At 33.6% G+C, this 229,952-nt stretch overlaps 15 protein-coding genes and 2 non-coding genes across 26 annotated transcripts; 4 read left to right on the forward strand and 13 right to left on the reverse strand.

Annotated features, from left to right (window-relative positions):
- Positions 1-670: 670 nt before the first annotated feature.
- LOC100255976 (mitochondrial import inner membrane translocase subunit TIM23-2) lies at positions 671-1,694 on the reverse strand. The gene has a single exon (XM_002285518.5). The coding sequence runs from the start codon at positions 1,498-1,500 to the stop codon at positions 952-954; it is 549 nt and encodes a 182-aa protein (XP_002285554.1). The 5' UTR covers positions 1,501-1,694; the 3' UTR covers positions 671-951.
- Positions 1,695-15,331: 13,637 nt separating this feature from the next.
- LOC100249287 (pentatricopeptide repeat-containing protein At3g29230) lies at positions 15,332-17,454 on the reverse strand. Of its 2 annotated transcripts, XM_059736290.1 has the most exons (2): positions 17,331-17,454; positions 15,332-17,237 (listed from the first exon to the last, which is right to left on the reverse strand). In XM_059736290.1, the coding sequence occupies exons 1-2, from the start codon at positions 17,452-17,454 to the stop codon at positions 15,874-15,876; spliced, it is 1,488 nt and encodes a 495-aa protein (XP_059592273.1). In that variant the 3' UTR covers positions 15,332-15,873. The 2 variants fall into 2 exon arrangements, with proteins under 2 accessions (XP_059592273.1, XP_059592272.1); XM_059736289.1 differs by having other exon boundaries at positions 15,332-17,454.
- A 73-nt stretch (positions 17,455-17,527) lies between these two features.
- Positions 17,528-26,113, reverse strand: LOC100250837 (eukaryotic translation initiation factor). Its single transcript, XM_002285523.5, has 9 exons — positions 25,695-26,113; positions 23,671-23,742; positions 23,336-23,431; positions 22,973-23,194; positions 20,679-20,776; positions 20,285-20,372; positions 19,838-20,188; positions 19,493-19,735; positions 17,528-18,992 (listed from the first exon to the last, which is right to left on the reverse strand). The coding sequence occupies exons 1-9, from the start codon at positions 25,857-25,859 to the stop codon at positions 17,952-17,954; spliced, it is 2,376 nt and encodes a 791-aa protein (XP_002285559.2). The 5' UTR covers positions 25,860-26,113; the 3' UTR covers positions 17,528-17,951.
- Positions 24,490-24,594, reverse strand: LOC132253700 (small nucleolar RNA snoR103). The gene has a single exon (XR_009465586.1). It is a non-coding gene; the product is annotated as a small nucleolar RNA snoR103 (small nucleolar RNA).
- Positions 24,792-24,896, reverse strand: LOC132253701 (small nucleolar RNA snoR103). Its single transcript, XR_009465587.1, has one exon. It is a non-coding gene; the product is annotated as a small nucleolar RNA snoR103 (small nucleolar RNA).
- Positions 26,114-35,192: 9,079 nt separating the features above from the next.
- Positions 35,193-41,831, forward strand: LOC100245697 (phospholipid hydroperoxide glutathione peroxidase 1, chloroplastic). Of its 2 annotated transcripts, XM_002285528.4 has the most exons (6): positions 35,193-35,633; positions 37,195-37,271; positions 37,444-37,505; positions 39,941-40,059; positions 40,137-40,304; positions 41,573-41,831. In XM_002285528.4, exons 1-6 carry the CDS (start codon positions 35,349-35,351, stop codon positions 41,600-41,602), a joined length of 741 nt encoding a protein of 246 aa, XP_002285564.1. In that variant the 5' UTR covers positions 35,193-35,348; the 3' UTR covers positions 41,603-41,831. The 2 variants fall into 2 exon arrangements, with proteins under 2 accessions (XP_002285564.1, XP_059592274.1); XM_059736291.1 differs by having other exon boundaries at positions 35,222-35,633; positions 40,137-41,831.
- A 3,468-nt stretch (positions 41,832-45,299) lies between these two features.
- LOC100244119 (probable folate-biopterin transporter 6) lies at positions 45,300-50,809 on the forward strand. The gene is made up of 4 exons (XM_002283324.5): positions 45,300-46,215; positions 46,372-46,476; positions 49,828-49,998; positions 50,122-50,809. The coding sequence occupies exons 1-4, from the start codon at positions 45,526-45,528 to the stop codon at positions 50,710-50,712; spliced, it is 1,557 nt and encodes a 518-aa protein (XP_002283360.2). The 5' UTR covers positions 45,300-45,525; the 3' UTR covers positions 50,713-50,809.
- A 3,279-nt stretch (positions 50,810-54,088) lies between these two features.
- LOC100268014 (enhancer of rudimentary homolog) lies at positions 54,089-62,024 on the forward strand. Its single transcript, XM_002285529.4, has 4 exons — positions 54,089-54,404; positions 55,373-55,466; positions 57,539-57,659; positions 61,618-62,024. The coding sequence occupies exons 1-4, from the start codon at positions 54,297-54,299 to the stop codon at positions 61,706-61,708; spliced, it is 414 nt and encodes a 137-aa protein (XP_002285565.2). The 5' UTR covers positions 54,089-54,296; the 3' UTR covers positions 61,709-62,024.
- A 974-nt stretch (positions 62,025-62,998) lies between these two features.
- Positions 62,999-93,257, forward strand: LOC100262865 (protein RRC1). Of its 3 annotated transcripts, none has more exons than XM_010650459.3 (18): positions 62,999-63,184; positions 64,162-64,250; positions 64,338-64,473; positions 64,652-64,697; positions 68,966-69,026; positions 69,111-69,263; positions 69,627-69,746; positions 69,853-70,018; positions 74,510-74,622; positions 74,856-74,927; positions 78,415-78,636; positions 79,193-79,251; positions 79,387-79,471; positions 79,645-79,782; positions 80,204-80,428; positions 80,529-81,334; positions 81,724-81,890; positions 92,741-93,257. In XM_010650459.3, exons 2-18 carry the CDS (start codon positions 64,176-64,178, stop codon positions 92,989-92,991), a joined length of 2,895 nt encoding a protein of 964 aa, XP_010648761.1. In that variant the 5' UTR covers positions 62,999-63,184; positions 64,162-64,175; the 3' UTR covers positions 92,992-93,257. The 3 variants fall into 3 exon arrangements, with proteins under 3 accessions (XP_010648761.1, XP_010648763.1, XP_010648762.1); XM_010650461.3 differs by having other exon boundaries at positions 92,756-93,257; XM_010650460.3 differs by having other exon boundaries at positions 63,046-63,184; positions 64,136-64,250.
- Positions 93,258-93,899: 642 nt separating this feature from the next.
- LOC100266462 (L10-interacting MYB domain-containing protein) lies at positions 93,900-116,463 on the reverse strand. 5 transcript variants are annotated; one of them, XM_019219389.2, is made up of 9 exons: positions 116,358-116,463; positions 105,011-105,344; positions 104,790-104,940; positions 103,684-104,024; positions 103,466-103,604; positions 102,590-102,930; positions 102,369-102,519; positions 94,908-95,248; positions 93,900-94,602 (listed from the first exon to the last, which is right to left on the reverse strand). In XM_019219389.2, the coding sequence occupies exons 2-9, from the start codon at positions 105,341-105,343 to the stop codon at positions 94,084-94,086; spliced, it is 2,316 nt and encodes a 771-aa protein (XP_019074934.1). In that variant the 5' UTR covers position 105,344; positions 116,358-116,463; the 3' UTR covers positions 93,900-94,083. The 5 variants fall into 5 exon arrangements, with proteins under 5 accessions (XP_019074934.1, XP_019074933.1, XP_059592277.1 ...); XM_019219388.2 differs by having other exon boundaries at positions 93,900-94,620; XM_059736294.1 differs by having other exon boundaries at positions 116,172-116,387.
- Positions 116,464-119,613: 3,150 nt separating this feature from the next.
- Positions 119,614-134,318, reverse strand: LOC100261254 (probable folate-biopterin transporter 2). 2 transcript variants are annotated; one of them, XM_010650465.3, is made up of 7 exons: positions 133,747-134,318; positions 133,536-133,643; positions 133,065-133,437; positions 121,103-121,362; positions 120,891-120,986; positions 120,649-120,819; positions 119,614-120,488 (listed from the first exon to the last, which is right to left on the reverse strand). In XM_010650465.3, exons 3-7 carry the CDS (start codon positions 133,429-133,431, stop codon positions 119,862-119,864), a joined length of 1,521 nt encoding a protein of 506 aa, XP_010648767.1. In that variant the 5' UTR covers positions 133,432-133,437; positions 133,536-133,643; positions 133,747-134,318; the 3' UTR covers positions 119,614-119,861. The 2 variants fall into 2 exon arrangements, with proteins under 2 accessions (XP_010648767.1, XP_010648766.1); XM_010650464.3 differs by having other exon boundaries at positions 133,743-134,286.
- A 7,870-nt stretch (positions 134,319-142,188) lies between these two features.
- Positions 142,189-145,427, reverse strand: LOC100255882 (ubiquitin C-terminal hydrolase 22). Its single transcript, XM_002283340.5, has 3 exons — positions 144,375-145,427; positions 143,803-143,921; positions 142,189-143,467 (listed from the first exon to the last, which is right to left on the reverse strand). The coding sequence occupies exons 1-3, from the start codon at positions 145,133-145,135 to the stop codon at positions 142,686-142,688; spliced, it is 1,662 nt and encodes a 553-aa protein (XP_002283376.1). The 5' UTR covers positions 145,136-145,427; the 3' UTR covers positions 142,189-142,685.
- A 9,332-nt stretch (positions 145,428-154,759) lies between these two features.
- Positions 154,760-155,486, reverse strand: LOC100252604 (probable steroid-binding protein 3). Its single transcript, XM_010650468.2, has one exon. It carries the CDS (start codon positions 155,258-155,260, stop codon positions 154,961-154,963), a length of 300 nt encoding a protein of 99 aa, XP_010648770.1. The 5' UTR covers positions 155,261-155,486; the 3' UTR covers positions 154,760-154,960.
- A 1,233-nt stretch (positions 155,487-156,719) lies between these two features.
- Positions 156,720-163,761, reverse strand: LOC100257741 (uncharacterized). Its single transcript, XM_002285537.5, has 6 exons — positions 163,424-163,761; positions 163,270-163,326; positions 162,200-162,353; positions 160,487-160,584; positions 159,924-159,989; positions 156,720-157,123 (listed from the first exon to the last, which is right to left on the reverse strand). The coding sequence occupies exons 1-6, from the start codon at positions 163,673-163,675 to the stop codon at positions 157,085-157,087; spliced, it is 666 nt and encodes a 221-aa protein (XP_002285573.2). The 5' UTR covers positions 163,676-163,761; the 3' UTR covers positions 156,720-157,084.
- An 855-nt stretch (positions 163,762-164,616) lies between these two features.
- On the reverse strand, positions 164,617-170,367 carry LOC100247496 (thiamine-repressible mitochondrial transport protein THI74). The gene is made up of 8 exons (XM_002285539.4): positions 169,855-170,367; positions 168,432-168,824; positions 166,776-166,990; positions 166,364-166,434; positions 166,121-166,222; positions 165,250-165,367; positions 164,924-165,059; positions 164,617-164,839 (listed from the first exon to the last, which is right to left on the reverse strand). Exons 1-8 carry the CDS (start codon positions 169,936-169,938, stop codon positions 164,765-164,767), a joined length of 1,194 nt encoding a protein of 397 aa, XP_002285575.1. The 5' UTR covers positions 169,939-170,367; the 3' UTR covers positions 164,617-164,764.
- A 6,427-nt stretch (positions 170,368-176,794) lies between these two features.
- On the reverse strand, positions 176,795-177,706 carry LOC109122456 (uncharacterized). The gene is made up of 2 exons (XM_019219286.1): positions 177,365-177,706; positions 176,795-177,256 (listed from the first exon to the last, which is right to left on the reverse strand). The coding sequence occupies exons 1-2, from the start codon at positions 177,704-177,706 to the stop codon at positions 176,795-176,797; spliced, it is 804 nt and encodes a 267-aa protein (XP_019074831.1).
- A 19,811-nt stretch (positions 177,707-197,517) lies between these two features.
- On the reverse strand, positions 197,518-206,916 carry LOC100247378 (monogalactosyldiacylglycerol synthase, chloroplastic). Its single transcript, XM_002283374.5, has 8 exons — positions 205,810-206,916; positions 205,302-205,474; positions 201,054-201,215; positions 200,832-200,973; positions 199,982-200,206; positions 198,756-198,818; positions 198,605-198,679; positions 197,518-197,889 (listed from the first exon to the last, which is right to left on the reverse strand). Exons 1-8 carry the CDS (start codon positions 206,317-206,319, stop codon positions 197,653-197,655), a joined length of 1,587 nt encoding a protein of 528 aa, XP_002283410.2. The 5' UTR covers positions 206,320-206,916; the 3' UTR covers positions 197,518-197,652.
- Between the last annotated feature and the right edge of the window lie 23,036 nt (positions 206,917-229,952).

A 229,952-nucleotide genomic window follows, 5' to 3' on the forward strand; every position in this document is an offset into this window, starting at 1 on the left:
CAAGATGGATGATTCCAATACAAGCGAGATAGATTAAGAAACAAATGCATATGTCAAAAGCTGGAGGTAACAACTTTTGGAGAGTAATGTAGGAGTCAAAAATTATAAGAGGAAGGCTAGGAAAAACATAAACAATCGCAAAATCCATGATACTGTCATAAGATGTTCCATATTTTACGTTGCATCAATTTGTAACCAAGTCTCATTAAGAATCAAAGATTCATGCTGCCACATCTAATGAACACAAGTAGTTAGCAAGGTTGACCACCCAAAAGAATAAGGGCAGCTGCTTCCCTTCCTATGGCAATATCATAAACCTATTTTTACAGAGATGATTCAACATCTATAAAATTATTCCCAAAATACCAAAATTATTTGGAAGTGAAGACATTTGGATCTCACTTTTCACCATATTCATTACAAAGCCTTTCAGACTTTTCTAATTTACCAATCACTCCCAGAATCTTAATCTAATGAGACTATCTATGTATATCAGTAATCACAACCAAACACAGAAACTCAAGATACAGTTGACTTTATGGTTACATGAATCAATCATAATAGAGATTCAAATTCATTATCACGCAAGTTTTATTTTTTTCAGTGAGCTTTCATTCAAAATTTATCACATAGGATCACAACTAACATTGTAGACGATAGGATCAATAAATAAAAGAATCAATGATAAAATAAATTTATGTTGAAACATGTCATATGTGATGTGTAATTCAATGATTACAGCTAAAAAATAACCCAAAAATCCAAATTGCCATTGGTAGTTTGGTTCTGCAAGAAAGACAAATCGACAAATTGGATCCCAAATGACACAAACTAATCCAATTATACCAACGCCATTGAACTATAAACCAAAAAGACCACAAATCCACCATCCCTCAAACCTCCAGAACCCTAAAATCCTAAAATCCTAAAAGACACATATCAGCCGAAACTTCATATGGGAACATATCGCTTCATGACCTGCTTACCGGCCACGGCAGCGCCAGCAGCCAAACCTCCGATAGCACCAGCGATCACGGCGGAGCGCGGCCCCGCAGCCGCTCGATACAGAGCGCCGGTGCCCAAACCAGCGAAGACGCTGTTGAGCATATCATCGGTGTCTCTCCAGTGTATCATTCCGCTCTCCAACCCGGAAAAAATAAGGCCAAGAACGCCCATCGAGTTGCCGAACCTCCGACCCGTTTGGCCGCCGGAGTTGAGAACCCGGTTGACTCGGAGTTTGAGCGTGTCGCCGGCCTCCGCCGCCCTGATCCCTTCGATGGAGCCCTTGGCGCCACCGATTATGGCTCCGGAAAGGTAACCCGACCCCGTATAGTATTGCAGATTCTCGCTCCAAGAGCGGCGTTGATGAAGCGATTCTTCATCGAAGAGGTACTCGGGAGAGGTGGGAAGGTTGTAGAGGTTTTGGATGGGGACCTGGAGGTCTTGGTATGGATGGTAGACTCGAGTTTTCCGATTCGAATCGGTAGATTGATCCGCCATTTCAGAGAGAGAAAGCAGCAAACCCTAGAATTGGAATCGCAGAGGCTTTGTTGAGAGTTTAGGGTTTAACGTGAGAGAAGGGCTGTTTGACTGACTTGGTCTCCACGCTGTTCATTGGCTTTTATTTTTATTTTTTAAAATATTTTATAGGAATCATGGGAGAGAGGAACTCTCAAGAAAGTTCTTTTACTTTCAGATTCTCCCCTTAATTTTTTCCATCTAAAATAATATGTGTTATAACTGCCACCACATAAATAATAATAAATATTAATTAAATATTATTTATGGTTTCCATTAATACTCATTAATAAAAACCATTAAATATTATTTATGAGTTCCATTAATATCCATTAATAAGAATATTAATGAAAGTTATTTGGAAAGCTTATAAAATGGTTTCCTTATACCTCCAAGTAAGAAAGAAATTTCTCTCTTTCTTTCACTCTCACTGTCTTTCATTCTCTCAACTCTCTTCACTGATTCCTTCTTCACATTATATATATTTTTAAATTAATATATATTTTATCTCTACTTTGAGTTGCGTTATATTTATCCTCGTTTTACAATACATTATTAGCACGAATTGCTCTGAAGATAATTCTTATATCTTAAACTTGAAGTTGTTTATATAGAATAAAATTTTACATATTTATATTATTGTTAGATTTTATTTTGTTACATATTGTCAAAAGTTATAAGAAAATTATTTGATTTTTTTTATAATCAAATGTTATACCAATGCTATCAATTTATTATAACTAATTTTAATAATATTGTTTTGTCATATATATGAAGTTATTTGACAATGTTGAACCGCACAAAACTCGAATTGTGGCACTTGACATTTCGAGAAAAAACTATCTATCTTAGATCTTTGATGTTAAAATACATCTTGATGCAATGAATCTTAGAGCTATGATTAAAGAAGGAAATCAAGCATCCTTGTAGGATCGCGCAAAAGAGCTGATTTTCCTTCACCGTCACCTCCATGAAAGTTTAAAAAATGAGTATCTTACGGTAAAGGACCCTTTTACTCTATAGAGTAATTTGAAGGAAAGATATCACTGCCAAAAAATTGTGATTTTCCCAAAAGCTCGATATGATTAGATGCACTTGAGGTTGCAGGATTTAAAAACTGTTAGTAAATATAACTTCATACTTTTCAAAATCAACTCTCAATTAAAGTTGAAGGAAGAAAAAAAAATCACAAAAGAAAACATGTTAGAGAAAACTTTTACTACGTTTCATGTCTCAAATGTGCTCCTACAACAACAATATCGAGAGCATGGATTTACAAAATATTTTGAATTAATATCACGTCTTTTTGTTGCTGAACAAAATAATGAGCTTTTGATGAGAAATTACCAGTCTCATCCAACTGGATCTGAACCATTTCCTGAAGTGAATGCAATATCGTCCCAAACTCGTAGACGTGGACAAGGACATGGTCGTGGTCATTGAAGAAATCCCTGATACCATGGTTCTTATGGTAATAATTCATCAAATTCTCAGAAAATGAAAGCCTCATTGCACCACCAAAAGTGGAACAAGACTGAGGCAAAACAAGAAAATGGGAAGTGTTTACAAGATAAACCTCCTAAGAACCATGAGAATAATTGTTATAAATGTGGTATGAAGAGGCATTGGTCGCATACCTGTCATACGCCCAAACATTTGGTCAACCTCTACCAAGCATCAATAAAAGCAAAAGGAAAAGAGATAGAGATAAAATTTATCGACGGTAATGGATTGGACCTAACCTATTGTGACATTGATTTATTTGGAGGTCCTAGTGAAAAAACATACCATTTAATAAATGATGAGAAGATTAACATTGATTGATATTACTTTTTATATCAAATAATATATTATTATGTCTTATATTTGCATCTGATTTTCTTTTATTATTTACATTATGCCTTGTTTTTTTTTAATATTAGTTATATTTAGAATCCATGTGTTATTTAGTCTCAAGATGAATGAGGATGATGTATGTCTCATAGACTGTACAACCACATACACAATTTTTCAAGATAAAATATATTTCCTTGAATTAGCATTAATAAAAGCTAATATAAGTACCATATTTGGTACTACAAACTTAATTGAAGGCTCTAGAAGAACAAACATAACGTTACCAAATGGAACTAGATTCCATATAAATGACACTTTATATTCTAGAAAATCCAGAAGAAATTTGTTCAGTTTTAAAAATATCCACAAAAATTAATAGCATATTGAAACTATGAATGAAGATAATGTAGAATATCTTTACATTACTTCCATTATATCTAACCAGAAGTTTATAATGGAAAGACTCCCAGTTTTCTTCTCTAGGTTGTATCATACAATTATAAAGCCTATTGAATCATATGTTGTCGTGAAGCAGAAGTTCAACAACCCAAAAGTTTTTGTCCTTTGGCATGACACGCTAGGTCACCCAAGGTCTTCAATGATGCATTGAATAATCGAACACTCATATGGGCATCCACTAAAGAACCATAAGATTCTTTTGTCTAGTGAATACTCATGTGTTGCATGCTTGCAAGGTGAATTGGTAGTCAAACCATCTTTTACTAAAGTCATATCTAAGTCACCAATCTTTTTATAAAGAATACATGGGAAAATATATAAGTCTATCCATCCACCATGTGGACCATTCCGTTATTGTAAGATCTTAATAGATGTTTCACTAGGTGGTCACACATTTGTCTTCTTTCTATACATAACATTGTCTTTGCTAGACTTCTTGCACAAATAATCAGATTATGAGCACATATTCTAGATTATTTAATTAAGACAATACATCTTGATAATACTGATGAATTTAATTCTCAAACATTCATTAACTATTGCATGTCAATAAGAATAAATATTGAGCATTCTATTGTTCACACTCATACCCAAAATGGTTTAACAAAATCTTTCATCAAAAGTCTCCAATTAATAGCTCGACCAATACTAATGAAAACCAAATTACCTACTTCCGCCTAGGGACATGCTATTATGCATGTTACAACTTTAGTTCGTATTTATCCTACAACTTACCATGAATACTCTCCTTCATAACTTGTGCTTGGAAAACAACCAAATATCTCTCATTTATGAATCTTTGTTTGTGCAGTATATTTACCAATTGCACCTACACAATGCACTAAAATGGGTCCCTAAAGAAGACTTAAGATTTATATAGGTTTTGATTTTCCATCTATCATAAGATATATTGAACCTTTGACAGACGATGTATTTACATCACGCTTTGCAAATTGTCATTTTAATGAAAGTGTTTTTTCGTCACTAGGGGGAGAAAAGTTGATTCTTAAATAACAGTGAGAAATTAGTTGGAAGAAATCTACTATGACCCATCTTGATCCTTGTACAAATCAATATGAACTAGAAGTTCAAAGGATCATTCAGTTGCAAAATCTTACAAATCAATTACCAGATGCATTCATTGATACAAAGAAAGTGACAAAGTCACATATCTCGGTTGCAAATACTCTAGTACGAATTGATGTCCCTATATGACAGTTAACAAATGAATCTAAGATACGTTTAAAGCGTGGTAAACCTGTCGGCTCAAATGATGTAACTCCTTGGAATAGAACAACGCAAGAAAAACTTGGCACTCTAAAATAGACCATCAAAATGACTGATCAGTTTAAAATTGATAAATCTATAGTCCTAGAAGAGACACAAATAATGCAGAAAGCCCCTGAAAAGGCATATATTGAACAAGAAACCCCTGAAGAGGCACAAATACCTAAAAATTGTGAGATCTCAGTGATGTAGAACAACCCTAGGATGGTTGCCTACACTCAAGGGTAGGTGGGCTAGGGTTTTATTTTTAGAGTGTAAGGAGAGGAACAATGAATAAACTTTATGGTAGAGAAAATTATAAGATAAGAAATAGAGAAAAAGAAGAAACAATGAAGAAAAGATGGAAAACCTTAGAGTCTCACTAAGGCCTTCTAGGAGTCTCACTAAGGCCTTCTAGGAGTCTCACCTAGAAGAAAATCAATGGAGTCTCACCATTGAGGGTTGTCCTACATCAATTTTGGTATCAGAGCCAAAATTCTTGGCTTGAAGGCATATGCAATTAAGGAGCGGAGCAACTTATGCAAGCATGAGTTCTAAAAAAACTTCTAGCAATCAAGATGCCACTACAATACGCTTGGAGGAAATTTCAGCCACACAACAATCCCATCAAGATGCTATAATACAACTAAATAGCAAACTTGATGAGATCATGAAGTTATTAGAAAAGAGCCAAGAACAACGACCAATTGAAGAGGAGATTGCAAGTCATCAATTTAGACAGTCGCCAAGTTGATCACGCGAAGAACAAGACAATTTTATGATAGGGAATCAAAGAAGGGCCAAACTTTTTGAGCTAGATGATGATGTGACAAAAAATGTACGTCTTGAAGTTGCTGAATTTTATGGAAAACTAAATCCAACAGCTTTTCTTGATTGGATTATGTCAATGGAAGATTACTTTGATTGGTATGCAATGCCCGAAAATAGAAAAATTCGTTTTGTGAAGGCAAAGTTGAAAGGAGCAGCACGTCTATGGTGGCATAATATTGAGAATCAAGCTCATAGAACTGGCCAGCCGCCTATTGACACAAGAGACGAGATGAAGTTGAAGATGAAGGAGCACTTTCTCCCAATTGATTATGAACAACTTATGTATACAAAATTGTTTTCCCTTAAACAAGGTACCAAGTCCATTGAAGAATATACAGAAGAATTCCATGAATTGAGCATTCGAAATCAACTGCGGGAAAGTGATGCTCAACTTGCAGCTCGCTATAAAGCTGGACTTCGAATGGAGATTCAACTTGAGATGATAGCTGTACACACTTATACCGTAGATGACGTTTATCAACTAGCCCTCAAAATAGAAGAAGGCCTCAAATTCCTGGTTTCCAGGCGTCCAAGCTCACAAATTGGGAGCATTTTCTCCAACAGGACAGCAAGCAAACCTTTAAGCACATCAAACTTCAGAACTCCTAATCATGTGAATGGTGGGGGCAACACTCAACAAACTTCGAATGTGGCTTATAAGAATGGTAATAAGGGTTTGGGTAAAAATTCAATGAGTAATGGAGATAGAAAAGTAGACGTGACTCCTTTATGCTTTAAGTGTGGTGGCCATGGTCATTATGTTGTTGTATGCCCAATCAAAAGTTTACACTTTTGTGTTGAAGAACCAGAATCTGAATTGGAAAGTTACCCAAAGGAAGAAGAGACCTACAATGAAGATGAAGTTAGTGAAGAATGTGACTAGTATGATGGTATGACGAAAGGACATAGTCTTGTAGTACGACTTTTATTAACCGTTCCAAAAGTAAAAGGAGAAGAAGATTGGTGACGTACTAGCATTTTCCAAACACGTATTTCTTGCCAAGGGAGATTATGCACCATGATCATTGATGGAGGTAGCAGTTTGAACATAGCTTCACAAGAACTTGTTGAGAAGCTCAACCTTAAAACAGAGAGACATCCAAATCCATTCAGAGTAGCATGGGTTAATGACACCTCTATCCCGGTAAGTTTTCTTTGTTTAGTAACATTCCTTTTTGGTAAGGACTTTGAAGAGTCTGTATGGTGTGAGGTCTTACCCATTAAAGTAAGTCATATTTTACTTAGAAGACCTTGGCTCTTTGATAGAAAAGTTCAACATGACGGCTATGAAAATACATATGTTGTCATACACAACGGACGTAAGAAGATCCTTCGTCCAATGAAAGAAGTCCCTCCAATTAAGAAGTCGGATGAGAATGCACAACCAAAAAATGTACTTACTATGTGTCAATTTGAAAATGAGAGCAAGGAAACTAAAGTTATTTTTGCTTTAATGGTTTGGAAAGTGGAAGAATTTAAAGAACAAGATAAGGAATATCCAGCAAACGCACGTAAAATCCTTGATGACTTTTCTGACTTGTGGCTTGCAGAGTTACCTAATGAACTCCCTTCTATGCGTGACGTACAACATGCCATTGATTTGATTCCCGGTGCATCATTACCAAATTTACCAGCCTACAGAATGAATCCAATAGAGCATGTTGAATTGAAAAGGCAAGTTGATGAATTACTTACTAAAGGCTTTATTCATGAAAGCCTAAGTCCTTGTGGAGTTCTTGCCCCACTAACACCAAAGAAGGATGGATCATGGCGGATGTGTGTGGATAGTCGTGCAATCAACAAAATCACAATCAAGTATCGATTTCCAATTCCAAGACTTGATGACATGCTAGATATGATGGTTGGATCAATAATCTTCTCAAAGATTGATCTAAGAAGTGGATATCATCAAATACGTATTAGACCAGGGGATGAATGGAAGACATCTTTCAAAACTAAGGATGGATTGTATGAGTGGTTAGTCATGCCGTTTGGACTAACCAATGCTCCAAGTACCTTCATGCGGATTATGACGCAGGTATTAAAACCTTTTATTGGACGGTTTGTTGTTGTCTATTTTGATGATATTCTTATCTATAGTCGATCTTGTGAAGATCATGAGGAACACTTGAAGCAAGTAATGCACACTCTTAGGGCTGAAAAGTTTTACATTAATTTGAAAAAATGTACTTTCATGAGCCCTAGTGTTGTATTTCTTGGCTTTGTTGTGTCTTCTAAGGGTGTTGAAACAGATCCGGAGAAGATCAAAGCTATTGTTGATTGGCCAGTACCAACAAATATCCATGAGGTGCAAAGCTTCCATGGAATGGCTACATTCTATCAACGATTTATTCGAAATTTTAGCTCTATTATGGCCCCAATTACTAAATGCATGAAACCTAGTTTATTTATTTGGACCAAGGCGGCCAACAAGGCATTTGAAGAAATCAAATCCAAGATGGTGAACCCTCCTATCCTACGCCTACCAGATTTTGAGAAAGTATTTGAGGTGGCCTGTGATGCTTCCCATGTGGGAATTGGAGCAGTCCTTAGCCAAGAGGGACATCCTATGGCTTTCTTTAGTGAGAAGCTCAATGGGGCAAAGAAAAAATACTCCACATATGATCTTGAATTCTATGCAGTGGTGCAAGCAATTAGGCATTGGCAACATTATCTCAGTTACAAGGAATTTGTTTTGTATTCAGATCATGAAGCCTTGCGATATCTTAATTCTCAAAAGAAGCTTAACTCTCGACATGCAAAATAGAGTAGTTTTCTTCAACTGTTTACCTTTAATTTAAGGCATTGTGCAGGAATTGAAAATAAAGTAGCTGATGCCCTTAGCAGGAAGACCCTTCTCTTAGTAAACATGTCAACCACTACAATTGGATTTGAAGAATTAAAGCATTGCTATGACAATGATGCTGATTTTGGAGATGTTTATTCCTCTCTTTTGAGTGGTTCAAAAGCAACATGTATTGATTTCCAGATTTTAGAAGGGTACTTGTTTTATAAAAATCGTTTATGCTTACCAAGGACTTCTCTACGGGATCATGTCATATGGGAACTTCATGGAGGCGGAATGGGTGGACATTTTGGACGAGATAAGACCATTGCTTTGGTGGAAGATTGCTTCTTTTGGCCTAGTTTAAAGAAGAATGTTTGGAAGGTTATCAAACAATGTCGAGCATGTCAAGTAGGAAAAGGTTCAAAGCAAAATATGGGGTTATATACCCCATTACCAGTTCCTTCCAAACCTTGGGAAGACTTGAGCATGAATTTTGTACTTGGATTACGAAGGACACAACGGGGCTTTGATTCTATATTTGTTGTGGTTGATAGATTTTCCAAAATGGCACATTTTATCCCATGTAAGAAGGTTTCGGATGCTTCTTATGTTGCTGCCTTATTCTTTAAAGAAGTAGTTCGATTGCATGGATTACCACAATCCATTGTTTCTGATCGCAATGTCAAGTTTATGAGCTATTTTTGGAAAACCTTGTGGGCCAAGCTAGGTACTCAATTAAAATTTTCAAGTTCTTTTCATCCTCAAACTGATGGACAAACAGAAGTTGTCAATCGCAGTCTTGGTAATATTTTGAGATGCATTGTGAGAAATCAGTTGAGAAAGTGGGATAATATCTTACCACAAGCCGAATTTGCTTTCAATAGCTCCACTAATCGTACTACTGGGTACTCACCTTTTGAAGTGGCATATGGGTTGAAACCTAAGCAACCTGTTGATCTTATACCATTACCTACTTCTGTCCGCACCAGCCAAGATGGTGATGCATTTGCACGTCATATACGAGATATACATGAAAAGGTACGAGAAAAAATCAAAATCAGCAGTGAGAACTATAAAGAGGCAGCAGATGCACATCGAAGATATATTCAGTTTCAAGAAGGTGATCTAGTGATGGTTCGTTTACGATCAGAAAGATTTCATCCGAGCACATATCAAAAGCTTCAAGCTAAGAAAGCGGGTCCAGTTCGGGTACTAAAGCGGTTGGGTGAGAATGCTTATTTGTTAGAGCTCCCTTCAAACTTGCATTTTAGTCCAACATTTAATGTGGAAGATTTGTATATCTACCATGGCCATCACAACGATGTAAGTGAAGAGTTGGATCTTCAATTACCACCTACTCTTAGCCCACATCCTGATATCGAGTATGTTCTTGATGATCAACTTGTGTCTACTCGACAAGGTGGATAACAAAAAATTTTGGTGAAATGGCGAGGCAAACCACATTCTGAGAATACATGGATTACGACAACGAATTTTCAGAAGATTAGCCCCGATCTCTATGAATTGTATTAAGCATCTAACTCGTCGCAGCCGAGTTCTTTCAAGCCGGGGAAAATTGATGGGGGAAAGCCTTTTAAAGTTTATTCAAGGAAGAAAAGGAAAACCTAAGTAAACTTTAAGCAGGATTAATATTAATTAGAATTGAATAGGGGTTGGTATTTGTTGGAGTCTAATTAGGATTAGCTAGTTGAGTTATAATATAATTAGAATTTGAGTCATGATAGGTTATTAGAGTCCTAGTAGAATAGGTTATTAGAATCCTAGTAGACTTTGGATTTCTTAGAGAAGCCTATAAATAGGCTAATCAATGTAAATCAAAGGAATGAATTTTGATGAATAATATTATACTTTCTTTCATTGCAAGGTTGCAACCCTCAATGGTGAGACTCCATTGATTTTCTTTTAGGTGAGACTCCTAGAAGGCCTTAGTGAGACTTTAAGGTTTTCCATCTTTTCTTCATTGTTTCTTCTTTCTCTCTATTTCTTATCTTATAATTTTCTCTACCATAAAGTTTATTCCTTGTTCCTCTCCTTACACCCTAAAAATAAAACCCTAGTCCACCTACCCTTAAGTGTAGGCAACCATCCTAGGGTTGTCCTACATCAATTTACTAAGGTTTTCTAGGAGTCTCACCTAGAAGAAAATCAATGGAGTCTCACCATTGAGGGTTGCAACCTTGCAATGAAAGAAAGTATAATATTATTCATCAAAATTCATTCATTTGATTTACATTGATTAGCCTACTTATAGGCTTCTCTAAGAAATCCAAAGTCTACTAGGACTCTAATAACCTATTCTACTAGGACTCTAATAACCTATCATGACTCAAATTCTAATTATATTATAACTCAACTAGCTAATCCTAATTAGATTCCAACAAATACCAATCCCTATTCAATTCTAATTAATATTAATCCTACTTAAAGTTTACTTAGGTTTTCCCTTTCTTCCTTGAATAAACTTTAAAAGGCTTTTCCCCATCACTCAGTAAGTTATGTACACACGGGAGAAAAATGGGATCGAAATAATATTGTTATTAACAATATTTTCGCTTTCTAAGTGGCCTCCGATATCATAAGAAATTATGAAGATCTTGAACCACAAAATGTGGAAGAATACCAACATAGAAATGATTGGCCAAAATGGAAAAAAGTTATATAGGCAAAGTTAAACTCATTAACAAAATGAGAATTTTTTGGACCTGTAGTCCAAACACCTGAAATGTAAAGCCTGTTAGGTACAAATGGGTATTTGTACAAAAGCGTAATGAAAATAATGAGATCATAAGATATAAAGCACAATTAGTAGCACAAGTTTCTCGTAGAGACCTGGTGTTGACTACGAGAAAACATACTCTCCCATCATAGATGCAATCACATTTCGTTTCTTAATTAGTTTGGAAGTCTCAGAAAAACTAGATATGCGTCTCATGGATGTTATTATAGCATATCTATACAGATCTATGGATAATGATATATACATGAAAATCCCTAAAGGATTTAAATTGTTTAAAGCAAATAGTACAAAGCCTCGTAGCATGTACTCAATCAAGTTACAACGATCCTTGTATGGATTAAAGCAATTTGGAAGCATGTGGTACAATCGCCTTAGTGAATACTTGCTAAAAGAAGGGTATGTGAATAACCTTATATGCTCATGCATCTTCATTAAGAAATTAGAAATCGGATTTGCAATTATTGCAGTGTATGTTGATAACTTAAATCTTGTTGGAACTCCTGAAGAGCTCACAAAAACAACAAATTACTTGAAAAAAGAATTTGAGATGAAAGATCTTTTGAAACATTTTTATATGGATAAAACGCATCCTTTAAGTTCTCCAATGGTTGTCAGATCACTTGATGTGAAAAATAGCTCATTTCGTCCTTGCGAAAAAAATGAAGAATTACTTGGTCCTGAAGCACCATATCTTAGTATTATTGGTGCACTTATGTATCTTACCAATTATACACGTCTAGACATTGTTTTTTCTGTCAATTTATTAGCAAAAAACAGTTCTACTCCAACTCGAAGACATTGGAATGGTATCAAACATATATTGCATTATCTTCGTAGAACTACTGATACGAGTATATTTTACTCAAGGAAATCAAAGCAACAATTGCTTGGATATGAAGATGTAGGATATCTTTCAGATCCATATAAAGGTAGGTCACAAATAGTGTATGTGTTTAATTGCAATGGTACTACTATTTCATAGAGATTTGTCAAACAAACAATAATGGCCACATCATCAAATCATTTAGAAATATTGACAATTCATGAAGCAAGTCGTGAATGTATATAGCTAAAATCTATGATCCAACATATTTGGGAATCATGTGGACTCTCTTCTATCAAAAGTGACCTGACATATTATTGGAAAATAATGTTGCATGCATTACATAGATAACAGTGGGTTATATTGAAGAAAATAGAACTAAACATATTTCATCAAAATTCTTTTATACACATGAACTCCAAAAGAGTAGTGAAATTGATGTGCAACAAATACGCTCAAGTGATAATCTATCAGATTTATTCACAAAATCATTGTCAACCTCAACATTCAAGAAGTTAATACACAATATTGAAATGTGTCAACTCAAGGATATTGACATGAGGGAAAGTATGCTTGTAAAAAGGTGTTAGTGTACTATACTATTTTTCCCTTCTTCCAGATTTTGTCCCATTGGGTTTTATTGGCAAAGTTTTTAACGAGGCAATCCTAACATACCAAGAGCAACTTAAAGAATTATAAGAATATTGTACTCTTTTTCCTTCACTAGGTTTTTCCCATAAGGTTTTTTACTAACAATGTTTTAATGAGGCATATTTTTCTAATGTGGTAGATATCTAAGGGGAAGTGTTATAATTGAAATAATGAATGTCACCACATTAATTATAATAAATATTAATTAAATATTATTTATGGTTTCTAATACTCATTAATGGAAACCATTAAATATTATTTATGAGTTCCATTAATATGAACATTAATGGAAGTCATTTCGAAAGCCTATAAAAGCATTTCTCATCCCCTATAATATGTGCCTCCAAATAAGAAAGAAATTTTTTTTTCCTCTCATTCTCTCAATTCTCTCCTGTGATTCCTTCTTCCCATTATATATATTGTTAAAGTCATATATATATATTTTATCTCTACTTTGAATTTCGTTGCATTTATCCTCATTTTACAACAATATGAAAATTATCTTTTGAAGAGATAAAAAAAAACTCTAATTTCTCTAATTTAATTATTAAATATTAAATTTATTTTAAAAAGTAACTTTAAGTTTTAAAATTTATACTAAAATAATCCATTCAAAAAATAATTCAATATATTGACCAAATTAAATTTCTTTTCTTATTTCTCTATTCCAACTTCACAATAACTCCATTTTTAATTACTCAAATTGTCAAATTTTTGGAATTTTCTCTATTTATTCCTTTTATTTTTATTAATATTAATAAAGGCTAAAATTGAATATTTGTCACATGGCCAAATTTACCCTTTTCAAATATGTTCATAATTTCTTTGTTCAAATTCTATATATTTGGTTTTTGAATTTTGAAGCAATATCTATATTTTTTAAAAAGGAAAATTTGAATTTTATTTATTTGATTGTTTTTAATTTGTTCAACCTATTTTAATCAATTCAAGGAAAATTTGGGCTCCAATCAAGCCCAATACAACTTAACTTGCCTTATGGAACGAACTTGGGATGCGTTCGTACTTACAACCCCAAGGCCCAATCCTTTAAGAATCAATATTAAGCACGTTGGGCTACTTTTTAAAATAGTTTAGGCTGGACCTTTTTTCGAGAATAGTTTTCTGTTCTTCGGAATAAAAAAATAATTAAAAAAAACACATTCGATAACTAGAAACTATTTTCTTATTTATTTTCTTAAGAACATAAAATAGAGTGTTTTTAGAGAACACTTTTAGTTATTTTATATTATTTTTACTTGTTTTTTTATGATTGTTTTAGAAAATAATTATACAAGTACGTAGAATGATTAAAAATAAAGTATTGAAGACTTTTATTTTATAAAAAATCATAATACAATTTTTAAAAACTATTTTTCAAAAATATTTTTGAAAATAGTTATCAAACAAAACCTTAGAATTTGTTTTTCAAATTTTCAAAAACTATAGGCATTTTAACAATAAAAAATAATTCACAGCCTAGTGTCCATTTGATATATTTCTTGTTTTTTATTTTTAAATAAAATAAAAAAATGTATCTTATCTTTCCAAAAAATAACGAGGTGTAAAATTTGAAATAATAAATTTTTTTAAATAATTTGTAAAATGATTACTTTTTTAATACATGCTTTTAAAAGTTTTTGTATCTTATAAATAAGTAGTATCAAAACAAATGCTTAGAGCGTGTTTGACAGTTAATTAAAATATTTCCTCTAAAAATATTTTTAGGAAAAATGAACTTTAATGTGCTTCTTAATAATATGTTTAACAATGATTTTAAAAAGTGTTTCCAACATTTTTACTATTTGAAAAAAAAAAATTAAGTATTAAAAATATTAAAAATATTTTCTAAAATCATTATCAAATGCGCTTGAATCTTACAAAATAATTATTATTTTTTAAATAGTTTTTAAGTTAAAAATGTTTTTTTAAAAACCCCGCCCAACATACTCTTAAATATATATTAATTTATTTTTAAAAATAAAGATTGTGTTTAACTTCCCATTTTGTTGAGATTGATTTTATTAAATAAGCATGATCATTGAAATTAAGAATAATTTTGATATTTTTAAATTTTTTAATTAATTATTTTTTGTTGGGGGTGGGGGGTTCATTGTTTTCTTTAAAAACCCCTTAAAAATATTTATGAAAAAATTGTTTCCACTTCGATGATGACTCGAAAACTTTTGTTGCTTTTTAGGATGACACTTTTTGAAAAGACTATCATACATTCGTGATGCTTTCTATAAAAACAAATGAATTTCCCGGAAGGAGCTGCTTTCATTTCTGTGGGAGTGTGGAAGTATCTCTTCCACAAAAGCCAAAGAAAAAGGCAGCATCATATGAAGGCATTTCCATGGATTCACTCTGATTTGTAGCATTCTCTGAAATTTCCTTCTCCTCTTTCTTCAGAAAGGCACCATGAATATTTAGATGTACATGGATCCTGCAAATTTTCCTGGAAAACCATATTCCTTCATTTCTTCTCAATCATGTAGCAGTGAATACACCACCCATACACCATGGAGTCTATCTTGTTTGTCACCTTCACAGCTGCCACCATTCTCATTCTACTTCCCAATGACCATGCCAACAGAAACCCAGTACAAAAAATCATCTTCAAGGGCCTCCCATCAGCCTTTCATGCCTTTGTGTTATCCATCATGTTTGCCTTCTCCGCTGCATTTGCAGCCACTCTGCTGATCCACAAGATTCCCCAGATTGCAAGGCTTTGCAAATTGTGTTCCCTGGCTTCCATGGTGTCGGCTTTCGGGATACTGATTTGGGCCATCTCTAATTCCTGGGCAGATATGGTGAATGGTACAGCATGCTCAGGATGAAGACATTAAGGGAGGATCACCTGCTTTGTTTCATTTGTACAAATTGAAATGAATAATGAAATGAGAGGATTTATATTTATCATGAACAAATGAAGGTCTCACAGTTTTAATTTGACCCACTATGCAAATCTTGATCCATGCTGATATCCCCAGCCAAAAACCTGTAAAATTTGCCATCGACTTCAATGGTACTACCCCCAGCAGTTTTAGCAATCCCCGATTCGTTCATCCTCTCCCTCCATCTATTGGCTTCTTTCCATTGGCCACATGATGCATACAAGTTCACAAACATCATAAACTCTCCATCACTCACATGATGAGCCTTGGAAGTAATCAAGTTTATCACCTTCTCTCCAGTCTCAAGATCCTGATGAATCACACAGGCACCAAGCAAGGCACCCAAGATGCTTTCTCCGGGTTCAAAAGGCATGGCTTTTATGAGCTGAAATGCAGGGTCAAGAAATCCAGCTCTACCCAGAAGATCAACCATGCAGCCATAATGCTCTAACTTGGGTGGAAGGCCAAACTCCTTTTCCATGCAATCGAACAACCGGCAACCCTCTTGGACCAAGCTACGATGACTACATGCACTGAGAAGTCCAATGAAGGTGATTTCATCAGGCCTTACACCATTATCCCGCATTTTGTCTAAGAGTTTGACAGCAGCATGACCATAGCCATGAAGAGCGAGTCCGGAGATGATGGCATTCCAACAATAAATATCCTTTACTTGAGACTTATAGAACACCTCTAGTGACCTCTGTATGGTTCCACACTTTGCATACATATCGATTAATGATGTGGCTACATGGGGACTTGATGCCAGCCGATGATCTTGAGCATATACGTGCATCTCAGTGCCTTTTCCCAGCCACCCTAAATGGGCACAAGCAGATAGAACGAGAGTAACGGTCAGATGGTCAGCCTCATGGTTTCCGGCTTTCATCTCATCAAATAAATCAACAGCCTCAGCATAAAGTTGGGCATGTAAGTAGCCAGAAATCATTGTGTTCCATGTAATGACGTTTTTCTTAGGCATTACATCAAACAAGTTCCGGGCATTACCCATATCGCCAACATTGGTACATGCCAGAATCATCGAGTTCCATGACACGATGTCCTTAGCATGAATTCTATCAAAGATGCTTCTGGCAGCCGCTTTTTTTCCTATTTTTGCATACCCAGAAATCATGATATTAAAAGATGCAAGGTCCTTCAGAGGCATATTATCAAACAGTTTCATGGCATTATCCATCTGACCACAAGAAGCATATGCAGCTAACATGGAATTCCAAACAACTACATCTTTCACACCCATCTCCTCAAACACCTTAGTGGCATGATCAATGGCCCCAAAGGCCGAGTACATGTCCAACAGAGCCGTCCCCACAAAACAATGGCCAGAAAAACCGGTTTTCATGGCCTGGCCATGGAGAGCAAAACCAATACAACAAGAAGAAAGACTTGAAGCTGCTTTGAGTAAAACAGGAAATGTAAAATTATCAGCATCAAACCCAACTCGTTTCATTTCGACATAAGCAAGAATGGCTTGATCTGGATTACCCTGGCTTACTCGCCTCTTTATAACCTTATTCCATCTTTGCAGTCCTGAGTCAACCGAGGACAATGAATAAAGGAAGCTGCAATGGAAAAGAGCCATCAGACTATAGAGTATCCATTTGGGCATACCAGTACCCTAAAAAAACCAAGTCTCAAAAGCAGAGAATCTGGGAATATAGAAGAATCAAGAAAAATTAGAGTAAAGACAAACTGAAGACCTTATCACATATTGAAAATTTGGCCCACCATGGTGGCCTGGGTAGCAAAAACCAAATTACTTGGTACATATAAATTCAAAATCTAATGTAACAACTGGATAACAACAAAGCCTGCTCATCTCCGGGTTCTGGGAATAAATATCTAGAACCTGAGAGAGATACAAGGCATTATGCTAATCCTCACTTAATAAACAAATTCATGAAAAAAGAGAAAAACTCAAAAAAAAAATATACAACTGAATAAAATTCTGTAGTTTCCTGGTCCACTGGTGACAAATTGTAAAACTGGAAAGCAAGAAACTATGGCAAAATATGGGAAGAATAAATAAAAGTATTGCAATTATTTGATCTCCCCTGTTATAGAAAGCTGAGCAGCTTCCTGCGATGACTAAGACACAGCCTGGAATCAACCAAGCAAACTCTTGCAGTCCTGGATATCAAGTCTATGTTTTTCCATCAATCCTTGCCCCAAAGGGTCTGAGCTAATGCCGCTCATGACAGCATCAAAGATGGCTGCCTGGAACCTGTCATCTTCCACCTTCTCCAGGACCTCCTTCACCACCTTGAAGTCTAAACCCCCGGCCAAAACCAGCTTCCCAAGAACCTCACCGAAGTTATTTGGTGCTTTTGGTAAATCAATGCCAACATCATCCAACAGTGAGCCATAGAGGAGACATCCAGTCCCTAAATCCCTAGCCAGCAAAACATTTTTATTGAACAAGTACACAAGAAGCTTTATGACTGGTTCTACACAAGGTGGACTCTTTTCCAGGGCAAGGCTAACAGCTTCTTTAACAACCTCAGGGTGATATGCAGGAGATTTCAGCTCCTCAACACACTGTAATGCTTCATCAAGAATTCGAACACTGAAATATTCCTCCAGAAGGGAGACAGTTTTTCTACGAAGATCAACAGGATTTGATCTTGGTGCAGCAGCCTGTGGTTTCTCAGGAGTACGAACAGGTGCTGCCTGAGAAACAGGCTTAGGGGTTTGACTAATAGGCTCAACTCCCAAAACAAAGCTGGAAGGCTGTTGAGATGTCGATGCAGAACTACCCTGCAATAAGGCACTTGTCTTCCCACTTATGAAACCCCCACTGCCCTGGGGTAGAAGTTTTGAATTGATTGGCCCTGGTTTGGAGATTAAAGCTGACTGGACACGCAAGGCAGACTGGGCTCCAACACCATCAGCCCTTGGCATTGAACGGTTTCGAGGAACCTCCCAGTTATCAGTATCAAGCCCAGGCATTCCAGGCATCTTCCTGGTCCCAGGCATTCCAGGCATCATACCCCCAGAACCAGGTCTAGAAATGGGGAAGCCTCCAGGGCCCATACCACCAAGTGCCCCTGTATTACGACCATTTCTCATGCTCGCAGTTGCACCTGGACGCAACCCTAGATTCTTCTCTGCCTCTGAATGAATTTCAGTGATGGTTTTAGCTGTCACCTGCAATAACAATCATCGAAACAACATTGTCAGATAATGCCAAGGATGATCTACTTTGAAGCATTTCTATGTTCCCTGACTTCCAAGTTCGTAAATTTATAATTATCATGATTCTCATCATTCATCTACAAAGATTTTCTGTACAGTAGATATGCCAGTAAATACCTTCAATGTAACAAAATTCATCATTTTCAAATGAAAAATAATTAAGACAATTATAAGAGAAGATGGTGCAGTGAGTAGGCTAGAAATAGCATTTAGGTCATTTGAATTTTAGAAAATGTGGTCGCATCTAATCTCTGAGAAAAATGAGAAAAATCAGACATTATAGAGAGGCAGACAGACTAAACTACTGAACAAATTGAAACAAATAAAAAAAGGTGGAGCAACTGTAAGAAAGTCTCCCAAATTCCCCTCCAATCACCCCCAAGGGGGTTGGGGGTATGGGAGCAGGGCTAGAGGTGGATAAAAGAAGAGTCAATGAGATATGGAAATTCAACCTCTTCACGTCTAGGGACCCAGTTGTTCGCCCGCAGATCAAGAACATTACGAACCATGAACCTCAACCGTGGTGCAAGTTGGGGGTTTGTCGTCAGCTCCTTCAACCTGCTGAAGTAGAGATCATTAACTCGCCGAGATTTTTGGCTCTCGTCCAGCTGCTTTCCAATAGTATTAAAAAATTGACATATAGCCTCCACATTCTCCTCAGCTGGGCAAGTTTTACCATCATGTCCCAAAAGCTCCTGTATCACAACCAATTTAGTCAGGCTACTTTATAACAGAGTCTAACTGTAACTGTCTGAAAGAACAGCTAAAGACCAAATGATGCAACTCCAAAAAGTGACCTGAAGAATGTGGTGAACAATCTTTTCAGGCACCATCTTCTGCTTAAGAAGTTCACCAATAAGGCGAATGTTTCCAAGAGTTCGGAGCTTCACTTTTCTTTCTTTTTCCCTCCGTTCCACTTCTTGCTCAGGGGCAGTCAACAGCCCAATTTCTGCCCTCAGGCTGTCAGCACCTTCAAATGCCTCTTGGCAATTATTCAGGAGGATTCGCTTAAAGGTAATTTCTTTCCCACCAGGTTCTTCAGAGGGAAATGGCGGCAGCTTCTCATTAAGGTCTGAGCATAGAAGAGCATACATGGGACAAAATGTGGGCTCCAGCACAGCCTTATCAAAAATAAGCGAGATAACACCCTGCATTTGCAAACAGATTCCTTAGTTTCATTAGCAACCAAAAAGAAGAAAAACATCTGTGAAAAAAGGCATTTAAAATCTGTAAGAAGTGAGAACCTTTAAAATATCATGGGTGGTTATTCCAGATTCAATCAGCTGACCTTTGAGAACATCAAACTTCTCCGGGGTCAATTTGTTCAGTATGCTGCACAGAAAATACAACAAGCATAGAAAACATAATCAGAAAAGCTATTCCAATTCCCCAGTAGGCCATATACCAAAAACAATCCATAATCAGTATGAAACTTCAAGTCAATGAACCATAGGTTCACCATATTTCCGAAATTTTTTTGTTTGATGGGTACCATATTTCCGAAAATTATGCATCACAAATCATGTAAACAAATGATTCAGAAGATAGGGCAACAAAGTTGTTAGGATTAGTTTCCCTTTTACTGGCAAGTGATCAAGATTCAGAAGATCAGAGAACAAAGTTGTAAGGATTAGTTACCCCTTCACTGTCTTCAGAACACGTTCCTGCTCAGATAGACTCACCCTTCGAGCAGACCATGGCACTTCAGCCTTGACAAGAACAGGAGCAGGCCCTACCTGATAATATATACTAGGTTAGAATGGGCAAATTGAAAGCCAAACACAAATGGAGTCGTAGCAGCGCAACTACAGGTACTGTAAACCAAAATAGACAACAATATAGTAGCAGAGAACCACCTCTCCAATTTAAAACTTATCCAAGCCAAACTATTCAGACTAGCCAGTTTGGCTCAGGTTCCTACTTGAAGTGTTAGTGACATGTTGAACATTGCTTTTAAGGGTTTGGGGAACACTTCTGACAAAGTGCTATGTAAATTACTTGTCTCTCATTGATTTGGATGGTTAGGGGGGCGGAAGAAATGCAAGATCTTTGAGGACAAGTCAAGGTCTACCTAAATGATATGGAATCTAGTCTACTTCTATTCATCTTTTAGGGGTTCTACTACTATAGCTTTCCAGGGCATTCTTCTTCTCAACATAATTCATCTTGTTTAGATGTTGACACATGGATTCAAAGGGTTAAAATAGCAATGTTGAGTTGTTTTGATGTGTATTGGGGAGTATTTCTTCACTCTGTTATGATAAGGTTTTGTAATGGAGGGAGGGATTTCTCATCCTTCTCTTGTATCTTCATTTTTAAAATAATTTGTTTGTTTATGATTGAAAAAAAATGATAACTATCTAATGAGCATGTCAATAAAAACATTGGTTATTCAACCTTGAATTTGCAACATATTAATGTCTCTAAAAAAGTGCAGGACCTAGAATATTCCAGGATTTGATCCTCGGGGTTTTGGTCAGTTAGATCTCCAAATAACTTAGGAAATAGGCTACCTGGGCATAATTTTGAAATTTGATGGTGAAAGACCAACTCTATTACAGAAGAGCATTAAATCAACCAAAAAAATGTGGAACACACATTTGACATCAATAAAGATTTTTTTTTTAATTAGGAAAAATAGATATTAAAAGGCACCAAACAAAAAGGGGGTACAACCTTAGTGCAGAGAGTATCAAAAGGCACATGACAGAAAAAGAAGCCAAGAGAAAGGTCCTAACATCCTTACCCCTCCCCAAAACATAAAGAAAGCCTAAAAAAGAAAGCTTCACCTTCCCAAAACTCCTAAACTGCTCAAACAACAATTTAAGGAAGACGCTTTCAAGGCTTTCCAAGCACTCAAGGTTTCCAAAAATCCTGTGCTCCCTCCAATGCTTGAGAACAACAAAAGAGCCATCCTCCAAATCTTAGACCATTTTGACCCCACAAAACTGCTGTGCCAGCTGAGCAGCATATCCATTACTAATCATGGAAGCAAAAAAGAAAACCCAAATAATGAAAACAAAAGATACCACTACCCTATGAGATGAAATCCACTTCACTTATTTCAATTCAAGTTGTTTAGTCCTCCAATCGTTCTTTTTTACTCTCAGATACTTCAACCCAACTCAATAAAGCCTTGAGTTTCAACTCTTTGAGAGTGGTATGTGATATTTAGTTAACCAACAAATAAAAAACGTTAAGAAAACTACAAGCATTGACCCTGACTATCTCAGTATTTTATAGCTCTTTTATTTACTACTTTACCCTTTGTATATGGGAAACCTCCCTTCAGGTTTTCACCCAACTGCAATTTTCCCTTTTCTCTTGATAAAATCAGTCAAGAAGTAATTAAACAATCATAGATACTTACAAGATGGATTCCTAATTAAACTATCATAACTACTTACGACACATTCTAATGAAGAATTAAATGTGCATTTCCAGGTTTATCAGGTGAAAAGAAACCATTGAGAAATATACAACTCTAGACTTAATAAAGCAGTTATTAGCATTAATAAAACTTAATTGACACTATGCTTGATCATACCAATTCACTAAATCAATTGTGCAATATAAATTTCAAATAAACATAGCATATGATGGAATATACTCATGTACAACAGTCCTCTATCAACATCTGGAACCCTAGAACTGTCACAAATCACCCAAGTAATGGTTATCACAAATCTAACAAACTAGAAATTAGACAAACCATGCCTTCATATCCTCTTTCAAATTGCATGTATTATATTTTTATAAGTTTAATTTGGAGTTTGAAGCAGGGGCATTCTATCAACTAAATATATCAATATATCACATGACCATATGCATAAAAGGTTTTCAAAAACAAAATAATTTCCATATCGAGAAAAATAACATAGCAAAACAAGGTAAGGACACAGGAGGCTACACATTTAATAAAAAGGCAGTACCCCTTGGTTAGAAGATAGTTGAGCCCTCACAAACTGGGAGTTTAGTTGGTCTTGACGGTTATTCAAGTCCTGAGTCCTTGACTCAAATCGACTGGGTAACTCCTTATTGTCTCGAATTGATTCCCAGGATCTATCCTCTCCAGTGGCAGGCAACTGTGAAGATCGGCCACGCCAGTCACGGTTGTCTGGCTCAGCATAACGACTTTGGGATTGGGGTTGAACCTAAAGAAATTTAGAAAAATGGATGTTACAGCTTTTAAACAGCAAAAAGAATATCGAAAATGGGAAAATAGTGTTATAACCACTATGAATAATAATAATTATAACAATAATAGAAAAAGATAAGAGGAATGCTCTACTCACGTTGCCATCTCCACGATTCCAGTTTTGGTCTTCACCACCAAACTCAGACTCAATCTCTTGTTTAATCTTCAAAATATTCTCAGGGATATCAACAACCTAAGGGAAAAGATTATCAGAAACACGAACGGGACATAAGAGAAAACATAATTATACAAAAATTTCACATGCACTGGGAAGACCACATCTGCCAACAGGATATGAGGCTATTGGCATCCCACTTTCTAGACTACAGAAATGAAAACAGAGATAAATAACTGAAGAACCTTCTGCTTTTATTCTTCAACACAATCAAAGCAAAGAACATAAGTATTACAAGCATCAACAACATGACGTACCTCCCTAAGTTGCAACAGCTGGTCTCGGGTGTACCGGACACGTTCACGACCTTCAAACCGCAAGTCTCCACTCTACAACAATACAACAGCATAAAGAGTCAAGAAATAATCAAATCCTAACTCTGTACTCTATGACAACATAACAGTTGAAAAAGGCACAAGAAATATTTTGTTGTATTTTGCAAACAGATTATTAGGAAAGAGTATGTTGTGTTTTGCAACATTGACAAAAGAACAGTAAAGCAGTCTTTTACCCAGTTCATTTGGGATGATTAAACAATCATTCCTCTGTAGAGATATTTACAGTCTGATATCCACTCATCCATAAATATCAAATTTTGGCAACATGTTTGATCTTAAATTAGAGAAATAAAGCCATGACACTAGTAAAAATAGAGTGGAAACTGTTTGACTTGATACTATTGCACAGAAAATGAATTTTGGAACCCCAGTTAATTGCAAGATCATTACTATTTTTACTTTGGCAACTCTTTTTTGGGTTTTAAAGACAACCAAGTTTATATTTAATTTGAAATCCAATGCTCAAGCATTCAAAACTGTGGATCTGGAACTGTGGTCCCCAACTCCACGCAACAGATTACAGTCTCTATGTAAACAGGTCCAATTGGTATTTTTCTTTTTGATTGTCCGGGCCTAAATTGCTGGTTTACACTAAATTGATTGTAACAAGGCATTGCATTCCATTTAATGATGGAGAAAGATGTATTAATCCGGTAAGATGTTAACTAAAGATTGAAGCTACTAATCACAACACACTTTACTCTCATTTTTCCACATTGATCTAACTGAACTGTATCTCTATGTCTGCAGGTCCTTTATGGGCACCCTTATACTCATCGCATGCCCACCTAAAGCCCGCATATTAATGTATGTCCATATTTACAGCAAGTACACGTACTGAAGTGCCCCACCAAGAATTAGGACAATAGATCTATCAAAATATACTCATAACACTTCAACACCCTTCCTTTGATTTCTAAGAAAACTGAGCATTGGAGAATGAAATCTTGATAATTATGCTTTCCTTACCTTACCGACAGTAAAAAAAGCACACCTCAATTAAGCCAAAAAGCTCCAATACACTTGAGAAATCGGAGAATTTTGTTCTGAAGGTCCTTTATGGGCACCCTTATACTCATCGCATGCCCACCTAAAGCCCGCATATTAATGTACGTCCATATTTACAGCAAGTACACGTACTGAAGTGCCCCACCAAGAATTAGGACAATAGATCTATTAAAATATACTCATAACACTTCAACACCCTTCATTTGATTTCTAAGAAAACTGAGCATCGGAGAATGAAATCTTGATAATTATGCTTTCCTTACCTTACCGACAGTAAAAAAGCACACCTCAATTAAGCCAAAAAGCTCCAATACACTTGAGAAATCAGAGAATTTTGTTTTCTCTTGTCATAAGTCATGAAAGATCTTATAACATGATTCAATATTTTTTTTCCCTTTCGCCATTCCCCCGCATTAATAATCACGTCATCAAAACCGGGTAAAGTTGAAAATAAGACTCAGCCGCTACAGCAATTAGTCATCATTAATCATCAACTTAATTAAACTTTGTTTGGCTTCCAAGAGAACTGGGGAAAGAAAACTGAGCAACCGGGCTTTAGATGTTTAGAGAGAGAGCAAAAATAAAATTCCAAATTTTATCAATTTCTTACCTTTTCCTATCCTTTCTTGACAACGAAAGCGCACATAAACAGAAATCATCAACAAACAATGCAAGATTGAAAAGCCACTAAACGGAGCAATCAAAAGCTTCCACCAAAATCCAATACAAAAACCATGCAAGAGATCAAAAGAACAAAACAAACAAACAAACAAACAAAAACTATTGATATACAATCACTAAAAAAAATAAAAAAATAAAAAACCAAAAAAAAAAAATCCAAAACGGAAACAAGAAACAAAAAGGAGAACAAAAAAGATTGGATTTTTTTTAGAAACCCTAGATCTGAGACAAAAGGAAGGGTTTTATGCACTGACCTTGAGGAACGACGATGGAGCGAGACCGCCGTGAGGGCGAAGAGGCTGAGCATCAGATGAAGACGATGAGGAAGAGTCGAAGCGAGAGGCGAGGAATCTGGTGCCGCGAGGACCACCACCACCACCTGGACGCAAGCTTATGACGGTCTGATCTGCCTGCTGCATAACTCGAGATGCGAATCCTGAGTTGAGTTGTAGAGAGAAAAAGATAACGGAAAGTGGGCACAGAGAGAGAACACAGAGAGAGATAGAGAGAGATAGAGTAGGAATAGGGTTCGAATATAGAGAGAAAGGAGAGTCAGCCTCTCTGGACTTTCTCTCCCAACCTGTGTATACCTCACCTCTCTCTGCGCAGCTGCGAAGAGAGAACGAAAGAGAGGCGCCCTCAAGATGAGAAAAACCCTTTTGTTCCCTTAATTTTCCCTTTTTTTTTTTTCTCATTCCCTAATTTTTATATTTTATTTATTTTTGTACTTTTATGAAATTACATTAATACCCTTTTCTAAAATCTTTAATGTTTTTGACTTTTTTCCTCGAGAGTGAATCACGATATCGTCTTCCTTTCCCTAATAAAATTTACAACAAAGGCCCTCTTATTTTTAGATTTATACTTTAATACACCTTCTAATATTAAGATATAAATCGAAAATTATGAAGAAAAAAGGCATATTATTTTTTATTGGAAGAGAGAGATAAAGGATTTTATGTGGAGAAAAAGATTGATAGTAATTATTATGATATGTTTTCTTTTTGAATAGATGTATGTATGATTGTGATACATATTCTTGCTAGTTGAAAGGCGATGCCCTACCTTTCATTATTGAAGTCAAAAGGCCATGAGTTGAAAATTTACTTTTGAATAAATGTTTGAATATACTAAAATCACACCTTTACTTCTATGTTAATTTGATTGCTAAGCAAAAAAAGGGCAAAAAGAAATTGTCTTCATTTATATTTAGATTTAAAAAAAAAATAGAAAAAAAAAACATAACTATTTGGGCTTTGTTTCACATTTATTTTTTATAATAGTTTTCTGGAACAAAAAAATCAAGAAAACACATTTAACAATCAAAAACTATTTTCCTTTTTTTATTTTTAAAAATAGAAAACAATATGATTTTTAAAAATATCTTTTAGTTGGTTTTTGTTGTTTTCTAAAAATTGTTTTAAAAAAACATAATTATTTAGGGTTTGTTTGATATTTGTTTTTTAGAACATATTTTTATTGTTCAGAATAAAAAAAACTAAGAAAACACGTCTAACAACTAAATGTTATTTTCTATTTTTAATATATTTACAGAGAACATCTTTTAGTTGTTTTATATTGTTTTGTAATAACCGTTTTTAAAAAAATAATTATATAAAAATGTATAATGATTAAAAATAAAACACTATATATAAAAATTATTTTTAAAAATATTGAAAACAAGTTGAAAACATTTTAAGTTTTTAAACAAACTTTTATTTTGTAAAATATTATAGAGCAGTTTTAAAAAACTGATCTCAAAAACTATTTTTCAAAACTATTTTCATAAATAGTTACCAAGACCTTAATGTTTTTCATGATTTCATATAATCTCTTCAACAACCTTTGTACTCAAAACTAATCTAATGAAAAGGAATAAAATTGAAGCAAAAGACTCCAACAAGTAAATAAAAAGAATGTTAGAGACCTATAATCCACATAAAGAAGATAGGACAAAAAATGCATAACACTGACTATAAAAATACATGTGAATTTGATACTTTAAAAGATAGGAGAGGCATGAGAAAAACTTACAATAAGATCAATGACTTACTTTAACTTGTTATAGTAATGTGTCATGTATTAAAGGGACTAAATTATACAAAATTTTGAAATTATTTGGTAAAAAAAAAAATGTGTGTCAATATGTTGTAAGGCAAAAAGATTAGATTAAATGTTTCTAAATATCATTTCTTTTCTCTCTCTTTTTTCTACCTTCATATCAATATTTTGATTTATAAAAGCAAAGTTTAATTTTATTGATTAAAATATTTTTACTTTTTTATCAACAATGAAATATTATACACCTTACTTTTCTATTATTTCTTTGTATTTATCTTCCCTTGCATTATAATAATTCTTTCATTTATCCCATAAAGAGAAAATATATAATTTGTACCTCATGGAAAATCTCATGTTTGATTTCACCTCTTAGGCATTTATATAGGCAAACTTATGTACATGAATAGTACAAGTATCAAAATAAAAAATAAAAAAATTAGGTGTTGGACAAAAGTTAGGAAACACTTTTAAAAATTTGAAAAATCACTTATAACATTTTCTGAAGGAATACTTAACAGAATATTTTCCTAAAAATACTTTTAGAAAAAACATTTTTAAGTAAAAATACTACTAAACACACTCTACTCTATTAACCTTATACTGGTCTTTCATGGTTTTATGATTGTATTTTTTAAGCAAGATTTTTATTTAAGCTTCAAGACTTAACAGAGTCAAAGAATTAAGATTGACCAATTAAGCAATTTTTATCCTTATCATCCCCTAAAGTTGAGTGACCATAAGCTTATGGCACATAAATGTTTGAATAACCTTTTGTCATAATGTTAGACATTTAGATACATAATGGTATATAGCATATTTCAATAAGAGATATTTGGATAAAATTCTTCAAATACTATTGAAATGGGAAGAATGACCTTTTTTTTCTTTATTTTTTGTTTTAAATTAATGATTCATTTTGGATAATATTAATCTTATTTATTTCGCCAAAATGACATTTCCTTTTCATTCTTGAGTTATTTCCCTCTTGTTTGCCAATGAATTTTCCAAGTTCTCTCAATTTTTCACTCAAGTTCAAACTCATAAGAAAGATGAATGGATAAAAATTGGTTACAACTCTCTCATTTTTCTTCTTCTTCAAGGTTTTTCATTTTTTTCTTTATTTTTGGTTAGGTTTTTTAACAATCGTTTTTGTAGTGGTTCTTCAGTTCCATTGATGATTTGTGGGATATCACAATCACCCCTTATGTAGACACAACATCTGTGTTATGTCTCATAGGATTACGGGGTCGAATAGATAGACACCCCTCACAAGGTCAAACAAACCCTCATACCAGGTTTGGGATCGACTCTTATACCGTTTGTAATAACCCACTACCCGCTCCCAACTATGTAGATATTATCCGTTTTAAGCCTAAGGAGCTCTTAGGGCTTTAAAACATGTTTCATGGTTAAGAGAAACTTGTACTTATGTAGTGCTAAGAACTTTTTCTACCATCTAATGTGGGATACCACAATCACATTCTCATGTAGACACAACGAGGACCCATATTCGATATGAGATATCATATTTTTTATTATGATGTGGTAAGATCCTTTTTATCATTTTTTACATGTTTGGTTAGAGTTTTTTACAACTGTTTTTGTAGTGTGTTTTTTGGAGTTATTTTTTGTAATTGCTTTTTATTGGTTTTTTTTGGATCATAGTTAGGGTTTTTTTTGTAGTTTCATTTAAACTCTTGAAATGTAAGATGAGAATGTAGGTTTGTAATCTAACATTTAAGTCCATTTGAACATTATAGGTTTTTTTTTCTTTTGTAGATAATATGGAAACGTAACTCCAATTAAGTTTTTTAAAAACAAAATTTAACAATAGTAAAGTATTCAGGTCATTATAAAATAAAAAACTTAACCATAGTTAAATTATTTGTAAATGAAACTTAACCATTGAATAGTTCAAGTTATCATTATAATTGAAAACTCAACTTCCATGCAGTTCAAGTGAACACAAAATTAATATTTGTCTAATTTGTAATACATAAAATTTAATTCAAATAAATGTTTAAAATGAAAACAAAATTTAGTTGTTTGAAAAATAACATAATTATGAAACAGGAAAAAAAGTAAATAGAAGAGATAGATATTTCTTTGCGGCAAATAATAAAATAGGTGACAGATAACGAATATAATAAATAAAATAAGTATAAAGATACCATTTTTGGTGGTAAATAAAATTAAAAAACGGTAAAAGTTTCCAAAAAAAGTCATTTCTCAACAAAATTAAAGAGAATGGTCAAATTTCATAATTTGAGAGTTATTTCGATCCATGTGTCCAAATAACCCTTTTAATAATTCGTTGAGTTACTTTATCACAGAGGAAATGAAAGTCCTACTGAATATGTTTGGTTCTAGCGTGTATAATACGATTGGAAGCAAAGACAAAGATACTTTAATTGTCGCAATAAATGATTGGGATTCGAATCTATGACACCTTGACATGCAAAAAGGATTAAATACGAGGAAATTTAACAACTATGGGAGGAAGACTATAAAGTTCATAGTCAATGCTATCTTAAGAGAGGACATTATTTAGATCCAATATTGTTAGAATATTGGAGGCCAAATGTTATGAAAATATTGATGAAAATTTCAATATTAGTGGAAATTTCTATAAAATTAGAAAATTGAAGGAAATTAACCAAAATAGAAATTTTGGATGAAACTTTGACAAACAATAAAACAAGTAATACTTCACATATTAAACTATTTTTTTTTTTTTTGAGAAAACAAGTAACAATTGATGACATTGGTTATGGGTTGATAACAAATACAACTTTTAAAGTAAATACTAATCTTTATTTGATTGAATTTCAATAATTAAATGCACATTACATTATATTTAATATTAAAATGATGAATCATAAGGTTTTAAGGTATTTTAGGATGAAAGAATGTCATCTTGATTTAAACATATTGGTCCTATGATATGTAGTTTGCATAATACCGACATTAATTACATACGAACATGTCAAACACGTGTGTTTGATTTTCTTTCCACTACTTCTTCATGGATAGGAAACCTTGAGTTGACCTATATGTTTGTTTAAATTTCCCATTTTACTTGATTTGAAACTCTATATGACAGTTATATAGAAAGGTAGTTAAATATTCCATAATCATTATTAATTAATTCCTTTTGAAGTTGTGAACTTTGTTCATATTCATAAGGAATAAAAACGATAGCGTCATATATGAGTCACCAGGTTGAGTTGCTATACTCACATTTAAAACTCACGGAAAATGACTCTTTGTCAAATTTTGACATTTTTTATGGGTCCCACCATGCCTCTTCCTTGTATAAGACTTCCCAATAGCTCTTATTCCCATACTTGTTTTTCTAAATCGATGGTCTTCATCTTGTATGCAATGGGGGAAGTTGTCTTCACAAGTAAATGGCTTGATTGTTGTTGACTTTAACCACTGTCTAACATTCCCCTTATCATCGCTGTCATTTCTATCATCTCCATTATCTCTATTATCATCATCATCTTTATCATTATCAAAATCAACGTCTATGTCATCACTCTCCTCACCATTTCATTTAAAGGCACTACAAATAAAAGTACCAACACTGGTTTGGTTATATTTATAGTCAAACTAACACAAGTAGGTTATGTTGGTAATTGCATTGGCATCACTAATGAATGAGCTCCACTTTTAGTGTTAGTAAACCTAACTTCTTCAAACATGACTTTCTTAACGTTAATCCCAAATTCAAGAGAATATTTAGCTACTTGTGGAATGAGATTCCCATGTTCAAAATCTAAGTGTATAGGTCTAACCTATTGGAACAATCGATCCTCTTCTTATTCTCTTTACTATACCGTGATGTTTAGAAAATCAAAGAAATTCATTTAAGCCATTTGATCCTTTTTAGTCTTTATGTCTCATAGTTTTAGCCTTGTTGTCCTAATTCTCTTGGAATGACTAAAAGATCCAAGAAAACCGTTCAAGCTATTTTATCCTTTTCAATGTTCATCTCTTGTAGTCTTAGCTTCATGTTGTGGTAACAATAAACAAATATTTACAACTTCATATAAGCAAGATGATTCCATTATTTTATGTGAATAAGAGCAAATGTGCTCCAATTGAAAAGCATACACTTTGTGTTGAAATTCTTATAATTAATCACCATTGATAGCATAGAAGTTTTATTCTCATGCATAAACCACAATTCACCTAAAATTAAGGTTACAACTTGGGCACGTTCAACCCACCCAACCCAAGGTTCAAGTTGACATGTGTTAAGATAGAGTCATTAAAAACATAACATGATATTCAGCTTCTACTATTCTAATCAAGTTTGCATTAGTATTTATCTAAGCATTTAGACCTACATCACTTGTATTGTATATCACTTGGGTGCATTAGGAATTGCATGGAAGGTTCAAGTCATGGATCTCTTGCAAGTTGATGAACTGTTCACAACCGATTCATAGATTCAAACAATTCACCCTTAGACTGCTTTGTATTTAAAGGAATGACTTGCTTTGATCATCATATTGAGTTTCTTATGATTCGTACTGCACTAGTGTGTATGGTTACACATTGAATAAAACTTATGGTAAATTTGTGACATTAATTATCAGGTAGTTATAATTTCACCAAGCTACCGTGTTATATGAGCTCTCAATCTTGAAAGAATGTTTTAACCTACTAGTGAGACCCTAAGGTGGTCGTACATTTCCTATAGATTGGGTCATTGTTCATTAAGGAATGTGATAATAAGTGTTTTCAATAGAGACACTATAATATTTTATGGGATTGAGACAGTGTGTCCTATTGGATGATCTTTAAGATTTATGATTGTTAGTCATAGGGTTCTCGAAATTAAGTTTTGATGATCACAAAACAAAGTTCAAGTTACTAGTAGTTCAAATCAAGTTAATTGTTTTAAGTTTTCTTGGAAAAATTAAAGCAAGTTCAAACAACTAAAATAAAATATCATTGCCTTGAAGGCTTGAGCTTTTTGAAAACTTAAGAAGACTAGGACTTAATGTAAGGTTGTTCTTATCGGTGTACTTAAATCATAAAAAAATTTCATGCACTTAAAGTTTCAAAAAATTATCCCTTATTAAACTTAAATATTTCTTAAAATCGAATGATTTTAGGCTTTTGATGAAACTTTGATCTTAACTCTTCGTAAACTTGATTTAAAAGGTTATTTGGGGTTGAACATGTGTTACCAAAGTTTCCCAACCTTGATTGAAAGTTGTTTTAGCCCTTTATAATGCAATCGGTCAAGGTGGGATGAGGAAATCAGTTGAGACGGTTGAGCTTAATTAGTTAAGGTGCACTTTATGCACTCTCTCCTTTCTAATAACCTGTTTGAATTGGTTAAGGCAAGAACCTCAACTAGTCGAGGATCAATCAAACCGATTGAGGTTCTGAACCTAAATGGTTACTTGCTAATGCATTTAATGCATGATAACAATTGAATCGATTAAACCGATTGTCTGACTGGTCGAGTCTTTTTTAAGGGTTTTAGGGATTCTAAGCTAAAAACATATAAATTGAAGTGTTTAAGGTCATTTATGCACATGACACTCATCGAACTTAACTACTAACCTATTTTCTTTCTCTCATTTAAAGATTTTCAAGTGTATTATTCTTCAACTTGCAATTCTTTCAAGTGCACCTTCAGGTCCATCCTAGGTTTCATTGTATTGAGAGCTTAACTTGCTATGCTTTCGTTTATTTTATGAGAAAAGTGTTTCAAATGAGGTAAATAACTTGAGGTATTTACAAAAGTTTTTTTGGAACCTTGGAATTTAAGTGTACGTATTGAAGGCTTAAGGTTCAAGCCTTGTAAATAAGTGAAACCCTCACTTTGTTAAGAGTTTGAGAATAGTGGATGTAGGCGAATTGCTAAACCACTATAAAAAAAAAGTTTGTATTTTTTTCTCATAATTTTTTATACTTTTGCCTTTTATTTTCTATTATCTTCTTCTATACTTTTTTCTTAATTAAAATTTTTCAAAAAATGACTAGTACCTAATTCAACTCTCTCTCCTTGGGTGTATAACTATGTTTTAATTAGCTTGTTTTCACAATGATCATGAATTTGTGGTGCCACAATAATTTCATCAGTTGGATTTGGTACGTGTCCTTTGTAGATTGAGTGTATTAATCAATTTTCATCTCAATATAATATCATAGGGAATTAAAGTATAGTTGACTCTCTTTAGTGAAATATTGAGTCTATTTCAAAATTGGATTGTGAGAGAGTCATGATTTTCCTATAAGTTTCAATGGTCCTTCACTATTGCTCACAATCTTTTTTGGTATAAAGATTTGAGGGAAATTAGAGTTTTATTCACTTTTGAGCATAAAATGCCATTTTGGCAAAAACATTAAGTTGCCTAGAAACTCATGATCATTTATTTTGGGTTTTACATTAGAGTAATTAATTAGTTAATTAATACCCATTTTGATTAATTAATTAATTAGGACTCTGTCTGGGTCACTTAAGCTCACATGGAAGTTTATATATACCCCTTAGGTTTTAGGATTAGACTCTTAACTTTTCACATTATTGGTGTTCAAAATATGTTAACCTATATTTCTCTCCTTCTCAAGGTGTATAGACTTTATACAAGTGCCAAGGATTAAAGATTAAGTCATAGGGTGGAAGATTATAAGGTTTTTGAGATTCTTACATAAATTGGAATAAGATCTAGGAGATGTTTTTACTTTCATTATTGATAGATTTAGTAGTCTTGGGATCTAGAGAACATGCACCCTTGATCCTATTCCTAAGACCATGGACAAGGTGTGAACAAGTTAAGGTAGAGTTTGAATTGGAAAAACATCAACCTAAAGAGATTAGGGTTGGCGTGTGTTGAAAGTACGAGCAACTTGTTGAAACTTGAACCTGCATATTATTATTATTATTATTCTATTTAAAATGTAAAAAATATGAAAAGGATAATAAAGGAATTTTAACATTTTTATAATTGTACTATGCTAATAAATTTATCATTCTTTATAATTATTAAAATATTTTAAAATATTGAAACTTAAGGTTAGAGTTGTCATTTTTATTAAACTAGTAACTAATAATATAATTGATAGTTTTGAGACATTTAACTTTTAAAATTTTATTCTATAATATGACTTATATTTTATAACTTTGAAATAAATATTTTATTTATCACAAGTTTTATTATATACATTTTGTTTGATAACCCATAAAAACTCACAAAAACTTATTGGAGCCCTTGTTGCCCACTAGCTTAACATAGGTTGAAACTTCTCGACCTCATATTAGGTTTAGAATAGGTTGAACCTTCTCGACTCGACCTTATATTAGGTTTAAAATAGGTTGGACATAGGTTTGACACGGATTAACCTTCAAACCCATTCAACCCATTCAAATTATAACCATTGCTAAAAAAGAAAAAAAAATTGATTTGAGTGGCCTATTTTTCATAATGTTAACCTTATTTTTTCTTGGTTTGTTTATCACCTCATTTATTGTTGGGATAAATGACAATTCAAGTTGAGTTGGACAACACGCCATCAGTGAACATGGCAACATCTTATCCTTAAATCTTAAATAAAATTGAAAATGAAAAAAGAAAAATAATTAAATCCATAAAGCTAAAATGGAAAACAAAAGGAGAAAGGAAAAATTGAATTAAATAAATGAAAACTAAAAAGAAAAAAATAATAATTAAATGAATTGAAATTGAAAAGGGGAACAAACAAACAAAATAGCCACGTGGAACTCCTGCTGCCACCGGTGAACATCACAACCCCCATCAAGAGGCTGCCACACTTCTCCGACAACCTCTGCAAAAACGATTCTCAGTTTCCATACCCAAGAAATGGCTTCCATGCCTTTCTCTGTCTCCTTCACTGCTCATTCACCTGGATTTGCCCAAACCAAAGCAGCACATCACCATTCATGGCCTTCTTCTCCTTATCCTTCCATGGCTTTCTTGATGCCATCCACCAAATCCTCTTTTGGGGCCTCTAATTCAGCCTTTTTGCGAACTGGGTTCTCGCTTTGCTCTTCAGAAATTCCTGGGGTCTCCTTGAAATCTCGATTTTCAGGCGGCGTTTATGCGAGAGCGGCTACGGAGAAGAGCCTGTATGATTACACTGTCAAGGTATATGTTTTTGTGAATAACTTTCCATCTCACCCTGCATCCCTGGTGTGTCTTTTTTTGGGAATTTTTTGAATTTTTCATTTGTAATGCTTTTCTTTTCCTTAATTTACCGGTGTATGCTGAATTGTTCATCATCTGTAGTTTTTTCCTCTTTCTACCATTTTACATCTTTGGTGTTTTTCGTTTCTGGGCATTGATTAATTTTTCTGCGGTTTTCTTTTGTGGGTATTGTTGTTTTGTGGGTGTTATTTCAGTTATGTCTTTTTTGGAACAAGGGGGTTTATTGAATTGATCGTTCCTTAATGGCTTCCTATTCGGATACTGGATATTGTATGAGTTCATGGGTAGAGTATATCGATTTCTGGAGTTGCAATAAAAGGAGTCTTCTCTTTCTTCCTTGTTTGTGTGTTCCTTTTCTGGGTTTGTAACTGAATTATGCAGAATTTAGAGTCTCCTTGGGTTCTTTTTGTCTGTGAACTCCATTTTTCTACTGAAATAATCCAAAAATTAAACTTTGTTTTGACTTGGTATCAGTGGAATTGTTATTTTGTGCTCTGTTCTTGTTTTTTCCTGAACTCGTAGTGCCTGGGTATTGTTCATTCAAGAGCAGCTAAGGGGAAGAGGATCCATGACTTCATTTTCAAGATAGATGATTAAGGAAACACTTAGAATCCTTTTCCTCTCTGGGCGTTTGTCTGAAGTTTTCTTCCATTTATGTTAACCCTTTTCCGTGTTGAATATTAATTTCTGAAAAAGTACATGAAAAGGATTTTTTTTCTTTTTTAAATATATGTTAATCCCTTTTCTGTGTTGAATATTAATTGCTGATAGAATACATGAAAAGGACCCTTTTTTTTTTCCTTTTTTAAATTTTTTCATGCTTTGGGACCTTGAGAAAGCAAGATCCTTTTTAGTTTTTAGTGCAACTGTTTGAATCAGGGAGGTGACATTCTCATTTTTGTCACAGAACATCAAAATAAATAAATTTCCTAAATTTTCTTTTCTTTTCTTATGTGTGTGATACATATATTTTCTGAATTTTTTATACCGATTAGAGAAAGTTGTAGTTGTTCCTTGCATGTATCTTGGAATGTCTGTGCAAGTCTATGCATGTGCCTACAATGTGCTAGATCTCTACTTGTGTGAGACAGATTAGAAGATATTTTCCTTAACTAAATAATATAAATTAAGTGAATCTCGTAGGATTCTATTATTTTAATTTATTTTTCTGAACTAGTTTTTCTGAGGATAATTGTGGAAAAGTCTTATTTTGGTGTGGGACTTTGAATAGGCAGCTATCAAGGTCTCCTGATTGTTATTCTGTATCACTTGTTTAAATTTCAAAATAATGGGTTTGTGATTTATTATTTGTTATCTTTCTTAATTTTGTTTATGTGCAATCTTTGAGAAGGTATTTTGTTGAATTTTTATTATTGTTCATGTTGTTTGAAGTGGTGTTTATATATTGGAGAGTTCAGGTGTTTTGTATGACCCAATTCAGGAATGAGCTTATAAACATGGAAAAATTAGTTTGCACTCAGTATGGAGGTTTTTGTTGCAGGATATTGAGAAGAAGGATGTTCCTCTTAGCAAATTTAAGGGCAAAGTCCTCTTGATAGTCAATGTGGCTTCAAAATGGTATTCTCTCCTATATGGTTGTTTAGTTTCATATGATAGCTGTGTAGATTGAACTTGTCTTCTTTTGTTTTTCAGACTTCTACAACTAACCTAGATGCATAATGATATTCATTTAAAAGTTCTACAATTAACTCAGATATGATCTAATTGAAGAATTTCCCTTGAATTTCAGTGGTTTGACAGCATCAAACTATTCAGAACTCTCGCACATATATGAGAAGTACAAAACTCAAGGTATGCTCAACTTCTGAGAGGCCATAGCTTAGATTTCGTCTAACCTTCCTGAGCTGGCATTTAAACCATTTAGATCTACCCTGTTCAAAGCTAGGAAGTGTGGTGAACCTGAAGAATTTATTTTTGCTTTTGAAAGAGTTGCTTATGGTCTTATCATTGGATGTTTTATGTTTCGTAATTCAAGCTGAACCATATATACTAACCCATTTGACTTGAATGCTGATAAACCCCTGCCCAATAAGAATCAATGTTATTTTATATTACATATATTTGTAGGTAATAAATATTTTTGAATCTGGTCAGAGCATTCATCTTGTTAATGCTTTTTATATCCATAATCTGATGAGAATGCAATACACAAAAAACTAACATACCTGAAATATATTTTGATCTCTATTTGATTCGAAGTCTTCTCAATGATCCAATTTGGATGTACACGTAGTCACTCTGAATCCAATATGCTGACAGGCTATGTAATTGTTTGATTATGGTAATATGTGAAGAAAAATTCATTGACAGATCCTCGTGAACAAGCAACACATTCATGGAACTGTTTTAGGACTTTTATTATACTACTGAGAATTATCTACCCTCTGGATGACTTGTAATCAATCTCATGGATCTTGTGATCCAAATTATGGGAGTCTTCTCATGCATTTAATGTCCATAGGTCCCATCATATCTGCTGTTGGTCTACATTAAACAAAAAAAAAAGAAAAAAAAAAGGAAAAAAAAAAGAAAAGAAAAAGAAAGGCGAGCCCACCAGGAAGCACATAGATTAATGACAACTGGGTGGGCCTCTACCTATTGGCATCTTCTCCTATTTTTCTCTCTCTTCATGCTGTTCTCATTACAGTACTTCTTCTCATCATAGAGAATTCACTGTTGTGTGGCAGTTGAGTGAGCTGAAAAAGGTACAATCCATTGGACAGATCCCAAAACATAGTTAAAAACAAAAAAAAAATGTTTTGACTCCCATACTACATACTGTTTGGTTTCAAGAAGACAAAAGCCTAAACTCAAGAAAGCCTTACATCACTACTTGAGGTTGTGTAGTTGATTGAATGGCAGGGTTGACTTTTGGTTTCTCAATAACCAAATAACTGGTAGGTAAAATTCTAAATTTTAGTATATGTCATGCCAACTAAATTTATGATGAGTAGTTCTGGTAAATTATGCAGCAGACAGGACAAACAAATCGTGTTTCCTGGGTATTTGCTTCTAATCAATAAGCTCCTAGCATATAGGACTCATTTCTTGTCAATTACATGGCTAAGTTATGGGTGCTTGGTCTCAAATGGCAGCCATACGCTTTTTAATTTCTATAAATATGAAAATAAGTCTAACAAGTCTGCATTTTTGCAAGTTAAATCATCCTATGGATTTGGTTGAGGATGTGTCTTACATTAGATCATATGTTAAGTTGGTTCAAATTATGAGTGTGGAAAATAAAATTTTAAACTGCTCACAATTTTGCATGTGTAATTGATGGATATCATTAACAGACCAGTTACAAAGTGTCAACAGTTAATTGGGCAAATCATTTCTCATCCGTAACTTTGGCTATGTGTGAATTTTGTTTAACCACAATTTAATTGATCATTGATATGTGTTATTTTGTAATTTGTCCATTAATCTCTCTTGGAAATTATGATATTTTAAATTTTACCCTTTTGCATACACGTTTACAAATAATGTGGCATTAGCTTTGTCCTATGTGATTTCTGGTAAGAGTAATTCTTGGAGGGTTAGAAGCACTTCCTAAATGCTTGGAAGCACTTTCCTTACAAAACTTAGATGTTTAGCAAAGTTATCAAAATCACCTTAACAATCCAGAGGATTGTTTGAAGTGATTTTTAGACCAGTATTTGGTAGGTGCTTCATTTAGAAATAAATCTTTTGTCATATATCAAATTACCAAAAACACTTTTTATATCCAGACACTAATTGATTCTTCATAAAAGTGTTTCTGATAGTAGTGCTACCAATGGAAGGTTACAGGCTAAAAGGGCTTTTTCAAGAATCACTCCCAAACCCTAAGATTTATGTGATGTTCATGCAATGATTAGTAGAAAGTAGTGATATGATGTGATCACCGTGATGTATCCTGCAAAGCACTGGAATTGATGAACACTAATGTAATTCCTGTCTTAAACAACAGTTTGTGTTCTATGCTAGACGAATATATACGTTTCTTTTCTTTCTTTTCTTTATTATTATTATTTTTAAATTTTTTATAAAGATTAGTAAATGGAGCTATCCTGGGGAAAAGGAAGAAAATTGATTTTTAATTGAATTTGAAAGGTTGATTAAAATTTATACATCGCTTTGTGATCAACAATGTTTCTCTAAAAGTGGTTTGAGAACTTTTGAACTCATAGAAAGCACTCATCCTGATGATACTCCTACATGCTGTTTATGCAATTCCATTGCAGGCTTTGAGATTCTAGCTTTCCCTTGCAATCAGTTTGGGGGGCAAGAGCCTGGATCAAATCCCGAGATTAAGCAGTTTGCTTGCACAAGGTTCAAAGCTGAATTCCCAATTTTTGATAAGGTATCCAACTGCAATCCCCTGCATATAACATGATTGGTTGAAAGTGTGAATCAGGTACTAAATTTTGTGCACAACAGGTTGATGTTAATGGGCCAACCACTGCTCCAGTTTACCAGTTTCTGAAGTCAAACGCTGGCGGATTTTTGGGTGACCTGATCAAGTGGAACTTTGAGAAGTTTTTGGTGGACAAAAATGGTAAGGTTGTCGAGAGATATCAGCCAACAACATCACCTTTCCAGATTGAGGTATGTTTCTTCATCCTTGAATTTTGTAGACTTTGATCATGGATTATTCCCTTGAAACAATGACAATTTGGCAAATCTAATGGTTGGGAGATGCAATGATTCTTCTACAACCCCTATCCTAAATATCTAAGATGCCTTATTGCTGTGGTAATTAAGGTGTTTGACTCTAGATAACTAGCTACTTGAACAGGGATAAAAATTTTCAAGGTCACAATTGGAAAGTTTTGTTAGCCCATTATTTCGACTATTATTTATGACCTGATCTGTTATGTTTGAACTGCTGGTATTATCATGCACATCCACATACTGATTCATCTATGGTGTGAAGCTGGACACAGCTTTCCTGTTTATTATAATTAGTCGCTCTTTACTGTAAGAGCAATTCATAAGGAGCAACATTTTTCTTGATAGCTATTTTTTTTCCCTAGGAATTTAATTTTCTACATTTGGATTTTTTATCCTAATGGTCAAATTCGAGGATTATTATAAACTATCATATTTTAGTTCTTCAAAGCTATATATGGTAATGGCATGTCAGGATTATTTGGATTTTTGGTCCTGATGTTGAAATTTGAGGAATATTATAGACTAGTTGAATTCAAATTTTGAACCTTTGGTCAAGAGTATCCATAGATTTTGGAATACTCTAGATGAGCTCTTGGATTATGGTCCCTTTTGCAGGGTTGCGAATGTTTTAAAAATCATTTTTCTAATAAACATCACGTAATCTATTTTGGATCTCCTGAAGAAAAAATTTGATTAAAGGGTAAAAGGAAAAAAAAAATGTGTGAGATATGGGAACCAAAGGAATGTAAAAATAGAAATACACCTGTTGGAGTTTTTATATATGTGACAATTCAGTAATTGACCACGATCCATTTAACGCATCAATATTAACAGCTATTACTAGTTGCCTGAAGTATTGCGGTTTATCCCGTATAAACTTAAAACTCAGCAATTAGATAAAGGGGAGTGTGACCTCAACTCTTCAGTTTAAAATTCACCATCAAGGTGTGTCTTAGCATTTATTGATGCTCAAGGCAGTAAGCTTACTTGCATAGCTGTTGTGTTATTGAGCTTGAACCAATCCTGGCACACCCACACACCAACAGCAACGCCCATATACACAGAGAAAAGAGGAACATTTGTTTCTGGACGTTAATGTTAATTGGCAAAAAGATTAGGCAGTGAGTGGTTTGAATTTGGGCAGTGATTTTGTTTTCAAAATGAAGCAATTTTGTTGATTTTTTTTTTGTAATTTGTTGCAGAAGGACATTCAGAGGCTTCTTGCAGCATGAGTACAAGTTGTGCAGGCATGTATGGCAGCTTCGCTCTTGACAAAAGAAAACAACTGACATGTAAATTTCTGGCTTAGGCATCACACCCGCATATATGTGTTTTTGTTTCTGTGACATATGCATGAAGTTACATTATTTGTTTCCCTTGTTTTCCATTTCTTTCTTGTTTTGTTGAACAGAAATGCACAAAATCCTCTTTCTGCAATTATAAGAGTTTGATCATTTGCTATTCCTGCCTGCAGCATTTGTTTGCTGTGAAATTTGGCTGGGGTTTGAAGTGTGGGTTACTAGCAAAAAAATAAAAGGTCTAAAATGTAGATGCTTGATAAACATGGATTTGTCTTTCAAAATCTTATGATTTTGGAAAAAAACAATAACTAATTGATATGAAAATGGAACAGCATCATATTTTTTACCCTCAATTGACTTGTATTGCTGATTATATATATATATTTTCTACTCAGGCAAAATCGCTTTACGCGAATGCGGTTTCAAATTTTCAAACAAAAATATAGAAAAAAGAAATGTCGTATGAAGTGTGTTAGGGTGCAATAGTATTACTCTTAAGTCTAAGGATAGGTTACCAAAGTGATGATTTTTAGAACAAGGTCTACGACTTGTGATATCAAATGTCATGAAAGGTTTAGTTTATCCTTGCTAGATATCAATTGATTTTTAGATGAGATAATCAAAACCAAATAGACTATAGTAGGGTTGAAGATAGGGGTTCCTTGTCTTGTCTTTAGAAATCAGTGTATTATCATGTGATTATTTATATATGAATTTGCCTAACTTAGAAAAGAAAACATATCAATGAAAGGAAACAATAATGGAAGAAAAACAGGGGTTTCATGAAAGGACAATGTCTGTTTCATCCATTCAAGATACTCTTCCCATTCTGCTTCCTACTTTGTATTTGATTGTTCAGCTTTCTCATGTTCATAACTATTTACTCATTTTGGCTTGTAAAGAGCTTGACAGCATTATTGTTTTCACCTGAGGTTTACCCGGTCATTAACTTTAGGGTCCCGTGGGATTACTCAAGGTGCACGTAAGCTGGCCCGAACATCCACGGTTATCAAAAAAAAAAAAGAGTTTGACAACATTATTATTTGCTACACTTTGGAGGTATATAGTATAAGAAAATTCCCATTTGTTATTGATTTTGTAGCTTTCATCAGCATTTAAATATCCAATCAGTAGAATAGGTGGCAATGCAATTCCAAAAAAAAAAATCAATAGTAGTGGGTCAGATTGGTTATTTAATTGATTGGATGCCAATTGTTTTACTTTCATTTTTAAACAACTCATGTTCTTTCAAGTCACCTTTTCCTTCAAACTCATAGCATTGACACATCAAAATTTTCTAACTCATCCATTAATACATTCCCATGTATAAAATTAGGAAAAAAACTAAGGTATTAAAGAGGTATCTACCAAAAATTTCAATCTCCACCATTAAAAGTGCGGAAAAAGATAAAGGTACATTCATGTGAAAAAAAAATAAGACTAAGATATAAATAAATATAATTAAGGTGCATGATAATAGGATTTAATGGTACATATGATGTAATCTAATTGGTTATATTTTTCGATACTCTAATCATAGCGTTATAATTCATGTTCTCGAATGACATGGCTTATTATCATTTAAAGATGTCTTTCTTTTTTAATATGCTAGGTTTTGACTTTTGACTCCTATTTATTGCTTAAATTTAGTAAAAATAAATATAAGTTAAAATAATCGAGGATGAACATTAATTAAAATTAACAAAGATGAGAAGATGAGTATGTTGATTTAATGATTTAAAATAAATTTTAAGTTAATTTTCCTAAATAATTTTAATACTTAGAGTGAAAGATAAGTAACAAATTTTAAGTTAATAACTTAAGGATGTTTGGTAAAACTTAATTCTTATTGTTTAATGACTTAAGTTAACTTTAAGTTAAATTGTATTTAAGTTGTAAAATTAAAACTTATTATTTAATTCTTAGGTCATATATTATTTATAAATTGGGTCACCTATCAATTGAGGTTGATAGCATTAGGTATATTCAATATATGTACCATGATATCTCATGGGTTTGAGACAACATATCTCTTTGAGTGATACAAATGATATGTGATATAAAATATATAATTATAGTAATTTCTTAATTGAAATTAATATGTGTTTTTGTAAAATTAGAGTATGTTAGTTGATCACATAATGGTAGGATCTAAGAATCAAAGATAGTAGAGGTAATTTTGGTAGGTTGATAGTATCTACCTCGTTGATTAGGAATATCAATTCATGAGGAGCTTGCATATAATGGATAAGGCAGGTCATAGACCCGATTTTAGTATCTCATTTTAATATCATAGGATATTGGAGTGCAATCAACTCTCTGTAGTATAATGTTAAGTCAATTTCATAATTATATTATAAGAGAGTTAGTATTTTCCTATAGTTCCAATGGTTCTCATTCGAACTCATATTCCTTGATGGTAGGTACAACAACTTTAGGTGATTCCACTTTGGTTCTCCATTCATATGTGTGTATAAAGACATTTTAGTAAATATATAAAGTTACACGAAATTTTATAAATGATTCTTTTTAGATTGAGTTAATTAATTAATTAAAACCTAATAAGGTTAATTAATTAATTAGAATCTTATTTCTCTAAGTTCGGATTGAGTTTGAATTGATTGGGTTAGAATCAGGTTGGTTGAGTTGTATAGTTTAAAATCCATCTATAATGTTTTTTTAAAAACCTTTTTTTATATATTTATATAAAAATGTAAATAATAAATGGGACTAAATTTCAAGAGGACAAAAAAAAAATTATATATTTTTTCTAAAAAAATAATAGAGTTCATGCTATAATATAATTTGATATTTTTAATTAAAAATTTAAAAAGAAAATTAATATTGAATAACATACATTGAATTCGGGCTAGGATGAAATTGTCATAACCTTGACTTGAAACCCAACTCAAAAGGTTGAAAAGGCCTAACTCAAGTTTACTGGATCCCATCTCAATGTAAAACTGGGTGGAGTCCACCAAACTTTGGGTGGAGTCCACCAAACTTGCACCCTTAACACTGAACAACCAACCAAATCAACATTCATCACAAAGAAGTCAAACAAAATTCATAGATTTAAAAAGATTTTAGAGTTTATTTATTTATTTATCAAAATAGCCTTTCTCATGAAAAAAAGAAAAATCAATGCTAGGCAATTTAATTAGTAATATTCAAAGCAACTTTTTTATTACCACGAATGAGCCACCTCATTTTATTTTTTAAAACTCGAAACTGTATTTCATAAATATGGTTTCATTTTTTAATTGCATTTGTTAAACATAGTTTTACTTTTGAACCTTTTTACAATTTTTTTTATGATTTTATTTTTATCTTATTTATACATATAATAAAGGTTATTAATTTATTTATAAATAAAATAATAATTTATCGACATTTAAAAAAATTGTTTTTATTAATACAAAGACAAAGTGCAAAACTAACATCAACATGCAACAACTAGAAAAAATTTGCAAAAAATAATAATAATAGTAAAGTAAAAGCATATCTACATTGTTGTTGCAAGTAACATCAACAGTATTCGGAAAATTTCCCACTTATACTAGTATCTTTAAATGCAACTGGAACATTTGTGAGGCTATGACCCCACTAAAACTCTGTCACCCTTTAAAAGATAAATTAAAATATTATATATATATATATATATATATATATATATATATAATATTTTAAATTTAACAATATTTTTTAAAGAAAAAAGTCCGTTATAAGCTGATGACCCATACCCACAAGCAAACGAAAGACTTCCCCTAGCATTTGAGAGTCAAAGCTTCCTTCCATGACCTTGTGGTCAACATCTCCTCCGCATAACTCCGCCCCAGATCCAATTTCCGACCATGGAAGAAGAAAACCCTTCAGAAACCCTACACCTCATTGGCAAGCCTCCACCAAATCAACCCAAAAAACAACCACCATCACCACCCCCTCCTCCGCACCCACCGCCGACCCTATACCCCACCAAAACCACACCTTTTACCCTCCTCATCCAACCATTCCAATGGCTCCAAATGCTCTGCAAGCAACTCAACCCCACCTTCATCCTCGGCATCGCCCTCGTCTACGGCCTCAGCCAAGGCTTCTCCAACTCCTTCTTCAAGGTCGTCACCGACTTCTACTGGAAAGATGTTCAAAAGGTCCAGCCATCGGTAGTCCAGCTCTACATCGGCTTCTACTACATTCCTTGGATCATGAAACCCGTTTGGGGTCTCCTGACCGACGTCTTCCCCGTCATGGGCTACCGGCGGAGGCCCTACTTTGTGGCCGCCGGCGTTATTGGGACGGTCTCGGCTGCGGTTGTGGCGATTAGCGGGAACCTGCCGGTGGCCGTGGCGTTGGGTTGCCTGATTGGGATAACGGCCGGAGTGGCCATCGCCGATGTGACGATTGATGCGTGCATTGCCCGGAATAGTATAGAGATCAGGTCGCTGGCCGCGGACATGCAGAGCTTCTCCGGGTTCTGCTCGTCAGCCGGCGCTCTCCTCGGCTACTCCAGCAGTGGGTTCTTTGTTCATCATCTTGGGGCTCAGGTCTGCCTTGCCTTTCATTTATTTTTCACATCTTAGAAAATGGGGAAAAAAAAAAAAAACCCTCATTTAATATTTTTGAAAATTAAATTTATAATTTGAAAAGAATTTAAGGGTAATTGTGGGTATTAATTAATATTAAATATTGTGTAATTGTAGGGAGCGTTAGGCATATTGGTGGGCCCGCCAGCAATGTTGGTGGTGTTAGGGTTTGTGATCTATGAATCGAGAGCCCCCAATCTCGCCTCTAACAACAAGAGGAAGGTACCTTTTTCTACTTTACTTTCACTGCTATGCTTTGGTGGAAAAATACCAAAACTGAATATGTCGGTGGACTTGGTCCCCCCCGGTCCCCACCTGCATCAATTGTCAATGAGGGTCTTTTAGTCATTTACTTAACCACGTGCTTGTCACATGGTGTTTAGGTACATGCTAAAGCTGAAAGATTCTAGTTTGAATAGGAACCAAAAGCTACAAGAAAATTGGATGCTTTAACATGGGGGTTGGGTTCATATCCCAAAGAGACGAGCTGTCATTATTTGTCTTATTTGGGCCTGGTAGTATATTATTCCCTGAGTCCAAAATGACTCTGCTTAGTATATTGTTTCAGTCATTTAATTACAAGAGAAGTATCTTTCAAGTTTCAAAATGACTCTTAGAAGCTGACGCCAAAACCTAAACAATGCAAAGGAGAAATTCCTTTTATATTCCTAACTAATCTTTCAAGTGGGTCCACCACATTGTCATCTATTAAATTTATGATATAAAATTGTATCTTTACCCCCAAACTCCCTCCTAATAAAAATAAGACTTCGTTTGATTGATGGAATAGGATAGGATATGTATATTCTAAGATATCATAACCGATTGGATAAAATATGAATATCATAAGATATGATTTCTAATAGGATATGATATCCTTGGATATATATATCCTATAAACATGATATTTTAATATAACATATCAATGATGTATGCTATATTATATTTATATTTAATTTATGAAATAAATAAAAAATAATATGAAATATATGTTATATTTTCAATGTTTAAAATAAAAATTATACTATATTTAAATATTTTTTATTTAAAAAAATGAAAATTTTATTATGTTTAATAATATTCATGATCAAAATATTTGAACTTTACAAATATTTTTTTTATATTATGTTATTTAATATATAAAAATATTTTTAAATTATATGTTAATATTATTTTATAAATATTTTTTTTAGTTTGTTTAATCATAAATTTAATTTATGATAAAAAAATTATTTTGTAAAATGAGTATATTAAAAAATAAAAAATTGATAAAAAATAAATTTTTGATACATGAAATAATCCCATATCTTACCATGGGATTCCCATGTAAAAGGAATTAAAAAAAGATGGTGAATAATATATCCCATCACTTTTCATGAATATTTGGTTGAATATATAATAAGATAAGTGATGAGATAACTTATCTTATCCCATCACCAACCAAACATGGGATAAGATATAATATCTCTTTTCTTATCCTATCTCATGCTATATCCGACCAACCAAACATGACCTTTATTGTATTAGAGTCATATTTGGTTGGCTGTATATAGTATGAGATAGAATGAGAGAGAGGATATTATATCATATCCCATGTTTGGTTAGTGATGAGATAAGATAAATTATCTCATAATTTATTTTATTATATATTCAAATTAAACAGATAAGTTGTGAGTCACTTTTTTTTATCCCTTCTATATGTGATATCTTAATCTCATCCTAACATATGGGATATACATATGATATGTATTATAAATTTATTTTTTATCAATTTATTATTTTTTTATATACTCATTTTACAAATTTTTTTTTATTAAATTACAATTTATGGTTAAAAAAGAAAAACCAAAAGAATATTTATAAAATGATATTAATATATGAGATAAATTATTTTTATATATTAAATAACATAATATAAAAAAAATTATTTGTAAAGTTTACATATGATTAAACATAAGAGAAATTTCATTTCTTTCTTAAATATAAACTATTGAAATGTAATATAATTTTTATTTTAAACATTAAAAATAATATATATTTTATATTATTTTTATTCATTTCACAAATTGAATATAAACATAATATAACATAACATGTCACATTGATATGCTACCTTAAAATATCATGTTTATAAGATATGTATGTTTAAGCATATCATATCCCATTGGAAATCATATCATTAAATATATATTTCCAATTTAATGGAATATGATATCTTAGGATATACATATTCTATTTTATTCTGTGAACCAAACGTAGTCTAATAGTCTATTGGGATCAAGTTTTGAAAAGTTAAAAACTCTTTTTTAAATTGAATAAAAGCTTTTATATTTGACTAACTAATTTTGTTTAAAAAAAGCCTTAGTCCCATCCTAGACCAAGTTTTTTTAGTTGAGTTTTTGGAACTCATTTTTTATTATGTTGATTTTCTTAATTTGGATTATGGGATGTGATGATTGAAATCACTCATGGCATGTACATGTTTATCTTTTTCGACAATTTCGTAAATATTTCATTCCAAAAATAAAAACAAGTGGGATTGTTTTGGAAATTGGAGGCAGTTACTAATTCATGATATGACATATACAAAATAAAATAGAAAACCTTTAGGCAATCCAAAACCATATTGGATTGGGTTAGCATATATACTTTGGGAAGTAGCCAATCCAGTCCTTATCTAGTAATGTTGTCCATGAATTTGGGGAAGAAATTCTAGAGTGGAACTTAACCCGATAGGGCATGAAGAGAGCATCACCTATTTATTTTCTAGTAGTATATGGGTACAAAAAGGTGGTCATTGGCAGTCAAACCCCATTGGCAGTGCTAACCCTCAAGGGTAGGTGCCTATGGGAGGCAATAGGACCTTAATAATATGAAAAAAAAAAAAAAAAAACTTTTTATAGAAACTTTGGCCCAGGAACTGTTTAGTGTTTTCAAGAATAGTTTTCTATTTTCTAGAACAAAAAAACAGAAAACATAGTGTTTTTAGAAAACATTTTTTAGTTATTTTCGGTTGTTTTCACTTGTTTTTTGAGAGTTACTTAAAAAAATAATTATACAAACATATATAATAATTAAAAATGAAGTTGTGGATATAAAAATTATTTTTAAAACATATTTAAAAATAGGTTAAAAACATTTTAGATCTCAAATAGATTTTTGTTTTACAAAACATTAGATAACAGTTTTCAAAAACTGTTCTTAAAAACTATTTTAAAAAACGGTTATCAAACAATGTAAGAAGTTTTTTTACATTCAATAAAAATTTTATAATACTAATATTACCTTCTAAAAATTATAATTTTAACTCTAATTTGTAGTTCGTATAGTTTAGGATTTAGAAATAATTATCGGATTCATAAATTGAAAACTCAATTTTGGTTAATGATCTTTAGAAAAGAAAATTAAAACATTCTTTCTAGGTTTAACTCTTGAGTGATGCATAATTGAACCAATTACCATTAGTCAACTAGATTTTGATTATTCTTACTAACTCCAATTGGTTTTAAGTACGATGACAGACAGGTGAGATTTATACATATATATATATATATACATATTTTTTCTCCCCAGGCAATGGAGAAGGTGGACATAGCAATAAGGGACATGTACAGGACTATAAGGTGCCCTCAAGTGTGGAAGCCTTCACTATACATGTACCTCTCTTTAGCCCTCAGTATAAGCACCCATGAAGGGCAGTTCTATTGGTACACTGACCCTAAAGCTGGCCCTGCATTCTCTCAGGTCTCCTTCAACCCCCTCCTCTCTCTCTCCCCCTCTTATGTATATATATTTCCTTACAAATATGCTGTATATTCAGGTAACATGCCTAACACTTGGTCCTCTATTTCTCTTTTGTAAGTGCAGGAGTTTGTTGGAATGATCTATGCAGTTGGTGCACTGGCCTCCATCTTAGGAATCCTAATATACCATAAGACTTTAAAGGACTGTCCCTTCAGAACCCTTCTCTTTTTCGCCCAACTTATCTATGCCATTTCTGGGATCCTTGACGTCATCTTCATCCTCCGATGGAACCTAGCGCTTGGTGTTCCAGACTACCTCTTTGTTGTCATGGAGGAATGCATTTCCAGGGTTGTGGCTAGGGTTAGATGGATGCCCATGATCATCCTCAGCACCAAGCTTTGCCCCTTAGGCATTGAAGGCACCTTCTTCGCCCTACTAATGTGCATTGACAGCCTCGGCTCGCTCTCATCCAAGTGGGCAGGAGGCATGGTTCTTCACTTACTGCATGTCACAAGGTCTGATTTTACCAACTTATGGTTAGTTGTTCTTATAAGAAATATTTTGAGGCTTGCCACACTGGGTTTGATTTTTCTTGTCCCTAATGTTGGTCAGTCTGATGAGGTGATTTCCTCTGATTTTTTGAATGATACTTCGAGTGTTAGTGAGGAAGATGATGAGTTCCAAACCTGTTTGAATGAGAACATTGAGCTTTAGTTATGGATAGTTTGGAGAAAGAGATCGATATTCATTTTGGGGAGAAAAAGAGGCTGTAAATTAAAAAGTAAATAAAAGAGTCCCCACATTGTGCATATGGATATACCCCAAGTATCTTTGGGTTGTCGCCTTATCTTTGTTCACTATGGGTTGGTCTTATATAATAATATATATCTTTGGGTTTTGAATCTATCCTTGATGTTCATGAAGAATAATAAAGTAGCGTTTGTTTTTTTAACTTTTTATTTAAATTAATTTGATTTCAGATTTTAGACTTTTTTTTTTAAATTTTCTATTGACTCATTACTTATTCATTAAATTTTTTAATTGAATAAAAAAGTAAAAATATTTAACTTTTTTTTTTTAATATAAAAAGCAATATATTAATTTTTTTGTTACTTTTTAATGCTTAATAGAAATAAAATATTTAAAAAACTAACAACTTAATATTTAACATTATTAAGCATTAAAAAAAAAACACTACTTATGTCTTATCGGGATAATTTCCCCTTTTTGCTTTTGTCTTTAGCAAGTTTAAATTCTAAAATTAGAATTATTATTGTTGATTTAGGTATTACAAAAATTTAATTAAATATAAAATAATTTCTTATAACAATGAAGAGAGCTTTCAAGTTGACTTCTATATTTGACACTCATAAGTGAATACATCTTCTAGTAGAATTATGTAAATAAATTATTGGGTAGTTAACCAAGGAACATAGGATAGTGATCTTAGAATTGTTGCCTTATTCCATTATGATTTTCATTTGTGGAGGACTCTATAAAATAGCAGACTTGATAAAAAAAGAATAACAAATTGAAGTATAGAAAAATACTTAGAAGGGTAGTTTAGGTTGACCTCTATAAGAGGATAGTTGTAATATTTGAAGTTTGGTTTAGTTTGGTTTCGTTTCAAGTTTGAATTCAAAATGCTTTTTCTTTGTAATTCCTTTTGTCGTTGGCTTTTATGTCACCATGCTTGGCTAAATTTAGGAGTCTGAGCGAAAGGAAGTTGAATAATCTCATTCTTGCTACTTACACACAAGAGCGCCTCGCTACCTCAAAAACCATGGTTTGACTACTTCCCTTAGTATCGAGCTTAATCTTGTTAAGGTGATGATCAAACATCCCATTTTTGTTGCCACACTGCTCGTCGCTTGCTTTGAAAACCTTAGGAAATGATATTAGAATAATAGCTAGGATGTGAAATCTCTTCATAGCTTGACTTAGATTAGTATTTAGGTAGCTAGTTGAAGTCAATTAAGGGAGAAATGGAATAAAAAGATAAAAGAGTGTTTAGTGTCTATCCCAAATATAGGTCACACCATCATTGTGCTAAGAATAGGGAGGAAGGGACCTCAATAAAATCGAACCTTTACATTTTTCATTTATTTGAACATCTATTTCATTAAGATACACTTCAACCATTTTATTCAATAACTTTGTCATAGACAACACTTAATGCTCCACCTCACCTCTATGATTGTTATTCCTCGAGGAAAAATAACACCCGGCTCTTTTTATGTAATGCAATTGAAATAATGAGCGACTGCGTACATCATATCGGAATGAGTTCATCCTTGATTAGTACTCAGAACTAGTATTTTTCCACATAAAAAAAGGTTTTTATAAATCTTTAGAGTGTAAATCATTGTTTTTCAACTTAAATATGTGTTAAGCATTTATGGACTAATGTTTAGATTTAGTGAAGAGTGCAACTAAAAGAGGATAAAAAGCACAAATCTGGCAAGTGTCAAGACGACCTGAAGGTTCCAAGAGTGATGGAAGCAGGATAGAGAAGTTTGAAATGCATGAAGAAGGCTTAGAGATGCATAAGAGCATGAAAAGACTGTAAAAAAAAGTCAACATTGAATTTCAAGAGCAAATCAATAAAAAGAGATCTAAATTGACTTCAGTTAAGGAAATTGATATGTAAACTTATACAATTTTTTGGACACCAAAATCAATGAGATCAATTTTTTGATCTAGCATTCAAAGAGATGAAGGTCAATATCGAAAATTTGAAACTGCAATGATCTTTATAGAAAATTTTTATATTAAATGCATATTATGTCTTTTTATTTTCGAGATTTGTTCCATTTGGTGTTCGTATTTATTTTTGGATATTTTAGTAATGTTTTTGGGGTTAAGAGGTAGATATAAATACTTGACTTAATGCATCCAGATGAAGAATATATCCTAAGGAATATGAAGGAATACATCTATGATGTGGTAGGAATGAATTCCTATTTTGAGATTCATAAATAACAATTAAAAAAAGAAGAAGGATGTTTATATGGTTGAAAATCTATTTTTTAAAAATATTTTATAAAAAACCCTTGAGTTGAAAAGTTTTTGAAATTTGATAGACCAATTGTGATCTCTGAATTTTTAGTGTTTTTTTTCGCATATCTAAATTGAGTTTTTAAAATGTTTTTATATCAAAACCTAAGGTTTTTAGTCAAGCTATATTAGAAAAATAATTTTTAAGAATATAATTTTTTTAATATTTTTTTTATAAAAAAAATCCCACAAAAATACTCTATGCTCTTGAGCATCCTTATTGGATGTTTTGTGCTTTTGATTGCTCATTTGCTCCCATTTGCTTTCAAGCGTCCATAACTCATCTATAATGCTTAGTTATAGCTAAATTATAAATTTTATAACATCATATTTTATTCTAATATCCAACTCAAAGAATACCTAAATTTTAATTTCTCTATCTTCAACTCCAATAATATAAGACTTAGTAGTAGTAAAGTAATCTTGAACCGATGCTGATAATCTTTGAGCAAAATTATCAACTTAAACCAATGCATCAATAAATAATTAATTACAATAAGAGCTACCCTATTGATATTAACCTAATAACCTAGTGCCCTAGAGAAAAATCAACAATATTTTCAACATATTTAATATAGGCTTGTTTGGACTTGGATCAAACCCCAATTCGATTATGGGCTTTCTTTTGGGCTAAGGAGTAAGTTCATATGGAATTGAGATTATTAAGCCTGCCAAATATATATATATATATATATATATATATAATTGAGGAAGCTTCCATAGCTAAGCCTTTATGACTCTTCACAGGACCATTACCTCAAGGTGCCTCATAACAACCATCGGGTGAATTTGAACTTGCTAAATATATTAAAACACATTTAGGTGTTTTAAGTAAATTGGACCATGGTAGATTTTTTTTTAATTAAAGTTTATTTTTAATTAATTAATGAAAGAATGAAATAAAAACATGATTTTTAATTATTTATGTTAACCCTAAGTTAATAAGAATATAATTTTAGTAAAGAAATGGAAAAAGAAAATAATTTTCAATATTGAAATAAAATTAAATGTCATTCTCATTATTAAAAAAGGAATGGGAATGAAATTCTGATTCCCAACCTCCGTCCCTACGTGTACTGATGAAGTCTGAGGTGCGACGACCTGGGGGTCAATGCTCTCCTTTGATCACCGGTCATCTGATGGCTCACGTTCATCCTCCACGCTCACGTGGCACTTTGTCTATAGGGTCGTCCACTAAGTGGGATCCACCCAGATCCAAAGGTTCAGATTAATCCTGCGAGATGACGCGGCGGAATCCCAGTCCTCCCTCTCCTTCTCTCCCTCATTTTTCTTCGTCGTCGCTCAAAGTCTCTGCAACGAACGATTCTCTCTCATCTTCGCTCAACATGGTATCTCTCTCTACCTCTTCTCTCTCCTTTCATTCTCAAATGCAAATTAGGGTTTTTATTTTTATTTTATTATTATTATTTTTTAAAATTCCTTCTGCTGTTGAAGTTCTGTTTGGTTGCCAAGAAAAAAGTAGGAAAAAAAAGGAGAAATCAAAATTTGAGGTTTATGTTCTATTCTATTTTATTTTTTCGTAATTTGGAGTGGAGAAAAGACAAACCTTCACTTGATTGAGCGTAATACAAGTGTAGGCTCAGTTCAGGTGCTTCTTTTTCTCTCTCCTTCTTTCTTCCTTTCTTATTTTTTCCCCCCCACACTATTTGGTGGGGGCCAAAGCATAGTACGATATATAAATCTGGGGTTCTTGATCGTTGTTTGGTTAACTAGGGGTGGTTCTCAACGTAGATTCAGGATGTAGGCTGTGAATAGGGTTGATTTGATCATTTCTGCACCTAAAATTTGATAAATCATGGATGGTGAAATACTTTTTATGATGTTTTGAGGGTGTTCAAATTAGTGTTGAGGTGGGAGGAGCAACTATTCACTTGAAAGGTCAGAACCTTGTTTAATCGGAGGTTGGAAATCTTGATAGCTGATAATCACTGGATGTAGGTATATAATCACTAATTATTTCATTATTTTGAGATTTTACTGTATGATGCAATTATTTCTTCAGAGTAGGTGATCGTTTTTAGGTTTCCTGATATACCTATATAAGCATTCGACATGCCTAGGTCTTTTTGGTTCCCCTTGTTGTGATTCTCACATTTAATTTCATACTGTATGCTTTGTTTTTAACTCTGACGACCAACAGTTTTTGTGGTCACTTTGTCGAGCCTGAATTCCTTCCAGGAAAGGCATCTTTTATGTGTCCTTTTTGGCCTTTTACCTGTTTTAAATTTATCATGTAATCATTGAATTGTGATACTCTGTTATTTGTTTAAATGTTATCTTCTCTCTCCGTATGTAGGCTAACAGGCACACTATTATACTGATGCAAACTTCTCAGAACAGATCAACTAGAACATTTATGGATTACGACTCAATAAGTCAAGCCATGGATGGTATGCTTCTGTAATTGTTGTCGTCATCATTGTTGTTATCATTATTGTCATCATGACTATATTATCGTCATATGATATAACATTTATTGTTTTGTATTACTTAGAATTGCTTTTGACCCTTAGGATTTTTTAATGACTGGGTGATCCATGATTGGCTTGTAATTTTTTTGATCTGAAAGATGATAAATGTAGTGGCTTGTAAGTTGCTGTATAAGATTGTCTTTTTATAATGAATCCCCTCCATCAATATTCTAACAGTTGAGATGTAGGCAACTTTTTACAATTCATCTCATGCATGGTTTTTAAAGGCATGTTTAAAGTATGCTTATGCCCAAGGGGCAAACACTCCCTAGTTATACCACCTCACCTCCCAAGGCATGCACCTTGTTGGAGAGCCATGCCTTGTCTACTTTACTTTTCCTTCTTAAACACTTTTATTTTTTAAATTTCTAACTACATATTGAAATTTATATAATTTCATTACTTTTTTTAATTTTTTTTTAAATGTTTGGAATCTTAAAAATTTTATTGATTGGATTAGACTTTAGATTATATTTTAGATCATACTTTATAAAATTGATATACATCCTAGTTCATATTTAACTTTGCTCAAGAGCACCTTGTGTTGCGACTTTTGCTCCTTAGGTATGCCTTGTGCATTTTAAAACTATGATCTTATGAGAAATTTTGCTAGGCCATTGTTCATCCATATCATTAAGCAACATATAATAAGACTGGTCCATGTCTTAGTGGTGCAAGGAAGCAGAATAATTAAATTTTGCAAGGAATTCTTGTTGTTGCTAGACAGAGGGAATTGGATGTTTCAGTTCAAAAGGTGAGTGGTTTGGTCATGTTCAGAGGACTCATGCAGCATGTGAGATAATGATTCAAATATCCACTGTGCAAGAGAGAAGATTCTTTAACCTGTGGGCGTGGGCCAAGGGGTTTTTAGTCTCCGGCCCCCCTTCTATTGTTGATTTTCTAGATTGGTTGGGCTCTGTTTAAGGGGGTGTTTTTTTTTTTTGTTGATCCTCTGTTTCTCTTTGAGGCGTTCTTTGGCCTCCTTTGTATCTCTACTGTGTACTTTGGGGCGCTTCCTTGGTGTGCTTTTTATTATTAATATATTGCTGTTTATTCATCAAAAAAAAAAAAAAAAAAAAGAGAGAGAGAGAGAGAGGGAAGATTCTTTAATGATGCTTATATGAGAATCATTTGTATAATTAAGTTGCCCTGCATTTCTTTTCACTGTTGATGTTGTTTCTCCATGAAGAACAAGGCAATAAAGATGGTTTGATGGATATGATAATGAAAAAATGGATTGCTATAATCATAAGATCAACTGGAAAATGTTTACCCTGAAGTAACAAGCAAGAGTGTAATAGATGTCTATGCTCCATGGTGAGGGATGACGTTGAGTTATATTATGGGGTTGTTACACATTTGTCTGACATTTTCTTCATGTTATCCTTCATTTTTATCCATTTTGCTTTATTTATCTTATTTGTTATTATCACTTATATTATGAATGTATTCTCCAATGGGTGTATACTAGTCTTTTCTATTAAATGGACATGATACAGAAAGGAACCAGCACAAATCAAAGTTGCAGACTGGCTTCTTATAATTTCTTCTTTTTTCTTCTTATTTATGTCTCTATGATCACACTGCAAATTGTTTAATGAATTCAAAATGAATTGCTCACATCTTTCTTCCTTTTTTTGATCATATTCTTCTTTATATGGATGTCATCTGCTTTACTAGTACTGATAGCTCTCTTTTCCTCACCCCACACATAGGATAAGATGCGAATTGTTTGACTGTTTTAACCAATTGCTTTTATTCATCTGTTTTATCATATTCCTTTTTTATTTATTTGTATTTTCTGCTTTATTTTTAATGATAGCTGTATATGTGCATGTGTAAACTATGCTGTGTTAGCAGTTTCAAACATCAAAATTATGATTGCTTTTAACAAACCAGTATATACGGCTTCCAATTTCATAATGTGTATTTGAATCCTGATTTTATTATTTGCTTTAATTAGAGTTAATTGTACTATTGGGTATGTACAGGTATATGTGGACTATATGAGAGGAAGCTTAAGGACCTAAATCCAGCCAACCAAAACATCACTTATGACATTGCAGATCTCTATAATTTCATTGATGGCCTGGCGGATATGAGTGCACTAGTGTATGTTCCTCTTTCTCTCTCTCTGTGCACATCAGGTGTGTAGGGTTGGCCAAAGTCATCCCAGATAGGGCCTAGCATATGTAGTGTGGCTCACACCTTTATCGAACTTAGTGCTGACTTGTAAGTTAAAAGTTATCAGTACTGAAAATAGTGATTAATTTAATTTAGTTGTATGATAAAATTAAAAAAGAATTTTAAAAATTTGTTCCTAGAGTTACAAATATGACTTGAAAATAGTGTATTATAAACTTATATATAACCCAATGAAAATAACCTATTTATAAGGGTTTATTTCAATATGATATTAAGTCAAACTATACAGGGTCCAATATATAACTATTTAAGATTTGTTTATTTATTTTGAAAAACAAGAGCACTTATTAATAAGAAGGTTCTTCTTCCAATTTTGATATAATGATATTAATTTTTCATTTATGTATAATATATTCAAATCAAAACTTTTATCATAAAGATATTTAGAATGAAAATAAGTTTGCAAATATAATGTGTTTTGCTTATAATATATATATGTTAGTTATAATACATTATTACATGACATGCTAAATAATAATACATTAATATATGACATATTTATTATTATTATTGTTGTTATTATTGTTATTATTAATTTGACATATTATATTAATATTGATTAGAGACCCAAATAGATAAAAAAAATTAGTTCAATTAAGAAATTTAAAATATGTCAATAAGTCATTAAAGTTTTCCTTTTTATATTTCAATAGAAAAAGGAAAAAAACCATAAACATGATTATTAGAGTTCATTTGCATAATTGATTGAGTGGTTTTTAACAAAATTTTAGTTGAGTGGTATGAAAAATATGTTATCAAACATGCTTCAAGAGTAAAATCAATTAAAATTTTTACTTTTCATTGCTTAAGCTCCTTTATGAAACAGCTTTTACCATAGTTCCAAACCAAGCCCAACCTAAGTTCAATGGCTTAGATTGATGTAATCTTCATCTGTTCTTATGGTTTCTTCACATAATTTGGAAAGAAAGGAATCAAAGGTTGTTTGAGAATGAAGAGTAATTTGCCATGTCCTGAAGAACCTATTCCTTAGCAATCTCTTTTGTGGGTAAAGTTGTACATAGCTGAAAACTCAGTGCCTTAATTGATTTTGTTGATTGGCTAGGTTCTGGTTAAGGGAGGGAGTTGTTTTTTATACTCTCATTTTGGTTGTTCCTTGGCTCCATTCTTTTGTTGTTTCTTTAGCTCTTATTTTATACGCACTATGTATCTTGATCAGCTGCTTCTATGGCGCTTGTTTATAAAATTATATTACTGCCTATCAAAAAAAGTTCTCACATTATTGGAGTTGGGATGAGCTATGGATGATCTGAGTATCTCTATGGATAAAGCTATCCCCTTATCCAAAATATGGTCTTATTTAGGCTTTTGTTGTTCTAATTTCTCATGCTTGTTAGCGGAAATGTCATTTTATTTCATTTACTGCTTTTATTATTGTTTGTATAATGCTTACATTTGTCTAAATAGACATGGAATATTTATTAATAAAAAATAATCTATAAAATGTATAATACTACCTCAAGATAAGATATGGTTGGGTCTTACATGTGTCTGAATCAACACAAGGTCAATTTAGGCCCTAAACATTACCCTAGCCCATCCCATCCCACTTAATCTCTACTTTGGTGATCAAAATTTCAGTCTAGGCAAGCTGAATTTGGGTTGATCCAACCCGCTTTGAAGGTAGAACTTAGTGTCCAAATTTTCCAAAAAGTTTAGGCATGATCTCAGTGCACATGTAATATATATATATAGGCAAACAAAAGATGCATTAAAGTGCCAAAAAGAGCACACCAAAGTACACAAGATGTATAAAATGACGATCTAGAGATGACCAAAAAATAGGGAAAGGGATAACAAAAAAACTACTCCCCCCCTTGGTAAGAGCCCAACCAATCAATAAAATCACATAAGGACATAAGGCCTATAGCTATGTACAACTTGGTTTAAGAAAACAAGTTACAGAGGAACAAGTTTTTTAGTCTTAGGATAGAGAGTTCATCGTTTTCAAATGATCTTCTATTTCTCTCCTTCCAAATTGTCTAAAAGACACAAAAGAGCTACTTCCCACACTTTCTTCTGTTTCCTTCCAACACAGGGTCCATGCCAGCCCAACAAAGTCTCTTATTGAGAAAGACAACACCCAGCAGACACCGAAGAGAGACAACAAAGCTGCCATAAATAACAAAGTGCCCTTTTTCTAATATATATTCTATGTGTTTATCTATCAAAAAAAAAAAAAAAAACAAAGCTGCCATGAAGCCCTTGCTATACCATAATGAAGCAAGATGTGGTCAATCGACTCCTAAATATGGCAAAGGAAGCATTTGTTAGCCAAGGACCACCCTATCCTTTGGAGATGATTTAAAGTCAAAACTTTACCCCACAGAGCCTGCCGAGTAAAGAAACTCGCGTTAGGTGGAACCTAAGAGTTCCAAACAACAACATTTGGGAAGGTGGTAGAACTCCGAGGCTTTAGGCAAGTGTAAGGGACTTCACAGAGAAGGAATTGTTCTTTGTCTCCAGCCAAATCACCTTATCTTCTGCTTCCCCATTCACTGTCTTATCCTGAAGCCTCAAAAGAAAATGCTCCACAATATCAGTTTCCTAATCGTTTAGGTTCCTAGGGAAACTAGCAGTCCAACAACTACTAAAATTAGATTGATTCCATAGATCTGCCACCCCCGCCTCCTTTGAGCTAGCCAAGGCAAATAAGGAGGGCAAATAAGGAAGGGAAAGAATCACACAATGACTCATTACCACACCACTCATCTTTCCAAAACTTGACCCTCCTTCCATTGCCCATATAAAAGGAGACTGTAGTGTTAAACATTGCCCACAATTTCCTTATGGCTTTCCATAGCCCAACCCAATATCTATTAGTCACTTCCTTAAAATACCACACCCCTTCAACTTTCCCATATTTACCCTTTAAAAAATGTTTCTCGAAAGCCTCCCTTTTCGTTGCATGTGTGATATATAATTTGCATTCTTATATTCAAATATCATAACCTAGACTTACCAAAAAGACAACACTCTGAATAGCTACCTTGCATGTGTGATGTATCTTAATGTGGATGCTTTTGCTTTCTACATGTTTCATGCAAATTTTAAAAAGAAATCATATATTTTGGAATATAATTTTGCTTGTTTCCCATCAATTTCAAATGTGATTTGTGTTTTTGCTATTGATTTTTCTCACTCCAATTTGTTTTCCTAATAACTAAATGGTCTGTTTGGCAACTTATTTTTAGAATAGTTTTCCATTCTCCAAAACAAAAAGACAGGAAAACACATATGGTAATCATAAACTGTTTTTTGTTTTATGTTCTTAAAAACAAAAAATAGGGTGTTTTATAAAACATCTTTTAGTTGTTTTCACTTTTTTTTTTTTAAATTGTTTTAAAAAATAATTATACAAACATGTAGAATGATTAAAAATAAAGCAGTGACAAAAATTATTTTTAAAATATATTTAAAAATATTAAAAACTGATTAAAAATATTTCAAGTTCCTAAACAAACTTTTGTTCTACAAAACATAAAAGAATAGTTTTAAAAAATTATTCTCAAAAATTGTTTTTCATAACTATTTTAAAAAACAGTTTACCAAATAGGACCTAATTTTTCTCGTGTCTGTTTTGTGGAAAAGTTAGATCCAAAATCACATGGAAGGTAACCCAGACCTGTAATAGGAATAGGTTAAACTGGCTGCATCACAATGCTTGGTCTCTAGGCAGGACATCTTTTATGGCTCACACCTACAGTGCATTTATTTATTGAAGAATATGATATCTTACATGATTACCTGCTCAACATTGTATTATATAAGCAAACTATGACAATGCCCTTGGAAGTTGATAGAAGTCTGATATTATCTGCTTTTTGGTTTTTGTTCTGGCTTGCAGTTATGAACATTCAATTCAGGCATACCTGCCATATGATCGACAGTGGATTAAACAGCGGACGCTTCAACACCTCAGGAGAATGGCACATTAATAATATGCTGCTGACTCTTTTCTCTAGTTATTTTCCCAGGTATCATCCCTAAGAAAAAATTGTATGAAGAACAGAATTAAGAGTATTGTTTGGGCTTCCTTGTTGGTGCCGAGGCTATCAAATGTAAAAATTATACTCACTGCAGGATGTATTTTTTTTAGAATGGGGGGTGGCTTTCTGCTGGAGTATTCACATTAAGACCTGACCAACTAATTGTGGCTTGTGTAGTTGCCCTTTTTGGGAAGCTTAAGCTTGAGATTTGATATGGAACACTATGTACCTTAAGTAAAAACTTCATGGCATGGTTGTTGTCGAATGGTTGTGAGCTTTATGCTTCTTCTCAGTAGTGGATGTTGGGAACACAAAGATGAGATGATCATGACTTTGATTGCAGCATAGTGACGCAGTTTTAATTCAAAATGCTTGCCAAAATTGCAGTTTAATGCCACATTACGTCTTAGGAAAACTTAGGTCTCCTCTCTTGATTAATCTAAATACTCTCTTCCTCTATGTATATATCTCTGTCTGTTGCGTTGAGTCAGAGAAGAGGAAATCAGTTCTAAGCACAAATTTTTTTTGAGAAGTTAAAATATTTTTAATATATTTTTTGTGTTTTCAAATATTTCTTAAAATAAGTTTTATTTATGATATTTTATTTTTAATCATTTTATCTGTATAATTATTTTTTAAAAATGTTTTCTAAAAAAAGTGAAAATATTTAAAAATAATTAAAATATGTTATAACAAAATATCATTGTTTTTGGAACAAGTTCTTAAAATTTTATTTTTTGTTGTACAATTATCAAATATATTTTCAAGTCTAAAAACAGTTTTCTAATTGTAAGAGCAAAAAATTGTTTTTAAAAATGAGGAATTGTTCTTAAGAAAAGAAGATTGTTTTATTCTTAAAAACAATTTCTAATCAGGCCTTAAATGATTTAAAGAAGTAAAAAGGTGATAATACAAAACAACCCGAGATCAAAGCAGCTAATATTGTTAAGGTTATGTTTCATCTCCGAATTTTTCCAAAAAAAAAAATTTTAAGTCAATAAATTATTTTTATATATTATTTTAAATTTATTTTACTTATTTTTTATATATATTATTTTTAATTATATTTAATTTTATTTTATGTGTTGTATGATAAAACAAAACATATGAAGGTAACTTTGTTTTAACAATATATTTTTTTTCTTTCCTTGTTACTCTCTTGAACAAACCATAACTAAATGCATCAATGCTTAAGCAGACAGGCCCATGGCCCAAGATAACGGGTCTAGCCCACAATGGAGGGGGCGTGGTGAAATCGGGGCAGGTCGACTTGAGTTTTGGATTAAAGCATGTTAATTGCCTGGTTCATTTTCGTCACATTATGACTCGACTCCGTCCGCCCCCTCCTGCAAATTCCTCCCTTTAACTCACCCTACTCGCCCTCTTCTTCTCACTGATTTCAGTGCCAACCCTCCCTTCTACTTGGTTCGTTTTCTATTCTTCTATGCCTGAGATTTCCTATGATTTCATCTGTTTTATGTTTTTATTGTCATAAATTTATCGCTGGTAATATGTTAGTTTGCTTTGTTTTTATTACTGGATTCAATTGGTGTTATTCTTTGAGGTTTCTGGCTTTAATAAGTTTCTGGGTTTGGTCGGTAGCACGAAACCCTACTTGGGTTGATTTTATTTTTATTTTTTCCCTAAATTTTGATTGGGAAGGTTGAGTTTGATAAGGGCAGGTTTATTGTTTTCTCGGATTGAAACTGGGGGGTTTTGTTTGGTTTTTTTTCACCTTACATAACGGACGGTTTTTAGATGTTTCTGAGTTTTGATGCATCTTTTTTGATATTCTGATTTTAAATTTTGATTAAGGTTTCTGGAGAATTTTGGTATTGGTTATGAATGTAGGTGCTTTCTCCTTTCTTTTCTTATTTATTTATTTATTTAGGGGGGTGGGCGCGGGAGATTCTTGACATATTTTGTGATTTTGGTACATTTCTTTTGTTGATTTAGAATTTGTTTTTGAACAAGGATACATGTTTTTTTTTTTTTTTTTTTTGAAGATTTGCGATATATATGGGCTTGTGTATATGTATGTATTTGAATTGAGATGCAAGCTTTTGAGTTTCATGATATGGGTTTTGAGTTAGGATGAGTATTTTCTAAGAGGGAGGATATAAGTTTTGAGGTTATAAATGGGTCATGAGCAGATATGTAACATATTTAATTGAAGTAGCTGACTGTTTTCTGAGATTGAGGATACAAGTCTAGATGCCCTCCTCTTTTCTGTTGAGATTTTGATATAGCTTTTTGTTGAGACTTGTAATTATGAAGATTTATGATGTGGGATTTCAGCTAGATTGAAAAAAGTTATATTTCTTTTGAATTAAATTCCATACTTATAGTGGATTATGACATGGATTTTGAATTTAGATGTATCTTGTGATTTGAGTTTGTAGCATTTGATGAAAAGATGAGTTCCTTTTCCATCACACGAAAAAAGACGCCTTTCCAGAAGCACAGAGAGGAGGAAGAGGCAAAGAAAAAAGTAACATTCCATAGACCGCCTTAAATTGATTTTGTTTTTCCGAAAAGGAGATTTGTTAGTCATCTCAATAGATTTGTGTTATGATAGAGAGCTGAGGATGAAACTGCTCGATTATATGCCGAATTCGTGGAGTCATTTCAAGGGGATAATGCGCCAGGGTCAAAGACTTTTGTTCGAGGGGGGACAATCAATCCTAATGAGAGAGTGAAGACAGAGTCTGAAGGTTAGTATGGTTAAGGAACTATGTATTTTCCTTGCTTTCAATTATTGATTTTTTACAAAGTATTCTTGTTATGTTTTAGTCTTGTTTTTGTTTCATACTATGGATATATGAATAATTTTTTCATTATGGGGATCCGTTAATAAAAATATGGACCTTTTTATTCATTCGCAAATGGCAGGTGAAAAGTCGAAAGATGGGGTATCTGTTCCAAAGAAGGGAAGTAGGTAAATGAATGCTTTTGATTAACCATGTAATTATGCTCATTCGATAAGGCATCGTATGTGGGAAGATTATATGGTGATGTTATCCTTGGATCCCATTTGTACTGTTTCAGGGTTTGCTAGTCTCAGAAAATTGAGCTAGTTGCTTAGTTTTTGTTATTTTAGCTGTTACACTGGACCAGATGTACTTTTGGTGTTTAGCTGTTTGTATTGTAGACAAAGAAAATGATTGTTAATGCATATCTTGGAAAAAAACAAGCTTAGGTGGTGTTCTAAAACCATTTCAATTGCTTTATTCTTTAAATTTTTTTTTCCTTTCATGCATCTTCTTTGTATCTTTTTTTGTCTTTTTTTGATGGGCAAAAGAGAACATATATTACATTTTTAATAGGCAAAAATGTCGGAATTTCATCTTTGATGCATTGTTTCTCTAGCATTCTTATGAATTTGAATCCATCTGGGCCATGAGTGATCAGTTGTTTGTGATGGATGATTGTTTGTTCAGATATATGCAGGGATGGTCACCCTGAGAATATAGTGTTGTATACTACTTTGAGGTTATTCACTGACACTCCTAACAAATGAGCACCAATTCATGGAGAGAATAAAAATGAAATAGAGTTCTTTGCTGTTGTTGAAAGCTCATATTCTAGATTGTTGTCCATTATGATGTCATATCACTCATATTGGTATACTTCATTAGATGATTGGCATTTTCAGTGCAGTCTGCAAAAATTTGTTTATCAATTGCTAGCTGATATTTTTCGACAAAGGAAAAAAAAAAACTCTAAATAGTGTTCACAGTTTGCAATTTGATGAAGATTTAGAAGCCTAGAAGGTACAATGCCAAAGCTGTAATTCTTCTTTCTTTCTTTGATAATGTTACAGATGGAAATGTTGAACTGCATTTCTGATGGCAATATATTTATTTTTATCAATTACATCTTAGGCTATTGGGTTAATCTTCAGTTCCCTCATATATACAGTTCTATGCATCTAAAATTTGGAATTACATCCATAATTATTGTCATTGTAAACATTGCGCAAGCTGAACAGCCATTAGTTAAATTTCTTATTGAACAAATAAGGGAAACAAAAAGAGCCTCTAGGTTTAGTAAATTGGTGATTGGTTGTGGAAATGCCACAGAATGCTGAATGCAGGATCTCCAAATTTACATTGTATTCTCTAGGCACAAAAACCTTGCTCTTTGAGAGAAGATTGCCCATGCCGGTGTGCCTTCTGCAATTTACCTTTTAGCAAGAAATGAAAGAGAAAAAGGTTTTATTTTTATTTTTCAATGCAGATTTTTATAAATGGTTATTCTCACAGTAGAAAGGGTGAGACCTGAACTTAATGTTTGTTGAGCACTTCAAGTTGTGAATTCAAGATGTGTAGGGATTCATTTGTCACCATTATAAATGCACATGAACACTTTTTCAATGAAAACCTTGAGGGTTCTCTGACTCTGTTAATATCTCATTTCGTTAGATGAATTACCCTCAATGATTCTAGAGAAGCCATTGGATTGAGGTCAAACTGCTGGGAAACTTATTTTGTTTAAATTTGCTACTCTGGCAGATAATGATTTTGGCGTTTATATGTTTATTTATTTTTGGCCATATCAGGACTTCTTTGAAATGCATGTTTCTTCTTGTATTGAACATTCGCACGATATTCCATAAAAGTTGATTTTTTCTTTTTATACATAAGGAAATTATATTAAAAGAATGCTAAATGTATGCAATTTATCTTCACATAAGAGTTATAATAAAGCATAGGATGGGGCAGGTTTTACAGGGTGGGAGGATGTTTGTATGACAAATCTTGGGTAAGACGGAGTTCAATTAAAAAATATTATGGGAAATATGTTTCATTTTGTAGTTAATCATGAGAACCATCAATTAAACCTAGTACTCTCTGCAATTCTCATGTGTAAAGGAATAAATCTACCAAGAATCTTAGGAACAGTATTTGAAATGATCTACATAATAGCCATTACAGGAAAAGGCAATTGCTTCCCCTTGTCTCATATTTCTAGAAAACCTAGGAGACTCTGGAGAAATACCATTGAATATCAAGTATCTACAATTTGCGGGTGAGGAATAATTACCGCATCTCTAGAGGAAACTATGAAATGACTTGTTACAGCTTTCCTCAGAAGCAACCTTGAAAGGACCTCATTAATGAACATAAATATAACCAAAAAAAGGAGGGAAAGCAGGATCCTGCTGTCTTAAAGCTCCTACAACTCTTAACAAACTACTTAATAAAAGAGAAAAGGCCCTGAATAAGATGTAACCATCCTACTAGCCAAAATCTTAATTGTTGTAGCCTGGTATGATTTTAGGTACATAACATTCACACAAATAATCCTTGGAACTCTGGTCCTTAATTCGTAAATCCAACCATTGGTTAAATGATTTAATTTTCTCTCTTTATGCCCATCAAATATATATATATATTGGCTCTATTTATATATTGGAAACTGAAAATATTATTAATCTAAGAGAGAAAAATTTCTACATAGGATTATATCCTTAATGTAGACTGGCACTAGTGAAGAGGTATACAGGAAACTAAAACTATTTTTAGTTGAAGGGGAAGAAAGTGCAATGAAGGGTGAGAAATTCTTCTAGTAGAGATGGCAAGAGTAAATAAACATTAAAAAACAAAAAGCCAAGAATTGGTAGACCGAGCCATGCAACCCAGAAGCGGGATAAAATTCGCTCAGTAGCCTGACCTTGGAAGAAGGTTGCACTTGGCAAGCTCTCTCTCTCTCTCTCTCTCTCTCTCTCTCTTTTCTCTTCTTTGAAGCTAACCGTCTTTTGACTATTTTATTATTTTTACATGGAAATGAACTTACAACATGTTCATTTCCCGCCCCATCCCTTACCACCTGAGCCCAGTCTCAGGGATCTCATGCTCCTCTTGGAAACCTTGTCTGCTGCCAAATTAGATGATCCAACCTTTCTCATTGTGAAGCTCTTCATACCCTCAAAAAATTGTTCTACTCCATCTTAACCAAATGCACCAAATCAAGCTAAGAGGAGCAAACCTCCAAAACCTTCTTGGTTTCTTCCAACAAAGCTCTCATGAGTCCAACAGCTCCAGGAACAACTGGGAAAGCACCCAAGCAACTCCAAACAAAGAGAACAGCATGGTCTGCAAACTCTTAGCTAAACTGTAATATTGTCAGCATATGATTTGCTGAGTTCTCATCCTGTTTACAAGGCAAAACTAGTTAGCAAAAGGCTATTTCTTTATCATAAGCTGATTTGTAGTAACAATTTTCTTCCATACCACCTACCGACCAAAGAACATCACTTGTTGGAAGACAAAGGGACTCAAATCTTCTTAGCATGATAAGAACTGGATCTTCTTGGGCTTAGAGAACTGTATAATAATTGAAGTGAGACTGCCATCCTTCCCTAACCTCTGAACCAACTTGTCCAGGCAATCATTCCCCAAAGCCATTGACTGAATTCAGTGAAGAAAATCCTGCATCATCCAAACTTCTATTCCAACTTGAAGATTAGCTACCCAAGCATTCCTTAGTGAAGCTATTCTACAAATCCAGGAAAAAGACACATAATGAGCTTTTGCAACACTACATTTCGAACTAGAACTGAGTTTAATAATTGATTTGTCATGATTGGCTGAAGTTCTTGTACAAGCCTGAAAGGTTCTCACCTTTCCTGATTGTTTTCCAAAGACTGACCCCATAACCTTCCCTTCCCTCCTTAGAAGCCCAAACCCTTTCTAACTTCCCAAATTTGCCTGGAATACCCCTCCACAAATTCTCCTGCTCCACCACAAACCTCCAAACTGTCTGATATCAAAATCCACATTGCCTTTTTCTAGGAAAACCAAAGGATCACAAGTGTAGGCATGAATTAAATTGGTAGGCTTGGAAGGATGCTTTTGATCAATATAAATCTATCCTTTTGAGTAGGTATAGCCTCTTTCCAATAGGCGAGCCTCTTATGGAATCTTTTGCAATGGAGTCCTGCATGGAACAGACTTAAACATGCACTCAGAACATATTCCAAGTAAGTGGTAGGAAGCTTTCCCACCCTATGTGGCTATGACCAAGAATCGAGACCAATAAATCCACATTCTCCACATCCCCCACTAGGATGAGCTCTTAAGACTTGAGATCACCTAAAGCAAATAAGACTTGGTTTGCTTTTCTATTTCTTCTTTTATTTTTTATATATTGTCTAGGGTAATATTTAGTAGCATGGAAGAAGAATAAAATTTTTCACTGCAGGTATGTTCCATCTTTCATACCACCTCCTTTGGCAGCCAAGGGAAAAGAACCTGATAAGAAGGTCAGTATGCTTGTTAAGTTGGTGGGCCTTTTTTTGTTTCTGTGCCCAGGTTGATTCTTAAACCCTTTCCTTTACAACTTGCAGAAGGAGGAGGAGAAGCCGAAGGAGAGAGAGAAGGGGAAGTCACGCAACATAGATCATTTTATGGAGGAGCTGAAGCATGAGCAAGAGATGAGGGAGAGACGAAATCAAGAACGGGATCAATGGCGTGATGGACGCCATAATGATAGTTCTGCTGTGAGTATCTTAGATTAACTTGGTTTTACTAATTTGTAGTAGACAAGTTGAATTTTATCAGCAATACTTGTACCTGATTGTAGTTGTGTGCGCTATAATAAGACTAGATTCTATACTTAACATATGGGGCCCTCACATACCATTATGCACATGTACAAGCATGCATTACATCATATGCATACAGATTTCTGAATTTTTTGATACTGAATTCTTTGGGATAATTTAGAAAGAGGCGTGCGTGTGCGCGCACACACACACATATAAGTATGCATATATAGTTATGTTTCTGTTGTCTTTCTGCATCTTGCATTTGTGATGTTTGTACATTTGAGTATACTTTTTAATAAGGTTATTCTTTCTCAGCTGCCTAGCAGATTTGATGAGCTGCCTGATGACTTTGATCCGAGTGGAAAGCTTCCTGGATCATTTGATGATGGTGATCCACAAACTACTAATCTCTATGTTGGAAATCTCTCACCACAGGTTGCATTCCTAATTTTTGGATGCTCAATTCTCTGTTATTCTTTTACTCTTTAATGCTCTTTGGACCTGAAACCAACAAAATATAATCTGTTTTTATTTTTTATAGGTGGATGAGAATTTCCTTTTGCGTACTTTTGGAAGATTTGGTCCTATCGCTAGTGTGAAAATAATGTGGCCTAGGACAGAAGAGGAACGGAGGCGACAAAGAAATTGTGGCTTTGTTGCTTTCATGAACAGAGCTGACGGTCAGGCTGCTAAGGACGAAATGCAAGGTTTAATTTTTTTAGTTGTTTGATTTACCAATTATTCAGTTGACATACTCATAATTATATTCCTTGCCATCTATGTCTGAGTCATTTTGTATGTTTCTAAGTTCCCATATTCCTCGTCAGGGAATTATAATGGTTATGTTTTGTAGAAAATAATTACATCCTTGATGAAGTTTTATTATGATTTGCATTTTACAAATAGTTTGCATTTCATCCGAGTATCATGAACATTATCACTTCTCCATGATCCTAATTTTCTAAAACAAATTCTTCTTGGAAAGTGGGAATACACTCCCTATAAATATATGATTGGAGCCCTCTTTGCTCGAGATCTAGTTTGAAGTGCCTAAACATTACCTTTAAAGGATGCTGCTGGAAAGCATGCCACATAAAACTGAAGCTTACAACTTTATCACGTTTATGCATATTAGCTTGGTGGAAGGTGCATTTAATTCCTAAATTTTTGTAATAGTTTTAAACAAAGATTGAGGAAAGTGATTTTTTAAGGAGCTGTCCGAGGTGCATAATGATTTTGTGGAGGACAAAGAAATTTTGGATGTGGGGTTGAGTGCAAATGAATGTTTTGACTGTAGGAGGAGATTAGAGGTAGGTAGGGGGTTTTATTGGAATGATGAATAAAACTAGACATCAAAAAAGTGTATGATTATGTGATTAAGGTTTCTCTCTTTCCTTATTAAAGGTTGTAAGGGATTTGGAGAAAAATGGATTGAGAGGATTGTTTCATGTAGACCTCTATCTTTGTTTCTACTTGTGATGATTGTGAAGACCTTCTGTAGATTGATGAACAGAGTAGTTGAGTAGAAAATTCAAAATATGGGGCACGAGTTCTTTTCAAATATCTTCCGGTGCCCATAGGTTTGTTGTTTCCTTGTGGGTCTAAGGTCAACTATTGGGATGTTTTTGCTATGTTCTCTTTGAGGTGGTATCGGGCTTGTTTGGAAATGGGGAGAAAAGTGAGATCACCTCAATGAGGGTAGTGGAGAGTGTGGAAGACTTAGTGGAGATCTGAGTTAAGTGGGCTCATATCATTGCCATTAGGCCATTTTATTTGAGTTTACCTTGGGGTGACCCCTATAAAGCAAGAGCAGTTTTGGACCTATAGTCATCAAGAGGATATAGTATCCCATATACTATGTCTACTTATTTCATCCCAGGTTCAGTTAAAAAGATTGGAAAAGCTTCACTAGCACTTTGGTAAGGAGTTAGGGGAGGAGAAGACTCATTGGGTAAACTGGATGGGGGCCTGTTGGTTGAAAATGAGGAATGGGCTGGTTAGTAGGAACTTATTGGGGATTGAATATGACATTGTTAGGTAAATTGATTTTGGATTTTGCAGATGGGGACACTAGTGGAGAATGGGGCAGGTGCTAAGTACCCCAAAGGAGTGGGGAATGGCATTCTGGGATGGTGAGAGGTTCTTGTGGGGTGGGGAGTTGGGAAAGGGATTAATAGAGGGTGAGGAGAGTTCATAGGTATATGCATTTGCGATGTATTTCTCGGTGATTAGTCTATGATCTTGTTGTAGCTGGATACTTTCACATCAATATCTATGTTTGCATGTACTTCCATTTACTGAGGCTTGCAATTGAGAAAAGGGATTGAGGTGAATTTTATGTTCCAGGGGATTAAAGAAGGGGATTGCAATGGAGACAAAAATCTAGGGTTAAGTGGATTAAAGAAGGGGATTGCAACTCTAAGTTTTTTCACAGAATGGCCATTGGAAGAAGAAGCAGGAAGTTCATAAAGTCTCTGATGTCTGAGAGGGGGGAGACTTTAAATAACATTGAGGTTATTTCTAAGGAGATTGTAAATTTCTTTAGGAATCTCTATTCCAAACCCGAAGGTGATTCTTGGAAGATTGAAGGGATTGATTGGGCCCCTATTTCTGAAGAGAGTGCAGTTTGGTTGGATAGACCGTTTTCGGAAGAGGAGGTTCGAATGACAGTTTTCCAATTGAATAAGGAAAAGGCCCCTGGCCCTGATGGCTTTACTATAGCAGTTTATCAAGAGTGTTGGGATGTGATAAAAGAGGATCTTATGAGGGTGTTTTTTGAGTTCCACACTAAAGGGGTAATAAATCAAAGTACAAATGCGACATTCATTGCTATGGTGCCTAAGAAAAGCCAAACTTTTAAAATATCAGATTATAGACCTATTAGTTTGGTTACAAGTTTATTTAAGATAATTGCTAAGGTCTTATCAGGGCATTTACGCAAAGTTCTACATGAAACAATCTTTGGCTCTCAAGGAGCTTTTGTGGAAGGGAGACAAATATTGGATGCTGTATTGATAGCCAATGAAGTGGTGGATGAGAAAAGAAGGTCAGGAGAGGAAGGGGTAGTTTTCAAAATTGATTTTGAGAAGGCCTATGATCATGTGGAGTGGGGCTTTTTAGATCATGTGCTTCAAAGGAAGGGGTTCAGCCAGAAATGGAGATCTTGGATGAGGGGCTGTTTATCTTCTTCTAGTTTTGCTATCCTAGTTAATGGGAATGCAAAGGGTTGGGTTAAGGCCTCTAGAGGTTTGAGACAAGGAGATCCTCTGTCTCCTTTCCTTTTTACTCTAGTAGCAGATGTTCTAAGTAGGTTGATGATTAGAGCTGAGGAAACTGGGATAACTGAGGGTTTCCTTGTGGGGAGGGATAGGACTAGAGTGTCCTTGTTACAGTTTGTTGATGATACCATATTTTTCTCTAAAGCCTCTTTGGATTTTCTTCAAAACCTTAAGATTATTCTTTTGGTTTTTGGGCAAGTATCTGGTTTGAAAATCAACTTAGAAAAAAGCACCATCTCAGGTATTAACACTAGGCAGGAAATGTTGTCTAGTTTGGCTTTGGTTTTGGAGTGCAGAGTGTCAGAGTGGCCTTTGTCTTATTTAGGCCTTCCTTTGGGAGAGAACCCAAAGACAATAGGTTTTTGGGATCCAGTGGTTGAGAGAATTTCGAGGAGGCTGGATGGGTGGAAAAAGGCCTATTTGTCTTTGGGAGGGAGGATTACTTTAATTCAGTCTTGTCTGTCTCACATCCCTAGCTACTTCCTCTCCCTCTTCAAAATCCCTGTATCTATAGCTTCAAAGATTGAGAAGATGCAAAGAGATTTTCTTTGGTCTGGGGCCGGGGAAGGGAAGAGAGATCACCTAATCAGATGGGAGGTTGTCAGTAGACCAAGGGAGATGGGAGGTTTGGGCTTTGGGAAGACTTCTATGAGAAATAGTGCCCTCTTAGGGAAATGGCTTTGGAGGTTCCCTAGAGAAAGGAGCGGTCTTTGGCATAAGGTTATTGCGAGTATATATGGGACACATCCTAATGGATGGGACGCCAACATGGTGGTTAGATGGTCTCACAGATGTCCTTGGAAGGCTATTGCTCAAGTTTTCCAAGAGTTCTCCCCTTTTGTTCGCCTAGTGGTGGGCAATGGGGAGAGAATTCGGTTTTGGGAAGATCTTTGGTGGGGAAACCAAACTTTGTGTTCTCAATTTGCTGATCTCTACAGAGTTATTTCTGTGAAAAACCTTACTGTCTCAAATGTCCTTGGCAATTCCTTACCATTGTCTTGGAATTTTATCTTTTGCCGCAATCTAACGGATTCAGAAATTGATCTCCTTCAGAGATTAATGTCCTCCCTTCATTCTGTGCTTCTTTCCCCTTCCTCATCAGACTCAAGAGCGTGGTCTTTGTCTTCGTCAGGCTCGTTTTCAGTGAAATCTTTTTTCTATGCCTTGTCAAAAGATTCAAATCCTTTAATGTTCCTTCCGGCCAAGTTTTTATGGAGCTCAAAAGTCCCTTCAAAGGTTAAGGCCCTCGCTTGGTTAGTAGCACATGGGAAGGTAAACACTAATGACAAGTTGCAATTGAGAAGACCCTACAAAGCCCTCTGTCCTCAATGGTGCATTCTTTGCAAAGGAAATGGAGAGTCGATTGACCACCTTTTTCTTCATTGTCCCGTCACCATTGGACTTTGGCACAGGTTGTTCAATCTAGTAGGTGTGATTTGGGTCCCTCCAAGGAGCATTGAGGACATGTTGGTTATTTCTTTTAAAGGCTTGGGAAACTCAGTAAGAGGCAAGACACTTTGGCAAATTGCTTGCCTTACTTTGATTTGGATGGTGTGGCAAGAAAGGAATAATAGAATCTTTGAGGATAAAGGGAGAACGGAAGAGATGGTTTGGGATTTGATACGGTTTTACTCTTCTCTATGGGCTTCTTGTACTGAAGCTTTTAGAGGAGTTCCTCTAAGCATTCTACAACTCAATTGGATTGGGGTTTGCGTTTCAAAAGTTTGAAGATTGTTGGGTTCTCTTTTGTTTTTAGTGTTCTATTGTTGGGTGTTTTTCCTTGGTTCTTGTGTAGGAAGGAACTCTCATCCTTCCTTTGGTTCTTTTCTCTTTCTTTTGTCTCTTTTTTCTCTCCTGTATTTGTTCTTTTATTAATATAATCTTCTTTGTTTCTGATCAAAAAAAAATTTTATGTTCCAGGGGTAGTTGTTTATGAGTATGAGTTGAAGATTGGATGGGGTAAGTCTGTTTCTCTTCCATCACAAGCACTACCTGCTCCCCCACCAGGTCACATGGCCATCAGGAGTAAGGAGGTGAGTTATTGTATCATCTTTTAAAATCTTAAATTTGAGTTCTGCTTATTGTTTTCTTGCATTTTTCTTATTATCTAATACCGGAGGCATAAAGATTAATTTTCCTCCTACAAGGAGGATTTGATCTGCATGGCTTCATTCAGTATTTCCTTCCCATGAATACTGAATTTAAGAAGTCCTGCTTCCTCGTTTATGTTATGATTTTGAAGCATATATTATTTTTTGATTGACAGGGAGCCACAGTAATCTTGTCTGGTCCATCAGGTCCACCAGTCACTTCTGTTCCAAATCAAAATTCTGAGCTGGTAGGTTAATTCAACTAAATCTTGTTATTATTTATCTAGTGTCATAGATTACACTATTCAATTCCCCATCGCTCATGAAAATCAAATCCCATTTTTTACCCTTTTTTTTTTCTCCAAGGAGAAGAATGGATCTACATATTATGTGTTATGTTTTGTCAGTATATAAGACATTTACTGGCCAGCCTGAGTTGCTTCAATTTTTTATATGTATTTGGCCATCACACGTTCAGTAGTCTTCCACCTTCTCTTGCATTTGATATAGGGCAACACCCTGAAATGAATAAAATTGCCTCTAATTAAATTGGGCAGGCTAGAGGTCAATCTTGATTAGAAATATTGTTTTATAAGTTTAGAATGGAGAAATTAAGACATGGTGGGCTAAAAGATGATCATTGAAAGAATCTGTGTAAGATAAAAAATAATAAGAGAGAGAGGTTGGGTGTTTCACTTCACTAACAATAGCCATATTTCTTGACCTAGAGTTTGTGGAAGCTTACCACCAGAATGTATGGTGTTTCACTCCATAAGGTAATGAGGCCACACCGTCTGAAAATGAAAAATTACAGGCCTAAGGGGTTTCAGTGAAGGGGTTGCTTGAGGGTAAGTATTCTATTGCTAAGGACAAAGCTAGTTAGTTAGCATTGAACTTTAAAGCTAAGCGGCTAAGTTTCTAGAAGGGGTCAAATCATTATAAATTCCTCTCATCTGCCCTGAATTTGAAAATTATAGAGATGTTGGTGGTCCAACAGGTGCTCTGACTTAGTAACAAAAGGTCCCAGGTTCAAGTTCTGGGCTTTCCTGATGCCTAGTTCTTGAGAAAGGATTCTGTAGCCCTGGTTCTCCTAATCCTGTGAAGTCAGCCTAGCGGGTTTCTGAATTATGAAATTTCTATTATAAAAATTTATGGCTAATTGAGCTCTAAAGTTGCTTCAGTTACATGCTAAATCAGAACTGGTTTCTTTCTCTCTTTACAGTTTTAGGTGTTATGCTGCTCCCTCCTCATAATTACTAATTTTTTTTTTATAAAAAAAAAGGTTATTTTGGTCCACTTTTCATTCTGTTGTATAGTATTTAGCTTGACTAGAAACTTTTAATTGGGCTATGTATAGGAACGTGATAAAAATGGCATTTACTCGTTCAGGATTAGTCATTTTAACTCTGGATTATTTTATTTTATTTTGATCAGAAACAAACATTTTATTATCAGGGATTAAGTAAATATAAAGGAACATGAGAAATTCTTCCTCCAATCACAACCACTACATAATTCTGATTAAAAGCAGGAAAAAAACTATCTACTCTAGATATTGTTGGGAATGCATATCTAAAAATCATTACAAATATGAACTCAAAACTTGGGGGTAGAAAATCTCCTAAAAAAAAAAAAACTAATTGGCTCCCCGTTTTGCTAACATATCTTCCACATGGTTAGCTGCCCAAGGAATCAGCAAAATGAACACCCCAACTCTATAATAATATAAAAAACTCGGCATAGCCATCTGTCAAACCTCCACAGGCTTCTCTCTTTATTTTCCCAAGATAGGACTACTATAGAATTCCTCTCTACTGGAAGGTTGAATAAGACCCAGCTTTTAGCTAGCTTTAGACCTTCCAACAATGCTAATAGCTCCACCTCAATAGCAGAACCCACTCCAGCATTCTTAGAGAATGCTCTCACTAATGTTTCATGATGATCCGTTAAGTGTTCCTCTAATTCCCAATTGTCTTAGGTTACCCAAGGAGCATCCATTAAAATTCTACTTAACGCTACCATTGGAGGAGACATCCATGTCAAGAGTATCTCCTCAACTAACCTTGTAGATCTACTTAATAGGTTTCAGTCTAGCAATATAATTGCTCAAAGGGGTGCTCACAAATGGTGCACTAGCTGACACCTGGAGAGAAAAGGAGAAATAGATTAAAGCTCACATTACCTCCAAAATACTCTATTTGCCCTAAAAGATTCTCGCATTCCTCTCCGGGCCATATAGTCCAAATTAATGTGAGAATAGCAACACCCCACAATGACTTCCCTCTAGGAAGACCTCCAGAACACTGATAAGTAATAGTTAGCATCTCCTCTACTCTCCTAGGTGAAATACAAGCAATCTCGCAAGTCCAAACAACCTATTTCATAATGTCAATGTTGCTGAGCAATGTAAAAAAAGACGATCCACTAATTCTTCACTCCTCTTACACATGGCACACCATTCTCACCTAAGGGATTTGTGAGTTCTCTTCTGCAACAAGTCATTAGAATTAACCTTTATAGTTGCCACTAACCATACAAAGGCCTTGACTTTGAGTGAGGCTTTAGATTTCCAAAGGAAGTTTGCAAGAGGAAAGGATTGAAGTGTATTCATGTTAGTTATCAAAAAAAAATTGCTTGGTTCCTCTTCTTTTGCAATCCCCTTCATGCTAGTCTCCCCAGTTCACACTTTTGTGTCCAATGATTTATTAAAAAGGGCTGCTGAAGTAGATTCCTCTTCTTCACCATGACTTTTCATGCTAGTTAGCTAATAATTGCTTGATTCTCTTTGGGAAGACTCAGGAATCCAGAAATGGAGAGAAACAATGATCTCCCAAGCCAAAGAACCATGAACCAAAAGATGATCCACACGCTTCCTATTTTATTCCTGATAACTGGTTAAGACTGACAATTTTTGCCCTGTTTGATGTCTGTATGAAAAGTGACTTCAATGGGAATTTTGGAATACCAAATTTCTTTTGCAGGGAAGACTGCAATTCCGTATCTCACCAGCTCCTCTTTGGACTTATTCGAGAATATTTTTCCTTTTTTCTTAGAGAAAAAAAAAAAAATCCGAATCACATCCTTGGAGAAAAATAACATCATCCTCACTCATGCCTACCTCCAACTGAATACATGCCAGAAGAGACACAACCTCCTCCAGTTCTCAATCCTTAAACTCTAGTAACTAAACCTCAGAGGTAATAACCACCCAGGGCCTCTTGGGCTCAGTAATATGGGCTGCATGAATATTGCACATGGACTTGCCTGCATTCATTTTCAAGGAACCAACAAATATGTCTTGATTGGATTATATCTATGTTGTTTGGATACTTTTTCATTCTTATGGTTGGTACTTTCCTCTTTTTGCAAATGATTGATTATATCTCTGAAAAATGAAATGCATGCATAGAAATTGTGTTTTCTCTATATGGATGAAAGGATTTTGTGCACCAGGAGGGCCATTTTAGTGGCATAATATTACTGCTGATCTTTTGGTGGCACTGCTTCCAGCCTTTAAGTCCTGTCTTCCACCAGCTTAAGGACTAAGTCCATGTAGTCCGAGGGCTAGTTTGCCTAAGAATCACATGTTCAATTTAAAACCAATCACACTGTTCAGAAATTTAATAATTATATATATAGCCTAAATTTGCTTATAATTTCCACTCTTTAGTTTTATAGATTTGATTTTTTTCTTTCTTAATTTGAACGTGTTGCTGGTGACATGTGAATGCATAGGTTCTCACTCCAAATGTCCCTGATATAATGGTTTCTCCTCCTGAGGATGATCATCTCCATCATGTGATCGACACAATGGCTCTATACGTTCTGGATGGAGGATGTGCTTTTGAACAAGCCATAATGGAGAGAGGTCGAGGAAATCCTCTTTTTAACTTCTTGTTTGAGCTTGGATCGAAGGAACACACTTACTATGTTTGGAGGCTCTATTCATTTGCTCAGGTAGATCATGTTATATGCCTAAATTACTTGCATCACTTACCTTTGCATTAACACTAGAAGTTTCAGTCATTATAAAACTACATTGTTTGCATTTACAATGATTGGTGTTATTTGACATTATTATTATAGATTGAAAAGCCATCAGTACTTTGTTAGTTTTGTCAATGGTGTACAGTATTTTAATATTGAAACTGAAATAAAGAATCAAGAATTTTTATTGTAATAATGTTTAATGCATTGTCTTTTAATTTTGAAAAATAACTGAATAATACCACTGTGATTGTAACCTCACTGTTTTCCTTTATAACAACTTTGTCACTATTAGCAACCATCTCAATGATGTTGTAAGAGTATTTTTCTGAAATGTAGTCTTAGGGGGCATGTGACACAACTGAAACCCTATTTAAACTGGTCTAATGGTACCACTTTTTCATTGATAACTATTAAATCTTTTTCAGTTTTCCATCATGTAAAGGTTCTGGAGATTTCTGTTTATGCATTCTATCAATGTGGAACAATGGATCACTGATTATTTTTTATGCCTCTCTAAATGCAGGGTGATACTCTTCAAAGGTGGAGAACTGAGCCTTTCATCATGATAACTGGCAGTGGAAGGTAATGTGTGCCCACTAGTTCCTATTTTAGTGCTTGGACTAGCCTAATTATTTCATAAGATCCATATTATCCTTGATAAGTTGGTCTAGTGGACTCTTGATATGATGCATTTCTTTATTCCATTTGTATATCCAGATGGATGCCACCCCCTCTTCCTACGGTCAGAAGCCCAGAGCATGAGAAGGAGTCTGGTACCACATTTGCAGCAGGAAGAAGCAGGGTACATATAAATACATACATATATGCATACATACATACATACGTGTATATATATATATATATATATATTCCAATTTCTATGGTGGTCCTGTTATACCCTGTTTGGAAATCTCTCATTTAGAGAACTTGTCAAATTTTATGATTAAACCCCCTTTTTTCTGTTAACTTGCACAGCGTGTGGAGCTGGAACGGACATTGACTGATCCACAGAGGGATGAATTTGAGGATATGTTGCGTGCTTTGACATTAGAAAGGAGTCAGATAAAGGAAGCTATGGGTTTTGCTTTAGATAATGCTGATGCAGCTGGAGAGGTAATGCATGATGTTGCAGCATCTTCTTATATAGTCTTTTTAAACCACTTGCCTTTACAAATGGTGCTGCAGAGGTCATGGATATGGTGCTTAACCCAGCCCCTGTTATGGATATAAATAAATTTAATCTCACATTTATCATCAAGTTTATATCATAACATGTCATTTGTTGTTACACAATTTTATTGTTGTGGCATTGCCAAATGACACTCTGATAGTGCTGACCTTCAGTTTGGACAAAATATGGCCTACCTCAATTATATAGCAAACAAAAAACCCAAAGAAGAGCAACTGATTTCTGCTATATTTTTGCATTTCCTTTTAAATTATTTTTTAGAATTCTGTTTCCAACTGAAAGAAAGAGAAAAAAAAAATCTTTTGAATACTTTAAATGCTTATATAGTTCTCTCTTGCATTGCAGATAGTTGAGGTTCTCACAGAATCTTTAACACTTAAAGAAACACCTATACCAACTAAAGTTGCAAGGCTCATGCTTGTCTCTGATGTTCTTCACAATAGCAGTGCTCCAGTAAAGAATGCATCTGCATACCGTACCAAATTTGAAGCAACCTTACCTGACATAATGGAGAGCTTTAATGACTTGTATCGTAGTGTAACGGGAAGGATTACTGCTGAGGCCCTTAAGGTGAGCCATACATAAAATTCTTGTTTAACTTTCAGCCCGCCTCTTCTTTTCTTATATTTAGTTTCTATTCTGAATGCGCTCCTTAACTGGAATTCTCCAGGAACGAGTTATGAAGGTTCTTCAAGTCTGGGCAGACTGGTTCCTATTTTCAGATGCATATGTCAATGGATTGCGGGCTACTTTTCTTCGATCTGGGAACTCTGGAGTGACACCTTTTCATTCTATATGTGGTGATGCACCAGAAATAGAAAAGAAAACTAGCTCGGAAGATACTGGTGAAGGAGGCAAGTCCAATCAAGATGCTGCGCTAGCAATGGGCAAAGGAGCAGCAATGAAGGAACTATTGAGCCTTCCAATTGCTGAATTGGAAAGACGTTGCAGGCATAATGGGTTATCTCTTGTTGGTGGTAGAGAAATAATGGTTGCAAGATTGCTTAGTCTAGAAGAGGCTGAAAAACAAAGGGGATATGATTTAGATGATGATTTGAAATATGCACAGAGCCATTCAAACTCAGGTAGATACCCAAGTAGCAGGAAGGAAATTGGTGTTGAAACAGAGTCTGTTGGATTATCGGGATGGAATCGTTATGGTGAAGATGAGATACAGTCACAAGGAAAAGGGTCTGTACCTTTGGCCCCGACAATTCCCATACCACAGCCTGAGCTCAAAGCCTTTACAAATAAAGGGAAAACTGATCCTGTTTTGCCTGCCTCTAAGTGGGCCCGAGAGGATGATGACAGTGATGATGAACAAAAGAGAAGTGCTAGGGGTCTGGGGTTAAGCTACTCTTCTTCTGGAAGCGAGAATGCAGGTGATGGTCCTAGCAAGGCTGATGAGATGGAATTTGCAACTGAATCAAGCATCCCCTCTCAACCAGACAGTGGAATGATGAATGAAGAGCATAGGTTGTAATGAACTTGCAGCATTATTCAAATTTCTTAGTTTTATTCTTTTACAGGATGGTGATTTCTGGGCGCATCCTGCAAATGAATCGCTTTATTTTGCCTCAGAGTATTTGAAAGTACCTAACTCTTTCTTTGCAGCATTTAACTGGTTCTTCTTTGTTTCTTGAATTGGATTACCTTTTTCTAATTACAATATTTGAGATCTTTCGAGTTTTTAAGCTTATTTTTGAAGTTGATTCATTTTTCTTTTGTTGGGGGTTTAGGATTGTGTGGAAGGTAAAGGTTATGTCTATGCTTTCAAATACCATGCAACAATGATTTCTTTTGCCTACATTGTCCTTTGTAGCTTCTGTAGGTTGGTATGTTCTTATTGTGCTTGTGATATGCAGACAAAAGTTGAGGCGTCTAGAGGTTGCTTTAATAGAATACCGTGAGTCTCTTGAAGAACGGGGGATCAAAAGCTCTGAGGAAATCGAGAGAAAAGTTGCAATCCATCGGAAACGGCTACAGTCCGAATATGGATTATCAGATAGTAATGAAGATGTCTCATGGAATAGTAAGTGCTTATTTTGCAAGTGATGAAAATATCCTTGGTTATAAAAATATTATACCAGTTTTATGATTTCCATGTTCTAGTTTTTTTCCTTATGCTGGCTAGTTTCAGGCTTATTATTTACAGTCTACATATCTTCTATATGACATAGTTCTTGCCCTAGCTCTCAGGACTAGTTTGACAATTGACCTCAAGAAAGTTTCATTCCTAGCTTGAACTCCGAAATGGTTTGAAAACCAGTGCATTCAAAATAGTTCTGAAATTTGATTGAAGATATTGTTTGTATGATATGAGTGATGATGTTTCTACAACATCATTGACCTTCAGTTATTGACTACAAATCTCAGCCCTTTGCTGCACTTTTGCTTCTCCTTCAGCCTCAATACTATCCAATTTCGACTAGCATGAGAGAATGAACATGGAACTGAAGATGTTGACTCTATCTAAGACTTGATCTCTCACTCATGGAGCTAGGTTCTCCTAGAGTAATGGGGGGTAAGTGCTGGTTCGGGGAGGATTTGAAATCCTATGATATATCAAAGGAGACAATTAAAGGTAAGGAAGTTGGTCTGCTTGTGGTAAGGAGTCGATGTTTTTCCTTGTGGATTAGATTTGGTGAGAGAGGCCTTGCTTTGCTGTTGGAGGGGGTTGAACTTTGCTGTGGTAGTTCATCTAGAAAGTCTTTTAGTATGGAGTGGAAAGAAAGGGGGTAGAGTTTTTAAGCTAGAGCTTTTTTGGTAGAAGGGGGGAGAGCTTCTCCTTAATCTTTTTAGAAGGAAGGGGTGCTCCAGGGAGATGGAAGACCTCGGCAAGCAAACTAAAGAGTATCAGTGTTGCTCCAGTGCCTAGGCTTCCCCAGGGAGATGGTTGTCTTCTAAGGGAGTGCGCAAATGATTCCCCTTGTAAAGGTGTTTCTTATGTAGATGTGGTTTTCAGAGGCAAGGGGGATTTGGGTGAGGCAGTTTGGATCCAGGGTGGGAGGGAGGAGTTAAAGAGGAAGCATTGCTTGGTGTGTAGGTTGGGAGATTTTGTAGTTGGGGTTCTAGAGTTGGGCTCGCTAAAATCTTGGGCCAGATTTGAGTAGAGGTTGAATGGAAATCTTTATGTGGTGTTGTTGGGAGCCACCCTCATTTTGTTTGATTTTGAGATTGATTTTGAAGCCAAAAGAGAGTGGTGTTTGGGTGTTTGCACTTTTGAAGGAAAGAGATTGCAACTGGAGTGATGTGACTAATTGAACTACCTTTATACTTATGGGGTAAGGACTTTTTTAAGAGGGTGGGTGATGCTTGTGGAGGTTTTGTAGTTGTGGATGTGGATACAACACAGAGACGCCATTTATGACAGGCTAGAATTCTAGTCAACTCCAACGAAAGGAGGGTCCTCGGGATCTTGCATGTGGTGGTAGGGTCTTTAGTCTTCGTCATTCAATTATGGTGGGAGATCCCATCATGGGTGTCGGTGGTTGTTTTGAAGGAGGGTTGTAGGGTGACGGAGGTGAGGGATGATTAGGAGGGGAGGCCACGTGCGGAGTGGAGTGTGGGGGTTGAGGTTGGGAAGCGTGCAAAAAGTTTGGAGCAACCCAAGGTGCTTTTGCGTGCTACCCATGTTTTAGATGGCGTAGGTTTTTCTACCTGCAATAGAGCTTTGGAGGCTAGTGTCCAGATTGAAGGGATGGTCTCTAGGCCTCCTTTTTTGGCTCGTGTTGGACCAATGGGCTAAACAAGTCTTCCTCCTACCAGCTGTGAGATGGAAGGCCCTATGTACTTTAGGCCTTGCTCTTTGTCTAGTGACCTAGACCAGCCTCCTACCTTGGGTCATTCCTTTTTGGTTGAAAGAGAGCCCTTGTGCCTCATGTCAAGCTATTACTATTAAGGGCCCAGGTGATCTTGTTGTGGGAGCCCAAAATTTCCTTTAAGAGGCTTCCTATGCTGTTTGGTGAAGGATGCTTTGTCCAAAAGCTTCCCCTAGAACTTTGCTGCTTGATGGCTACTTAGATCACTGATGAAAGAGTGTCATCTGCAAATATTGCTCTCTTTGGTGAAGTGGAAGGTTTTACTAGTAAGCCCTTGTCTTTTAGTTTGTCATTGTGGGGTGGGATTTCCCCTTCTTCTCTTTTCAAAGACAAGGGTGTATTGATGGATCTAACTAAGAGTGCTCCTTTATGGAAGGAGTAGGTCAAGTGCTTTTCTCTAGAAAGCGAGGAAGGTGGTTGTGGGCCTGGGCGGATGTTTCCAATGAGGATTTGGTAGTGGATGTTCCAAAAAATTCTTACAGAGATGATGGGTATGCAGTCTATGATTTGTGCGGTTAGGAGGAATGATGTATATCTTATGTAACCATTGGTGAACATACCATGGCTAAGTGAAGAGGAGGATTGACAACGGACTAGCATCTTCTGAACTCGTGTTGCTTGCCAAGGGAGACTATGTACTTTGATTGTTGATGGAGATAGTTGTTCCAATCTAGCTTCAGAGGAGCTTGTTGAGAAGCTTAATCTAAAGACAGAAGATCATCCAAATCCCTATTAAATAGCATGGGTAAATGACATATATATTTTGGTGAGTTCTCATTATCTAGTGATATTTAATTTCAGTAATAATTTTGAGTTATCAATATGATGTGATGTTTTGCCGATGAAAGTTGCCCATATTGTGCTTGGAAGACCGTGACTTTTTAATGAAAGGGTCGAACATGATGAATATGATAACACTTACACACTTGTGCGCAATGGGCGTAAGAAGATCCTCCATCCAATGAAGGAAATTCCACGACTTAAGCAACCGGAAGAAAAAATAGTACCCTTGAAACTAGAGGAGCCATCAAATACTCCTATTAAAAAACAAGTTGATGTTTTTAGCAAGGAGGAAGAAATCATCAATGATGAATCTAGGATGCAAGAGGTGATGGAACTGATTCTAGATTACCAGTAGAAGAGCTCAAAGAAGTTGTAGAAGGTTCAGAAGAACCGATGCTTGACTTCCCAAGGCAAAACATTATCTTGAGTGGTGACAAACATGAAGAATCTATTGAAATTTCTTTTGAATATAGAGAATTCAAAAATCTTATTTTTCCACAAGACAATTTACAAGAAGAGTGTAAGAAGCAACTTTCGACAAGTTTGTTGATGACATATAATTATTTTGAGGACTATCAACTTGTTTTACAACATTGGAAAGCTTTCTGAAGTTTGGTAATTGTCTTGCATGAAATTGAACAAATTGAAGAGATCTTGATGTCTTGTCTTACCATATTAAGAGTCAACGAAGAAAGAAAGGGTGGAAGGCATTGCTCGGGATTTCAATTGACCGTGGAAAATCACTAAAACTCGAGGTTGAGTATTTTTCCAAGTTAGGGGGAATTGATGAAGATGATGAATCTCTAAGATATACATCAAGAAAGGGGATTTGTATTAGTTGGAATTAAAGTAGGATTAACATTTGTTTTGAGTCAAATTAGGATTAATTAATTAGGTTATCAGATAATTAGAATTAGAGTCATAATAGATTATTAGAATCCTAATAAACTTTTGATGTTATAATAAGAATTAGAATCATAATAGGTTATTAGAATCTTAGTAGACTTTGGATTTTTTTAGAAAAACCCATAAATAAGGTTAATTGATGCAAATCAAAGAATGAATTGAATGATATTAATAATATTATGTTTTTTTATTGCAAGTATTGCAATCCTCAATGGTGAGATTCCATTGATTTTCTTTTAGATGAGACTCTTAGAAGATCTTAGTAAGACTCAAGGTTTTCATGTTTTCTTCATCATTTCTTCTCTCTCTATTTTTTTTTTGTATTTTATTTTTCCTCTACCATAAACTTTATTCCTTGTTACTTATCAAGAAAAAAAAAAACCTTATTCCTTGTTCCTCTCCTTACATCTTAAAAATAAAAACCCTTACCCACCTACTTTGAGTGTAGGCAACCATCTTAGGGTTGTCTTACATCTAGGGAGCTCCAGGAAATGATAACCCCAATAAGGAAATGCTAAGGGTTGGGAGTCTTTCCTCTTTTAGGAAATTTGTCTCCTCCAATGAGCATTTGGGATTGTATGTGGATGGTTTTGAGAAGGAAGTTGCCTCCCTATTGAGGAAGTTAGAAGCCATAAAGGGTCGTACAAGGGGGGCCTCAGGTAGTAAAAGGAGGCCTTTTTCTACATCTCGTTTTGATAGGGATCTTCGGAGTTAAAGAGCTCGGTTAATTACATTCAATCAAGCGGAAAAGAGGAGTTGGAAGAGTGGATGGAAAGTGGTTTTTGAGCGTTCAGGCTAGAGTTGTGAAGAGTGGTTTGAAGGTTGGGTCAGGACTAGGCTATGTTTATTTAGATGTTAACAGCTTTGGTTTGGCTGCAAGTTGGTTGCCTTCTGTTTTTCTAGAACTTTAGCATGTGGTTTGTTTCTCTTTTTCCCATGCTTTCCTTTTAGTGGGTTTTGTATACTCCATGTGTACTTGGTGCGCCTTTTCCAAGCACTTTTTAATATATTTTGCTTTTTATCTATAAAAAAGAAAATCATTGACCTTCATTGAAAAATATAATTTAGTATTGAACTTCAATGATCGCCTACTACTTAATAGAGTAAATTCATTTTTTTTTTATATTTAATACCCTTAGACCCAATTTGGACCATGAATTCGGAGGTTGAAATTGGAATTGGAAGGTATGTTTTCAATTCTTTATTTTAGGGGCCCACCCGAATCACATTGCCATTGCATATGCTAATTTTGCTGAATTGTGTAGTTAAAATGCACCTCTTATAAATCTTCCAGTGGCTTGGTTGATTCTATGCAATTCCAATCAGAAGACAACCTCCAACCATAACTCTCTCTCTCCTTTTCAACTAATCTACCCTTCTTTTCAGCTCTCAAAACCTAGTTTCAAACTTTTAAATTTATTATCATTCTTATCTCTCTTCATTTGTGATAAGAGTTTGATTGTCACTCTCAGATTAAACTCTCTATATGCTATTTACCTTGATGCACCATTTTTGTTTGGCATTGTTGGTATTATTATTATTATTTATTTATTTTTTCCCTTATATTCAAAAAATTAATAGAAAAGTGAAATTAGAAGGGAAACTATCTTCAATAAAAAGGGAATTAGATGGGACATCTAGTAACCCCTTCTTTTGACTTTGTGGTGGGTGATGGAAAGAAGGTGAGGTTTTGGAAAGACAAGTGGTGTGGAACCATCCCTTTGTGCGAGGCTTTCCCTTATTTGCTCTAGCAACTTCCAAAGAGGCTTGGGTAAATGAAGTTTGGACAGCCGCGGGGGAAAGGGGGGGAAGTTGGAGTCCTTGTTTCAATAGACCTTTCAATGATTGGGAGTTGGAAGAAGTGGAAAGGTTGTTTTGTTGCTTGGATGGGAAGAAGGTTAGTGTGGATGAGGAGGATAGGGTGAGGTGGATGGATTCAAAGGATGGGGTTTTTTCGGTAAAATCTTTGTATAGGGCTTTGCAGCCAGTTTCTCTTGCTTCTTTCCCTTCGAAGATTATTTGGAACTCTCGTGTGCAGCCCAAATTAAGTTTCTTTGCTTGAGAGGCTTCATGGGGAAGAGTTCTAACCTTGGACCGTTTCCAAAAGAAGGGTTGGGCTTTGGCTAATAGATGCTTTCTGTGCCAAATGTGTGAGTAGTCGATTGATCACCTCCTCTTTCATTGTGAAAAAATAAGGGAAGTGTGGATGTTGCTCCTTTCTTTATTTGGAGTATGTTGGGTGTTTCTTTTTTCAGTAAAGGAAACCCTTTTAGGGTGGAGGGACTCTTTTGTGGGTAAGAAGAGGAAGGTGGTGTGGCAAGTGGGACTGTTATGCTTGTTTTGGGTCATTTGGAAGGCAAGGAATAGAATTGCTTTTGAAGATAGCGTGTTGTCCATCCAAAGGCTAAAAGCTTCTTTTGTGTATTTACTTTGGTTGGAAACCAAATTGTGGATAAAAGATGGTCCTTCAACCTTAATAGATTTTGTAGATTGGGTGGGTTCGCGATGAGGGAGAAGGTTTTTTGTTTTTTCTTTGTTGTTTGGGACCTTTTGTAAGGGAGTGGGTGTCTTTATACTGTAATTCTGTGGGTCGCTATTTTAGCACCTATTTGCAATACAATTATTTTGCTTATTGACCAAAAAAAATAAAAAGGGAATTAGAAGGATTAGAATTTCTTCTATATGTATATAGGCAAATTAGGACAAATTTATTAGAATAAGCACCTAACACAAAGGGGGGTGCAACCCATGTACACGAACAATTTTTTTTTTATAAGTAAATAAGCAAATATATTAAAAGCGCAAAGAACAACACACCAAGTATACACAAAGTTTACAAAGAGCACCAAAAAGTAGGCGAAAGGATTACACAACAAACCACTACCCAAGCCATACAATGCTAACAAGGAACACAGGCCTGCCTCCCCAAGCCACACCCTGGCTCACAAACCCTGAAACCTAAGTAAAAACAAGGGAACCAACAACTGTGAAGACTTGACACAAGAAGAAGGAACCCTCTCCACCTCCTGTCCTCACACCTTAACCCTAGCCTAGCCTGGACACTTCGAAACCAAACCCAACACTTCATGCTTCTCCCCTTGCCGCTTGAAATATTATAACTAACAGGGCAATCCAACTTTTGTAGTTACCTTTCAAAATGAGACGTAGGGGAAGGCCTCCTAAAACTTGATCCCTCCACTCTGCGACCCTTTCGAGCTTCCAATTTTCTCAATAGGGAGTCAACTTCCTTTTCAAACCTTTCCACATGCAGACCTAAGTACTCGTTGAAGGAGATGAACTTCTTGAAAGCCAAATCGGCGCAATTCCTGTCGGACTCCACTTCCTTCCCGCTCATCAAGTTTGTCTATAGGCAGCCCTTTCTTGGGTCAATCTCATCATCGCACGAGACTGGGTCCACATTCTTATCAATGGAAGAAAGAATCGCTAGTAAATCCTTTCTGAGAGATAGAAATGCAGGCCCACAACCCTCAGCATCACTCTCTCCTGGAGACCCCTCAATCTGCTTCCTACGAGGGTTAGGGCTATTTACCCTCGCCAACAAAACACCCTTGTCCTTGAGAGAAGAAGAAGAAATCCGAAGACAAAGCCAAACCAGCAAAGCCATTCAGTTCAACCAAAAGGGCAACATCAGCTAAAGGCGACCCAGATGCAACACTGAGAGTCATCAACATGATGCAGGGATCAGGTGGAACCATGCCTTTACCAGACAGCACGAAGGCCTTTTTAAACAACTGCTAGCTCCAGTAGATGGGCCCCCCTCAGAAAAGGCCTGTCCCAAAACCTGGAAGCCCAGGGTCGACAGCGGGCTGGCCCAAAGAACAAGGGGCCAAAGCAGCTTGAGGCCGACTAGATCCAACCAGCTTAACATCTCCCTCTTCCAGGCCTGAAGAAAAACGCTGGCTTGAAACACTGTCCAATGACCCAGAATGGGCCATAAAGGAGTGCCCAATGGCCAGCTTCTCACCTGCTCCTCTAGCCTCCAACACACTGCTGCATAAAGAGGGCTTTGAAACTTTCAAAGCATGGTCACCACACAAAGTAGTGCCTATTGACGCCACCTGAGAGAAAACACGGCTCCTAATGCCAACCCCCACTCTCCTAGCCCTGCATGGACTAACCTCACAATCATCCCTGACCTTAAGCTCTCTGCAACCCTCTGTTGTGAAATTTGTCATCAGCCTTGGAGAAGACTCCCACCATAACTGAACAGCGTAGGCTAAAGACCCTACTGCCACTTGTAAGAGCCTAGGCACGCTCTTCCCATTGGAGCAAACCAAGATTCTGGTCCTCTGAATGTGTCGTCTCTCTACTGTCGGCGCATCCACACCCACCCTCCACAGGCATCAACCCATGTACAAAAGCAATGCACTCAGCCCACACCTCTTTTGGTACAGAAGAATAAAGTTTTTAGGAGCATATCCTTCACCATCAAATAGGATCTCTCCGTACCATCAAATGTTTACTAATATGCTCCTCCCATGTGATCCAGAACAGACATAGAGGGATCAGCTTTCAAATCATCTTGCTTTGATTTTCACAAAGGAGTCATGCTAGATGAGGAAACATTCTTAACTGAGTGACAGAAAATCCAAGTCATCGAACAAAGAGAACACAAAGGACCACGGACCCGAAGTCCAACTACAATGAATCTGCTATCAACAGATTTAAAATCTACATCACAAAGACAACATTAACCATACTCCAACCTCCCCTCATTAGTTGGTTAATAGTTAGAATCTTTTCTCATGCAGCTTTCTACACAAAAAAGAAAAAACCTACCTTGGAAGGCACATTGGAGTCAGCAGCTTAGCAGGGATAAAAAAAAGACCACCAATGCCAATCTAACATGGATTAATCAAAGAATTCCCTCAACCCGAGCGGATGTGCGATGTGCCTGGAAACTCGGGATCGTAAATGGATTCGGGTACCATTCTAATCACCTCTTTCATGATCTTTTCTATAGGTAGAACCACTGTGAGCGGTCTAAACTTCAACCCTTCTTTCTGTCTTCATACTGTAAAAGGGAGCAAAGCCTGTTTTTTGCTGCCTCTATTGATAGATCAAGGGCCCTCCTGTCGTCGTCGTTTCAGTGACTCATAGGGCTTCCCTTAGCTCAGTCTTTTTGGTTCTTGAGAATGGTCGCCACCTCTCCCAGGACCGAAATAATTATCCTTGCCCGATGGGTCTACATCCATCCTTGAATGTCGTCGGGTACTATTCACTTCCCCGCCATTCTTGTAACCATCACCTGTAATCCTCACAGGTGTGTCTACTCCCCCTTGAGTGGATGAGAAAGAAAGGATTTCTCAGAGCAACCCCCCAGGTTCCAGACCTAGGAGTAAACTTTCCTACATGAGCATTTGGTACATGTATCAGTCCGTGGAAGAGTGAAAGGGTCATCACTACTGAGGATCTCCCCCCTAATCTTAGATAGGTTGTTTGAGGGTTCACCGCGGTTCATTGTTGTGCTTACACACTAGGCTACCCTTCTCCGAAAGCTCCGCGGGACCACCTACCACTAGTCTTCGACCAGGGGGGTTTATTGCACAAAAACGCCGGGACATAGGCTCCCGAAGAGGGAAGCCCAACGAATGTCAGATGCAATGCCCCGCACCTCATTAAGATCATATTGGCATACTCCCCCCCAAAAAATAGAGTAGACCCCATTGAAGACGGGAGTGAGGTACAACAAGGTTTTTATTCCACCGCCCTTCTCACAGAGCCGTACGTGGACGTTACCGCTCATACAGCTCCCAACCAGCAAGCAGTTAGCCTTCCTCTACAAGGAATGGAAGTGTGGATGAATCGACATCAAATAGAGGAATTAGGTTTTTCTTTTCAGCAATAACATGATAAGAGCATCTCTTTCACAAAAACCTACAGATCCCAAACCCCCCTCCCCTATCCTGCCACTTCAGCACCTTGTGATCTTTGAGAAGGTCATTACGAACCCTCTCCTAGAATGTTTTGGTAGATTCCGAAAATTCCATGGTGGATCAGGACGAGAATGAATCCGGGAATCCAGGACATTTCTTTTTAAGAATCAAAAAGATTTGTGCTGGAAGAAGAGAAATAAGATAACAAATGCCAAGTGTAAATGTACTTTTACTATTAACACATATGGCTCCTTTGAATTGACCTGGTGGGAGGGAGCAGTTACAGTTTCCTAAGGTTTAATTCCAAGTTGTGGTTAAACCAAATTTGCATCTTCTATTAATTGGTTGAGTTGGGGCTGAATATGTTTTTTCCCCTATAATTTAAGGCTATGCTTTTATGAAATTGTCTTTATAAGAATGTCACCATGCTACTAGATGATGCTGTTGTTATAAGTGGTAACCTAAAGCGCAGGATGCTCTGTTTCAACTAAGTAGAGTGTTGGTAAATCATGTAAGCTGGTTGGATGTGTGGGATCATCATACCTGCTAGCTTAGCTATGCAGTGGAAGGGAAGGAACCTAAATGAACCCCCTTCTTTTTTGTTTTCCATGTCTAACCCAAAGAAAATGAGGAAACTCTTGGATGATGCATCCTTAACCTATTTTGGTTCTAAGATTGAAAACCTATTCAAGACTGTTTTTCTTTCACATTCAAAGTTTCAATTACTGCAACATTTCTCTTGTTTTTAACACATATTCTGCTCAAGTAATTTGTGTAGCTGTTCTTCTTAGGAATTTACACGTATACTCACATACACATGTTTTCTTTTTGCATTCACATGCAGGGGCATATATTGCTGCTTAAGACTGTTTTCCTTTCACATTTGAATCTCCAATTACTGCAACACATTTGTTCTTTTTTAATATCATTATCATATCATTGCCTAAGAATGGCACGCCCATAATAGTTTGTGTGATTTGGGAATGGATTTTGTGAAGATTAACTTTTTCACTTATCGATAATTTTTATAAGATGACATGAACTATCTTAGTATCTCTAACTTAACTTGTAGGAAGTGCCATCCCAGAACTTGACACCATTTGCCATTTCAGAGTAGTCCATCATGGGAATTGGAAATAATTTAAGAAATCCCTTGATTATTTGTTCTTGCTCAACATTACTGGTATTTTTCAGGGTGCATTATTATGCTCTGGAAAAATATGATTGTGCTCTTCATCAAAATGTGTGCCTTAGTTACTCTTATTATCATATGTGATTTAAAAGATTGAAGATCTTGGTATAACAAATCTCAACTTTCTTAAAGAACCTCATATGTAATCTCTCTTGGTCTTGCCTTTGTATAGGTAGTTTTTATTTTCAGCAAGTCCTGAAGAAAATTCTTCCATGGTTGCAAAAAGTTCAGCATTAGTGTACATTTTGAATGATTTTATTTATTTTACAAAACCCTGAAACAGAGCGGTCATCTGCAGAGAGAAGGGACAGACGAGATGATTCTCGCGAGACTACAAGAAAGCGCCACCGCAGCCGGAGTCAAAGTGAGGATGGGGACCGGGAGAGGCACCGTGATAGATCTCATGATCCAGAAAGCGAAAAGGGAAGGGATCGAGAACGTGATCGTGAGAAGAGTGGAAGCAGAGAGAGGGAAGATCATGACAGGGATAGAGGTAGAGAGAGAGAGAGGGATAGGAGAAGACGGGTGAAATGAGCTTGCTGGATGGATCATGGCATATGCATCAAAGTAACATCTACTCTCCTCAATGAAGAAATGGGGGGGGGGAGGGGTTCAGAATATCAATGGATCCACTTATTTTCCATTTGTATTGGTTTTGGGGGTGGTTTGATTATGAAGAGAAATCTATATTGATCAGTTTTAAGATGGATTTAGGTTAGCCTGCCCAGGAAATTATCTGGCTTTTTTTTAACAATGTATGGAGAAATCTGTCTAGTGTTTCAACCATATTTGTGGTCGCATCTCTTTCTTTGAATTCTCTAAACATCTTGCTTGCATTCACGTGGCTAATTTTGATTAAATCATATGCCTGTCTGGATTCATAATATACAGGCTTGACAACTCCTAACAATGTAAGAAGAGTTGATAAATCAGTTGCCTGGCAACCGTTCAATGATCTATGGTACTCTTGGATTTTGATTAAATTCATTTATTTCATGGTCCAGAATCTTAAAAAGTTATGGATAGAATTCAACTGAATATTCTGATTCCTTGTTAATGCACGAAATTAAGATCAAATTGACTTTTCCAAACCCCAGCACAGTTGTTTTCCATTAGGCTGAAAGGAAAGAATGCAATTTTCATTTGTCTTTTCCCTCTTCAAATCCTTCTGCCCCATGTTGAAACCTGGGAGGAGCAGCTGCTTGATGTTAATATCAGTTGTGTGTGTGTATACAGGATCATGAACAAAAATTGGGTAGGCCAGCTTTCAGAATCCTGATAAAAATATAAAATCCTATTCCTCCCTCATTGATTGAAGAGAATTTTATATTTGGGTAAAGGGAGAAGATGGGGCTGTGTGTATGTCATAGGATATCAACCTCAAAGAGAAGATGAGCATGAACTGCATGCTATGCAACATCACCATGAGATGGAGACTGCAATAGCTGCAAGTGTTCGCCAACAAATCCTGGCTCCACCTACCCCAGTATATACTCTGAATAAGAAGTAGACACATTTTATAGTGCTATACTTTCTAAGCAAAATTTAATTCAATTTCTAGAAACCTCAACAGAAAATCAACAAACAAAATATAAATCATCTCATTCGAAAAGCTTTGCAAGACTACTATGGACGAAGCTTTCTCAGCAACCACTTCTTTCGTAATGCAACATCCAACGCTAAAAATGTCTTGGCCTTTTTATCATCTTCCAAAAGATCACAAGCATCCAACAATAGATCATCATCTATGTCTGGTATGGCTTGAAGTGCATCAATGGCGCTTTCAATGGAGATGGAGTTTTTGTCCTCTTTGTTGCTTACCAATGTCGTGACCATACCTGTCATTTCATTAAGAGCTTCTTGCATCCCCTCCATGGTTTTCTGCGTTTTTCTGGAATGTTCCATGGCTGATGGCACTGCAGTTTGGCGCTTTCTGCTCTGGTCAGGTATTTCAGAATCCCTCACAAAAAATTGTGAATCTTCAGAAGCCCCATCCATCTTCACTTCTATAATATTTGGGTCGATTTCCATTGACAGATCCTGACAACTGAAACTTTCATCCAATATTCCAATTCCAAAGATCTTGCATAAATCACTATAGCTCCCCAAAAATTTGTCTCTAAATGAAACAGCATCTGGGTGACCCTGCAAATCATATGTAAGCTACTTCAAATGAGCAGGGTCAACATTAAAACCAAATCTGGTTAACATCAACACCCTTTCTCAGTTCACATGCAAAGAAGCATATTTCATTTTAAGTAATTTAGCCTTTTGTTCCTTCATTCTTTTCTTTTTTTTCTTTTTTTCTTTTTTTTTCTTTCTTTTCTTTTCTTGTGCAGAGGTTGGGGGAGTTGGAATGATCAGGAACTAAATTTTGCAATGTACAACCAGATGAGAGTCTGGTGATTTTTTAATAAAGAATAAACAACAATATCAAATAAGAAATGCACCTTAATATAAGCTTCCCAGATATGATCCTCAGCAGTAACTATTTGTTGAGATTCATTCCATGCAAACCCACTATAATTGAGAAGGTTGCTGATGTCGTTATACTGTTTCATAAAGAACATATAACGATTTTCTAGAAAATATTTGTCACACTGAAGGCCAAATTTGTCATTAAATGAAGTAACCATGTGAGCCCATGCTTGCTCACTGAATGCCTCATCAACCTTATTCCCTCCACTCGCTTGCTCTACCATAAGGTCAATGAAATAACAGTCCATTGGTGGCGTCCAATCTATCACCAGAGTATCAGTACTAGCAGGAGATTCAACATCCTTTCCTTCACCTATAAATTGAGAAAACCACAAATTCAAAAATATCTATTTAGAATGGATTCCACCAACCAAAACAAAATAAAATCATTTAACTTAAGAGAGCATTTGAACGGAGTGTATTTTGTTTTTCAGAGTATCAGAAATGAACCTATTTTATTTGAAGTATAAAGCTCTAAAGAGTGAAGTTGTGATCTCAAAAGCTATAGGAAAAGATAGAGAATAAAAAACCCATAGATAACAGGATAGACATTTCCATGAAGCTTCCAAATCGCACTTCATTAAAAACTAAGAGACAAGATATTCCCACAAGAAGAAAACCTCATTAGATACACTAATCATCACGCAACTACATACCTGAGATCAATGCATAACAGTACAGTTCACACAAAAAGATTCATGCCATAATAGTCCAAATTAATTCTTACAGGCATATTTCTTATGGTCAGTTAGTCCAAATTTACAAATGGGCATACTGAGGGAACACAACAAGGAGGTTTTTGTTCAGGGTTGGGAAGGGAAGGCTGCTACTAGAGGATGGAAGGAGATGAGCACCAATGTTCACTCCTGCCATGTCATTGTCAGCACTGCATGGTGAGTTGAATGGTTATATGTTCCATTAGTAGTTGCATTTCCATACATGAACTATTATCATTATAATATGAGAGAGTTCTTATTCTATATGATCATGCATCAAGATTTTTTTTAAAGGAACTATTAATGTAACAATTAGGTTACCAATTTTGCTCCACAAAACCACTGATCTGAAACTACTTAACCTCCACTGACGCTTATATGTTTCAAGAGTGACTTGAAAACTCCATAGTCAAGTATATTTCAGATTTGAATTTGGGACAATGATAGAAAATCTGAAAGTGAATTTGAGTTATATATAAGCTGATAAAGGCCATGAAATTTTTCTCAGAATTTTTTTTTAAAATTTTTAAAATTATGAGTTTTCCTTAGGTTACATGACTAAAAAAAATTAGGGTTTGGATTAAAAAAACAAAAAGAAAACACTTTTTCAACAGAGCCCTAAAAAATTAGGACATTCTATCATTGCTCTACCCTAGATTCAGAAACTCTCAGAAACGTTTCAAGAAGGTCTTGAAAGTCTTTTTGAGTAGAAATGCAAGGGTTAAAGATTCAATCCACTAAGCCTTATTACACTTTTGGGGTGATCCAATATAGGGTACAGGGGAGTGCTGCATTGACGGTATAAAGAAGTGTAGGTGTTGGCTGGTAGAAATCTTATGGGAGTTGGTAGCCTATAGATCAGGTAAAACTATATAGTCTCATACTTACTGGTTGTTTCTGAGATCACCCATGGTTTTTGCATCTGCAGAGATTTCCGTTAAAACTTTGTGGGTGGTTTGCCACATATATATGGTGTCCTATTTGTATGATTATTATTTTCTTATATTCTTGAATACTATTGTTTGAATTAGTTTATCAAGCTTCAAGAAAACAAAGTTCGAGGCCATAAAAATCGGATCAGAATTGGACTATCTATTCACCCAACCCAACCATCCCCACCTCCAAGCACTCTGTGAATCAAAAACAGAAAACTAAAAAGGTACAAAGCTTAATATAAGCATCACAGAGCTCAGAAGTTTACATTTCTCAAGCTTTGTCCCCCGATAATACTATGTTCAAGAAGAAGATTCATATGCAATGCTTTCTCAAATTTTTATGACAACATTTTAAAATGTTAAAATGTGTTTGTTGTCTTGGGATCCCAGCCTATCATTGGACAACAGAAACATGTAACCCTCTGCTTAGTTCTTCAATTCTTTAGCAACTATACTACAATATTTGAACCTACTAACTAAATCCATGGTAATATTGGTTCACTTACAGGTCAAGCAATAATCCCTACAAAGTAGACCTTGTCTAGCTCTTCCTTCTATAGATTACAAAAGGAAAAACAGAAATAGAAACATAACATTTCCTTAATAAATCAAACACAAAATAATTTTCATATAAATGTCACAACCCTGTCAAACTCATAATAATACATATACTTGCTAAACAATGGGCATTTGTTTCATATTTCATAATAATGCATAATTTATCAACAAAGACCATGTAAATTATCATTCCCAAATTTCTGGATTATTCAATGTAGGAATCACCTCTTCCTAACATCTGACTATGAAGTCCAAATTGTCAACCTAGTACAGTTTAAACAAAGCAAAATATTGATAGTCTAACCATAATGAAACTCATGATCAATATCAAGATGGCTTGACCTTATTTCCATCATCATAAGATGAATTCCCTGACTCACACACGAACTATTGTTGTAATTCAGCTTTATATTGCATCTGAAGAATTTTGCATTGAAAGGTTCCTCCAGGACTCCAGGCAGCACACAAAGGCACTCATCACCCAAATATAATGTAAGATTCAAATGAATAAACAAATGCATCTTATGGAACAGTCACAAACATCTTCACTATGAACATATTCTGATAACACAAATTTTTTGGGATCAGAAACAAACTATTCATTGATAAGGATTTAAAAGTACATGTGAAGAATGAGGAATCCTCTACAAATAAACAAACTCTGATCTAAAGAACAGATCGATAAGTTTTCTCCAATACACAAACGAAACATACACCTTGATACAGTACTGCATGAAACTGTACAAAGGAAAAGCAGTTAAACCATACAAATGGAATAAAGAGTCCCTTGGCAATGTGTCAGCTAAGAAGGATGCTGCCTTGGAGCAGTTAAACTATTGGGACAGTTTAGAAAGGCTAGGATCTCTATCTGAGGAAGATAGGAGAAGTAAGCGGACAGCCAGAGATGAGTTTAGTCATTGTGCCATCCTTGAAGAAATCTCTTGGAGGCAAAAGTCAAGGGCTCTTTGGTTGAAGGAGGGAGACAACAATACCAAGTTCTTTCATCGCATGGCAAATGCAAGGAGAAGGGGAAATTTTATCAGTAGCCTTACGGTTAGGGGTGTTTGGCTGGATAAAGAGGAGGAGCTTAAAGAAGGGATTAGGTCCTACTTTAAATCCATGTTTGAAGAAACTCCAGTGAGAAGACCTATAGTGGATTCAGGGCTTTTTAAAACTCTTGACCTCTTGGATAATGAGACTTTGGAGGGGCCATTTTCAGAGGAGGAGGTTTCTAAAGCTCTCTCAAATTTGGGGGGTGATAAGGCGCTAGGGCCGGATAGTTTTTCACTGGCTTTCTAGAAGTTCTGTTGGCCTATAGTTGGGAGGGAAGTGATGCAGGTGTTTGAGGATCTCCATACGCAGAACACTGTTTTTTGGAGCCTTAATGCAACCTTCTTAGTTCTATCCCAAAGAAAGTTGGGGCTAGTGACGTGCAGGATTTCAGGCTTGTCAGCCTTGTGGGTAGACTTTATAAGATTATTGCAAAAGTCCTAGCTAATAGGCTAAAAAGGGTAATGGGAAAAGTGGTTTCGAATAGCCAGAACGCTTTTCTGGGAGGTAGGTAGATTTTGGATGCAGTTTTGGTAGCTAATGAGGTGATTGACTTGAGGAAACGAAGCTCCAGTGCAGGTTTAGTGTGTAAATGGGACATTGAAAAGGCTTACGATCACGTAAACTGGAGTTTCCTTCTTTCAGTTTTGGAGAAAATGGGATTTGGTCCCAAGTGGTGAAAATGGATTTTTTTTTGCATTTCAACTATGAGAATGACAGTTTTAGTCAATGGCACTCCTACAGAGTTCTTCTCAACATTTGTTTGTGTTGATTATGGAAGCTTTCAGTAGTTTAATTGCAAGAGCTGAGGAGAAAGGTTTCATTAGGGGTTTTAAGGTAATGGGAAGAAGTGGAGAAGGGATTTATGTCTCTCATCTGTTGTTTGCAGATGACACTCTTCTTTTTTGCGAGGATAATAGAGACCAGTTGGAATTTTGGAAGTGAGTCATTATTTGTTTTGAAGTGGTGTTAGACCTGAAAATAAACCTACAGAAAAGTGAAATTATACTGGCAGGGGGCATGGAGGATGTGGATAGAGCAGCTGCATTTTTTGGGTGTAAAGTAGGGAAGCTCCTTACTACTTATCTAGGTTTACCCCTTGGAGGCCCTCATAAGTCGTGTAGAGTTTGGGATGTTGTAGAGGAAAGATTCAATAGGAAATTGGCTACTTGGAAAAAACAATACTTGTCAAAGGAAGCAAGACTTACCCTTATTAAGAGCACTCTCTCAAACCTCCCCATCTATTTTATGTCGCTATTTGTAATCCCAAAGAAAGTGAGACTTAGATTGGAGAGAATTCAAAGGGAGTTTTTGTGGGGAGATTTGGAGGAGAGAAGGAAAATCCATTTGGTAAGTTGGTCGGTTATTTGTAAAGATAAGAAGCATGGAGGGTTGGGGTTAAGGCATTTGGAGGTTTTCAATCAAGCTTTGCTAGGAAAATGGCTTTAGAGATTTCCTCTAGAAAGGGAGAGTTTTTGGAGGAAAGTCATTGTTGGAAAATTTGGAGAGGAGGAAGGGGGTTGGACCATTAGAAAGGTGAGGGATTCTTATGGAATGGGCCTTTGGAAAGACATTAGAAAGGGTTGGGAGGATTTCCTTCTTAGAACTAGTATCCATATTGGAAATGGTAGACTCACGAGATTTTGGTGGGACATTTGGTTTGGGGATTCTAAGCTGAAGGATCTTTTCCCTTTGCTGTTCAGAATTGCAACCCATGATTCTGCTGTAGTGGCTGACCTTTGAGGGAGACAAGGAGGTGGAGGCGGGGGTTGGGAGGTGCACTTTAGAAGATCTTTCCAAGATCAGGAATTGAAGGTGACTCGTTTTTTGGAACATATTTCTACAATATAGGTTCAAGAAGGGGAGGATTCCTTAGTTTGGAAGATCAAGAGGAAGGGAAAGTTTAATGTCAAATCATATTATAGGTCTTTAAGGACTGAGAGTAGCCTTTTATTTCTAGCCAAAGAGATTTGGGGTTTGTATGCCCCTCTTAGAACTTGTTTTCTTTTTTCTTGCTTGGGAAGTAGTTTGGGGAAAGTTTTTAACAGCAGACATGTTAATGAAGAGGGGTTGGTCCATGGTCAACAGGTGCAGCCTTTGCAAAGACAACAAGGAATCGACAAACCACATTCTGATTCATTGTGATAAGACAAGGGAGCTATGGACTTTGCTACTATCTTCTTTTGGTCTGGTGTAGGTGTTCCCGGCCTCAGTGAGAAATCTACTTCTAGAATGGAAAGTTAAAGAGCTAAGGAAGAAAAGGAGAGCAGTTTGGAGATTAGCGCCTATTTGTCTTTTTTGGTGTATTTGGGGAAAGCGAAACCAAAAAACGTTCAAAGAGGAAGAGATGTCAAATGCCTGCTCGAGGAACCTCTTTTTTCGGTCTGTTCTAGAGTGGTTTCAATAGTTTTTGAATTTAGACTCTCCCTCTTTTCCTAATTTTTTGGCTGATTGGCATGTTGGCTAGCTTTTTACCTCTCTAGGTTTTACTTTCTTTTTCCAACCTTGTTTTGGCTCTTTTTGCATATTGCTTGTATACGTAGGGTGCGCCCCCTATTTAGGCGTCTTTTCAATTCAAGTTGTCTTCGTCTATCAAAAACCAAAAAAAAAAAAAAAGCAACTCTACTCTCTATAGGGATTGATATATCTCCCACAAAAAGAGATCAAAGCTTTGCTCCACACCTTGCTATTTTAACTCTTTGATTTATCACCAAATTCCAATTGAGCTGAGTAACATTGAGAGAGGAGTGCCCTCAAAAGCTATAGTTGTCGAGGCCCAAAAGGAAGAATAGAAATAAATTAGGTCCCATATCAACTCTAGTTCTCCACTTGTAGTAACTAAACTTGATATCACTATATGAAAATTTTGGCATTGTAGGGTTCCTCTGTGGCTCCATATATAATACATAAGGCACTTGTTATCCAAAATTCATGTAAGATCCAAATGAATAAGCAATGCATCTTTATGCATGGGTCCTAAACATTGAGAATATTCTGGTATCTGTTCGGCAAACCCACCTTGGTCAAGGATGATCTTGATATCACTGCATTGCCCCCTCAAATTTTTACTCCCCAGTTCCAGTAATTCAAATATCTTTGTCATAATCCAACCCAAAATTTTCATTAAACAGCATAAAAATACCCATCCACTGATATTTTAATGTCTATCCAATCACATTCGCACTAAGTAACTGCTCTAGCATTAGGTCAAATGACATAAGGTCCAACAATCACAATTTCTAATAAGATATCCTTCCATTATTGGCATTGACTCAAAATGAAAAGACAAATTGACATGGCAAATCATTATAACACCAATCTGCTGAAGACATGTCAATGAGCAAATATATTTTTATATAATAAATAACTAATATATATTTGTTTTCTCTTTTAAACCCTGACCTTACCATAAGTCTATTAGTTTTAGAATGGTCAGGCTGTGAAAATATTACCAAAATCCTTAAACAAACAAACACTATATGCATACATAGACACATTTATCTATCTGTTGTGTATATGCACATATATCAAAACAATACAGCGGAATTCCAGTGTATCCATTGTCCAAATGGTAGTGGCCAAATTTCCAAGAAATGTCAAAAATAAAAATAAAAAAATGAATTTCCAGACATGTGGTTACCAAACAGAAATAGCAAGTCTTTGAATGTGTGCCTCGCTGAACAAAACAAGAATGAACCTCAGTGCATCAACAATCCATCTTAGTAATAGAATATAAGAAGGGCAGGGGTGAATGGGAGGAAAGAAATGCACACATTGTCATTTTTAAATTGCTTGGAAAATCCTCAATGATACAGGAATCATTCACAACATTGGCAATATTGGATCATGGTCTGTCAATACTAAATAAATGTGACAAGATCAGGTTAATCATGCTATAGAAAAATGTTGGGTAAAATGCAGGGTTTCTTAGGGGAAGAAATAGTAAATTTCTGTCAGAAAAATTACAAAACATGCTGATGGTATACCTAAAATACAAGCATGCATCATATATAGCTAAATTAGCATAAAAAGACACCCTTGTTCTAATAGGCAATAGAGTTCACTTCTTGTACCAAAAATAATTTCTGTAACAGTTTCACATACCAAATTCATGATTTGATATTCATTATTGGGACCTATGCCCTATCAAGCCATCATCAATGAAGAAACATACCAGTCATCAAAACAGGGACTTCACAGATTGGATCTGCATAGCGAGCCAAACGGCTGTATCTTCCATCAGAACTTTCTTGTCCATATATAACACACAATTTGTGATAGCTTGGTACAGTTTTAACTCTGTATGTTCGAGCATCAGGATGTGCCTGCATAAATCAAACATAAGCAACAAAAGAACAACCAGAAAACCTAAGACATGAGGAAGTAGTTGTTCACCTTGGTATAAGCATCCCAAACATGATCTTCAGCTGTTACCATTTCTCGTGTTTCATCCCAAGAAAACCCACTCTGCTGAAGAAGAATCTTTATGTCATTGTACTGCCTCCTCAAATGTTTGAACCGATTTTTTAGAACATCTTTGTCATGGTGAGATCTAAATTTTGAATTGAATGATGCAACCATGTCTGCCCAAGCCTGGGTTATGAATGTCTGCCCAAGTTTATTCCCTCTATGCACCTGATCTAGTAGTAGGTCAATGAGATAACGGTCCATTGGCGGTGTCCAATATGTTCTCGAGCGATCACTTCCAGTAGGGGTTTGGCTCTCCCTTCCTTCACCTACAGACACAAAGAGTTACTTTTAAGACCATTCATTCATAAGACCCAGGATTCAAATATAAGATCCCAGTAAGCATATAGGAGTTTGATTTCCCCACTTAAGTTTGTAATTATGGCCTGTCAAAATGAAGATCTTAAGCATGTTTCCTAAAATCATCCATAATTTAGACATAATTATTCTCATTGGTGCCCATGAGCAGAAAATTCAGGGAAAATACTTCCATTGCTGATGGCCTCATTAACTTCTCATATAATAACTGGGGTCAGACCCCAACAGATCGGTTGAGGAAATCACAAAGATGATATTTCTTCTTCCATCAAACAAAATATCAACCAAAATTAAGTACGGAGAATTTTTGCTAACTTTTGCCCATTTCTCTTATAAACATGCATCAACTTTCTCATTATCTTGTGGGCTTCCCATGAGAATGTCAGGCATGAAATCATGAACCAAATTTGAAACCCTATGACTGTAGAACACCTTGAAAGTACTGGAAACAAAGTAATCCCACATGGTGATAGAATTGAAACGCACCAGCCTTTACTCCTAAGAGGTCATTTTCAAGGTCTTTGTCTTGACGCATTCCATTGTTGATGGCATCTCCATATATTAAACCCAGATCCTTATAGTTTGGCAGGGTTTTTGTTCTATATGATCGGGCATGCGGGTGTGCCTACACATTTTGCATAAGCAATTTACAAAAAAATAAATGAAAAAAAATATTTTAAAAAATGAATGAATTAATGATATACCTTGATATAAACATCCCAAACATCATCATCAGCTAAAATCATTTCTCGTTCATCATCCCAGGAAAAACCAATTTGTTTAAGCAGAATTGTTACATCACTATAATACTTCCACAATTTCTTGTACCGATGCCTTAGAACTCTTTTGCCATGTTGAGGACCAAACTTTGCATTGAACAAAGCAAGCATATCTGTCCAAGCTTGCTTGTTGAATGTATTTCCAATCTTATTGCCTTTGCCTAGTTGGTCCAGCATAAGGTCAATAAAAAATTGGTCCATGGCTGCTGTCCAGTCAGTCCTTGAGCGCTCATTATTCAATGGGGCTATGCTACCCATTCCATCACCTACAAATTGAGAAAAAATAGATATATAAGTAGAAGTAATCATTTAACCATTATATCCTCCACCACATAAATAGAGTTGTTCTCTGGGAAATCCATCCTGAGGGCTGTCAAATTTCAAACATCTCAATTTCATTTGCTTACTAACAAGAGCACACTTAAAAAACAATACACCATGGCCTATGAACCAGAACCACTTAGGGGACATAAATGGCTAAGCATATGATATAATGTTACAGGCCAATTACTTGGTTTTGTTGATTAGAAACAACAATTTCATTGCAACGAATCAGTAAAAAACAAATGACATAGAAATCCTACCAAAAGGTACAAAAGAATAAGACCAGAAAAAGGGAAAAATAGGCCTAGAACTGCTCAGAAAAGCAAAACATGCTGCATAGTTTTTGTGGAAAGTAGCTAACCAACTGCTGAAGGATTGGCTAAAATAGTGAAAATTGGGGGCTTTACAATTTTGAAAAACACATAGGACAATTTTTGTCAAAAGCTATGGAAATAAAGGACTAAATTGAGTTTGGTTATCTTCTTTACAAAATCATACACCATAAGCATGATGACTCTTATATAACTTTTGACTTTACACTTCCTAATGTAAATTTACTCCTTATGAATCTGTTTTTTATTAAGCCATTCAAAAAGATGAAGATGCCCAAAGGATAGCTCATTTAACCAACGGTCAATAAGACATTATTATTGGCAATGACAAACTCCGATCTTGGGATAGATCTTAAACAGGAAACGGCAACATACCCATATTCATTCCTTGGATATCATCATCAATGTCCATATCATGACTTGAACGACTATATCTCCCATCAGCAGTTGTATACCCATATATCAAGTATAGATCATTAAAATTCAGGACTGCTTTAGTCTTGTACGATCGTGCGTCAGGGTGAAACTGCATGAAATTTGTATTAGTCTACAATATGGCATAATTACATTATGATACAAATAGAGAAGTATTGCACCTTGATATAGGCATCCCAGACATCATCATCAGCTACTACCATTTGCCGAGTTTCATCCCAAGAAAACCCACTCTGGCCAAGAAGATTCTTTATATCATTGAATTGCTTCCACAAATTCGTATAACGGCCTTTGAGAACATCTTTGTCATATTGTGATCCAAACTTTGCATTAAACATGGTAAGCATATCTGTCCAGGCTTGTTTGTTGAATGTATGGCCAATTCTACTCCCTCTATGCATCTGGTCTAACATAAGATCAATAAAATAGCGTTCCATTGTTGGTGTCCAATATGTCCTCGAACGATCATTGCTTGTCGGGGTTTGGCTGCCCATCCTTCCCATAGAAATTTTAGAATGTTACTAAATTTTAAATTCTTACAAAGCAAGGGTCACACCCTTATGTATAATTTAATTACATGGATATAAGACAAGACACAATAGGTAGATGCCAGCCCAACAAATCCTTCTAGAAAAAAGGTATTGAAACAGAAATATAGTTTTTGGTTATTTATCTAAAATACCATGGGCATAGCATATAATAATGTAACCGTAAAGCCAAAATTAATGATCTACAAGGCCGGCCACTTTAACCCTCATTTAGACATTTCCCTTTTATATAAAATCCCTTGCAAGCATAAGATAATATCAAATTTAGGACGACTTTTTACAATAAATTTTAGTGCTTGCAATAATAGAACTAAGAAAAATACATTGCAATTACAAGTAGAAATGCATTATTGCAACCCCAGGGCTCAAATGGATGTGTTCATGTAAAAGCTACACTTAGTGACATACATGTACACACCTATATATATATATAGGTATTTGATGAGTCAAAGCCAAACTTTTTGTGAGGCAATATATGTTTTTTTTTTTTTTTTTTTGTATTTTTTTTTGGTGAGTGTGGGGTGGGGGGGTGCAGGGAGGCAAAAACAAACATTTTCATTGATTGAATGGTCAATACAAAAAAAGATGAGCAATTCTTCAAAAATGTACAAGTGTTGCTCAGAAAGTAAACACATATAATACTTCAAAAATAAAATAAAACCATGTGTACAAACAAATTGAAAAAAAGCAAAAAAATCCATGCACTCAAACCATAGAAACTTTATACACTCAAAAGGGAAAAAGTCTCAAACAAAGGAAACCAAGTGCTTTGCTCCTTTCTTGGCTAACCAATTTGCAACTTGATTGGCTAAACAAAGAACACAAGAGGAGCATCCCACCTCACTAGAAACTTCTAAAATTTTGTGGACCTAGTTGTCAAACTTCCAAGAGTCCCTTTCCTTTTTAGATACTCAAGACATTAAAATAGAATAATCTCCCTTTATGGTCTAATTAGATAGGCACAAAGCTTTAGCCTACAACAAGCCCTCCCATAATACTAGTATCTTTGCTTTGATAGCTAAAACTTATTCCTAAAGGTTTAGAGGAAGCTCTCGTTACTATTCCAAAGCAAGTACCCAATCAATCATAGGAATACAAAACGATTTATATCAAAGTGTTAGTGCTATGGAGCAATGAAGTGAATCCTTTGCATCCCAAAATCTAAGGACATGAGGGTTCAACTAAAAAGGATCTCAATTATGGGAGCAAGTACTTGGATACGACATTAATAAAAATAAATTAACACTAAATATAAGCACAATAAAATAAGTATGTCATCTATAATAGCACAAGGTTCATTGTAGTTGACTAGTTGGAGAATATATTTTCTATATCTTTTCAATTTTAATAAAACACTAATTGTTATTTTACTTGGACATCAACGTTAATTATATGTGAAGAAAACATTTATTACAAGTCTTTTATTTTAATAGAATGTAGAGAAAAATATATATTTTTAAATATTATACCTCATTATTAGTAAATTTTGATTGGTTTAAAACTTAAAAATTTATGTTGATTTTGTAAAAAAAATCTTCTAATGCATTTGATTATAAAATATAATTCATATTTAATTTCTTATTATGCAAAAATTTTGAAATTTTTATATTCATTTCAGAATTTATCCCATATTTTTAAGATATTAATTTTAATATTATCTTTAGATCTTTTATGCTATTAATTATTAGATTTCTCTTTAAATGTTATATAATATTAATTATTATATTTATCTTTAAATTTTTTATCCGTTATAATTTTTTAAAAAATAAGAAAGAGATAAAGCACTTCTTCAATTATAAGAGTTAGAAATTAAGTCGAAAGTTCTTTATTTTTTATTACAATTTATTTTATACAATTATATGATATAATTTTAAAAAGAGATGAGAAGTGAAATAATTATATTTGATGTGATATAAGGGCCTGTAAGGTGAAGGGTCAAGTCGGTGAAGGGGCTTAGGTGTCACTTATTGTTCGTCAATGACACTTTGGTTTTCTGAGGGGCTTCTTAGGATCAGATGATATATTTAAGTTGGACACTAATGTGGTTAGAGGCCATTTCGGGGTTGAGAATTAATTATGATAAAAGCGAGTTATTCCCAGTGGGATGTGTGGAAAATGCAAAGGCTCTAGCTGCAGAACTCGATTGCAAGATTGGGAGTCTCCCGTCCTCTTATTTGGGATTGTCGTTAGGTGTTCCTTACAAATTTGTGGTGCTTGGGATGGAGTGGAGGAGAGGTTTTGAAAGAGATTGGTAAGGTAGAAGAGCCAATACATCTCCAAAAGAGGGAGGATCACCTTGATTCAGAGCACTTTGGCTAGCTTGCCCATTTATTTCATGTCTGTGTTTTCTTTACCTATGACGGTCAAATTGAGGTTAGAGCAGATTTAGAGGGATTTTTTGTGGGGAGGTGGGCCTCTTGAGCGGAAACCTCATCTTGTTAGGTGGGCGTTGGTTTGCTTAGACAAGCAAAAGGGGGTTGGGGGTAACGTGTTTCTCTACTCTAAATAAGGCACTTTTGTGCAAATGAAGGTTTGCAAATGACAGAGAGGCCTTTTGGAATCAAGTGATAAGGGGAAAGTATGAGGAGGAGCAAGGGGGTTAGTGTTCCAAGGAAGTGAGGGATGGGTACGGTGTGGGGTTGTGGAAAGCAATTAGGAGGGAGTGGCATGTTGTAAGTAGTAGGCTCTCTTTTGTGGTGGGTAATTGTCAAATGGTGAAATTTTAGAAGGATAGATGGTGTGGGGTTGCACCTTTTCATGTTTTGTTTCCTACTTTATTTGCTCTAGTTGTTTGCAAGGACGCTTGGATGAAAGATGTGTGGAGTTCCACTAACAGAGGGAGGAGTTGGAGTCTGCAATTCTCTAGACCTTTCAATGATTGGGAGGTGGATGAGGTACACAGGTTTTTATTGGGCCTCAATAGGAAGAGTGTTCTGCGGGATGTGGAAGATAGGGTACTTTGGATAGAAACTAAATGTGGGAAGTTTTCCATTAAGTCTCTCTACAAAGCCTTAGTTTCAAGCCCTCCAGTCTCTTTTCCATCAAATGTTATTTGGAAAGCCTGTGTGCAGCCCAAAGTGAGTTTTTTTAGGTGGGAAGCAACATGGGAAAAATCTCTTACTTTGGACCAACTTCAAAAAAGAGGATAGCCTTTAGCAATAGATGCTACATTTGCCAAATGCATCAAGAATCGATAGATCACATCCTCCTCCATTATGCCAAGGCAAGGAATTTATGGACGTTGTTTTTCTCTCTCTTTGGGGTCCAGTGGGTGCTGCCAACCACAATTAAGGCAACGCTTTTGGGCTAGGATGGGTCCTTTGTAGGAAAAAAAAAGAAAGGAAGTTTGGAGAGCAGACCCCTTATGTATTTTTTGGACGGTTTAGAAGGCAAGGAACATAATTGCGTTTGAAGATGATGTGCTATCCATCCAAAGACTTAAGAGTTCTTTTGTTTTCTTTCTTTGGTCGGAGACGATATTGTTCATAAAATATGGTCCTTCAACTTTAGTTGGCTTCATTGATTAGGTGGGTTCTCGTTGAGGGTGGGGTTTTTCTTGATCCTTCGTGTTTGACAGCTATTTGTTCCAGCTGGGGAAGGGAGAAGTGTTTCTACTTTGTATAATTTGAGTTGTTGTTTTGGCAGCTATTTTCAATACAATTTTATCTCTTTTATGTATATATATATATATATATATATATATATATATATATTTGGTGTGATATAAGCGTAATTTAAAAAAAAATTAAAGAAAGAGATAAGGCAAACATGAGTTAAATAGTCATATTTCATGTAATATAAGCATATTCAACATGAATCTCACACCAACACATGTGTTGTATCATGTCAACATGGGCATTTTAACCAAAATAACTTGTTTGTATATCACAATTGTGCATGTATATGCATATAAAATGCATTTCTATAATTTGGTAAAAAATATAGAAGCCTAGCAGACTATTATTTACGTAATTCCTTCAATGGTGTGTATGTGTGTGTGTGCATATATTGTTAAAGTTTATCACCAAGGGTATTATTGTACTTTTAGTTATAGGGTTATTGTGGAAGTGCAATGCATATAATTCATTGCTATAAAACATAAGAAACACCTTCTCTTTTCCTTTGTTCATATTTCCTAACATGGTATGAGAGTGGATTCAAAACCATAGCTCTTAGACACCAATCACCCTATATAGCTCCATCCACACCACCCTAACAACCACCTCATCCCCGAACCTAATCTTTAGTGTTGCATAATGTACCAATAATCAAGACCTTAACCCCCCGCAATCTATACTTGTGATCAAAACTTCAAATATCAATACTATGTTCAGCTCTATCTAGAATGGGTTAAGTTTTTTCCTTAATTTTGGAGTGTTGCTTGGACTTTATTTCTTCATTGTTGTCTTTATTTTCATTTCAAGCCAATGACGTTTTCTTAATATTGCAGCATTGATTGGTGCCATTAGAATTCTTACCTTCTTTTACTAGACAATTTCTTGGTTGCCACTATTATGGTGATTGCCTATTGAATAAGTACCATCTAATAGTGTGTTTGATTATGCCCTTTGAGTGATTGCTAGTTCTTATTGTTTGCTTCTTTTATTGTTCTAGTCAATTTCTCCATTCTATTGTGGGTTGTTTTCAATAGCTTCTAATACTAGCATCAAGTTTTTGCCTTGAACAACTCAAAAAATTTTGGTATCCAAGTTACTACCATAAAATAGAATAAAAATCTTCTTTTTTTTTTTTTTTCACTTTGGACCAAAGCTACGAAAGTATTTCTTAAAAGGGCAAATTAAAAAAAAAAAAATTCTAACTCCCCCTAAATATTCAAAGAACAATGAAGAATATAATATAAGGATAACACCATAGTCATGATCTAATTATGCAATAGCATGGAACCTCATATTACTACTATTGTTACATTTCTCAATATTGCTAAATAGATTAAGAAGCACTATCGACAGATGTAAGAATGTCAATGTGACTCATTGCATATCATCCTCTTACTAATGGCAATGATCCATTACATAGGCAATAGAAGGAATTCAAAGTAGCCAAGTTTTTGTTCAATCTAGTTAAAAGTACATTGGTCTTAGAACAATTGTGATGTAGGACAACCCTAGGATGGTTGCCTACAATCAAATAGATGGGTTAAGGTTTAAGGAAAGGAACAAGAGATAAAGTTTGTGGCAGCAAAATAGAATAGAAAGAAAAAAGATAAGAAGAAGAAGAGATAGAAACATTAGAGTCTCACTAAGGCCTTCTAAGAGTTTCACCTAGAAGAAAATCAATGGAGTCTCCTCATTGAGAATTGCAACACTTGCAAAAAATACTAATATTATTTATCATCAATCAATTACTTTGATTTATATCAATTAGCCTTATTTATAGGTTTCTCTAAAAAATCCAAAGTCTATCAAGATTCTAATAACCCATTGTAACTCTAATTCTAATTGTCTTATAACCTAATTATTTAATCCTAATATGACTCCAACAAATACTAATCTTATTTTAATTACAAATAATAATAATTCCTTTTCTTTCTTTCTTCTTTTTTTTTTTTTTTTTTGATAGCCGAGGAACCTTCCATGACCAAACCTTTAGGACTCTTCATAGGAACCCAAACCTTGGGGTGCTGACCGCCCTGCAACAACCAGCACCAAGTGAATTCAGAGTATCATCAGTGGTAGGGTTTGAACTCAGGACCATGTGCCACTTATTGGAACCACACTTCCTAATGTTTGCCCTAACCAACTAGGCTACCTTGATGGGTAATACTAATCAAATTTATCACCTTCATGTATATCTTAGAGATTTATCCTCATCAAATTGTGTCATCAACTCTCCATTATTCCTATGTCTGAGTAACCTTTGCAAGTTCAGGCAATAGAGGTTCTTTTAATAGAGGTTGCCCATCTAGCTAAAGTAGCCCATTCAGATACTAACATTTAATAGAGGTTCTTTTCCTACCGCTAGGCTTATACTATTATCTAATATTGATCTACTTATTGCTTTTTGGAAAAGTAAGTGAACTTTTTAGTATCTTCTTGCTAACAACCTTGGTTTTGCTCAAATCACTCAATCTTTATGAAGAATACATAATTAGTATGATAATTTTAATTATTTGATAATATTGAAAAAACTTATCAAGCTATCAAATAATCCTTTATATATAATTTTTTTGGGAGTGGGTTAGAGTGTACATAGGTGATAGCTCTTTGTTCATATTGGACTTTTGGATTGGTTGAGCTCTAAGTAATGTAACAGAGTTGTTTTTTGTTTATCCTTTAGCTTTCATTTGCCTTTTGGCACTTTTGTATACACTATGGATACTTTTGTGCATCCTTTTGTTAGACACTATTAATATATTTGATCTTTGCCTATCAAAAAATAGTATGGTATTAATCATTTGTGTTGATGACATCCTCATATTTGGTAATAAATTGTTTGGGATAAAAGAAGTGAAAAAATAGTTGAAAATGACTTTTCAAACTAAAGACATATAGGTGGCTAGATATTTCTTAAGCATTGAGATTACTCATGAAAAGAAAGGACTAGTTTGTTCCAAAGGAAATATGTGCATGTTTCACTCACTAAGAGAGATATGTTATGTTCTAAACCTATAAACACTCCTATGAATCCTCATGTACATTTAGATGAAGTAGATAGAGCAATGTCAAGGAGATCCCCTTTCACCTTACTTATTTGTGATCAGGGTGGGGGCTCTTAGTAGGCTCATCTTTAGAGCAGTGGGGGGAGGGGGTTGGTGTATTTATCAAGCTACAGGATAAAGGGCAAAAGTGGTGATGGGGTTCTGGTCACTCATTTGTTGTTCACTGACGATACACTAGTCTTTTGCAAAGCTTCCCAACATTAGATGGTTCATTTAAGCTGGTTGTTAATGTGGTTTGAAGTCATCTCAGGTTTGAGAATCAATTTAGATAAAAGTGAAATTTTGTCAGTAGGAAGTGTAGAGAATCTGGAGGCTTTGGCTTTTGAGTTTGGTTGTAAAGTGGGAAGGCTCCCAACTACTTACTTGGGGCTTCCCTTGGGTGCGCAACACAAGTTCGTGGCTGCTTGGGATGGGGTGGAGGAGAGATTTTGGAAAAGGCTTGCCATGTGGAAAAGACAATTTATCTCTAAAGGAGGGAGAATCACTCTGATTCACAGTACTTTGTCTAGTATGTCTTTATTGCATATTCCCAGAGTGGATAGATTAAGATTAGAGCAAATTCAAAAGGATTTCTGTGGGAAGAGGGAGCTTTGGAGAGGAAGCCTCATTTTGTAGAGTGGGATACCATCTGTTCAAACAAAAGAAAGGGTGGTTTGGGAGTCAGACGTCTTCTACTCTCAATAGGGCCCTTTTATGTAAGTGGAATTGGCTCTTTGCAAATGAAAGGGAGACTCTTTGGAAGCATGTTATTAGTAGGAAGTTTGGGGAGGAAGAAGGGGGGTGAAGTACTAGGGAAGTGAGGAATGGGTTTGGTGTGGGATTTTGGAAGGAAATCAGGAAGGAACAATCTTTATTGCAAAACAAAGTTGTATTTTTTGTAGAGGGTGGTAGAAGAGTGAGATTTTGGAAAGACAAATGGTATGAGAACAATTTCCAAAATGATTGTACTTTTAGAATAAAGTTGTCATGGGAATGCAGGATATATAGTTTACTACCACAATTTTATTTTTTTTAAAGATAATTAAATATGGAGAGTGCCTTCTCATTGCCTCCTCTTTCATGTTTTCTAACATTATCTACACACTATTAACATTGCCAAAATCCAATTTCGTTGGATATAAAATTTAAAGAGAACAAAGTCAAAAGAACATATACAAAGTCAACCTAGGTTTACATAGGTTATCAACATTAGTCAACCTCATCAACTAACTTTCAATTTCATGCAAGAAAAAAATTCACGTGTCTGTGCACATACTGCTAATGGAATGGGTACAGAAATGCAAAGATCGCTTTTTTCTTTATAGGTAAAGATAACTTCACAGAAAGAGAACAATTACTTCCCCCCACTGATGGTATGCAAAATTTTGACAAGTCAGGTCCAGGAAAGAGTTTCTTATTTGGTAAACAGGGTCATTAGAGAGAAAACTTGTACATAGATGCAAACTGGACTGTTCCAATTAAGTATATTTAAACACCTTTTAAATATAAAAGATTAGCTAATACTTTATAAGCAATTTTCAAAAACAAATCTTGGGAATTTATTCTAAACATAAACAAGTTTCCCTTTTAGCACTTGAATGAAAACCTCTATTGGTAACTGTGGTTTCATTATCAGTTTATAAAATCCACATTATCTTTATATTCAAACTACAAATAGGTTGGCAGGTTAACTCAATAATAAATTACTTAAATCAAAGTTTGGACGGTTAGAACTTAAGAACATATGCATGCTTGTATATTTCAAAAATGACTTCCAGAAAATGGAAGTCAAGTAGCCTCTTTTGCTTGAGCCAAAGTGTCTCTAGTTTTCATGTTTGACCATAAGTCAAAAAATGCCATAAAGGTTCACAAAAATGCATTTTCCCATCAAGATAAGTGGACTTAGATTGTGGGTGGAACTGTCAAAGTAGGATGACAAAAAAAAACAATTAAAAAACTTACCAGAATAATTTCTATCCAAAAGTGAAAGATTTGGAATGAGCTGAAATTACATAAGTTAGAGAGTTTCTTACTTTACCATTCTAGACAGACGTTTTAATAAATGCTTCTTTATTTTTATTTCCATTAACACACAAAAGAAAGAATAGAAAACCATGCCAAAATAATTTCTTTAGAAGTGAAAAGATTCAGAGCAAAATGGGATTACAACAGTTAGAGAGTTTCTCATTTTACCATTGTACCAATAATTTTCTAAAACGCGTCTTTATTTTCCTTTCAACAAACAAATAAAAATATGATAAGTATTTGTTTTTGCTAATTCTTTTTCCTCTAGACTTATTGGATGAGATGTGTTTCCACTAGGTTTATCATTTCTTGTTGTCTTTTAGGTTGTTTTCCATCCATCGCTTCTACTTGGGATCCCTTTTCAAGTGCTACAGCATTTGCTTGTCTGAAAAGATAAAAATAAAAAAAATTCAAAACAAAGTGAAAAAGTTTGTTAAAAAAATTATTTTCATGACCAATACTTAAAACACTTTGCATAAAACTTCTGCATAAGTTACAAAGGAAAACAAAATAAGCTAAAGCTCTAATAAACCCATCCATTAATGGCTTTGCTTCTTTAGGTACAAATATATATGATTAATATCAAAAATAAAAATAAATAAATAAATAAATCTTAAAGAATTTGGTATTCCAATTTATTCCAAGTAGAAGTACTCTTATTTCTTGGTCATTTTTGAGCTAGAATTGGTTTTTAACCATTTCTTATGAGTAAATGAGATCTTATGGAAGACTTCTTACACCATACAAAAAAACCCAAAAGTTAAAAGAACTCAACAAATGATAATCTCTGATCTTCTATAATCTGCTAGATAACTCAAGCAAAGAGTTACTAAAAATAGTTTGCAGCTGCAATTCTTGCATATCCAAATCATCAAAGATTATGCTACTTTTTTCTTCCAAGTACACAAAATCACCATGTAATTTAAAATTGTATTTGGTGTATTGATATCAATCCATGTTTGGAGTAAAGTAAAGGCCTATATTACAAAACCTATTATCTATTGTTTCCAGAGAAGGCAACAGCAGTGTGCCACCAATAAGCTAATTGTTCAAACTCCTAACAAGATCATGAATTGTCAAGACACTGCTAACAAAGTTTAGTATGGTTAACATATATTTTCAGATTTTTCATTCTCAAATTCCAATAAGTGGACCTACAATTCATTCCAAACTGTTAAAACAGGGTTTCCATTCAAGAATACTTAACCAAATAACAATAACTGAACCAAAAATTTGATTAAATAATTGAGTTGAAAATTTCTAAAAATGGAAAATTTGTTCTAAAACATGGCACTGCACAACCAAATTCCAAAATACCCAGAAAGAGAAATGAAGAGAATTTTGAACAGCCATGAAATGATTAAACTAAGATGGGTTTTTAATAGGGGAATGGATCCTCTTTTTCACCTATGCATTGTCTTTTTCATTTCTCACTGCACATTCGGGTGTGTCCCCTTTCATTCAAGGGAGCATTTCCTTTTAGATTTTCATCCAATCAAACTGAAAATTCATTTTCTTAAGAAAAAATTCAAACTTCTCTCAAAATACAACCCACTTTAATACAGAAATATCCATATATATGAAGCAAAAATCAATTCTTTAACATAGCATAAAGAAAAAGAAAAAAATCAAACCCTACTCACAATTGGACACATCACATTCATCTTCACCGCCCCACTTCCACAAAAACCAGCCCACATCACAACACGTCACATCGGACAACGCCAACCAACTCCAATACATCTTCAAACCCAAACATCAACTAATAAAAACTAAAACAATACAAAAATACATTACCAAAAAACCTGGCATTTCTGAGCTACCAAACAGAACACACAAAATAAATAAATAAATAGAAATTTAACAAAAAAAAAAAAAAAATCATTAGAAAGCCACCAATAACAGCAACAGAAACAACAACAATGCCGTAACAATACTGAAACAATCGACCAATTTTCAGATTATGGAACAGATAAAAGAAATACAGACTAATCAAACAAAAAATTGGATGAAATTAAGAGAAACAAATGAAAGTGGAAATAAAAGGGCACTTATAAATAGGAAAAATGTCTCAAATTGATAGTGAATTACATCGATTTAGGGCATACAAAACCAGACTGAAATAGAAGAAGCAAGCATGTATACCCCGCTTACAAATTCCATACCAATACCAGTACAGTGAAAACCCAGAATTGTTGCACAGAGAGAGACAAAGAGATCGAAGAAGAGGTTGATCCCAAGTTGAGATTCAGGTTGAAATTGAAGAAACCAACGTACCTCTTTGCCGAGCGAGCGTGAGAGCTCCCCTTCTCTTCTCCGCTGTGAGTGTGAGACTCTACAAAAACAAATAAACTTAAATAAAACACAAGAAAAAGAAATATATATAAAATATATATATATATATATATATATATAAAATAAAAATATTCGGTGACCGTATATTTGGTTTAGAATTTTCTTTTTAAGTTAATAATATTATGCACTAATTTATTAAGCCTCTAATAAGTATATTGGTTTGGGTAGGTGGGAAAAAAATGTACAACACTAGTCATATGCAGAAATGCTAACCAAAATTAAAGGAATTTTTTTAAGATATATATTTAAAAAAAATATATATTTATTTTATTAAAAGGGTTTGTTTAAAAAAGTAGGTAAAAATGTCCAAACTTTGTCTTTTTTAAAATACTAAACCCAAAAACCAAACAATAATTATTTAATTTCTTTGTAATTTACACGTGTTTTATACTTTGCTCTTTACATTCAAAACTCAATATTTTATCTCCTAAATTGGTTAAAAAGTAACACTTTTCCCCCTATCTTATTAAAAGTCAATGAACAATTTGTTAAGTAATGAAGTTGAAATGCAACAAAAAACATTTATTGTCTAAATACAAATTATCATACTTCACTACTACAAACGAAAATTACAAATAGTCTTACAAATCTCTCCCCATAATCAAAAATCAAAATTTATAGTTATTATATTTTGAAAGCATTTGGAAAATTTTACTTCAAGATTGTTGATTTAAAGTTGCCTTTACGTATATCGAAATCAATGTTCAAACTAGAGTGAAAAATAATAAATAAATAAATAAATAATTCCTTTAATAATTTTATGAAAAGTTTGTAATTGAAGGCAAAATATTGGTTTATAATAAATTTGGATGACAAAGTATTGAGTTTTAAATGTGAGAGACAAAATGTAAAACAAGCTAAAAATTAAGGGGTATAGCATATATATATTTTTCATATTTTAATTTAACTAGTTTTATTATATTTAAATCATTTTCTAGTTAATTTGTTTAAAACACGATGTTTCTTAAATTTTCTTTTTAATTTTCATAATATTTTAGTACAAAATAACTAAACCCGTATTTTAAAAATGCGAGTCCTGCTTAAAATTCAACTTCACGAAAATTATGATAAGTTATAAGATTTATTTTTGGTAGAACAATTTAAGTTCAAGACTATTTTAAGAATACAATAATTAAAAAAATTAAAATATTTTGGGGCTCGTTTTTTTTTTTTTTTTTCCCAATTTTATAATTAGACGTAAGTATAAGTATGGTTGGTTACTTGGTTTAATAGCAATAAAACATGTTCAATAATTGAAGGATTTATTTTTTATCTTTAGGTTGTTGCACTAGCATATGATATTAAGATTTCCTTTAGCATTAAAAATAAGTCCTAGAAATTATTGATGTTGAATTAATAGAAATGAAAAATATTTGGTATCTTTATGGGGTTTATAGAATGATTAAAGTATGAAAACGATCCATTTTTATTAATCCTTTAATGAAAAATTAGTTCTCATACATAGAGTTTATTTAAAATTAGAATTTTACTTTATTAAATAATCAATATAAGATCTTATTTTGAAGGAAATTAATTCGGTTTATAAATTTTATATTTTATAAAAAAATAAATATTAATTTTAAAATTTTAAAATTCTCATCCCATGTTTTGATTTAAGTGGTTAGTCAAGTTTTTTTTTTATTATTAAATAAATTCAATTTAAAAAGTAATGTCTATTATATTTTATTAATGGTAGTAGTATTTAAGGATTTCACTTACTAGCAACAATATTATTATGTAATTTTGAACAAATATTAAAAAAAATGTTTGTAACATTTTTCCAAATAAACATATTCTCGCAACTTTAAAATATCTTTATATGAAATTTGTATATAACGTATCTAATATAAAATATCATAATTACTTTCTGCATTGTATTATAATAACGGGTTCTTATGCTTTTAAAATATGTACACATAATTAAGAAAAATATAATTCATATTCATAAAAAATTAAAATAAGATTATATAAAATATATAAATAAATAAAATTCGGATATAAATAAATAAGAGCTCGCTTTAAAAGCAAAATTAAGATGTGACATGACAATCAACTCTCCGCGTGAAAGCATTTATTTTTCCCTTTTTTTTTTCTTTTTTTTTACTTTGTATAAAATAAAGTTCGTGTTTGGCTTTATTATCCAAGAAAAGTTTTCACTTTTCTGTCCGCCATGGATAGATGAACAGATTATGAACACTACAAAACTATAGCTGCTTAATTTTTAAAAATATACTAGCATATCTTTTACTTCTGCCATCCTTTAGAGGTTTGATGGAGAATGCCTTTTCCCTAAACTTTTTGAGAGAAAATGGTTTTTTAAAGTTTATATTGAAAATATGTTTCTTTTTTTTTTTGGAATAAATTTGAATTATTTTATGTTGATTTTAAAAAATATGAAAAATATTCTAAAAACCTTTATATCATATACGAGTTCATAGTATCTTTATGAAGTATTAGCCAATAAAATTATTTTTTATATTTAAGTTTTTAAGTATAATTTTGTTTTTAAAAATAATTACGAATAATTTTTAAGAGTTGTTTTCAAAGCTACATTTTGAGAATTGTTTTTGAAAATGTTTTCAAATAGATTAGTTGGGATGTAAAAATGTCACTTTTAAATACAATGATGAGTCATTTAAATGTTCGCTCTTAAAACAAATTTAGTAGGTGCTATGTTAAATACCATAAAATGTTTAGTCAATCATCATTAGATTTCAATTATTTTTAGATGAAATGATCAAAGTTTGATCAAACAAGTCGTATCAAAACCAAAGGTCATGGGTTTGAATTATGGGAGCGTCACATCAAAGAAGAAATTATTGGGGTGTAGTAATACTGCTCTTGTTGGGACGTAGTAATGTTATTCTTAAGCTCGGGAATGGATTTCCTAAATGATGACTCTCAAAACTGGATCGTAAGATATGATATTGAAATATAAAAAAAGGTTTAACCTACCCTTATTAGATACCAATTGGTCTTTAAATGAGATGATCAAACCCGAACCAACAAGACCCCAAACACTTGTAAAAAGTTATGAATGCAGAGACTCTAGAAAGAACATTAGGAGAATAATTCCTCTATAGATCTGTAAGCACCCAATGCACATCTGTCAACTTATGATCCTTTCATCTGGGCCTTTATCCTTTGATCATAGCTAAAACATTCCCCATATATGCACTCTTTCATATATAACTTATAAAAATGCATTATTTTCAAAATTCTCAGATAATTTGCATTAACTTAATCAAATCCTGTTCAAAACCAGCCAAAATTTTTGCAACAAAATATTGAACTAGTGGAGGACAGATGAGAAATTGCCAGGAGACAAAAAAAGATAAAAATCATAAATTAGGCTAACAACAAATTTGATAATCTGTGGATGTGGGCATGACAATGAGGGCTGTTTGGCTAATAGTTTAGGCTGTATCATCTACTATCAACATTGTTAACAAGAGGAAGCAATTCAATATTGCCATCCTCATTTTTATTCTCATTCTCAGGGTGTGAAGCATGGGCAGCCTGCTTGGTATTCTGGAGGATTTGGGAGGGAATAATGGAAGAGTTGGGATCAGTACGGGGTACCAAGAACAGCAGAGCAAGTGGGCTAAGTCTCAGTATGTTTCGGATCAAAATCGCCATCCACAGATTATCAAATTGTACCCGAGTCACCTTCAAGATATGGAGTAGAAAGCCACCTCCCCATGAGGATGAGAGTATTCCAAGGTTGTCAATTGACATAAGCAAGGCGAAGAATGTGCCTTCAATGCCAGGGGGACAAAGCTTGGAGCTGAGGACAAGAAGTGGCATCCATTTGAGCCGTCCTATCATTTGAGATACACCTTCAGCAACGACAATGAAGAAATAATCTGGTATGCCATACTTCAAGTTGAGACGCAGCACCAGTATCAAATCCAGCATTCCTGATAAACCATAAAGCAACTGAGTCCAGAAGAGCAAGTCCCGGAAGGGGTGGTCCTTTAGAGTATATTGGTAGAGTATGGCACCTAAAAGGGAGCCAACTGAGCCAATTGAGAATATGTAGCCAACAGTCTCCTGCATAAAGCACATGAAAATATGAAACAATGCAAACAAGTTCGGGTTTCAGGCCACGAGTTCACAGTACTGAATAATTAGGAAATCCTATTTTTGGTTATGCTTTAGATTGTTCCTATTCATCTCCCTTACAAGCAGAGAAGAGTGGAGGCCAGCATACCTGAGAGAATAATGGACCTTCCTTAGAGTCTGTATACCAATAGAACAAGCCTTCATGGATATTCAAGCTCAATGCGAGGGATAAGTACATATACAAACATGGTCTCCACACATCTGGGTATTTCAATGTTGTCCACATTGCCTTGCAAGCGTCAAGCAACTTTTGGTTTACCTGAATAAGAGACTGAACATTGGAATTCTGGGTATAAAAGGAACCAAGAATCAACAGGAGCCCATGAATACCTGTCTGTAAACAAAGTTAGGCGTGTGGGGTTCACTAAGAACAATTCCAACTAGAAGTACAAGTGTAGCCGGGATAGTCAGCAAGCCAAACACCCCCTACCAGGGAAAGAGGAAAAAGATCTTCCAACAGTAAGATAGTTGTACTTCATATGGAAGATATGAAACAGAAAATGTTGGGATTTTTGGTCCAAGGAACAGTTATAGAAGCTAACCGTAGGGCCTATGAGGTGGACAAAAATACCACTAATAGAGAATCCCACTAGTGCACCAACTGATGAACTTAGTGCACACAGGCTTTGCATGTCAGCTGCAAGAGAAGGGTGTAGATTACTGTTCTGAGCCACGCAGGCATCAATGGTGACATCTGCTATTGCTACCCCAGCACTTCCTGCTGTTAAAGAGAACAATGCGAGTACAAGATGCAGGTCTTTGTGAAATGATAACACGAGCATAGAGATCACACCAAGAAGACCTGCAATTGAGATGAATCAAACTATCTGAGGAAAAAACTGCTTCAGTTAAACAATTGTCATGCTTCTCTCTCATCCCATCAAGTGATCATTCCATTTGAGTGCAGGGTTGCTATCCAGATAAAGAGCAAATGCATAAAAACAACCGTGCAGATGCAAGGGAATCTCTGTGTCAGATAACTTGGTGACCTCCAATACTATTTGAATGTGGGTACAAGAGTCTAATTGATTGTCAAAATATAAACAAACTAGTTGAATGATCACAACATGAACTTCCTAAATTTGTAAAAAAGAATGATGAAATATGGTGCCTTCACATCCTAGCCAACTGTTCATGTTGATGATGTGCTCAGATTGGGGCTCAACATCTGTAATAATGGTCATAAGAGATTTTATATTTCAGTTCATCATTTTAACTCTTTCCTTCTTACTTTACAATAGACAAGCATTCCTTGTCTACATTCGATTCTACTTTTTTTCCTTACCAATTAAGAATTATGCTTCTAAACTGTCTATATCACCAAATGCCTAGCAAATAGAAGTTAAAAATGATCTGAGCTATTTGTCTGAAATATCTAATCACAGGAAATTCTATATTTTTGCATAGTTGTAAACTTGATAAGGTTGATCCATACATTTGGAAGTCTTCTCTTTCTAGGCCTCACTAGTATAAATTTTACATGCACTGAAAGTACTGGAGGAACTCTGAGATCAGGAGAAGAATTATAAATATATGTTTAATTGCTCCAGGAAGAAAACTGTCACAACTATATGGCATCTTTCAACCTGTCTAGTTTTAACTCTCTAGAATTTCTTTCTCTAGTCTCTTGCTATCATTGGTCTAAATTCTGGTAGATGTTGTCCTATCATTTTGGCCTCAAAACAGCATATCAAGCAATGGTCTATTGTGTGTGGATAATAGATAGAGTGGTGAATTTTAAATTTGGGCAAGCAAACCATCAGAAGTCACAAACACAGACCTTTACACCCTATTTCTACATATTATTATATTGAAACATTTTTTGTTAACTTTTTTGCCAGCACTTATTAGTTAACATGTCAATGAAAGTTTCACTGGTTTTTACTTTTTACATCATATTGAGTGGGAAAGAGTGAGATATGTGCATTACAATATCGTTGGTTTCTATTGAGTCTTCTGTCATTTTCATGGTCCGAGTTACATAGTTAAATAACCAGCTGATCAATATTTTGCATCAAACTCTCAAGTACATTTGCTAAACATATATAGAAATCAACATAAACACGTCAATGACTGGAACCCCTAGATTAGAGAACTCTTCAAATTTCATCTGATATCTATTATCTCCATAACAATCAGTAGATGAAACCTTCCTAAACTCCAATAAATCCAACTTTAAATGCATAGTTTTATATGAGAAGGTTTTAGTTCCACAGTGGTACCAAATCCTTTTTCAACCTCTAGAATTCCATACTTAGGTCAAACCAACAAAGAGTGTTGAGAGAGAGGGGTATAAAAGGTTTAGGAACCCCTCAAAGCTCTTCTTTTGTATTTACACATTTAAACAGCCTTATGGATCTATGCAAGTTTGTGAGAGTTGTATTGGATAGTATCAGAAGATAAAGTCTAATTTGAACTGATAGCCCATGATCTTTTATCAACCTGTAGCTAGTATAAGTAGCCAACGCCACTAGCAGATATGTACTGACTGATTCACAAGATATGATACTGAAAACAATGCACTTTATCTGCTGAATGATGCAGCTTATTATCAAGATGGTATTGCATATATGTTCCAGTGCTGAACTGTCAACTCATAATTTTTTGCAACCAAAGCATATCAGCTAGCATAAGTAGCTCTGGCTGTAGGCAGATATGTATTTTACAATAGCAAAGATATGCTCATGCCCTCTCCCTCTACTGGTTCTTTTTGCTTCTCTCTCTCAATCCTAGGACACTGACATTGGTGCTTGTACTGCCAACTTGTTAGAATTAGCCCTAAAAGCAAGGATTACTTTTGAGAATATTTTATCATTTAATAATAATAATAATAATGTTTTGCACACTTCATTCTCTTATTGTTCCATTGAGTACGATTTATATGAGCATTCAGCTGAATCAGTTTCCATTGTACTTGGTCTGTGTGTATGAGAGTGGTTACACAGAGGGCACAAACCATAGGTCACTTGTACTTGACAAGTGTTTACAACAATTCATGAGTTTGGGCCACTCAATGGTAGTTGTAGTGTGTTGCTTCCCTAACTGGTGGGATGGCTTATCCTGGTCATTAAAGCTAGACTTTAAGGCATGTGTACCAGTGTATATTGGTTTATACATTGAACAAAACCAATGGAGTGGTATGTCACAATTACATTCACATCGTTATGCCTTCTCTCCTAGTTACTATGTTGCATATGCTCTTAACCTTGAGAAGGTGTTGCACCGATGTATGGGTTGATGGTTATTTTGAGTTTCATAAAAGTAAGATCCTAAAGCAATTGTATATTCTTGGAACTTGGATAATCATTAATTCAACCGTTGGTAACAAACATCTTCAACAGAGGCACCGTGATATTTCCTCAATGAGACCGTCATATCCCCTTGAATAACCATAAGGTGGATGATCATGTAAATCTATTGCCATAGTAATTCTATTTGATTAAATTTGATATTTATCCTAGTGGATATAGATATATCAATTGATCATCACAAAGGTGGATTTATAACTCAATGGAGAAAGAGGTAAACTAGTAAGTTGATGACACTTCCTTTATTGAGTTATGGATATCAGTTCATGGGAAACAACATGTAGTGGTATAGTAGGACCTGAACACATGCATCTTGCTTCTTTTTGTTATTGTTGAGAGAGAGAGAGAGAGAGAGGAGAAAAACCTTATTCACATTCATGTAATAGCTAGTTACAATTGAGAGATATATATATACAAGGCTAGGAGTCCTAACTACCATACATGTGACCTATATTAACAAGGAAAGATAGTATACTATACATACATTATATTCAACACTCCCCCTCAAGCTGGAGCATATACGTCATATGCACCAAGCTTGTTACAAATATATTTAATCCTAGGACCTCTGAGAGATTTAGTGAAGATGTCTGCTAGTTGATCATTTGAATTGACAAAACTTGTAGCAATACATCCTGATGCGATCTTCTCTCTAATGAAATGACAGTCAACTTCAATATGCTTGGTCCTTTCATGAAAGACTGGATTGGATGCAATATGTAATGCGGCCTGGTTATCACAGATGAGTTTCATCTGTTCATCCTTTCCAAATCTCAATTCCTGAAGAAGATGTCTCAACCATATGAGTTCACATATTGCCAAAGCCATAGCTCGATACTCGGCTTCAGCGCTAGATCTGACCACTACATCTTGTTTCTTACTCTTCCAAGATATTAGATTACCTCCAATAAAAACACAGTACCCTGAAGTGGAACGTCTATCTGTGGGTGAGCCAACCCAATCTGCATCTGTGTAACCAACAACTTGAGTATGACCTCTGTTCTCGTACAATACACCTTGGCCTGGTGTACTTTTGATATATCGAAGAATACGGATTACAGCATCCCAATGGCTATCACATGGTGACTGTAGGAATTGACTGACAACACTCATAGGAAAAGAAATGTCTGGACGAGTAATGGTGAGATAGTTCAATTTACCTACGAGCCGTCGATATCTCCCGGGGTCTCCTAAAGGCTCCCCCTGTCCTGGTACAAGTTTGACATTCGGATCCATAGGTGTGTCTATCGGTTTACAGTCTAACATACCGGTTTCTTCCAGGATGTCTAAAGCATACTTCCTTTGGGAAAGGACCACACCAGAACTGGATTGAGCTATCTCAATTCCCAAGAAATACTTGAGTTTCCCCAAGTCTTTGGTCTGAAAGTGGGTAAAAAGATGTTGCTTTAGTTTCTGAATACCATCCTGATCACTGCCTGTAATGACGATGTCATCCACATAAACAACCAGATAAATACACTGCCCCAAGGAGTTATGATGATAAAAAACTGAATGGTCTGCTGTACTGCGAAGCATGCCAAACTCTTGAACAACAGAACTAAAACGGCTAAACCATGCTCAAGGAGATTGTTTCAAGCCATATAGTGAACGGCGTAACCTGCACACTAAACCAGACTCCCCCGGAGCAACAAAACCAGGAGGTTGCTCCATATAAACTTCCTCGGCAAGATCACCATGAAGGAAGACATTTTTAATATCCAACTGATAAAGAGGCCAAGAACACATAGCAGCCATGGAGAGAAGCAAGCGGACAGAAGCAATCTTGGCAACAGGGAAGAATGTGTCACCATAATCAGAACCATAAACTTGAGTATAGCCTTTAGCAACTAAGCGGGCCTTAAGGCGATCAACCTGACCATCAGGACCAACCTTAACTGCATAGACCCAACGACAACCAACTGTAGATTTACCAGAGGGTAAAACAACAAGATCCCAAGTGCCATTAGAGTGCAGAGCAGCCATTTCATCCACCATTGCCTGTCGCCAGCCTGGATGGGAAAGAGCTTCATGGGTGCTCTTTGGAAGAGAAACAGAGGATATAGCAGAAACAAAAGCAGAATAGGGTGAAGATAATCGATGATAACTTAAAAAATTGTAAATAGGATGAGGATTACGAGTAGAGCGAGTACCTTTCCGAACAGCAATGGGTAAGTCATTAGGAGAAGGCAGAGCCGGGGCAGGTGAAGCCGAAGGGATAGGAAGTGAGTCAGCAGGCGCCTCAGGAAAAGGGAGAGGAGCAACGACACGAGGGCGAAGATGATAAACCTGAAGTGGTCGAGGGGGCATAGCATCAGGTGGGGAGACAATGGGAATAGGCAAGACTTCAGAAACAGGAAGAGACTCAGAAGTGGTGGAAAAGAATGGTTAGTCCTCAAAGAAGGTGACATCAGCGGAGATAAAGTACCGATGAGTCTCAAGGGAATAACAACGATAACCCTTCTGAAGTCTAGAATATCCCAAGAAGAGGCACTTCATGGCTTTGGCGGAAAGCTTGTCCTGTCCAGGAGTGAGAATATGAACAAAGCAAGTACAACCAAAGACACGAGGAGGAAGGAAATAAAGTGGTTGGTCAGGGAAAAGAAGGGAGTGAGGAATCTGATCGTGTAAGACAGAGGAGGGCATACGATTAATCAAATAACAAGCGGTAAGAACAGCGTCCCCCCAAAAGCGAAAAGGAACGTGACTATGGAGGAGGAGAGTACGAGCTGTCTCAACAAGATGTCGATTCTTGCGTTCAGCTACCCCATTTTGTTGAGGAGTATGAGCACAAGAAGACTGATGAAGAATCCCATGATGAGACATAAACGAAGTAAATTGGGCTGAAAAATATTCCCTGGCATTGTCACTGCGTAACACACGAATAGAAATATTGAACTGGGTTTGGATTTCAGTATAAAATTTCTGGAAAATAGAGAATAACTCAGCTCGATTTTTCATTAAAAATAACCAAGTACATCGAGAATAGTCATCAATGAAAGTGACAAAATACTGAAATCCTAAAGTAGACGCAGTTCGACAAGGACCCCAAACATCAGTGTGGACAAGCTCAAAAGGAGACTTTGCCCGATTATTCAAACGCTTTGGGAACGAGACACGAGTATGTTTCCCAAGCTGACATGACTCACACGGAAGCGACGACAAAGTGGAAAAACGAGGAACCATCTTCTGGAACTTGGAGAGACTAGGGTGGCCCAAACGATTGTGAATGAGGAGAGGAGCATCAGTGGAAATGCAAACTGCAGGAGATGAATCTGAGGTGAGGTGATAGAGGCCTTGAGACTCACGTCCTATGCCAATCGTCTTCCCCGTACTCCGGTCCTGCAAGGTCACAAATTTATCAGAAAAGGTAATAGAGCAATTAAGAGTACGAGTGATTTTGCTGATGGAAATAAGATTAAAAGGACATTCAGGAGTATAAAGGACAGAAGTGAGAGGTAGAGAAGGCAGAGGAAGGGCCAAACCAATACCTTTAGCCACAGTTTGAGAACCATTAGCTAAGGTAACAGTAGGTAAATCAAAGGTAGTAGTAATAGAGGAGAAAAGATCCTTATTACCAGATAGGTGATCAGATGCTCCAGAATCTGAAATCCAGGGTCCAAGAGAAGATGTGTGGGTAAGGCAGGCAGAGGCATTACCAGGCTGGGCAACAGAGGCAATAGAAGCCTGAGATGTCTGAGATGCGGAGGAGCTCGGAGGCTGAGGCAGCGGAGAATCAGAGGACTGGGCCATATGGGCAGTGCGAGGAGGTCTTCCATGTAACTGATAGCAACGATCGCGAGTGTGGCCAAGTTTATTGCAATAGGTGCAATGAGGACGTTGGCCTCTACCTCGGGTACCACTGCGTCCTCCTCGAGAGGTAGTTTGAGAAACTAACACAGAAGAATCTGAAGCGCTATCAGATGGCACAGTCTGAGTGGACGAGATACGGAGGAGGCGAGCAAACACATCATCCAAGGACGGAACTGATGAACTACCAAGAATCTGATCACGAATAGGCTCAAGATCCGGACGGAGGCCAATAAGAGTAAGGACCATGAAGAACTTGTCAAGCTGTGTTTGTTGAGCCCCAACATTAGGAGTAAGAGGCATCACAGTCAAGAACTGCTCCTTAAGAGAGGCAATCTGACCAATATAAGTAGATAGATCCAAGTCCTGTTGGCTGAGATGGACAATAGCAGAAGCCACCTTATAAAGACGCTGGATATCATTCGTGTATAATCCTTTGGCCTGAGTCCAAAATTTAAAACAAGTTTTATAGGCCTGAAGATGAAGAAGAATCCGGGGATCAACCGATTGCCATAATACACTACATAACTGTGCATCTATCTTCCTCCACTGTACGCGGTCAACCTCAGGGATATCTGCCTCCTGGGTAACCAAGTGATCCTCATATCCTTGACCCATAAACCAAAGTTCAACAGAGGCAGACCAGGAGAGATAATTCTCACTGCAAACCAATTTCTCTGAGGTAATCAGAGGAGATCCAGAGAGAACAGAGGTAAAGATCTGATTTTTGGTGGTCATATTCACGTATTTGGATCGAAGAGAGCCCTAAGATGGGTTCAGATTTCGGCGGAGAGAGAAAAACAGTGAAACCACGGCTGTGAGAGGTGCAATCAATGGAGAAAAAAAGGTCATGTCGTGCCTGGAGAGGAAGAGAAGCAGCACCCAAGCCTCGGAGATGGAGGGGGAGCCCTGTCGGAGGTGGCCGGAATGGCAAGAAAGCCAAAAACAGGGAAAAAATGGAGATGCAGGGCTCGGGGAGGACTGCCGGAGGGCTAGAAGGCCAAGACGGCGCCGGACGAGCCTGGAAAGGTGTCGGAAGTGGCCGGAAAGTGAGCCACGCGCCGTCACGCGCCGGCGCGTGGGTGACAGTCCAGAGGAGAAGAGCGGCGCGTGAGATTCCGGTTGCCGATGGGGTTTCCACTGGCGTGTAGATCAGCCTCCGGCGGTTCGGAATATGTGGTCGTTGCCCGGAAAAGAGGTCGCCGGAAAATTTCGTCGGAAAAGGTTGCCGGCGTGGTGGAGATCCGACGGCGATGAGGTTGTCCGGGGTGGTTCGGGAAGAGAATGAGGGGACCGGAGTGAGACACGGTCATTGGACGGTTCGCCGGAATTGAGTACACGGCTAAACCGAAAAAAAAAAATTAGGTTTTCTCCTTTGGCTCTGATACCATGTTGAGAGAGAGAGAGAGAGAGAGGAGAAAAACCTTATTCACATTCATGTAATAGCTAGTTACAATTGAGAGATATATATATACAAGGCTAGGAGTCCTAACTACCATACATGTGACCTATATTAACAAGGAAAGATAGTATACTATACATACATTATATTCAACAGTTATCATAGAATATAGAAGTGCAATTAATCTTCTTTAGTGGAATGAAGATTAATTATAAAACATTGAGATTCTATGGGAACTGATTATTCTATGGGTTCGGTGGTCCTCACCCAAGCAATCTTGGTATGTATGCACAATTTAAATGGTTTGATGGAAGACTAGGGTGTACCATAGTCTTGGGTGTACCTTGGAGCATGGGATTGGTTCGTTAAAGGCAAGGTGGTCCTTTTGCTTGCTAAGGGCATGGTGGACTTTTTGCTCTTAGGGTTAGACACCATATAAAGCAGTATAGGGCTGTATAATAAATAGAATTTGGAGAAGAAAAATCAAGGCCCCCTTGGTTGTGCCACCACTCCCTAGGATCTCACTATTGGTGTTTCCAAAAGCATAGAGATTGCCCACACATTTGTGCATACTTAGAGATTGTCATTGTGGTGAAAGATTGTTGATGATTTGGAAGCAAAAGGCCATCAAAGGGTTCTTCAAGGCTTGTGGACTGCCTATATAAGTATTTACCCTAGATTTCATTTTTAGAATTAAAAGGATCAGTTTCCACTGCATACTAGCATCTCCATGCAAACCAACACAATTGATGTTCATATTAGGGAACGAAGGAACAATACTCAAAACCTGAGCTAACACCACACTACCCCTCCCTTCCTGTGGGCAAAAACAAAAAAAACCTCTACTACGTGTATGCTAGGATTTTGCTTCTCTTGTAGGCTAATTTTGCACTTAAATATTACATGGTATTTTGATTAACAAGATAACATAGAGCTGCTTATCGGTATTGGTGTTCTACTCCTAACTGTCAAAACTGTTGTTAGAGGGGCTGTGTGACTGATGAAGCTAGAGCACCATGTATAAATACACTCCATAGTTTGGGGCACTATTATTATGTACCTTGTATGTAACTATAGGCACATGTGTGAATTAGACAATCAATAAAAAGTCTAGGAAAACTTATATCGAGGTGGCAAACCACTAAGAGGAGAGTGAAAGTATTGGTCAGACTGTATCTGCACAAGAATGTGGTATAATTCCCCACATCATTTGTTATACAAAAGGAAAAGAAAGGAATGTATTGTTGGAGTACATCTCTGTTTAACTTAAAAGACAAATTCAAACACGCCCAACTATAAGGTCTTCTTCATGTTTTCCTCAGACTTCAAGAAAGAATCTCTTTAAATATACACATCCAACCAATACAGTAAAAGCATTAATATAGTCCCATCTTATATGAAGAATTCTCAAAACACTTCATAAATTCAAGAAGAGTAATGCCTGTTTTCCTACAAGTATTCTCAAAAGTTGTCTAAGAGTAGCCTGTACTAATTCAGGTGACCACACTTAATTTAGGGCAATAAAATTCTTTAAGGAAGTCAGATGAACAATATTATGAGACCACCTCAACACCAAGCTCACTTAGTAAGGATTTCAGCCATGCATCAATGAAGGCGCAGTGGACCACTTCAGGCAACACCAACTAGTTGAACAAGCCAAAAAAATGCCATGTAGACTTTTTAGTTTGCATAAATTATTTGTTGGTACAACATAGTAGTCAGAAGAAAATATTTCTCCTTTTTTTCCCAATCATGCTCATTTCACCAATTCTCGGAAAAATTCCCAGTGAGAGTAGAAGTATGATAATATGAGATTGGATATTTTCTGACTTCTCTCAAATTCCATAGCAGTTGTCTCTATTTCAGCCTTCATGAAAACTCTAAAAAATATCACATATAAGCCAAGTAAGATACCTCATTCTATGATTCAGATGTATTATATGCATGAAAAATCTATTACAACTTTTGTCCTAATCAAAACTACACTCTCTAAGTGGTGGAAAGGAGTCTTTCTTAACTCTGGGAGCACATGATGAAAACATCAGAACTATGTGCCCCAAATTACAGGAGCAAGGATCAGTGAAGAATGAGCTCACAAGAACTAAATATGTTTCATAGTAGGGGCATTGAGCTGGCAACTATTCTGTATCTCCCTGTGGCTGATCCTAACCATGCTAACCACAGCATGAAAAGGAAGTCCTAGAAATGTCCAGTGCTGGGGATGCTGATGCTCTGAAGATCATACTGCATGCCTTGTTATCTAGAAGCATGCAAGACTTGCAGTTTTCAAGAACAACTGCCTCTTTTTCTTGATATATCCTTGACTAGCTTAAGACAAGTTTGAGTTTTCAGAAAACTTAAACCTATTTCATTTGTGAAAATCATATAGCTCAGTAAAGAAGTAAAATGGTAACCCTATGAATATTCGACAAAACTGACAGCTATGTTATTAAATATTTGTTCAACTCCCATGGTTTATAACTATTACTACATGATATTTTAGGAAATTTATTTATGTTTTTAAAAGAAAATATGTTCCCATGGTGATTAGCAGAATAAAATTCTAGAAAAATAAAGGAATGGCTACTTTAATGTTCAAAATTTTAGAATTTAAATTTAAAAGGAAGTTAGTTTCCATTGCTTTCTTGATACAAAAATTAGGAATTCTTTTTTACTTAATTTTTTTTTTCCCGATAGGCAAGCAAACAAAATGAATTAAGTGGTGCCTCACAAAAAGAGGGAGCACAATCCAAGTACATGATTCCTTTTTTACTTACAGTCTATGCTCAAGATATGTTTGTTTCTATATTTTCATCAACTTGCTATTTTTAGTCCAAATTTCATGTACACATGTTTACCTACCTCACTATATTCATGTGTACACATGTATATTTATGTGGGCTCAAAAGTTGGGAGCCTCTTAAAAGCATCAAGCAGACAAGCACTTCCCTGCCCCCACTTAGAACCTGGTTTTACTTTCTGCTTGAAAGGAAAAGATCAATGATCACTTACCAAGTGGCAAGTCTCTTAGTGAATTCTATGAGTTAACAAGCCAAGCTACATTGACACTTCAAACTTCTGTCAGACTCAACAATTTTTGTATGGCAATCCTAATTACCTTGTCTTTTTGGCAGATATATTAATTAGTGTACAACCCTCTTTAAGAAAATTTATAATAATAAGAATACGTCTTTTCTAGGCCAAGGACGGATGATTTAGCCTATATGCAACTGAATAGAACAATGTAGAGCAAGTTTTATAGTAAGTTAATGGATAGGGTTGTCATTGGATCCTTCACATTTGTGTCAAAAAATCAAGTCTACGAAGACCAAGAAAGAGGTTGAACATATCCAACTGATACACAGTCCAAATCCTAAACCTGCACCCACAACTGCATTCCTTAAATCAGTCCCTTCAAAAGAGAGGCTAGAGTTAAGCTACAAAAGAATTCGCCTAAGCACATAAACATTGCTCCCTCTTTTATATGTGCATACATGCAATGGATACTTCCACCTGGCATATACAGCTAAGTAACACAAGCAGCTCACCTCCAACAGATCAAGGATATGAAAACTGTAAAGTCTATAATGGCAACAACTAGTAGACTATCCAAAATTGGGCAAAGGCCAATTATTCTACAAGCTTAATCCACATCAACCAAAGCCCACATAAACTAAAAATTTATCTCAACAGATAAGAACAACTAAAACAGCAATAAATGAAGATACAACATCTATCTTTGTCACTCAGATATGCAATTTATGAAGTAAAATAAAAGCAGATGGATTTCATAGAAATATTGAAAGAAGGATTAGTGATATTTATAATCTATTCAAAAGATAAAAAAATCTATCAGTGAAATTAAACCTAGATAATCAGATCATAAGGCAGCATGTATACTTCCATTTGAAGATCCCCTTATAGTAACATTCAATGATTGAATAAAAAATCTGACAGAGAATTCAAAATGATAAAGTGTAATGTTACCGGCTAAAATGAAATAAGGCCTTCTGTGATACCCAACGATTGGGAGCACATCTGTGAGAAGACCCCAAAGAGGCTTGACAAGCCAAGGAATAGAAGTTATTCCTCCATAAATTTGTGCTTCAGAAGGTTGAACCTTCTGAACATCCTTCATATAATACTCTGTGCCGACACGAGCCAAAGCACCACCCAGTCCTTGGCTTATCCCATAAACTGCAACAACCCCAAATACAAAACTCCAATGCAGTTCCATGGCAAGCATTTTGAACCAATAGATTGGAGCACAGATGAAATCACAGAATCCTCCATTGGATTCATTTTCCTCCACAACCTCACTGGGTGTTGGAGGATTCTCCTCCTCCACTATCATTCACTTCTGCAGAAAGAAAAACCAGGTAACAAATCAGTGTTTCCTGAAACAGGTACCTTCAAATTCTTGCAAATACCCCAGAAAATTTTGAGCATCTAAACTACCTTGAAGACGACAACCACCCAGCTCAGAAATCACACTTTCTTGAACAGGGTACCTTGAAACTGATTGAAATCTCTCAAAGAAATACTGACACTCCTGAACTTGGTTTCCTGAGAGACAAACAACAACCCACTTCAATAATTGGTGTTTCCTGTACTGGGCAGCTTGAAACTGATTAAAATCCCTCAGGAAAAGAATGAATCTCTCACCTACTTTGTCTTTTTTCTGATTGATTTACATGAAACCCATACAGAAACTCCCAACAAAACTCGTATATTTTGACATGGGTGTTGCTAATTTCCCTAAAATAAACTCCTAGAGACTCATTTGAGAGAAGAAAACAAAATGTTTTCAAAATTAAGACAAAAAGAGATCAAAAACCACCGCAGCTAAAGAGTCCCTCAGACACACCAGATTTGACTTGACCATCCAACTGTTTTCAAATCTCATCAGCTTTCTTACAGAGAATTGTATATACAAACTTAGTAAACTTCCCCTCCTCTCCAATCAAATTCTGCCGGGTCAACGTCCACTTTCCTTTCCGAATCACCACAATATACTAAACCCAATGAAATTCATACATAAATTAATAAATACAAAAATATATTCATACGAACACGTGAAATCCTACAAATATGATAATCAAGAATCATTCAAAAATGGGACACTAAAAAGTTAAAATAATCTTTATTTCGAAAAAATAATCCTCATTTTTCCACAAAAATTAAGAATAATAAATTTTTTGGACAAAAATATTTTCTTACAAAATTTGTTATACCCATTTCCCATCAAAGTACTCTACATATTATTTAAGATTATATTTACTTAGAAAAAGAAAAGAAAAGAAAAGAAATGCAGAAACAGTACAGATTTAATTTACGTGGCAGGTTCTTATTGGTTCCATGCAAATTGGGGTATGTCCACATTAAGAGTGCTGATATAGTCACAGGCTGTAACGCAAAGAAGGCTGTGGGAACGAATCAGAGGGAAGCGCGTGAGCAAGAAGTGAAGGTAGGTGGGTAGGTAGGTGGATTAGGGACGAATGAGAATGGGGTGTTATTATTTATTTACTTCACAAAACCCCAAGACAATTAAATTCGCGTGAGGAGCACGTTCAATGTACTGAAATGGGATCTTTTAGTATAATTAATTAATACTCATCAGGTTAATTGTCTTTATTATGATTTTTTTAATGATTAATTATGAGAATTTTCTAAAAATGAATTAATATCCATGCAAATTTTATTTATTTATTTATTTTTGTCCTTTTAGCTTTAGAATTTATAAAAATTAATTTTTTGCAACCGGAAAAGAGTGGGGGTTAGGAGTATGAGCAAAGGAAGAAGAATTTTAAGGCCCATTTGGTAATAGTTTTTTTTTTTAATTTTAAAAATTGTTTTATGATGTTTTGTAAAACAAAATTTGAAATCTAAAATGTTTTTAATATTTATAGATATATTTTATAAATAATTTTTATGTCTAGCATTTTATTTTTAATCATTCTACATATATAATTATTTTTTAAAACAGTCGTCATAAAATAAGTGAAAATAATATAAAATAATTAAAAGATATTTTCTGAAAATACCCTAAACCTATTTGGTAATTGTTTATGAAAATTATTTTAAAATACAAGTTTTAAGAATAGTTTTTTAAAACTATTTTATGATGTTTGATAAAACAAAAGTCTATTTGAAAACCTAAAATATTTTTAACTAATTTTTAATATTTTTAAATGTGCTTTAAAAATCATTTTTATATCTAACATTTTATTTTTAATAATTTTACATATTCATATAATCATTTTTAAAACAATCATCATAAAATAAGTAAAAATAATAAAAAATAACTAAAAGATGTTTTCAAAGTATTATGATATTAAGCATAAAAAAAACAAAAAATAATTTTTTATTTTCAAATGTCCGCAGCTTTTCGCTGAGAACAAAAAACTATTTTAAAAAATAATTATCAAAATATCATTTTCCCCTATTTTACCACTGTCCATTCAAAACCCTAATTTTTTTTTCTTTTGTTTTTTCCTTCCCTCCTTCTTCATGAAATTATTTAGACTGACTGACAATTATACTTGGATGCAACCTCCATCCAAAACCCTAATCAAGGAAAAAGAAGGAAATAAATAAGAAAACGAAAGAAAAGGATAACTAGGGTTAGGCATTGATTGAAGGGAAAAAAAAGGTGGGGGTATTTTGTACATAAATTTTATTTAATAAAAAAAAAATTAACGCATTTAACGTTCGTGGTGTAAGAACTAAGAAGATGGAGCATTGAAAAGGGTGGAAGACAAATTACAGGAAGCTTCTTGGAAGATGCAGGCAACTTACATCAAATTTCTTTGGATGTCAAAATTACCATTTTACCACTGAGACACAGAAAGTGACAAAAATGTGAGATTACTTAATGGGTTCTCGGGATATGGAGAAGTTTGGAAATAATTGTTAATTTCTACGCCTTTAAATTTTGGCAGAAAAAGAATAAGAATCTTTTTATTTTTGAAAAAAGAATAGGGATAATTACGTTTTATTCGAGTGGTCCAAAAATTAATATTTAGTCCATATAACTTATATAATTAATAAAAATGATATAAGATGTTAAGAGATCAATATACTTTCAAATTTCCATATATTACCTTTTAAGGATATAAAATAGTGATAAATTAAAATATTCAATGACATTTCACATAAACTTTTTAAAAATTTGGATTTTAACAATTTTCATATTACTATTCATGCAACCATAATAATTCTATTTTAACAATTTGAATTTTTCATTGTTTTTAATTTTTTTTATAAGTAATTGAAAATCAATATTATTTTCTATTTTAAATTATAAAGAAAGAAAAATTATGTTCAAAAACTATTTTAAAAAATGGTAATATGATTTATATTTTTTATATTTTCTTTTTGAAAAAATATTTAATTAAAAAAATGAAAACTATTTTTAAAAATAAAAATTGAAAATCTTATTTAGTACTATTTTTATATGAAAATAATAAAAAGAATTAAATTTTATTCATTGATTATCCATTTTTTTTCCATTAGTTATTTTAATAATAAAAAATATATATATATAGTATGTTTACAATTAAACAAAGGAATTGGTTTTTTGTGTGACTATCTTTTACATGAAAAATAATTAAATAACCAATTTATATATATTTATTACTCTTTTTAATTTTATTTTCTTTATTTATTTTTTGTCTAATAAAAAATTTTAATATATCCATAATTAACAAAGTAATAGATTAATTGTGCACATTTTGATCTATTAAAATAAATTACTTTTTAATTTAAATAAATAAAATAAAATAAGTAAATAAATTTGGGGTTATTTCTATTTTTTAACATATCTTATATTAATATTTTTTATGGTTAAATAAATTTTTTATTATTTTTGTTTTTAATTCCAAAAATAAAATGAAATAAATAAATATATTTGGTATTTTCTAACTGATCTTATATTCATATTTCTTTTGGTTAAATAAATTTTTTATTCTTTTTTCTTTATTTCCAAAAATAAAAAGAAATAAATAAATAAATTTGGCTTAAATAATAGTTTTTAAGTAATTTCTTTGTCTTATTTTTAATTGCATTTTGCATTGAAAATAAAATAAAATAACATTTTATTTTTTTTAATTATTTTAAATGTCAAACTATTGGGAACATAGTTTACACACTCATGTGGATATAATTTATGCATAGATATGAAATTTATACCATTATACAAGGTTAGTAAACTAATTGTACATAGGGTATACAAAACTGTACATTTTGAACAAAATTTTTTTTTCTTGTCATCTAAGGATTATACTCTCTTTTATCACAAATTCTTTTATTTCATGTACTTTATTTAATTGACATATAATAATTCAAATACTTACCTTAATAATTATGTTTAGAGAAAAAAAATTTGTTTTTACGTTTTATATCATTTTCTTAAATCAAACCATTGGAAATATGGTTTACACATCATATGTGACACATAATCTATACATATGAATGAAATTTGCATTATTGTATAATGATGTTATACTAACTGTACAAGGTAAATATTCAATTGGACAAAACAAATATTTTAACTGTACAAGACATATGTTCTAACTATGCAAGGGGTATACAAGGTTATCCTTTGTGAAAGATTTCAATCAATTTTGGACAACTTTTTTTTTTTTGTCTTGTCATCTAAGGATTGCACACTCTCAAGGTACACATTCCTCTATCACACACTTATCTTATGCACTTTATTTAACTCACATATGACAATTCGAATACTTATCCCACTAATGATGTTTGAGAGAAAATTTTGTCTTTCCATCTTCTACTATTTTTTGAACCAAACTAATGAAAACATGGTTAATCTACTTATAGTTACACATTGAGTAGGGGGTATATGGAATTTGAGTCACTGTACAAGATATTTACACTAAGTGTACATGATAAATATACTATCTGTACAAGGATGTACAAGACTATTATTTGTGAATGATTTTAAGTGATTTTGAAAAACTTGTTTGTTTATTTCCCCTAACCGATGATAGATGACATTCCTTACACACATTGATTAAACATACATTCATCTCATATACTTTATCTAACTTGTATATGATCATTTGAATATGTATCTCATTTATGATGACTGTAAAACAAAATTATACAACAATTTTTCTTCTTTTTTAAAACAAAATTCATGCAAAGATGGTTAATCGACTTATTGTCGGATATTCATGAGATAATGTATGAAAATTGAGTTATTGTACAAGGGTATGCAAGACTACTTTTTGTTAAGGATTTCAAGTGATTTTGAAAAAATTTCTCATTTTTTTCCACTCAATGATTTTTCCGCACTCAAATTCTCTCACTCAGAATTGTTTCGAATTTTATTTTTAAATTTCATCATTAAAATTTTGTAATTGCATATTTTGTTTTTGTAGTTTTAGCAATGTTCTTTCTTTCCACTATTTTTTTTTTTTTTTTGTGAAATTTCATCCAAATGAATCTATATTTATCAAATTTTTTACTAAAATTATCTTTAATTCTTTTAATATATTTATACTCATTTATTTTAAAAAATGAAAAACTAATTTTTTTTGTAAACGTGTTCTATTACCTTTCAAATAAAAAATTAGATAAGTTTGAAAGTTAATAAAAAAAATTAAATACCACTTTCAATAATTTTTAGATAAATTTTTATATAATATATTTTATTTGAAATTTAATTTTTAAAATTTCACTAAAAAATTGTATTGACAATTTTCTTGTTGTGAGTCAAAATACTTTGCATTAGTCTATCTAGATAAAAAAAATTATTAATATAATATTAGAACTTCATATCTTAATTATTTTTTTTAATAAATTTATCTTTTAAAAATTTTTAAAATAAAAACATTAAAAATTAAAAAGCTAAAAGGATATATTTGTATAATAAGAGTGAAGTGATAGTCAATTTTTAAAAATTTTAAAATATGGTTAATGTAGAAAATATAAAAAATAATTAAAAACAAGAGAAAAGTATAAATGAAAGGGTAATATAAATTTAAAATAAAAAATAAAAATTAAACTAAAAGATAAATACAAAAAGATAAAAAATATTTGAATAAAAAATCCCAAAAATCCTTGCTTATAATAAGAGTAAAAAGATTCAATATCTTTAAAAATGAAAAAAAGAAAAAGAAAAACATTATTGTTTTTTATTTGACATAAAATACAAATATAGATCGGAAGAAAAAGAAAAAAAAAGTTAGAAATGAGTAATACTTAATAGGGAATAGAAAAGGGAAAAAAAAAACACAAAAAAAATTGAAATTCACACTCACTATGTATCTATATAAGGGTTAAGGGTATTTTGGGATTGATGAAAGATAATATCATTCTTCTCAATTTTCAGACTTTATTTAGTTGTTGGACTCAATTATGTAAGATATATGGAGTAGATCTTAATTTTTGGGTTACGCTAGACCCAAAACACTATTCTCCTAAAAGAATAAGGGTCTTTTTATTTTTGAAAAAATAAATAAATTAAAATTATTTGATATTATTCACATATTTTAAAAAATTACATTTAAAATATTTTATGGAACAAAATATAATACTCATTCTTTAATTATCTCAACTCCATTCAATTGTGTTTTAATTTGTAAGTAAAAGAAAATATAAAAAAAAATGATCGTATTAAATTTAAATTATTAGGTAAGGATATTAATAATAAGATCAAGAGACAAAATAATGAGATTATCATTTAAAATAAGTTTCAATTAATCGATTTTGACTATGTATTAAATACATGTGACATGACCTAATTAATCGGGTTTTCACGATTTAACGAATTAATATTATAGTGGTTTATTAGAATGTACGTGCGGTTAGGGTTAGAGATGAAATGAGGGGCGAGTGGGAATCCTAGTTGTGGGTTGTTAGCTACTCATCTGCTCCCACCTTTGAAGTCAAATTATCTTATCCATAATGAGATAAAAAATAAAAAAAAAACCCAACTAATCTCCAATTAGTTTTTTGCATTTGATCCCCTTAGAATTGATTATAAACAAAGTTGAATTAGTTTTGACCATTTCAATCTAATAAAAACAAATGGCTTCGATTGAAATGAAATCTTACTACCCAATGTCTAATATGCATTTGCTTAAAGACACCCATGGTTTTAAAAACTCATCCAAACCAATTTTTAAAGTGATTGAAATTCTTCAAAAATTGGATGATAATAAAACCCTGGTTAATTTAATGTTTTTATTGTTCAAAAGGGTTTTCTAAAATCTATGGAGTGGTGCTTGTTGTTTTCCTTAACTTGATTTCAGTTTTAAAAAATCGAAAAATTTTCAAAATTCAAAAAGTGTAACGGTATAGGTTGATTATTTGATTGATCAATTCTATATTGGTATAAGAGCAACCTTGATTGATCAAGATTTAGTTGAGTTCTACCCCAATTGGTTGAGTTAAATTTTTAGGTAATAACTAATGATCAAGGGGTGGTTGAGGTTTCACCTCAATCAGTCAAAGATTTTATGATTCAATGGTCACCTACAATTATATTTTTTCTAAAATGGTTAGCGACTTGGTCAAGTGCATAGTCAACCAATTACACTGAAATTATGTCTAATCGATAGATCAACCAATTATATTAGAATTGTGTCTAATGGTTAGTTTCACAAAAAATCTGTAATTTAAAGCTCACTTTAATCATTTATGGTTTCATCAACCCCTTAATCTAATGTAGCATTATTTATTGAGCGTTACAAGAGTTAGTTAAGTACATCATTCTCTCTATTTGTTAATCCAAAATTAGAGCACCTTAATCATAGTTTCCATTGTATTTGAGGGAAAACATGCGAACAAGGAAGCTTACTTTGTAAGGATTTGATCTTGTCAACTTTTGTGACTTGTTTTCAAGTGTGAAGTGTAAAAGCCCATTAGAGCATTGATTCCAAGTGTAAAACTTTGATGGCTTAAGGAGGGTTATGGTGTTGGCTTTTGGAAGGCCAACAGAAAAAATGGGGAGATTTTTAAAAGCAAAGTTTGCTTCGTTGTTGGGAATGAGAGGAGAATTTGACAAGTGGCTAAAAGAGTCTTTCCCACTTTATTTGCCATTACCAACTCAAAAGAGTCATGGGTAGCAAATATGTGGGAGCAAGATGGGGTTCTAGGCCATTAGAGTCTATTTCTCAAGAGAGTTCCATGGTTGAGAGTTATAGATGGTGGAGGCCTTCTTGCGGAAAATTCAAAAGCATTTTGTTTAGGCATGATGTAGAGTATAAAATGACTTGGTCAAATTCAAAGAATGGAAAGTTCTTTGTTAAAGATCTCTACTCTTTTCTAGCCCTTGGGGGTTCAAAAGCTTTCCCAACTAGAGTTGTTTAGAATCCATGGGTCCCAACAAGATAAACTTTTTTGCATGGGAAATAACTTAGACAGGATCCTAACATTAGATCATTTGAAAAGGAGGAGGATGTCTTTAGTAAATAAGCTCTATGTGTAAAAGGGAGGGGGAATCCATCATCCACATGCTTCTTTATTGTGTTAGAACTAGATTTTTGTGGCAATTGGTTTTTTTGTTACTTGGGTTGTAGTGGGTGATGTGTTCTTCAATTAGATTGTTGTTGCTAGGCAAGAATGAAGTTCAATAGAAAAAGGCGGAAGAAAGCTTAGTTAGCTGCTCCATTGTGTCTTTCAAAACCATTTGTCGGTGAAAGAAATCAAAAGGCTTTTGAAGTTATGAAATCTTGGATCAATTGCTAAAATCCTCTTTCATATATTCCTTTTTGGATTAAGTTAGGCATCATATAGATTGTAATACTTTGTCTTTAAAAGCCAAGTAATTGTAGGAACCAAATTCAAGTAATTGTAGGTAGGTGGTGTTTTTCCTTTGATTGCCCTCTCTTTTTTTGGTTCTTTTTTGGCTTGGTTCCCTTTGATGTCATTTGGCGAGTAAACTTTCCCTTTTCTACCACCTATTTTCTCTATATATCATATTTTTGGTGTGCTTATAAAAAGAACATGTACAAAGGGACGACCCTTAAGCTTTTGAAAAACTCAACATCATATAATTTATGGTCAGAAAGCCAGAGTACAGGGCATGGAGGCCATGGATAATCCTAGTTTCGAAATGTATACAGCAGCCTTATCGGCAATATGAAAAGCCAAAGCTAGAAATCTATATTAAGCATTATCAATAAGAATTATAACAATAACAGAATTTTGAGATATTGTTTAACAAAGTTTATTATCCACATCAATGACCTGCATACAAGGAACCACCAACAGAAAAGCATTGAAGAGCTTGGGAACCCCAAGCTGAACCCAATTCTGTAGGTCTTTCATTGATATTTGTGGCACCCCCATTTGTAAAGATTCCCATTCATAATTATTCAATTGGGCATCTAAAGTTTCTCCAGTTTGAATCAGTAGATCTCAAGTTTGATGGCCTTGACAATGGCTGTGTTATGGCACCTTCTCTGCCAAAGCACCAAGATTCTGAAAGAACCATTTCAATGGTGATAACTCCCTCCTTCCACCACAGGACTCTTCAGTTGAAGAGTGCAGGAAAAGCCCAATTTGTGGTTGCTAACAGTGAGCCCATTCTGATTCAACAGGCTCCCAGAAGCAGCAAGAATGAGAGACTCAATCCTTTTAGCAACAACCGGCAATTGGAAGATAGGATTCTCCCCCAGGAGGGGACATGGGCAGGCAACTTAAATCTTCACTAGCTTTATAGTAAAACCCTTTCTGCACATAATACATCAAGTAGCATTGTGAAGCCCTCACCACCCCTTCATCAACTTCAGTAATCCAGGCATCGTCACATTTGTACCATCGATTTCTTACACGGACGTAAGTCACATAATGCCCAGATTCTAGCATCCCTGAATGAGTAACCACAGCAAAAACCTCAAATTCTGTACAAGTTTCCGATTCGTCTCCCTCAAAAGTAAAGATTCTGTTTCCAAACCTGTTCCTGACAATGGAGGAGGATAAGTATGGAGTCATGTCCAAGGAGAAGGGGAACTGCAGATATTGGTCAATTTTCCGTGACATTTTTCTGATTGTTGAGTGCTCAAATCGCTTTATATGTAGACATAGTACTATTGGGAGCCTTCTGATGGACATTTGCTTCAATGAGTTTCGCCTTTCTTGACAGTTTTGGCAGTACAATTTCTGGTCTGGACCCAACTTCTCTGGTCTTGTGAAGAGGTCCAAGCAGCCCAAGAGAGTAGATATAATTGCATTCTCATTTGGCTTGGTGGTCCTGTTGGTCATGCCTGTTGAAGGGCAAAAGCTCATGTCCAAGTTAAGAGAAATGTCCACACATGGGTCATAGGTTGTCGAAGTAAATCCGCAGGTTGTACAAGTGACATCTGATCTCAACAGCCCAGAGAACGCTTTATGAGCAATACACTGGCAATCTCTGTTATCTGTGTAAAAAGAGAAAAAACATACTTTCTCATCAGTAAAACAGATCACTTGGCAATCTGACAAAATTCTCCAAAATTTTACGAAAATTCCTCAACAGATTTCTGCTTTTATCGATTTCCAATTTATTTGCCACAGCACACCACACCCTTCATAAATCCCAAGTCAACCCGACATCAAATAATTACAAAGAATCGCAAATGTGTCACACTGCTACCAGGCATGAGGAACAGGATCTTGTACATCACATCTCAGCATGTGAGATGGAATACTTGTAATATTGAAATATCAATTGCCTAGGAAGCCAACAAAGCAGCAGACCTCACCATCCAATTACCTTTATCTTGGTTTCCTGATTTTCCTTCTTTCACATGGATTTGATCAAGCATTGAAATGAAGAACTCATGAGCATCTTGCTGTTCATAACTAGCTAGATTTTCTGAATGCTGCCACCAACTGCAGTCATAAAACAAATATTACCTTCCAATCAACTAATATAGTCGCAAAATAAGAAAAGATGGACAAATAACACCATATTGGAATCATAAAAAAATGGGATCTTAAGAAAAGATAATAGTTCTTCCATCGGTAAAAGCCATTACTCACAAATTTCAATTAGAATTGTATTCATAATCCAGGATGTCAATGGTAGATTTTCGGATACCTTGCACAGAAAGATGAACAATTCGTACAAGGGCAAAGCAATTAAAACACTATACAGACATTCAATGAGAATAATGGTATAACCAGAATCAATCTAATCCCCAATTATTTGATTGATATTAGGAGGCATAGAGTGAATTTTAACTAACAGTCTATAAATCAATCCTCAAAATTCATAAATTCAAAAATCAATAACGGCTAAATAAGGCTAAAAACCAAGTGCAAATAGGCCAAAAAGTGGGAAACCTGTAAAGAAACCGAGCAGGACTGTAAGGAGTCCGATCACCGGAAAACACGGCTGAGAAGATAACGTCAATGTCACAAGGCAAACAAAGGCGATCTGAGGACCTTCTCCGGCAAGATTGGCGGTTGTGGCGGTCACTTAGGAAGTAATTCCTAAGAGGTGGAGCATGAAACAATGCTTGCAACACAGAATTCATGAAGCAAGTATTTCCCAGATTGTTCAATCCCCTCAAACCCAATGGAAATATTGATTTCGCCCTCCGATCAGCCATCGAAATCAGCCTTTTCGACCTCTTCCACTCCAATTCTAACCCTAAACCCAATCTCCTCCTCTTATTCGACTCCTCCACAACACCCTCCACCCCATTTACATTGCTGGGCATATCCATGAAGTGTTTGCTCACCACAGCCCTATCAAAATCAGGATCATACACCTGATCACGGCACACACAGCAGTAAAGCTCGGCCCTTTCAACGTCCACAGCAATCTCATGGCCGTGGTGCGATTGGGAATGCTCATTTGCATGACTAGAACATGTGATTGAAGAACAAATCAAGCAGAAATAGAGTCTACCTTGATACCCAAAACACAAACTGCATCTGGGTGTCTCTGATTTGTGTTTGCTCACACTTGTTCTTCCATATGGGGTCGTTTTAAGGCAGTTTTGGAGGGTTTTGAAGCCATTCAAGCCATGTCTGAGCTTGTAATCTGCAAGGTGTTTGCAGGGTTTAGGGTTTGTGTATGAGGGGTTTTGTTTGGACATGTTGATGGGGATTGAAAGAAGCTCTGATTTTGTGATAAAACACAATGATTTATTAAATAAATGGGTGATAATCCCAATATATAATAATTAAATTATTGAAAAAGTAGATTAAAAGACAGGATTTTGAGATTGGAATCGAGGTTGTAAGGCACATAGAACAATGGGTTTGGATTAAATTTTTTGATGAACTTCAAGAGAGAGAGGGGGGGTGGGGGACTCAATGGTCTGGTTTAGGCCATGAGACTTAATGGAGAAGGCAGAAGAGGTGCCTTTGAGTTTTGATTAGCTGCACACAAGAGCATATTATTTACCTTCCCGGGGATCTCAACCGTTCATTTCTATTAATCAAGTGGGTTGTGAAAGGATAAGAAGGCATAATTTTTTCTTTTCCATCATACGGTCGGAATGATCTAACGGACGGCTAGGATTTGATGTTAGGTTGAGGAATGATGTGGAAGGGCCCAGAACAGTAAGCAGTCAACGCTGGTTGTTGACCTGCCATGGTCGTGGGCCCTCCTTTTTTCTTTTGTGGTTTTCTTTTTGTCTTTTTATTTTTTATTATTTTCTTCAGTCAAAATAAATGGAAAAGATTTTTTTTTTTTTTAAAAGGAATGGAAAAAAGGGAATAAAAAATTATTTTGTAATAGGAAACATGGAATGAGAATAAAATTCAATCATTTTCCAAATTTTACATGTTATAAAAAAAAATCTAATGCCTTTATTCATTTTATTTTAAAGTTAATTATTATAAACAAAAAAAAATTAAATATTTTTACATTTGATATATGATAAATGAGAAATAATGATGAAAATGCATGGATATTGTTTTAAACATGAAAATTATTTTGGATTTTCATTGATCCATTTTAAAGAGAAATAAATTGTGTATGTATAATGAAAGTTTTAATCTATCTACAAAAAAAAAAAAAAATTATTTATTATAAAATTATTTTAAATAAAATATTATTAATTATTAATAGTTTTTTAGCAAAAAAAATCAATTATTAATATCGATAGGGAAAGTTGGGTTTTCATTCAATAATATGAAAATATATAGAAAAAAGAAACCTTAAATTTTTTAAATCAATATTATCTCCATTTATTTAAAAATGATTTGAAATATATATATATTTTTAATGAGTAATCTAATTATTCCTTAAAACATTTTTTTTACTTGTAATAATAATTAACAATTAGACTTTTCCACGTAAATGTTTTTCTTTCTTTTACATTTATTATTATTATTATTATTTGAGATTTTTTTTTTACTACTTCTAATATCCACACTCTTCAAACTAACTCGCTAAAAATTTTGCTATGAGATGTTTGTTCATAAAGAAAAAATAAGTTTCAATATATTTATTTTTAGAGGGAAAAAATTTTCAAATAATAATACTAATAAATTTAAAAATAAGAAAAAACATTTATTTGAAAGAGTATGGTGATGATATGACAAGTAAAATGGGTATTTTAAGGAATAATTAGATGACTCATTAAAAGTGTACATGTTTCAAATGATTTTTAAATAGTTGAAGATAATATTGGTTTAAAAAATTTAGGATATGTTTGTTCATATATTTTTATATTAGTAAGTCAAAACTCACTTTTATCATATTCATTAATATAATTTTTTTTAAATAAAAATATGATATATGATTTTATTATAATATTAACATTCATATTTGAGTAAAATTTATTTATAATTAAAAAATTTTTTTACTTTTTAAAAAAACTTGAATTAAATTTAATTGATATTACATAAATTGCATTTACAACTTTAAAAAAAAATCAAAACATGATTTTTTTCATCAAGATATTTTTTTTAAGTTCTTTTAAAAAAAAACAAAAACATCTTTCATCCATTAACTTAAAAATAATTTTTTTTTTAAATAACAAATTTTAAAAAACAGGCAACCAGAACTTAAATTTTAATTTTATGATTTTAATCACAAATAAAAACCATAATATAAGTATATTAGGAAGTATCTTTTCATATTTTCAAACAATTATATTTTTAAAAAATAAATGGAGATTTATTTATTTATTTATTTTTTAATATATGTAGGATTACCAAACAAAACTATGAAAAAAAAATGATAAATTAAATTGAAATTACTAATCAATCTAAGGGCAAATCAAAATTTTGATTTGGGTCATTAAATAAATATTTTGATATGATAAAATTTAGAAAAATACAATTGAATTTATAGAAGAAACAATAATTATTCTAGACCAATTTTGATCGATTATTTTAATTAGACATTATTTTTAAACATTACATTAATAAATTCAACACATTAAATCTCACTTGGTCTGATTTATAAAAGTGCAATTATGAGTAAAAGAGAAACAATACATCATTTTCAACTAGTTGTAATCCATGAATTTCTAATAGTAATTCTGTTATTTTTTGAGTTTCAAAATATTTTTAAAAACTATTAAATTCATTCAATGAATGTCATAGATTAAGGTGATATTTGTTTCTTTTACTTAATTTTAAATAAAACTTAAAACTAAATAGTGTTTAATAATATAAAATATTATGTTGTTTGTTTTTATAATATTTTATTTTTATTAAATATTAAAAAGTAAGAAAAAATCAATATATTTTATTTTTTTCCATTTATAAAAAATTAAATATTTTGATTTTTTTCATTCAATAAAAAATTTATAATAAATCATGAAAAAGTAAAAATAAAAAACAAATAACTTAAAGTCCAAAAATAAATTATTTTCAACAAAAAACTAAAAAAACAAACACCTTTTAAGTCTTTCTTAAATTTATTACTACTAATTTTTTTTTAAAAGATATAATAATATGTAAAGAATAAACTAATAAAATTATTCAAAATGAGTTTTGATTTATGACTTTTAATATTAATTAGATTAGTTTTAAATTTTGTGACTTTTTATTATTAATTATGAAGTTTGAGTTTAAAATTATTTAAAAAAAAAAAAATAGGAAATGAGAAAAAGAGAGAGAGAGATCATCTTTAATGATTTTGAGCATTAGTTCATAAAAGAGAAGAAATTGTATTTTACTTTATTCTCTATTACATTTTATTTTTAAAAACTATTTTTTCCCAAATAGTTATCTAACAATGTGATGAAATTTTAAAAACAGTTTTTTGAAAGAAAATTCTGAAAAATAAAAAACCGTATTTAAATCACACTGAAAAGACTCAACAATTTACACTTTGTACTCGTTTTAATTTGGATTAATTTCGTTTACCTCTCTTGAGGTTCTGACTAAATATATCTAACCTTCATAGGTATAAAGTTTCATCAAATACCTTTTTTATCCTTTTCTTTTCTTATTTTTAGTCACCTCCCCTCTCGGTGAAAATAAGAGTGGTGCATAATGAAATTTCAAATTATGTATTTAGCCAAAACCTCGGGACCATTTTAGTTTTTATCCTATTTGAGAATGTAGTGGACTCCAAGGTGGGTAACATTACAAGTCCCTGTTTTTTGGGTTCATCTTTTGCATTCTTTTTTACATAATTTTTACATTCTTGTGACACATGTGAGATTAATCATTTTTATAATTTTATTGCCTATAAATATTTTTCTTAAACAACAACATTCCATAAGATGAAGACCAAAAGAAAAACAAACAAACAAACACTCGGTGACCATACTCCATAATGAGCAAATAAGTAATCAAAATTCAATAAATTTCTTCATTGAGCTTCTGCAATATGATTAAACACCCTCTCATAATAAATCAGATACAAAATCTTTTGATTGACACAATCACATACATGTATATTTAGGCATATATTAATTAATGACATTGTGGGCATTTGAGGCAAATGATGAAAAGAAAAAGAACATGTTTTCCACATTATGATTTAAAGAGAGAAAAGCATACCTTTTGTCTGAAGCAAGCAAGAAACAGTAGGGGCCATGGTGTTCATTTTCTACCTCCAGTACTGATTTGCCCTTTTTAGCTTTGTGGGCATTTTGCTTTGAAGGGCTTTATTGCACATGATTCATTCAACAAGCTTACTGGGACTATATGTAGTCATTGCCATTCATCATCTCAGTTGCCACAAAAGAAAAGCTCTCAGGTCTCAACCACTCCCTTTTAACGAGAGACAGTGACCAGAGCTTTGTTTGATCACAAGATAAGGCTTGTTTTTATGGACGAATTGATGAAAGCTGAATAAATTCATGTGAAATAGAAGTAACAATAATAGGCTACAAGATGATTAAAGAGAAAAATCAGTTAAAATGGTAATGCACAAGCAACAACATTGAAGGGTAAAGATCTGGCCACCAAGGCTAAGTTCATTTATAATTTTGTTTCAATATAAACCAGGCTAACCGGATTGCTACAGCAGAAGTGCAGAACAGTGAGTGAGGAGCAGTGTGGTCCCATACAAGAACAAAGGGTTAAAAAGGAAAAGGAAACAGAAAATAAAACAAGATAGTAAGAGAAGGGGAGAAGGGGAAGAGGGCAAAGAAAAGAGAGAAAAAAAATGAACAAAAATCAGATTCCATGTGGGTTAAAAATATCAACTCCAGACAGTTGCTACAAGGTTATGTGAAGAGGGATACATTATTCAGTGAGTAGTAAGCATTAAACCCTAGACCGAGGGGAACACCATAGATGCATTCACTAATTTGTTCGGTTATGACATCGAGTAGTAAGCCATGTGCTAGCATGTGGAGAATCCTGAAAATAGGCAAATGAATTAGCACATCCACATTTAGCCCTACATGATCTAGTTGCAACATGCAACAACTAAGATTATGAGTAATGATGTATAAAGTTCCTTTTCTTTTTTAGTTTTAAGTATATCAAATTGCTTATCAACTAATGACTTTAGGCCATTTAACAAAGAAATTGTTGGAAATACATTAGAATAAAGTGATAGAGCCATAAAATCATATAGTAGCTTTTCTAGGACATCATGAAGGGAAAACGATGCATTACCAATCTTGCATCATCAGTTAAGTTGAAAGGAATGCATAACTTTCTGATATTAAGTAGAGATGTTCAACTGAAATCTATGAGAGAAAAAGCAATTAGTCATCATGCTGAATGCTAGCATATGGGCAAAATGAAGTTCCCTAGTCTTTTTGACCAAACTTTTTGAGGGCCCAGTAAAAGACAGCAGAGATGACTACGTAAGTAGTATTATTCCTTTCTACCACTAAGAAAATTCACGCACGCACAGCTCATCCAATTAGCTAAATAAAACCAATATTAAGGGTAGCTCCATAAGAAATCTACTGGTTCCAAGCACAATAGTTCATGAGACTCCACATTCCTGCTAATCTTGATGGCAGATATTATCAACAAAAATGTAGGGTTAGCTGTGGCCACAAATCTCGCGATAAGACACTGTGGATTCAAGCTTTAGGTTTGGTATTTCCCTTCTGTGATTATCACTGATGGCCATTTTTATATTGACTATAGGGTGTACTTGGCCCCACTCCCCCTAGAGGGCTAGTCATTAAGTATCCAATAACACCCACAAACTGTGTGCCACATTATAGGTAAATCCAGACAGTGTCAAAACTAGCACCTCTGGTTCCAGAAAGACAATCCCTGCCAACTTAGCTATTCAGCTACTTGTTCAGGTTCTTTAGTAATTATGACCCCTAAGCAGGACTTGAACCAAGAATTTCCACTCTATGAAGATCACAAGTACCACACATGCAATAAGCTTTCAGACCACAGGTCCATAAAATAAGAAGAACCAAATATTTCATCCATAATAAAAAGTTTTATTGGAAAACCTATCTCTATTTTTTGCTTCCCCACATCCTCACTTATAAGACCCTATCAGGCACATAAGCTAGGCTATCAGTGAGATTGGGTACATCAGCAGGCTATCATTGAGGTTTGGCATTTGACATGAAAAGATAAATATCCTTCCCTGCTTTGAGCCACTAAAGCATTCAGTCACTTGTTCACACTTTGATCACGCTGAAAGAAAAACTGGGAGATCAGAATGGTTATCTGTTTTCCATTTTTGATAGGTAAAGATTGATTGCATTGAACAGCACCACAAATGGCACAAAAGTATACATGTATACAAGGATGCCAACCAGCCAAAAAACCAAAGCAAGGGGTACACAACAAACAACATCCACACATTACTTAGAGCCTAACCACTCCACAAAGTCAAAATGAACAAAGAGCAGTCACCTATAGACACTCTCCCATTCCAACCAACTATACATGAAAGATTGTTTAATTGTTTAGTCAACTTTTTCAATCTTATCAAAAACTCACCTGTTTCTCTCCTTCCAAATAGTCCAAAAAAGGCACAATGGAACAACTTACTGAACTTTTTTTCGCTTCCTTCTGACAAAGGGCCCCTGACAGCTCTGAAGTTCACTTTTTACTGAAGAATTAATCACCCAATGAACACCAACAAAGGCGTAAATCAACTGCCACAATAAGACTGCTTTCAGACAATGAAGAATGATATAATCAATCGTTTCTTCTTCTTCTTTGCACATGCAGCATCTATTAGGGATCTTTCAATCCTTCCTTTTAAGCTGATCCAAAGTTAGAATCCTACCCCATTTGGCTTCCCATGCAATGAAGCAAAGTCTTGATGGTACCCAAGAATTCCAAACAATACCAAAAGGCTTCACATCATTTCAAATAAAACATAATTTTTTTTACATTTTTATGTACCACATTACTCTTAAATCTAGGTCTAAATTCATAAGACCCAAGGTCTCCACTAATGGTCCAAAGGCATCCAGGATAGAGTTGAAAACATCATAAATTCAGTGATACCAAATCCAACAAGGAAACCATATGCATAATTTGCTTTTGACCAAATGTATCCATTTTCTCCAGGAACAAAACAATAATTTTCAGGAGTAAGGAGATATGTTTCTGAAAAATTAAATTAAGAGAGCTGATGATTTTTCTAGGCTTTTTATGTGCCTAAACTGAAAATGTAGATTCAACTTAGGATCTTGAGAGCTCACACTAAAGTTAAAAATACAAGCACAAATAACTGCTTTGTTAACACAAATCATGTTAGAATCCGGATCTTTAGAACTCACACCAAAATTAAAATAAGCACCTATAACATTTTATTAATGAAACTGATTACTACTCAAAAAGAGCATATTTTAAATAATAATTCTCATGAGTTTCACATATTTTGAGTAGTAATTATGCCTAAAACACTCAATTAACATGTTGTTACCCTTGCAAGAGTTACTAACAAGTTTTATGAAGTTTTGGAGTCATTTCAAGGTATGATTTTGAAAAATTGGCGACAAAAGAGATGAATCAAATTGAAGAGAACAAATAAAGTTGATGAAGATCCAAATGCGTAATGAAAGTAGTAATGCAATTGGTTTGGACCGAGATTTGGAGTTGATTTGGAGGTGATTTGTGATGTCCCACATCGGATAGGGGAGAAAGTTCCTATCGCTATATATGTAGAGACTCCTCTTAACCAAGTAGACGCGTTTTAAAGCCGTGAGGACCCCTTTTGGGTCCAAAGCGGACAATATCTACACGGTTAGGAGCGGGTCGTTACAAATGGTATCAAAGCCGATCCCCGACCCCGGTGTAGGGGTTTGTTTAGCCTCATAAGGGGTGTTTGTTTGTTTGGCCCCGCAATCTCATGGGACACAACGAGGACGTTGTGTCTGCATGGGAGGATGTTTGTGATGTCCCACATCGGATAGGGGAGAAAATTCCTGGCGCTATATATGTAGAGACTCCTCTTAACTAAGTAGACGCGTTTTAAAACCGTGAGGACCCCTTTTGGGTCCAAAGCGGACAATATCTACATGGTTGGGAGTGGGTCGTTACATGATTGAAAGTGGATTCAAAAGAAAGAAATGGAAGAAATGACAAAAAAGAGTTGAAAAATTAAATATTTACATTTCTCATGATCATGCGAAAATCTCGCATGGCTATGCAAAATGGACCAGAAGGAATTTTTGCTGCAAACAAAAGGGGAACCTCAAAGCTAATTTCGCATGATCATGCGAAATTTTCGCACAGTCATGCGAAATGCTCTAGGAAGGCGAAAATTGTTGCTGTTGCATTTCGCACAATCATGCGAAATTGCTGGATCTCATGCGAAATGACCATTTTATTACTAAACTCTAGATTTCTTGGTGAAGAAGCCTCTGGAAGACCTCTTAGATGATGTCAAGTGTTCACTTGACCTTGGCCTATAAATAGAAACTTGATTTTCTCATTTTAAAGGGTTTTTTGGACATTTCTAATTGTAGAACTTTCCAGATTTTCTCTCTCAATAGAATTCTCTATTTTCCTTTATTTTCTCACTAGCCAAACATGCCTTGTGAGACCAAATCTCCAAGTATGAGTGGCTAAATCTCGTTTTTCTCGGAGGAAGGAGGATCTAAAGGCAAGATCTATGGTGAATTAGAGAAATGAGTTTGAATTGCAAAGGTAATTTGATCGATTGATTAATTGAATTTTGGAGATTTTTCTCTTCAAATTATCTTGGATGATTACTATAATGCAAACTAGGTAGATTCATTAAATTCTTAAAGCTAGATTTGATGAGATCGAATAGTTGCATTGTGTGAATCATTGGAAGATAATTTAAGATGAATTGAATATATGATTTGAATTGATCTCTTGGATTAAATGACCTAATTTGAAGAGAAATTAGATCTACATCTAAAACTAAATAAAAAATCGGTTTAGATGAAAATTTAGGTTTTCAATCTAACTTGATGAAAATTAGGTCTCAACATCTATTGACCATGGAAATTGTTTTCTAGAAAATCCTAACTCCGAGAATTTCATCTCCTATTAATTTTCTTCCATTTCACATTTCATTTTTCTTTTTAATTTGAGACCATTGTCACATTGATTTTTCACTATGAATTTTGAAATCAATTTCACTTGATCACATTCATTTCTTATCATCTCATTCAAGCCTTAATTACCGAGAATAATCCATCCTAGTGGACGACACCTAAAAACCATAATACTATGGTAGTTTGTACTAAAACCATTTTTGATCGGATACAAACTACGCTAGAATAGTGAATTAGGTTATAAATTTTGTTTTGATCCAACAAACGACGAAAAATCAATTGATTAGAAACTCATTAGAATCCAAATTTTAAGAATTCACAATTAACAATTAAAACACGAGCACTCGAGTTCTTTTACTGAAACCCAATGGCCTCAACAACCCAAAATTCTTCACTCAAAATGCCAATCCCAAATCTTACAATGAAGCGTAAATTAAACAAAACTGACGAGATGCATCCAAAATCACCAGACTACACCCTAACCCTTATGTTAATATTCAGAGTAGGATCTTACTTCACAGAGATGAATCTGCTTTTCCAGAAAAACAAACTGATAGAAGTTGTTACACAGATCAGAAAATACAGAGTAAGAAAGAAGAAGAATTGTCTTATTGTTTTAAGAGTACATCGGTGTGGGTATTTATAAGCTAGGTGAGGTGGATGGGTGAGTTGGTTTGGGAGTTGTTACACGGTTGTTCAGTTACAACTATGGGAGAGGTGAGGTTAGGATCTGTTTGGTTATCACAAACACCCACATAAAGAAACTATGATAAACAAAATTGCCCATCAAAGAAACTTGAGCCAAAACACACAAAAGAAAGCATAAAACCAAGATTAATAAAAGACCCATTTATTCACTTTGCACCACAAAGCCAAATACACAACCCTTCCGACCCAAGCCCCCAGAGCGTCAAAAGTGCTAACAGAACATTGATATTCCATCAGAATTACAGGTACCCACAAGCAAACAACACCCAAAAAACCCAACTCAACAAAATATAACGCATGAGAAAGAGAGAGAGGAGAGAGATGAGACTAGATGACACGGCCGACAACAGGGTACTTAGCTTGGAACTTGTTTTCCCAGTCATTCAGGACGCCCATCTCCTTTTCAGAGAGGCCGTCGAGAGAAGGAGAGACGTCTTCCTCGTTCTTGCTCATCTTGGCGAGAGCTCGGCTGGCGTCTTTGCCGGCGAACATGCAGTAGGAACCGCCGGGACCGTAGAAGGACTTGCCGGTGGTGACATCGAAGATGCGACCCTTGACCGCCACGTATATGGGCTTGGATGGATCTGAGCCGTCGAATTGCTTCAGTTGTTCTGCTGTTACCTCCATTTCCTTCTCGTGTTTCCTCTCCCTTCAGTGCCTTCACTTGCTGTCGCTGTTCCCTTTATTCAGAGATGAGAAATTTTTTTCTATTTACTCCAATAATCCCATCACATGAGATTTAATGTAATTTCCATGCAACCATCCTCAAAATTTGACACTTTTACAAGAAACACATTTTTTATATAACAAATATCTTCAAACAAAATATTTAATAATATTTTGGAAAAAATAATGGCCGTTCAACAGTGATTTAAAAAAGCTTTGATTGAATCACATTGATTAGAAAAAAAAAAATGTTTTTCGTAAACTCATGAAAAAAAAAACTCATAAAATAAGAATTCAAATGTATAAAATATAAATTTTAAATCATTTTCTAAAAATAATTAATATTTTATACATTTTTTAGTCAATTATATTACTTTGATAATTCAAGTAATACCTTTTTAATAATACACGTACCATCTTTGATCATCCTATATATTATATTTGTTCGATAGGATTCAATTATTTTTTAAAAATTCCTAAGAAAATTATTAAACCAATTAAGTTAATTTTCATAATTTTCAAATCATGTTAATAATAAATTAATAATTATTGAAAATTAAACCAATTTGATATTTGGATGAATTCTATCCAACCATAGTGTTGAAATGAGGATAATCTTTTAGTGGTGGTTGGAATGTTAGACTCTAATCATTATCATCCCATTTTAACTTGGGGCCCGTTTCTTTTGGGATGTCTCTATCATCATAATGATGTCCACCACAATACTTCTAAGACTCCAAAGAAATAAATATTAATTAATTCAAATTATATTTTCTTTAACAAAATAATTTTAATGGATTTGAAAGACATTATGTTGATAAATAATCTTATGGCTATGTGCAATCATAGGATATAAAAAAATAGAAATAAAAAATCGTTTTGCTCTCCAATTTTGTCATTTTACAGAATGAAAATATAAAAAATAAAAATTGATGACAATTTTTCCTTGTAAGTAAATATTATTTGACAATTATGAGGTGGATTTGCATTAAATTTGTTCCCACAGATTTCCTTAGGACAGAAAAGATATAACCGACCAAAATTCTAAATTCTAATTTTAATCACATTAGAAATAGAAATCTTAAATGCATTAAATTTTATGAATCATTTTCAAAACTATCTGGAATTGATAATTTATGGTCTACCCAACTTGGGGATTAGACAATAAACCTACCCAAAATGAGTGCATTTAATGTAATATATGACAATATCAAGAAGTTGACTCTATTCAATCTAATGTTGAGCAAATTTGACCTAGTTTTCTCAACTCACCTGGACCAGAAATTGAAATTCAAGCATTCCAATTTGACCTATACAACCGAGCAACCCGAATCTAACTCAGCAACCCTAGACCCAACCCAAACTCAATCTGAGCTTGAAAAAAATTGGGTTAGATTAAACTTAGAGCAAGAGCGTCAAGTTAAAAAGCCCAAGTTTGATTAGATTTTGAGTTGAGGTTTATTAATTCGGATTACATTGATAGACTGTAACCCTAATCCGATTCACTCGAGTTGTAGCCATGATCATTCACATGTTCACTAAAACGATCAATCGGTGGGATCATTATAATTACTACAAATTTGGGTCATTCCTCGTGTACACAAAATCACAAAATGAGATTACTATGTCCATGACAAGAAAATAATCAAACCACTGTCTTCTGGATTGCCCATGGTGGAGATACATGGAATAGCCATAGGGCAACATCCAAGTTCCCATTCCGCTACAGTCGAACTCCCTTCTACTTCACTGGTTCTTTGGGGATAGGACTGACAAACAGGCATATTACAGCAGAGGAATTCCCCCACCTGAATACTCAACCTCCTGAAATTAAACAAAAAACTCGTTAGATTTTAGAAAGGATTTAGGATCAGTGAACATGGTTTTTTTCTTTTCCTTTTTTGTCCCCGTTGGGGCTTTAAACCCACGCCAACCCTTTATCACTTGAGCCAGGCGGGTCGTATAAAGTCAGAAATTCCACTGAAACAATGTATCGATGAACTTTCATTGGTGTGGTTTTAACATTTCAGGGATGGGCAGTAATTTCTAGACATGTTTATCGATACATTTTCTGCAGTGCCACCTGCTCCACTCATGTTAAATCGGATAAGCTCATGCTTTTACGTTTTTTCAGAAAACATGCAAAATGCATGTCTCCAAATCCATAAAAACAACTTTGAAGCAGAATCAGGTAAGAGTTATATTTAGATAATCAGGGTGGTGGTTACTCTCTTCTCAGTACCATAACATAGAGGGTATACTCCCCTTGAGACCTGGCTCAAGTGGTGAAGGATTGGGAAGGGTTTATGGAAGGTTCCAAGTTCAAGACACAATGGAGACAAAAATTTACCAATAAATAAAATAGCATGGAGGGTATACTGCTGACATTTCCATGCCCATATTTAAAAGGCAAAATTAATAGGGCTAGATTCAGGGAAGAGTTATATATAGACAATCAATAGGCTAGATTCACTCCACTATTTCCAAGAGTAGGTAACTGCGACAACTCACACTGCCCCAAAACACATATAAAGTCACATTTTTCATAATTGAGGCATACTTCCTGCATCCATTAATGTCCCTCGCCAAATATTACACTAGCACATTTCACTTTAAAATCGTATAAAAAGCTATTCTCCTTATTAAAGAGGCAATATTTTTAGCTTCACCTGTCCATTAATGAAAACACAGAACAACCCTTTTTTTTTTCTAAAATAATTTTTTTTATATGCAGATAAAGCTTATTAAAAACTGCCTAGAAGGTGGGCACAACAAGTACACAGGATATATGTAAGACAAAACATGTGGAGAAAGTAAAAGCCCATAAAGCTCACAAAGTAAAAGGCTATGTTAAAACTAAAGCTCACAACTTTCCAAACAATCAATAAATCTAGAAAAGAAGAATTAGAAACTAGCCACACGATCCCAAGTATGCTAGAAAATGATTTGAGAAAAGACTCCTATCGATTGATTAGACTTGCCAATTTTTCTAAGGCTCTACAACTGATATCTTTCCAAATGATCGAAAACAAACTTTAGCAGGGTTGTTCTCCACACCTTTTTACGCTTCTTGTCCACAAAATTCCCATGGTATCCATGTACGATCTCCTTCACCAGCCACATGGACACTCCAGAAAGACCAAAGGGACAAAAGAATGTTCCACAATATCCAGACCTTAATATAACTGATCAGAACGTGGTTACACTACTCATAAGTTGCACAAGCAACAATGTTAATCAAAGGCCAAACTCTCTTTATCAGTTGATTTGTTTCAAAATTTTCTCCTCAACAACCTCCCAAGTGAAGAAATCCACTTCTCAATAAGCATTTGAGCCCCACAACAGACTATCATCGCAACCTCCTCTACACACAATCACTGGCTAAACATGCAGCAGGAACTATAGCCACCTCTCCAACTCCCAATTATCAAAAATCCTAACTGTAGTAGGATTGTAATGACCTCTCCAAACTTCCCATTCCCAACATTTGCCACCCCAGCTTCTTAACCATATCACTCTAAACAAGGATGGAAAGCATCTCTCAAGTCACTTCACCAGACATGTGATCAAAGCTTCATTTTGCTACCATCACCTGTAAGCAATATAGTCCTAGAGAGAAATACCTCCCACTAATTCTACAACTGGGCAGGTTGGCAATAGTTAATCCAGGCTAACTCTAACTTAAAAACTCCCAACCCCAAACTTGGTCAAATCTAACTTCTAAGGCAACGTGATCAACTCAAGCTCAATTTTTTGAACTTGAGTTGAGCTAGAGTTGTGTAGGTCAAAATAAGATTTACATTTGGTAGGGGTCCAGTTAGACCCACTTAAAATTAAACTCAAGTTGATATTAAATTAGACTCAACTTGATCGGAACAAAATGGGGTTATATTTGAGTGGGGTCAAGTTGGACCCACTTACATCTCCCCCATTTTTATCAGCTTATAAACTTATAAATTTTTATAACATTAGTATATAAAACAATATAAAAATCAAAGAAAATATTAAAACAGGATCATGTCACTCATGGCAATGACTTGAATTCAACCCAAATTGAGTTCAGGTTGAACTTTTTCAACCCAAGCCCGACCTTATTAATAAAAATTGTTTGCCTAAACTTGCGTAAAGGTCAATTTAGGTTTAGGTTGAGTCAAGCCTATTCAACCAAGTTGCATGCCTACATTCCACCATTTTGGATGGTTTTCCATAAACCAACCCTGTATCTCACCTTCCTCTCCCTTGCACACCATCCCTTGGGCTAACTCACCTCCATAAATTATCTTGCTCCCTAACAAATTTCCTCGATCATTATCCAAGAGAAACCTTATTTAAAATGGATAAGTTTCTAAACATCAGACTCACTTTGCTTTAATATAAACAAAAGCCAACCATCTGATTTTATATGACTTCTTCTCACAAGGACCATAGATCTAGGGCTTCTAACACTATACCCCAAAAAACACTACTCCCCTAATACGGGCTATTAATTCTCTTAATTCCAATAAGACAAATACTTCCCATACTTATGATAGTTACTATGGAAGAGCAAATGTATCTCAGATCAACAGGAACAGAACAAAGAATCCAACACAAAATTTTATTTATTTAAGAGGGAGAATTGAACCTGAGCAGGAGGTAAAGATGAAACCCAGTCTGATGCATGTGTTGGAAGAAGTCCCAACGTGTTAAGCTGCCAAAATTGAGAGCAGAAGGAAAATTTAGTAAGAACCAATATACTTGAGATGCTAAGATTTCTTATTCTTATTTTTTTTTCAAGGGCTGTTATTGCATTTAGAATAGAAAAATTGCATCTTGCCTTTCACTCAAAAAATTCACAAAGGTAATGTTTGGTTCCCAAAAAATTTGAGGGAAAATGTGAGGGAAAGAAAATAAAGAGGAAAGGTAGAAGGAAAAAAAAGGTGAAGGATAATAAAAAATAGATTTGAAGTCAATAAATTATTTTTATATATTTTTTCAAACTCATTTCATTTACTTTTCTCTATTGTATAAAGATTAAATAATTTTAAAATACATAAGTTTCTAACTAATTTTGATTATATTTAATTTTCTTTTGTATTTTCTATAATGAAATCAAATATGAGAAAACTATTTTTCTTACATTTTTTTTCTTTCTTTAGTACTTTCTGGAAACCAAATATTGCTTAAAAGAAAAACAAAAAATCTCACCTTCCACACACCAAGAGCTAGACCTCCCAAATTAAGGGCAATGAAGAGTAGCTTAGGCCCAAGTAGATCCACTTTACTGTCCTTGTAAGGCTCAAAAACTGCAAAATCAAATCAAAATTTAGTGAAAATAAGTTTTGGGATTAAATGTCCTGCCTTCTGAGTAAAGCTTGCAAGGTAAATGCAACTGCTGAAATTATTTGGAAATTGCAACCACAAAACAAGGCTGTTATGCCAGCTACCTAATTGTTTTCAATCCAAACCACAGTGATTTGTGCAAAATAAGAATGCATATTAATCTGATAAATTGCTTTGTGCATACTAAGGTACCAAGTTAGTTCTTCAAAAGGTGTTGTATTTGTTCCACGCAGAACAATTTTGTTCTTGGTTAACCTAGATGCCATAACAGTCAGGAAGAAAATTAAACTGGCAACAGAATCTCACACCCCATTCCTTCACCGAGGAAAAATTTAGGAGAAAAAAATGAATGAAAGAAGGAAAGAAAGAGAGAAAAATAAAAAGCAGCTGGATATAAAAAGAATAGCCTTAAAAAAATACATAAGTAGAAAAAAAAAACAGAAAAGAAAGAAGGGTGTCTGGTAAGGAAAAGGCATCCAAACCAGATACACTAAATTTTGGAGAGGAAAAAATTATCCCAGAGAGCTGATAAGGAAGTTTACTGGGGATCCAATAAGGGATCTAAAATAAACAAATACATGGGAATAGCTGTGGAGCTTTCAAATGAATCAAATCAGAATCACTAGAAATGTGAATCACATAGTTTCTTTCAAGGATGTTCACCAATATGCACTGTTCAAGTATTATATGAGAAACAGTACAATCATAGAAGCCAACAGAGGGGGCAATGACTAATAATAATTGCTATTACTGTAAGAGTGGGTATTTACAAATACAGCAATAAGAGTGGGTATAACCTTAATAATTTAATACCATTACCAAAATTTCTCAAGATCCTCTATTAAATAAGATATATGGAGAGGATGGGGATATAATTAAAATACAAGACCACCAAGATTCGAGTTACCCTCAGGTAGGTAACAATTTTATAGAAACTGAACCAGTGTCCAAGCATAAAGCTGACCGGCCAGTCTTTCTCATCAGACTAGCAGCTTAAAGGTTGGACTAGAAGAAATAAAATTTCAAATTTTAGTCTATCATGTTTATTAACAAAGAGCTTGGATTATAAATATTCAATAAAAGCTTGGCCAAACTCAAGCTTAGAATCTATTTGAAGTAAATTCAATTTTAAAAAACAGTTTTTCTGGCCTTCTAATATGTTAGTAGTCATGCAACAAGCAAATAATAATAATAATAATAATAACAACAATATAAAATAAAAATATGCCATGTCACAAAAAGGTACCACTATAACACTTGGGGTGTGCCCCCCACTCTTTGATTAACATCTTTTATATATTCTTGTTTGCCTATCAAAAAGGTACCACTATGATGCCAATGGATGTTACATATTATTTGTTATTGGTTATTTAATACACAATTCATCTTAAAAACTAACTTAGCTGGTTATTATGAGACCAGTAAAAATAGCTGATCCAATGGGTTGAATCAGTTTTCTACCATTTTCACTGGTTTTAAAATAATTTGGTTTATCAAGGGCAGGGCTGAGAGTGGTCTGTTCATGTTAAACCAAAGTTTCCATAGATTAAAGAAATCAACTTCAGTGTTCTAGCATACCTTTTCCAACCCCTTGAAGAGCACTTATGGGCTGCCATAGAGCTGAAAATGTGATACCAATGCTAAACAGATGAACCGTACTTCCAGCCATCCACATCATGAAGCCCATCATTAGCAAATTCTTGAAAGGGGCTTGTGCCACTTCCCAAGCTTTCTACTCAAACATAGAGAGATTATGCATTAGAAGATTCTACTTTTAATCATTTAAGTAGAAACAACTGTTTTCTAACTGGTCTACATCCCAAAAGAAAAACAGTGGGAGATAGGAACATGGGAGTATTTGTAATGTGGTAATTGGTATCTATAAGAACAACTTATAAAATTCACTTTTCCATCAAAAATGATATAACCAGGCAGTGTATCCACAACATAAACTAAGACAGATGACAGTATTGCTAATTTTGTCTGCGTTAGATTCCAAAGGTATCTTACACAGAGCCGATTTAAATTCCTTATCACAAAATCTCGTCTTTTCTAAATCTTTATAACCCATTGAATTTGGGTGTTTATTTTGTTGACACAAACCTTGAATTCACCAATCCTTTCCACCATTAACCATTGAACCAATTTGCTTAATTTCATGTATTGCACATATTGAGCTAACTTATTCTTAACAGAATTAACTGTGCCATCTTTCATCACAACAAATCTGACCCAACTTCAAATTCAACCTAATTTATATAGTTAACCCACTTTATATTTCATCAATCAACAAAACTTTGAATTAAAAATCATAATTTGCCTATTTAAAGCTCAAAATCTTCGGTTCCATTTTATTTTTCAGATGGTCAACGACCAAATTCGAATCAGATAGCCACCCAATTAAATCTGACATAAATCTGGAAAAGAACATGGAAAAATTATACAAACAATTAACACTTTTTAAAAACAGCTTGACATTGATTTGAGGGAAAATTCGGACTATAATTGAGAAATATGGATCCAAACTGACTGAAATTGAGCAGATTAATTAAAAAAGAATACCACACGATTCAAAAAGGGTAAAGCACGATCACAGATACAGTAACATAGATCAAACAGGGTCAGCAGTTTGGTCAAAATAAAATTACCTGAGCTTTCCAATTAGCTTCAGCATCCTTCTTTTGTCGACTCAGTGTTGAATCATCCTGAACAAAATCAACCAGATGAATGAATATATAAAAATTATAATTAAAAAAAAAAAAGAAGAAGAAAAAAAGCAGAAGAAGAAGAAGAAGAAGGAACCTGATCGAGAGAAGCACGAGAGAAACCAGGAGGATCGGGGATGTCGCGAGAAGAAGGAGTGGTCGAATAGTCAGTGAGATCAACAGCCCATCTTCTACCTCCCATCACACCTTTTCCCTTCTCCATTGCTTCACTCTTTTTCAATATCCGCCTCGCACGTTTTAGGTTTTGTTTCCAACTATTCGGACCTTGAATTTCTGCAGGGTTTGGGTTTGGGTTTCGGATTCGGATCTTTAACGAAATCGTGATCATCCTCGATTAGTTATTAATAGCTTGCCCCATCCCATGTCCCTAACTATCTAAGGCCTTTAGCATTAAAATTCAAGTAATGCTTTAATAAAACATCATTAAATGAAAAAAATTAAGCTAAAATACAATCAACCCAAATTAAAATAATGATAAAAAATTAATAATGGTCTATTTTCTATTATTATTTTCAAAATAATTAAAATTCAAATTGGAAAATATTTTGACATGACTTTTATTTTTATTTTTAAAAATTAAATTAAAAAGAGGAAGAGAGTGAAAATAAGAATAATATGATGAGTTCAAGATAGGACACATTCCAACCTTATCCCCTTCATTCAAAATATTTTTTTATCCATGTCCCATTAAAAAAATTAAATGGGCTTTAACTTTTTTTTTTTTTTTTTTATTTGAAAAAAGTTATTTTAAAATTTTCTTAATTAAATAAAATAAATATATTTTATAAATAATTAAAATATTATAAATTTTTATAACTTATTTTAAAAGTATTTTATATTATATATATATAGAAAAATAAAAATTAAATTTTATATATAATTGGGACAACTAGGACAAAACAATACTTGAAAACCTATAGTAACGGATTTTAAAAAAAAAATCTAGAATCTGTTTATTTAAATTTCAAATACGTTCCATTAGAAGTGGAATAGGATAGATACTTGAAAAAACTCGTCTAATTGCCATTATATATATATATTAAAACCCACAAGAAAATCACTATTTGCCCAAAATTGAAATGTAGTTATTCACATGAAGATGAAACTATTTGCGTCATCTTAATCTATTATATTTTATTTTTATAATCATTATTTCTTTTTTATATTTTAAATAAAAGATTTTCAACATAAACAAAGCTTATATTTCATATTTTGTGAGTTGAACAACCGATAATCCTACCTTCTGGAACCAATGGAAGAATGGCCTCATTCGGATTACTGCACTACTTGTATTCCATATTTTGTGAGTTAACATGGCGTTAGGGGGTTCAACATTTTCCCATCACTGAGAATTTACACAATACAAAACATCGCTTCTATTTCATATCTGTTTGTGTTAACTTTTTGATACATGGGTTCAGTTAGAATACGAGCTTTCTGCCTTTGGTGAAAACTTATCTGAAAGGTTGGCTATAACAAATCCTGCAAAAACCTGAAATCAAATCGGAACTGGTTAACAAAGTTTCTAAAGGACGAAAAATATTTCATCTAAAATAATAAGAAAATACGAGCATACCTCGATGCATCCAAAGATGTAGACAGCAGAGTACCCACGTCCATGGATCATCATGTCAGCTATCATTGCCAGGGGTATTGTCAACGACATCCCCAGCGTTGCAACTAATGGGGTAGTCCAGACCACGGAAAGGGCCCTGTTTCATCAAGGTGTTTATGTTATTGAAGATACCGACTTGCAGTAACAGGGTGTTTGGGCACCACACAAGGAATAAAAAGATTCCTCATCTCTCTCCTTTTTTCCTTTTTTTTCTTTTTTGTTGTTCTTTGGGGGATGGAGGAAGGCATGAAAATTAAAGTAGATGAAATCAAGGCCACTATATATACCAAAAATAATCTGAAAGAACACTGCCCACGAAGCCATTTAACAGCACGACTTCTCCAATGGATGTTGAATGCGGCAACTTGAACTGGGGTTCAATCCCCACAGCGTTAAGTGGCCAAGCTGCATGGAACAACATGATGTTACTGTAAAAGATGCTACTCTAGAAAAGGAAAGGGATAGGAGGGCTATTTCATAAGCCTTGAGTGCAGAGCCAGGTAAGTGCATTCATGTAAAGAACAAAGTGCAGAGACAGAGAGATATAATGTATAGATAGATGAGAGAGAATATCTCCACCAACAAATGAAAGCAAAAGGCACAAGCAGCCAAAAGATGATAAGTACCAACCATGGAGACCTGTGGCTGAGACAGCAAGTGAAGGTGGGGAGGGGTGGGGGTGATGGTGTGTGGATGGCATGGGTGCAAAATACAAGAGATTTAGCCCAGGGGGAAGAAATCACCTAAGAACACAAAACTAGCCTCATGGTTAGTGTATTACAAGAGTGAATGGGCTCAAACCCAGCTCTCATCATACTTGTCTTAAAATTTTCAAGGGGAACATTTGTCCCCCCTCGTCCTATGCTAGATCCGCCATTGATGGAGACAAAACATCCTGACTAAAGTCCTCCAAGGTCCTCATCTGTCCCTTTTGAAACATCCAATAAGATCCTGAGAAAGGAAATCAATGGAAGAATTGCCCCACCTTTGAGAATGGTGAAAAATCATTAGGACTGGGGGAAGAGAAGATTTCTTGCCTGAAAATCCATGACAATCAACAGAATTCCTACTATTCTAGTTCAAAATATTTCTCCCCTGAGCCATACAGATTAGCAACAATCCAAGGAAAAATATCATAAAGTTTGTCAGTCATCTTACCAAGCCACCAAAAGCCAAGAAGAGTGAAGAGACCAATATAACCAAAGAATTTTTGCACATCAGCCTTGTCTCCTTCTGATCCAGCAGATCTCTTGAGCAACACTACACCAAGAAGATCAATAGTTCAAAATGAAGCAGGTCTGACATTGGAAGAAAAATATATGAAATTGAACTTGATCCATTCATATATTTAATTCAAATTTAATATCATCAGACCTCCAGTTAAGATGTCCTAACTCATACCTGTAAATAAGCCATAAGATACAGCTGACAGAAGACCAAAAATGTCTCCTATGATGGAGTGCTTTCTACTCCTGTGAAGAACATGACAGGATATAAAATGAGGAAAAAACCAACAAAATACATTCTAATCAAGTTGCTGATGAAAGTAAATTTATATATAAGTATTAACAAATAAAATGCAAGTATTTCAGTATACTCAAGTATTTACATAACAAATAATGGCTAAAAGAAGAAAAGAGTAAAATCTACAATAGCCAAAAGATGAATTGTTATGCATACCATCCAAGAAGTATGTGAACCTACCAGATTTAACACCTTTTACATTGAAGTTTAAGGAGAGAACAAGTCTAAAAAGGTGCATAAACTTAAAAGAAACTTGATACTGATAATCAAGAAATGCTATTTAACTTACTCAGAGGCGCTCAGCATTTCATCAGGTGCCCAAGTTTTTCCAACCGTGGTCATGGCAACACCAGCCATGCTAATAAAAACAGCAACAACCTTTGTGATATTTACGGTGTCCTGACCAAGAAGAGCTCCAAAGAAAAGTGTAAAGAGCCCTGATGTAGATGTCAAGACAGTGGTGCTTGCAACACTAGTATTTGCCAGGGCAGAGTTTGACGAGTACTGCATTACATCGAAGGAATAGCAGTAGTCATGTACATATATAACTCAAAGAAAAGGACATGGAAAACTCCTCAAACCAAGATAAAAAAGAAGGAAAATCCATTATAAAACCCATAACATGTCACTAGTTTTCTTGCTACACATCTTGCAACTTAGTTCTATCCTTGTGGAAATTACACATCATGGAAGGATTTTCTTTAAGAAAAATGAAAATGATGGAAAAAAAAGAAGAAGAAATGTGCGAAAATACTAGATTTCTCTGACAATGATAACAGAACTGTGATCCATAAAAGGAATGTAGGAACAAGGAATATTTAATCCTCTAAACATACCAGGCTATGTTGATTCCACAGCAATGTCGCAATTACTAGACAGCAGAATTTTAGTAGAATTGTCAAAGGATCTTTCAAATCATTATGGAACCAAGACTTGGATCCTAGGAACCTATATTGCAAATTGTAATTAAATAATACTTTTTCCTAAACTACATGCCACTTCCCTAATATGTTCTCTCTGACTTCTACATAAATAGTTGTCCTGGTTTTTTCGGGTTGAAATAGTTGCCTTGGTTTTTTCAATAAAACTTCCATGAGATTATATGGTTTCAAGCAAAAGCAGTTAAAAAAATTTCTTAGCTAAAATCACCATTTGACTTGTTATTGATACCAGTCTAATATCTCATAGGCCACCATGGTCACGATTCCCCATTCATTATCAAATATGAAACCAATGATATATTTTTATTTTATAAAAACTACTCTTCTGTTATTTACGGACAAATGAGGTAATCCACACAAATGAACTATATATGCATGCAAATGTCACAATGCTTTCCACATGCAGCCAGTGAATGTCATCAAGATTGGGATATGGTAGATTTTCAGAATTGGACTAGTGAAACAGATTATAATTACAAGATTTCTTAAAACAGATGAAGTAATGAATAACATTATATTCAAGTCCTAAAAGAGATGACAAAAAATGGAAAAATCTACAAATTAACAGACATAGATACAAAAAAAAAAAAAAAAGGAAAGAAAAAAAGGGAGAATTTGTGGCATTTTGTTGCCCACAGGTTTTTTTTTTTTGGGATGGAGTATTTTTTTAGCCTTCATGGATCAACCTTCCTTTTTTATTTTATTTTATTTTAAAACACTTTAGGGGCTCATTGGCACATCCTCCTCTTTTTGATACTGGGTAGACTCCATTACTCAACCCTGCCATTAAGGAAGGTTTCCATGGATAGAAATAGAAATTGAATCCAAAAGGGATCAAGGACTTCTTGCCTGGTCCCCTGAGAGAACAGGAAAAATTATCCAAACATTCCACCCACTGCTCATATAAGTGTGTGTTGTATGCACTGCTATTACCCTAGATTTCTCATCAAACTTCTCCACAGGTGCCAAAGAATCCACTAGAACAAAAGATTTCAGATTCTTACCTCTGTAATAAACCATATAGGAGCAAGATAAAAACCACACTTGGCAATTTCCCATGAGCTGAGTTCATGGTTCTTTTCAAGTAAGCCAACCTCATCCTCCATGTTTGTGATGATCAACCAACCATCTTCATTTTCACTAAGGTCCATGTCTGTATTTAAACTGCTTTCCGTATCTGTTTCTGAACTAGGGCATATTTCATTTATTCTAAGAGGAATAGCTAAACCAGCTGAAGACTTGGCAATGGTGCTGCCATTGCAAAGGTTCTTAAATGAATTTATGTCCAGTCTGCTGCAGATCCAGTCTTTAAGAACCGCTATAGGTAGATATACCACCATAAGTGACACCCCAAGATAAGTAAGCGCAAATGGCTGTTTATACTCTGAGAAGATTCTCTGCAACACATCAGTAGAGCAAGTTTAAACATTGAGATCTTAATGATCATAAAATAAATTATTCTATTACATTGAAGTTTAAAACAAAGAGACCAAAAGCTTCAATAACAAAAAAGTAGAAAAGAACAGGGAGGAAGGCTTATAATAAGAAAAAGATGATTTGGTGCCATTGTACGAAAATACTTGAGAAGAAGCATAAAATGCCAATGGATGGTTATGGCAGAGACGATGATGTTACCAACACCATCCATCGTTTAAGGAGGCATATAAATACGCTTAGTTCTCATTTCTGGGAATAATATCTCCTAGAAAGCTTGATTAACGTCTTTGCCCTATCCTTCTCCCAGCTCTCCAATGCCTTCAGTTTAAGTATGCTCAGACTTTCCAGCCACAATATGCAAAATTCATAAACTAAAAAGACTAGCAACCATACAAAACCTAATAATAGGACCAATAAAAATGATAATTAGATTAAACTAGAGAATTCAAATACTTCTAAACCTGAAGGAAGCCAAAATGCTACTTTGTAGGAGTAAATTATGAGATACAGCTCATTTGGCATTTTGTAAGCATGTTACCAAAGTGGATTGAAGACAAAACACAATCAATAAAGGAAAGGTATAGGACACACCCCCCATCCCCGTTTTTAACTGCTCCAATACACACAAACAGAATACAGACAAATCCGAGCACCAACCCTAACTTTATAACACATAGACATGCAAACTCCTTATTATTGCAAAGAGCCCTAGCATACCATCATAAGAGAGTGCCTGATTCACAGAAAGAGATCAAAAGGGGCATATCTATCATTGATACCAAAGAAAAAAAAGAAAGAAAAAAAAAACAGCAAGAAATTTCAATTTCCTGAACAGGGCTTCATTATACTTCCAATTCCCACCCAAACCCACAATTTTCTGGAGCTCTAAAAGCTCTTCTCCAATCAAATTCATCATTTGCAGGTTCATCAATCCCAGAAAACCAAAAGCAAACATAATCAATCGGGTAAAAATAGAAAGAAACCCTAAACCTGAGTAATCTCTGCAGAAGCGACCCATATGAAAACAACAGTTCCAATCAAGCCCAACCCAGCTTTGTACTTCCAACCCATCATCGACAGCAGCACACAAACCCTAGAAACAGAAACGAAAGCTCAAAATATGAAATGGGTATCAAAAAATTCCTGCAAAACCTCCATGTTGGCAGACAGCTCTCCTCCCCTTGGCTGAAGCTAAAATATCCATATCGTTGGGACTTGAATAGCTATTGCTTAGCCCTTGTGCTGGGAGTCCTGGGAGAGTGACAGGTACCCTCGTTCAACAAAGTTGGACAGACGCCGGGTTTGTGACCATTCTAGATTTCATAGTACATCCACATGGATTTTGTCTCCTCCATGTCAGCTATATGATATAATAATAATAATAAGATTTTTTGGGTTTTTTCACAAAGTGCTTTGGTAGATTTAGATTATACGCGGTTACAACACGCGGAAGTAGTGGTGAAGACCGTCAAATGGAGAATGACTTTGAAAGGGAATATTCGAAGGAGAAAATAGTGGGAAGAAGAAAAACTTATAGATATAAGACAAATGAAGGGAAAATAAATGGATTTTTTTTTCCTGGCATCATCACATCAGCCTGATCTATCAAAGAAGTGGTTAAAATGGGTTGATGAAAACAACTAAGGGTTATGAGTGACTTTGGCGGCAAGATGATTCGGTTTGGAGCCATTGAGATTGGCTTGGCTAAAACCCTTTTACATTCAAATGAGCTATGCTTTTGAAGTCAAGAAATCCATCAAAAACTCTTTATATGTTTATCATTTATATATATACACGCGTGAAATATCCAAAATACCCTCTTAAACTCACCCATCCCTCCAAAATCTTAAGCTTTTTCTCTCCATTTTCTCATTATTTTTTCCATTTCCTTCTTTTCTCTACTGTTGGGATAGGGGTTGCCTCCATGATTGATTTAGCTTCTTTTTATATAATTTTTATTTTAGGTAAAATAAGAAAAATAAAAAAAATCGAACGAAGCCCAAAGGAAAGAGAAAAAGGCAAAAAAAAAAAAAAAAAAAAGAGAAAAATGAATTTAGGGTTTGGGATGGATATTTGAAGGTTAAAGAAGAAGGTAATTTGATCCTTTTATATGTAAATTTGATTTAAAAATAAAAAACAAAAAAGACTAGTGAATGTATAGAAATAAGAGGTTGATATGTTCGATAATGCTCTAATTTAAATTTAAGCTTGATGTGTTAATGTTGTCTGTGTTAATACGAACATGTTAGTTCAAAAATATAAAGGTAAAATAATTACACACGATACACAAATTTTTAATGTGGTTTGATTAATCATGCTTATATTTATGAATGAGAGAATCATTCCATTACATTATAAAACATATTACAGAGGTAGAACTAGATACAATTATTGGTTATTGAATTTCAAAACATCTCATGTTTCCCTTCCTTATATCTATACATTGAACCACGACTCTCCTCACATAAAGATATTTTCAATATGATATATAAAAGGTTTTATTGAACGTTAGGTTTTATTTTTATTTTTATTTCAAAACACAAGACTTCAGTTATGCATACATCCTTCAATCCTAAGGCTTTGTTTGAATAATAAAATACGTGTAAAGGAAAAAGAAAAAAAAATCAAAATCTATTTTTTAATTTATTATGACAAATAATAAAAAAAATTAAATATAATAAAAATTATTAGTAAATAAAATGGTGATCGAACATTAGGTTTTATTTTTATTTCAAAACACAAGACTTCAATTATTTATACACCCTTCAATCCTAAGGCTTTGTTTGGATAATAAGATGCATAAAGGAAAAAAAAATCAAAATCTATTTTTTAATTTATTATGACAAATAATAAAGAAATTAAATATAATAAAAATTATTAGCAAATAAAATGTTCATCAAGGACCAATTTTGAGGTCCATAGGTATAGTCTCTACTCTATCTTTTTTTTTTTTAAATTATTTTTTTTATTTGTATTGGCAAAATGTGATCTTTATTATTTAGATTCAAGATATAGATATGTGGTAAATCTTGTACCATAGATGTGATTAATTTTGTAAATTTGATATTTTTGTTTAATTCACACAATATATACATTATATTATATTAATGTTAATAAAATCATTTTATAAATTAAATTTGTAAGGTTGTGTGAATTAAATTAGAATTTTTTTAATTAATTTTTTTGCATATTAATGTTAATAAAATCATAAAATTGGTTGTATAAGTTAAATAAAAATTTTATTTTTATTTTTATTTATTATTTGTTTTGTCTATTATTTCTTTGTATAAGAAGTTAGAAATTTGTTTCATCAATCAATTTTGCAAAGTTTTGTAACTTAAATCAATTTTTGTTTTGTATGTTGATGGTGTTAATAAAATTAAAATTAAAATTAAAATTGAATTCTATAATATTAGACTCCAAATCAAAATTTTACTCTATATATTGACTTGAATAAAATTGACATTAAAAAAAAAATCTGAATTTTGTCCTAAAATGGTAGTGAATCATCATACAAAGAAGAAATCTTTGTAAACCAATTGAAATTTTCAATGGAAATAAAAAATTCTATTTTTCTCATTTTAGAAAAAATATGACTAAATTTCACATAAATACAAAAAGTATAATTTTAAAAAATGAAATTAAAGAGAGACATAATATTTTACAATCCCACATGGAAAAATGACAAAACAATTTATGATTATATTAGAATCCATAACATTGAAATGGTTTCGCTGAGCTTTGCAACGGAAGCTTGTAACCAAGTGGGGCATTAAGGTGGTTTTACGTATGTAAAACAACCCTCACCCTTGAAGACCTCCCATCCCACATGGGTGGGTAGCAAAAAAATGTGTTTGGGTCTTCACAACACCTGTGCATATGAACAGCCAACCTTTTGCTTTATTATTATTCGATATTTTAAAAAAACTTTTTTTATATTTTATAAATTAAAGAAATTATATATGAATTAAAAAAAAAATAGAAATTTGATCAAATATAAATTTCATAAATGAAAAAAAAAATCTAAAACCAAATATAAAAATGGAATTAGAGGTACAGATATCATTTTTTTGGTTGAGCTTAAGAAGAGAGTTCATCCAAATAACGCCTATCAAGCTTTAAAAGCCTCAACTCTTTTATTTTATTTTAATTTATTTTCCTTTTTACAAAAATAATAAGAAATAAGAAAATATGTTATGAAAAAAATACAAAAATACAAAAGATATGTAGACCCCCTCTCGTGGGCTCTGTTTTCTTTTTATGGTTCGAAACAAGGGAGCATGGCATGACCCAAGGGGGAATTTTCCATTTTTTTAGTGAAAGAGGGGACACCTCCCAAGAGAGTAGCTGCCTTGGATGTGTGGCAAGGGAGATTGGCTGCCCATGAAAGTAGTTGCAAGCCCATGCTTGCTGAGGGATGAACAGGAAGCAGGTAATGGCTTGCCCAAGAAGATAGAAACCGGCTGGTAAAAAAAGAAAAGAAAAGAAGGGGGCAGAGGAGGAGAGGGATTGAGGAGGAGGTTACAGAGGGAGCCAGAAAAAAAGGGGCCTCCAGAATTTTTCCCGAGAGTAAGCTTTCCATTATGTTTTTGTTTCTTTCTTTGTTTTCTCTTCGTATATTATTATTGAGATGCATTGTTGTTGATTTCTGGATGGGTTATGCTCTGTCCCTCCTGGTCGGCTGTTCCTCTTTTGCTTATGTGTATGTCTGAAGATTGATTTAATTCCATTTTACCTTCTTTGGGATATTTTCAAAGAAAAGAGACTTTCTGACTCACTCTTCTAGAAGCCCACTAACTAAGAGAGGAAACATAGTTCTTAATGTTTCTTTTATTTCTCTCCTTCCATTGCTCTGTTTTTGCTGCTATTCTCTCTGTTTTTCTTGTTTGGTTTTTCCCGAATATGAAGTCGTAAAGGGCAATGAGTCTATGGGATATCGCCACGCAACTCAACCCTCACCAATCACCATTCTCCATTTACTGTATCTTCTTCTCGATCCCCCTGCTTTCTACTCTATAGATCAAAACTATGACTATGGCAAATTATAGAAGCAGATGCTGTGTTGAAAGCCTACCTCTATGGCTGAAGCTGCTGCCAGCGGCGCTACTACTATCCATGACCTATTGGATGTGATTATGTTGAGCATATTGGCGAGCGTGATCGACACTAAGGCAAGGAACGCCGCGGCGCTGGTTGGCTAGAAATGGTTGGTGAAGTTAAAATTGGATACAATGGAGAAAAGAAACACTCTCAAACACTCTCTTGATACAATAAAACTCTCAAAGTTATAAAATAAGAACAAGAAGAAGAAGAACACAAGAAAGGCTCAAACAAGTTCCTGTAACTTTGTCCAAAGACTCTATTTCCTCCCACCACTAGAAATCTTTAGGGAACTAATGGAAATAGTCTTGGGATTGATCAAGCCTTTTCACTTTTTTGCATAAGATTTCAAAAAGAAGAAAAGTCAAATATAGCACTCTTAGGGTTGAAAAATGGTTACAATGATGAGAAAAAACCCATTGTCTTCCTCAATCTCTTCATCTTTGTAACATTCAAAAATTAAATCATATGTTTAATTCACACATTAAACATGATTTAATCTCAAATGTGTAACTCTCTTACACTTAACCTCTTAAGTTTTATAAAGTTACAAAAATGAGAAGACTCATTGTCTTCCTTAACCTTTCAAGTTTTGTAATATTTCAAAACTTAATCATGTGTTTATTTCACACATTAAAAGTGTAACCCTTCTTACACTTTATTTTCAAAAGTTATTTTTTAAAAGTGTAACTTTTCTTACACTTTATTTTTAACCAACAATATATATATTTATATAAATATAACATTCCCCCACTTGGTTAAAAATAAACATCAACCCTTATAACCTTAACAATGAAAATGCATAAAATAAAATATTTTTCGATTTGAATTTTACCTTAGTGTAATTGTCACAAAGCTCCGTTGAAATCCCAGGTTGCTTGTAGCATTGAACCAGTTATTCCTTGTAACGAAACCGGTAACAACACACACACTTCCACTAACCACACGAGTGCCCATTATTTTCTTGCTTAGCACTTTTATGGCCATGTGCTCAATCCATTCATGAACTTTCTTGAAAGAAACTCCAACTCTCATGAGAGACAACACCACCCCTAAGTTCACATAGGTGAAATTCTTCCAACATCCTTGTTACCTTTAAGATGCTTGTCACACATAGACTGAATTTCATTAAAAGCTTTAAGCTTAACCCTCCAACGGTAACAACCAGCATTAATCATCACATATGGAACTCACATGTTCTAATGCTGCCACAACCCACTTATCAATGACTTGTTTTTACCTATTGAACTTAAGACTAGTCATTTCATAGTATTAAGTTAGGTTACCATCATTGGTGAATTTTATTTAAGGAGTTTTAGTCCCATCCCTTTAGATGTTATCCTTACTAAATCTCTTGTAAGAGGTTTAGTAAAAGGATCCGCCAAGTTTCCACTTGACCTCACAAATGAGATTGAGATGATTCCATATTGAATCAATTGTCTCACATACTCATGTCTAATGCTTATATGTCTAAACTTCCCATTGTACACAATGGGTTGCTCAACAACCTTTGAAGGTGTCTTCTCTAGAGACTCTCCAACACTAGTAGGTACTTGAGAATTGCTATCACTCAACAAATTCTCAAAGAACTCTACCTCTCTTGATTCAATTATCACATTAGACTCCAAGTCTAATAGCCTATAAGCTTTGCTATTTGAGGCATAGCCTACAAATGCACACTTAATGGCTCTTGGACCCAATTTTGTTTTATGTGGATCCGTTTTCTTGCAATAAGCAAGACACCCCCACACTTTGAAGTAACCTATATTAGGTTTCCTTCCTTTCCATAACTCATATGGAGATATCTCATTTTTCTTCATAGGAATTCTATTCAAAATATGGCAAGCAGTCAACAAAGCTTCACCCCACAAATTGAAATTCAATTTAGCATGCAATAACATAGCATTCACCATTTCCAAGAATGTTCTATTCTTTCTCTCCGCTATGCCATTGTGTTGAGGTGTATAGGGTGCGGTGCACTCATGTATTATGCCATATTCTTCACAAAAAGAATTGAATTCACTAGAGAAATATTCACCACCTCTATCACTTCTAAGCACCTTAATATTTTTTTTTCTAGTTGATTTTCAACTTCGGCTTTGTAAACTTTAAAGGCATTGAAAGTTTCACTTTTGTTTTTCAACAAAAACACATAGGTAAATCTAGAACAATCATCTATGAATGTAAGAAAATACCTATTTCCACCTTTTGTTAACATGACATTAAGTTCAAAAAGATCACTATGTATTAAATCAAGCAAATTAGATGATTTCTCAACACTATGAAAAGGCTTTTTAATCATCTTTGATTTAACACATATTTCACACTTTTCAAATTTCTTCGTATCACAAGCAATCAAACCACATTTCACAATCCTTTTAATAGTGCTTAAACCAACATGTGCAAGTCTATTATGCCACAAAAATAAAGAATTTGAATCACACATATAAGCGAAAGTAGACGCCATTTTATTGATATTGTCATTGGTACAAAGTTTGATCATCCCATCACAAGAATACCCCTTTCCCACAAAGTTCCCCGATTTGGATAAAATTAGCTTACCGGATTCAAACACCGCTTTGATACCCGGTTTGCCAAGCAAATCCCCACTAACCAAATTTTTATTCATATCGGGGACATACAATACATTTATAAGGGTAACCTTTTTGCCGGAGGTAAAAACAACTTCAATAGTGCCCTTGCCAAGCACCTTGGATCTTCCTTCATTGCCCATTTGAACCTCTTGATTTCCCTTTGCATCTTCAAAGGTCTTGAAAAGAGATTTGTCATAGGTAACATGAACTGTGGCACAAGTATCATACCACTATCCTTACACCTTTCCTTGGACAACGCACACATCGCTTAGTGTTGCAATGATCTCCTCATCAATTGCATTCACCACAGCCCCTTTTAGGTCCTTTCGGTACCTACACTCCCTAGCATAATGCCCGGGTTTTCCACACACAAAACAAGGACCTTTCTTGCCCTTAAATTGCTCTTGATTTTTCTTAGGGCTCATATAATTTCCGGAATTCCTTTTGTTGTTGTTATTTTTACCTCTAGGATGATTAGCCTTTGAAACCGCATTGGCTTTGTTAGTCCCACCATTGGACTCTTCCACCATTTTGTCTCTTGATCTCGATTCTTCCTCAATGCGAAGATGTTTTTGAATCTCTTCCAATGAGTAATCTTCACTCTTGTGGAATCCTCTTCCGGTAACCTTTCCAACTTGATGGTAATTTAGCCACAATAGCACCAACTTGGAAGGCCTCCGGAAGTTCAATTTTGAGAACTTTCAACTTATTCACAATTACTTGCAACTCATGAATTTGTGGTAAAAGATGTTTTTCATCAAAAAATTTGAAATCTATGTATTGAGAAAAGAGAAACTTTTTGGTACCTCTTCCTCAGCTTTGTACTTGTTTTCAAGAGCCTCCCAAATCTCCCTCGTGGAATAGGTGTTGGTGTATAGATCATATAGCCTATCGGATAAGGCATTCAAAATATGACCCCTACATATGAGCTCATCCTTCTCCCTCTTCTTTCTTGCCGCCACTACTTGAGGTGTGTCATTTTCCTTTGGTTCCGGTAACGGTGCCAAGGTAGGATCAAGGATGTAGAAAATCTTAAGTGCTGTGAAAAGGAATGTCACCTTGTCTTGCCACCTAGTGAAGTTGGAACCATCAAAACGATCCAACCTCACAAGGTCTTGGTTCATAATCTTGATAGTCTCTCCTTCCATTGAATATAGAGTCTTTGATTGAAGTTAAAATTGGATACAATGGAGAAAAGAAACACTCTCTTGATACAATAAAACTCTCAAAATTACAAAATAAGAACAAAAAGAAGAAGAACACAAGAAAGACTCAAACAAGTTCCTGGAACTTTGTCCAAAGACTCTATTTCCTCCCACCACTAGAAATCTTTAGGGAACTAATGGAAATAGTCTTGGGATTGATCAAGCCTTTTCACTTTTCTGCATAAGATTTCAAAAAGAAGAAAAGTCAAATATAGCACTCTTAGGGTTGAAAAATGGTTATAAGGATGAGAAAAAACTCACTGTCTTCTTCAATCTCTTCATCTTTGTAACATTCAAAAATTAAATCATATGTTTAATTCACACATTAAACATGATTTAATCTCAAATGTGTAACTCTCTTACACTTAACCTCTTAAGTTTTATAAAGTTACAAAGATGAGAAGACTCATTGTCTTCCTTCCTTAACCTTTCAAGTTTTGTAACATTTCAAAACTTAATCATGTGTTTATTTCACACATTAAAAGTGTAACCCTTCTTACACTTTATTTTTAAAAGTTATTTTTTAAAAGTGTAACTCTTCTTACACTTTATTTTTAACCAACAAATATATATATATATATATATATATATATATAGGTGTCGGAGAGGGGCACGCGGACCTCCCTCACCCTCCGTGGTAACGCCGTTCACAGCAATCTGTATAGGATCCCGACTTATTTTCAGGCCGTGACTCACCTTGACTTTTAGCTCATCTTCTTCGCCATGCCTTTCCGATGGTGACCCCGCTCACTGTCCATGCTCGCACTCAGGCCACTCTCCAACTCCTGGCTCCCTAATGGCTCAATCTCACCCACAGCAGCCACTTCGTCCATCAAACAGTCACTGTCGGAGATGAAGCCTGCCACTCGTCGCCATCGTCGCCTTCCTCTTCATCAAGATCTCCGTCCAGCGCTGGAGACAGCGGTGAGACCAGCAGCGCCGATCATGGCAGCAGCGGTGCGAGCGCCAGCAGAAGCAACAACCCCCCACCTCTATTCCTTCACACCATCATGGCCATCATCGACATGAAGGCCCTATCCCCCCCTCCCCCCCGGTCGGCTTGCTATCCGTTGGCCACCCTTTTGTTTTTTAAAAAATAAGGTGGCAGCACCTCTAGATCTTCATGGTGGATGTTTGGCTGGTGGGCTCCCAAAGCCCAAGTTGTATGTTTAGATTAGTTCATATGGGCCTTAAGCCCCATCCTCCAAGTTCGGGCCAAGTATACGGCCCTCTCGAGTCCTTTTTCTAATGTTATAAATATGTTTTTCCTATGAAGATTTTAAAATCAGCTATACAAAATATCATTTTCGAAATAATTTCCTAAAGTTTAATTTTAAATTCAGTTTGCAAAATTTTGATTCTTGAAAATTCAATCCCGAAAATTCCCCTATGCAATTATACTCGTTTAAATATTATAATTGTTAATTATTATTATTTCATATGTATCGATTTATCATCTTTTAAAAATCTCATTCATTAAAGTCTAATCCTTCAAGAATTCCATGTTTTAATTTAAATTTTCAATTCTAAAAATTCCACAATTTGTTTAAATCCCATTTTCATCAACTAGAATTATTCTCCTATATTTATCTATTTAAATTTTAATCCTTCAAAAATTCCATGTTTTGATTTAATCTTTTAATCCTAAAAATTCTACAATTAATTTAAACCTTATTTTCATCAATTAGAATTATTCTCCCATATTTACTTTGTTATTTAAGGTCTAATCTTTCAAAAATCCCATGTTTTAATTTAATTCTTCAAATATTCGTTTAAATCTCGTTTTCATTAAATAGAATCAATATCTTATATTTATCTAGTCTAATCTTTCAAAAATCCTATGTCTTTATTTAATTATTCAAATATTCGTTTAAATCTTATTTTCATCAATTAGAATCATTATCCCGTATTTATTTAGCTATTCAAAGTCTAACCCTTTCAAAAATCCCATGTCTCAATTTAATGTTTTTATAATTCTTTTAAATCTTATTTACGTCAATTAGAATTATTATCATATATTTATCTAGTTATTTAAAGCCCAATCCTTCAAAAATCCTATGTCTTAATCTAATATTTCAATAATCCGTTCAAGTCTCATTTTCATCAATTAGAATTATTATCATATAATTATCTTGCTATTCAAAGTCTAACCCTTTCAAAAATCCCATATCTTAATTTAATTTTTCCATAATTGGTTCAAATCTTATTTTCATCGATTAAAATTATTATCACGTATTTATCCAGTTATTTAAAGTCCAATCTTTTTAAAAAAAAAACCCCATGTCCTAATTTAATTTTTCAATCCTAGAAATTCCATTATTCGTCTAAATTTTATTTTTGTTAATTAGAATTCTTATTCTATATCTATTTATTTATATAAGGCCCAATTCTTCAAAAATCCAACTTCTGAATTAAATTTTCAATCCAAAAAATTCTACTATTCATCTTTATTCGCCTAAATATTATTATTGTTAATTAGTGTTATAATCCCATACTTATCTATTTATTCAAAGCCTAATCCGTCGAAAATCCAACGCCCTAATTTGATTCTCAATTAAAAAGATTCCACTATTCATTTTTTATTCGTTTAAACATTATTTTTGTTAATTAGCATCATTATTCCATATATATTTATTTATTTATTCATTTCAATAATTAAAATTCAATTCTTCAAAACCGGATTTCCAAATTTAATCTTTAGACTAAAAAATTCTACCATTCACTTTTATTCATTCAAATATCATTTTTGTTATCATTATTATAAATTCCATGTTTACTTATTTCTTTCTTCTAAAAATTCCAATAATTAAAGTTCAATTATTCAAAGATTCGACTTTCAAACTTAATTTTCAAAATCCCACTATTCACTTTCATCTGTTCAAACATCATTTTTGTCGAAATCCGAGTTTCAAATTAATTTTTAATCTCACAAATCTCACTATTCACTTTCATCCGTTCTAATATCGTTTTGATTAATTAATAACATTATTCCATAATTACCTATTTATTTTTCTTAAAAATCCCAATCATTAAAGTCTAATTCTTCAAAATTCCGATTTTTAAATTTACCTATCTGAAATTCCAATTGTCCTATCTTCGAACTTAATTTTTAGTTCCCAATATTCCGATTATCGTATTTACCCAGTTACTCATTTGTTATCAACATTATTTTGTTTCCATTTTATTTGTTCATCTCTAAAAAGTCCGCCTTCAAATGATTTTCGAGATTTCCAATTTTCATAAATCTACTTTCATAATTTCTACTCCTCAAATAACTTACGATTCTGATTTCTTTCAAAATTCCCAAAGTCTCAATTTTCGCAACTTAATCTTTCTTTAAGATCTCGAACCCTCAAATCGTTTTCAAAATTCCAACCTCTTTCAAATTCAATTTCTAAAATTCCCATTCTCACATTCAACCTCTAAAAGTCTGATCTTCAAATAAACTCTAAAACTCCAATTTTCTAGTATTCTTTGAGATTCCAATTTTTCAATTAAATTTCAAAAGTCTAATTTTCTCTCAAATAGTTTTAATTCCGCTCTAGTTTTCAAACGATCTTCTGTTCCTCTTGATTTTAATAAACGTGAACGGATTTTTCATAATTCCAGAACAATGGAATCTCTGACATTAGGTCATGCTAAATAAACGGGCTTTGATGAGGGCCCAACATGGGTGACTTTATGATTGATTGATTGATTGATTGTTTGCTTTGATTATCATACGTGATTGATTTACCCTACTCTCTGACATGCATGCGATTATTCCTAAATTGTGCACTAACCCTCTCCGTTGATAGCGCATGGTGGCTCGTTGCCCAGGTATGTACCCATTTTCTCTCCTAATCATTGTCTATGCATGTCTCGACTTTTATGTGTGCATGATCATTCAGGATATTCATTGATTTACTCGTCAATTGCCATTATTGCTTCAATTTTATTAGTAGAGACCCAACTTTAGGGACTTAGAGCGGTGTTACGATTTTTACCGTACCTTCCCGATAAGTAACCTGACCTCTGAACCCGATCCGATTTTTTGTAGATCACCTTTTCCAAAACAAGGAGTCACATTTAGAGTTTTCTTTCTTATTTTGTTTACCCTTTTAAAATAAAACAAAAATAAGTGGCGACTCCAAGTCATTTTTCTTAATCAATAAAATCATTTTTCAAAATAAAAATCAAGCTCGCCATCGAGTGGGAAACGCATGAGCCGAAATACGAGGTCCACAAGATAATTTTGATGTTTGTTGCAAATAATGGTTGAATTTCAATAAATTAGCATACATCTTGGAATATAAGGTATTCGATTTTTTGAAAATGTCTCTTCTAAAGATTAATCATATGTTATATAATTCATTTGGCGAATTTTAGAACATTTATTATGTATTAATGCTTTTTTCTTCTTAGAAAAAAAAAAAAGAAATAAAGAAAAACAAAACTTATTTGCAATTAGGGTTACAACTTGAGCGGGTTGGTTAGACTGATGATTAATTCGAACCCAATCCAAATTAAGAAATAATCAACTTAAAGTTAAGTCAATTTGGATTCTAACCCAAAGTATTTAATCCAAGCTCAACCCAACCTTATTTTTCAAAGTTCGGGTTAAGTTCGAGTCATTCAAGTTAGACTTAGGTTGATCGAGTTAGACTCGTGTTGGTTGTGTTACATAATTCAAAATCTATTTATGATATTATTTTAATTTTTTATATGAAAATTTAAATAATAAGTAGGACAAAATTTCAAGATAACAATAAAAGCATAAATATAAATTTATATATTTTTTAAAAATAATGAAAAACATATGATATAATATAATTTGATATTTTTCTTAAAATAAGAAAAAGGAAATAAATATTATTATATAGAATAAGATGTATTATAAATATTAAAAAAAATATATATTAAATCAAGTTTGGGTTAGGCTCAAGTTATTAGAACTTTAACTTGAACCCAACCCAAATTGAATTCGGGTTGAAAAAACCTAACTCAAACTCAACCAGAGCATTGAAATTGATTACCCAAACCCACCCAACTTTAAGCTGTAATATTAAGCTATTTTAGCAAATATGTTTAATCTACTTCATGAATTAAATTATGTTATTAAGTCATGTTAAGTCTATAAGTTAATTTACTAAATATCCTCTTAATTGGGAAAATAAACATTTGAATAAACAATAATTTTTCCAAAAATTTAAATTTTTAGGATTGGGCCCACCATGAAATATAATTATATTAAAAAAATTTTAATATAAAAATGTCAATTGGGATAATTAGAATTCTTATCAAACACAAATTGCATATTATACAAAAGAGCAAAAATAATAATAATAAAATAATAATCAATTAACAATATATTTTTTTCTTTCATATTTTCTTTATATCTTATTAGAAATAATCTTTACAAATAAATTGATGAATAAAAAAATTACACTAAAATAAAAAGTTTTTTTTTTCAATTTGATTTTTTTTTCAAAAAATTAATTCCAAATATTAATTGTATTTTTCTTGATTTTTTTATTTTATTTTTATTTTATTTTTTATGGTAAGGAAGTTAACAACTTATTCTTTTATGCATATTTTTATATTTTTATTGAAAATACAAGGAAAAAAAAATCAACCGAAAATCATTTAGATTTGACAGAGTGTTTACTTTTTTTTTGGTTTTTAAATATTTTTGGAGAAAAGTTTGTTTCCAATTGGTATAAGGATGCTTATCCTCCTTGCACATCAATGATATGAATAAAATCTTAAGTCTAAAACCAAGGTGTTAATTATGTTTTAAATAAATTTTTTATCTTTTTTTAAAATTCAATATTCTATTTTAAAAATTGATTTAAAGCCTCAATTTTTAAATGTTTTATTTCAATCTTTAAATTATAAAGATTTTTTTTAATAATTAAGAAATCCATAGAGGTGAGTTTTGACTCACTAATACAAAAATATATAAAAAAAAGTACTCGTAAATTTTTAAATCAATATTATCTTTTTCTATTTAAAAATAATTTGAAATATATGCATTTTTTAATAAGTCATATAATTATTTCCTAAAATACCCTTATAATTTGAGTCTTTGAAATTAACCTTAACTTGTCCTAATAAAAAAAATTTCTAAAGAGATCAAGGGAAAAACCATAAATTTATTCCCAACAAATTCAAACTCACCTACAATCCGTAAGATTTCACCTATTTTTAATGTCCACACTCTTGAAACTACCTTACTTTTTCTATAGGATGTTTATTTATGTTAAAAAAAAAAAAAAAAAGTCTCAACTCTTCCTACAAGGTGTTTGTTTTTGGAGAAAAAAAAAATCTCAAATAATAAAAAAATCTAAAAGGAAGGAAATAATTACGTGGAGTGTAGTTGTCAACTGATATGGATGGCATGACAAGTAAAAAAGACATTTAAATAAATAATTAGATGATTTATTAAGAAATGCATGTATTTCAAATTTTTTTGAAATAAATGAATATAATATCGATTTAAAAAATTTAGGTATTTTTTTATATATATTTTCATATTAGTGGATCAAAACCCACTTTTCCTTTTATATTTTTGTAGACCCCCATTTAGGCATGGGTCGTTTTTTCATTTATTGTTTCTACATATCACATTTTTTTTAGCCAAGTGTCACTACCCCAGTGGGTCACGTGTCACATCCTAAGTGGCCAAGGAATCAACCTTGCTTTTTGAAGCTGCACTAGGACTTTGACACGTAGAGGAACATTCTAGAAGGTTGTTGCAGGGCCGTTAGGGGACGCGGATGAGAGAGAAAGAGAGAGGCTGCAGAGTAGTGGTGTAGGGGAGGTGGCTGTTTCTGCAGAGATTGTTGGAGGGGCAAATCCGGTAGAGAAAAGGAGATATGAGCAGAGAGGTTGCTTTTGGGGAGGAGGAGGGAGATCTTTTGAGGAGGAGCTTTTGTTTGGTTTTTTTTGGGAAGAAGGATTCGAGGGAGCTTTTGGGGGGGGGGGGGGGGATTTTTAGCATTGTATCTTTTCTCGGAGAGCTTCCGGGAGCTGAGAGGGGAGAGTTTTTTGAAAGCATTGTATCTTTTCTGGGAGTAAGGAAAAGAACGGTGGGCAACTTGAGAGGAGGATAGTTTAGCTTGAGGAGGAGATATTTTGAGGTTGGGGAGTGAAGAGAGACACGAAAGCTGAGAGGAGGACTTCTGCTGATAGTTTGGAGGGCTAGGACTTTGAAAGGGCATTTCTAGCTGACTTTGTGGTAACCTCTTAGACTACTCACACTCGCTCATCTCTGTTTTCATTCTCTGTTATTTTTCATTCTCTCTAGTTATCTCGTTATTTTTTTTTAGCATTGGTTGATTGTTTGGGTATGGATGTGATGCTGGGTTATTCTCTTTTTTGTATATATTTATTCGAGTATGGATCACTCCCATTTTGGTAGTCGTTTTAAACTTTTTTGCTGCACCACTGGTCGGAACCCCCAGATCTCAAAAGGAATGGGGATCCTACCTAATGCTTGGCTCACTCTGTTTATTCTATTTTGGGTATACTATGTCTTGTTTTGTTCCCACCTCCAATCCCGATATCTCAATCCATATCCTTGTTTATGGCTCATATTTCTGGATTTCCTTTGAACCGTTGGTTGTGTTCTGATCTGTGCTTGAGGAAAGAGGGTGGCGCTTTGGCTATTTTCCACAAACTCGTGATTCCCAGCGGATGGGATGCATATAGATGCTACTTTGGGCTATGGTTTTGGCTGGCCGATGGGTGGGAATTATAGTTACAGAAGTAGTGTTCAGTTGATCTGGCTTATCTTTCATGGAGTCCTCAGGCGAATCAATTTTCCTTGGCAAATGGGGTTGTAAGAAAAACGGCAGATGTTCTCTTCGAGATCGGGCTTTAAATGGTAACAGGGTGCCTATTTTGGAACAGACCACGTCCTTTAGTGGCTGCTATGCGTCTGGGTTTGGTTCTTGTTTTATAGTCATGGCCAACAAGAGAGTGTAGTGTTGCCATACAAATTCCCTGGGATTGAACTTTTTATTTTCTAGTGTGGTGTTTGCCGATATGGATGACCTAGCTGCTCACACTACATGGTATTTTGGGTTCTGGGCTCTGGGCCCCACTAAACTTGGTGGAGAAACTGAAGCTTCTCTTGTTAATGGGCAACCTTCAAATGAGAACTCTACTGTAGAAGTGAATGATGAAACCAAGGTCTCCTTGAGCACGACCATTCCTGGGATTTATTAGAAATAGTTATGCTTGCATGTGGTTGTGCAGTTCACAAGCATGGTTTTGATCTGCTGTTTCCGTTCTCGGCAATGCTCTTCAACTACCAGGGACTACAATGATAATCGTTCTCATGATCCATCCTAGTGCTTTGAAAATTATGGGAGATATTCCAAATGTTGATGTTGGGTCATTTGGGTCTGGTGAGGTATTTCGAGATGAACCAAGCCCAAGAAGCTGTAAATAGTAGCCACCCATATTACCCAACATGCCCATGGCTGTCAATCACACCTATTTCATACCCATTTCTCGTTTTTCATGCTACCTGCACCCACCGTTCATCATTTATTCTCTACATCACCCTCCATCAAATCTGCCACCTCCTAACCCACCAACTCATTTCCTTGTCATATTATTAATCCCCTCATGCATATCCACCCTAACATATATATCTATATCCCATACCCTCCATGCATGTTGCCATTTCTTTTCAAACACCACCATTCCCATCCATTATCTTTCATACCAATTAATGTTAAAAATTGGATACAATGGAGAAAAGAAACACTCTCAAACACTCTCTTGATACAATAAAACTCTCAAAGTTACAAAATAAGAACAAGAAGAAGAAGAACACAAGAAAGACTCAAACAAGTTCTTGGAACTTTGTCCAAAGACTCTATTTCCTCCCACCACTAGAAATCTTTAGGGAACTAATGGAAATAGTCTTGGGATTGATCAAGCCTTTTCACTTTTCTGCATAAGATTTCAAAAAGAAGAAAAGTCAAATATAGCACTCTTAGGGTTGAAAAATGGTTACAATGATGAGAAAAAACTCATTGTCTTCCTCAATCTCTTCATCTTTGTAACATTCAAAAATTAAATCATATGTTTAATTCACACATTAAACATGATTTAATCTCAAATGTGTAACTCTCTTACACTTAACCTCTTAAGTTTTATAAAGTTACAAAGATGAGAAGACTCATTGTCTTCCTTAACCTTTCAAGTTTTGTAACATTTCAAAACTTAATCATGTGTTTATTTCACACATTAAAAGTGTAACCTTTCTTACATTTTATTTTCAAAAGTTATTTTTTAAAAGTGTAACTCTTCTTACACTTTATTTTTAACCAACAATATATATATATTTATATAAATATAACATTCCCCCACTTGGTTAAAAATAAACATCAACCCTTATAACCTCAACAGTGAAAATGCATAAAATAAAATATCTTTCGATTTGAATTTTACCTTAGTGTAATTGTCACAAAGCTCCGTTGAAATCCCAGGTTGCTTGTAGCATTGAACCAGTTATTCCTTGTAACGAAACCGGTAACAACACACACACTTCCACTAACCACATGAGTGCCCATTATTTTCTTGCTTAGCACTTTTATGGCCATGTGCTCAATCCATTCATGAACTTTCTTGAAAGAAACTCCAACTCTCATGAGAGGCTGCACCACCCCTAAGTTCACATAGGTGAAATTCTTCCAACATCCTTGTTACCTTTAAGATGCTTGTCACACATAGACTGAATTTCATTAAAAGTTTTAAGCTTAACCCTCCAACGGTAACAACCAGCATTAATCATCACAGATGGAACTCACATGATCTAATGCTGCCACAACCCACTTATCAATGACTTGTTTTTACCTATTGAACTTAAGACTAGTCATTTCGTAGTATTAAGTTAGGTTACCATCATTGGTGAATTTTATTTAAGGAGTTTTAGTCCTATCCCTTTAGATGTTATCCTTGCTAAATCTCTTGTAAGAGGTTTAGCAAAAGGATCCACCAAGTTTCCACTTGACCTCACAAATGAGATTGAGATGATTCCATATTGAATCAATTGTCTCACATACTCATGTCTAATGCTTATATGTCTAGACTTCCCATTGTACACTCCACTGTACGCACGAGCTAGAGTGGCTTGACTGTCACAATGTATCGACACTGTTGACACATTATTTGCAGTAAAAGGGATGTCCATCATGAGATCCCTAAGCCACCCAGCTTCTTTTCCAGTTGCAGCTAGAGCTATAAACTCTATCTCCATGGTTGAGTGTGATATACAAGTCTGTTTGGATGCCCAAGAGATAGCCTCACCACCAAGTGTAAACACCCAACATGTGGTAGATAAATTATCTCCCACACTCAATATCCAGCTTGCATCTGAATATCCTTCAAGTATAGCAGGAAACTTTGAATATTGGAGGCTTAGTTCTTTGGTATTCTTTAGGTAACCAAGAACTCTACCAATAGCTTTCCAATGTTCCATGCTTGGATTGCTAATAAACCTACTTAGTTTACTAACTGCAAATGAAATGTCAGCCCTAGTACACTGAGCAGCATACATAAGACTTCCAATTGCACTTGCATACTCAAGTTGAGCCACCGATCTACCATCATTCTTTTCAAGTTTTATACTTGAATCAAATGAGTATTAGCATCTTTAATATTGAGATGACTAAATTTGCTAACTACTTTCTCAATATAGTGGGTTTGGTTCAAAGCATAACCCCCACTATTTCTTTTCACTTTGATACCCAATATAGTATCAACTTCTCCAAGATCTTTCATCTTGAAGGTTGAGGATAGAAAAATTTTCGTTTCTATTATTCCTTTCATGTCATCACTCAAGATTAACATGTCATCCACATATAGACACATTATGACCATATAGTCATCACAAGTCTTAGAATATAAGCACTTGTCCACATTGTTGTGTCTAAATCCATCCGAAAGAATAGCATGATCAAATTTTTTGTGCCATTGTTTGGGAGCTTGTTTTAAACCATATAATGATTTAACAAGCTTACACACTTTGTTTTCATTCCCCAGTAGAACAAAACCTTCCGGTTGTTCCATGTAGACCTCCTCATTGAGATCCCCATTCAAGAATGCCGTTTTGACATCCATTTGATGAACAAATAGATTATGAATTGATGCCAAAGCAAATAATATTCTAAATGATGCTGTTCTAGCCACCGGCGCATAGGTATCAAAATAATCAGTACCTTCTCTTTGTTTAAACCTCTTAGCTACTAATCTAGCCTTAAAGGTTTGAATCATGCCATCGGTGTGATATTTCCTTCGAAATACCCACTTGCACCCTATTGGTTTAGATCCTGGTGGAAGGTCTACCAATTCCCATGTTTGGTTGGACATAATTGAATCCATTTCATCATTGATAGCCTCTTTCCAAAAAGCAGTATCTCTAGAAGCCATAGCTTCTTTGTATGTTTTGGGATCATCCTCTATTTGAAATACTATAAGAATTTTTCTTATAATATCTTTTCTATTTCCTTCTACTAAGTAAAAGGAAATTCTTTGAGAGTCAATCTCATCCGATCCCAACACTTTCTCTTTTCTAGCTCTTTGGCTTTTCTGAGGCACAATAAGTTGCTCAACAACCTTTGAAGGTGTCTCCTCTAGAGACTCTCCAACACTAGTAGGTACTTGAGAATTGCTATCACTCAACAAATTCTCAAAGAACTCTACCTCTCTTGATTCAATTATCACATTAGACTCCAAGTCTAATAGCCTATAAGCTTTGCTATTTGAGGCATAGCCTACAAATGCACACTTAATGGCTCTTGGACCCAATTTTGTCTTATGTGGATCCGTTTTCTTGCAATAAGCAAGACACTCCCACACTTTGAAGTAACCTATATTAGGCTTCCTTCCTTTCCATAACTCATATGGAGATATCTCATTTTTCTTCGGTTCCGGTAACGGTGCCAAGGTAGGATCAAGGATGTAGAAAATCTTGAGTGCTGTGAGAAGGAATCTCACATTGTCTTGCCACCTAGTGAAGTTGGAACCATCAAAACAATCCAACCTCACAAGGTCTTAGTTCATAATCTTAATAGTCTCTCCTTCCATTGAATATAGAGTTTTTGATTGATCTTAAAAATTGGATACAATGGAGAAAAGAAACACTCTCAAACACTCTCTTGATACAATAAAACTCTCAAAGTTACAAAATAAGAACAAGAAGAAGAATAACACAAGAAAGGCTCAAACAAGTTCCTGGAACTTTGTCCAAAGACTCTATTTCCTCCCACCACTAGAAATCTTTAGGGAACTAATGGAAATAGTCTTGGGATTGATCAAGCCTTTTCACTTTTCTGCATAAGATTTCAAAAAGAAGAAAAGTCAAATATAGCACTCTTAGGGTTGAAAAATGGTTACAATGATGAGAAAAAACTCATTGTCTTCCTCAATCTCTTCATTTGTGTAACATTCAAAAATTAAATCATATGTTTAATTCACACATTAAACATGATTTAATCTCAAATGTGTAACTCTCTTACACTTAACCTCTTAAGTTTTATAAAGTTACAAAGATGAGAAAGCTCATTGTCTTCCTTAACCTTTCAAGTTTTGTAATATTTCAAAACTTAATCATGTGTTTATTTCACACATTAAAAGTGTAACCCTTCTTACACTTTATTTTTAAAAGTTATTTTTTAAAGGTGTAACTCTTCTTACACTTTATTTTTAACCAACAATATATATATATTTATATAAATGTAACACCAATCACTCTACCAAGAGTTGGTATTGGCTATACGACACCTTCCAACGTAGAAAAGCAGAGGATGCTAGCTTGAAGGGTCCGATTCCATCGAGCTGATCACTGTAGTGGAAGACGTGACCTCGAGAGCATCTCCAGAATTCTGACATGCGCAAAGATAACAGCAGGAACGGGTGAAGCACTGCAAAAGTCAGGTTATCAGTTCACTTGAGAACATGATAGTCCAGGTCGAGGTCTCCCTTCATACTGAGTTCTCAGGACCTTCTCAATGGTACGTTTGAACAGCCCATTGGCATTCCGTTAAGTATAATGCTGAAAGTGATGGTATAAGGTCAGCGTCTTCGGGCCAAATTTCTAGTGAAGCTAGGGCTTAAAAATCGAAACCATGGGTATGGAGAGACATCCGTTAAAGAACATGGATCATCCGATTCGAGGAGTGGCACGTCAGCAGGGTCTTATTGTCACTGACATGAAATAACCGTTGTAAGAAATGATGCTCTTCACTCTTTTGCATCATCTGAAGCTACGGGTTTTCCATCTGAGATTGCAAGAGAAGTATACAGTGCCATTTTCTCTTCTTCTACCTTAGTTCAAGCACAACCAAGGTGAATTGCATTACAAGGTAAGGATGTTGCAGCCATTACCGAAACAAATTTGGGTTCTTTCCTTTGTTCTGGTTTGCAGCCAAACCAAGATCACCCACCTTCTAAGGAATTTCACTGTGGAGCATCTTGCTAAGGTGCAGCCAAGTTCAGATATGCGTTGATTGAGGAATTGAGAAGTTGTCCTCGAACGACGCCGGCGGCGAAACGCCTCCGCCATCACCACCACCACAGCGACCAGCTCCAGCAACAGCAACAACAGTACCAGTGCATTTGCCAGTATCTTTGCTCCTTCCACAACACTAGTGACAACACCCACACACCAGTAATGAAGTCCCGTTAACAGTCACATATGTAATTCCTCTGGACTGTAGACAATAAATGGTGTTAGGATGTGCCACCTGTCATACCCATTGTTCATCAAAAGCCTACGTCACCTTTTAGCGTCTAAGCAAATGTCGCCTTCTGCTTTTGTACAAAACACACCCGCGTCATATGGCGTCTTAATTCCAGGCGTCTTCAGGCAATATCTTCATAAGACGGAGATGAAGAGTGCTGCCCTAGTTAAAGCACAACAATATAGGTAAGAAGAACGTGAGAAGGTGGCGGCACTATTGAGATGAGAGAGTCAGAGTAGAGGCGTGAAACATTACGAATTAATGCGTCAGAGGAAGCTGCTCTCATGGAGCTCTTGAATTTCATGTAGAGCAATACCCTGTCCACAAGTACAGCTCCTGGTTCACTAGATGTGCTGATGGCTGCTGATAAACTTAAGGTTGCTTCATGTATGAGGCGCTGCAGCAGATTCTTAAGGAACTTACCCATGATGCAGCCAAGACAATTCCTAATGGAATCCATTGCTTGTCTACACGTCAGCCAGCCTTACGTGCTGATTGTAAGCGCATCAGATGACTGTACTGTCATTATATAGGATCTCAGCTCCATGGTTTTTGTCAGGCAGCTTCCTCAGTTCCCGGCATCAATTTCAACCATATAGGTAAATGACTTGACCGGGGAGATTGTCACAGCAGCTGGAGTTCTCCTTGCCGTTCGGAGCATTAATGGTGACAGCCTTGCGGTCACCAGAGTGGGGCTGTTAAGGTATGGAAAATGGGCTACTCTCTGTTTGAGGGGAAGATCATCAGAATTTCAGAAAGGAGAAGATGGTGGCTGAAATCACCAACTTCAAGGTGGAATATCATTTGCACCTCAGGTCCATGTGCATGGCCACCTCTAGCATGGCCACCTTTTGAGCCACGTGCCACCCCCCTCAAACTCTTTCCCTTTGATTTCAAAATAATAATTTCCAACCTCGTTTTGAAATGGTTTTCCAATTTCTGGTTTTTAAATGATTTCAAGTCATCAAAATTTTCATCCTTAGGGCTTAGGGTTTTTAGATACCAACATCTCATTTTCAATAAAATTTGGTTGCCATTTTCTTTCCGACAAGCCACTTTTGCATTTTCTTTATTTTTAAAATGTTTTTTAAAATAAGTAAGAATTAAATTCCGTAATTCCAAGTGATGGAATTTATGGAATTGATTCATGCAAAATAAACGGGCTTTGGTGGGGCCCCCACATACATGATTTTGATGATTGATTGATTGATTGATTGATTGATTGATTTGATTATCATACTTGATTGATCCATTCTGCTTTATGATATGCCTGATATTATTCTTTAATTGTGCACTAACCCCTTCACTTGATAACGCATGATGACTCGTTGCCCAGGTACGCACTCATTCTTATTTTGGCTCCGCTATATGCATGTTTTGATATTCATATGTGCATGTTTAATTTGAGTATTCATTGATTTTCTCTTTGATTACTATATCGACTTCATCTTATTAGTAGAAACCCAACTTTAGGGACTTAGAGGGGTGCTACGGTCTTTACCGTACCTTCCCGATAAGTAACCTGATCCCCGAATCCGATCCGGTTTTTCGTAAATTGCCTTTTTCGAAATAAGGAGTCGCACTTAGGGTTTTTTTGTTTTTGTTTTTTTTACCCTTTTAAAATAAAACAAAAATAAGTGGCGACTCCAGGTCATTTTTTTTAATAAATAAAATCGTTTTTGAAACAAAAATCGAGCTCTCCATCGGGTGGGAAACGCATGAACCGAAATACGGGGTCCACAATTTTATATTGCATGATTTTTATTTATTTTTATTTTCATTAAGATGAATCTTAACAAAATAAAAGCATATATATATATATATATATAGTGAAAATGTTTGCATTTGTTAATTTAATTGTAAAGAATAAATTTAATATAATTCTCTAGAAAATAATTTGGGAAATTGCAATCTCACTATGAAATAAAGTAGATTTGAAAAGAATGCTTCTAATTTTTAAGTCAATTAAAGGTTGATTTTGGTTTTTAATTCAAATTATATGGAATTTCGAACCAATTTTTGATTTCATATTGTTCTATATATATATTTTTTAAAAGATCTTAAATTGAAAAGCATTTCATTGTTATAATTTGGTCCCATTATGATGCTATTTGTAGCTAGTTATAAAAGTTTTATTTTAGCTTATACAAAAAATTATTTCTCATATTTAATGAAAACTTTTATGATAGTGATATTATTTTAAAAAATAACTACTTTTATTTTATTTTAAGCTTAAGCTTTTAAAAAACCTATTGGAAATCGGGTGATATCCTCCCTACCAAGTGATCAAAGGTGACAAATTTTAAGTTCAAAATTAGGAAGATGTCATATCACTTATTTCTTAAATAAAGTTTTCTATTATTCTTAATTTTAAATTAGAAAACTTGGGTCATGTTGTAATAGTATTAAAATTGTTGAAAAAATATAACTGAATTTTCACCTTTTTTAATATTAAAAGATTAAAATATATTTTTATTTGGTGTATGCATACTAATTACTATGGATTTAATATAATGACTAAGACGCTCTTACCTTTAAGACTTTTTGAAATTTTACAATCTTAATAAAGAATTCTATTTAAAAAATAATTCAAGATATATTATTTTTATTTTTATTGGGTTTTTTTAAATTAAATATATTAACAATTTATTTATTTATTATATTATATGTTTTTTTTTAAAATAAAAGTTAAATATTCAAATGAAATTATATATATATATATATATATATATATATTGTTTGGATAAATGAATTGTTGTCCTTATAAATGATGCATATTGCAACTTGGAAGATTAAACTCTTAACAAACACAAATAGCATAAATAAAAAATATATAATTATAAAAATACCTAAAAGGAAATATTAAATAAAGAAGAAGATAAATAGATTATTTTGTAATATCACATAAAAAAAATGACTAAACAATTTATGTCAATATTACAATCTATAACATTGAAATTGATTGTCGAACTTTGTAATGGAAGTTTGTAACCAAATAGGGCATTAAGGTAGTTGAACATAATTTGTAGAAAAACCCTTGTGTGCTTAGGTGAAAGGGCACCCGTCATGGGTAACAAATTTTATCTAACTCATTATCTTTGTTAACATATTAGGTTTGTCATAATTCCAAGTTATATTAATGCCCATTTATAAAAAAATAAAAAATAAAAATATGTATCAAGAAAAGAATTAATAAAATTAAGCTAAAATTAAGTATCAGAATTTGGTATTTATATCAAAATTTAAATCATAAACGGATAGAATTTCAATAATATTTTCCTTAAAAATATAAATAAAATAAATATTATTATATAGGATAATATATAAATATTATAAAAATATTCTTGGGCTCGGGCTCATCTGAATTTAGGTGTAAGCCCAACTTAAATTGAGCTTGGGTTTAAAAATCTTAATCTAAGCCCTACCCATACCTCAAGTCCACCCAAAGATCCAATCAGACCATCTCGTCCAAGTTGCGCTCCTATCATAAGCAAGCATCAGTTTCATTTTAAATGCACATAGAGAGATTGAAAGTCAATTTTGTTTCACGAACAACTTTTATTATGATGATGATTTATTTATTTTTAGAATTTTTTTTTAAAAAAATTATTAATATAGTGATGGAATAAACTCGTAAAATGTTTTATGATATTATTAAAGTTTTTCCGAATTCAACTCCACATAATCATCTACAAAGACTTTATTAATATCAAAGGTGTTGAGGGTTGGCGTTACTAGAACCACTGCAGTTGCCTGATGTACTCACCTCCTCAACTGAAGATGATACTTCCTTTTGACCTGCAAAAAATGTCCGGACAGGGGGTCTGGACACACTATCCGATGTCTTTGTTAGTTTTGCTCTCTAACATCTTGATATTTTTATGAGGCCTTTCTCCTTAAGAATGTTTACCTTCTCTAACTGTGTGAGAGCCTTTTATAGTATCAGGAGCATTATCCCTTGGAATGGTGGGAAGACTTTTTGGGTGTCATAATAGTGCTTGGAGGTTGGTAGAGCCATCATTACCCTGTAGGCGGCTATCAGAGATCGCTGGAGGGATGGTTTGCCGTCATCTTTGTCTTTTCACTTTGCAGGCGGCGCATGACAGGTTGTGGCAGGTCACCTGAAGTGACCTAGGAAGGTCTTGTCGAGCACCCTTTTGGCAAGATGAGTAATGATTGACCGCGAAACGCGGTCAAGAATCTTGTTTGAGACGCTAGCCATTAGGTCTGGACTGGGCATTTAGATAAGCGACAAGTACCACATGTCAGTCCAAGTGATCGCTTGGACAAAGGGTTGGATGTGCCACATGTCAGTCCAAGTGGACATCCGGATAGAGGGTTGGGCGTGCCACGTGTCTAATGGAGGAGTGTCTTGTGAGGCCGCCACATGTACGCTTAGGGGTGGTCTTTACAAAAGGTAGAAAATAATTTTGATCTAATAAGTTGGAAAAATTCTTCAAAAAAAAAATTTTAAAAAAAATAAAATTTACTATAAAAATAAAAAGTTTTTATTTTCTCAATTTGATTTCTTTTTTCAAAAAATTGATTCCAAATATTAATTTTATTTTTCTTGGATTTTATTTTATTTTTAAAAGGTAAAGAAGTCAGCAACTTATTATTATTTTTATGTTTTTATTCAAAATGCAAGATTTAAAAAATAAACTGAAAATTAAATAGATTTGAGGGAGAGTTTACTATTTTTTGTTTTTTAAATATTTTATTTCCAATTCGTACAAGGTTACTTATCAACAAAAAATTTTAAATGGTTAAAAAATATTAAACAAATTTTATTTGATATAAGTATATTAATTACCATTGTCTTAATACAATGACTAAAAGACTTTTATGTTAAGACTTTTTAAAATTTTACAATGTTGATAAGAAATTTATTTTTCTCACTTTAAATTTTATTTCAAAAAAATTAATTCAAGATATATTATTTTTATTTTTATTGGTTTTTTCAAATGAAATATATTAATAATTTATTTTTATATATTTTATGTTTGTATTAAAAATAAAAGTTTTATTTTTATATATTTTATTGGTTTTATTGTTTTTATTAATAATTTATTTTGTATTTTATATCATTATACATATATCCTACAACTTAACTTAAGATTAATATATCCTATATAGAAGATATATAAAAAAGAAAATGGATATTATATCCCACCACTAATTTTATAACGATATATGATAGGATAAATGATGGAATAACTTATCATATCCCATTATCAACCAAACATAGGATAAAATATGATATTTCTGCTCTTATTCCATCTCATATTATATCAAAACAATCAAACATAGTATAAGGTTGCATTTAATTGACAAGATAGGATAAGATAGAATATATATTCTAAGATATTATATAATGATAGGAAATGCATATGCTAAGATATGATTTTCAATGAAATATGAAATTTTTGGATATTATATTTACCAAACATGATATCTTAAAAGTAATGTAATATGTTATGTTTATATTTAGTTTGTGAAATGAATAAATTTTTTTACATGAAATATATATTATTTTTCAATGTTTAAAATAAAAATTATATTATATTATAATATTTTCCATTTAAAAAAATTAAAATTTCTCTTACTAACAATATTTATGATTAAAATATTTAAACTTTATAAATATTATTTTTATATTATGTTATTTAATATAATATAATATATATATATATATATATATATATATATATATATATATATATATATTATTTTATAATGTATTTTTTAAATATTTTTAATTCTTTTTTAACCACAAATTTAATTATATAGTAAAAACTTTTTATTTTGCATTAAGTAATATAAAAAATAAAAAATAAATTTATGATTCATGATATATGCATTTCCTACTAAACATATCCTATCACCATCCAAACATTGGATTGGGCATAATATTCCCTCTTATCATATCTCATGCTATATCTTATCAACCCTAAAGAGTTTATCATGAGATTCTATATCTTGCCAACCCTAAAGAGTTTTATTAAGGCAGACAGAAGCTAGCAATACAAAATTTCTTTTATTCAGACATTGATAAAAGGCAGACAAACTACATGAATGTTGCCCAGTTATTCATTACAAGAGAGGAGTTGAGAAACAAAATTTGAATGGAAGGAGGGCTACACACAAAATTCAAGTTGTACAAGAGTACTGGGTTACAAAACTTCTCTGCCTAACCAGCTCATGCAGATCATGAACTATCTTAAACACAGCATCTGGTCTTGCCAGCTTCAGTGCATTCTGTGACATGACTGCAAGCTCCTCTGCTTTTGGACCAAACCACTCCCCCACGATCTTTGCTATCTCCTTTGGCGACTTTGAAAATTTCCCACACCCATTTTCCACCACGTATGGCACATTTCCAACTTCCTGTAGTACAAAGAGAAAGAACTAGTGAACGATAGTGATGTAGATGTGCAGGCTTCGGTGTAGAGAACTACATCTTAAGGAAATGACATGCAGGCCTGTTGTATTAGGAAGTTGGCACAGGAGTTGTTGAAATGTGTAGGAACCACCTTTTTAGTGAACCCTTTAAGAGTTTATTGGACCTACTTGAGAAAGGGAATGATGGGTGTGTAGCATAAACCTAAACTGCTCATTCCAAATTACTTTTGAAACTAGATAAACCCTCATAACCTTGATCTATTCCCCCATTCATGGTACCCAACATCATTCATATCGTTAATTCATGTGTTTTTCATTCTTTATTATTAAAAGGAAAAATCTTCACAAAAAGACTCGTGGAGCTTGGCTTCAAAGCACTGTTTCAGTTGTCACTATCATTCATTGGTAAATACATTTTTTTTATGTTCTTTTAAAGAGTTTTTGGACATTCCCAACCATCAAAAGCCTTGCTGGTAAGGAGTTTTCCTGGGAGGTCAGGACACAGTTGCAGATCTCGATCTCAGAGTTGGTCTATTACAAGGTTTACTATGGTCAAGTTAGAGAAGAGTTGGTTAGCAGTTCACTATGTAAGGGAATTTTTCATAGTAGACCCAGACGAGGAACAGAAAAAGGATATTTTTAGAGAAATTAAACAAAGAATTTAACAGAGAAACCATGAGAAGTTTAAACCAAAAGTTACCTGTCCAGCAATGTAATCATTGAGAATTATAGGAAGTCCTCGTATCATGGCTTCTGCAATAGTTCCTGGGCCCGCCTACAAAAGCCAGCTAATTACAAGACAGATCATAGTGGAATACAAAATGGTAATATCTCTGAAATAAGAGAATTACCTTTGTAATAATGCAATCACAGGCCCCCATGCATTCCTCCATCTTAGTGACAAACCCCTTCACCTATAAATTGAAAAGCAACATCCTCTGTAAGTGATGGCAACTGATGAGTATTTATGTATCTATTTGATCCAAAACAAAAATTCATCAAAATAATAAATTGAAGACACCAGAAGGATAAATAATCCTTGAAGGATAGACAACATAACCAGTAGAGATCAAGGAAGACAAAACCGTAGTAACAAGGAAAAGCCCAACAACAGATCTAGACATTATATCACAAGGAGGCATGAAGTCCCCTAAAAACCCCTTTATGTGTCAAGAGCCTTGCTTAGCCAACTGATCCTCTGTCTGCTTATTCAGGTGAAAAATCTAAGTGCAACAGCCCTCTGAACAGGGTAAAAGATTTGGCACAACCAAAGCTTCCAAGGCCCTTACATCTTGTGTGAGATAGATGATATAACTGTGGCCAAGTCTCCTTCCAGCATGAGAAAATTGAGCCCTGTAGACCCTGCCTGAAGCAAGTCTTCCAACAAGACTAGAATCTTTGCCTCTTAAGTCTAGCTCACCCAGGCAGGCTTGGAGAGGGCTCTAACTAATCTTCTGCATAACGGAAGCTTTAATGTGGCTCATCATTTTAAAAGACCACAACTAAAAGTATACATGTATGTGGTTCTTTATTGATTTTAACCCAAAGGCACCATTAGGCTACAAAATGAAATCTTGATCATGGAAACAAATATGAGATTTAGGGATTGTCTTGCACCAAGAATAATTTGACTGAAACATTCAGAATAATTAGGAAGTACATCCAAAAATTAACTTCCAAATTATATCAAATGATACAGGAATAATTTTAAATGTCCATTATATATGTGAACAATTTGCAAAATACTGAATAATACACATTAAATATTGTTTGTGCATTGAGAATGCTTAATGCAAAAGGTGAATACAGTAATAGAATATGCCAAAATCTAAGAATATCTAATCCAATGACTATCCGGCTAAAGAAGAATATCTAGTCTACAAAATTCTCTCCATGGTATTACAAAACAGCTTGTAGATTAAATAAATCACATAAATACAAGGAGAACCAGTAGAAGAGAACTGGTTCCTAATAAACACTGCCCAATTAAACTTTTTGACAGACATAATATGACAGTCACCTAATAGGGCCAATTGTGACCAAAAGCTTGGTTAGATATTGGAAGTTGAGTTAATACCTGGACAGGAATTTTCCAAGGAATTGAGCGTAATTTGTCAGCTAGCTTTTTATTGCGGCCACATATCACAAGGACCTGACCTATTGACTCCCCAAGATCTTCATTGTATAATGCATTTCCAAGGGCACGAGCAGTAGCCTCAATGGGGCCCATCCCTTCTCCTCCTCCCATAAGTAATACTGCAGGAAGATCTTCATCCATTCCAAGTTCCTTTCTCAATTCATCCTAGTAATTGAAAATAATAGGTTAAAGGTAATTGATATCATCTGCTGCAATGAAGATAAGTAACACAGGAAATAAGCAATTCATCAATCCAAACAAAGATCGACTCTGGTCGCTTATAAGATGAGAACATCTGTCATTACATAAACATGAAATTTCCAACTCCCAAAAAATTTGCAATAATCCAACATAAATTTCACCCTTTTTTTGGTTAATTGATTTTTCCCAAAGGATAACTTATGATTTTGAAATAATTAGCAAGATATAAAATCCAATGTAGCATATGCGCCTGACATGCTTACTGTTATAAATGTCACCAACTTCTGTGTCAAAATGAAGGAGGAGAACCTGTTTCTAATTCACCGTAAGGTTTTGTTAGATAGTACCATGATCTTTCTTGTTGCATGAATGCATCACTATTACTTGAGTTCTTTTCCTACACAAGAGCATGTGCTGCTTTTCTATTAAAGTGGAATAACAATTACCAAACAAGCACCACCTTATGAAAGCATAATGCAGCCAAAAACCAAACAAAAAAAAAAAAAAAAAAAAAGAGAAAGAAAGAAAAGCAGCATGCAAATCAGGGGGAGTGAAGTCCAAAGCCATTTTAGTTAGAAAGACAGCCAACCTTAGGTCGGACAGGCTTAACAAAGGATGGTCGGACGGGAAGGCCATAAACCTTAATCTGTGAAGACTGGAGCCCAGCTTTCAATGCCCTTTTTGCAACATCAGTTGTTGGGCAATAGCATCTTGTTACAAGCTTGTGAAACCTAAACATGAGTAGAGAAATGTAGGATTATAACAACACTGAAAATATAGTATCAAAGGAAACATTATGGGTAGAACCTACCATGTAGGATGGCAAGTGCTTAAATCTGTAACTACTGTTGTGAAGACGATCTTTTTCAAAAGGCCCTTTGCCCTCAAAATACGGAGTGGAACATGTTGCATCAGAGGATGTACGCTAATAATAATGTCAGGTTGGTATTTCATAAGTCCTTTGGCAACCTCTCTGTAGAAATTGGAAATAAGAGAATCAGATAACAACAAAAAAGAATGATGAAATGGAAGTTATTTGGGAAAAATACTATTCTCACATGAATGCAGTTAACTTAAAAAAGAAAGAATAATTTCAAGGAATTAGATCTATTTCACAGAATCCGAAAAATGGAGAAAATTCGTATTTGATACAGATTTGGTTGCGGTTTTAATGCAACCCAAGATCAAATCAGCAGACTGAGAGCAAAAAAATAAAAGTAACCTGCTCTTAACTCAAATTAATTCAAAGTCCAAAACTACTTCAGTATGTAAATTATTTCCTTTTATGGAGAAATTAAAAACCTAAACGTAAAAGACTCCTAAAATCCAATGTACTAAAATTAAAATGTCCAGCCATAATGTTCATGTTGCCACCTAGTCACATCATACTTCCATTTAAACAAAACAAGAAAAAAAAAGGGGGCAAAAAAAAAAAAAGCACCTCTTTGGGCATTTCCATTACAGGTTCCATATGTGACTTCATCTCTTACACATGTTGCATGTGCAAGAGCAGCAGCATCTTGTGTTCATTTTGATTGTCACCTGCTTCAGCTTGATCTTGATTTTTTTTTTTTCACTATGGTGAAAGCAGAGTCGGAAATAACATAAGTTGGTGACAGAAACTGAACAACATTAAACAACCAAAACCTTGCTCTCTCCCTTGATTCATGGATTTTTTTGTTACATTTAATTCTAACCCAAGTTTGTACACCATCTTAAATGAGGCAAAATTTCCACAACTCCATGTAGCAACAACTGTATTGCAAATTTTACTAATCAATGCATAGGAGTTTGAAAAATATTTGTATGATAACTGACCAGATTATCTTTTATTAATTATCTTCGTTCTCATCAATTTTCATCTACTGTAACATCCAAAAGTAGCATGTCAGAATTTGATTTTGGACATTCATAATGGTTATTATCTCCAACAATCTTAAAGCATGTGACCTTCATATTTCCATGTTTTGGCTTTGGATCAACCTTCAAAGCTAGCCAATTATGCTTTTCCTCACTCTTTAATGCCATCGAATTTACATCCTCCACTAACCAAATGCATATAAGAAAAATCTCATCTTGAATTGCTTCCTTAAAACCCTTGATGTAGAAGGCAATAGTGCGATTCTCTGTTTCTTTTAGAGAAATCTCTAAAAGGTAATAGAATAATCTGTGTTGAACAACAAATTTATTCTCCAAATGATGCATGTGGAAATATTGGGACAAGGTTTTCGTATAAACAGATGGTAGAAAAGCTCCCTAATTGTTCTTTTTTTTTTTTCCCACCAATAACTTCAGCTTCCCTTATCTAACGGCTTTGGTCACATCAACTAAGGAACATGAATCAACAATCCATAATCACCATCAAGACCTTGACCTTGAGTGCTTCTACTAGAGGGATAACTTCACCTAAAGGATCCCTCATACCCTGCTACCAATTAATGCAATACAGAATCACTCCAGAAAAATTGCAGGGAAAATAAAGAAAATGAAAACTACTTTCCTAATCAAATTAATTCCAATTTGAAAACCATGTCACTATATAAACCATCACTTTCATTATGAAAACACAAAAACAACAGTAAAAGGCTTCTAAGATTGCTGCTAAAATCAAATATTCTAAATATTCTTTAAACCAAAATAAGCCTAATATCAAAAACACTTTCATCCAATATCAAAAGTTCCACATATTCTCAAATAACTTGGGCGGAAAACTTGCATGTAGGATTAGTTGATGACATCCTTGTGATTTGAGTGCATAAACATTTCCAAAACAAATATTTTACATCTTCCTAAATTTATGAAAACCACACATAGGATTTAATCTATGATTTGAAGAATTATTCAGTTCATGTTCGTCAGTCAAGGGTGATCTCATGAATTTTGCATTATTTATGAATAGTTTGTTGAGTATATGCAACGAATAGGCTTAATTGTGTGTGTTATAGTTAACATGCTTTTGATTAAAAAACCAATTAGATTTGTTAGTTTCTAGGGTTTTGTGCAGAAACAGAGGAAAAGAAGAAAGAAGAACAGAGGAGAGAAAGAGAAGAGAAAGATCATATAGAATATATGGAGTGGAAAATGCCCAAAGGAGTGTTTTTTACTTGTCAAGAACCTGGCGGTCAGCACCCTGAGGTTTGGGTCCCCATGGAGAGTCCTAAGGGCTTGGCCATGGAAGGTTCCTCGGTTATCCAAAGGAAAAAAAAAAAGAACCTACCAACTGAAAGGGGAATTGGTATTACCAGCAAGAATGTACTGACTGAAAAAAGAAACAAGATTTAAGGTGAACAGTGTTGGGCACTAAGAAATATCCAATATACATACCTACATTCATACATACATATATATATATATATATATATATACACATAGGGATGTAGTGAAACAATGAAAACAAAAGAAAAAGGTAAATAAGAAATGAAAAACATTTACAACACTCCAAGCTAGAGATAAGAACAATGGAGGATTGAGAACATTGTCTGGTTTGTTCAAATATAATGAAGACCTACAAGTCAATTCATAAGAAGCAGTTCTTTGACTAAATAGAATCAGTACAAAAGCATGAGGAAGACTAAAAATAACAAAGGTTGAGGCAACAAAAAAATACATGATGGACTATGACTAGCAAAAAAGACGGCTGAAGTAATTAAGACAAACAAAAAGATCTGTTGAGTTGTGTTAGTTTCCACTCGTGCAATGGATATACCATTGGAACTATCCCTTGACAACTAATAGTAGATTCCTTTCCGGACAGACTTTAAAGAGAGAGAAATTGAGTAAAAGGAAGATAGAACATAAATCTTTGCAGTTGCAATGTTCTTACAACAAGAGTCGACTTTTAAGTTTACCTCTCTTTCTCTTTCATTCTTTTAGTCCTATGGTTGACATTACTATCAATATTCCAGATGAGGCACTATAATATCTTTTCTTTGCTGTCCACATGGTGTTGATGAGAAGATTCAAGCCTGGCTTAAAACAGTGCATCTTGCATTCTTCAAAATAGTCAATTGATATCTATAAGTGTAAGTAGAATGGGCCTATGATATGTGGAACTGATATTTATATGATATGATACATGGAACACAAGTTTCACATTTCAACACCATGTAGCATTCTTTAAACAGTCAATTGATAGCTATGACGGTAAGTGGAATCGGCCAATGATACATGTAACACAAGTTTCATACATCAAAACAATGGAGCATTCTTTAAATGGTCAATCCATATCTGTCTATTGATGAATTGGCCAGTGATATGTGGAACACATGATTCTCTTGTCAACACCATGTAGCATTCTTGAAACAGTCAATTCATGTCTACTAGTGTTGTTGAATTAGCCTAAGATAAATGGAGCATAGCTTTCACATGTCAAGATCATGCATTTCTTAAACTGTCAATTGATATAAACAAGTGTTAGCAGAATTGGGTTCAGTGGAATCAGCGAATGATTTGTGGAACACAGGCTTTTTGTTTTGACATTAATAAAGGGCGTTAGATACGACGTCTCCTAAAAATCTAGACAAGGGGAGAGGGTATATATGAGAATTCATGGTCATACTGTAACGAACACGTGTATTCATATATGCATTTGAGTATTAGTGTGGCACATGCCTCCATGTGCAACATATGCTCTAAGTGCTAGTGCAAAATGAGCATAGGCGTTACATGTGTATGTTGACTCAAAATTGAAAGAAAGTATAATGTTGTCCTTACCGCTCAATTGACCAGAGAGAGAGAGAGAGAAGAAAACCATAACTTAACAGGAAATCAATCATGGGTACGCAACTAAAATCGAAAAAAGTTCCACCAATCTATAAATGTAGAAGTAAAGTTTCCGCAACATGCGCATCACACACGTCTGATTGCAACAAGTGCCTTTACTTGCAACAAGCGTGTCTATGTGCAATACATAAGTGTTTTGATTCAAAACTGCCAAAAGTATAATTTTGTTCTAGCTGCCCACAATTGACTATAGAGAGAAAACAAAAACAGAAGTACCATAACTAATTTAAAAGGAAATTAATCATGGGAATGTAAATAAAAGGGAAAAAAGTCTCACCGAGCTATAAATGTAGTAGTTGCAGCAAAATTTGATTGATGCACCAAACGTGGAGCAGTTCCATAATAGGTCATTTTCCACAGGGGGCCATGTTTCACCAAGAAGTTATAGCTCCTGGGCAATTGATTAAATGGCCAAGGGGTGTGATCTGACCATAAGTCAGTAACAAACACCTGCAACACATACTCTTAATACACACAACATGATCCAACAAATAGATAAGCGCATATCACTATTATTGTTCCCCTAATGTTTCATTTGCTGCTGAAGAATTTGGAGGTAGAAGAAAAGATAGTAGAATTTTGAGTCTTATATCATATGTTTGGGGTTCCTTTATAGTTCAATTATAGTCAACTCAATTCGACAGAGGTTCTGTATTCCATGGGTTTCAATATTTAATAATCATATAAATTCTTTTAATTTATTTTATTTTCATAGATTTTCTCGGCAACCAAACAGAGGCTAAGTGATTTGAAATCTAGCCGTGCTTCAATCCATCAAAACTGACCTGATACTCCTCCCCGAATTCTTCATTGAATGCCGCCTTAATAGCTTCCGCAGAAGCTCGGTGACCACCACCAGTATCACTCATCAAAATAAGAACTTTTTTGGGTTTCTCAGCCTCCACAACATTCAAGACCAATCCCTCGTCCTCCAAAACACCATTCCCATCTCCTCTCAACCCATTATTATCCCCAGAATTAACATGAACCGAAGCGAACCCAATTGGGATTTTCTCACAATGAAACCTAACAGCCCTATTGAACTCACCGAAAATCCTCCTCACCCTCGACACACCTCGACTACTCCAACTCAAAGACGCCACCAACTTAGGCCCCTTCTCACCAACCAAACCCCCAGACCTATCGAAGTACAAGTAATTAGACAGAAACGAAGCGTACCCATCAGAATTCAAGAGGTGAAACCTTGAATCAAGAGCAACAGCTCCCAACTTGGACTCAAAATCCAACACACTACTGGGTTCTTGGGTCACACTAGAAGGTTGCATGGTGGGCATTTTATATGTGAAAGAGTTTAATCCATCAATCCATAAAAACACCCAAAATGCAAGAGAATATGGTTTTTTTTCTAATGCGACACAAAAAAAAAAAAAAAAAAAAAAAAGCAGATAAGAGAACAAGTAAGAGGGAGAGAGACAGAAAGGGAGAGAAGAATTGTGAATGAAGAAGTGAAGGAAAAGTGTTTGAGAATGTGGCTGAGAGAGATTGAAATCCAGGAGAGGGGTTAGGAGCCACAGAACAGTGAGAAAGGATTTGATGGAAAGGGGAAGATTCCAATATTTAAACCAAAATGCCCTTTGGAATGCACTACCATTTCGCTGTTGAGTGGTCGGCTGTATGTACTGGATGCCTTTCAACACAACTCATCGCCCCTCTCACCCATTAATCCACATTTTGTATGGTCCCACCCCCACCCCCACCCCCACCTGGCAAAATCGTTTGCCACGTCATCAATCGTCAGGCCAACCATCGCGTGAATATCATGCTTTTTGGCTTCAGAAGCCGAAACGGCCGTCTCCATTATGGGCACTGACGCACGGACTTTTGGCTTCACGAGGTGGAACTGAAGCTAATGGTGTCGAATGAGTCATGACGCGCTAACACCGTCCAATGTTTAGCTAGCCTTTATGGACCAACGTGTGAGGCCTGCGCAACCTAATTGAAAATCGTGTCATGTAATACCGGCCTATGCAAGTCAAATGAGCGGCCCAACACAACCCATGAACCACGGGCCAATATGTGATTTCGTATCGGTGGGGCATACTAGTGGACCATGCAGATGATTTGTCCCGGTGGGCCATGCTAATGGGTCACCCTACTTTATTAATATTTAATTTATTTTTTAATTCATTCTATTGTATAAGAATTTTTTTCATTGCTAAGTGAATTTTTTTTTTATGTTACTTCAAACATCTTAAATAATTATACTTTTCTATTTTTTGTACATGTTTATTAAGATTGTAATTGTAAAATTTGTAAAAATTTTAAACTTTTGTTTTTAAAAATAGGAAAAAAAAATCATATTTGAATTTATTTTTTATCATAATAACAATAAATTTAAAATATTGGAATATAAAAGAAAACGATTTTGAAAATACAATTCTTTTATTGAATGTTTCAACAAATTACACAAGAAAACAATTGAGAATTACATTTATTATAGTTTGAGCACATCCTAACTAGGCTGACATATACTCAACTATCAATTATATGTATTATTCAACCTTTAAAAATGAGTTACATTTAATAAATTTAGAAGAAATGAACAACATATAATTCTTCAATTTTCATATTTACTTTTGTCGTCTTATTCAATCTCCATTCTTTATTTTTCATCAATCTCTTGAACATCTTTGTATTTATTGATATCCAAATTGTCTAACAATAGTTTGAATTCATCTTCTCAAGTTCATCGTCCATCTTCTCAATCCTTCAAACACGCCAAATACTCAATCATATCTAGTGTGAGTACTATCCTCCTATTTCTAATTATATTTGCAGCTATAGAAAAGTCAAATTATGATGATATAGTAAGCATTGATGGAGTTAGTAGGCCACATGTCATTTTAGACGGCATATGAAAGTATAAAAAATTTGAATTCCATTAAAGGCTAGATATGAAGAGTAATTGGTATTTAAATATTTTGAAAGATCATAACTACTTGAAATACCAACTTGTCACTTTCATTATCTAATTGCATAAAAAAAAAAAAAAAGGGATCATTTTTAAATGTATATGAAGTTAAAGCACTTGAACAAACACTACCATATTTAGTTTCATAATATTTATATAATGTGTTTAATTGTTCATATACCTTACCCTCTAGTTGGGATGGTTGGTTCATATAAGAAGATATAAATTTTAAAATGTTTTCTCCACCTTCAAATTTAAACCTTAGATCCATACAAACAGATAAACAAAAAAATGTTCAAATATTGTCCCAATATTTCAAAAAAAAAAAATAATCTATTTGTAGACATACTTCACCAAAGGTGGCTTACTCCCATATTATTAAAGCAAAACGTTAATGTTGCAAAGGCATCTAAATATTATCCATAATGTTTTTAGAAATGAATTGATCATTAAATCGGCAAAGTTATCAGTTTATAGTTTAGTAGTCGAACTGGTGGTTGAATCATAATCAAACAGGTGACATTATAAATATATAATTTATATGTTATTGAAATTAAAATTAAAATTTAGAATTTTAAAATATATATAAAGGAATTATAAATAATAATAATTCTTGTTGTCTTTAATATTATCTAACTTAAATCCTGAATAAATATAAATGAATTAATATTTTAAAATTTATAAATAAAATATTTAAATGTGAAGAAATATAGTAAAATAGAAGAAAATTCTTTTTATTTATCATTCATTTTACTTAAAATTTTTTGACATATTAATTATTATTTAAAAATTTTAAAATAATTATGTTTTTTCTTTTTGTTTGCTACTTTAAAATATCAACCATGAGTAACAAAGTGGTCACAACCCTAGATCAAAGGGTTTGTTGTTCAAATACCTCTACATGCATTTTAGTGTGTGGATTTTTAAACTCCCAAGTAGATAAGGATGAGAATACCTTTAAATTTTGCATTTCAATATTTAGCAAGTGTGAGGCCAAGCCCAAGGTACAACCTTGTAGGGCCTAATGAGATGGGGTTGGCTTCTCCTCATTAGGCTTCTACTTACCCTTTTGTTGAGAGGGAAAAAAATGGCTAACATAGAATCGACAGACCGACTTAACAATCTAATCGTCGGTCTATCAAATTCAAGGTTGGTTTAATGAGTACTTTGGTATAAAAGCTGGATCAAACTAAACTAGGCTTTGATCGATAAGTCAATCAGTCGGATCAACCAGTCAATTCCAAAATTTAAAACATTGGCTATACGGGATATAAGGGTATATACAACAAAACACATGGTAGTAGTATCATAAAAAACCTCCAAGAAGTTTAAAAAAGCAAAAGCTCTCTCCCAATCTTCCGAAGTTATCTTAATTTCATCTTACTTACCATTGATATAATTTGACAATATGTTATCATACTATACACAAGATGTTAACATTAAGTAAAATTCCAACAATGACCAATATCACAATATAATCTTTTCTTCTTCAAACCAACCATTTTACATAAAGCATCAAATTCTTGTAGTTTGTTAGGGTAAGAAATAAAATGTACAACAAATTAGATGGTCTTTAATGATGGAGTTATTAATTTTTAACCATCTTGTACTATTAAACTAATTATATGACAAACGAATCCCACTTAGTGGACTTCCTCTAATTGTTCTTACAAATAATCTATAGAACTTGTATTATTTGAAGCATTATAAAAGGAATTAGGATTTTAGTTACATCAACCTATGGTAATCAACCTAGAAATGAGGATGATGAATAATGTGATGATCACTTTTTGTAAATTTAAGCTATATGAATGCATGTGACAATTATATGGAAATATATAATAAATATTGTGAAAAGTAATTACATATAAAACAAAGAGAGTAAGGAAGAGAAAATACAAAGTCGAGATTTTTATAGTGGTTTGACGCAACCCGTCTTACATCTACTTTCCTTAAGCTCTTAACCGGGTGAGGGTTTCACTATCACCAAGACTTTATTCTTACACTTCAATTATGAGGTCCAATGAACCTTCACAACTAAAGAGATACCCCACTCTTGAATAATCCCTCAAGTGATATCCTACACTTGAGAATCTTAAAATGATATATTACACTTAGAATCTTAAAGTAATTCTATAACAAATAAATGTTTCAATCTTGTGCATTGTGATGTCTGAGGTACTTTCAATCCGTATATAGTTGATAGGCATCGTTATTTCCTTACTATTGTTGATGATCATACGCGTTTCACTTAGGTGTGTTTGTTGGAACAAAAATCAAATGTCTTGACTTATTTTCTTAATTTATATACCCTCATTTAAACACAATTTGTTGTCCAAATAAAGTCAGTTAAATCTTATAATGTGCCTGAGCTTGCATTCATAGATTTCTTTCAAAATGAATTGTTTTTTATCATTCATGTGTGGATACACCTCAGCAAAATGTTGTAGTTGAATGAAAACACCAACACTTACTCAATGTAGCTTGTGCATTGTATTTTCAACCTCATGTATCACTAGAATATTGACTACTACTTATCTAATTAATCGTACTCCTCCACCATACTTGTCCAATAAAACGTCCTTTGAGTTGTTATGGAATAAATCTCCATCTTATAACCACCTCAAAGTTTTTAGTTGTCTATGTTATGCTTTTACACTAAAACTCCACTACACTAAATTTTCACCTCGAGACTTACCTGCTATTTTTCTTGGATATCTAGTTTGTTACAAATAATAAAAATTGCTTCATCTCAACATTAACACAATTTTCATATCCCATGATGTCATTTTTGTATTTTCTTTTCAATCTATTTCTTCATCCTTTACCTATGAAAACTTATTTTCTGATTGTGTCCTACCTCACCATATTCCTTATCTTTCTCCACCACTGCATCCATCACCACCTCTTAACAGTCACAATCCAACTTCCACATTGTCTCCTTCTTATAGTTCCACTTTTCCTCAATATCTCATAAAACAACCTTCCTAACTTCAAGAATATCATTGTTATTCTTTTTCTCATGCTTCTTCTTCTACTGCTCATCATCTTTCTTATGTTTTAAGGTATAATCGTCTTTTCCAATCTCATAAAGTATTTGTCCATGTTATCTCTTCGCATTTTGAACCTTCATCTTTTTCTCAGGTTGCTAGCACACCTGAATGGTAAGAAGCTATATCAGCTAAACTTTAAGCTCTTGAGAGCAATGACATTTAGAGTTTGATTACTTTGCTTGTAGAAAAGCATTTGATTAGTTGTAAATGGGTGTATCGCATCAAATATTGTTTAGATGGATCCTTGGAATGATATAAAGCCCAGTTGATGGCCAAGGGATACACACAGTAAGAGAGAGTGAATTACTTGGATGCTTTCTCGCTATTGCCAAGTTATTAACCATTAAAGTGCTATTATCCTTATTTGCTATATTTGGTTGGACTCTAACCCAATTGGATGTTAATAATGCTTTTTTGCATGGTGATTTGCCTGAAAAGGTTTACATGGAGTTACCATCTAAATATCACCATGAAAGGGCGTCTCTACCTAAAGATACTATTTGCAAACTACACAAATCAATTTATGGGTTAAACCAGGCTTCCCATCAATGGTTTGCCAAGTTTTCAGTTGTTGTTCTTGATTTTGGTTTTGCTCAATCACATGATAACCATTCATTATTTACCAAAGTTGATGGATTTATTGCTTTGTTAGTATACATAGATGATATTATTATAGTGAGCAATAATATGAGTCATGTTGATTTTTTGAAGTCTTTTATGCACAAAATAGAATATATTGGGCTAGTCAACAATGCTTAGTAATAAAAATGTCAAGTCACCAATAACAAATAAAGAGTAAAATTCACAAATTTGCAACTTTCTAACTTTATTTATTTACAAAATATCTCTCTCAATTTAATACTTCCCCTAAGATGGAGTGCGTATTATGAACACTCATCTTGCCAAGTAAGAACATAAATTGAGTAGGAAACAGAGGCTTTGTCAACAGATCAACCACGTGGTGTTGAGAAGATACATGCATCGTCTTCAAAGTTCCATTTTGAACCTTCTCTCTAACAAGGTGACAAACGATTGTGTCTTCATTGATGATTCTTTAGTCTCATATTAATTGAAGAAACAACAAACAGTGTCAAGGTATTTTACTGAGGCAAAATACAGGTCAATGGAAAATGCTACTTATGAGATGGTATGGTTGATGTCTCTTTCCAAGGATCTTGGTGTGAGTCATGAAGGTCTTGCTATGTTGTTTTGTGACAACCAAGCAACTTTACACATAGCTGCAAACCCGGTTTTTCACAAGAGAATAAAGCACATTAAGATTGGTTGTCACCTTGTTCAAGAGAAGATTCAAAATAGAACTTTCTCAACACCAAGTAGTTGATTTATTGACAAAACCTCTATTTCTTACTTAGTTTATGTTCTTACTTGGCAAAATGGGTGTCCTGTGTTCATAATATACACACTCCATTTTGAGGGGGAATATTAAATTGATAAAGATATTTTGTAAATAAATAAAGTTAGGAAATTGCATATTTGTGAATTTTGCTCTTTGTTTGTTATTGGTGAGTTGACATTGTCGTTACTGAGCATTGTTGCCTAGCCCCCAATATATTTCATTTTACTTAGCTTTTCTTCTTTAGTGAGAATAGAAAATTTCTTTTCAACTTTGCTCTGTCTTTGGCTATTTTACAAAATATATCTTTTCAAATTGTATCAAGATGTATGTTGCACATTCTTTCATAGACCAATATTACTAATTTTTATCATACATTTTTTTCTTAAAAAAATAATAATAATTTAACATATGTATTATTAATTTTCAAACTTTTTTTTTTCAAAATTTTCAATATTTTATCAATTTTATTTTACTAAAAATTTCATTAGATATTACATGAGATAAAATAAGAGATATATTATATTTTATCTAATGTTTGGTTAGTAATGAGATATGATAAATTATCTCATCAGTTATCATATCCTAGATTCAATCAAACATAGAATAAAATAAGTGATTCGATATATTGTCCACATTTTTTTTTTATACCTTTTATATAGGATATGTGTAGACCCCTCTTGAACTGAGGGATTTTTCTCACACCCAGGAAGAGCTGTTTTTTATTTTTATTTTTTGGAGGAGTGGAGGACGGTTTCCAGCTTCATGCATGAGACATGTGGTGAGGGATGTAACCATAGCCATGGTGGTGGTTGAAGGTGATGACATCTTCCCTGAACAATGAGCAGTAGAGTTGTTAGAAGCTTGCAAGAGAAGCTAAGAAATGGATAAAAAAAAAAAAAAGAAAAACAGAGCAAGTATGATGCAGAGAAGGGGTCTGAAAAATTGATGGGAGAGAGACGTGTGAGAGAGTTTTTTAGCAGGTGAGGCTTTGGGGAAAGAAGAAAAGTGGATAGGTGAGAAAAGAGAGTTGTGATGGGGTGAGTTAGGATTCTTGGGGAGGCAAACCCAATCGTTTTTCCGGAGAAAGGTAGAGAGTTGGGATAGAGGGGGTCCGGGGGGGATATTTTGGAGAAATATAAAAAACAAAGCTTGAAGACGAGTAAATCTAGTTCGATGAGACACTCTAGGTATGTTCACTGTGAACTATGTATCTTCTCATTTTGGATACTATTCTGCTTAATGTCTTTATGGATTTTTGCCTCGTTCATATACCTGTGCTGTTGATTTTTTCCTTTGTTTCCTTGATTTAGCTTGAAAAACGAGTGAGACTCTTTATCATTTTTACTATGGGTCATCTAGAGATTGGTTGCACTATTGCTTTGAATTTGTTTGAGATTTTATTTTCTAGCAGCATGAGCACATGGCCATTTTTATTTTTATTTTCCAATTTTCCAATTTGCCGCTAAGTTCTCTCTACATTCTAGTTGTTGTCCCCTTCCTATTTGCCTCATCATAGGCCTTCAAACACCACCTTCCCACCTTTCTAATCTACCATACCCATCATCATTGCTCGAGACAACCTTGATATACCCATAGCCACAGTCCAATTGGTAAATGCGTCCATGCATGGCGCTACTTCCATTTAGCATGAAAATGAATCCCATGGTTTGGTGCATCAAGTCACCACACATCTTGATAAAAGAAAATCGGATATTACTCACCTTGTTACAAAAGTTGATGATTTAATATTAAAAGATGAATTCTGAGGAAGAGAGCGTGAGCCTTGGCTCTCTCAAGAAGAAAATGGTGGAGTTCGCCAATGAAAGGGATTGGGATCAATTTCACAGCCTAAGGAACCTCCTCTTGGCTCTGGTAGGGGAAGTTGGGGAGTTGTCAGAAATATTTTAGTGGAGAGAAGAGGTGTTGAAGGAGCTGTTGGACTGGAAAGAAAGGGAGATATATATTGATCTTGGCAAAGTTGCACTTCGCAAGGTTGATCTCAATGCCATCAAACACCCAATTTCCAAAACCAATCTCTATAATGAAAGGTCTCAGAGCCATTGATGGATTTTCTTGTCTGGGAATCATTATACGACAGTAAAATCAATGGAGGACTTTTGGTGGGCCATCCTTGGAGCATATATGTCCATATTCCTTTTTGATCTTTTATGCTCACACGTTTTCACAAATTATTTTTTTTTTAAAATAACTTTCAAAATTCCGGATTTTCAAATAATCTTATTTTCACTTCAATCTTCAAATAAATTTTCCAAAATTCTAATTTCCAAATTTAATTTTTTAAAAATGCCATCTTCAAATAAATTCTTCAAAATTCCAATTTTTTTTAAATTTAATTATCAAAACTTCCATTTTCAAATAATTTTCTAAAATTTCAATTTCCAAATTTAATTTTTTAAAGATTCCATTTTCAAATAAATTTCCAAAACTCTATTTTTTAATTTAATTTTTCAAAACTCCAATTTTTAAGTTTAATTTTCAAAACTTTAATTTTCCAGACTTTAATTATTCTTAAATTTAATTTTCAAAACTCCAATTGTCAAATAATTTTCTAAATTCCAATTTCTTTCAAATTTAATTTCCAAAACTCTAATTCTTAAATTTAATTTTCATAGTTCCAATTCTCAAATAATTTTCTAAATTCCAATTTCTTTCAAATTTAATTTCTAATACTCCAATTCCTAAATTTAATTTCCAAAATTCCAATTCTTAAATTTAATTTTCAAAATTCCAACTCTCAAATAATTTTCAAAATTCCAATTTCTTTCAAATTTAATTTCCAAAACTCCAATTCTTAAATTTATTTTTCATAATTCCAATTCTCAAATAATTTTCTAAATTTCAATTTCTTTCAAATTTAATTTCCAAAACTCCAATTCTTAAATTTAATTTTCATAGTTCTAATTCTCAAATAATTTTCAAATTTTCAATTTCTTTCAAATTTAATTTTCAAAACTCCAATTCTTAAATTTATTTTTCATAGTTCTAATTCTCAAATAATTTTCTAAATTTCAATTTCTTTCAAATTTAATTTTCAAAACTCCAATTCTTAAATTTAATTTTCATAGTTTTAATTCTCAAATAATTTTCAAATTTCCAATTTCTTTCAAATTTAATTTTCAATACTCCAATTCTTAAATTTAATTTCCAAAATTCCAATTCTTAAATTTAATTTTCAAAACTCTAATTCTCAAATAATTTTCAAAATTTCAACTTCTTTCAAATTTAATTTCCAAAACTCAAATTCTTAAATTTAATTTTCATAGTTTCAATTCTCAAATAATTTTCAAATTTCTAATTTCTTTCAAATTTAATTTCCAAAACTCCAATTCTTAAATTTAATTTTCATAGTTCCAATTCTCAAATAATTTTCAAAATTCCAATTTTTTTTAAATTTAATTTCCAAAACTCCAATTCTTAAATTTAATTTTCAAAACTCCAATTCTCAAATAAATTTCAAAACTCTAGTTTTCTTTCGAATAGTTTTAATTCCACTCCAGTTTTCAAATATTTTTTTATTATACAATTTTTCATCCTTTATTAGGGTTTTAGGTCACCAAAAATCATGATTTTAATAAGTCTATTGCCATTCTCATTTTGACATGCACTTGTACAAATTTTCTTCGATTTTCAAATAATTTTTTGTTTCTCTTGATTTCAAAAGAATGAATTTTTTATAATTCCAAATAATAGAATTTGTGAGACTAATTCATGCAAGATAAATTGGGCTTTGGTGAGGGTCCTACATATGATTTTTCTCTTTTGATTATCAACTGTTATGCTTAATGAATATTGTCTGATCTTTGTCTTGCTCTTTGACATGCATGTGATATATTTTGTATTCATTATTGCGCACTAACTTTGTTTCATGATAGCGTTTTATTACCTGCTGCCAAGGTATGCTCTTACTCTCACTTTGTTTATTTATTTATTATCGTGTCTTGCTTTTAATCCATGATCATTTTGGTATCCATTAATATCCTAGTCAATTGTCATGCTTACTTCATCTTATTGGGTAGAGACCCATTTTTAGGGGCTTAGAGGGGTGATACGATCTTTACTGTACCTTCTCGATAAGTAACGTGACCCTCGAACCCAGACTCGGTTTTTCACAAACCTATTTTTTTCATTCAGGAATCACACTTAGGGTTTTTATTTTGTTTTTCCTTTAAAAAATAAAACAAAAATAAGTGGCGACTCCAAGTCTTTTTCTAAAAATCAAATTTTCACCAAACAAATAAAAAAATGAGTTTCACCATCGAGTGGGAATGCATCGTGCAAAATGCGGGGTTCACAATATGTTAATCTCCTGTTAAGATACATGATATGCATATTCTATGTATCATAAATTTATTTTTTTATCAATTTTTTTATTTTTTTTATACACTCATTTTGAAAAATAATTTTTTTTATTATAAATTAAATTTATGGTTAAAAAAAACTAAAAAAAATATAAACTAATATTAATATATAATAAATTATTTTTATATATTGAATAATAATATAAAAAAATTATTTATAAAGTTTAAATATTTTAATTATAAATATTATTAAATATAAGAGAAATTTTAATTTTTTAAATAAAAATATTAAAATATGATATAATTTTTATTTTAAACATTGAAAATAATATATATTTCATATTTTTTTAATTAATAAATTTTATATATATATATATATATATATATATATATATATATATATATATATATATATATATATATAATATTATATCTCATTGAAAATTATATAATATGATATGTATTTTCTATCTAATGAGATATTATATATCTTAAGATATACATATCCTATTATATCCCGTTAATCAAACGTAGCCAAAGAGATTTCTAAGTGATTTATCACTACTATTCAAACATTAAGCGATTCTTTCTAAAAATGTTTTTAACAAAAGGGTTACTAATAAAAATACTTTAATTAGAATCACTCTCAAAATGAGCTATTATTAACATAAGAATGTGTGGACGGTGTGAATCTATAATTGCATGTGAAAAAAATGTATGCAAATTGCGTGTGGAAAAAAATGGACAGCCAAAAAGTCTTTATCTATATATATATAATTTAATTTTAGACTCTTTTGAGGTCTACATGGCATTGGCTGTAAGGTTGAAGAAAAGAAAGGGAAGTGCCGCCCATGTGACAAAGATGGTGTAGAAAGATGGCCCCATGGTCTCATAGGGATTTTTTATAATTGTATGGTGAATTTAAAATTAATTTTTTAAAATATAGTCCATTGAATTTTTTTTTTTTCCAAATCTACAATACTTTTTGTGACTTTGAAACGTATCTCTTGAAAAAACATCTTCCATCATTTTTATATTAATGATACACGTTCTAAATAGTTAAATTTACATTGAAGGTTCCATAATTTTTATATCAATGACACATGTTAAAAATTTTGAATTTACATTAAAAGTGTCTCTTCAAGAGACACCTTTTACAATTCTATAAAATCAAATTTATATTAAAAATATCTCTTAAAAAGATATTTTTAACATTTTTCATATCAATCGCATAGTAAAAAAAAAATTGAATTTACACTAAATATGTCTTTCTAAAAGACACTTTATATCATTTCATAAAATTAAGTTTTTATTAAAAGTGTCTCTTCAAGAGACACCTTCAACAATTCTCATATTAATCATTTATTGAAATAATTGAATTTATATTAAATGTGTCTCTTCAAAAGACACATTCCATAATTCCACAAAATTAAATTTACATTGAAAAGTTTTTCTTCAAGAGACATTTTTAATTTTTTAAATAGGTGACTAATATAAAAATTATGGAATGTGTTTCTTCAAAAGACACGTTTAGTATAAATTCAAATTTGTGGAATTATAAAGATGCCTTCAATTTAAATTCAATTTTTTTTTCATTATGTGACTAACATGAAAATTGTGAAAGATATCACTTCAAGAAACACCTTTAGTATAAATTCGATTTTATGGTATCGTGGAAATGATATTTTTTTAGTATAAATTCAATTTCTTTTAACGTGTATGTCTAATAAAAAAAAATTATGAAAAAATATCTTTTGAAGAGACACATTTAACATAAATTCAATTTTATGGAATTATGGAAGGTGTTTCTGAAAGAGACACCTTTAGCGTAAATTTAATTTTTTTTTTTTTAACATGTATCGTTGATATGAAAAACACGGAAGGTGTCTCTTCAAAAAATACTTTTCAAAGTAATAAAAAATGTCATAGATTTATTACCATATTTTAAGAACCATTTTTTAAGAATTATTTTTTAAACTAGCTATAGAAGTTAAAAAAATCCCTCTTGTTTAGTGGTCGGTACCTCAAATTCTTGTAGTTGAATATTTTATTTCGTAGTCTCTTGTTTAGTGGTCGGTACCTCAAATTTTGGTAGCTGAATAGGCTTTCTAGATAAAGAAGACGTCTCTGAATTTGACATCATCACGCCTCTGCCTTTTTGATGTTATGACTTCAATACAATATCGGGTTTGAAACAAGGATTCTACAAGCTTAAATGATAATCACAACCAAATTATAAAAGCCACTCCATTTTTATAATAGATTTGCTCCATTTTATATACATATGGTCTAATAAATCACTTTTTTATCTTTATAATAATTCGTGTTCTTCCATGTAAATATTATTAATTTTGAACTCATTCAACTTAGACTCGAGTCTCGACATCAGTGTAAAACTTCATTTGTTTAATTTTATAATTTTGTGAGACACGATATATCATGAGAGATAAACATGATATCTGATATTGGTTAAAAGAAACACGAGAAGAAGTTTGTAAAAATATATATGTAGTAAATTTCTTTTAAACATATAAATGTATTTGCATTTTAAAATAAGAATGATATAAAATGGAGTAATTACTAATTTCAAGTGAATTATATTTTTGATATTTAAACACAATTTAGAATTTGTATTAATTAAAAAAAAAAAACAACCACGACGAAGAACCAATAAAAGGGTTAAATTGAGAAAAGGGTAAAATAATAAAGGTGAATTTTGTAATTTACCTTGTTATTAAATATAAAACATATTCTTTATAAATTAAAAAAGAAAAATATATAATTCTTCCACCACTTTACCTTACGTTAATGACCTTGGGTCAAAGAAAAGGTTTAGCCGGCCACCAAAACGAGGTTTGATATTTAAATGATAATTACTTCTTACTCAAATAAAATATTTTAAGAAAAAATATTTATTAAAAAAAAAGGGTAATTCTATGCTAAAACAATTTCATTCTTTGGTCCTTTTTGCAATAAATTAATTTATAGCTGCACAATTGGGTTTGCCCACTTAAAGAGGTAAGGCCTGCTACTCAGTTCCTAGCTCTAGCCCATCGAACCCAAGGCTCTAGTGGGTCGGGTTGGGGTTGCCTAGTTTTGGGCCGGTTAGGTTGGGGTTGGATAATGCAATGGTTAAAATTTAGTCCAACATTTTAAACTATTAAATTTAAATGTATACCACCATGATATTTTATATTAAAGATTTGTTGCAATTAATTACTTAAATAAGTTTTAAGCTAATTAAATTTAATACAAGCATTTAACCAAACTAAATTGGGTAAGTCTGCTCTTATGAATTGAGATTTGGCAACTAAATTTTATATTGGCTTAAGTATATGCGTTTTAATTTTATTGATTTATTTCCATTTACAATTTTATTTTATTTTTTTAATGTTTTAGGCTTTTGAGTCTTGAGAGTAGTTCTAAGGTTAAGGGGGTTTGAAGCTTTGAAATTTTCAATTTTCAAGTTTAGGATTTTGGTAAAAGAAAATAAGAGAGAGGACATTCAAATTCTCTTGTTTTAATATACTCTAAAAAATGCAAAAGAAAATCAAATATAATAAAAATATTTAAAATTTTATATATTTTAAAATTTTAATTATTTATATAAAAGAAAGAAAAAGTAAAGAAATAAATTTACAAAAAATATGTTTAAATTTATTGAGTTTATCATTGTTTCTATTTTTTTTTTAAATATTTTCTTTCCTTCCATTTCCCTCCACTATCTCATAGCAAATTATTTATAAGTTAAAGCTGGTAAAACAAAGCAAACAAATGTCTCATATTGTCGAAGTTGATTGATTAATTAACTATTCAACTCATTGCCCAATATGATCTATTATGTGGTGATAGTGGAAACCTCGATACAAACATGCTAATATAATATATACACAAAACTGATATATAACTAGTGGGTCCCAAAATACTTTATGTTTTTCCAATCCATTGGATATAGTACTCACAAGTCCATCTTTATCTTATCACATTTATCTCTTATAATCTAAAATACTCATATTTCCTTATTCTATAAGAAAATTTAACATTACAATAACGTGTCAATCTAAAAAGTATTTTTATATAATATTCTTTACAAAAATAAATGTATACCAATTAGGAATTCAAGATACTTTTCAACAATGTCTATCTTGGATTAGATTCCACTAAGTCAATTTTTCATATCTATGTCATATACGAAACTTGTCTTTGCTAAATCCTTACTCCACGCTACAACTTCCTTGTATGTCATGATCCCTTCATGTGCTATAGATTTAAAGCATTAGGATACTTCATGGTTTCACCTTTCAACATGTAATAAATGTTAATTACTATAATATGTAGTCTAATGAATATAAATTCATATATATATATATATATATATATATATATATATATTTAAAATGGTATATCAGTTGATAGGTGGATCAACTCATTGATAAGGCATCCAAAAGTTTTGTATATAGAAAACTTAAATCATAAATGGGGGAGAGTTAAAGATTTTTTTTTTTTTTTCATTCATCTAAATATAACATTACAACTTTTGTAATCCTATCATTATGAAATTTATGTTATACATAAAGTCTACGAGTAATGGAACGAGTACTTTAGTTAGGTTTGCAATTCTGGGTCAAAAACTCCAAAATGTACTCTAACTCAGATATTCCAAATCCTCCGTTGGACAACTTACATAATGAAGAATTTTAAGTTGTTGAAAGTGCTTAGGCTAATGTATGTAGTTGAGGTAGTGGATAAAAGAACTCGAATCAATTGAGTTTTTCAAATTAATGAAAATCCTTTAAAGGCTTTAGGAAACTTGGGCAGTTTTTTTTTTTTCTATTTTATACCAAGTACTTTTGTGCCCTATTTTCGAATCAATCCAAACTTATCTTGGATTGATCCATTTTCAATTAGAAGAATTTTTAGCAATTGGATTAAGAGTTTTTCTTCCTATTTGAACCCACATATTTCATTTTAGGGTTGTAGAGAACACTAGCAACTATCCTTCTCACCCCCTAATCCATCATAGGTGTGTTTGGTTGTTAAGAAAATCCTTTTTATTATTTTTTTTATCTTCAAATCGATTTTTCTATTGGATTTTTTTTTTATTTTAAAAAAAGGCTAATCTATTTGGGTTCTTTCATCCGTTTCCTTTGTTCTCATTTGGTTTAGGTTTGGGTTTGAGCTAAATCCTTTTTCATCTTGCGCGAATTCAACAAGAGACTAAGATCGAACTTGGTGTGAACTTCAAGTATGCTAGGAAAGAAAAAGGGCAAGTTTGCTGAAGTGGAAATATGCTATCAAGTGGTTTAAGAAAGATAAGTGGACTTGAACTAAGTAAAATTTTGTACTCAGTTATTATTCTTTATAGTAAATATTTTCTATCGCTTGCACACTTGTCATTTTTTATCTCTTCAAAAATCCTCTATGTTAAATCTTGGTGTCATTGCTTTATTTTTCGTATCTCTTATTTATTTAATTTCTTTATATCTATCTTTGATTAAGAAAGTTACATTATTTTAATCAGTATATCAAAGGAGAATTTGAGTTGAAATTTGTTTAATTAATCCTTGAAATGACTTGAAATAATTTTTGAAATTGGTTTAAGAAGCAAAGGATATTTAAGTTTGTGAATTGTATAGTTGGAAGTTAATATAGTTATTGATTGGGGAGTGTTGCTACATTTGTATGTGAATTGCATTGATTTACTTGTTGGCAGAGTGTTGATGTAATCATTATTACATGTATTTAGCTTGGTTATGAAAAAAATTGATAGAGTGAAATAAAAACAAAAAAAAAATAAAATTGAGAGAAAATCATTATTAGGGAACCATTTCGAATTCTTGAAAAGGCCCATTCACATCCCCCAAGTATGATCGATAGTTGAAATTCATCCACGAAATCTTTGATGGAAGACTAAGAGTTATAAATTTCAATCATAAGGTTAAAGTCTTTAAGTCTTTAAGTTTCACGTTTATTTTTATGTTTTACAATTGTTTTACTTGAAACGACATATACTAGATAAGTGAGTAGTGAATTAAAAATCTTGATTAAAATTCACAAAATAATTCAAGCTCACTTTAGAAATGCATTATCAACATCATGGATCAAGCCAAGAATAAAATTATTATTTTATCATTTCTTCATTAATGAATCTAATATATTTTATGCATCCAAATTGATTTTCAAAATAATTAATTATTTTGCATAAAGTTTTATTTATCAATAAGTATATAGGAGAAACCACACTTATTCTAAATAATAAAAACATACTTCTTGTATCACATTTTGTAGAGAGAATAATTGACTTCACCTTTAATTAAATTCTTTTTAAGATCCATTTCTATACTCAATTTTCTGGGTTCTTCTAGAAATTTTTAATTAAGACTCTAATGCTACCTATTATGCATGCAAAATCTTTAATACTAACATTAATATATTAGTGCAATAATACAAAGATGAAATAATCGACATATAGGAGTACACGATTCAATTAACCATACCTATATCCATAAATAAAAGAGAATCGATTCATTACATAGATAATATTACAAATGACAAAAACTAGTTTTAATTGAGGATTAAAATATAAAAAATTATCTAAATATCAAGGGTTTGATTTTACAAAAATTTTAGAAAATATGGAATGAAAATTTGAAAAAAAAATATTGGCATGACATGAACCAATTAACATTCATAGAATTGATAAAACAATCAATAACATACATTGAAGTTATATGATAAACTTTGTAATTTTAGGTAATAATATAGTTTAGGCTAATAAGAAATATGAATTTTGAAAGCATATATTCAATGTTAAACTAATTTTTTAATAAAATAATATATGTAAAGTCAAATATAGATTAATACGTGGATAAAAACTTTATTTCATTGAAAACATATTCTATTTCAATAGCTAAAATTAAAACACATTACATTTATAAAAATAGTTGAAATTGGTTTTACCAACTTTAAATAGGTTTCATATAAAATATTTTATTTGAAAGTTTCATTAATAAATTTGTTTGATAATTTTTTTGTGTTTATTTTAATATTTTAAAATAAAAATTATTATAATAAATATGAAAGAAAAATGAAATATAAAATAATAAAAAATTAAATTAAAAGATAATTATTGGATTCAATTTAACCATAAATCCAGGATGAATAAAGAAGGTATGGACTATGGTGACTATATGCCAAATTTTCTTCTTTTATAGAATCTTATTGTCAACCGATATATTTACATATAAGTTTCCTGATGAGATTAAGGATGAAAATAGTAATCGTGTTTACAACTGAGTAATTAGCCTTGAAAATAAGAATCTTAATAATCCAATGGGACTATATTCTAACTTTGCAATTGGATTAAGATATGTCGACATCTTAGATATATATAATCGGTGAAGGGTATTGGAAAAGGGTGCTGTTCATTGTGAGACTTGGGCATGATTGAATTGAAAGAGAGGCAAAGGGGAACATGCTTCCACACACCAACTTACACTTATTTATTATAGCTACAAATTTGAAGTGGGGACTAGGGGAGAGAAGAATGGTAGAAAAATGGAGCATGGGTATTGAATCCGAATGGTGGTCCTATTCTTCTCGATGTTGGCAATCATTGTAGAATTTTTTCTTTCACAAAAGTGAAGTAGAAGTGGGTGTAGCTTTTGGAGAAAAATCCCCCCCTCCCCCTATATATACATATATATATATATGCTCAAATCCACTACCTTTATCAAAATTCAAAGGCTTATAATAGCAAGAGGAATGTCTTTTCCTAGTCACCATTTCAAAGAATAAATGCAAACTCAATGTATACTTTGATTATGACTTCACAATCATGGATGTTTCTCCTTGTGTGGCACGTTTTGAGTACCACTTGACCTCATATGCCTTGAGGTTAAAAAAAGATAAAATAAATAAATAAATAATACCCCTTGCCCACAAAAATAAGTTTGGGGACAACCCATTTGCTTCTACCATCCCTCTTGTCCTAGGAAATTATAGAGAAATCAGAAAAGGGTTCTGACCCATTTTGGATGAAAAACCAAGAAAAATTTGAAATTAATAAATAAATAAATAAATAAGAAAACTTATGGTTTTTGTGGACAGCATTTTTTTCATGCATTCCCACTTGAACCGCTTTTTCATTTGTGAAAAAAAAAAATTGATTTTTTTTTCAGATAAATTTTGGGTCTACAGGGTTTTTTTTTTATAATGTAAAAACTTTCTAAAGACAAATTTTCTATTTTTAAATTATTGTTTATAAAAATTTTAAAAAATTACTAAAAACATTGTAAAATTATTGTTAAAAACAGCTTATTTTCTAAAATAATAACTATAACAAATTCTCAAAAAAAAAATGTTTCTAGTTCAGAAATTTCAAAGTTGGAAAAGTGTTTTCTCTTATGTAAAAAATATAAAAATATTTTTAAAAATAATTTCCAAGTGGACCCTTATTAACAGGTAGATATGCTACTATTTTGACTAGTTTTAAAAATAGAAAATATAAATTATATTTATAATTAAAGTAATTTATAATTATGTTTTAATTTTTTTAAATACAAAACAAAAAAGTGTTCAGCAACTATATAATACAAGAAGTTAAAAATAAAAGAATAGCATGCAGGTGAATTATAGTGTAATTTTGGTATCACCCCATAGCTTTCTGTTTCTAATTTTTTTTAATGCAAAAATAATTCTCATTATCTACTCTTTTTTTTTCTTGGCAAAATATGAATCCACTTCTTTACTAATACTAAACATATGAATGGCAATGAACTAGGTTTTTTGGATACCCGTTCCGCCCACCCCTATAATTTTATAAAAATTTGTAAAATGTCATCATCTTGTCTATCAAAAAGACAAGTCTAGAAACTTATTGTAACATCCCTTGCAATTATTAATAACTTTACAAATCATAAAATATCAAATAATATTTTAATAAAAAAATAGAAGAAATAGAATGATAAATATGCAATAATTAACCCCTAATATTAATTTTGTAATTTTTTATTTCCTTTAATATTACACCTTGTGGTCTTCACACACTATTTCTTAAACTTCTTTCATCTCTTCTACTTTTGTATTATAATTATTTTTAATAATAAAAAATAAAATAAAGAAAAATATTAAAATATTAAAATCAAGATGATTAGGAGAGAGTAACTTAGATTTGTGCATTAATATTAGAAGTTTAAATTTTTAAACTTTTCCCAAGTTTTTCTCTAACTCAATAACTTCAACAAAAATCAAATTAATTAGAAAAAGATATGATTTTTTTTTCACCTCTAGGCACATTTAATATTGGATGGAATCAAATCATCACACCCACTTGCAATATTATATTTCTTAGAATAAATGAAAAGAGAATAGTTATTACTATGGTGCAAAAACATAATTATGTATAAGCCAAATAGCCAAAAATAAAAAAAAGAAAGTGAAGAAAAGGTAGTAGCTTTGTTTATTTGGCACTTTGTTTATGTCACACTTTGTTATTATATTGGATAATAATTCATATTAAATGAGATTAGTACTTTTCATTCATGTCATTAACATCATTAATAAACAATTCTCACAAGACTATTCCGTAATCCACATCTATGTTGCATATGCTTTCCTTCCCATTGACCCGATCTTTGACATGTATGAGTTAGGTTTGATAAATATTGTGCTATGTTTAGTTTTAGAAAAGTACTTTAAAAAAATAAAAAATATATATATTTAATAGAATAATTTTCAATATAGGTATACTTTAGAAAATATATATATAAAAAAAAATCAAATATAATTAAGTTTGTATAAAATTTATGTATTTTTGAATTATTTAATCTTTTTTAAAAATAAAAAATAAGTTTAAAGACGTATGTAAAAATAATTTACTAATTTTAAATTTATTTTTTATTTTTTATTTTCTTCTCTATTTTCCCCTTATATTTTCAAGAATCAAACTTAGTGTGTATTTGACAAACCAACTTAATAACTTAATTTAAGTCATTAAATAAATTAAATGTATTTGATAAAATAACTTAATAGTATAAATTAAAGTCAAAAATAATTTTAAGTAATAAGTTAAAATAATTAACTTATTTTTAAATTCATATCTTAATTTTATCTTTTTATCTATATTTGTTTTAATTACTTTCATGGTCTCTTTTATTACTTTACAACCATCAGTGTTACTCGATCTCGTTTACCCTAATTATAATTTATGAAGATAAATATGTCAATTTTATGATTTAGAATAAATTTTAAGTTAATTTTATCATATAACTTTAATAGTTAAAATAACAATTAAGTAATAAGTTTTAAGCTAACAACTTAAAATCAATTTAAATTATTAAGTAATATATATTAAAATTTACCAAATGTCCTCCTAGTATCAGGAAATAGCTTTAATTTTATATTGATTGAAGTGTAATTTAGTGTTTATTTGGATATACTTTCCATTTTTTATTTTAAAATTAATTTTTTTTATATAAAAGTAAAGCATCTTACACATAGATTTACCTTACATCTTTAAAAATTGCTTTTAGACAATTTAATAATTTTTTTAAGAACTCTTGCATCTCATTTAACAATAATAATTATTTTTTATTTTAAAATTAGAAAATAAAAAGTATTTTCAAACCGACATTCAACTCAATTATTTTATAATCTAGGATAGGAAGGAAACCTCCGTGTGTGCCTCCATCGAGTAATGACCATAATGCCCTAGCTTTCCCTTCTTGAAGTATACAAGACAATGCGCAGCAATAGTTGACAAGTTGATCATGAATCCATTGACTATAGAGAAAAAAAGATGCTTGAATAAGAGAAAAAATTAATGATTCATTGACTATTGAGAAAGAGACCTTTTTTTTTCTCTTAATATGAAGGGAAAACAAATCCAAAATAAGGGACAAAGAAGCAATAAAGTCAAGAAAAGAATAATAATAGAGATGGGTCAAGATAAATAGCCAAATCTTTGGACCGACTATAAGTTTAATTTTGGACGTAAATGATTCAATAGATCGGGAAAAAGAAATATTTTCTTGGTTGCTTTCTCTTTGAAAACTAAATGGGAAAATTGGGAAGGAAAATGTGAAAGGAAAACACCATAGTCCAAAAGAAGGGAAAAGGGACTTGGACTGGGTGGCTACTAAGTCAAATACAAAGCTAAGATAGACATGAGAAAGTACCAAGTCTTGGGACCATGTAAACCCGATCTTTTGTAACCGTAAAAAAGACTTGAAAATGAATCATGTATGTGGGTGCTTTTGTGGAAGTGCTATAGAATGGTGTTTGGATCCCTAGAAAAAATAAACCCATTTTGTGATTTTTTTTTTCTTCATACAAGGAGTAAACATATCTTTGCAAACATGTTTTCACAATAAAATCAAAAGAGAAAAAAAAAAAAAAAAAAACTATTAAGGTATTTAATCAGAAACTAGCAAAACTTAGAATATATTTGACTCTATTTTTACCTAAAGTGTTTTCTCTAAAAGTATTTTAAGGAGAATCATCTATTAAATATTTTTTTCAGAAAATATAAGTGATTTTTTTATACGATTTAAATTTTTTTAAAAAGTGTTTCCTAAATTTTGTTAAATATTTATTTTTTTTTTCAAAAACATTTTTTAAGATAAAAACATTTTCTAAAATCACTATAAATTTTAATAGTGCATTTGGAAGTATTTTTTTTAAGTGTTTTCTTATAAAGTGGTTTTAGAAAAATCATGTATATTTCTCCATAAAATACTATAAAATGATTTTTCAGTATTATAAATGATTTTTTAAAATTTTAAAAGTGTTTTTTAAATTTTGCCAAATAGCTAATGGTTTTTCCAAAACACTTTATAGATTAAAACCGTTTTTAATTCTCAAATAGAGTCTTAATTTTGACTATTAAATTTGGATTATTACTTTCAATGAAATTTAAATGACCAATATATAAGATAAGGATATGAAAGAATGAAACAAATTATACACGACATCATTTGATTAGTGTGGTCGTTTTGAAACTTAACATTTTTTTGGTAGTTATCAAAAAAAAAAAAAAAAGGAAAAAAAAGATAAATATATTAGTCTTTTCCTAGCTTTTGAGAAGAAGACTTTCTTGGTAAATGATTCCAAGTCTTATATTTTTCAAGGACTTGTAAATCTCCTAGTCTTTCCTCAAGAAATGTGTGAGAGAAAGAGAGGTAAACAACTGAAAGCGCAACGCCTTTTATGGAGAAAATGGAAAGCTAAGTGGAAAAGGAGTTCAAACGGAGTAGAAAAGTCCATCAGAAATCCGTTACCTAACCGTGTGGATCCCATCTTTTTTATGAACTTCACATCTGGTTTAAAACTGAACTCAGCTTGAAGACGGATTTCAGTGAGAAAGTTGGAAGGAAATTTAACGTTGACCACGTATTAGTCTTGTAAACGCGTGGGCCCAACTTAGACTTTGTTTTTCCTTTCTTTGAAAATGAGTGGAATTTGCATATTTAAAATATGTGGAAAATTCATGCATCGGATGATAGTGTTCGTTTGTTTCCCATCATACACGTAAAGCAATAAATTAATTAATTAAAATTTAAAAGGTATGAGAAAGGAATTATTAATTTCGGTTTCGAAATTAAAGTCAAAATATATCAAATCTCGATTTTGAAATAATGGACATGCAAATATAAAAAATGAGTATAGATACCGATCTAAGATTCAAATTCAAATTTAATAGATTTTTATTACCAGTAATAAATTAGCATCTTTTTTTAAGTAATTTATTGATGGATAATTCAAACTCATAATTTTTAATATAAAATTATAAGTGAAGGAGATTCACAATTTATACGAATTTTATTTATCTAATTATAAAAGTGTGATATCTCATATCATATCAACGAGATCTCGAAATCTCCTTAACCATATATTTTAAAACAGTGAAATCTTATCAGATAAGAAAAAATGTGAAAGTAAGTTTAAATTGACTCATTACTTAAAGTTAGAGTAATTTTTACGTAAGTCTTCATTTTTTATAAAATATTTATCTCTTAACTTTAGTAATTTAATGTATATAGTCGTAGTTTTTATAATATCTTAAACTCTTTAGGCAATTCATTAAGTTACAAAAGGTAATTAAAGAGGTGTTTATGTTAATTTATAGAATAAATAAACAAGAGGAAAGATACAAAATGATAGCAAGAGAGAGGGGGACCAGGGAGACACTTTCCATGTGAATTTCCTCAGAGTAACAAGCAACATCAGCAGTTCTGTTGCCGTATCTGACAAACCCTCTCTCCACGCC

This window comes from Vitis vinifera, chromosome 4 (genome assembly GCF_030704535.1).
Source record: "Vitis vinifera cultivar Pinot Noir 40024 chromosome 4, ASM3070453v1".
NCBI classification, from domain to species: domain Eukaryota; kingdom Viridiplantae; phylum Streptophyta; class Magnoliopsida; order Vitales; family Vitaceae; genus Vitis; species Vitis vinifera.

Excerpts from the sequence above, each read along its gene's own strand:
- LOC100249287 (XM_059736289.1), bottom strand. The coding sequence starts at position 17,454 with ATGCCCAAATGGATACTCTATAGTCTGATGGCTCTTTTCCATTGCAGC.
- LOC100244119 (XM_002283324.5), top strand. The coding sequence starts at position 45,526 with ATGGAAGAAGAAAACCCTTCAGAAACCCTACACCTCATTGGCAAGCCT. Across the intron at positions 46,477-49,827 it reads CCTCTAACAACAAGAGGAAG|GCAATGGAGAAGGTGGACAT; the intron begins GTACCTTTTTCT and ends TTTTCTCCCCAG. Across the intron at positions 49,999-50,121 it reads CTGGCCCTGCATTCTCTCAG|GAGTTTGTTGGAATGATCTA; the intron begins GTCTCCTTCAAC and ends TTGTAAGTGCAG.
- LOC100252604 (XM_010650468.2), bottom strand. The coding sequence starts at position 155,260 with ATGGAGGTAACAGCAGAACAACTGAAGCAATTCGACGGCTCAGATCCA.
- LOC109122456 (XM_019219286.1), bottom strand. The coding sequence starts at position 177,706 with ATGGAAGGAGAGACTATCAAGATTATGAACCAAGACCTTGTGAGGTTG. Across the intron at positions 177,257-177,364 it reads AGTACAAAGCTGAGGAAGAG|TTCTCAAAATTGAACTTCCG; the intron begins GTACCAAAAAGT and ends ATAAGTTGAAAG.
- LOC100255882 (XM_002283340.5), bottom strand. The coding sequence starts at position 145,135 with ATGTCCAAACAAAACCCCTCATACACAAACCCTAAACCCTGCAAACAC. Across the intron at positions 143,922-144,374 it reads CCTGCTCGGTTTCTTTACAG|TTGGTGGCAGCATTCAGAAA; the intron begins GTTTCCCACTTT and ends TTATGACTGCAG. Across the intron at positions 143,468-143,802 it reads ATCAGGAAACCAAGATAAAG|ATAACAGAGATTGCCAGTGT; the intron begins GTAATTGGATGG and ends CTTTTTACACAG.
- LOC100266462 (XM_059736292.1), bottom strand. Across the intron at positions 103,605-103,683 it reads TTTGGGATGTTTATATCAAG|GCACACCCGCATGCCCGATC; the intron begins GTATATCATTAA and ends CAAAATGTGTAG. Across the intron at positions 94,621-94,907 it reads TCTGGGAAGCTTATATTAAG|CTTACATATGATTTGCAGGG; the intron begins GTGCATTTCTTA and ends CATTTGAAGTAG.
- LOC100257741 (XM_002285537.5), bottom strand. The coding sequence starts at position 163,675 with ATGATCACGATTTCGTTAAAGATCCGAATCCGAAACCCAAACCCAAAC. Across the intron at positions 163,327-163,423 it reads CTCGTGCTTCTCTCGATCAG|GATGATTCAACACTGAGTCG; the intron begins GTTCCTTCTTCT and ends GATTTTGTTCAG. Across the intron at positions 157,124-159,923 it reads CATCTTTACCTCCTGCTCAG|GAGGTTGAGTATTCAGGTGG; the intron begins GTTCAATTCTCC and ends GTTTAATTTCAG.
- LOC100247496 (XM_002285539.4), bottom strand. The coding sequence starts at position 169,938 with ATGATGGGTTGGAAGTACAAAGCTGGGTTGGGCTTGATTGGAACTGTT. Across the intron at positions 166,223-166,363 it reads ATCTTATGGCTTATTTACAG|TGTTGCTCAAGAGATCTGCT; the intron begins GTATGAGTTAGG and ends TTCTTGGTGTAG. Across the intron at positions 165,060-165,249 it reads GTTCTTTCAGATTATTTTTG|GGCCCTTTCCGTGGTCTGGA; the intron begins GTATATATAGTG and ends TTGATGAAACAG.
- LOC100247378 (XM_002283374.5), bottom strand. The coding sequence starts at position 206,319 with ATGCCCACCATGCAACCTTCTAGTGTGACCCAAGAACCCAGTAGTGTG. Across the intron at positions 198,819-199,981 it reads CTTGGAAAATTCCTGTCCAG|GTGAAGGGGTTTGTCACTAA; the intron begins GTATTAACTCAA and ends TTCAATTTATAG. Across the intron at positions 198,680-198,755 it reads GTGATTGCATTATTACAAAG|GCGGGCCCAGGAACTATTGC; the intron begins GTAATTCTCTTA and ends TGGCTTTTGTAG.
- LOC100250837 (XM_002285523.5), bottom strand. The coding sequence starts at position 25,859 with ATGCAGCAGGCAGATCAGACCGTCATAAGCTTGCGTCCAGGTGGTGGT. Across the intron at positions 23,743-25,694 it reads CTCCATCGTCGTTCCTCAAG|AGTGGAGACTTGCGGTTTGA; the intron begins GTCAGTGCATAA and ends GTATTGTTGTAG. Across the intron at positions 23,195-23,335 it reads GGAATCGTGGAGATGGCAAC|GTTCAACCCCAATCCCAAAG; the intron begins GTGAGTAGAGCA and ends AAATTTCTTTAG.
- LOC100245697 (XM_059736291.1), top strand. The coding sequence starts at position 35,349 with ATGGCTTCCATGCCTTTCTCTGTCTCCTTCACTGCTCATTCACCTGGA. Across the intron at positions 35,634-37,194 it reads TGTATGATTACACTGTCAAG|GATATTGAGAAGAAGGATGT; the intron begins GTATATGTTTTT and ends TTTTTGTTGCAG. Across the intron at positions 37,506-39,940 it reads TGAGAAGTACAAAACTCAAG|GCTTTGAGATTCTAGCTTTC; the intron begins GTATGCTCAACT and ends ATTCCATTGCAG.
- LOC100262865 (XM_010650459.3), top strand. The coding sequence starts at position 64,176 with ATGAGTTCCTTTTCCATCACACGAAAAAAGACGCCTTTCCAGAAGCAC. Across the intron at positions 70,019-74,509 it reads TGCTAAGGACGAAATGCAAG|GGGTAGTTGTTTATGAGTAT; the intron begins GTTTAATTTTTT and ends TTTATGTTCCAG. Across the intron at positions 74,928-78,414 it reads CAAATCAAAATTCTGAGCTG|GTTCTCACTCCAAATGTCCC; the intron begins GTAGGTTAATTC and ends GTGAATGCATAG.
- LOC100255976 (XM_002285518.5), bottom strand. The coding sequence starts at position 1,500 with ATGGCGGATCAATCTACCGATTCGAATCGGAAAACTCGAGTCTACCAT.
- LOC100261254 (XM_010650465.3), bottom strand. The coding sequence starts at position 133,431 with ATGATAGTGGAGGAGGAGAATCCTCCAACACCCAGTGAGGTTGTGGAG. Across the intron at positions 121,363-133,064 it reads GCCTTATTTCATTTTAGCCG|GTCTTCTTGGTGTGATCTCT; the intron begins GTAACATTACAC and ends TCTCAATTGCAG. Across the intron at positions 120,820-120,890 it reads CTAACTTTGTTTACAGACAG|GTAAACCAAAAGTTGCTTGA; the intron begins GTATTCATGGGC and ends TCTCTTATTCAG.
- LOC100268014 (XM_002285529.4), top strand. The coding sequence starts at position 54,297 with ATGACGCGGCGGAATCCCAGTCCTCCCTCTCCTTCTCTCCCTCATTTT. Across the intron at positions 54,405-55,372 it reads TCTCATCTTCGCTCAACATG|GCTAACAGGCACACTATTAT; the intron begins GTATCTCTCTCT and ends CTCCGTATGTAG. Across the intron at positions 55,467-57,538 it reads AATAAGTCAAGCCATGGATG|GTATATGTGGACTATATGAG; the intron begins GTATGCTTCTGT and ends GGGTATGTACAG.